This window comes from Bactrocera oleae, chromosome X (assembly GCF_042242935.1).
Source record: "Bactrocera oleae isolate idBacOlea1 chromosome X, idBacOlea1, whole genome shotgun sequence".
Lineage (NCBI taxonomy): Eukaryota > Metazoa > Arthropoda > Insecta > Diptera > Tephritidae > Bactrocera > Bactrocera oleae.
Window position 1 is genome coordinate 29,334,676 of NC_091541.1, and position 288,358 is coordinate 29,623,033.

General features: G+C 34.8%; 1 protein-coding gene and 5 long non-coding RNA genes across 33 annotated transcripts; 3 read left to right on the top strand and 3 right to left on the bottom strand.

Annotated features, from left to right (window-relative positions):
* Positions 1 to 7,249: 7,249 nt before the first annotated feature.
* pan (transcription factor pangolin) lies at positions 7,250 to 224,863 on the bottom strand. Of its 25 annotated transcripts, none has more exons than XM_070112584.1 (15): positions 224,725 to 224,863; positions 222,142 to 222,427; positions 217,283 to 217,612; positions 216,951 to 217,202; positions 202,011 to 204,057; positions 200,365 to 200,413; positions 195,007 to 195,104; positions 149,275 to 149,386; positions 110,455 to 110,536; positions 109,843 to 109,926; positions 104,120 to 104,266; positions 60,080 to 60,275; positions 57,762 to 57,927; positions 46,933 to 47,002; positions 7,250 to 20,603 (listed from the first exon to the last, which is right to left on the bottom strand). In XM_070112584.1, the coding sequence occupies exons 5-15, from the start codon at positions 202,185 to 202,187 to the stop codon at positions 18,569 to 18,571; spliced, it is 3,216 nt and encodes a 1,071-aa protein (XP_069968685.1). In that variant the 5' UTR covers positions 202,188 to 204,057; positions 216,951 to 217,202; positions 217,283 to 217,612; positions 222,142 to 222,427; positions 224,725 to 224,863; the 3' UTR covers positions 7,250 to 18,568. The 25 variants fall into 25 exon arrangements, with proteins under 25 accessions (XP_069968685.1, XP_069968684.1, XP_069968688.1 ...); XM_070112583.1 differs by having other exon boundaries at positions 217,283 to 217,626; XM_070112587.1 differs by lacking the exon at positions 222,142 to 222,427 and having other exon boundaries at positions 202,011 to 202,269; positions 203,024 to 204,057; positions 217,283 to 217,672; positions 224,725 to 224,827.
* LOC138858111 (uncharacterized) lies at positions 206,360 to 210,901 on the top strand. Of its 3 annotated transcripts, none has more exons than XR_011397341.1 (4): positions 206,360 to 207,176; positions 209,882 to 210,077; positions 210,145 to 210,416; positions 210,480 to 210,901. It is a non-coding gene; the product is annotated as an uncharacterized lncRNA (long non-coding RNA). The 3 variants fall into 3 exon arrangements; XR_011397342.1 differs by having other exon boundaries at positions 206,360 to 207,171; XR_011397340.1 differs by lacking the exon at positions 206,360 to 207,176 and having other exon boundaries at positions 209,602 to 210,077.
* Positions 218,096 to 219,264, top strand: LOC138858110 (uncharacterized). Its single transcript, XR_011397339.1, has 3 exons — positions 218,096 to 218,838; positions 218,892 to 218,941; positions 219,003 to 219,264. It is a non-coding gene; the product is annotated as an uncharacterized lncRNA (long non-coding RNA).
* Positions 224,864 to 225,132: 269 nt separating the features above from the next.
* On the top strand, positions 225,133 to 226,850 carry LOC118680794 (uncharacterized). 2 transcript variants are annotated; one of them, XR_011397343.1, is made up of 2 exons: positions 225,133 to 225,272; positions 226,067 to 226,850. It is a non-coding gene; the product is annotated as an uncharacterized lncRNA (long non-coding RNA). The 2 variants fall into 2 exon arrangements; XR_004976384.2 differs by having other exon boundaries at positions 225,249 to 225,876.
* LOC138858112 (uncharacterized) lies at positions 226,367 to 230,572 on the bottom strand. Its single transcript, XR_011397344.1, has 4 exons — positions 228,440 to 230,572; positions 227,906 to 228,095; positions 227,052 to 227,116; positions 226,367 to 226,428 (listed from the first exon to the last, which is right to left on the bottom strand). It is a non-coding gene; the product is annotated as an uncharacterized lncRNA (long non-coding RNA).
* A 34,161-nt stretch (positions 230,573 to 264,733) lies between these two features.
* Positions 264,734 to 267,970, bottom strand: LOC138858166 (uncharacterized). The gene is made up of 2 exons (XR_011397389.1): positions 266,722 to 267,970; positions 264,734 to 266,657 (listed from the first exon to the last, which is right to left on the bottom strand). It is a non-coding gene; the product is annotated as an uncharacterized lncRNA (long non-coding RNA).
* Positions 267,971 to 288,358: the final 20,388 nt, after the last annotated feature.

Here is a 288,358-nt window from a genome sequence, read left to right on the forward strand (position 1 = left end):
TAATATACAAAAGTTAATACGATATCAAATTTGATTGTAATTCATTTGGTCTGTGCTGATAACGAATGTTGAATATTTTTGTCACATTTTTATTCTCTTGACAAATGTTGCTACAGAGTATAATAGGTTTGTTCACCTAACGGTTCTTTATATCCCCTAAAACTAGTTAAGATGGATATGGAGTTAAGTATATATATAAAACATATAAATGATCAGGATGACGAGACGAGTTGAAATTCGAGTGACTGTCTGTCCATCCGTCTGTCCGTCCAAGCTGTAACTTGAGTAAAAATTAAAATATCTTGCTGACACTTGGTACACATGTTCATTAGCACGATAAGAATTTTGGTATTGTAGATGAGCGTGATCGGACTATTACCACGCTCATAAAAAGTTATTAAGCAAAAGCTTATAAATACCCATAACTAAGCCGAAAATAAAGATACAAAAATGTATTTCGGTCTTTAAAAAGACCCCTAATATGTTTAATATATATATCTCCCAAAACATTTCAGCTTCATCACCCAAATTTGCGCAGCAGAAATCATTTTGAGAGCTCTTACGATCAGGTGAAACCGGCTGATTACCGCCCTACTATAAAATATATATCAATGCGAAAATGGGTGAATCGGACTACAATCACGCCTACTTCCCATATGAAACAATTTTAAATTCCATCTAATTCTTTAACTTTCCAGTATACAAATCAAGAACTAATTAGTATATCGTGAAACTTTCCACGAATATTGCGTTTAAGGTATACCATCTCAGGTCTACAAATTAAAAATCGGACCATAACTAGCCCCTAAAGACCGGAATTGTGGCCCCAGAGCTTATGACTGACTTTTTACCAAATTATGGAAATTTTTGAGACACATAATTGAAATTCTGAAACAAAATCCTTTCCTGCTATAATATGTCTACGCGTCAAAAATAGGTTGAATCGTGTCAATATTTTCTTTAACCCATATACCTAATAGAGGGATTTTCGAACTTCCGGCTGACTTTATACCGCATATATCAAATATATGAGTTACCTTAATAAAATTGAGAGAGAGTATTTTTCTAATAACGGTGCTTCTTTGTGCCTAAAATGGAAAAATATCGGGTGCAAACTTGCCCTAGCCCCCATATAACTAATATCAGGATTATTAAAAATCCAGTTGACTTTAAACTTTATATAATATTCAAAGAAAAGAGCATTTGTTTCAGATATACCATATGCCTAATATAAAAATTTTAAACTTCAGGAAGGCTTTATACTGTTTATATCGGTCTATACGTAAGGTAAACTAAGTCAAAATATATCACTCAATATTTTCACAGCCACCATACAGTACCTGCAAGTATAATGATTTTCGTTATTTCACCAGGCAGGATGACCAATAAGTCGGTCAGTGTGTGAATTACAATATTATCGAGAGTTTCATTTATTTATTTTTTTTATTATCTGAATTCCCGTTTTATACCCTACACATTGACCGATATTTTCGGTAAATAGACAACTATAGGCATCGGTTGGTTCGATTTAGACAATTTTTGGTCACAAGGTGGCATACTTTAAACGCATTATTCACGCAAAGTTTTTAAATGGTGCTCTATGGGAAACAGTCGTGGTTGCAATCCGATTTCGCCCGTTTTCGCACTATAACATAAAAATATTAGAAGAATGTTATACACCGGTTACAATTGGTTGAAATCGGCTAAGCAGATCCCAAGATAGGGGTTTTCACCTAAAAGTGGGCGGTGCCACGCCCACAGTCTAATTTTAAACGCGTTCCTACAAAGTCATCTCAAACCATCCCAGAGATCAAATTTAATGTCTCTGGCGTGTTTAGTGCTTGATTAATCGCCTTTTAATAGTTTTTAACAGTACTGTTTAATGGGAAGTGCGCGGGGTTGCTACCCGATACACTGTCGATAGAGGTGCTAAAAACCCTTGCTCTTAGTGAATTTTGTTATTGTAGCTTTAGCGGCTTAGGAGATATGCACATTAAACCTATTAGGGGGCGGGACCACACCTACTTGAAAAACATTTTTTAAATTGCAGATGCTCCTCCCTAATGTGATCCTGTGTACCAAATAACAGTCTTGTATCTTATTGTGGAACTTAGTTATGGCAATTTATTTGTTTTTATTAATGACGTTTTGTGGGCGTGGCAGTGGTCCGATTACGCCCATTTGCAATACCAACCGTCTTACGATAACATGACATATGTGTACCAAGTTTCATAAAGATATCTAAATTTTTACTCAGGTGAATAAAGCTATTATTCTCTGTAACAACATGTTGCGAGAGTATAAAAATAATGAATTAAATAAAAAATGTGTTGATCTCTCACCTATTATATGTCGCGCCTTTCAGTGAATTATAATATGGAAAAAATCGATGACCCGGATTTTGCCGGGACAAATATGGTCACCTAATTTTTTACGATTCGTAAATAGATTATACTCGTACTGCCGATAAATCTGAAACAATTGGGAAAACGTCAATCATTTGTCATCATTGTACAGCTTTAAAATTCAGTGGTGTTTCTGCAGGGCTATGTAGTGGTGATAAAGTAAAATTGTCACAAAAGCGTCCACCGTTGTTCATAGCAGCTAGTTATGCAGTTACAGTTCATCGGGTCATCTAGTAGCTTCTAACTATAAGGTTTGCGAACTTCTGGTTGACTTTATACTGTATACAGCGGTCAGTATGCAAGATATCGTAATGCAACTCAGAGATCATCTATTTCTGGTAATGATTTGCCGTGGTTTTGAAACTGGATAAAATCGTGTCAATCGTACCCTTAGCCCCATATACCTAACATAATCAGGGGTGTTGTGGAATCCTAGACCGGTTTGTTGAGTTTTCAGAATTGCTAAGCAATTTTGATTTTAAATAGTGCGACAGAATTTGATTGGATTTTCGTCTTTTCGAGCATACGCAGTTGTTTGCTAATGTGACAAAACTTGCAAATGAATAAATTTGAAACCAATTCTATTAAAGTTTACAATAAGTTCCGCTATTTTAGCTTTTGTTTTGTTTTGGAAGAAGACAGCAATAAACAAATTAAAAGGAAATTACACTTGCATTCACATTTACTTGTACGAGCTTGTATTTGAATACATGTTTATTTTACAGATTTGTATTACATTACCATCTGAATAAAGACGCATTTGTTATGGTGTTAAGTTACATTTATTACGTCTTGTAAATCCTCCTTAAATATCTGCACTTTTTCCATAAACCCAATATCTATGGCATTTTGTGTTTTATTCTTATGTTTTTCCTTATAGAACTAAAGATAACAATAAAATAAATTAATTTTTTTAACATACGTTTCAAATCTATCCGCGACTATCTTCTTGTTTTGTTTCGGATAACAAAATCAATAAAATTGGTTTCCCTGACACCCAAACCCAATACAATTTCTGTTTCGAACGTCAAAATAATAATATCTGCATTCATGACACCAACTAAATGACTTTCAAACATCCGCTTGACTTTACACCTTACACATATATTGATCAATCTGCGTGGTATCTTAATGAAACTTAAAGAGTATATACAAGTATTTCTGGTAGTGATATGTCATAATGTAAAACTCGGATGAAATCCGGTTAATGTACCTAGCTCCAGTAAAACTTATATAAGAATTTCAAGCTTCAAACTTGGATAAAATCGGGTAAATATCCCTACCCACTATATACCTTATAACTATAAGAATTTCAAACTTCAAATTGGCTTTATGCCGTACATAGAGTCAATATGTAAGATATCTTAGCAAAGTTAAGTGAACGTTCAACACTTTATGTTTTATAGTTTATTGCCGTAAATGTATTAAATTGGTCTATGTATGCTATATATACATATAATGATTTTTGTTATTATATTAATATTGCGTGAAAATATGTTATGTTGTCGAGCATACATATGTATGAACTTGACTAATACCAAAAGTTAATGTAATCAATCCAAATGTTCCCCTAGCTGCAATATACGCGATATAGTAGTTTCCACTCATATTGACTTTCCATCTGAATTTAAATCGCTTATGTTGGTCAAATTGTGTAACAATTTATTGAAATTAAATTAATTTTTCTTAATATAAATATTTCGAGCAACCAATAGTAGTTATGAAGCTTCGCGAGTTATAATAATAAAATAGCAAATTTCATTGTAATCTATTGGGTTTCTTCAAATAATATAATATTTGTTGAATTCTTACAAAACATTTTTTGATACAAAGTTTTGTCAACACCTGAAAGTATTTCCCCGCCTTTGATCTTTGCAAATTGTGAGAGTATAAAATGCTCGGTTACACCTGAACTTAGTCTTTCCCTACTTGTTTAAAATAATAACAATTATTCTGTTTTATTATATATGGTCTAGTAAAAACAATCCATTATATTTGTATTCAATTGAAGGTTTTATTTAGCATAATTAGAACTATTCTATTTAAGTCAAATATGCACCATTTTGTTTGATAACTTTTTGACATTTTGTAAGTTTCTCATAGAAACCCTCGTCCCTATTCGCAAAAAGCTGGGAGAGTCGATTTCCACAAGTTTCTATTACGTCACCAACAAAAATAAAAAATCCATTTACAGGAACAGGTAGTAATGACTTGGTGCCAAGTCCGGGCTATAAATTTGGGATAAGAACCTTCCAACCAATCGCCCAGAGCTTCTGGCGATATGTGCGGCCTGGTGTTGTCCGACCGTTTTCGCTTGACAACAACGTTCATCACCAGTAATCATCTTTTTCATGGTTACTGGAAATACGGCTCATGAGGTTTTTTTGAGTTTGTATTCAATATCTATACTAATATTATAAATGCGAAAGTCCGTTTGTTTGTTAAGCTTTCACGCAAGAACTACTTAACAGATCATCATGAAATTTTGTACATATACTCTTAGAGGTGTCAGAATGAACATAGGATACTTTTTATTACAAAATTTATAAATTTTTTACGGATTATTAAAAAAATTATTTTGGAAGATTATATATGTTTGGAAAATAAATTTGAAAATTTTGAAATTGAAAAACAAAAGTTTGGCAGAAATGATTGTTTGTCGAAAAAATTAAAAATGAAAGAAAACATAAATGTATAAAAAACGTAAATCAGAGAAATAACACAAATATTATTAGTTACTCTTATTAAATATAAAAATGCCTCGAAAGCGGAAATCGGCGCTGTCAAGAAATTCTACGCCGGTGCGTAAGGCTAAAGTTACACGAAATAAAGAATGTGAAGTTCAAGCAGAGCTGAGAAGGCAACAGCAAGCAGATCGACAACGTGTTTTGAGAGCAGCTGAAACTTCTCATCAGGCACGAGTACGTTCGAAAAGCCAAGCTTAGCAGCAGGAAGCTAGAAGAGCAACGGAAACGCAAGAACAATTGCAGGCAAGAAGAATTAATGATGCAGAAGTAAGAACCACGCGTCGTCGTAATTTCATAACTAAGAATTGGAATATATATAAAATATATTCTTTATATGGATCCATATCTACTATAATGATATCAGTTATTTATTTGATGGATTCGATGCGAGCGAAGCCGCGGGTAAAAGCTAGTTATTTAAATAAATATCATTTAAATAATATTGAATAGCAATCTAGACAGTGCTTACGTAGCTGTCGGGTATTTTCGACAATTCTTTGACATCAAAATTGACTGGAACGGACCGGAAAGGAGACCCAAAAACCCGCTTTACAGCCGCTTTTATCGAAGAAAAATTGTAAAATATGGCGTGTTTTTTCTTTGCTGGTGTCCCGCTTTGACGCGTGCTTAAACAATTATAAATAATGAGCATCGGGGATATCTGAGAATACCCTCAGAAGTTTCATATAACCTGCAAATGCGACTATTACTGCGTTCACATGGGGACTCTTTTGACCCTCATATCGGAAAAATTCTCTTTTGGTGATCGCCCTGTGTGTTCACACGAGCAAAACGAGTCCAGCAACTCGATTCGAGTTTTTCTGTCATTGATTTTCATAAAATTTCCGCAAATGTTTGTGCGATTTGGCTACGCGATGCTTAGAGTGTGCTGCATATTTCATTTGTATGCTGGTATGGTGGTCTCACATTTTGCTTGCAATGAATTACCATGAATGTGGTAGAACAATATGCATAATACCCGCTTAATAGCTCCAAAGAAATACTGAATCCATGAATTTCCTAATTCACCAGAATGTATTGAATACCCGCTACTAATATTTTCAAGGTTAAATAAATAACAGGAATTTCCTAATCTTTTGGGAAGAATTAAAAATCCATAATTGCTTTACTCCATATTTTTTTTCTATTTATTATAAAACATCCTTGAATTAATTACAAATGCTTTAAATAAAATGATATCGAACTAAGTCTTCTGCGGTTTAAAGAAATAAATATGAAAGCATCCTAATATTTTATGTAAATATAAAAAAGTTAAGTAAATAAAAACAAATAGTATATATTCATTTGAAACCGAGCGCTCTTACAACCATAAAAAGAATTAGAAAGTGAAAAGTAATGCTGCAAAGGGTAGCAGCGAGCTGTTACGAACAAGAACACAGAGCGTGCCACTCGTGCTCGGGTCCCTTCGTCTTTCCTCACCGTCGCCTCGCCCACAATAAACCGGTTTGGGTTACAAAAGAGTGTGTGTGTGAACTGGCACTATTACTACTTCTTCTCAAAAAACATCTTTACATTTTAACACATCCTGTGGTATCTACAAAAGCTAGTATTACTTTCGATATATGCAAAAAACATAGCAACACAAAATAAAAGCTTAATACAGCAGAACAGGTTCTGCCAACGACCTCTTCATGAAGATGTCAGCCCCTATAAACAACAGAAATTTAGGTAAGAAACAAATACCCATATGTTTACAACTCGATTTTGCAAGTAAGTTATATTATCATGGTAATTTTTTCAAAAAACATACTTTTGAGAAAAACGCATTTGAAGTTTTATACTCTTACTGCTATTTACATCAAATTTTCAGAGAATATTCCTTTAACAAACATTTCCACAAGAGCATACGAAGGTCTTCTTTTCCTGTTATATTAAAACTATTTAAAACTCGCCGATATCTACAATTCCTATATATGCTCAGAATGTTTTAAATAAAATGCGAAGTCACTAAACAGGAGCAAAACGCCTCGCAAACATCTTTTTTCAGAAAGTGCATTTCCGTCACCTAAAACTAATCGAGATAGAGGTGATCTATATCGAGGTTCACTACTTTGTCAAAGAACAAAACACAGAACATTCAAGTTTAATGGAAATGTTTATTATCTTTCGTTAGAACATTCTTTGGAATTTATTTTTTGAAGACTATCACCTCAAATATTGGCCGCGGCTACGTCTCAGATGGTCCATGCGTTGAGTCCAATTTTCGATGACTCGTTCTAGAAATTCGACTGGTAACTGGTGAATGCCCCGCGTGATGTTTTGCTTCAAGGCCTGAACCGAAGCAGGATTATCTGCATAGAGAAGTGTTCTCTCAATAATTCCATTGATTGATGCGTTGAGTGGGAAATGACGCCGTCTAGTTGGAACTAAATGTCGCCGAGATCACATTGAGCCAGCTTCATCGCTGAATTTGGGTCGAAAACGTCGGATCTTCTTGGAACTTTTCAAGAGCCCATAGAGCGAAGTGATGTCGCTGGTGAAGTCGAGCGCACTTCAGTTCCATACCAAATAATATTGAACAGCCTGACACGACACACGCGTGATCTGTTAAAAAAAAGGCAATTGAAAAAAGTACCTCTACTTGGTTCACCCGTTATATAAATGATCAGGATAAAGAGACGAGTTGAAATCCGGGTGACTGTCTGTCCTTCCGTCTGTGCACTCTGTAACTTGAGTAAAATTGAGGTATCATAATGAAACTTGGTACACGTGTTCCTACCCCCCAGCCCCCCAGGTACCGAATATGTGGACCCCAGTTTCTATTGCGAATTTTGTATTGAAAATATCGGTCACTCTGTGAGGTGTATTATAGAAACTCAGAGATAATCCTTATCTGATAATAGTATACCTGTATGTGAAAAATTGATTGAATCGGATCACTAATTACCTTAGTCCCCATAAATCGGGGTTTCCAATAAGGATGATATGATTTCTAAGCGTCGTCTCGGCCATTTTTAATGTGCCATGATCTGTAATTTTTTTCATTATGACATTACATTACTGAATTACAATTTCATCACGGAAAGATATACGCAAGAAGAACGTTTACAAATTATTCAATTTTATTATCAAAATAACCGTTCTCCAATTGCAACTTTTCGTGCGCTTTTGCCATTTTTTCTTTATTTTTTTTCCGATGCCACAAATTATTAATGAACACCCCTTACATTTACCTAAATAGACAGTTTGGTTTTTAGTCTGGTGGAGTCACCGGTCCGTACTTCTTTCGAAATGAAGCTGGTGACACCGTTACTGTCAATGGAGAGCGGTGTAGATCGATTAAAACCAACTTCTTAGGGCCGCAATTGGTATCGATTGTATTTTACATTAAATCAAATTTAAATTTCTTTAACATTTAGTGTGTTTGTTTTTGAAAAAAATTCATATCACTCTTATTGGAAAACCTTTTACCTAATACTAAAATTTTCGGACTTCCGGTGGACTTCATAACGCAAATATCGGTCAATATGTGAGTTATGAAATTGAAAAAGAGTGTTTTTTTAATGATAATGTCTCTTTGTGCATAAAATGGATAAAATCGGCTGAAAATTTGTCCTAGCCCCATATATCTAATATCAGGACTTACAAGCATAAAGTTGACTTTACTCCTTATAATAATAGTAATGCTATGTACTTAATGAAAGTCAGAGATCATCCTTTTCTGTTAATAATATGTGGTAATGGCAAAAAGCGGTTCAATACTATCCCTATCTATCATATACCTAATATCAGAAAATACGTGATATTGAACTACGAATTACCCAACCCTCCACTTACTACATATAATGATTTTCTTTATTCTTATATGGGTCAGAGTATAAGTTATATATTATATTTATAAAATTACTTGAAAACATTTTTTTGAATATACCTGAACAATGGTATATTATATACATGGTTCCGAATATTTTAATTCAAAAATTTTGCAATAAAAATAAAATTTTCATTATTTAATCCCGATGGTATTTTTTATCCAAAATTTTTAATTCTTGAATAAATTGTGAAAACTTAACCGTTTTTATTTAATGAATTATGTTCTTTATTTGAAATAACTTATAAATTAATAAAGAAGATGTTGTTGTTTTTAAGTTATTGCGGTCACATTATTGAGTGCTTACTTTTACAACTATTTGATTTACTTGTTTCAACAGTAATTATTTTATAATATGTATATCTGTACGTATAATATATACATATATATATATATATATATATATATGTATATTATTCTTATATATTTATGCTTATTTAATTGTATTTTATAATCTATATTTATGTATATCTGAATATTATATAAGCATATTTATCCTTAACTACCTATTTATAAACATATATATATCGTCACCTAAAATACAAAGTAACGCAGCAACAGCTAACTTATGAAAGTTTACATTAAGTGTAAAAAATTATAAAACATAATATAACATAAAACTTAAACTATTTACATATATTGAAACAAAATTGGAATTTCGGTTCTGACTTGGTTATATCTGATAGTACATATGTAAATATATGTAATAGGTTATGCAGTCTCTCGTCACTATTTGAGACACGTTGAAGTAAAGTCTCAATTTGTGACAAGTTACGATTCACAATAAAATGTCTAATCTTTAGTCAAAAAATATTGTCTTAAAGTTGGCACCTGATAGTATCGCAAAAGTAATGATAATTCTTGTTTTCCATTTTGAATATACTGACATTTCACTTATAGATCAGCATAGATAATAATAGATCGTCGGTTTTTATATTTTTTAAGCACCTCAAACACGTAAAAGTTAAAAAAAGTCAATTTCAAATAAATTTCGTAACTATTGTGATTCAAAGTCAACCTTTTATATTTTTTATTCGTAATTATTTATTTTTACTGCGTTATAGAAAATTTATATTTGTTATTAACATGTTTATTTTCATTCAGGTTTTATACACATCTCTAAATAGCGAAATGTAACAGCTGATTAGATCTGTTCGTTTTCAATTGGGAAATTTTTGTGACTGTCACGTACTGAATTGCAAAATCGTCTCAAGTCACATAAATTTTCTACTTTAAATACCCAAACTTAGAGACTTGTGACTGTATCAAAGTACTGAATTCCGATATTAGACTATTATGTAACACGGTTTTGTGTTTTTTGTTGATACGTTGCTTTGCATTTTAGGTGAAGATATGTATGTATATTTAAACGGTAATATGAGTATGATATACATATGTGTATAAGTAGTCATCATTAATCGAAAAATTGTTTGTAAATAATTCATTTAATTAATTATACAACCATTACATACAACTTGAAATTGAGGCGAATATAAAATTACATTAATTATTGACTTTACATATTTAACTTAATTTTCACTACATTAGTATACATGTACATTAACATTAAAATATATATGTATATATATTTAAATACATACATAATATGTATACTTATGAATACACATATGAGTACATATAAGGTTTTAAACATAATGGTAATGGTGAACAGTATTTAAAAGTTATATTGGTTTTGGTTTAAATACATGCATGTATGAAACTATCTAATTGGCAACTTAAAGACTATATATTTATTTTAATTAAAGTATAAAATTATATAGCTGTGTTTGCACATATTATGTTTCAATTGAGTATACCTACATAAGAATATATTGCGCCCCTATTTGTACGGCTGGGAGATCTTTAATATTTTATAATTTGAATTCTTTGACTTATGCTTATTTTTATGTAGCTATACATTGTCGGATTTTAAAATTACTGCTGAATTAACTAAAAATTGTATAACTGCGTTTAATTAGATGATTTTATAAATGAGACGCATACATACATAAGCACAAATTTTCCACAACTCCATGCATATAATTTTGTAAGAATATAATCAATTTACTCTTTTAACTAAACTCACTACGTTTTGTGACAAAAAATAGTTATAATGAAAAATATATATATTGGAAGAGCGGGATTTCAATGGCTCAGTTTCATTAATAAAAGTATTACCCAGCAAATTATAAGTCACATTTGTACAGTTCGAAGTAAAAACTGGATGCACTAGTGTGTAGCAAAACTCTGGGTAATACCCTGCTAGGCACTTATGCCCAAACATTTGAAATAAAAAAGCTATTATTTGCATTAATTAAATGGCCATACACGTTCATCGACTCGACAAAATATATATTTCATATATAATTCAAAGGATAATATATTCAATTGAAATTAAAAATACCGTCATATGCTGTACACTGTATTTTAATTTCGCTTATTCAGGATAAATTATTATGTTAACTATTTTTATTATTGTTATATTAAGTTTTATAGCACTCTAAAGTAAATAAAATTGTTATTTTTTAGTTTACTTATAAAGAAAACTTAATTAATGGAAGCATTTAAATGATTAGATATCAAAGAGTTGCACATTTTTAAACATAAGGTGTCTAAAAATAATACATACCAAAATTTCTTTTTTCTATTTTTATCAACATTTCTTAAGTGATCCCTGTAAACATAAACAAAGATCTTGCGGCAATATACAAACACAAATACTTTCAACAATTAAATTAACAGTATTGCTTTTGTAAAATACTACCAAGCTGGAAATAGTCAAGCATACTGTTTTTGTAAACGCAACAGCAACAGTGGAATAGGTTCAGCAAAGCTTTATTGCGTGCACTTTTCGGAAATGCAAGTGCACTGCCGATTTAATAAATGACGCATGTATTAGAATTTAAATATTTTTAGACGCATGATTTGCTAAATAAATGGTGCTTTTGGATAATAGTTAACGAGCAGACTTGAATTTATTAATTTTTGTCGCATATTAGAAACATTTATTTTTTTATCGAATTTATAATTTTTCTGCCACATATTAGTAACATTTAATTTTTTTGTTGCATATTAGAGACGTTTGTTTGTTTTTTGTCGAATTTACACTTTTTCTTGTCGCATATTAAAAGCGTTTATTTTTTTGTCGAATTTTATAATTTTCTTGTCGAATGTTAGAAAAAGTAAACTTGTTAGTTATAAAACAAGGCGTGCTTTTAACAAATACTAAAATACACTTTATTCTTAACGAGCAGCGTTGAATTTATAATTTTTTTTTGTCGAATAATAGAAAATTTTATTGTTTGTCGAATATAAGAAAAATTAAACGTCCAAGGTTTAAAAAAAAGGCGATTTCATCAAAGAAGTATTTAGCATGGCATAAATTTTCCAAATAATATAATAATTTTTGAAGTTGAATTTTAGATTTTTTTTGTCAAATATAAGAAAAATTAATTTTTTCTTTTATTAAAATTTTTTATGGAATATTAGAAAAATTAAACTTATAAAGTTCAATAGAAGGTAATCTTTTTTTTTAAATACTTTAAGTATATCGAAACGCTTCGTTAGCAAATATTTACAATAGTACTAAATTTTTGAAGCTGTTTTAACAGAAATTACGAATGTTCCTTTTATAAATGTTTACTGTTGCAATTTAATATTTGTACTTATATGTGAAAGCTCTCTTGTTCAGTTTTCTTTCTAGAATATATGGCATTTCTTGTACACATATTTAGTATATACATAAATATATAATTTAATTTTATGACTTGCAAATGGATTGATTAGCCGGCAATGTGCATAAATCTAACATATGTATGAATGCCTTTACGGATTCGTTACAAGGATAATGTTGAAATATTTGATGTACATTTTCTTCCTACACGTAAGTACTCAATAAAATGTTTAAATTTGACACAATATTTCCATAGCATGACATATGAATAAATAGGTAGCGTATACTAAAGACGCATATATTGCACGTACGCATACATTTACGTCTAACTTAACAATAACACATTAGTTCACACATGACATAGTAGTTTGGTAATTAATAATATATTATATAATATTTACTTCGAGACAAAAAGAAGAAGAAAAATCTTGAACTTATTTAAACTAAATTTAAGTAAATATACTTGTACATATGTATATACACATATAAATTTAGGCGAAAATAATTGAGTGGAATTTTCAACGCTATAGAATGCTAAAGCGTTATGAAAACAGAGCCGAAACGCAGTGTCATGCCATGTTAAAGGGTGAAAAAGGAAAACTATGATAAAACCAGAAAGAATGTTAACTTCGGTTGCACGAAGCTGGAATAATCTACACAAATAAAGAAGTTTTCAAACAAGAACTTGCTTTTGATCGTTTCGATCTGGAAAATTACATTGCATATTATAGCGTTGTCGCAGACAACAATCCATGCTAAATTTTGTGGAGATTTCTTGGCAAATAAAAAGTTTTTCATATAAGAACTTAATTTTGATCGTTCAGTTTGTATGACAGCTATATGCTATAGTAGTCCGATATCGGCGGTTCCGACATATCAGCAGCTTTTTGGGGAGAAAAAGACGTGTTAGAAATTTCAGAGTGATATCTCAAAACGTGTGGGTTTCGTTCGCGTATACTCGTATACAGGCAGACAGACATGGATAAATCAAGTCAGCTCGGCAGGCTGATCATTTATATATATATTTTTTATAGGGTGTCCGACGTTTCCTTCTAGGTGTTGGAAACTTCGTGGTAAACTTAATATACCCTGTTCAGGATATAAACACACGGTACAACTTTAACTTTACCACTTTGTGTGTTTACACTTCTGTGCGAATAGTGAACATTTACCACAGTGAAAATGCACTTAGTGCTAGGCTTTCCTTTGCTCCTTCCTTTGAATTTGATCTCACACGCCAAGTACAGTCATATTCGCCGATATTTACTAACTTGGTTAAACCAAATTTGAGATTTAGTCTGCTGTTAGACACACCGGCATAAGCATACATACAACCGTACCTAAACGGATCATGTGAAAAATATGTACATATGTATCAAGGTAAAACTTGTAATTTCTATTTTTTGTTTGCACACCTTAATAATTTTAAAAGTATGCTGCGTTAATGTACATTTCCAGGTAGTTTTGTACACTAAATGTCATATTCCGCTGTACAGTACAATACATAGCTGTATATCAATACTTTTATATTCCATTTTTTTTTTATATTTATACGCAATTATTCAGTGAGAACCAATGCAGTATTGCTAATGCACAAATAAATATTTTCACTTTTCTCTTGTGCATACGAAGGCATCACTATGCAAGGTTGTGGTTGGTTCATTATAATTCGCTTATACATATACAAAAATGCATTTAAAATTAATTCTTCACAACACACATTGCATTACATTTTATCTTATAATTTAATAATAACATACATACGTACATACATGTAAAATATTGAATAACTATTAACTATTTATACTTACTAATATGGTTGTTATAACTACACTACTTTAGTTACATTAATTTTTAATTCTAATGAAATTCTTGTAATCCGTTTTTAGCTTTAATTATACTTCTTTGTTAATATGTGTACATTAATCATTTATTAGTGGTAATTTATACATACAACTAATAGATAGTAACAGTCTTTTAGTGAAAATTGGCAATTATCGATACATTTGCTTTCACAACTCGCCTTAGCCACTATTTCTATTATATATATATGTTTAATTATCATTTAACGATTTTTTCGCTTAATTTCCTTCGTAGCTGTTCATTAAACCCATACCCATGTACATACATAAATATGCGCTAGTCTGCTTACATACATACTGTATATGCTTTGTAATTTATATCTTGCCTTCAATGCCACTTATCAATATTACATTTTGCTTTGCTTTTTTTGCTATGGTGAGTTGTAAATTGTTGTTACTAGTGATTGTTGCCACTGTTTCTCAAATTTATGCTCACACTCTCTCAAAATCTTTTTGGTATAGATAACTCGTAATTATTAAATTTCTTAATGTTATTTTATTATTATAACATGCTCATGTTTTCTGTACAAACCCAGCGACTGACATATCGAAGGAATACAGCTTGTAAGTTTTGTAAATCCATCCCTAATTGCAGTATTATAGAAGTAATGTTATAATAAACCGCAAAAGTTACTGTGATTTGTACATATTTTTGGTCTCACCCTAAGATATGAAAATTACTTTCAAATGCGGTTAAAAGGAAATATACTAAGTAAAGTAAAAAGTAAAAAGTAAAGGTCATATATTTTCCAAGGAAGTTGTATGCAAGTAGAAGTAAATCAAAATTTGAAACAATGAATAACGTTTTCTAAAAAAAAACTACACACTAACCAAAGGATTTCTTTGCTGAAATTTTGTCTCGATTAAAATAATTTTATACTAAGTTTAAAGTTGCTTGGCAAAAGTAGCAGCAATTAAAATATTGTTTTTTTCTTTGGAGGGGAAGAGGGGGATAGAAATAAAATAATTAACGACTTTTAAATAACTTTGCGCTTTTTATCTTTTTAATTATATGTAAGCAACTAAACAAGTTATTAATATATGGACATCATTTACGTTTTCCTCTTGTTAAAATTGTGTATAACATTGCATGATCAACATGCTAAAATGGTTCAAAGTAGTATAGCCAGTATTAATAATTTATTTAATACATTTTTTTTCGAATATCCGCTTGTGACCCCTTGAAGCATATGTCATAACTATAATACAAGCTTGACCGAGAAATGCTATCGAATTCTCTGAGCAACAGTCATATACATGTATGATCCTTCTTTGTAACTTGTATACATTCAAAATTTTCAGCTTAAGTTAATGTTTTATTAGTCGGCATTTTACGTCCATTTTTAGGTTTATGTTTCATATTTATGCTAGAAGCAAGAAAATCTTCTAAATTTAAAACAGAAAACGTGATATGATATCTTACATATATTTTTCCACTCATTGTTTTTAAAGGTTCATGTAATCTCGAAATGTTAAATTCTATTCTTATATTTTTATTTATCGTTGTGTAAATTTTATTTGTATTATTCAACCAACTGTTTTTATTCTCTCATTTTTTATTGATTTTTCATTCATTTTTTGTTTAAATGCTTAATTAATTGTTATTGTTTCTTTAATTTTTTTTTACATAAAACTTGACAAAAAATATATGGCGAAAATGTGGCACAGTTTATGTTGTTTATGTTTCTGTTTTAGAGATACTATCGCAACATTGTCTAGTTATTTCATCTTAAGCTACAAATAATATTCATACCAAAGCTTATTTTTAAATTTTCTCATTTGTTTTTCGTATGACTAAAACTTAAATTTTTTTTATAACCTGTATCAAATTGGGAAGGTAGCGAAAATTGTTTGTGTACTACAATTCCGATATGTGATGTGAAATAAATTGGTACAACTAATCAAAAATGGTGTGGGTGGTTGTGATATGGTATACGTACATATGTACATGCCCAATTATGTGCTGTTGCGTATTTAATATGATTTGTTTTTTAAAAAAAGTATGACAAAATACATATTTGTTGAAATTTATAACTATTCCTTTATACCTGTAGCTTATGACATCTTCAGCATCATTTCTTTTGAAAATAAATTCGTTTAGAGTTTCGGTCAAGTCTATCATTAAGTTTCTTTACAATAATTTTTTAAAAGTTTTAATGTATTGTTTTAATAAATACTTTCGTTATTAAAGATATGAATTCATTCAATATATATATATATATATATATATATATATATATTACATATACATATATATGTATATATCTTGGTCTTTTTGTAAATATATACTGTATATATCATAACCCAATCAACTGCACTACATAAACAAGGTGTGTGAATTTCTTCATGTCATATCCATTTTTTTACACACACTAATGTGTATAGCCAATGTATATAAGTAGTATACCTATATATAGTTACATATAACAGGGCTTCTCATAGAACAATTTGCTTTATTGAATTATCCGTGTATGTACTTTTGCAATAATATTTTGTCATTTGTATTACTGAATGTTGAACCCGACGCCAGGTACTTTATATTTAAAACCAAATATATTTACCACTTGCTTTTTTAAACGTATGACAATATTAGGATATGGCAAATGATATGTGAAGAGTTTTTACATATTAGTTTTGGCGAGAATGATAATGTTTGTCATGTAAATATATTGTTAGTTCATATAATATATTATAAACATTCACTCAGAACTTTATAAAAAAGGTATGTGTACATATGATTTTACTTATAGATACCGAACAATTGAGTTAAAAGTTTACTCTTTCGGTCGGAATACATCCCTTCCAATTTAATTTTTTAGTGACATATGCATAATTAAATAAGTTTACAATACATTTATCGCTTTTGAATGTTTCGCCAGCTATATGCTACAGCAATCTGATATAAACAATTTCTTCGGATATTACATCATTGCCTTAAGCAATAGCCCATGCAAAATTTCGTGAAAATATCTACTCAAATGGAAAAGTTTTCCATACAAGCGCTTGACTCCGATTACTCAGTTTGTATGGCAGCTATATGGTATAGTAGTCCGTTATCAGCGCTTCCGACAAAGCAGCATTTTCTTAGGGAGAAAAAGAAATATGCAAATTTTCTGATCGATATCTCAAAAACTGAGGCATGTATGTATCGACAGACGGACATAACTAAATCGACTCAGCTTATCACGCTGACTTTAGAGGATCTCTGACGTTTCCTTTTGGGTGTAACAAGCATCGTGACAAACTTGATATACCCTGTTCAGGGTATAATAAGTTTACAAAATATTCGGCAATATATTGATGGCTTTTGAGTGTTTTGGCTATATGTTTTAAAAATTATTATTAACAAAAATGTGTCAGCAATTTCATTAATAATACAGGGAAAACTTATAGAGATAGATTACTGAAAAATTTTAACCGCATCTCGACTGGCGTATTCGCCTATAGTACTTTAAATAAGTAATAGCTGTTTTCGATTCGCTAAGTGTTACTCTCCCGCGAATCGAATAGGCTATATTAAAAGCTCAAACAAACGGGTAGCACTTGTGGCGGAACCCTGTGTTAACGTGTTTTCTGACGAATGCGCAATAGTGTTAGAAGTCTTTCTTAGTGAAGAAATATTTTTTAGCGCTAAAAATCTATGCAGTAACCCTTTATCTTTGTTTTTTATAAATTACTATATTTGATTTGAAGTCTTAAGTTTTTAAAATACAAGATAAAAAAATAAATTTGTATTTTCATTTGTCATTTGAACCATTCACAATAGGAAAACTAATCTAAAATGCAATGCAAAACAAAACTTGGCAGGTATCCGCATACTCTCTTGTGTAAATTTAACTCGATAACTTTGTTCTTGCTTTTGCATGCGGCTTACTCGGCGCCATACTTGCTTATTCTTGTAATACTCATACCCATAAACTATTAAAATAAAATATAACGAAATTAGTAATAATACGTTTTCTTTTTATGTAATTGCTATTGAAAACGCTGACATGCAACGAAACTGCATTGATATCACCGGTTTGCGGTGTGGTTTTCTGCTGATGCCGTTACGTTACTCTAATTGCTCCATTTTCACTGCCGGAAGCGCTTGTTTTAACATTAACAATGACTGTGTTGTCAACAGCCACCACTGGCAGCGTCTTCGTCGTTACTGTTGTTGTAGCTGACATAGGCATCGTTGTCGCTACTGCTGTCTCTGTAGGATGGCATTTTAATGCTGTCATATTTTCGACGCTCTCTGTGTATGCCTTATTCTCAGTAGTAGTTTCTATCGCTTCAACTGTTGCTGTTGTAGCTGATTCGTCTCCACCATCGTTAGCTGTGACATCGCATCTACTATTAGGTTGCATTTTGTTGTTGGGTTTCACAATAGCAGCACTCAATACATTGGGCATGTGAACGGTCGCTGCAGCCGCCGCCGCTGCCACGGAAGCCAAGTGATGACTGAATTGTTGAAAATGTTGGTTGAACAATGGTGAATGTGCATGCGAATGGCGGTGGGATGCATGATGGTGCGTTGGTGGCTCAGTTGTCGTATGCAAATGGAATTGCTGCTGATAATGTTGTGGTATTGACGGCAATAAAGACGCCGTCGTCAACTGTCGTTGTTGAGGCGAAACAGCGGTGGAGGGTATCCGTAAGGCTAGTTGTTTAGGTAGTTGTTGATTGTTATGCTTATATTGCTGTGTTGCGATCCCGTTAATATTGCTGCTGGATGCAGTTGATATATTATCTAAGCAAGATGGATTGCTATTGTTGTCAGCCGTTACAACGCAATTTTTAAAATTATTATGACAACTAATTTTATTGTTATTGCTCGTATTTTCACTGCATTTCGTCAGCTGATTAATGCTGAGCGGGTTGTTGATATCATGTGGATTAGCGCCTATAGGGTTTCTTTGGATAGGAGCAACTATCTTTTCGAAAGTATCACCAGCAGGGGAAGACGGCGCAGACGAAGCGGACGATGAAACCATCGATTTTACCCCCGCGGCTGATATTGGTTTGACTGTGGTGCTGACTAACCGTGTCAAAGTAACTGCCATGGAATTATTTTCACAAACGCCATTATTGCCAGTGCTATTGGTAAAGGACGCATCGCTATTGTTATTGAAAGAAATAAAACTATTTAAGTCGTCATTAGCTCTATTGCCTAAGGCGTTGGAGACAGTAGGAAACTTAGCAACAACACTGGCTGGAGTGTTGGTAACAGTGCTGGTTGATAAATTATTGGTATTTGATAGAATATGTTCTATGGAAACTATAGCTCCTCCGCTGGATTCCAGCCCGCTTGGTGGAAAACAATTGTTATTCAGTAATAGGCCGGATGGACTAGGATTCAGAAGTGAACGCATGGTGCGTTCAGTGAAAGCAGCCGCCGTTGCCACAGCAGACGCTGATGATGAGGTATTTATTAGAGTGTTGCTGCTGCCAATACATATGCCACTGGAGCTGTTAGTTGGCAGAGATGGCGACATTAATGTGCTTCTGCCGACACCAACGCTGCCACTACACAGAAACGATCTTGCGGTTTTAGCATGCTCGTAAATACTACTATTATGGTGTGAGGATATGGTGTGCGGTTGCTGGTGGTGTTGCTGCAGAAGTTGCTGATGTTGACTTAAATGAATTTGATGTTGGCTCGATTGTTGTAGCTGCTGGTGCTGTTGCATACAAATTTGTTGTCCTGCCGAATCGATACCGCTATTCGGTTGTTGTAGTTGTTGCTGACTTTGTACATTCTGATCTTGTTGACTGTCAGCAAGTCCAAATGGCAGACCGACCGTTGCGGGCGTTGCAGGACTAGGGAGCAGATTTAATGGGCTAGCCATACTGGTGGACGGGCTCTGAAGACTAGACAAACCGCTCTGGCAGCCCGGACTAGATAGCGAATGATTCAGCGATTCGGTATCATCGTCTGGAGTTTTGTTGTTGTCATCAATACTATCTAGACTACCCAGATTATCTTCACTAGCATTATCATCCAGATCTTCCAAATCCTGAAAGCTATCATCTTTAGTGCCACTGCTGACAGCACTGCCGCTCAATCCTTCCATATAGCGTATGCATTTCTTTTTACGCCTGAGCATTAGATTGAAAATGAGACATAAAAACCCATAAAGAAAGAGAAAAAGTAAATAATTAATAATTGGAAGTTATTAGAGACACACATACCAATGCAAATTTACAAATGAATTAGCGAATCGTATACACATATTAACTTATCTTTTGCATTTGTAAATATTTTCTTAATTTTAGAGCTTTATATGGTTTCTTATTTAGACTTAAATATTTTTTATGCAAAATTCGCTTTGCAAAGGTTTGTGCTTTTAATGAGAACTAATTATAGAACGTATAAATGCATACACACATATATATACATACATTTGTATATTATATACATTTAAAAACTGAAATATGCACATAAATAATTAATAAAACAAAATCTTTTAAAGCATTGCTTTGTTTAAAGACACTAAGTAAAAAAAGCTGCAAATACGCGTGCATCATGCGACATTTATAACGGTGTTTATTTAAAACCAATCTGTTTCCATAGAATGTTATGAATTACTTTGAAAACAATAAGAAGAAAAGCCAAAATTCCCAAAATACTATTGTTAAAAAGCTTAAATGCAAATCAAATCGGGGGTAAAACACACAATCGGACGTTCTAGCTGCGGGAAAAATTTTTAACCTAAATCGATAAAGTCACTGTGCAAGGCTAGCTATCCAAAAGAAGAAAGTATCAATATTGGAGTATGAATGATTTTACCAAATCCTGTCTCCTGGTTGGCTGAAAGTAAGACTGCAGTTATGTTTCAACTTCAGTCTTGCAAAAGCTGGGTAATGAAGGAGAAAGGGCCTGGATGCCTTGTTACATTTAAGAAAATGTAGCCGCTTGAGCATTTCAAGTGCTTTAAAAATTGGATCGTTAGTGTATGTGTTAAAAAATATAATAGCTATTCCAGAATAATTGAATATTGCACAAGTTGCTATAAAATATTGTCGCCAGTTTCACTTCAAACATGTTGCCTTTTTTATAAGCCAAATTGCTACAAATACGTAGTGCGTATGTGCGTTTTTTTATCTAGACAGGCAAGATTTTATCTCATTGCCATAACCTCATGCATTTTCTAACCTCAATTCTGCTTCAATAAAGACTCCCCAACGTACGATTACTTTGCTCAACCGAAATGTAATCCAAACAACTAACACATTTATAACATGACACTAAACAACGTCGAACATAGAAAGCATTTTTTGTTCAAACTGAATTTGTTTAACCATTTAACCGCCAGAAAAGGTATGGTTAAAGAAAATGAAAAGGCCTTAAAACTTAAGATATTATGTTTCAGGTGCTGGTTTATTATGCAAACCTTTAAGTTAGAGCTCTAAATATATAAACTATGATACGGCCTATGCATACTTATTTCCCTAAAACCATAAAGGTATTCCCGGCTTATAAATAGGTCATAAAGATCCAATTAACTCTTCTTAATTATAGGAAATATATTAAAATAGTCTAACGAGCTTAAGTTTTATAAAAATCAAAGGCACTTGTCTTGGGAAATTTTACTTTTTTTTTAGCTTTTTTGCATTGCAGACAAGTTGTTATTTTTAACAGAATCGGCCATTAGTTTAAAAAAGTGTGCAAAAACAACGTAAATTAAAAAAAAAACTGTAAGCATAATATATTTGCCTACAACAAATATTGATAATGTAAAATAGTAAAATAGTTTTTTCATATAATAGAAAAGATATGCAATGTGTTCTGCCATGGTTTCGCATTGATTAGAGATAAGAACTGGTACTACCGATTTGCTGGCAACATAAAAAACTGTATTGATCGGTATAGGAGGAACTGCTAAAAGCTTGCAGCAAAGATATGTAAAAGTAAGCAAACATTTCAGTTTAATCAATAATAATTTTTGTTAAGCGCATTGAAACGCAAGAAGAAGATTGACTACCTGTATATTTTTAATTCATAAACATAGGTATTGTATTTAGGGTTATTCCAATTTTAACGTTTGTGGTGGGCATACAATATGGCATAACTATCCTTGTGGGTCCTTCGAAATATAATCAGTGTTTTAATTTAAAATCATATACGCAAAGTAATCGATAAACAAGTATTAGTTCTCATTGGTAACCATGCAATTCTTCCAAACTCAACACAAAAATTAAAATAACCGAAATCATTTATTTCATAACATCAAGCATATTATAAACTGTGCTACAAAAACTAAAAATAGTGCATAAATTTTGCGTTTCGAAACAACATCCAAACAACAATTGCGTATATATAGATAGAAAAAATGACAAAATTAATTACTGTCCTTCAGGTGAGTTAATCCGTCTATACTTTTATGTGTGTGTATGTATTTGTACGTACATATGTACATAAATATTTGTATTGGAAAGCATTACGCAAAAGCGAATTTTTCTTGTATTTTCCGTTCTATAGTAAGTTCCACTCATAAAAAATATGTGTAAGTAAATAACATTTAAAATTTTAATAAAAAATAAAAATATATTAAGAACATACAACAATATCAATATACTTTTTAACATCAAAGGGACTACATGAAATTGGTATTATTGTATTTTCAGAACAAATATTTTAAATAAATATGGTATATATGTACATATTATGTATGTAGATACTTGATTACCCAGTGGGCTTATGGCATACCTATGCATGATATATATTTAGTTATAATATGATATTTTCTCAGGAGATCTTGATCTGTAAAAATCAAATAGAGAGAAAAGCGAAAGGAGTAAGGAATAATAACACAGATCTACAAAAACAAAAGTTTTGTTTTGCGCCGGTAATTCTATGTTATAATTTGGGTAAATAGCCACGAAATGTCGTGCAAGGCTGTCAAAAGATTTGAAGCTACGTTCAGGTTTTGTATCGTTCGATAATAACCTAAAAAAAATTTTCATCATAATGAATGTCATGATTATAATGAATTATTATATGTTTTTAGTTAATGATATCGATATGCCGTCGTCAAGATGGTATTGGGTAAATAATCCAAAAACCATTTGATAAACTTTCGTTAATATGTAGTGAAAAAGGCTGAAAACCAATAACAGATTCAGTAAAAAACGCACCTTGTAAAGTAGTATACATTTAAAACAGTGGGCAAATTATAAATTTAATATTTTAATAATTGAAACAAGAAAAAACGTTAATTTCGGCTGCATCGAAGCTGTAATACCCTTCGCAAAAAAAAACCGTTTCCATACAAGAACTTGATTTTGATCGAGCAGTTTGTATGGCAGCGATATGCTATAGTAATCCTATCTGAACAGTTTGTTCGAAAATTGTGCAGCTTCCTTGGACAATAAGCCATGCGAAAAGTGATTAAGATATCTTGTAAAAAAAGTTTTCTTTACAAAGACTTTATTTTAATCAATCAGTTTGTATGACAACTGTATGCTATAGTTAACAGATCTGAACAGTTTCTTCGGAGATTATACTCCGTTGTTTCGGATAATAATGCTTGAATCGTTCAGTTTGTGTACCATCTATATGCTATAGTGGTCCGATATCGTTTCGACAAATGATCAACTTCTTTGTGAGAAAAGGACGGGTACGAAATTTCAAAGCGATATCTCAAAAACTGAAGGGCTAGTTCGTATATGTACAGACAGACGGAGGGGCGGACATGGCTAAATCGACTTAGCTCGTCGCGCTGATCATTTATATATATACTTCATAACAACAAACATCGTGGCCAACTTATTATGCTCTCTTTAGGGTATAAAAATTGTCAACTTTCTATTAAGTCATTAAAATGGGTACACTAAATTTCCATGTATCATATGTTTAGCAGCAGAGAAAAAAAATATCACTGGTAACAAATCCGATAATTACAAAGAGTTAGTTCAAGACATTTTAATTTGCTTTAAAAAGAAAAGTACACTATCTGGCCAATAATTTTCAAAGCCCTGAAACTCTTGGTGCGTATAGCTATACCTAGCTCGCGGTGATGACCTAAAGACATCGATTGGAGCAAATCTAAAAATAGAAGCTTCTAGTTTTTAAAATAATGCATAATTAAATGTTTAAATTTATATGATTATTTTTTTGGTTTTTTTAATAAATAAATAAAATGCATTTTAATTTTTTTTTGCCCTTGCTGAATCTCGGAAACTACACGCAACATTAAAAAAGTAAGTGTCAGGTTTTTATCAGGGTACCGAATTTACTTGAAACCAGTTTACCTTTACCGGCATCAAAATCATTGCAGACCTGTGTAATCAATCCTTGATAATTTGAAACTGTGTCAAATTTAGGAGTTATATTAATTATATTAAAACAAAATTTATAACCATAAGGCCGTCGGGCAAAGACACATAACTATTCATGGCAACTATTTATTAACTCCTGTTTCAATATAATATATGATATTTATCCACTAGTAACCAATCCGTGAGCAATTACCTTATAATCAAATCTTTAGTAACGAAATTTACGAATTAGCTTTCCATATATATTAAAAGCACCATTAAGTCATACATAAGTACGTTTGTATATGATAGGAATCTTATCTGGAGCAAAAATGGCAATTAACTTAAAGGCTATTAGCAATTCGTTTATAATGCTTTTGTCGTACATAGCGACTAAAAATTTGTATGTTAACTGTCTTCTATTCGCCAAGCGTTGCAGAGTACTCAATCGAACAAACTATACGAGGTGCTCTAACAAACAGGCAGCACTTGCGTTTCGATTGTTTCTTGGTGGAGAAATTCTTCTCTCCGCCTTAAAAAAAAGTTTTAGTAACACCTTAGTTCTGTTTTCTATGAACAATTATTATTTATTTAGCATTAAGTTTTTAAAAACTATTTTAATTTTTGAGAATAGTTTGTCATTTGAGCCATTAACAATAGTAAAACTGACTTTAATATGCAAAACAAAACTTGGTGACATTGAAGATAGCGGTTGTACAAATTTAATGATGTATCCCCTTACTCTCTTGTACGAATTCAACTCGATAACTTTGCTGTTGCTTTTACACGTAATATTTTTGAAAAGAGAGCAGCGCGCGGAGATAGCGAGCAGAGAAAAGGCAAATCGAGGACAGCTATTTTTAACTTAAAGCTGCTCTCATTTCAAAGTACATATAAAGAGTAATTTAAAAGCTTTATATTGCCTTGATATTCTTATTCATTTATTAGCTAAATAAAAAAATCTTACTACTAACGCTTAAAAGTGAGTTAAAATTGGTAAATACAGCATCATCATGTACAAATACATACATAATATTATATATATAAAAATTTGAATATATATATTCAAATGTGGAGTTCACAAGTCACGCCATTTGAAGTACTTGTATTTATATAGTCCGTTATTGACATAGGACAGTTAAACGTATGAAAGCACTATATTTCATACATATGTTATTGCCTCTGCACATCATGCAATTAATCCTCTGATTAGTGATAATAAAAAATAAATATGTCTACGAGGATTAAATGAAGAGCAGCTATTTTTTTTCAAAAATACGCACAATTGTACATTTAAAAGATGTCAATAAACACAACACAAATAACACAATAAACATGCCTTTCAACGGTTATTAAAATGAGGACTAAAAGTTTACAAGTATTAATACATTAGCTCATAGCACAAATATGAACAATAGCACAACCTTGAACTCCCTATATATGTAAATACATTACATAAGGTGTCCGTTATTTCCCAAATAGATTTTTATTTTTTGCAAACGTCCTCTGAAGTTTCAGTTTTTGCCCTAAAAATAAGGATACAACATAAACAAGCTCTTTATTTTCAATTTAGACCGTGCCTAAGTCATATATTTTTCTCATGGAATTTTTTCATATTTTGCTGTAAGCAAAGAATGATTCGTTTGAAGGAATTTTTTCATAAAAGCTTTGCTTTAAAAGTTAAAGTTACACATCAAATGACCTGAGCATGCATGCAAGTGATTTCTACATTCTGTGCTGCTCATACGACATGGTGTACTATATGAATATGGCACAACTGCGTATGTTTTTATGGAAAAAAATTTCAAAATTGTTTTTTTTTTTACAAAATGTATTAGAATATCACTCTTTTTTAAGTTGTAGTTTTATTTGCTTTGGAGAAAAAAATGTATTGTGAAAGATCAAAAAATTCCACGTAAAATGTAACAATTAAATTGATTATAAAGAGCTTGCTTACATTGGATCCTTATTTATAGGGCGACTGCAACTTCAGATAGCGTTTGCAAAAAACCAATCAGCTTGGGAAATAACGAACACGCTAATATTCGTATGTATGGTATGTACATTGCTAGGATGGTACGTATATTGTAAAATTATAATATGTAAATATATGAATATTTTTTGTAGTTCTAACAGTACTTAGGATAACTTATTTTTATAAATATTTGCAATAAAATGTTAACAAAATACGCAATTCAACAAAAATGCAAACGCAAATAAAAACCGAAAATATTAACGAGAAAGCGAGATACAAGGGAACAAAGGAAACAAATATGGAAAAACACATATGCTAGCGAACGGAACGAAGCATGTATAAAAAGTTGATTCATACGGGCATTAAAGTGGTTCGGCAATTATGGCTGCTGTTGTTATGTTTGCAGTTGTTGAGGCCAGCGATGTAAGGATGTCTCTTAAATACAGTTGTTATCCATATGCTCGACCTGTATCTTTACTCTGATTTCAGTAGGCCACATTAAAGGTGTCTGGCTGATCTAGTTTTGGGCAACGGCAGCATTTTTGCTGTTAATTTTTATTTTTGCTTTTAGTTTCATATTTTGTAGCTCATACACATATATCTCTTTGAACTTTAACTAGTTCAAAAAGCATTTCCTCGAAAAAATAAGTGTGATTATTTTGTGCATTTACTTTTGCATTATGACATTTTTTGTTTCGTAAACATCTGTGCATTAGGCTCATATAGCTTAATCAATTTGTTGTACTCTGGTATATTTTATGCTTTGAACTATTTAACTATGTACATATGTATATAACAACTCAAGTTAATAATGTCAAAACAATCCACTGCCGCCTTTATGCATTGTTAAGTTTATCCATATACTTATGCATACCTTATATATATGTAATATACCTTAACAATATTTGACACATCCGCAAAAACACTTCGGATTTTCAAAAATTTCAATAGGTGCTATGCATATATTATAGTTTATATAAGTATGAATGTATATACTATGTTTAACTATGGTTTGAGTTCAAGAGTCTTCTTTTAAATCAGAGAACGCCAAATCGTCCAGCATCATCTAAATTAGTTGTACTTATAAGTTCACATAAGTTGGCTGCGCCTGTGGTGACAGTTGCTGTTGTCCACCGTTTCCAGCGCCACTACAACTATTAGCACCAGCCGCTGACATTATATTGCTGATGGCGGAAGTGGGTTGGAGCATATTTGCGGCGTTCGTGTTATTATTATTTGTTTGGGAGGATAGATTGTTATTTACTTGACCGACAGCTGCTGCAGCTGCAGCAACGGCAGCTTGATTGAGTAGTTGTGCTGCGGCGGCATTTATAGAACCATGCCCACCCGCACCGATGAGACCGCTATTCGCATTAACTCCTCCCCCGCTAGGAGACGCTATTAAATTGTTGTTTCCACTGGTACTGCTATTGCCGCAAGAAGTCGCTGCTGAATTGAGCATTTGCAGATGATTTGAAGAGGACGTCGAAGAGGACGACGAAGAGGAGGACGATGAATTGGGCATCAAAATTGTACTTCCAAGACCAGAGACGACTGGTGTCAACATGCCGGTAGTAAGTCCGAGGTTACCGACACTTACGCCGCTTACACCAACACCTATGCCTGGATTTGATACTGTGCTTAAATTGGGGCTACCAATACATTCATGGAAAGATGTCAGGATGCATTTATATTGTTATGGTTACGTGGATTTTCGTTAAAAATTATTTTGATTTTATCATTATTAGTTTAATTTTGGTAATTATCCAAAATAATTTCGTGGTGTGCAAGCGTAAGGAGACAAAGAAGAAGAGATTGAATTTGTCTTGATAAATGTTTCTATATTCTATTAAAGTAACGAATATGAGTACATAAAGATAATATTTGTAGACACACACACACATTCATAGCCGTATCAGTTAGTAATTATGGTGATAGTGTACGTGTTCAATATGTAATAAAATTATTTAGAATCGAGTACTAAGGATTTGTATATAATTCCCTACCTTTATAAAACAAAAAATTTTCGTTTGTTGTATAAAAATATTATTACACATATAATAATAATAATAAAAGTCAATAATTTGTCTTAAATTCATATTGAGTTCGAAAACTTAATTATGTAACATAAAGTGTATATAAAATAAATAAGTATGACATTTTTCCCTTTACTGAAACAACTGATACCGACAATATAACGATATGAAAAATATATATCCTAATATGTAAGGATAGCAGCCGCTAGGTACATGTATACCAAAATATACTTTTTAGCCAGTCGCTTTTTTATCTATTACTATCATATCTTAATATAGTGTACAGAAATACCCAAATCCGAAAACTGCGCAAGACCTATAGAATTTTAAGGATTAAATCAGTTATACCCACTCCTTGAGCCGTGAGCGAAACGAGTTTCTATGATTTCACATGTATACAACACATCGTACAGCTGTCGTTGATCAGACTTAATGCGAGCATCAACCATGAAGTCGTATACATACCAACAGTATGTTTAATAATGCATGTAAAATCGATCTCTATGCCCTAAGCTTTTAGACATCAATCTGAAATTTTGCTCATGTCTTTTTCTCAACAATATTCGATTCCTTAAACATCTCGTAAATAGTCTTCTTTGTGACAGAACGGTCGTGGCGGAGTGGGGTAGTCCAAAGACAACCCGAAAAGTCAGGGGCACCCCGCAAGGAGGGATATTTTCTCCATTACTTTAGGTTTTAGTAATTAACGACCTACTTAAAGAACTTGAGAAGCGAGGCTGTTGGATAATAGCCTACACTGATGACATTGTACTTAGGGTTAAAGCAAAATTTCATAATACCATCTACGAGCTAGCAGAAGGATATCTCAATGTGATATCGAACTGGGCGGATAGAAGTGGATTAGCCGTCAACTCAAGTAAAACTGAGATGGTTTTATTTACCAAGAGGTATAAGATCCCAGACGTGCTTCTCCCCTTCGAAGGTTCACGTCTTCAACTTGTGGATAAGGGCTCATCCATCAATCGTTTCGTCAACCTTGACTTTAGGCTACTGGACCATTGTAGTGTTTTTCAGACAGAATTTGCTGCTATTAATGTGGCGGTAGACATACTGCTACGAAGTGCAGCCTCTTTCAGGGAGGTGAGCATTCATTCCGCCAGTAGAGCGGCAATACTAGCGCTGAGGTTGCTAACTGTCCACTCAAAGCTAATCAAGTGTCTGTCCTCACTAAAAATAGCATCAAGCTACTTCACCATCAGACTCGTTTGGGTGCCTGGGCAGAGCTGAATCGCTGGCAACTGCAAAAATGATGAGCTAGACAGAGAGGGCACACTTACCCCGTTCACATTGGAATGGGACCGAGTTGGATCTCCATTAGCGTCTTGCGTTCCAGCTTTGGACCAATGGACCTCGCGTGCGCTTAGCAGGCGCTGGTTGACGACCCGCTCTTGTTCGACTGCGGAATCCTTTTGGCCTAGAGTAGAACGCAAGAGATCATACGAATTACTTGCCCTTTGCAAAGTTCATCTTGCTACAATAGCTGGGATTCTTACCTTCGGCGAACCAAGAGACATAGCCGAAACTAACATTGGTCACAGTTCTTGTATGGAAAACTTTTTTATATGACGAGATATTTCTTTACGAGATTTGGCAATTCTAAAGCAATCCTCGCATACATTTTGTAGATCGAACCACTTTGGCATGTAGCTGCCATACAAACTGAAAGATAGAGAGTTTTTGCATTGAACACTTTTTGATTGACGAGATATCTTCAAGAAATTTTACCAGGAATTATTGTCTAAAACAACGGTACAATCTTCAAAGAAATTGTTCACATCCGATCACTTTAGCATATGGCTTTTATACAAACTGACCGATTAAAATTAGGTTCTTTTATGTAAACTATCTTATTTGTGAAGCATATTTTTGCTTCAATGCAACCGAGGTTAAGGTTTTTTCTTGTTTCAACTATGTTTCAAATGCAAAATGTTTGAAATAAATGTATACATTACTCACAAGCAATTTCTCTTTGCATTCTACTACTATTTTGACGTACGAAACGTATATATACGAGTATATAAATCATTTAACTCTTACCTGATAAAAATTAAAACACACGTTTCTAATACATACACAAACTTGTAACTTTGCGCTGGGCATAGGTGGTTTATATATACAATAATAAATATTTTTATAGAATATATATTATATATATCTTAATATATATTACTAACGTTTCCTATTAAATAATTAAACAAAGTTAATTTCTAAAAAATGTTTTTGTCTTTAAATACTTGACTTATTAAAATACGTTTTAAGTGTGAAATATTATGTAAAAATTTTCAATATCGATTGGTGTATTAATATAATTAAACTAATAATTATAATTATATCTGAGTGAGGCCTTTTTATAATCTAAACAAAAAGTTGAATGCGAAAAAGTGTCTGTTTTTGACAATTTTCATTCCTACATGTAGTCGAAAATTAATATCAATTGTTTCCTCATTAAAATATCATAATACCATTATTCTTGTTTATTATATTATAATACAAAATATTTGAGATCGTACGTAAAGCTGTCGCAATCAACTCAAATACGCCAATGAAGAATGGAAGGATGAAAATACACCTGTTGTATACCTATAACTACAGAAACAGTAGTTCCCTTTATAACCGCAGAAAAAAAGAATATTACTGTATACTTGTATATATATTAACATGGTCATATATGGTCATATATACTATATTTGTTAAAATAAGTTATTCATGATTTTGTATCTAAACCAAGTTTTATTTTTTATTTTGAGTTTTTTGAATTTAATGTGTTGGTTCCAGGTATATGGAAAGACAACGACACAGGTTTGTAATTCCCTCAAAACATATTTATTGTTAATGAGACTAAGATGCATGATATCAAATACTCGTATATGAAAGCTTATAACTTGGATCGATGTAAACTAAATTCTTTTTCGGCTTGCCCGTCAAAAGATTTATACGCTATCGGTCAATCACATCATATATATGTACATCTGTGTATCTGTATATATTACATAATACACACAATTTATTTGGTATCTTCTCTATCTGGTATATACTTGTATACTATATATTATAATACACACAATTTATTTGGTAACTTAGAAAATTTATTATAACAAATACTTTAAAACATATATAAAAATATATACAATATATTATATTTTAAATCAACTGGTGTGTAAAATACACATTATTAAACATTTGTAACAGAAACCGTCTTCGCCTCGTTATATTCTTAAGACAGTCTATTTGATTTGTTCAAAACTTCGCTCTCTGAGTCTAATCGCAGGCCGTTATAGTTTAAAATATTTACTATTCTAACTATAACCTGCTTCAATATATTTGAATCATCAAACATTTTACCGTTTTTTTTATGGTGGTTAAGTTTTGTTAAATTGATGCTGTAATAAAAGGCTGGGACATGAATTTTGCCATCTTTTAGAGCTAAAAGTGCTGGATTAAGGTTTTTTTGTACTAAATTGTTGTTTGTTTGTTTGTTTAACTCAAATGAAACCAAAAATCTAAAATGAAGGTGTAGATGACTACATTGTGCATCAGAATTGGAAGTTCTTATAGGAAGTAAAATGGTAGTGATGGTACTATGTATGTACATATGTACGCACATTTAAATACGTATTATATTTTTTAAGCTAAACTAGTTTGAAATAAAGAGTGTTCATTTGCATAAAGTGAGTTCTTTAAAAATTATCCAGCAATCACAGCAACAATCAAGCTCATATATCAATTTAATCAAAGTAAACTTAATCGTCTCAATTTCTTAAAAATAAATATGATGTAGCTACTTTTTCCCGCTTATTGGTATTTATTTATTTTTAAAATAAAATTGATTATCGAAAAAATAAAAATGATCGATTGATGCAATCTCTACAGTGTTAATCCTTATTATTCTCCTAATCACATGGCTTTAGTATAAATGTGTGATAATAATCATTTTCTACTCGTTTTAATTGGAATGAGTATAAAATTGTCCAATATTTTCCTATCACATTGGAAGCTCCAGTATGAACAGCATACAGCGCGACTGACAAGCTCTAACTTGATATTTATTACCAACACGCGCCAAACAATAACAATAAGTACAACACAACAATAAGTAAGGAAGGGCTAAGTTCATTTTGTACTCTTGCAACTTACAAGGATCAACAAAAAAACTATGTATTAAAAAATATTGCGAAAGAATTCAGCATTCATTATTCGACGAAATCTTGCATGGATTGCAATAAAATTTGGTATTTTATTAAGTTATGTTATTGGTTATAGACTCACTTAGTTTTATAACTATATTTTTCTTCGCGTCAGTGAAAATTATACCTTTACACCAAATCCTTACATATTTATCCTTACTATTGATATAATTTTAAAATTTTCATGAAAACTTGTCCACCTAATTTCATAAAGTATCATACATTTTGAGCAACCTAAACGGTTTAAAGTCAGCTGGAAAGTCGGAAATCACTGTACAGGATGAGGAGAGGTTGCAGAAAAAGGTCTGGGCTTGTTGCATTAACCACTGGCATTGCTCAGATATACTCGAGAACATATTTTCAATAAATTTATAAACAAATAACTTACACGACATACAATATTCGGCATAAGGATCATTATATGTAGTATATGACAGTTGGAGTAATTCGTACACTAATGTCACATATTTTCGGTATAAAACTATTAATATTACATACTGACCGATATATGCGGAACAAAGCCAACCGGAAGTTTGAAAATCTTATATTACGTATATGGGAGGTAGGAGTAGGATAGGAGACTTGATTTCATATATTATATTTTTGCCATTACCACATATTATTAACAGAAAAAGATGATCTCTGAGTTTCAGTAAGGTACCTCACAGACCAACACCAATATATAAAGAAGGTAAAGTCAACCGGATGTTTGAAAATCTTGATATTAGTTATATGGAGGCTACGGCAAGTTTTCATCTTATTTTAGGCACACAGATGCGACTTTATGAGAAATACACGCCCACTAAATTTTATTAAGATAATTCAAATATTGGCTGATATATGCGGTATAAAGTCAGTCGGAAGTTCGAAAATCTTTGCTTTGGGTATATGGGGGTTAAGAGAAGCATTGACCCGGTTCAACCCATTTTTGACATACTGACATAATATTATCAGGAAAGACTCTCTCCGAATTCCAGTTATATATCTTAAATATTGAACGATAATTTCGGTAAAAAGTCAACCATGGACACTGGGGTCCACATTTTCAGTAGACTTGAGATAGCAAATTAATTAATGCTTGACTTGTATACTGGAAAGTAAAAAAATCAGATGGAAAGTAAGCGTAGCAATTTTCGCAAAGTGCGCGTGCCAAATTTGGTTGAAATCGGTCCAGTAGATCCCGAGATATGGGTAGGGAATGCTACGCATTTATGTATTGGCTCCGATAGAGCCTAATTTTACCATCCTATGTGTAATATTTAAAGTCTCTGACTTGTTTAGCTAATAAGTTATCGCACTTTTAATAGTTTTAAGCAAACCCGTTATATGGCTAGTGGGCGTGGTTATCACCGGACCCTCTTTTTACTGCGATTTTAAACTGCGAATTCCCCTCCCTAATGCGATTCGTTATACAAAATCACAGTTTTGTATTGTATTTTATTGTGGAACTTGGTTATGGCAATATATTAAATTTCGATTAAGGGCGTTTTGTGGACGTGGCAGTGGTCCGATTACGCCCATCTGCAAGACGGTGCCAATACACATGTGTACTAAGTTTCATCAAGATATTCTCAAATTTTACTCAAGTTACAGCTTGTACAGACGAACGAACAGACACGCGGACGGACTGACAGCCACCCGGATTTCAACTCGTCTCTTTATCCTGATCATCATGTATATAATACTTTGCAAGAGTATAAAAATAGTCCAGTCATTAGAAAAATGCAAAAGAAACATGAAAGTTATTGTAAAATGGACTCTTACGTCGTTTCTTTGTAACTTCATAAACTTCCAGTTGATTGTTTTTTTTTACAAATGTCTCCTGAAGTTTCAGGATTTCTGAAAGAAAAAGGGTCCCACGTAAAATAGCTCATTTTTTCTATTTAAACCCTGCCAAAATCACTTTACTTTTCCCATACATTTTGCATCGAATTTTTTGATAGTTTGTATTAAACAAGAAAGGCCTTAAAAATTATTCTAATACATGATTTTCGGCTCTACAAATAAAAGTTCAGGATCAGTTTTTTCATAAAATCATTAATTTAAAAGTTATACGCATTTAAAGTGATACATCAAATGGCCTGAGCATTCATACAAGTGATTTACACATTCCGTGTTGCTCATACGACATGGTGTATTATAGAAATACATGCTATTATATTCCCATTTTTAAAGTTGTAGATTTATTTGCGTTGGAGATAAAAAATTTATTGCAAAAAATCAAAAAATGTATGGGATGAAAGAGTTTGCTTACATTGGATTGGGATATAACGGACACCCTAATATAAATACACATACCTATAGGTTTAAAAGTGCCATAGTATTTCGCATCGTCAATAGTATCGGGTTTTCAAATAGGGATGATATGAATTATTAGTGTTATTTCGGCCATTTTTAATATGTCATATCTGTAATTTTATTTCATTGTATTCAGAAATGTTTACTATTTCATCATTGAAAGATATACGCAAGAACAACGTTTGCAAATCATTAATTTTTATTATCGATATAATCGTTTTCCAATTGCAACTATTTGTGCGCTCCACCTGTGCTCGGTATTACATTGTTGCCTTAGGAAATAACTCATTCCAAATTTCGTGAAGATATTATGTCAAAAAAAAGTTTTCCATACAAGCACTTGATTTCGATTGTTCAGTTTGTATGGCAGCTATGTGCTATAGTGGCCCGATATCGGCCGTTCCGACAAATGAGCAGCTTCTTAGTGAGAAAAGGACAGGTGCAAAATTTCAGATCGATAGTTTAAAAAGTGAGGAACTAGTTCCAACTCTTTCATTTGACAAGGTATCTTCACGATATTAGGCATAGAATATTGCTTAAAGCAATAGTGTAAGTTCCGAAGCAATTGTACAGATCGGATGACTATAACATATAGCTGCCATATTAACTGAACGATCGGAGTAAAATCCTTGTATGAAAAACTCTTTCATTTGACGAGGTATCTTTCCAAAATTTGGCATGGATTATTATTTAAGGCAACAATGGAATCTCCGAAGAAATTGTATAGATCGTATGACTATAGCATATAGCTGCCATACAAACTGAACGATCGGAATCAAGTGTTTGTATGGAAAACTCTTTCATTTAACGAGGTATCTTCACGAAATTTGGCATGAGTTATTTTCTAAGGCAAGAATATAATCTTCGAAGAACTTGTTTAGATCGGATCACTATGTCATATAGCTATCATATAAACTGAACGATCGGAGTAAAGTGCCTGCATGGAAAAAATTATATTTTTTATTGCCGATTCACGAAATTAGAGCTGAATCAAGTTATTGTAAGGAACCTTTGCATCTGTGAAGGGTATTATAGCTTCGGTGCAACCGAAGTTATAGTTTTTGTCTTGATAACATTACACAAAAACATATTTAAAAAACTTATATGTTTAAATTGATTAGCATTTGTGTATTATTTTAATAAAAAACCGATCCCGCCTTGTTGAAAATGATCTCAAAGAACCGATTGGGTAGCGATTCGTGCAATTTTACAATATAATTTAAGGAAATTAATGATCAAGTACTTTAGTTTTAATATTATCAAATATAGAGAATTTCTTATCACCCTTTTGATAGTAGATAAGCTCATTAAAGCACCTGCTTTTGCCCGGATCGCGGCGGTCGATACATGAGGCTTGGATGCTTTTCTCTAAACGCAAGAAATTGTATATAATTTTTTAATTTCTGCTGACTTTTTGTGATATTTCCATTATTAAAAGCTGTAACTTTGACAAGCTTCAATAATTACTTTTCCTTCAACCGAGAGCGATTCTCCTTTACCAATATCAGAGACAATACAGCACATTGAACAATATTAAAAAAAGATTGGTGTCAATACGAATTCAAACTCCGAAAGATAAATTCAAAACAAATTGCATGTGCTATCCTGCTGACTCACAAATAAAGTAAACTTTTCGACAAAAAAGAGCAGAAAATAGCAAAAATGGTATAACGGATCATTCTTATCGCATGTTCTCTTTACCAATGACTATTCATACAAAGATGAGAAAATCCAAAATCAATAAACTAACTGCACCTTTTTAACAAAAAAATCAGAAGCAGTGATATTAGGCTGACAAAGGTGTGCTAACATGGTGACGCGTAGTGTATGTATATGAAATATAACTAAGAATAATAATGATAACCAGCATTAATCGTCGAAAAGATTGTGCACCAAAAATGATGAAAGTGCAGTTAGGCAGTTTTGGCAGCTCACAAACTTTGAGACGGTATATTTTGGTATGTATGTAATATCTGCAAAAATAAATATTTTGTTTATCGGTCCTGATTGTAGCCACAAAGCAACCTCGCCAATTCTCTCATTAACAAACCCACGGTGGAGTACATAATCATATGCGATACGTTTAGGTATTCTGAAAAGTTTACACGGTGCTTTATATTGATGTGAACAAATGCCTATACAACATGGTCGCAAATTAATATATTTTTTGTCGGTTAGAAAGATTCCTATATGATTCACAGATTATTCCAAACGTGATTCCAATAAAAAAGCCATGGGAATACTTTCCAACAAATTTTTCTAAATTGTTGGCTAATGGTCATAAGAACGGTAGGTTTGAAACGTCTGGTGTTTGCTCTAAAAACAGTGAAATGAACCGTGAAGTGATAATGGCATTTAAACTCTTCAACCTTTGACAAACTCTTTGCCAAAATGGATAAATTTTTTTTGCTTAACGCAAACATATTACATTCGTTATAGGACAAAATTACTAACTGATTTATTCTTTACCTTGTTTTCCTAACTCATAATACAAGATATGTGAATGCGAATTAACCTGGTGTAAAGTAAAAGAATCCTATTGAATTTCAGATACAAGCGGCTTCTCCAGTGACATGCGGTCAACGACCATAAATGTATCCTTTTTACAGATGAAAAAAGTATGACTGTTGAAGAAGTTTTCATAAAACGACAAAATCTACGCAAAAACTTCCAAAGACGCAGAAAATGTTATCCCAAGTGTTTAACGTGATCACCATCCAGCTGCTGTAATGGTTTTTTGTCTCCTGTAAAGTCGTTACACCTCTTCACTTCTGTGAAAAATGGGTTAAAACTGGTGTAAAAATGTACTAGCAGGATGCAATACTATCTTCAATGGGGAGCATTAGATCTACCAGCAAGATTCTGCTTCTGCACAGTAAGCAAAAACAACCCAGCAGCGGCTTAAGCGCCATATACCGGGTTTCAATCTTTGGCGCCGTCAATACCAATTGAAACTGTGTGTGCTGCTATTGATCAATAGTCGAATCGTTTGAGAACTTGTAGGAAAACAAAAGGGGATCATTCTGCATAAAATTTTGTACATCACTTATTTAATATATACATTATTATAAAAGAATTAACTTTAATAGGACTAAGTATGTCAATCAATGTAAGATATCTTAATGAAATTAAGTAAGCATACTGTTTTAGAAAAACTGTAGTTTTTTGATAATTGTAAATTAAAATATTTTTTAAGGTTTGGCTAAACCTGATCTTAGCACTTTTTTTACATGTTAACGCTCAGTAGATAAAATTTTAATTTAGGGACATATCTAAAGTATAATTATATTGTTTAAAATGAAGATGATATGTATGGTGTTAACAATATTTTTTCGGACTTTACGGATATGTTGTTTTTTTTTCTCGTGTATCCGTATATTTCGGTAGTAACAGAGTTTTCTAAGTGAAATCGAAAAAGCCTTTTCTTCTGATTTAACTGGGCATTAGTGATCGAATATGATCCACTTTGGAATAAAAATTGTTTTGTCGTTAAACTACGATGAAAGTGAAACAGATGTTCGGAAAATAATTCGATTTAGGTTGTTAAAATCGCGTCTTTAATCTTAGATTAATAATTTATAAGGGAAATGATAACGGTACACAAGATATCTAATTATATAGTAAGATGTATTATTAAGAGTTGGAGGATTTTTTTTTTTCTGATAACAATGCAAACTTTTGGTAAAAATGCTTAAAATCGAGTCAATACTTCCCCTAGCACCATTGTACCTAAAATAAATATTTTCGAGCTTCCGGTTGATTTTGTATACAATATATGAGTTATCTGAATGAAACTTAGAAAGGAACTTTTTCTGGTAATGATATGTCGTAATGCTAAATGGGCGAAAACTACCCGTATAATATATACCTACATAATATAATATAATAATTTCAAACTTCAGGTTGGCTTTTCACCGTATATCTCAGTCAATATCTAAGATATCTTAAGAAAATTAAGTCAACGTATAATATTCTAGCAGATTTTATGCCGGATCAGTGGGTGAGTTTTTTTCCTAAAATTGTGTGGAAAGATATTCTCCAGTATAGTTGGACAAAGCCAAACGTTAATGCAATCAGTCCAGATCTTGCTTTAGCCCCAATATACCCTATATATGAGTGATTTCTGACCTTTCACCTGACTTTAAACCGTTTAGTTTGGTATATTAAATTTATTTTCTTCGGTTGAGTTTGTGTCACATATGTCTAATTTGAGTTTAGTTTGTAAATAAGTAACCGGACGATGAATAAAAATGTAGTAATGAAAATATGGTAAGTGAGTCTATGACCAATAATATACATATGTAAGTTAATAAGATAGAAACCCGAACTTAGTCCTTCCTTACATCCTTCATCAGCAATAGTAATCTGTGGATTCAATTAGAGTCGATCCAATTTCAATAAATATAAATGTTCGATCCGGTAATATATATTAGCAATGTAGATCTGTATAAATACATTTGCTTTAATTTTTCTCTGCATTCATACGCATTTACATACATACGAATGAATGAACGTATATAGTACGTATGTGTACATTTTTCATATTGACTAACCTTCAGAAAAACTAGATGCTGACATCAAAAAAATTATCATAGAAAAAACATTACAAAAAAATTTCCATTCATAAATGCAAGCGCATCACCAATAAAGCAAAGGCGTTTCATTCATATACGCATGTGTTGCTCATATCTCCCCGCATGCGTGTCTTCTCACGTGTATGCTACAAATCATAAGTTCACATTATTTCTAGTCAAGTATGCTGATGTATTAGAATATTTCTATTTCTATTAGAATCAACATCTTCTTCTATAGAAAATGTAACAGCAACTAAGCAAACAGAATTTTAAAACCTAATATCGTGAGAGTGATGCTCGGGTTCGAATTTTCGTAAATTATTGTTTTTTTCGCATATTTTATTTTTCTAGCAAGGTTACACGCAAATATGCAACTTTGATGATTTTATGATATTTATCAAAATGTCCTCGCTGGCACCACATTTGGCTTTCGCAATAACATCAAAATATGATTTCAGCTTTTATTGACAACGACGCCTCCAGCGGGGAGAAGAGTTTGACTGGATGTTGTTGTTGTGCTCATAATGCTTGGACTTTTCGTTGTAAATAAATGTGTAAATTTGTCTAAAATTTATCAGCCATTCGAAAATTGCAGCGATGCCTTGGGTAATAATTTATACGAAATTTTTTGAAGTTACGTTGACAAATAAAAGAATTTTCCCTACAAGAACTTGAGTTTGATCGGTCAGTTGTATGGCAGCTACGTATCATATGTACATATATGCTTTAGTTGTCCGATATCGGCGGTTGCGACAAATTAGCAGGTTATAGAGAAAAGAACATGTGCGGAATTTCAGATCGATATCTCAAAAACCTACCGACTAGTTCGCGTATATAGAGCCGGTCAGATGGCCATGTCTAAATCGACTCGGCTTGTCACGCTTATCATTTAAATATTTATACTTTACAGGGTCTCGGACGTTTGCGGGTGTTACAAATATCGTGGAAAACTTAATACACCCCGTTCAGGGTACGAAAATTTAGGACGATTAATATAAAGTTTCACTTTAATGTTGCAGAAATTATTATAATATTATATAATACATAGTAACTTACATAGTAGCAATGCTCCAGGTATTTTGCAACCCTTGAAAAAACTACAATTATTATATGTTTAAACAAAGTATGATATACGCGTAAATGTGCAGTTAGAAATTCCTTCATTAGGTACATTAAATAATATCAGTAATTGATTTTACATCATAATTGAATCTACGAATATTTATTGAGTTAACCTCTAAACTAATGTTTAAATAACTAAAAATATAAATTTCCTTGACTGCGCGTTAATAGTGCAACTTGAAGTATAATTATAATTTATATCATAAATAATAGTGCCACGTATTGCAAAACCAGAGAACGTAGAAGAACGAGAAGGTGCAAATTGAATTTTGTATGATGCTCGATTGGACGGCTAACAGAGCTGAAAAATTCCTATCAGGGAGTTTACCATTTTCTGTAGTATTTGCTGTTATTTAACGAAATGAGAATTTATAACATACAACATAAAGAGAAAAATGAAATACTTTAAACAAAAAATACAAATACCACTTCACATATGCATGATTATATAAACGATTTTTATGACAAAAATTGATAACATATTTTTTTTTGCACAAATATGGCATGATAAAATGCGAAAGATTGTGCAAAAAAGTATATTTTACTTTTTTAATAATTTTATAATTTCAATTGTTACAAAATTAACAATTTATGTGTGCACATATGTACATCAATATGGAGTTCATTTCCATTCTCTGATATGTAAACATTGAGAAATAGAATCTTTGATACTATCACTTATCAATAAATAAATGTGCGCACACTGCTCTATATGTAAGTATGTATGTACAAATATGCGTACGACCTGGCAAATTAATAATAATTACACAAATTTACATATATATATATATGCGTACAAAGTATGTGAGCCAATAGAAAAAATACAAACATTGTTTTACAAAAACCACAATTGTTTCAAATAGCATGAGCAGCGTCAGAAATCAATATGGCAGCCAAATTAACAAATCCTAAATTTGTAGTAAATCACACAACAACAACATTTTCATTCATGAACGCTGGCGCACATGCAATAAGCTAAGTCGTTTCATTCATAAAAGCAAACGCCTTACACATCTCCCCGAGCATGCGTTTGCCTACAAACGTATTTTCACGACGATGGCAAAAGCTAAACATCATAAATTGAACGAATTTCTTTATTCCCTCTAGAAGGGAAAGATGACAACCCTGCAAGCCCACAAAACATAGAAAAAAGTAACAAAAGTGGCAACAAAGCTTTGTCGATTTAAAATATTTTACAATTCTAAAATATTTTTACGTGACTCGCAAAAATCTGCGTCAATATGTATGCAAGTTCATATTTAAACATATGCACATATTTAAATGATTTGATTTGCAATGATTTGTAGGCAAAGCTGTTAGAGCGGCAAGGGAAGCGAGCGTTCGTTTATTTTGTCGCACATCGCGGAATTTCTACCAACAACACAACAACACAATGTGGTGATGCTTTGTCGTCGCGTCAGTCCTTTGACAGTTTGACTCTTTGAGATGAAAGCAAAAATGTGAGCTACGTTCATTGGTTGACCGTGTACATATCTACATATGTACATATGTATGTGGTTTTTAGACCAATTTACAAATATTTTTCTTTCATATTTCTTTGTATGTACACATGATATGAAAATCTCGACGGCAAAACACAATTCTGTACTTTTGTGACTCCATAATGGTGTCAAGTACATGAATCAAAAAACGAACTTTTGTAAAATTTCAGTCGGGGATCTCACCTCACAAGCAGGAGAACAATTAACATTTCTCGCTTTTATAACAGCGGTGAATTTGTACACATACAGCTCCCTAAACGTGCCCAAGGGCGAGTCTTGAAGAGAATATAATAAATATGTATGCCAAACAGGGAATATTGATATGCCATTTGAAATATTTCCCTTTTATTGAACTATTATTTATTATTATACTCTCGCAACCTGTTGCTACAGAGTATAATAGTTTTGTTCACCTAACGGTTGTTTGTATCATCTAAAACTAATCGAGTTAGATATAGGGTTATATATATATAAATGATCAGGATGAAGAGACGAGTTGAAATCCGGGTGACGGTCTGTCCGTCTGTCCGTCCGTCCGTGCAAGCTGTAACTTGAGTAAAAATTGAGATATCTTTATGAAACTTGGTAGACATGTTTCTTGGTACCGTGAGACGGTTGGTATTGCAGATGGGCAAAATCGGACCACTGCCACGCCCACAAAACGCCATTAATCAAAAACAAATAACTTGCCATAACTAAGCTCCGCAACAAGATACAAGACTGTTATTTGGTACACAGGATCACATTTGGGAGGGGCATCTGCAGTTAAAACTTTTTTTAAAAAGTGGGCGTGGTCCCGCCTCTAATAGGTTTAATGTGCATATCTCCTAAACCGCTAATGCTATAATAACAAAATTCACTGGAAGCAAATGTTTTTAGCACTTCTATTGACTTTGTGAAAATAGTTGAAATCGGGTGTCAACTCCGCCCACTCCCCATATAACGGTACTGTTAAAAACTACTAAAAGCGCGATAAATCAAGCACTAAACACGCCAGAGACATTAAATTTTATCTCTGAGATGGTATAAGATGACTTTATAGGAACCGCGTTCAAAATTAGACAGTGGACGTGGCACAGCCCACTTTTAGGTGAAAACTCATATCTTGAGATCTGCTTAACCGATTTCAACAAAATTCGGTACGTAACGTTATTTTCATATTTCTATGTTATAGTGCGAAAATGGAGGAAATCGGACTACAACCACGCCTATTTCCAATATAACACCATTTTCAATTCCATCTGATTTTTTCACTTTCCACTATGCATATCAAGCAACAATGATTATATCGGGGAAAACTTTGCGTGAATAATACGTTTAAAGTATGCCACCTTGTGACCAAAAATTGTCTAAATCGAACCAAAACTGCTCAAGCCCCTAAGTCCTAAATATGTGGACGACAAAGCGTCACAACATTGGTAGAAATTCCGAGACGTGCCGAAAAAATAAACGACCGCTGGCCAATTGTTATCGCTTCCCTTGCCGCTCTAACAGCTTTGTCACTGTAAATATGTATGTTTATATATGAACATGTATATTGACGCAGATTTTTGCGCGTCGCGGAAAAATATTTTAGAATTTTAAATCGACAAAAGTTTTGTTGCCACTTTTGTCCCTTTTTTCTGTGTTTTGTGGGTTTGCAGGGTAGTCACTTTTCCCTTCTAGAGGGAGCATCAGAAAGTTGTTCAGTTTATAATTTCTATCTTTGCCGTTGTCGCGAAAAGACGCCTGTAGGCAAACGCATGCTCGGAGAGGTGTGATGGTGTCTGCTTTTATGAATGCAGCGACTTAGCTTATTGCATTTGCGCCAGCGTTCATGAATGAATATGTTGTTGTTGTGTTGTTTGGATTATTTGCATTACTTATTTTGCAAGGTCATACGCATATTGGCACATATGTGTATACTTACATACAGAGCAGTGCGCGCATATGTATTTATTGATAAGTGATAATATCAAAAATTCTATTCCTCGATGTGTATATACCAGGGAATGGAAAGGAATTTCATATTGATGTACATAAATAAATTATTAATTTTGTAACAATTTAAATTAGAAAATTATTAAAAAAGTAAAATATACTTTTTTTGCATAATCTTTCGGATTTTATCATGCCCCATTTATGCAAAAAAATCATATTTTATCAATTTTTCATCATAAAAATCGTTTATATCATGTATATGTGAAGTGGCATTTGAAGTTTTTGTTCAAAGTATTTCATTTTTCTCTTTATATTGGTAGAAACGTATTTCTGCAAGAGAACGTTGTTATAAAGTCTCATTTATGTTAAATAACAGCGAATACTATAGAAAATGGTGAACTACCTGATCGAATTTTTAAGCTCTGTTAGCCGTCCAATCGAGCATCATATAAAATTAAATTTGCACCTTCTCGTACAGTTGTCTCAAATAGCAAGAGCAGTGTCAGAAATCAATATGTCAGCCAAATTGACAAACCCTAAATATGTAGTAAATCACATTTTCATAAAAGCAAACGCCTTACACATCTCCCCGAAAATGCGTTTGCCTACAAGCGTCTTTTCACGACGATGGCAAAAGCTAAACATCATAAATTGAACGAATTTCTTTATTTCCTCTAGAAGGGAAAGATGACAACCCTGCAAGCCCACAAAACACAGAAAAAAGTAACAAAAGTGGCAACAAAGCTTTTGTCGATTTAAAATATTTTACAATTCTAAAATATTTTTATGTGACTCGCAAAAATCTGCGTCAATATGTATGCATGTTCATATTTAAACATATGCACATATTTAAATGATTTGATTTGCAATGATTTGTAGGCAAAGCTGTTAGAGCGGCAAGGGAAGCGAGCGTTCGTTTATTTTGTCGCACATCGCGGAATTTCTACCAACAACACAATGTGGTGATGCTTTGTCGTCGCGTCAGTCCTTTGACAGTTTGACTCTTTGAGATGAAAGCAAAAATGTGAGCTACGTTCATTGGTTGACCGTGTACATATCTACATATGTACATATGTATGTGGTTTTTAGACCAATTTACAAATATTTTTCTTTCATATTTCTTTGTATGTACACATGATATGAAAATGTCAACGGCAAAACACAATTTTGTACTTTTGTGACTCCATAATGATATCAAGTACATGAATTATTTTAAGAAATATATCAAAATATTTTTAAATTATTACTAATAACTCACAATAAATTAAAAATGAACTAGCATAAAATAATTAAAAAAAAAATAATAGTTCAATAAAAGGGAATACATTTCAAATGACATATCAATAACCCAGTTTACATACAACATATCATCCCAGCATACATATTGTATTATCTTCAATATTAATTTTACAAATGTTCGCTAACCTGCACCTTCTCGTTCTTCTAAGTTCTCTGGTATGGTCCTATGGGTAAGCCACGAGTACAGGCAAATTTACTCGAGTAATTTACGATTGATTTAAATCTTGTGAGGCATGCTCGAGTAAAAATATATGAACTTTGGGTATGAGCGCATGTTGAAAGATTTCGATACGTAAAAACTGTGTCAGTATATATTTGAAGCCGAAAAAACTTAACACATATTTGTAAAATACAATTAAAATTAATAACAAAGCATAAAACACATATTTTTCTTGTTCCATACATGTTATAAAAAATTAATTTATTTATACTTATTAAAAGTTAATTAACACACTTCGTAAAAATAATTTTCGATTCCCTTAATTTGTAATTTTTTTTAAATTAATATAAAAGAAAAAGTAAAAAGCAAAATTAAATGCAGTTTTTTTCTTCCATACATATATGTACATATGTATGTACAAATGAATAAATTGTGCATGCATTTACATGTACATGTGTACAGGAAGTACACCAGTAAATCACTGTGTCAGATATGATATACAACCCGAAAATTTTTGAACATTTCAATCATAAAAATATGAGTTTGATTTATTTTCGGTTATGGCCTGCAAAAGCAACATACATACCCTGGAAACCACCTAAGGATTAAATTATCGGTTAGTTACCCAACAGCGCTACCAGGGATTATTTGTTAAAGTTTTTCTGAGTTTTTTAAAGCGCAATTAACAATTCTAACCGTAACTTTTGTATTCAACCCTTTCTTACGCAAAGACTTTATGAGTTGAACGTTGTATACGTGATAGTTTCCGCGCTAACTCTTTCAATGTATTGGTGTTTCGGTAGCCGTGACTTGCTGGGTATATCCTATCAATATGTATAAATGTATTAATTGGAGTCAATAAATAAGATTGTTACGGGTCTATAAAAATGAGAAAATCCTGTATCGTTTTTAACGCAAATATTTCAAAAGCGCTTGATACCTACCATGGAGGTAGCCAACCCACCGAACATAAACATATGTATACAGGTGTAATAATTATTATTATATTAGTATGTAGGTTTGTAAACATGTTAGTAAATCATATTTTAATTATTGCTAAGAGTCCTATATACATACCTGCAGGGCTTACACCACTGATTCTGTTGATCTAAACCAAATCGAGCACGGCACTTTTTCATATTATTACCTAGATGTAGTATAAGTATTTTAAAAATAAATACAAAAATAGAAGAAATTAAATAAAAATTCATAAATGTTATGTATGTAACTTAAAGCACATGTATACTAAATGAGCTAAATTCTATTAAATTTTACCACTCATATATATAAGAACGCATTATTAGTATAAGCGCTTATGTGTAAAGTATACCATATACGAGTATACGATAAATAACAATAGACTATTGTACGCGCATATCGATATTAATAAGAGTAATATCGTTACAAAGAGATAAATAATAATTACAGCAATATTTTAAAGTATATTGCTTCATTAAAAATAAATAAAATCGTTAACAATGTTAGATTTAAGTATACACATACATACATACATACATACGTATACAAGTATTTAAAATGAAAATTAATTGTTACCAGAGGAACTAGCAAGATTTATTGCTGTATCTACGTACATACATAAATATACATAAATAATTTATTGCTACAAACATGCTACGAGTATCAATAAAAAGTATTAATATAAATCCTTAATATTATTTTATACTACATATTTTATCTATAGGGAATTAGCTGATAATATAAACAGAAATCTTTTATAACCATCTTCAGCCAAACTGCAATACCACCGATTCTGAAATGGTTTAATAATAAATTTTAGGGAGAGCATGATTTCCAATTAATGTGAGCTATAATATTAACTATAAAGTTAGTTATGCGCTTTCGGACAGACAAAACACAATTTTCTTATTATATAAAATAATTTTTATTTGTTCATTTCGGTATTATACCTAACCAAATTAGAATTTAGCTGAACTTTTAGCACTTTTAACGTTCTTCAGCTGTTCACAGTTCGATTCAATTTATTTTTATAGTTTAAAAATTAAAATCCAACGAAATCTAACAAATGGAAGAGTGGTCAAATTTTAATGAGCAACCCTTCGGGATTTACCAACATATTTTAAGATATTATTTAAACGCCTCTTTTAAATATTAAAGTAATTTGCATATGTATGTACATATTATTGTTTTTGATTATCAATTGTTTAATAGTAAATTGAAAGTGAAATTGATATTAATTTGCTAACCTCCACCACCAGCTTCGTTGGTGTCTTGCTTTCGCTTCCGTTTTTTCCCCCGTGACGTGTTCGTGCGGGAGCTCCAATCTGGATACATTTGCATATGTAATTGACGCTCCCGTCTAGCTAATTCATAATATTTGGCTTGCTCCTCACGCCCTAACGCGTGCCACTATTTATTTATGAGATATTTTTGTATTTGCATTGTATTATTATTAGTTTTTTTTTTGATTTTTTTGGTATTGCATATTTGAGAGTTCATGTAGAATGCAATTTATTTGTATACGGTTATGAGTAATTGTAGAAGCCATATAAAATAGGAATAAAGATAAAAGAATTGATGTGTTAATTAAAAAGCAAATCATAAAAGTTCTATAGACGTAATTTGCGTTATTTTTTGCTTTTGCTTTCTTTTTTATTTCATATTTAGAGTTTTTAAATTTTAATTTTAATTAATTGTTTTTTTTTTTTAATTTTACAAGTGGCGGGAGGAATTCCCAAAAACTGAGTCTTATTATTGTATGCACTCACTGTACACTTTTAAGTTTTCTTTATGTTAGTTTAAGTATGCATCGCGTCAACGAAAAACAACCAAAAAAAATTAATTTCCATGATATTTTAAATTTTATGCTCAAAACTTCTTCACTGTGAAGAAAGCCATTTCGGACACTTAACGCACTGTAGCAGTGATATACATAAAACATTCCGCCACACACTTAGTAAGTAATATTATAAAATAGTTTACCCCAACTTCAAAAAATGTCTTCCTGTAATTGCTAAAGCGGTATAATTCTCTCCAGGGAACTATTTGGTTCCTGCATTGATGTACTGTAAAATTTTTTTGATTATGTCAAATAAAATCGCCGATTTTTGGTATCGTATTTATGGTAGATCTGCGCATTTAATGCGAATAAAGGGGAAACGATTTCAATCGTGTCAATGGATAAAGGCCCAACTCATCTTAAAACTTTACAAATGTATTATCACACAAGTTTTCAAAGTGGTTAACATACACTGGTATACGCTACGATAATTGCCGACGTTTCTACAGCATTAAGTGATCTTTGAATTCTACCTTCATACCTTATATTGCTTACTAGTACAAGGTACTAGTACAAGGTGCGTTCCAAAGTAAACAGTAACAAAGTAAACTCTAGTGGCGCCATCTATATGTCGACTAGTGCGTTAGAATCTGCTATCCTTTATCGACTTCCAGTAAAAATTTCACATTTCATCTATTGGAAGTGAAGTTATTGCGTTTTAAGTGTCAGTATGTTTTTGTCATCGGTGCGAAAATGAGTTTCGAACAAAGAGCCAACATTAAATTTTGTATTAAAATTGGTAAAACTTTTACCGAAACGTAAATTGATGAAACAAGTTTATGGCGATGATTGCCTATCCCGTAGCAGAGTGCACGAGTGATTTCAACGTTTTCAAAGTGGTCGTGAGGACATAAATGAGAAATGAGCAGAAACCCAAAAAATAAGCCTGGAGCAGTCAAAAGTGAAGACAATGCTGATTTGTTTTTATGATTCCAAGGGTATTGTCCACAAAGAATTTGTTCCACTCGGCCAAACGTTAATGCGGTATTCTACCTTGGAGTTTTGAAGCGTTTGGTGCGCCGTATTCGACGTTTTCGACGTTTTCGGCCCGAACATCGCGAAGATAGAAGTTGGCGTTTTTTGTACGATAATGCGCCGTCTCATCGATCGACGCTTGTGGCCGATTACTTGACCAAAAATCACATTTTAACAATCAACCACTCCCCGTATTCACCTGATATGGCACCGTGCGACTTCTACCTTTTCGGAAAAATGCATTTGCCGATGAAAGGAAAGCGTTATGCAGACGTGGAGGCCATTCAAAAGGCCTGCACCGGCATACTGGCGGCCATACCGGGAAACGAGCTAAAACACTCGTTCGACATGCTTTTGGACCGTGCAAAAAGCTGTATTAAAACAGAAGGAGACAATTTTGAATAAAATTAATTGATTTTGCCGATAAAACCATTTGTTCTGTGTTTTTTTTAAAAGTCCTGTTTACTTTGGAACGCACCTTGTATTTATGTACTCGCCTAAAAAAGCTAATTTTTTGATATTTGTGTGCGTCATTTGAATGCTAGCGAACAGATAGCTTTGAATAATGATGCCGATATTGGGCAATCATTCCTATCTTATCCATATTTCAATTCCTACCTTCGGTCTTTCTCAGTTCCTATGCTTCATACTTACTAACTTTTAACTAAGTTCAAACATACTAAAACAAAAGCAAAACAATACTTAATCTAAAATACCTGAGTATCGGAAGCTATTTTCGAAGCGTATTATTCAAAAATGTTGTATATGTATTCCTAGGTCTTCTGCTACACCCTAAGACATTTTTTCTTGACACCTTGCTAAAATTTAACTAATTTTTTTGTTTTGTTCGCCTTATAATACTTTGTAGTACCTAGAAGTTGCTATAACTAAGCCAAAAATTAAGGTACAAAACTGTAATTTGGTACAGTAGTAAAAGTTTTGAAAAATTTAACGAGGCCCAGCCTTAATTGGTTTAAAGTACATATCTTATAACTTGCTGAGAAGAATTCTTTCTAGCATATATTGATACTATATGAAAATGGATAAAATCCAATAATAGCCACGAACACTAAAGTGAAATGCCTAAATTCAGTAAATAAACGCTCCAAAATTATTAAATTCCACACACGAGATGGTACAGAAGAACTCCACCGGGCTCGTTTAAAGAATTTGGCAACGGGCAAGACACCGCTTGGTGAAATTTAAGATATCATCAACTACTGTACCAATACCAACCAAATTTGGTGCATATAATTGACCTAAAAGTCTTATGTTACGATGTTCAAACGGGCGAAATCAGACTCGAATCACGCCTACTTCCTATATAATGCAATTTTAAATTCCATCTGATTCCTCTAATTTACAGTATATAAATTAGGCACAAATGAAGACATCGGACAAAACACGCATAGTGCCTTCAAGGTGTTCCATTTTGTACCTTAAAATGATTGAAATCGAACCAAAAATGTATATATACCATATTATGTATAGACTTTATACTGAAAATATCGGTTAATCTTTGAGATATAATATTACAATTAAATTCTTAACCACTAGCTGAATTTGAACGAAATAGGACTAAACCTTAACCCCACAGATAACGGTATTCACACCTCCAGTTATTTTTATATACCATATACATAAATATATTTTGAATTTTGTCCTTTGGTTGAGTTTATACCTCGTACATCTCACTCGAAGATATTTTAATTAAATGAAGTAGGAATATATTAATTAGCATTATTCCATAGAGCAATAAAAGTTGTCATAACGGTATGCCCTTCACACAACACTAATATGATGAATAGAGAGATTTGTGTTAGATTAGATAGACTAATTTTAATATAAATATACCGGACTAAATAATTTTGTGAACTATAGTTTAATGTAAATCGTAGTTCATCAAATAATAAGTATTGAACTCCCTCGCAACGTTTTTTAATATAAAGTTTTGCCAATACTGAAAATTGCTCCTGACTTTGATCTTTGAAAATTGTGAGAGTGTAAATTTTCGGTTAAACGCGAGTTCAGCTCTTCCCTACTTGTTAAAGACATTTCGTGTTACAAGTCCATTGTCGTGAGCGCTTCTCAAGCACCGCTTAACTTTTCCTTGTATAAATATACAGCGTCTTACGTTAACCCGAAATAGCTGATTGGCAAATTATAAATTTTTTAACCACATATGTATGAGTATGCAAATAAAAAAAATGGTTCTTTGGTATAAAAGTTCTTGAACGCAAGAAAACAATTCTCTAGCATAGTGTATATGTTTGTTTTTGAACCACTTTTTATTGCTTCTATTGCTGTGAACATTTGCACCCTTTTAAAATGCATATCGGTAGCGGATCCAAAATTTCTTTCTGGAGGGAGGGTTTTACTTCCAACATATTTTTAATATTGATGTTACTTTGAATTCTTCTGAATTTTAATGAAAATATCCGATTTAGTGGGTTTTGACAACTAGTGTCCCCCCGTGGATCCGCCACTGGTGCATTTATTATATTAATGTCAGTGTTTAATGGTAAAGTTTCGACTGTTTAAAAATACATGCAAAATTGTTAATAAGCTAAATAAATATTTGAAAACAAATATAGGTTAATATACTAATGTTAATTTTGGTACATTAATTTAGCTGGAACAAATATTTTCTACCAATTCAAAGCAAATATTCATTGTGACAAAATTAGCTATTGTAAGTAATCAAATGAATTGCTCCATCAAAGTAAATAAATAACAAAATAAAGTCAGCTACTTAAATATAAACTACTTCAATACTTATATTAGCGTGTTTAAAAAAACTTTTTTCAATTTTTTTCAACTCTAACCATCTCAAATATTTCTATTTGATTTAAAAAAAATTCTCACTAAACATGAACTCTATTGCTCACCATATTTTTAATATTGCTTTTACTTCGTAAATTCTTCTGAATTTAAATTAAAATTTTCTATTGGGTCGGCTGGTTTTGACACCCAGGCAAAATTCTTTCTGTATTAAATTAATTTTCTTTAAATTAACACAACTTGTACAAAGAATTTAATATATTCCTAAAGCTGAGTCTTTGATCTTTATTAAACCCTAAGACTTAGTATGATTATGTTAACAATAAGAGTTGCTCAAATAGATATTTATAAAATATACATAGGTATGTATGTAAAAAATTTATAAAGGTAGCAATTTTAGTTGCTGGCTATTTATAAATTAAAAAATCGAAAATCAGAAAAATTATTCACCTGAAAAAGTGATCATTACTTACACCAGGAATACTAATCACCGGCATATTTTGTCAAACAGAAAGAGTAACACTGAAATTTCTGTGGAATGCAACACGACTTATTTGTTTCAGAAAATAAAATGACATTTGAGCCAATGAAGTTGCAAGCCACGCATGAGCGTACTGTCATTGAAAAAGATTATAGTTAGATATCAGCATCCGCTACGGGCGACAGGAAAATTCAATTATTTCCCAACTGTCTCCGTCAGATATAACATACCGTTATACTACAGCATATGGCAGCTTTAGGCCACAGTGGTATTTTCGCACTTTGATGTTAGCATATCGCAATTACTTGTGATGGCGCCAGAGCGTATACGTAAGACCACAATACTTGAGGTAAATAAATAACTACTTCTAACATAGTTATAGCATATAATACAATTTAAAAAAAATATAAAAAAACAATATGTGAACTTTACTTTCTAAATTATGCTAAAGACAGACATATGGTTTCCGCACTATAATGTATAATACAGTAAAAGCTCAGGAAACCATGTACCGGCATAGTGACACACATATGGTATTCAATTTGGTGTCATATTAACTTATTTTGAAGATCTCTTAGTTTTATTAGTAGTCAGCGAAAATTATTCAAAATCATTCTCAAATGAGATATACATATACATATATTAAATATATAAACTCAACCAAGAGTCTAAAATTAATATTATATTATATATTGAGTTGATGTGAAAAACGTTTACCAAAGGATCGGAATTCATTATATTAGGGATATGAGGTTGAGCCCAAAACCAATTTCATTTATATTGAGCGTCACACATTAATATAATTTTTTTAAAAAACGTGTCCATTTAATTTCATTAAAATATCACATCAACCTGAACGGTTTAAGGTGAGGTGGAAAGTCGGAAGTCATTTGTAGGATATATATAGAGGGCAGAAAAATGGAAGTCTGACTATAATAATTTTTGGAATTAATCAGGTATACTTAAGAATTCATTCTCAAGCAATTTTATGAATATATAAATATAACCATGTATGTATATGGAGTAAAGTCAGCTGGATGTTTGAAATTATGAATTTTATGTATATGGTGGCTTAAAAAGGGTTTCGCAAGATTTTATTGAATTTTAGGCACAAAGATACACAGTTATTAGAAAAATACGCTCTCTCAATTTCATTAAAATAACTTCCATATTGGCCTATACAAGAGGTGTAAAATCAACTGGAAATTCGAAAATCTTTATAATCGGTATATGGAGGCTGAGGAAGTATTGACCCGGTTCAACCCAGTTTTGACATAATATTGTCAAAGAAGCCCAAACTTCCCCAAACTTCAATAATATATCTCACAGATTGACAGAAAAATGTCAGTCATACGCACTGAGTTCCACGTATTCACTATGTGGGGGCTTGAACAGTTATTGTGCGATTTTTAGACCCGGGATGGCATACCTCAAATCCACTATTTGTGCAAAGTTTTATCAGATTATATTCCTTAGTGCTTGATTTGTGTACTGGAAAGTGAATTTAAAATTGTTTTATATGAGAAGTGGGCGTGGTTGTAGTCCGATTCCGCCCATTTTCATTATGTAACATAGGACCATCAGGATAATGTTATGTACCTCTATAAATGATCAGGACGACAAGGCGAGTTGACATCCGGATGTCTGTCTGTCAGTCTGTCTGACTGTCCGACTGTCCGTGCACGCTTTAACTTGAGTAAAAATTGAGATATCGTAATGAAACTTTATGCACGTGTTCCTTGGCAAAAAGTGAAGACGAGTACGTAGATAGGCGTCATCGGATCACTACCACGCACACAAAACGCAATTAATCAAAACCTATAAAATGCCATAACTAAGCACTAAATTAAGATATACAACTTTGATTTGGTACATAGCGTTGCAGTAGCAAGGGGCACATGAGATCTAAAAGTAAAAAAAAAAATTGGCGTGGCCCCGCCCTCTAATAGATTTAATGTATATATTTCCAAAACCACTAAGGCTACAATAACCAAATTCACTTAGAATAAATCGTATAAGAATACCTACCGACAGTGCGAAAACTGATGAAATCGAAATATAACCTCACCCTTCATATAACGGTTTGGTTAAAATCTACTAAAAGAGGCGAGATATCAATAACTAAATGCACCAAAGACATTAAATTTTCACCCAGGATGATACAAGAGGGCTTTATAGGAGTCGGGGAGAAAATCGGACAATGGGCGTAGCACTGCCCAAATTAGCTGAAATCGCATATCTCCGGACCTACTAGACCAATTTCAACCAAACTTAGTACATAAGCTTATCCTGACTGTCCTATGTTACGTTGCGTAATCGGACTACAACCGCGCCTACTTCCCATACAGTTTTAAATTCCATATGATTTTTTCACTTTCCAGTACACAAATCAATTACCAATATATTCTAATAAAGCTTTGCACAAATAGTGTCATTGAGGTATACCATTTCGAATTTAAAATTGACCAACTCGAACTACAACTGTTCAAGCCCCCATATACCGTATACGTGCAACCCATTGCATATGGCTGGCTTTTTGCCGAAAATATCGATCAATCTGTGAGATATATAATTGAAGTTTGGGAAAAATGCTTCTTTGATAATATTACACCCTTGTGTCAAAACTGTTATGAAACGGATCGATACTTCCTTTAGCTTCCATATGCTTACCTAATATAAAGATTTTCAAACTTCGAAATTGAGAGTGCGGATTTTTTCTAATAATAGTGTATTTTTGTGCCTAATATTCATAAAATCGGACGAAACCCTTTTTTTGATATTCAGGATTCTGAAACATCCAGTCGGTTTGACTCCATAGACGAATGTGTTCAAAGGAAAAAGTAAATTTTTAATTTCCGCGAGCTGTGTTCGTTCGATTATCGATATTTTGTTTTTATTGTAATTGGAAACATATGTTTATTATGTGCTTGCATTAGAAGCCAATTTCGATTAGTAGTTTGTTATTGACAACAGAAAAGGTTAGTCACGTTTTAGTGTGCTCTTCGATTTTTGACTTTTTAAAGATATGAATTAAGGAATTTGTATTACATTTTGCGTTAAAAATGGAACAAAGTGCTCCAAGGCTCAAGAAAAGTGTTTTAAGTGGTACAAGCGCTTTACAGAAGGCCGAGATAACGATGAGTATCTTGGAGGTGCGACCACGTCAACAAGCAAAGAAAACATCGAAACAGCGAAAAAAATTGTTCTTGAAAATCGTTGAATCATTATTAGGGAAGTTGCAGAGGATGTTGGCATATCAATGTTTTGGACATGAAACGTGTGGCACCGAAGTTCCGAAATTACTAAATATTGAGCAAAAGCAATGTCGCTTAGTATCGCTTAGGTGGTAACTTTTTGCTCAAAAACAAAACCCAAAAAATTTTAAATTCTCCTTATCCTTTGAATATACCTTATATATATATTTATATGTTCAATTTCATATATTGTATATCTATATATAGGTATATAAATGAAATCCGTTTCTCGTTGTCACGCCATAACTTGAGAACGGCTAGACCGATTTGGCTGTTTTTTTTTTTTGTAGTTTTCTAATACTCTGTAGAAGGTTATTAGAAATATTAAGAAAATGTCTCAGAAAGATTGAAAATACATTTAATTTTGCATATATTGAAAGAGCATCGTTTGTTTGAAAATGTGGTTGCTGAATTAAATTCTATCGCACTAATTTACTAATTTTTGAAAATTACTCGCCACAATTAAATGTACCGACTTTGACGGTAATATTAATAATACCAAGGATGATTTCATTTAAATGTAAGTATTTAATGATAATAATATATGTATACTATGAGTTAGATTTCAGAATAGAAGTTAGATTTCATATACTAACCGCAACTAAATACGAAATGCCCTAAACTTCCAGCCAATTTCAGCCATATTGTACACGGACAAAATTAATTTATTGCCCGTATTTTCCCAGTCGCAGAAAATAATTATTTAAATCCTATTCGGTAATCGAGCTATATAGACAGAAAAAAATGCTGAAATTAGTTTTGATAATAACATTTTACTAAATTAAACTGCTTACTCAATATAATTTAATTATTCCTTAGCCACAGCAAGGCGTGGCCGGGGTCTTCTAGTACATTAATAAAACTGCTTGAAAATAAGTTCTCAAGTATACCTGAGAAATGTAGAAAATTAATGTAATCAGCTCTTTTATTTCTCTGCTGCCAATATATCCTATATAATGATTTTCGACTTTCCACCTGACTTCAAACCGTTTATGTTGGTCAAAATGATTTGAAAATTAGAATAATTTTTGGCCAATTTTCGCTGACCAGAAGTTAAATATAGCAATAAAACTAAGTGATTTGCTAGTTGAAAGAGTATAATATGTTCGGCTACACTTGAAATTGGCCCTTCCTTACTTATTTTGAATTTGAACTTTTCTAAAAATGTCTATATGATGGAAAACATAAAATTATGACAGAAGTGCTTAAAGTGTTTGGTGTGTTCAGTGCACCATCGTAATATATTACAGAACACCACATAATTTCAATGGTTCCTGAACACTATTGTACTGAACTATATTTGCTTTAGAACAAGCAAGCGGTTGACACACATATGGTTTCCGTAGCATACAACAATATGTACGACGGGTCTGTCTTTGACAATATAGACTAAATAAATAAAATAAAAGTTCTGAGAAAAAAATGTTAATACATCGTAAATTATCAAATATGTAAGTATTTTTAGTGCAAGTAAACAAGTAAAATTAGTGCAATAATTGCAAACGAAAAATGTATATAGTATGTATGTTCTTATATATTACTTTTACGGTATATTTTGTTATTTTTGAAAAATAAAATTTAATCTTTATTTTAATACCTCCCGAATCCGCGGGTGAACGGTCTTTTTTACGTTTTTTCTTTTTCGAAACATAGCCGTAGTTGTCCCGTGCGCTCCACCCTGGATATAATTCCATATGTAATTGGCGCTCTTGTCGCGCCTTTTCGTAATATTTACTTTGCTCTTCACGGCTAAGTTCATGCCACTATTGTTACAGAATTGTAAGAGTATGTTGGTAGTGTTGATGCGCCGTAGGTAATAATGCGATAGATCGTTGTAATTATTTTGGTTTTTCATGGTGTTAGATGTGATATATGTGTGGATCCAACCAAAGCCAAATTTCGACGAATACATTTTGGAACAGAAAATAAAAGCAAAAAACGAAAACAAAAGAATCGTTTCAATTTTGATATATTAATTTATTTGCTTGTGGAATTTTGAAAATCAAAATTTTACGAATTCAATTATTGATTTAAATGAAAAAAGCTATATATGTACGTCGACACACATACACATCATTTCCAAGTATATTTGTATATGTGCATATTTGTGTGAGGGACTGTGCTAGAGTGAGTAATTCCAATCCCGTTTTTTTATGCTATTGAACGCTTCGTCTTTCTACATAGGTATGTACCTAAGCCGTCTGCTTAATTACGTTTTTGGATTTTTAATCTATATTATTATTATAATTATTTGTCTGTTAAGCCGAGTAGTTGAATATTTTCTATTACAGCAGATGAAAATTCCTTCGCTTAATTATTAATTTAATTTATTTATTTGAAAATTCAAAATATATTTTTTCCGATTACAGTTTGTTAAAGAGAGTCCAATAAATATAAAAGAAAAAACAAAGTTGCAAAACAAAACGTCTATTTTACTGACTTTCCAACAAAATAATTCGCTCATATTGAGCGAAAGCAGAAATATATTAAATACTTTACATATGTATAAAAAAAAATCCTTTATGGTGCTTCCAGCCAACTGGATAATTTTATTAATAATTTTAAATTTTTATACTATTGTAGCAATTACCAATATTTACTATTTTACTTCAGTGCTTCCAGCAAGGGCAAACACATACACATTGTGCATTTTTCATTCTAAACTTAAGCCCCTATTACGGTTTTCATTGGTTATTTTTCGGTTGAAATGTTGTCAAACTTCAACTTTATTACGGGTTTTAACTCTGTGCCAGTGGGATTGGCTTGAAAATCAAAAATTACAACTGCTTGGAAAGAGTACGAAGGCTTTTTTGTATGGGCAGCATATCAGTTTTGTCGTTAAGTTTAATAATTATTCAACTTTTCGTGCGCAATAATTGAATAGAATTGTTTTGATTTTTCGTTTAAATATGTTCAGATGTTTAATTATCTGTTAAATCTTCCGTTTCTAGGTTGGCCACACCAATGAAACTTCGATTGAAAATAGTTGAAGTTCGTTATACCAAACAAAATAGAGTTTGGTTGATCTAATATTGAATATTGTTGAATTTCTATAAATTCAATTCAGCTGATTGGAGTTGAAAACCATAATAGGGTTTATACAGACTGCCTTAACAGACTTGTAAACGCAGTGGTTCTGTCCAACAAGAAAAAATGCTTACCCTTAAATTGCATTTTATTACCATATTAGGTAATTGAGAGCGCTAAGTCTAGTATTTAGTAGAAAAAGTTGCAAGATTGAGCCGTCTTTCACTATATCTCGAACTAAATCTTAGTAACCAAAGTAAATTTAAGATTTACGCTTAAAAGTTTTCTAGTGCCGAGTTAGATATGAGATATTACAAATAAGACAGAAAAGCGCGTCAAGGGAAATCGATTGTTGTGTCAACCAGTAAGGCGTATCTGAATTAGCATACACTAAATTCAAAACCCGAATTCAGTCGGTGTCAAAGCAAATACTGCGCAGGTGTAAACAGTCATTCACCAGAAATATGCAGTATATACTACCGGGACCATTTCAAATACATTTTGACACAAGTGTCAACGAGTGACGAGTGACGGTTGACGCATATCGACATTTATGTTTATTTAAATTGTTTTCATTTCTGAATTACATATTTTCCTTGATTAAAAAATTATTTTTTTATGTTTCAGGTCCCGGTGTTGAAGTCTTAGAAAAATGGCTTGATAATTCTCATAGTTAGTTAAAAATAAAGCATGTTATTCTCTATGCAAGATTTAAACAGATAGTGAAATGCATTTCAACAGAGATTAATTATTTTTTAATTTGCTCAATTGATATTTAATTATCTCTTGCACTATTTATTTTTTTTGCTTTATTATATTACAAGTTATATACTCGAAAGTATTGCATATATTATTTATAAAGGTTTGTTTTGTACTTATCCGGCTTACCCTTCTACCAAGTATTTGATTTATCGCAGCTGATTCTTTCAATGTGCACTCGGCAACAACTTTGGCTCGCATCTCTTTCATATAGAGCATGAACGCATTCAGTGGCTTTTTGATATGCGGTTTCTTCTTCTCATTCGAATTGTCTTTGCACTCATTTCCTTGAGGATTAGCCGTTGATATTTTACTATCCAAGTTTCTGTAAATAAAAAGTGCAATTCATATTTGCAAATAGATATTAACTAAATAATTAATATTCGACAAGTTTATGCAAATAAAATAAACTAATATAAGGATGAAGAAATACTTAGCTACTTAGCCTACTCCAAGCGTTAAGGCTGGATTTCCGACAAGTACAGTGCTTACTAGTTTTAGCTGATTTCAACTGAATATTCTTAAATAAGATGAAATTCAGTCATCAAATGTTGGATTGCAATTTTTTGAAGTAAAAAATTTTAGATTAAAAATGAGATTATCAAATTTTAACTCCAATATCGGAATTAACCATATTGTTGGAATAAAAAACAACAAATCTTATGATCTGAATAATGATGAATAATCTCTAATTTAAGATGTTGATGAATTGAAATTTTTTTTTATTGTAATTATAACTATTGGGATTATTTTTTCATTTTTACATCCGGTATTTGCGTATTAAAAATTAGAAATAAAATAAATTTTTAATCCCGTATTTGAGATTACTTTTTTTTCAATTCAATATTTGAGATTAAAGATTAGAAACAAAATAAATTTTTAACCCGTATTTGGGTTTACATAATACAAAATGTAATTTAATTATTTTTTAATGCATTATTTGCAACCCTGTGTGTAGATAAGGGACGGTTATTGGTATCATCAAAAACGAGTTTGCTTTACCTAATCGTCGAACTCGAATAACGGGCTCGAAGTGAAAACTGATCTCTTACAAAGATAATTTAGAATGAAAGAGACATTGTGCGCTAACAAAGAAACGAAACTGGATAAAAATAAATAAATATTTTTGTAATAAATTATAAAAGTATACAAGGAAACCATTACGTTTGCTTTGCTTTTCTGCGTATGCTTAAATCATACGGTCCATCTGTAAGGGATGCGCGGGCAGCCGCCGAAATACCCACTGTAGCATTCATTACTGCGGCAGCCGTTAGTGCGTTAAAACGTGCCTTAAAAATATCGGTAAAAGTGCGTTCCTGCAATGCCGCCACTGCTGCTGTAGATGTTTCGCTGTTAGTATTAGATGATGGACCATGTAGTCCATATAAACAACCGCTACCGCTACCGCCAGCGCTGCTGCTGCTGCAACTACTGAACGCTGCCTGCTGTTGTTGTGGCTGATGAAGCGTATACTGTTGTAGGTGCTGCTGATTTTTTTTTTTATGGCCAATATTTTCTGCCACAGAAGTTGTAACTGGTGCTTCCGAAGTTGCCTGAATAACTTGCAAGGTCTCAAGTTTTTTACTTGGTTCGATTTTGTTGCACATGTTTTTATCGCTAGTATTGTTGTAGGCAATATCGCCGCTGTTGTTGATGCTGTAGCGTTGTCTAAGCGTATGCGAATTCGATTGTTCATAAAAAAAAGCGTTTTTATGAGTTAAGTTTGCAGTTGTAGCTGCAGGACTGGTTGATGTTTCCAAGTGACGAGCATAATTTACTTTGCGACGATTTTTTCCAACATTAGCAGCACTTATATTGGGCGGCGTCGGTGTAGTAGTTGGCGTAGACGTTGGTGTCAGCATGGTAGGAGAATTTGTAGCATTCGAGGGCATGGGCGAGTCTGTAGGTGTAGGTTGTATTTCTTTTTTTTCAGTATTTCCATCCCTGATTACTCCAGTGTCATGATCGCCATTACAGGAACCTAAGCGCGTATTTACAACTCTTCTTAATAGTAAGCCTTGAAATGTTTCACCGTTTGTAGTCGTATGTTCAGGATTATCAGCTATTCCATCACGTTCACATTCATGTGTAGTGGTGGACATTTTTTCACCAGCCATTGTATTAACTACACTAGAGGGATCTTGCATATTCGGCTGAACACTTAATGCTGCACATTCCAGTATAATTTCGGCAGCAGAAAGCACGCCTTCATTTAAGCTCAGCCCACGATTATCTGGATGCCAAAAGCAGATGGGAGACGATGCCTCCAACAGTCGCCAGTTTGCATTGCTGCCAACCGTGAAGGGGGGTGATGGTTTATTACCACGCTTTAAATTCGCATTGCATTCAATTTCATATTCACCATCATCACTATTTCCTCTTTCTGGAGAACTGTAAACAGGAGCCTTTGCGTTGTCATAATTATCATTAGACCTCGTCTCGAAGTCATTACCAATAACCTCTTTAGCAACTGCGTCGGCATCTTCACTATTTTTGCATACCATCTTAACGTATCGCTCAATAACAGTCTCTACTTCCAACAATGTCTGACGTGTATCTAATGCACGCCCGCAATCTTTATCGGTCAGCTCGCTTTTACCGCTAATAGAACTCTCCGTTTTAACATAAGTGTTTGACGGCAGTGGCTGTAAATCCGACGCAGCCGCCATTGCTGCAATTACTGCTGCACGAGTCACAATGTTATTCGTACACCAGGAGGATGAATATGTGGAGGGTTTCTGACGCGCATGTAGCTGTGATAGAAACTTAGAATCGCTTGTATACAGCCGATGCATCGTTCGCTCGTAATAAAACTTTGCGCTGGCGCATTGCCGCCTAAGTAAACTCAACTGCGCCTGTGTTGAATGAATTAATTGTTTAGATTGCTGCATATTCTCCCACACGCGTGGTACAATGTGCGCAGTAAGTTTGTCAGATATTGTTAAATTATTTTGTGTGAGCTCAATAAACTGATTGCTAAGCCCTAAATACTTATCAAGTTGTATTTGGGCTTGCGTGAGGGCCGCCTCTTGTGCAGATAAAAGCTCAGTACCGCTCAGATTTGTACTAGTTGGAGTTCTGTTCGTCGTTATGCGACTAATCCTGTCAGCGCTGCTGATGTCGGTGAGTAAATTGGGTTTACTCGTGCATGAGTGTGCTTTGTTTTCTTTTGGAGAAAGACTTACGATATCAAACGCTGAGTTGTTGTTGCTATCATTGGTGGAAGGTAGTGTACCGCTTGCAAGCGTGTTTAGCTTCGAAATATTGGGAGTGCAGTCTATCATATGGAGATCCCGTTCTCTCAAATGATCGGCCAACGGTAATATACGCGAATACAGAAATTGTGTAGCTAATAAATCATTGGAAGCTTGTTGCTGTTGCTGTGGCGATGCCGCAGTTATTTGCTGATGTTCGCGCTGTGTTGCTGGTTCGTTGTTAGATTTTAAAAAAATTTGATCTTTACATTCATCAGTTGAATCGCCAATTAGATCCGCCGTCACTCCGAAAGTAGACTGTTTCGAAAACGAATTGTTACTGTTATTATTTTTAGTATTATCAATGATTGGCATTGGTGCCAGTGACAGCGGTAACGGCAGCGGCTGTGGAAGGGACATGGACAAAGGAAGCGGCAATTGGAAAGGAAAAGGGAGTGCCAGAGGCGCTGACAGTGGAGTTGCCGTCGGCAACTTATTCATGTGCAGTTGATCCTTCTGTAAAGCAGTTGCAATATCAACGTTATTTGCAGCCGACGTGAGTAGTTGTGATTGCTGTTTGTGCTGATAGTCTTGTTGGCGCAAAAGTATTTCCGTTAGCCAATTAAGTGCCGCGTTAGGTACGTTTAACTGTTTGGTGGCCTCGTTAGAGGGTAAAGTAGAGCGTGCACTTTGCACACTTAAATCAACATCGTGCTTTTCTTTTGCATCATCTAACACATCGTTGCCATGCTCCAAACGGTTGCTTGATTTGTTGAGCCCGCCAATATCTTCGGCATCGACATGGTAGGAGCTTACCGCACTAGTTGATGAATAACATTTTGGTATAACCAGATCTGTAGTAAAGAGTTTAGCTAGGAGCTGGCTCTCTTTTTCATACAAAAAAGTTGAACTGCTGACAGGAATCATACAATCGTTAGGTGCTGGAAATTTCTCTTGCCCAACAGTTACCTCATTAGGACCAATATTTTTCTGCACGGCCACAACGTTTGTACTTTCTTGCGACAAACGCATGTCAGGTGGCAACAAATGTTTAAACATGCTCTTCGATAGCTCATCATTAAACAACACATCAAGGACTGGGATATTTCTTCGCGCTTCCGCTTTGACGACATTAGTGTCTCCCGATGTAACACATACAGCTCCACTGACACTCATGCTGCCACCACTACGATGACTTAAATCGGTAGTATTAAAAGATGAATCTCTCTCGCCTTTTTGTTTACTATTTACCGTCAGGTGCTCTGTATTTGTGGCATCAGTTTTTATATCTAATATTACTTCATTGTTAGCTTGAATTTCATAAGTTGGCGAATATTCTTGTTGCTGCTGGTGGTGGTGATAATCTTGGGAAATAAGTTCAATGGGTGTTGCTTGTTTTTTAATGTCATGCTCAAAATACGTGTGATTAGTGAGCAATTGATGGGTATTGTCTTCGTGGCCAGGAGGTCCCTTCAAATCCGATGAACTGAGAAGCTTTTCTTCGACAAGCTGTTTATTTGTACGATTGCTACCGCATGGGTACATGTGGTTACCATCGACTACGACTTCTGAAAAAGACTGACTCTGCACCGGTGATGTTGCGACTTTTCGGCTGCCATCCTGAGAAGAGTGCATATCTACTAAAATTGGTAAAACATCGACCGATAGGTAAGAATTTGATGTATCACATGCTGGGACTACTTGGTCAACACTATTACTAACAGAGGATTTGTTCTGCTGTTTTTGTACGTTATTACTTGATTTACTAATTTTATCAATGTTATTGTTTTTGATGCTATCAATCGCAGGCATAACATATTCGGTGGTTCCAACTAATAACGTATGTGCAGCCATAGGCACGGGATCAGAGCAGAATCGTTCTAAGGGATTTACAGCTGACTGTGACTGTGTGGTTGTTGCATTTGTGTCTGTTCCGTTAAGTAAAATTGGTGACAGCGTTGACGAAGGTGGAAAAACAGCAGCACCTGTATGCACAGGAGCTTTTATCAGTTTTTCCAATGTTAATTGCTGTTGTAATATCGACGACATTAGACCAGTTGAACGCCTTTATAATTCGTTTAATATTATATTACACTTTAATTTTAAGACTGGTGGTTCTAGTAGTATTTGAGAATGTTAATCTTTTTGTACATTTATATGTACGTGATTATGCACATTAAAGTATAGGTTTGTTACTAGTTTTTCTTTGCTTTTGAAGTAGTCGCTTAACCATATTGGGCCGTATGTTGCAATATAATTGTAAGTGAAGCATTGACCGTTTTCTCTATTGTATATACAAATTGTATGCACATTTTATTACGGCATACATTTTCGCACATCACCAGCTTAGCAGTTAACAAACAGGTATATACATACCAATTCAACATACATTTTGAGGATTAGATGATAAAATGTCTGATTTATACAAAACACATATCGAACAAGAAATAACGTTAACTTCGGTTGCACCGAAGCTAAAATACCGTTCACAAATATCGACAAAATATTCCTTACAAGAACTTTGATCGGTCAATTTATATGACAGCTATATGCTACAGTGACTACATCTGAACAATGAAGGAGACAAGGAAATGTGCTAATATTGAACCAATTCCTTGTAAGAAAACTAAGTAATCTTAGAAAGACTACTAAATTGCAAACAAATGATTACACTACAGTGATCGTCCAGTATAATGAACTTTCGAAATAACATATTTTCGGTTTAACGAACCATCAAAATTATGTCATTGATGTTTCTATATTACGAACGCATATAATTTTAATTATTCTATATTGCGAACGCCTCTATATTTTTATCTTTATCTTCACATTCTTTACAAGGAACAAAGGTTTCGTTAAACCAACGGTACTTTAACCGCTGTACAACATCTGTATAATATAGGTATATAAGAATTTTTTTCAAGTTTCCATTGACTTTAAATTAAACTAATTTAGTCAGTTCAAAATACTTTTTCGTGTGGTTGGTTCCATTACGTTTGGTTTAGAAAGTACAATGTCAAATAGAAAGCGTTTATCATTATCAAATAAACTAAGATTTTGAACGATACCACCAAGGGGCTTTCAGTAAAAGCCATAACCGCGAAATATGTAGTTCCAAAGTCGTCGGTTTTTACTGTAATGATATTGATATCTAAGAGTACGTTCAAAAACGCATAGCATGAAATCAATACGTAAGCCATACTTAGTGAATTTCTAGAATAGAGTAGGCCAATAGTTTATGACTCAACGTCGCGACCTAATTCCCATTAGCGGTGCTGTTTTAAAGACAATGGCGAAGAAGTTTCATTATAAGTTCTACGAGGAAAATTTTTTGCCAAAGATGGTTGGATGACTAAATTGAAAAAACGCTAATCTATATAGTATGGATCCAGCTAGTTTATAAGCTAGAGAACGTAATAAAAAATAATAACCTTTGCGACGAATCAATTTTCATATGAAAGTTATATTTATTGCCTTAAAAAAACATATGCTTCTCCCCGAAAAAGCATCTGCACCAGGAAAAAAGAGAATCAAAAAAAGTTTAACCTTTTTAGCGTGCTCAACTTATTTGGGAAATAAGAGTTTTCCACGTTTAGTAGTTGGAAAATCTCAGAATCTGAGACCTTTCAAAACTAAAATGCAAGGTTTAATGTACATATCTCCTAAACAATTCAAACTTAAATAGTCAAATTCGCTCAGGATCGAATCTCCATTCCCTATATAACGGTACTGTTAAAAACTACTTAAAACGCGATAAATTAATAACTAAATACGCTAGAGACATTCAACTTTACCACCAAAATTGAACAATGGGCGTGGCACCGCGCACTTTGGCATGAAATCACATATCTCAGGACCTGTTCGACCGATTTTAACCAAAATCGGACTGCAATCACGCCTACTTTATATGTAACGAAATTTTAAATTCCATATTATTCCCACGCTTTCCAGTATGCAAATCAAGCACCGTTGAGTGTATCGGGATAAAACTTTGCACGAATAGTGCCTTTAAAGTATGCCACATTATGACCAAAAATTGTCCAAATCCAACTAACTAACTTCAAGCGCCTATGTACAGAATGTAGACCCCAGGACCTGACTTTTCACCGAACATATCACTCAATGTGTGAGATATATAATTAAAATTTAGAGAGGATCGCTGTTTTGTCCAAACGCGTCAGCCGACTTTTAGAAAACGACAGGGGCCGGCAGCTCGTCAGGTCGGTATCGTGTAAAAGATCAGTAGATCCCAATTCGCGTAACCTTTTCTGGTATCACGCCAAGTTTGGCAATAAAACTACCAAATGCCGTCAGTCATGCTCCTACCCACAGCCGGAGCCAGCAAATCACTCACAATGGTAAGCTCACCTAATTCAGTATCAGAAACAGTCAAACTCTCACACACATTTATGGCATGTCAGCCAACATGAAGTTTTTGAGCGATTCAGATGCAGATGTGTCCGTCATTCCAAAGTCGGGAAAGTTAGCTCAAGCATGTCCAACTTCAACAAATCCATGTTTCTAGCTTTGGAGAGGTTATTCTCAAACTCAACCCTAATTTGCGTCGCGAATTTCTATGACCCTTTATTATAGCCAACGTTTCGCAAGCCGATTTCCTCGGTCATCAGTGCCTCGTAGATCGCACAACTCTACCCAACGCACCGTGCTCATTGATGAAACTTGCATCTTCGAGAATTTCTACAATCAACACAACTAAGTTTTCAGACATCTTCAGAGAATTTGCCGAAATCAGCCGTTCCACACCCTTGGGCGCTTGCACAAAGGCATCCGTAATCCTCCACATAACCACGATCGGCCAGCATACCTGCTCGCGATCACGACGTCTATTGCCGGAGAAGCTAGCAGCTGCTCGTTCGGAATTTAAGCTCTTAATGAAAATCGGTATTTGTCGTCCTTCCGACAGCAATCGGGCCAGCCCGCTGAAACTAGTACGCAAGGCGGACGGATCATGAAGGCCATGTAGACTTTACAGTTACGTGCCGATATACCCCAATGACATTTGCAAAACCGCCATAACCACTCCATTTGGATTGTTAGAGTTCACGCATATGACATTTGGCCTGAGAAACGAGGATTGTTTGTATCGCATCGAAATCTATTGAGGTGTATAAAGAACACCTCCGTTTAGCCTTCAAGTTAACCTTAAAAGAATACAGCCTAACCATCAACGTTGCCAAATTGCAGTTTGGAGTAGCAGAACTGAAATTTTTTGGCCATTCGATCACGAAAGATGGCATCCGTCCACTGCCTAGCGGTGTTCAAGCTTTGACGAATTTTGGATTGAGAAACCGTCGCAAAAAGGCTTAAGCGTTCTTAGCGATGCTCAATTTTTATCGCAGATTTTTGCCAAATGCTTTAGACAATTCTCTTTGCAATGATACCGGGTCGTGTTTGCCATGTGTGCTCCGACCACAAGCCGCTCGTGTTTGCCTTTCACCAACATTTGCATAAAGTTTCAGACAGACAAGCCAGACAACTTGACTTCATATCGCATTCACCTTCGGCATGTTAAAAAAAAAATAAACTATGATGAGCTTGCAGTTGACCAAGCTAAGAACGAGGAATTAAACTCATACTTGAACAATATAACTTCCCATTCTCTTAAATGAGAAAGTTTTTTTTTACCTTCCAGTTCGAAGAAAGTCGTTTGCGACATATCGACAGGCCTTATTCGTCCTTTAGTAACAGCGAGGTTTCGTCAGTCCTTCCTTCAAGCCACACTCAATCTATCACACCCTTTGGATAGCGCGATTTGGAGTACCCATCCACATCACGTCCTACCTCGGTCGCCAGTTTGAGAGCGCGGGTTACGTCACCGCAACGTTTCAAAACCAAAATAAGTAATGATGATAAACTACAAGTTTGTTGGAGCCAATGACCCAATTGCACCCGAGATTTCGTCAGAATGACTACAAATGCATTCTTGGCAACGTAAACACAAAGTGTCAGCAACCCGTATTGCCTAATTGTATTCTCACCTTTCAAATTCAATTGCATTACCAAATCGCATATTTAGCTAAGTAAGCATTATTGTAAAATATAAGTGAATAATTGTAGTAACAAAATGGGAGAATGTAAAATAAAGAATAACCATTAGCAACAAAACGAATAATTGTTTTTTTGGTTTACGCCGGTACATTCGACTCACAGTCGGTCAAAAAATAATGTTTCTAAAGATACATAAGAAAGGACAATAACCGAAGTTATGTACCCATATATACAATAATAATAAAATATAAAGGTATCCCTAAATACACGAGCAGGAAATAAAAAGGCAAATAGCCGAAATGCTTGATCACGGTATAATTACAGAGAGTAACTCACCTTACAATTCACCCTTGTGGATTGTGCCCAAAAAATTAGATAATTCAGCACAAAAAAAGTGGCGCATCGTTATTGATTACAGGAAACTGAACGAAGTTACAGTAGATGATCAATTTCCAATGCCAAACATAGAAAATATTCTCGAACAAGTAAGGAAGGGCTAAGTTCGGATGTAACCGAACATTTTATACTCTCGCAAAGTCAAATGGTATACTCGTTTGAGATTTCTTTGTGGCTTGACTGATATTTTCGGTAGAAGGTCAACTATAGGCACTGGGGTCCACATATTCAGTACTTCGGGGCTTGGACAGTTTTGGTTCGATTTAGACAGTTTTTGGTCACAAGGTGGCATACCTTAAACGTATTATTCACGCAAAGTTTAACCCCGATATGATCATTGTTGCTTGATTTGCATAGTGGAAAGTGAAAGAATCATGTGGAATTTAAAATGGTGTCATATAAAAAATAAGCGTGGTTGTAATCCGATTTCGCCCATTTTGCACCATAATATAGATATATAAAAAGAATGTTATGTAACAAATTTGGTTGAAATCAGTTAAGCAGCTCCCAAGATATGGGTTTTCACCTAAAAGAGGGCGGTGCCACGCCCACTGACTAATTTTGAACGCGGTTCCTATAAAGTCATCTCATACCATCCCAGAGATAAAATTTAGTGTCTCTGACGTGTTTAGTGATTGGTTTATCGCGTTTTTAGTATTTTTTAACAGTACAGTTATAAGGGAAGAGGGCGGGGTTGTCACCCGATTTCACCCATTCTCACACTGTCGATAGAGGTGCTAAGAACATTTGTTTTCAGAAAATTGTGTTATACTAGTTTGAGCGTTTTAGGAGATATGCACATTAAACCTATTAGGGGGCGGCTCCACGCCCAATTTTTAAACAAGTTTTAAACTGCAGATGTCACTCCCTAATATGATCCTGTACACCAAATAACAGTGTTGTATCTTATTGCGGAGCTTAGTTATGGCAATTTATTTGTTTTTGATTAATGGCGTTTTGTGGGCGTGGCAGTGGTCCGATTACGCCCATCTGCAATACCAACCATCTCACGGTACCAAGAAACATGTCTACCAAGTTTCATAAATATATCTCAATTTTTACTCAAGTTAAAGCTTGCACGGACGGACGGACGGACCGACAGTCACCCGGATTTCAACTCGTCTCTTCATCCTGATCATTTATAAATATATAACCCTATATCTAACTCGATTAGTTTTAGGTGATACAAACAACCATTAGGTGAACAAAACTATTATACTCTGTAGCAACAGGTTGCGAGAGTATAAAAATGAAGCCGAGCTCAGTACTTCACGACACTCGACTTAGTAAAAGGATTTCACCAAATCCGAATAAATGAAAATGACTAAAAGAAAACTCCGCCAAACTTTCAACGATTAATGAATTCAATATTAAGAGATTTAATTGACGTGATATGCGTCGTATACCTAGACGATATCCTAATATTTAGCACTTCTATAGAAGAGCATGTAACAAGCATAAGTAAAGTTTTCGAAAGGTTGAAAAAATATTATATAATTTAAAATTACAAATAGATAAATGTAACTTCTTCGCTAAAACAACAGAATATTTAGGGCACGTATTGACTCCAGACGGAGTTAAACAAGGCACAGCAAAAATACAAGCCATTCAAAAACTCCAATTACCAAAAACACAGAGGCAAATAAAATCTTTTCTAGGTATCATAGGATATTTTAGGAAATTCGAAAATTGCCTACGGCTTGACTAGATATCTAAAGAAAGCCATCAAAATAAATTTGAAAGACCCACAATATGTCGACACATTTGAAAAATTAAAAACCCTTTTAGCAAACCCACCAATATTAAAATACCCAGATTTCCATAAAAACTTTAAAATTTCCACCGACGCAAGTAATCATGCCATCGGAGCTGTCTTACTCCAAGATAATCATCCAGTCAGTTAGTAGAAAAAAGATATGCCACCATAAAAAAAGAACTCCTAGCAATAGTTTGGGCCGTAAATTACTTTAGGCCTTTCGTTTATGGCAGAAAATTTGAATTGGAAACAGATCATCAACCGACATAAATCCAAGACTCCAGAGATGGCTTTTAAATTTGGGCGAATATGACTTTAATATAAGTTATGTTAAAGGGAAACAAAATAAAGTAGCAGACTCTTTGAGCAGAATAGACATAAATACTGGCGAAATCAATGCAGTATCTGATAACACAACTCATAACAATACCAATATGGGTCCCTCAATGGAAGAAGACAACATTAGTACCAATGCCACTATACATTCGCAAGTCGAGGAGCAAAGCGACCATTTCCCCATCCGAGATACAGTAGTAAATCGTTTCCACACACAAATAATACTTACGCAACACAAAAGTCAGGAAATAAAAATCATAAATTTAAAACGCAAAATTTTCTTAAATCAATAAGATATAGATGGAAATAATATGGCAGGTATATTTAGAAGATTCCTAAACTTAGAAGTCAAACTGAGGAAAACATTGTTAAATTACCAAAAGCAACCACCGATAAAAAAAAACTGATTGGTAGAAATTCGCTAAGCATCTTTTATCAAAATGTTAGAGGTCTTAATACAAAATTAACCGACTTGTATTTGAACAGTTCGAATTTTAATTTCGAAATCTCACATTTTTGATAGTGAGATTTTAAACAGCGAATTTCAAATTTTTAGATGTGATCGACTGAACAGAATCGGTGGAGGTTCTCTATCCCATCTGAAAATATTCTTGTTTCAGGGACCGACTCATTTGAATTTAAATGTATTAGAGTCTACGTTAATAGTTGCTTTACATATTAAACCCTATCTTATATACCATTATTCGGACTTATCTGTATACATGCAGCATGCTTCTTTAATAAATAGCGCTACCGCGATGGCAAATAATGCAGATTCAATAATTGTATTAGGTGATTTCAATTTACCGTGTGCTTCGTGGAAACCTTTCGATGACTATATCGTGCCGATTTGCAATCGGTCATGTTTTAATGAGTTTTTCGAAAAAATGTACGAGTTGGGTCTGAACCAAATTAATTTGATTCCGAATAAATTTGGTAAATGCTTAGATTTAGTATACGTTGATACCTCTTCAAAGTGTTCCGTTATTCAGAGTAATCCTCTTGTTCTACCAGAGGACTCATATCATCCTGCTTTGGAAATATCTGTCGAAATCTCAGGCAATGTCCTCTGTACTCGGTTTAACTTTGCAAAAGCTAATTTTAAAACGCTAAATACAGAACTTTCTACAATAACATGGCCTAATTATAATGGTGACATTGAATTGAGTGTCTCTCATTTTAATAACATTATTATGAAATTATTTGAAAAGTATGTTCCAATAGTAATTGTTAATAAAAGCAAAAGTACAAGTCTGTGGTTTTCGAAAGAGTTATATAATAAAAAAAACCGGTTCACTTGTCGACTATTCTAAATATTCTCTATTGCGTCGACAATAATTTGACCTAAACAAAAAATGTTATAATAATTACTTAAATAAAGTAAAAAAGAATATTCTAAGTAATCCAAAATCGTTTTATGATTTCGTCAACTCCAAACGCAGGATTTCCAAATTTCCGTCCGCAATGAAATACAAATCTATCATTTCAAGTGAAATATTCAATATGGTTGCAGAATTTTTCAAGTCAAACTACTGTAATAATTCTTCCAAAACTTTTTCCTATCAGCAAGTGCTGTGTTCAAATACTTTAATTAACTCTCCAATTATTTCTGAAGAAGACGTCCTACTTAATTTAAATAAGTTAAAACCATCTTTTAGTTATGGCCCAGACATGATACCCTCATGCTTCCTAAAAAATAGTGCCAAATATATTTACTTGCCTTTGACAAGGATATTTAATTCCTCTCTTAAACACGGTATATTTCCTTTAATATGGAAACAGTCATTTATAATTCCTTTGCATAAAAGTGGATTTAGATCCAACATTGAAACTTATGGAGGTATCACAAAACTATATTATATATTAGGTAGTTAGTTATACCTAAACTTTTTGAAGCTATCATCACTGACCATATAACCTTTTCGATTTCTCCGTTAATTTCCTCATCTCAGCATGGATTTCGTAAAGGGAATTCGACTATAACAAACTTACTTGAATTTGTAAACCATGTATCATTGGGTTTTAGGGAACATAAGCATACGGATGTTATATACACAGACTTTAGCAAAGCTTTCGATAAAGTAAATATCTCGATTCTCATACATAAACTTGATTTACTGGGCTTTCAGCCAAGATTCCTTCAATGGGTATCTTCCTATCTTTATAATAAAACAAAACGAGTGATATTTGAGGATACACCTTCAGATACAATTAATGTTTCTTCAGGTGTTCCGCAAGGTAGTCATCTTGGCCCGATTCTGTTCTTGTTGTTTATTAACGATATCTCTTCAGTAATAGAATTCTCAAAAATTTTATTATACGCTGACGACGTAAAGCTTTTTAAATCATACACTTCAACTGAGGAAAGGTGTCTGTTGCAAACAGACTTAAAGAATTTGGTTGCATGGTGTGATAGAAATGATTTGCCATTGAATCTCAATAAATGTAAGACGATGTGCTTTTCCCGTAGATCTGTGCACCACTCTTCTTATGTAATAAAACACCATATTCTAGAGCAAGTTTTTAACTATGTTGATTTGGGAGTTAATATGGACCCTAAGCTTAATTTTAGTCTTCATATTGATACCATGGTATTGAAAGCAAGAGCTGTCCTCAGTTTTGTTAAACGTTGGTCTAAAGAATTTAGAGATCCGTGTATTACTAAAACATACAACTTTGGTTAGACCTATATTGGAATATAGCTCTGTTGTATGGAACCCTAGCTACCAAATCCATTCTGACAAGTTAGAGTCGGTTCAAAAACAATTTTTACTTTTCGCCTTAGCGCATTTCCGATGGGATTCTAGGGTAAGTCTACCTCCATACACTAGTCGTTTAAAACTTATTAATCTACCTATACTTTCTAGTCGTAGGGAAATGCTTGGCATAATATTCTTAGAGAAAATTTTGAATGGAACTGTTTGCAGTTCTTTACTCCTGTCTGAAATTAAATTTAATATCCCGGTTCGCCTTTCGAGGCAGCTTAGACCTTTACTGCTAAAATCCTGCAGATCAAATTTTGAACTAAACGAGCCATTCCGCCGTATATGTCATGATATTAATTCTCATTCCAGCACTTTTGACTTATCTGACTCACTTTTCAAAATTAAAAAGACTTTATTGTTTTCTCTTAATAAATGAAAATGTAACAATTTATTATATTGTAACTTTAGATCTTGGCTGTTGAAATTTTTGTTTCTGTAGCTGAGCAGTTTTAGATCTCAACACTTAAAAAACTCTCCTGTCTTTTCTGACTCGGCTAATTCCGCACGTATGCGGATTGCGCCCCTCGCGTCGGTTGGGCGGGAATAGGGTAATCGTTGGGTTATTATTATTAAAAAGGTTCAGCAGAAATTACTAGAACTCTTCCCAGCAAGCATACAATTTTACAAAGGTTCTTATCACGCTTTAGACTTAAAAACCGAACAAGAAAGCTTTAAGTGGATAGCGAACTACCACAAAAAGGAAACAGGACACGCCGGAATAGTAGGAAACTATGAAGGGTTGAAGAGAGCAATATTCTGAAGGATATGAGGAAACTGATTCCAAAATATACTAACAATTGTGACATATGTAATAGAGCAAAATATGACAGAAGGCCGATTAAACAAAAATTTAAGTATACAGAAACCCCAAATGAATGCAATCAGATAGTTCACGTAGACAATTATATTAACAAAAAATACAGCTTCCTAACGTTCATTGACAAATTTTCTGTTTTAATGTACTTGGATGATGGAAATCATATCACCATAATAGAAAAACTAATTCTATATTTTTCACTAAAAGCAAAGCCAAGAAAGTTTATAATGAACAACGAATTCAACTCAGTAAACATTAAAAATTTTTTAAACGAACAATCAATCGAGGTACACTATACAAAACCAAATAGCCATACAGGGAACGCCGACATTGAAAGGTTTCACAGTTCTTTAGGCGAAAAGATGAGAATTTTAGAAATAGAAGAACCCAGACTGACAACTCAAGAGAAAATGTACAAACGCTTAGAATGGTACAACAACTCCTTTCACTCAACTCTAAAATGCAAACGAACCGAGGTTATAGATGGAAAAGTAAGCAAAGAAAAAATTCAAAAACTTATAGAAGACACAAGCAAACGTATAATTGATAATAGAAATAAAAAAAGAGAAGATTACAATCGAACATATGAAGAAAGATATGTTAAGAACTACAAAGCACTTAGGCATAAAAATGAACCTAAACATAAAAAATTAAACTTAGGTAATATACACCCAGCAAATTTTAAAAGACCAACTAAATTTTCAGGTACTCTGGACACTAATGCTTTTCACACTAATAACACCACCACAGACAATTAAGGCTGCGATGAGTGTATCGCAGAGAAAATTGAAAACCAATTAAGGCAGAAATCTTTATGGAAAACATAAATTTAATTCATAATTACAACACAAAATTACACATCATAGACCTATCCGAAATAAAAAATATCATAAACACTTTAGAATCAAACATTGAAATTTTAATACACAATGAAAACTACGACTATCTTCATAATGAACTGAACACACTTATTTACAAAATGCAAACACTCGTAACACATAGAAACAAAAGAGGACTTGTCAATACAAGTATAGTAGGAACAGGGATGAAATGGTGATACAAGGTGCGTTCCAAAGTAAACAGGACTTTTAAAAAAAAAGACAGAACAAATGGTTTTATCGGCAAAATCAATTAATTTTATTAAAAATTGTCTCCTTCTGCTTTAATACAGCTTTTTGCACGGTCCAAAAGCATGTCGAACGAGTGTTTTATCTCGTTGCCCGGTATGGCCACCAGTATGCCGGTGCAAGCCTTTTGAATGGCCTCCATGTCTGCAAAACGCTTTCCTTTCATCGCAAATGCATTTTTCCGAAAAGGTAGAAGTCGCACGGTGCCATATCAGGTGAATACGGGGAGTGGTTGATTGTTAAAATGTGATTTTTGGTCAAATAATCGGCCACAAGCGTCGATCGATGAGACGGCGCATTATCGTGCAACAAACACCAACTTCCATCTTCGCGATATTCGGGCCGAACACGGCGTACCAAACGCTTCAAAACTCCAAGGTTGAATACCGAAATTAAGTTTTGGCCGGATGGAACAAATTCTTTGTGGACGATACCCTTGGAATTATAAAAACAAATCAGCATTGTCTTTACTTTTGACTTCTCCAGGCGCGATTTTTTGGGTTTCGGCTCACTTCTCATTTATGCCCTCACGACTACTTTGAAAACGTTGAAACCACTCGTGCACTCTGCTACGGGATAGGCAATCATCGCCATAGACTTGTTTCATCAATTGAAACGTTTCGGTAAAAGTTTTACCAATTTTAAAACAAAATTTAATGTTGGTTCTTTGTTCGGAGCTCATTTTCGCCCCGATGACAAAAACATACTGACACTTAAAACGCAATAACTTCACTTCCAATATATGAAATTTCATGAAATTTTTACTGGAAGTCGATAAAGGATAGTAGATTCTAAAGCACTAGTCGACATATAGATGGCTCCAATAGAGTTTACTTTGTTACTTTTTTACTGTTTACTTTGGAACGCACCTTGTATGGCACAATGGATGACCAGGACAGAATGGAAATAGAGGAACATCTTAAAGTAATAGACGAAAACAATCATAGAGCCATTTCTAACTTAAATAGAAATATAGAAATAAATAACTTTTTAAATAAAACATTTACAGACATTAAAAAGACAATAAATGACGATAGAAAAAAAATTGAAGCTAGTATAAACGGACTAGGCGTAGAAAATAGACGCTTGGAGAAACAACTTATTTATTTCGATTTATTGTTAAAAGTAAGAATATTAAAAGATAAAATTGATCAATTGCAAAATAATATTGCCGCTTCTAGGCTCAATATAATGAATGAAAATATTTTAACAAAAAAGGAAATTATAAGATATAATAAAGACATGTTTGAATTACAAAATATAAAGTTATACACAGCACAGTATAAAAATAGTAAAATAATTTTTGTTATTCAAATATCAAATATTTATAATGATAAATGTTAGAAAATCTATGTTTACACCACTTCCTAACAATAGATCACAAGAGTTAGTGTTCAGTACAGAAGAAGTTGTAAAAATAAATAATACATACAATTCATTTCAAGATAATATAAATGTAAAGAAATTAAAAGAATCAGATCTGTGTATGCTAGAAACAATTGTGAAAGCATAAGAAATAATAAAACAGAAAAAGACGGATTATTGTTTTTAAAAAAAATTATGGAAAAACATTCATTAGTAGTACATGTGATCAAAGAACTCTGCATATATCAGGCCACAATTTAATAATATTTAACAATTATAATGAAAAAATGTATGACAATATTTTTGAAAATACGAGAATTCAATTGGAAGAACACTTAATAATACCCACTAATTTTAAAGTTAATAGCGTAAAAACCAAACTGACATTCGAAGAATTAATGGTGCAACAAATAGAAAATATAAACAAAATAAAATAATTGGAATATCATAATAATTTACTTCTACATTTTTAAAAATCGCAAAGTTTCAGACATTAATATACTTTTGGAAACTCAGGGGAGTCTCCAATCAAGAGGGGGAGGGGTTACGTCACCGCAACGTTCCAAAACCAAAATAAGTAGTGATGACAAACTACAAGTTTGTTGGAGCCAATGACCCAATTTCACCAATAATTCCGATTTCGTCAGAATGACTACAAATGCATTTTTGGCAACGTAAACACAAAGTGTCAGCAACCCGTATTGCCTAATTGTATTCTCAACTTTTAAATTCACTTGTATTAACGAATCGCATATTTAGCTAAGTAAAAATTATTGTAGAATATAAGTGAATAATTGTAGTAACAAAATGGGAGAAGGTAAAATAAAGTATAACCATTAACAACAAACGAATAATTGTTTTCGTTTTTGGTTTACGCCGGTACATTCGACTTAATTCGCGTTATTTCAAGAGCTCCTGCAATGCTTTGGAATTTCACACCTGCGAACTACACCATATCACCCACAGTGGAACTGTGCTTCGTCTACCGGCTGAGTTTTTCACTAGTTACGGTCGCTTATGCAACGAAACAGAGTTAGTACGAAAGTTACGACACATCATGAATGAAATTCGCTTAGTGTACCCTGTTTGACAAAATTTCCAAAAGACATTCGTTCACAGCAGTCTCAAGTCATTCGATCAGATCTTGATTCGAGACTATTCCGTCTGACCATCAGTATCAGCACCCAACAAAGGACCATTCAAGGTTATCAATCGTACGCCGAAATATTTTGTCATCGAAGATAACGCTATGAAAATTGAAGTCTCCATCGATCGTCTAAAGCATCATCGCGCCTTCTATGGCTTTCTATGAGGGGGATACTGTGGTGCCCTGTGCCGTGCGTTGCGTTTGCAATCCTAAGTAATAAATTGGTAATTCATTTTAAAAACGCAATTCTGTCACATATTGTAACAGGAATCAATAAAGCTACTGCTTCTTCCCTTTTCATCGTCAACTCTCAACTAACACGCACGTCCGCACTTCCTCCATCCTTACATATATATACGATCAGGATAACGAGAAGCGTTAAAATTCGGGTGACTGTCTGTCTGTCCGTCCGTCTTTCTGTGCAAGCGATATCTTGATAACTCCGCATATTACGGTTATGTTAATAACTACTAAAAGTACGCTAATGTACTGAATAAATGAGCTAAAAGCATTAAATTTCACAACCAAGATAACAGAGAAGGGGTTTTAGGTTCTGGTGTGTAAATTTGACAATGGGTGTGGCACCTCATGAATAAAGTTATCAGAATAAAGCTGTGTACAAATAGTACCCTCAAGGTATTTCATCTAACGTCCAAAAATTGTCGAAATCGCACTATAACTTGTGCCAAAAATGGGCAAAAGCAAGTAAACATTTCCCTTAGCCCTCATATACCTAGCATAAATATTTTCGAACGTCCGGTTCACTTTATACCGCACCTATCGGTCAATACGTCAGTAATCTTAATGAAATTCAGAAAGAATCTCTTTCTAATAACAGTGTATACTCTTTCCTTAAATGGAAGAGATCTTCAATACTCTTCTTAGTTTGATAAAAAGTTTTGCTAAAAGCTGTAGGTTCCTTGCTTGTTGTAAGAGTATGAAATGTTCGGTTACACCCGAACTTAGCCCTTCTTTATTTGTTCGTTTAATTTTTATTCACATAAATTGCGACTATTTCAATCTATAGTTTTTTGTAATATATATGTACATATGTATTTTCACACCTTCATCCTTAATACATATTTATTTAGTTTTGAGTATCTATATAATAGTAAAGACAAATCTGCTGTTTCAGTTTTTACTCAGCTTTTTCGCATAAGCCCATGTACATTCATTTTTAAGTTTTATATACAAGTTTAAATACAAATACTTATGTGCATATTATTTTGGATCAATATGAATGTTAGTGTTACTTCAGTTTCTACATTTACAGATTCCACTCATTAAATGAGGCTGCTCTCCAATCAATAATTGAAAAAACCAACCCAAAGAGTTTTCTTTTGCTTGGCTTAAATGATAAATATTAAGCTCATGCTTTTTGCTTTCTCTATTCGGATTGTTTGAAATTTGTTTTTGTATAACCTTTCTACCCTGTTGCTTTATTACTTCATCCACCCCACTAGGAAAATTTGCAAATAGTGCGAAAATTACTTTTATTTAAAATTAGACTTTTGTGTTTATTTTAATAACTTTAAAATGCAAATATAAATTCTCGTCTTCAAAAAATAAAGAGTTTTACTGGTATATTCTTTTTACACGTATTTGTTAGTGTTATATTAATAACGACATGCAAACCAAGTTAAAATATACATTTTCAAGAAATTGCAAATTATAACTCGAATAAATTATAAGGTAAACAACATGGCGAGGAATTGAATTTAAAATTAATATATATGAAATATATATTGAAATCTTTCATATTCATAATATTGCCCTCATTAATGGAAAACCATCAACATTTTTAAAGTATAAATGTACAAGAAATTATACATAATAACTCTAATATATCACATCGTGATTTACAAAACTCGTCATTTACAAAAGTTTTCCATACAAGAACTGGGTTTTGATCGACTAGTTTGTATGGCAACTAAATGCTATAGTGGTTTGATATCGGCGGTTTCGACAAATGAGCAGTTTCTTTGGAAGAAAAAGATGTGTGCAAAATTTGAAATACAGATCTCTGGAGTAGTTTGCGTACACACAGACAGACAGACATGAAAAAATAGATTCAGATCGCCATGCTGATCATTTACATATACCTTTTATAGGGTATAAGACGATTCCTTCTATGTATTAAAAACTGCGTACTAAACTTAATATACCCTGTGCAGGGTATAAAAACATATGAATTTAGATGTAATTAATTTGAAATGAATAAATGTATAAACGCGTATACAAACTTATGAAGACGTTTACACATACATATATATTCCTTAATTATTGGAAACCATCAATTTCTCGCAGGGTCATTTTAAAAGTGGGTATAAGTGGGCAATTAGTATTTCAGCAATTTCTGACATAGCCTTTTAGAACTTTTGTGCTCAAGTTAAAATGCTATTTTGTTTTTTATTATACAGTTTAGGCGTAATATTAAATATACACTAGCATTTCGGCAAACTTGAGCGTTATTAGATAAATGTATATGTATCATATACATGCACATACGTATGCGCGAGAGTTTGCATGAGGTACGTTCACTTATTTAAGTATTATGCTTTATTAGCACAAATATGTTTTATGGACTGTAACTAATCAATAACAAGCAGGCAGTAAATTGTAAACATTGAAACATATGTATGTATATGCACAGCGCAAAAATGTATGCTGCAAAATTTACTGCAATTGCAGGTGATGTGCGCGCCAATAACAAAAATTAAACACATTTTACATTAAATTTCATAGCACGAAATGATTTAGTGCATGAGACGCTATAGCAGGGCATTTCTTGATTTTATCTCTCTGGTTGTTTTACAAATTCGCGCTAATTCTTTGCATACAATTTTTGTAATATATCACAACAGGCGTTACATTTAGTATTTGCTCCAACATTTCATACACTGCGTTAACCACATTACATTTTGCGGTATTGATTTGTTTACATTACTTTCATGTTTTCACTGATTTTACTTCTTCTTTTTGATTTTTTTCACAGCTGAGAAAAAAATTAGTAAGTTTTACGATGTCAAATTGGCCACACATATCCCGCTATTCAACAATTCGGTCACATACACATACACACATATATGAGTATACACACATATGTATGTATGTATGTACGTACTTGCATCTTAGGTTTTCGGAATTTTGGGTTTTTTTAAGCAAGAAGTTTCGGTTTGTCCTTTTAAACGTTTATTACTATACTTTTTCCTATGGATTTTTCACATTTTTTAGCAATACAAGAACACTGGCGAACATTTTATTTCGCATACGCACGCCCGTTACACAAGCAGCACCAGTCACATACAAATTTATTGCGACTATCGAAACGCAAGATATACGCACGGTGATAGCAGTAAAAACTCATTTTTCGCGCTCGGCACTACATGACCGTTGTTTCTTCACTACGTTTTACACACTTTCGTCCTTTACTTTTTTTTCAATTTTATAGCCTGTAGTTGTATTAGTTTGGCAATTTCGGCGCTGCATTCGGTTACTCGTTCATTCGCTCGCTCAGTTGTATCTCAATTGTTGTCGTTCAGCAGCGTACATTTTATCGTTTGCTTTAACGCAATAAATGACAATAATATTAAAATTTTACTTGCGCCTGCACACTCACTTCGGTAGCGACAGTAACGAGCAATGACATCGTCTGTCTGTCAGAATGTACACAAACACCGATTTTGCTCTATCTGTATGTGTATACTATTTTGGCTTTAAAGCATCGCAATAGAAAAATTTAGCAGAATGAAAATTTTAATGGGCCTTTCTCTTACTAACTCTTTGTTTTGCGCACAGTCCGTCGTATTTATTACAACGTCAAATCAGAACATACATAATTTATTAAACCCATATCTATTAATATTGCATTATTATAACCGTACAGGATACACAAAATACAATACAAGTAACCTGGAAACAACAGCTATAATTTTTCACCGCGTTGCCAGATCAGACAAACAATATTAGCTAAAGCAGGTCCGGCGTAGAAATTTCAAATAAGTATATGTGTATGTATATAAACTCATAATTGACTCTTTAGATGATTGTCCATTCTATTACTAGTGAGTTGATAAACGATTTTAAATTTTGTGGTTATTATCTTGCAGGTTACGATATTTGGCTGTCGATTATTTTAATAAGAATTAAGATTAATTATTTGATTTATTGGTTTTATTTTACCGCTAAAAGCATAAACACAAATTTGGCTAAACATACTTATTATTGGCGCTAAATCAATGTTGCATAGAGAAATTATATACTATTATTTGCATGTATATGCAGACCTCTATACAAATTTAAGAGCTAAATTGGCGATAATGCACCGAATATTATATGTCTTATTCTGTGGAAACCGGGATATACCAGGACATATAATTAATGTAAGCAAAAGAAAAATGCCATTAGAAACGAAAAATAAAATAATAAAAATGAAAGGAAAAATAATTTACGGACGATCAAAATGTACATATGTAAAAATTCAAATATCCAAGTTATTGGATTTGTTATTTTTATCTTGTACAAAAAAAAAATGTTCACAAAATTTGGTGTACTTTCTATGTCCCAAACACACTGTATTTTTATACTCTTTCAGCATTTTGCTAGAGAGTATAATATTTTTATTCACCTAACGGTTGATTGTAACACCCAAAATTAATCGAGTTAGATATAGGGTTATATAAATATACATGATCAGGATAAAGAGACGAGCTGAAATTCGGGTGACTGTCTGCCCGTCCGTCCTTTCGCCTGTGCAAGCTGTAACTTGAGTACAAATAGAGATATATTGATAAAACTTGGTACACATGTTTATTGGCACCGTTAGAAGGTTAGTATTGTAGATGGGCGTAATCGGACCACTGCCATGCGCACAAAACTCCATTAATCGGAAACCAAAAATTTTCCATAACTAAGCACTAAATTACGGTATAGAAGTGTAATTTCGCACAAGGGATCGCTGTAGAAAGGTCCAACTGTGCGCTAAAAATTTTGAAAAAATGGGCTTGGTTTGGCCCCGCCCTCTAAAAGGTTTAATGTACGTATCTCCTAAACCATTGAAGCTAAAATAACCAAATTCGCTCAAAACAAATTTCTTAAGTACTCCTACCGACACTGTAAAAATGGAGGAAATCTGATGATAGCCCCGCTCACTCCCTACATAACGGTACTCTTAAAAACTACTTAAAGCGCGATAATTCAATAAATAACAAGTAAGGAAGGTCTAAGTTTGGGTGGAACCGAACATTTTTTACTTTCGCAAGGTAAAGTGATAGACTGGATTTTCGTATATACAAGTATTTAAATTAAAAGTAGGAAGTATTGCATACATTATTTACAATCATAGGCACGAAGATACACTATTATTAGGAAGAGATTCTTTCGGAATTTCAATAAGGTATCTAACATATTCACCGATAAATGCGGTATAAATTCCACCGGAAGTTTTAAAATATTTATATTAGGTATTTGGGCTAAGTATTGACCCGATTTTTACATGTTGGCACAAGGGCACAATAATATTCTCCCAGAATTTTAATACTAGAACTCATAGACTAACCGATATGCTCGAATAAAAATCAACCATATACACTGGTGTCTGGGTACTGGGAAAGTTATTTTCCGAATTCGGCCATTTTCACAATGTATGATAAAAGTGATATGGGATAACCTCACACATCAGATTTGGTTGTAAATGGTCTAGTAATTCCTAAGATATAAGATTTTATCTAAAAGTGGGCGGTGCCCCTCCCATTATACAATATCTTCATCGGATCCCATAAAGCCCTTCCCTGCCATCCTGGCTGTGTAGTTCAATGTTTGTAGCTCTTTTTTTCAGTGAGTGGTCACACTTTTTCACAGTGTATAAAGCAATTCTAAAAATAATTCTTCTCAGCGAATTTGGTTGAGATAGCTTTGGTGGTTTGGGAGATTTGTATATCAGAGGGCGGGGCCACGGCCACTTTTTAAAAATGTTTAGCCCACAAGTGCCCCTTACTACTAGCGTTTTGTGAGCGTGGCAGTGGTCCGATTACGCCCATCTGCAATACCAACCCCCCTCGGGTGCCGTGTACCAAGTTTCATCAAGGTTTTTACCCAAGTTATAGCTTGCACGGATAGACGGACAGACAGACAATCACCCTGATTTCAACTCGTCTCGTTACCCTAATAATTTAAATGTATATAACTCCATATCTATTTCGATTAGTTTTAGATGATACAAACAACCGGTAGGTGAAAAAAGGTATAACACTCTGTGCAAAATGTGGCGAGAGTATAAGAACGCCAGAGACCGAGATGGTATGAGAGGACATTATACATAGGAGCCGCGATCAAAATTTAACGATGGGCGTGGTACCGTACACTTTTCGGTGATACCACATATATCGGGACCTGCTCGAACAATTTCCGCCAAATTATATATATATCAAGCCTCTGACATTCCTATACTACAGTGTCAGTCCATGCTACCCCCAGCTCCAATATACTACCTTTAATGATTTTCGTTATTCTAGCAAGTTTTATGCATTATAACATCGCTTCAAAATACATTCTTAAGTATGCCTAAACAATGTCAAAATTAATGCAATATCTCTATCGCCAATATACCCTATAAAATTATTTCCCCACTATGTATGTATGTATGTATAGTATTTTCACTTTATCAAAGTGGCTAAAACTTATGAAAACGTATTATTCAGCAATAAGTAATAACATTTTTCAAATATATAATATTTACAATCACTAGGGTTTTGATGAATTTCAAATAAATTGTTGCTACTATGACAGCAAGTTTTGTTTAGTATTTATATACCTATTTGCTAGCCGACTTAAATATAGCCTGACTTAAACATAGCTTTGCTTCAGACTTTTTCTTTGATGTATCCTTTGTATGACTTCGTGCACATAAAAAGTTTTTGAGGCGAAGCAAAGCAAAACGGAAAAAATGTTGGGCAAGTCTTATCTTTTTAAACTTTGACAAGCGGCTTTCATCATTTTTATACTCTTGCAACATGTTGCTACAGAGTATAATAGTTTTGTTCACTGTTATGGTATATGGTCCGATTTTGACAAATTTTGGAGCTGAGACAGAATACTTTAAAGGCAATATTTGCGCAAAGTTTTATCCTTATATTTTAATTGGTGCTTGATTCGTATACTGGAAAGAAAAATTAGATGGTATTTAAAGTTGTGTTATATGGGTCTATAGTCCAATTCTTTTTTTCTGTGCCATCCTGCAAGTAAAATTTAATGTCTCTGGGTCATTTAGTTATTGGTTTATCGCACTTTGATTGGTTTTTAACAAAACCGTTATATGTATATGGAATGGGCGTGGTTATTATCCAATTTCACCTAATTTCACAGTGGCGCAAGAGATGTCAAAAAAATTCTCCTGTGCAAATTTGGGTGATATAGCTTGAATGGTTTTAGAGACGTATACATTAAACAAATTAGGGGTGGGGCCACTCAAACTTTTAAAAAAATTTCAATTCACAGAATCCTCTAATTTTTAAGATTCGTTGTACCAAGTTACAGTTTGGAATCTTAATTTGTGATTTAGTATGGTAATTCATAAGTTTTCGATTAATGGCGTGGCAGTGGTCCGATTACAAATCTACATCTATAAACTCGTTTTTTTTTCAAAGAACGCATGTAATTAGCTGCATTAGGATATCTCAAGTTTTATTCAAGTTACAGCTTGCTCAGACAGACGGACGGACAGACAGTCGGAATTCATCTCGTTTCGTCGTCCTGATCTTTTACATATATGTATATAACGCCATATCTATCTCGAACAAAACTCTGTAGTAACATGTTGCAAGAGTATAAAAAGAGCTGAAATATTAAATATCAGAGAAAACACGGAAATCAAGCGTTAATTTTTTTATTATTCATTATTTGCTTTGCTTTGATGTGAAAGTATGAATTGTCAAGAAAAGCGGAGAAAGTTGTATGTAAATCCGCCATACGAATTTCAGTCAAAACCCAATAGCACTTTGGCTATATATGTCTAAATATCTAAAGTACCAGGATTGTCTGGTCCTAGTATTTCTTCTCTTTTTCCAAATGCGCTTCTGAAAATACTTAAGGCTTTTTGGTAACTGCCTTGATTCAAGAGCACTAAAGCTGTATCAATCTGAGCGGATACGTCACTTTGCGATATCTGCTTCAACTGCTCGACTTTTGAAAAGTTACTATGTACTGCAGCAACTACTAACGTTTTGTTCTGTAATATAAGCAAGGGACACTTCTCATAGCTGTTCACATACACACACACCTATTTGCGCACTTTGTACTTTAAGTACTAGATTTAGTGCTTTTAAAAATTAAAACGCAATAAAATATGGTTTAGTGCCCAATATCATTTTTAGTTCTTTTTATACCCTGAACAGGGCATATTATGTTTGCTACGAAGGTTGTAATGATTTACAAGTATTATATAAATTATCAGCGTGACGAGCTAAGCAGATTTAGATTTAGATATTTGCATCTATCCGTCTGTCTGTCTGTATATACGTGAACTATTCCCGCAGTTTTAGACATATCGATCTGTTACACGTCCTTTTGCCCCAAGAAGCTGATCATTTGTCGGAACATATACATATATCAGCATATAGCTGCCATACAAACTAATCGGTCAAAATCATGTCCTTGTATGGAAACATTTTTTAAGATATCTGCAAAAATGGCATGGATTATTGTCCAAAGCCACGGTACAATCGATGAAGATCCGAAGAAATTATTCAGATCGGGCCACTATAACATATAGCCAAGCGTTACTCTCCTTCGAATCGAAAACTATACCATATACCATATACAAACTATACCAGATGCTCAAACAAACGGGCAGCACCTGCGCTAACACGGTGATGTTCGAGCAAGCAAATAATTGCACCAATATTGCGACACTATTGTTTTTCTGCAGATACTCAGATGATACTTACACTGCAACACTTTTGCCTCGAATCCGATGTCTTGCTATACTACCGCAATAATTGAGACTTGTGTTATCATTTTTTCTAGTTGAAAATTTCTTTTTGCTGCATTAAAAAATATTGCTGCAACTCTTTATTTTTGTTTTCTATAAATAGCTTTAATTGATTTTAAGTCTTAACTTTTAACAAGTTCGGCTAGGTTCGGAACATTTCATACTCTTGCAACTTGTCAGGATCAAAGCCGGAGAAATACCTTCAGGTGTAGGAAAACTTTATTTTAACAACTAAGTTCGGATGTAACCGAACATTTCATAAAAAAAAATTTAATGTCTCTGGGATGTTTAGTGCTTGATTTATCGCGCTTTTAGTAGTTTTTAACAGTACCGTTATATGGGGAGTGGGCGGGGTTGTCTCCCGATTTCACCCATTCTCACACTGTCGATAGAGGTGCTAAGAACATTTGTTTTTAGAGAATTGTGTTATACTAGTTTGAGCGTTTTAGGAGATATGCACATTAAACCTATTAGGGGGCGGCTCCGCGCCCAATTTTTAAACAAGTTTTAAACTGCAGATTTCCCTCCCTAATATGATCCTGTACACCAAATAACAGTGTTGTATCTTATTCAGGAGCTTAGTTATCCCAATTTATTTGTTTTTGATTAATGGCGTTTTTTGGGCGTGGCAGTGATCCGATTACGCCCATCTGCAATACCAACTATCTTTACTCAAGTTACAACTTGCACAGACGGACTGACGGACAGACAGTCACCCGGATTTGAGCTCGTCTCTTACTCTGGTCATTTATATATATATAACCCTATATCTAACTCGATTAGTTTTAGGTGATACAAACAACCGTTAAAGAAGGTAAAATCAACTAGATGTTTGAAAATCCTGATATTAGTTATATGGCTTCTAGGGTACCATTTTAGGTACAAAGATGCACCGTTATGACAAAAAGACGATTTCTCAATTTTATTAAGATAACTCACATATTGGCCGACATATGTGGTATAAAGTCAGCCGAAAGTTCTTTATATTAGGTATTTAAGGGCTAAGAGAAATATTGCTGCGATTCAACCCATTTTTGACATACAGGCATACTATTAACAAAAAAAGATTCTCTCTGAAATTCTATATCTCACAGATTAACCGATATTTTCAGTAAAAATTCGCAATATGAACTGGGGTCCACACATTCGGTATCTGGGGCCTTGAGTAGTTTTGGTCCGTTTTCAACAATTTTCGATCATAAGGTGGCATACCTCAAAGCCAGCATTCGTATAAAGATTTATTCGAATACATTGAATTGTATACTGAAAAGTGAAAGAATCAGATGGAATTTAAAATTGTAATATATGGGAAGCAGACGTATATTATGTTTGATTTCGTCCATTTTCGGGCGTTTTCACCTAAATGCGGGCGGTATAACCCCCATCGTCCATATTTGAGACCTGCTCCTATAAAGCCCTTTCGTACGATCTCGTTTGAAAAATTGTATGTCTCTAACGCAGTATAGATTATCGCACTTTTAGTTGTTTTTAACAAAACCGTTATATGCGCAATGGGCGGAGCTATAAATCTAATTCACCCATTTTCATGGTGGATATATGAAAAATATTTGCCCTGAGCGAATTTGGTTAGTATCGCTAGAATGATTTAGGAGATATGTACATGCAATAAACTGATTAGAGGCGGGCCATGCCCACTTTGAAAGATTTTTTATCAAAGATGCCTCTTGCTAATACAATTCATTGTACCAAATAATAATCTTTTATCTTATGGTGGAGCTTAGTTATGGCCGTTTATATGTTTTCGACTAATGGCGTTTTGCGGAAGCGGCAATGGTCCGCCTATCTGCAATACCAACCCTCCTTGGGCGGCAGGGAACATGTGCACCAAGTTTCATCAAAATATCTCAAATGTTACTCAAAGTATCTCTTGCAGGTACGGACGGACAGACAGCCGGCACTCGGAATTCCACTCGTCTCGTCATCCTGATTATTTATATCTTTATATAATGGGTGTTTTTTTCGAGGTATAGAACTTTAAGTTGGCATACTATTCAAGATGGCGACCGATTTAACAGCTGTCAAGTGATTTATTCTCAGTTTGGTTTGGCAATTCATCATGAATAGACTCACGCCTGAACAACGCTAGCAAATAGTGCAATTTTATTTCGAAAATAATGGTTCTGTGCGGAATACGTATCGCGCACGACGTGCATTTTATCGTATGATGCGATGAAGTGCACTTCTGGTTGAATGGCTATGTCAACAAACCAAACTGCCGCATTTGGAGTGAAGCTAATGCCCAAGTGTATGTCGAAACAGCATTATATCCAGAAAAACTGACTGTTTGGTGCGCTTTATAAGCTGGTGGAATCATTGGTCCGAACTTCTTCAAAAACAATGATGGCCAGAACGTCAACACAGTCAACGGTGATCGGTACAGAGCCATGATTACTAACTTTTTCGTTCCTGAATTGAACAACCATGATGTCCAGGAGCTGTGGTTGCAACAAGACGCTGCAACATGTCACACAGCTCGTGCCACAATCGATTTATTGAAAGACACGTTTGGTAACCGCCTAATTTCACGTTTTGGACCTGTGAATTGGCCTCCAAGATCTTGTGATTTAACACCGCTAGACTACTTTCTGTGGGGTTATGTAAAGTCATTGGTCTATGCGCATAAGCCACAAACGCTTAACCATTTGGAAGACAACATTCGCCGTGTTATTGCCGATATACGACCACAAATGTTGGAAAAAGCCATCGAAAATTGGACGTCCAGATTGTACTACATACGAGCTAGACGTGGCGGTCATATGCCAAAAATCATATTTGAAATGTAATCTTAATGAAATGTTATCTTTCGGATAAAAAAAGACCCTTTATATATTTCTTGTGTGCGTGTGTATATCACTGAACTCCTCCTAGACGGCTGGACCGATTTTGATGAAATTTTTTGTGTGAGTTCAAAGGGATTCGATTATGGTTTAGATTTACAATTTGGTCCACTGGAAAATGTTTATTTAAATAATTTTTCATTTATAAGTAGTTGTTAGTTTTGGAATGTTTTACATGGGATCCAGTAGACTGTAAAACTTTTTACATGGAATTCCGGCAGACAGACTTCTTTCGCGGTTAATTATACGTTGCGTGCTCGAGAGTAGGAAAACCATCGAATTTATTTGTTTTTACCTCTATTAACCAAAAATATTGTACATCCTATGGTATTACGATAACTTTAGTTTTTGTAGATAATTAACTCTAAGAATAAATACCCGTTATAGAATAGATTCAACCTTTTCACAATCAATTAAAACGACTTCAAGTTTTCATTCAATACAGCTTCTACAATTAACATCTCTGAAAGCATTATAATATTCATATTGACACGCTTCTATTGGTCGGATTGTGATAAATATATATGAATGACCTTATTTATTGTAATAAGTTTCTAATAAAAATATTCATCAAAAAGGTCTAATTGTTACAGCTAATTTCAAAAAGGTTACATCTAAGACGTGATACAGGGCAACGTCTGTCGGGCTTCTAGTATATAAATATAACATCATAGCTATCTTGATTAGTTTTTGGTGATACAAACAACCGTTATGTGAACAAAACTACTGTAGCAACATGTTGCAAGAGTATAAAAATAGAAGAAAAAAAAAGAAATTTGTATTTTCATTTGTCATTTGAACCATTGATTATAGTAAAACGGCTATAAACTATGCAAAACCAAAGTTGATAGCAACTCGATAACTTTGTTGTTGCTTTTAAATGTAATTTTTTGGCAAGAAAGCAGAAGCGAGCAGAGAAATGCCGGATCGAAAACAGTTTATAGCTTCGGTGCAGACTAATTTTTATACAGATTCCTTATGAACGAATAAATATCGTAATATTATGGTAGCAAATAATAATTAGTATTTAACAAAATATTAGACAGTAAAAATTGAAATTTACTTTTCATTTTTAGTATTATACGTAGCTTAGTTATTACAAATATTAAAGGCTATTCAATAGTTATGAGCAAGAAAGTTTTGTGTTTTTAAACTATATGATTTGTAAATTATGTGCATGGTTTTTGTTTTTACTTTAGCTTAATACAAACTGTGGTGGAAAAATGTTCCATGGAAATTTTTGAAAGTTGACAACTAAGCATACACATGAGTTGTGGTTCACAGATGGTCAGATCAGAGAATGTTAATAAATAGAGAAAGCGCAATTGTTAGATGTGCTAAAATGTAAATTATTAAAAGTGAACATCGAAAATGCGCAAATTCGAAAATTTAATTACACCACGTCAAAAAGGAGTCTTCCCCTCATGATAAGCGAACTCAACAAACTACACCACTCTAAGAAGATACCAAGCAAATAAAAATCTCGGTGTTTATTTTCGTATTTTCATTGTAGATTTCAAAATATCGCCAATTGGCAATTATTTTCATTTTAGTGTGTCGTTGAAATTGAAACCCCAATTTTCCGATTTCGAAACATTCGAACAACGTGCGGTTGGCTTCCTGTTGTGAAATAAATATTAGGAAATTAAGGAGAAAAAGAATTACTACTAATCACTCATCATTATCATCATATCATATATAGCGAATAATTAATCAAACTGCATTGCAGTTGTTCGTAACATTTTTGCAACTTTTGTAGCGTCTACTAGCATACTCGGCAGGTTATTTATAGCAACGATGAGCTTCTATATTGCAGTATAGCTCGAGAGGTATGTCGGTAGCTGAACAGCTATCATGTTAAAATAATAGATTCGATGTTAGGTGTCCTGCTAAAACAAAAATGCCCTCTAACTAAAAGACATTTTTTTCTGGGTTGTCCTGTTATGTTCTGGGATAATATTTATCATAACTGTTAAATGATGTTCTCACAAATCGCTTACACAGTATGTCTAGACTAATTTATTGCTGAAGCTCCAAATTTAACTTTAAATTAATATTTCTCATTGCTGTAGAAAAATTGAGGTTAGAAGCATGTTGCACAGGGAAAACTCGGTTGATTTCAAACTAGCTCAAATGAGTTTATTAATTCAAGGGACTTACAATTTTAACCTCAGATTAACTTTAAATGCTCCGAAACCTTTCTCTTGGAGCCCCTTTTTTCTGCTGCAATAAAAGATTTATTAGTTAAGACTGGTAATGATTAATTTTTTGAAGCCTTATGTTGTACCAAGGCACTGTCGGAATATATATAAGTATATGGTTATGATTCATGGACTTTTATATATTGTATCTTATAGCTACCTTTATTAAATTATATACCATAACCTATACTATTTTCCATAATAATATTTCTTCTAAAATTATTTAAATCTCCTGCTGTAAAAATGTTTCAGTTATTTTTTAAATTTATTCATTTTACATTGAGAGCCAAGGATTCTCCGTTCCCTTCGTAGTTGACTCTATATAACCGTAACAGGTAAGGACTTCATTTCGGTTAAGGTCTGTAAACTCGCCAACACCTCAGTTTTTCCGAACATATTTCGAGAAGGTTTTTCACGCTGCAACAATATAAAAGATGATTTTATACATAAAAGACTGTCATTAGAAATCTGCAAAATCAATAATTTGCTTTTATTGTGGCTGCTCTGTAAAAATCTACTATAAAACGGCATTCAAACAATTATCATTGCGGTTTTGTAGTGTTTTTTGTTTCCTTTGAAAATTTCCATGCAAACCGCATACTAATTAAGTAATGCAATTTAATAATTACGAAAATATTAAACTTACAAAATGAATGTTCTTCGTTAACTGTTGTTGCTTTGAAACCAAAAAACAGCTAATATGAATTAGTGCTTATAAAAGACCGTAATATGACGCTTGCGAACTGACAGTATAAAAACCTTATAAGTGCACTTTTACACAGGGACTCAAAAGAGTCTCAAACCAGTTTATTGTGGGCGAGGGGCCGACGAGGAAAGACGAAGGGACCGTGCCACTCGTGTTCGAGTGGCACGCTTTGTGTTCTTCTTCGTAACAGCTCGCTGCTACCCTTTTCAGCATTCCTTTTCACTTTCAAATTCTTTGAATGGTTGCAAGAGCGCTCGGTTTCAAATGAATTCGATCGCAAATTTGAATTCTGTTATCTATTTTTTGTATGTAATATGCAAATATGTATGCATAGAATAATAGAAATATTTTCAAAAACTGTAAATAAGGAAAAAATTAAGATATAGATTGTGGAGTAAAGAAATTATGAATTTTTAATACGGGGTAAAGAAATTATGAGTTTTTAATACTTAAAGATTAGGAAATTCCTTTATGAATTTGGCCTTGAAAATATTAGTAGCGGATATTCAATACATTCTTGTGGATTAGGGAATTCCCGTCTTTAGTATTTTTTTGAAACTATTTAGCGGGTAGGTGCTTGTATTATGCATATTGTTCTACCATATTCATGGTTATTCATTGCAAGCAAAATGTGTGACCATCATCTCAACATACAAATGAAATACACAGCACGCAGTGTTGCGCAGTCGAACCGCACAAATATTTGTGAAAAGGAATGCAGAAAAACTAGACTCGAGTTGCTGGACTCTTTTAGACCGTGTGAATGCACAGAGCGACACCAAAAGAAAATTTGAAAAAAATGAGACTCTTTTGAGTCCCTGTGTAAAAGTGCACAATAATAGAAATAAAGAACATTTATATAATGAGTGAAAAATTTAAATAAATTTAATTAAAAAGGTTTCTAAAAATTAAAAAAGGAATAAAACTATATCTGTGATAGGATTTGAACTCAGGCAAAAAAAAAAGGTGTAAATTTGCAATAAAGAGTTGTGCTATACAAGCAACACCACAAACACTAAACATACGGATTTGTCTTATCTGTGAACTGAAACGGCAATCGTCGTTTACGTGTTTCAAATTACCAATTTGAATGTAAATATTTTCCAAATTGCCTTTCCTTCATGCGCATGTCCAAATATATTTGCATATATGTACACATAAGTACATACATATGTACACACGTGCTCATATAATTAAGTCACGGCGCTAATGGAATAAAAGTTTATTCAAAGCAACATTTTTAGTACAGAAATGAAACTTACTTTTACAAAAAAATGGAAGAAATATTAATTCAGTTCTAAACAGAATACATATTTGTAGTCTAGCTTTAAGCTTAAAAAAATATTGCGTTTAAAGCTAATATTTAGTTGGATATCCTTTATTACGTGGCACTTCAATACATCGCTCCGGCATAGTTTGGAATAAAGTAGCACATTGGGCGGGACTTATTTTGTTCCACTCTGCCTGTATTATTTCATTTTTGAAGCATTTTGAAGTCAGCCTGACCAAGGTCCTATCGTCAGACTGGGTGGTCTTTCTTGGCTTTTTACGCGGCAAATTTTTAAAAGTCTTATTTATTTTATAAAATTTAACAGCATAAAATTTAACAGCATTATTAATTTTGGTTTTCATACGGAATACTTACCGAAAATGTAGTTTAAATAAAAAGGAATGAAATTTAATTTGAATGTATTAAATTTTATAATTGATCCTACCATTCCCCCTCGCAGTTGTATGTTGCCCACAAGCTTAGCCCACTTCCTCACGATGATGCTAAAAATCAGAAATTGAAGAATTTGCCTGATGTTCCCTTCAGAAAGGAGAATTGACAACATGGCCTATTAGCGACTTGAAATATTAATTTAATTTATTCCATACTATGCACTATATATGATATTATACTATAAAATTTATATAAAATTGCCATTTATATGAAATCTTTTATTACTTCTATATATTCTAAGCACACTGCATATAGTACTTTTATATGTTTACTTATTATCATAATTTCATAGTCTTTCGACTTAGCCCATTTTATCTAATTACGACGACATTATGAAAATGCAGCCCAATCGGTAGTCGTAGTATTTTAAAAGAGCATAAGTAAAGTTTCACTGCAAAAACGACAAACGTGACAACATGGCCGCCGACATTGTCGCAAAATTGTCCATTCAAACAAATTGTCAACTCCGCGACGATGCGCGAAATTTGGCGTCAATATGTATGCGAGCTCGTATGTATATATGTTTGTCGGCATAGTTGTCATTTGGTTATTTTCAACGTTTTGTCACAATTCAATTTTTTGCTCCGCCCCGTCTTCGCGCGCACTCGTGCCTCCATGGCGTGCCATAATGGCCAGAGGCGTTGCAAAGGAGGGCTTATATCATATTATTATATTACTTAATTTATATAGAACAAGTAAGGAAGGGCTAAGTTCGGATGTAACCGAACATTTTATACTCTCGCAAAGTCAAATGGTATACTCGTTTGAGATTTCTTTGTGGATTGACTGATATTTTCGGTAGAAGGTCAACTATAGGCACTGGGGTCCACATATTTAGTACTTAGGGGTTTGAACAGTTTTGGTTCGATTTAGACAATTTTTGGCCGCAAGGTGGCATACTTTAATTGCATTATTCACGCAAAGTTTTACCCCGATATAATCATTGTTACCTGATTTGCATAGTGGAAAGTGAAAGAATGAGATGGAATTGAAAATGGTGTTACATGGGAAGTAAGCGTGGTTGTAATCCGATTTCGCCCATTTTCGCACTATGACATAGAAACATGAAAAGAACGTTACGCACCGAATTTGGTTGAAATCGGTTAAGCAGATCTCAAGATATGGGTTTTCACCTAAAAGTGGGCTGTGCCACGCCCACTGTCTAATTTTGAACGCGGTTCCTATAAAGTCATCTTATACCATCTCAGAGATAAAATTTAATGTCTCTGGCGTGTTTAGTGCTTGATTTATCGCGCTTTTAGTAGTTTTTAACAGTACCGTTATATGGGGAGTGGGCGGAGTTGACACCCGATTTCAACTATTTTCACACCGTCAATAGAAGTGCTAAAAGCATTTGCTTCCAGTGAATTTTGTTATTATAGCATTAGCGGTTTAGGAGATATGCACATTAAACCTATTAGAGGCGGGACCGCGCCCACTTTTAAAAAAAAAATTTTAACTGCAGATGCCCCTCCCTAATGTGATCCTGTGTACCAAATAACAGTCTTGTATCTTATTGCGGAGCTTAGTTATGGCAAGTTATTTGTTTTTGATTAATGGCGTTTTGTGGGCGTGGCAGTGGTCCGATTACGCCCATCTGCAATACCAACCGTCTCACGGTACCATGAAACATGTCTACTAAGTTTCATAAAGATACCTCAATTTTTACTCAAGTTAGAGCTTGCACGGACGGACGGACAGACGGACGGACGGACAGACAGTCACCCGGATTTCAACTCGTCTCTTCATCCTGATCATTTATATATATATAACCCTATATCTAACTCGATTAGTTTTAGGTGATACAAACAACCGTTAGGTGAACAAAACTATTATACTCTGTAGCAACAGGTTGCGAGAGTATAAAAATACTGATATATTAGGGATTATTTACGCAATATTATAATATTTACTTAAAAATATAAAAACTGATAAATTCATACCGATTTAAACGTTATTAAAATGAATTCGATCAATAAAAGTATATCTGAAATAATTTTGTAGCAGTGCGCCCCTGACCCCTCCTTGTCTGCGATCGTTCAGCTAGCTTCTTCTAGCTGTTCTTGCAAAAATCTAAAAGTGAAGTCTTTGTTTGTGCGGGGCAAGAAGAAGCAAGCATCAGCGTACGTGTGTTTAAGAATGTATGTGTGATTGTCACATTTGGTGTCATCCATATCCCATCCTTGTTACAAGTTGTCACATTTTGAAAAACCCCTCCCCCCTGACGTGACGGTACACATTTTCCAATTTTATGGATTTCTTGAAAAATAATTTAAAAAAAAACATTAAATAAATATGACTCGACACTAGTACAATAACTATCATATGGAACTTGCTTCAGATGGGATGATGCGTAGTAATAATGTAGCAAACTTAGCCTCGTTGTCATCACTCCCTGTGACTTCATAACCTTTTGATATTTGTTTAATTAACACAGGTGGTGGTGAAAATCCTTTGTTCAATAATTTCCAAAGACTAGAACGTCTTACACCGCAACATGCAATAGTTTCACACTTAACTATTTGTAAAAAATATTGTTACTCACGTACATGATTAGCATACCAAGTAGCGTTATTTTTCAACATCATAGCCTGTTCAATATTCAGTCCAGTAAAAGTTGGTGCAACATATTCGGCAACGACTGGAAAATTGTCAATGACTAACTTGCACCAAATGTCAGCCAACACATTATCCGCATTTTCAAAGTTTCGTTTTTGTAGATCTAAGTCAGTAGTTCGATTACTTGAATCAAGATGTGACCCAAAATCATCATGATTTAATATTACACCAGTAATTTCGCGACTGAGAGGGGCCATGCGTCGTTCAACTCTGTTAAATGCACTCCTTCCTGGGGCATTTATAGCTATATAAATTGCATCTAAATCAAAAGCTTTAAAATGTTGTAAAGCGGAAACTATAAAACGCTCGCACCGTGGATTTTTTGAATGGAATGTTTGATATTTTTATGTTTACCTATAAATTTTGCGTTTTGACATGACAAATTTTGAAATGTGAGGTGTGACGTAATTTTTGGATAGCCCCTTTGTGTAAATACGCATAAATAAGGGAATATTCAATAAATCTAAACATATGAACATATTTTCCTGAAATATTTTAATTATCTTAGGAAGTAAAATATGCTATAAAAGTAATTAAAGCTTAAATGTCAAATAATAAAATAAAAGATAAATAAAAATTAAGATTTATGATTTATAGGATTCGAACGTAAGCGTTTGTATTCGGTAGAAAGTGGAATCGCGGCCGCTTAGCCAATGTTTTATTGTTATCCTTTGTCTACTAGATATTGTTCATGCAACGAAAAAATTTGTTGAAATTTTCTTCTAATTTAATTATAAGTTCTGGGGCTTTAACCAATAATCCTTTTGTATAATTAAAAGGATTATTTTAAATAACAAAAATATGCAAATGTAAATCAGCATGCGCATCATTCATTTAAGAACATTCTTGTTGTTGTTGTTGCTGTTGTAGCGGCAGAATTTTGCCGAGTTGACAGTCCTTGGCCGGAAAAAATCCGGGTCCGTTCCGGTTACGTAGACCCGACTGTTATTGAAACAGTAAGAACATTCTTCGTGTATATCTATAGCCTTTTCCCCGTTTCGATCATTGCGTGGTGTATTTCTAAAGGTTCGAAGTTGTATTTTTCGATATTCCGTCTTTTGAAAAGCTCAAATTAGTGCTTCTTAACATTTGCGCCTTCTCTATTTATTAACATTCTTTACTATGGTCATCCTGGTTATGTGTATGACAAATAACCACTTTTTACAGAGAATAAGGACACCTAGTTATAGTTCTTGCTGGCGACCTCTAACGGGAGGTAGGAAGAATAATGTTTGGTATTGCCAACATTTTTAAATTGCGGGAAATATATTGAAAAAACATTGAAAGGAATCCTATAATTAAAAACCCACAAACAATGGTGCTAATAATTTCGCCATTACACTTTTGCTAAGTGTTTGGTAAGAAATAGAGAAATATAGCAAACAATAAAAGCGAGAAGTAAAGAGAAGTTTGGGAGTTACCGTTATCAATCACTTAATCAGCTTATTATATTTGGATTTTGTAACAATGTTTAATGTAAAATTTTGAGAGTACATCTCGAATTGCTATATGTATCGATTAAATTACACTAAGTATATATATTCTAGCAAAAATCAGTTCAAACCCTAATAAATTTAGAAGTATGAACTATAACAACACCCAAATTAGAACCTACAATTGAATGCCGTATTTTCGCCGAATGCGATGCAATCAGCGATAACACTGTTACTCAAATGTTCTTATTTCACTAAGGAAATTTGCATTCTTCTGCCGTTGAAACGGGTAATCCGAACAGCGCGCAGGCCCGTAATCTCTCATCTTACCCTGTTTTTAACTTCAGACTTAGTATGCACAGGAAAAGGACACACATATAAGTGAAGATAATGCAGTTGAAATAAATTGTTGTAGCTATTTGAATGGGGAGGGTGCACAACGGTAGTTACAGTGCGACCATAAAATCAAAAACACTAACAACCGTCTTCATATTCCAAGCTATACCTCTATATATGTACATACATGCATATGTAAGCGAAGAGTGCAGTGTAAGTGAGAATGAGATAGGACGAGTGATCATCGGGTGGCGGACTGTGAGATGGTATCAAAAAAAATATGGCGAATATTTTAATAGATAAAATACAGAGAATAAAATGTAAAACATACGGAGTAGAAAAAGTAATAGTAAAACTAAATTTGAATTGCAAACAAAAATAGAATGAAAACTTTATTAACTATATACATACATATCTGTATAATCGTACCACAAAAGAATTGAATGTTGCTGATATTTTCAAAATATCTGCGGTATACTTGTACACATATTCATAAGAAAATGCATATACATACATTTGTGTACCATATGTATTACTTGTACAGGTGACTGCAGTTGGCCAGCATTTGTCAGAGAATTTTGGTTATTGAGGCAACAAACGTATAATTATATACATATGTATGTACATTTATATAAATAAATTTGTATGTATACGTGCATATTCTAACTACAGAGGCATAGTTCATGGTATGTGGACTGTGGTACAAAAATTTTAACAAAAAGCTGTTTTATTACTTCTTTTACGTGAAATAAATACATAAATCTTATGACACATCGTGTCTTTACTACTGACTAATTGTGCTCGGCACCCTTATTAGTATATTTTTTCAGAGTTAGTTACTGATAGAATAGTGTACATATAATCCTAGTCTAACAATAATTTTTCTTCTAATTTTCCCATTTGGATATCGTTAACACTTCTATCACGGGTACTACTGACTGTAGTTATTGTAATTCAAACTATTGGATAGAATTAATATCAATTTGTTAAATTTAATATAGGAAGAGAGATGTATTTTCAACAAAAAGAAGAGAGATGCATAAAAATGTGAGCATGAAAAGCTTAAGACGCTGTTTAGGAGAAGTTCGGCCCGAAAGTTTGATCATAAATTAAAGCAGCAAACAAATGCTTCTGTAAAGACATGATTGTAAACCTGATAACAGATAACCAGGGTACACTCGAAATTTGGAGGGAACGCTTCTCAAAACTGCTAAATGGCGAAAGCAGTGCTGCGACGGATAAAGAAGCACTCGCACCAACAATCTACCTTGTCAACGTTGTCGCCCCGCCACTCGACCAAGACGAGGTGAAAATAGCTCTAAGGCGTCTTAAGAAGAACAAAGCCCCAGAGGTCGATGGATTACCGACTAAGCTGTTTAAATCCGGCGGCGAGGAGCTGGAAAGGCGCATTTCCAGCTGCCAAGCAGGATTTGGTCGGATGAATACATGCCCAATGATTGGAATATGAGTGTACTCTGCCCTATCCACAAGTGGGGAGAACCCACAGTCTGCGCTAATTGTCGTGGGATCAGCTTTCTTAATATTGCACATAAGGTTCTTTCGACAGTAATGTGTGGCCCATTTAAGCCCATGGTAAATAAACTGATTGGACCTTATCAGTGTGGCTTTAGACAACCACCAGACCAGATTTTCACAATACGTCAGATCTTGGAGAAGACCCTTGACAAACAGATCGACACCCATCACCTTTTTGTCGAATTCAAAGCCGCTTTCGACAGCATTAGAATTACCTATTCGACGCCATGTTTATATTTGGTATCCCTGCGAAATTCATACGGTTATGCAGAATGACGTTGAGCACAAGTGTATTATATCCGAGGAGGATTACTTTGAAGGGAACAAAATAGATATTGATGAATAAATAAGTACTTTTCAAAAAATTCAAAATTCACCTTTTCCTTTTTCTTTGAACACGCCTTGTATACGTTATACGTTGTATATATACGAGTATATAACAGTGAGTACTGGAGTGGATAAGCGTATGATCGAAACGAAAGCCTATTTAAAATAATTTGTAGGGGAATACATTTAAAGTGTTTAATAAATATATCACTTACTTAACTTTAAACTCATTATATACCTCAACTGATATCTACTAGTTCTGTTGACGCTTATTAGAACAAGGTATATAGCTTAAAAATTATTTTATTTATAAACACATCCTAATCAGGTTTCTATTCATAGATTGCTTTAAGTGCTTAGTTGTCACCTTTGTGTTAATATGCGAATTCATCCGTTTTAAAGCGACGTGAGCTATTGATATAATAAACTGCGTGTTTTTTGTGTTTTGTGTTTTTTGTTCAACCTTATCCTTCCAAACTTTTTCTTTTTCACATTGAAGAAAATGTTACACAAAAATAATTTGTATAAAAGGCAAGAGAGTTTTTTAAGCGTCGAGATCTAAAACTACTCAGGTACAGAAACTAAAATTTTAAAAGCTTAGATTTAAAATTACGTTATATTAAATTGTTACGATTTTATTTACTCAGAGAAAGCAATATAGTCATTTTAATTTAGAAAAATTAGTCAGATAAATGAAATGTGCTCATGACTTGACATACTCGTATGCGGTAAAAAGGTTCGTTTTGTTCAAAATTTGATCTACAAGATTTTAACAGTAAAGTTCTAAACTGCCTTTAAAAGCGAGCCGCGATATAAAATTTAACTTTAACTTTAACTTTATGGAACAGACTATAACTTGTCAGAATGGATTTGGTAACTACGGTTTTATACCATAGAGCCATATTCCAATATAGATAGGCCAAGTTAGTAAAAAGAGTTTTAGTAACATATGGATCTCTAAACTCTTTAGACTACCGTTTAACAAAACTAAGATAATTATTTATTTTATTTATAAAGGCAAATAAGAAACTAAACTAATAACTTTGGGTATAAGAGGGAAAGAGGCACGAATCAATATACGCATTATGCCATTCAACTCATTACATCAAATCATTACATTGAGTTTAGGTGAGCTAGAAAATATGACATTCAATCCACTGGAAAATCGAAAATCACTATATTAAGAAGGGAGCTAGGGGTGGGCCTGAACTGATCTCATTTAATTTTAATATTAAAGAAAGTCATCATTTAACTCCATTAGGATATCTCACAAATTGACCGATCTGAAAAAGCCACGGAGATTCTCATATCGGAATCTGGAGGCTTGAAAAGGTGTACTACTACCAATTTCATATGAGAGTAGAAACAATAGTTGTGCAAAGTTTTATTTCGATAGCTTCATTGATGTTTGATTTATCTATTTTAAGGGAAAGAAATTGGAGTGCTGCAAAATAATGTATTAACATAACCTTAACATAAGGAAGTCAAGAGACTGTTTTGTACCAAGTTTTGTCTAAAACGGTTCAGTAGTTACCGAGATACGAAATCGGATTCAGTTGTAAATCTGTAAATTGGAACAGTGTCTGCAGTTCTATCTTTGTAGCTAAATATACAGCTTCTACCGTTTTTGGTTAGGCACTTATCGCACTTTTAGTAGTTAAACATTTTTCACACTGTATCATGAAATGTTAGAATGAAATTTTTTCACCAAATTTGGTTGATATAACTTTAGCAGTTTTTGAGGTATATACATTTTACCAATTGGGCGCCGGGCCACATCCTTTATTTTAACTAAAGTGCCATTCTGTGATCCCCAGTAAATTTTGTGACTTAAATTGTAGCACTCGATATTTGTTCGATTAATAGAATTTTGTAGGCGATTTTGTTCATCTGCAATACCAACCTACTCACAACCCTATATCTACCTCGATAAGATTTAGGTGTGCAATATATTGCGAGAGTATAAATATACTATTGTTTTGGAAACGAATTTAATGTAAAAGTTATTAAAATGCCCTTGTCAATATGTATTTGAATAGGAGCTAAATGGGACTATAGATTTATTTTGGTAAAGATGCGACAACAGCGCTGTATGCGAGGCGAAATTGTATGAACCTTATGGCAGTGTGCAAGTCGTTAACAATCAAGCGTTATGTCTTTCTATACTTTATTTTCTAAAAGACACTCTTTTCTGGTTTTTATCACTAAAAAATAATAGATATTTGATTAAAATTTTACCAGAAAACATACTTATGTAAGTGATCAGAAAGTTGCTGTTAGGATGACTTGCCAAAGGCTAAGAGAAAGCATACATACATTTGACAAACTTTCACAAGAGTCATGGAAACTAATATATAATATAATACATACTTGTGCATATGCATGGATGTTAAATATACAAATATCCAGCGATTTTAATTTTTCTAACAATTCATCATCAACTCTGGATAAATATTATACATTATGTATAATTTATTTCTCACTAGCCAGTACCATAAACGTGTGCTAAAAATATTAATGTAAAAAACTCACCTCGAATATCGATGATTTGCTGTTGGTTCTTGATTACAGTCCTGTTTGGGACCGGATGTCACAATCGCTGGATGTGAATTGAGTACATGGTGTGGTGAGGTATGCACTGAAGGCAATAAATTCGGCGGAAAACGAAATGGGAAATCACTATAACAAAGGAATAAAGGATAAAGCATACATATATATTTATAAATACTCTTAAAATTATATATTGCTTTCAAGCCGATCGCAAATCTGTTTGAAATTTTTCATTTCAATTCAATCAGTTCATTAATCCATTCCCACATGAATGACCATTAAGTCATGATCATAAGTCTCGGTAATCGCCGAGGTAAGATATAACCGCATACAAAATATTTTCTTGCCTTCAACCAAAGGTCAATAAAATTTACTAATTATGCAAGCTTATTTATACTATCGCTTGACATTTTTATGTTCTATACAAGATAATCTAGAATCTCATACAAAAAATAAGATGCTCAACACCTAATTAAGAACAATCCGCAAGATAGTCATTTTGGCCTAATTCTATTCTTGTTTTTTATTAACGATATCTCTTCTGTAATAGAATTCTCAAAAATATTATTATACGCCGACGACGTCAAGCCTTTTAAATCATACACTTCAAATGAGGAAAGGTGTCTGTTGCAAACAGACTTTTGCAATTTGGTTACATGGTGTGATAAAATTGATTTGCCATTGAAACTTAATAAATGTAAGGCAATGTGCTTTTTCCGTAGATCTGCGTACTCCTCTCCTAATGTAACAAAACACCATACCATATTTTAACTATGTTGATTTGGGAGTTAATATGGACCCTAAACTTAATTTTATACTTCATATTGATACAATTGTATTGAAAGCAAAAGCTGTCCTCAGTTTTGTTAAACGTTGGTCTAAAGAATTTAGAGATCTGTATATTACTAAAACATACAACTTTGGTTAGACCTATATTGGAATATAGCTCTGTTGTATGGAACCCTAGCTACCAAATCCATTCTGACAAGTTAGAGTCGGTTCAAAAACAATTTTTATTTTTCGCCTTAGCGCATTTCCGATGGGATTCTAGGGTAAGTCTACCTCCATACACTAGTCGTTTAAAACATAGGTATACATCTACCTACACTTTATAGTCGAAGGGAAATGCTTTGCATATTATTCTTGGTGAAAATTTTGAAAGAAAGAGTTTGCAGTTCTTTTCTTCTAATTAAATTTAATATCCCGGTTCGCTTTTCCCCTTTACTGTTAAAATCTTGTATATTAAATTTCGAACTAAAGGAAGTATTCCGCCGTATATGCCATGATTTTAATTCTCATTCCAGCACATTTGACTTATCTGACTCACTTTTCAAACTTTAAAAGACTATATTGTTTTCTCTTAATAAATAAATATTATTATATCGTTACTATAAATCTTAGCTGTTAAAATTTTTGTTTCTGTAGCTGAGCAGTTTTAGATCTCAACACTTAAAAAACTCTCTTGCCTTTTCTTACTCGGCTAATTCTGCACGTATGCGGATTGCGCCCTTCACGTCGGTTGGGCGGAGGGGGGTATTCGTTGAGTTAATATTATTAATATTGTTTTTCGAAGGTATAAAACACTTACGAATCTATCAAAGTTAGCTTTTTTTGTTATTATGATCAATCATGTACTGTACCAAAACATTCTGCTCATCTTAGTTCTACTTCCTTTAAAAATTATTGTATATACATACATACGTAATAGCTATGCCCGCGACTTCGTCCCCGGTGAATTTAACAAAAATTTACTATAGTTTATGAATTCTGTACTTCGCGTATAAAAATATTTTTGCTAATTTGAATGAAACTTTTCTATTTTGTGAATTAATAATTGGTTTTTGTATATATGTATATATATGTACCTATACGTATATAAATAATCATCATGACGACACGTGTTGAAATCCCGGTGACTGTCTGCCCGTCCGTTCGTCTGTCCGTGCAATCGATAACTTAAATAAAAATTAAGATATCTTGATGAAACTTGGTACACATATTTCTTGGTCGCCCATTGCAGATGAGCGGAATCGGATTAATGCCACGCCCACAAAACGCCATTAATCGATAGCCTATAAAGTACCATAACTGAGGTCCACAACGAAGGGTGATGCATTTATGGTTAAAAAATTTTGAAAAAGGGGGCCTGGCCTTGCCTTTTAATAAGTTTAATGTACATATATCCTATACCAGTTAAGCTATAATAACCAAGTTCGCTCAGGGCAAATATTTTCGGCATCCCTACCCACTGTGTGAAAATTGATGAATTCGGATTATAACCCTGTCACTTCCCCATATAACGTATTTGTTAAAAACTACTAAAGGTGTGATAAATCTATAAATAAATGCGTCAGTGACAACAAATTTTGAACCCGAGTTGGTACGAGAAGGCTTTATCAGTGTCACATTTGGACGATGGGCATGACATCGCCGACATTTAGGTGAAAACACATATCTCGGGACCTATTCGACCGATTTGAACCGAATTTGGGAGGTAGTATCATCCACTCCTATGTTGCAGTGCGAAAACTAGCGAAATCAGACGAAAACCACGCCATCTTCCCATACAACACTATTTTAAATTCCACCATTTCCCAGTATACAAATAAAGACCACGTCAATGTACCCGAATAAAACTATGGAAGCCCCCAGATACCGAATATGAGAACCCCAGTTCCTATTGCGACCTTTTTATCGAAAATATAGCTAAATCTGTGAGATAAATTATATGAATTCGGATAGAACCCTTTTCTGATAATAGTATACATGTATATCAAAAATGGGTTGAATCGGATCAATACTTCCTTTAGCTCCCATATACCTAATAGAAACATTTTCGAACATCCCGCTGACTTTATACCGCATATATCGGCAAGTATGTGACTTATCTTAACAAAATAAAGACAGGGAGTTTCTTTCCATTTTTAAACGAACGCCAAACGAAAACTACACAACCGATCAAAAAACTTTTTTAACTTCCCGCTAAGAAAATTGAAAATTTTCTAAAAATCGGGAAGATATTGGTTTCACCCCATTTTGCAAAAATCGAGTTCTCAACAGATCTCGACGTTCCAAACGACTTGACCGATCAACACCAAAAACTAATCAGTTCTAAACCTTGAAAAAACACATCGTTTGCCGCAAACCGGGTCAAAATCGGTTGATTTACTTGCGAGATATCGAAAACGAAAAATTTCGAAGAGCTCAAAAGCAGTGAAAAAAGCGAAATTTGGACGTTAGCGTATGAAATTAGAGGGAAGTTGCAGGGATGGCCCTTGAGGCCAACCGTTTTCCACATTTTTTTACAGATTGACAGCTGAATTGCCAACTATCAAATAACAAAATGTGTTTTACATTTGGACTACGCCACCTAAAAATTCAACACAATAGTTGCCAACCCAATAATAACGGTACATCCTTGTGCCTGAATTGGATAAAATTAGGTGCAGACTTGACCTAGACTCCATTTAACTAAAATAAGTTTTCAAACATACCGGATTAAGAAATAAAACAAAGAAGTAAGGAAAAGCTAAGTTCGGATGTAATCGAACATTCTATACTCTCGCAGAGTCAAATGGCATACTCGTTTTAAATTTCTTTGTGGATCTTGCCGCCTTGTTCTATGCTGACCGATATTTTCGGTAAAAAGACAACTATAGGCACAAGGGTCAACATATTCAGTACCTAGGGGCTTGAACAGTTTTGGTTCGATTTAGACAATTTTTGGTAACAAGGTGGCATACTTTAAACGCATTATTCACGCAAAGTTTCACCCCGGTACCATGATTGTTGTTTTATTTGCATACTGGAAAGTGAAAAAATCAGATGGAATTTTAAATGTTATTATATGGGAAATTGGCGGTTGTACTCCGATTTCTCCCATTTTCGCACTATAACTTGGTAATATGAAAAGAATGTTATGCATTGAAAATGCTTCAAATCGGTTAAGCAGATCCCAAGATATAGGGTTGTACCTAAAAGTGGGCGCTGCCACGCCCCCTGTTTAACTTTGAACGTGGTTCCTACAAGTATAAAGTCATCTCATACCATCCCAGAGATAATATTTAATGTCCCTGGCGTGTTTAGTGATTGGTTTATGGCGCTTTTAGTAGTATTTAACAGTAACGTTACATGGGGAGTGTTCGGGGTTATCACTCGATTTCACCCATTTTCATACCGTCAATAGAGTTGCTAAAAACATTTGTTCCCAGTGAATTTTGTTATTATAGCCTCAGTGGTATAGGAGATATGCACATTAAACCTATAAGGGGGCGGGCCACGCCCACTTAAAAAAAATTGTATGCTGTATATGCCCCTCTATAATGTAATCCTTTATACCAAATAACAGTCTTGTATCTTATTGTGGAGCTTAGTTATGGTAATTTATTTGTGTACCACGTTTCATAAAGGTTTCTCAATTTGCACAGACGGACGGACGGAACACTGTATGTTAGGTAACGTTATGAAACTCAGAGAGCATCTTTTTCTTTTAACAATATGTAGTAATGTCAAAAATAGATAAAATCAGACCAATACTACCCCTATTTTAATATACCTAATACACGATTTTCAAACTTCCGGTTGGCTTTATAGCGGATATACTATTGGTCAAAGGAAGTAAAATATAATTACAGGACTAATTTAATCTATGACGTATAATACAAGTTAATAATATACATATTTGATTTTATTCTATTAACGATTTCGTCGAACAATGAATGTTGAATTCTTTCGCAACATTTTTAAAATAAAGATGTGCCAACAGCTGAAGGCATTATAAATATATCTTTTATTTTATTTTATTTTTTCTGTTTTTTGTAATGTAAAATGAAAATAAAGATGTAAAAATAAACAAGAGAAAACCTTACAAAACTATTGATAGTTTCATGAATTGTGAGCTTAAATACATAAGTTCAAAAAGTATCGCGAATTTGTATTTCAAAGAAAGTGTTTATTTATTCATGAATATCTTATTTGTCCTCTTCAAAGTAATCACCCCTAGATGTATAGAGCTTATGCAATTAGGTAAGCAGATATCGGTGAAGATGCGATACACGTAGCGTGCGAAAATTCAAAATTCGCGATAATTTTTCAACAAACCTCGTATTTGGCCAAAAATAACACATTAATGGTGCCGCAACCACCGTATTTTCCAGACCTGGCATCCTGTGACTGTTTATGTTCCCAAAACTTAAGTGTCATATGAAAGTACGACGCAATGCTAAGATTGAGGAGATAAAAACTGCATCGAAGGATTAGCTGAACACGATCACAAAAACTACTTTTTTAAGTACTTTGAAGATTAAAAAAAAAACGCTGACATAAGTGTATTATATCTAAGGTTGAATAAATAAACCTTTAAGAAATACAAAATTCGTGATACTTTTTGAACAAACCTTGCAAATATACTGTTGACCACTGTAGACCAGTGTTAACTAACTGATTCTATTCTATTCAATTTATTTTAACGACTTATGCATGTATATAGGATATGCATCTATAAAATTAGTTTATATAATAACATATGTTTATATAATAATATGTTTAGCTTTAGAGTGTTATCGCTTGGTTTTACATTGCTTTTGTATCTAATTTTGTTGTGAAAAAGCTTTAAATTGGTCATACCCATGGCAAATATGGTAAACTCATTTATATAAATGAAGATTAATAGCTCAACAGAAAACTTTACATGGGAGAGAAATTACCTTGATAACGTTGGGTTGATAGGTAATGATGACGGGTAAGGACTTCTAAAACTAGATGCTGCAGAATATACAGATGGTGTATGCCTAAAAAAGATGCAATAATAAAAATTGTGTACTTGGATACAAATATAGGTACATATATAAAATATATATTTAATTTTAAATGATTATTATACTTGTCCACCAGAATAAAACCTTAAATCAAACGCACTTTAAATTTTAACTCAATATAAAGCTCACAATAAAGCTTTCATATTTTTACATAATAATTAAATTTAAATAAACAGGCAGGGCTCGATCAAAGTTTGAGTTAAACACGCAAACTTTATAAAAATTTAGTTCCGGAAGTAAATAAATACTCTACTGACGATAAACAAAAACAAAACGGTAAAGCCGCATCTGAAAAAAACTATTTTTATTAAAATGCACAATCGATATTTTCATATGGATGCGATGAAGCAGTTAATTTGAAGAAGCTTAATATAATTCACTATGCAGACTCGACTCAGAACTTTAATTTGGCAAGTGGCTCATAAATTATATACTGACTTTATCAGCAACTAAAATTAAGATTAAACAGGTAAGGAAGGGCTAAAATCCTAAAACGCTTACCACGACGGTGTCATATCAGGTCCAAGCATTGGGTATGCGTACTGGCTTGAAGGAAATGAATATATAGCCGGCCTCGTTAAACCTAGAAATAAAAAGACAAAAATAAGTCAAATATGTGAAAAATAAAAAAGTAAGGAAAAATTTCGGGTGCAACCAACATTATATATTGTCGCATTTTGCAGAAATTAGGTGTTGGCAAAACTTTATACTACACATGAGTAGGGTCAAGTTCGGATTTAACCGAACAGTTTATACCCTCGCAATTTTCAAGGGTCAATGGCGAGGATATATGCTACTTTCAGATGTCGTAAAACTTTATATAAAAGATTTTGCATAATTAAGCGCTAAACCACATTATTTTGAGACTAGTTATCCACTTAATTTCATTGAAATACACATATTGACGGACATAAACGCTTTGAAGTCAGATGAAAAGTCAAAATATTATATTTTTTATATGTTTTTGATATTATACCTCAAAATAAATATAAGAATAAAAAATGGTTCTGAATTTGATTTTATGTATAAAAAAAAGGGAAAAACTCAATTCAATAAAATTACATAAAAATTTTGCGTATAAATAATTTATTAAAAAATACCGATCATCCATTTAGGGTTAATGCTTAAAATAGACTTCAAATGTTTAAAAATTAACAGTTTTACTTTTCCTGTCATGTTCCGTAGGAGTTTCTCTTATTGACCCACGAATATAAAACCCGATCATGCTTTCAGTATACTGGCCTTAGTAACGTCTTTCATATTCCATTTTATTTTGATGGAAGCGTACTCCTTGTTCTTCCATATAAGCTTCCATATTATCTTCGAATTTTCCTAAATGAGAATGTAACATGTGCATCTTTAGGAACATTCTACAACCGATGATGAAGAAATTTTTAATCACGTCAGTGATCAGCACTTCCTAGGAAACCATGCTGCCTTAAAACTGTTCCAGACCCTTTGCTCCTCACTGCTAAGTAACTTCGGAAAAATATCACAATCCAAATTCTTTCTGAGGAGATTTCAGCTTTTCTTTTCGCCTCTGAAAACCTCTGAAAGCCTTTACAAATCGTTTAATACCCAATTTAATATGTTCCATCCATATTCCATATATCCATCTTCCTTAATGAAGAAACAAGAATATGTTGCATGCCGTTTTTTTTGATGCGATTTTAGAACATCAGAATTCAGTAAATTCCATTGTTTTAACCACGAGGAGATTTGGACCTAATCTACTAGAAATCTCCCTGTATGGCACTGATTTAGCGGCATCTGTTGCCAGTAGGGAAATTTATCCCATTATCACAGCTGATTTGGACACTACAAGCTGTCAAAGTGAAAAAAATTAAACCAACATATATAATAAAAAGTTAAAAATTAAGACAATATAAAAATAAATGAATAATGTGGAGTGAGGTAGCCGAAGCCAATCTAATAGAGTTGTGGCAAAACACCACAGCTTCGATCGGCTAATTTATTCAAAACTAGCTGTTTTATAAATCTCCAACGAAAATGAGGGCAGTCTAGATTAGTGAATAGGTTAAATGTAATCTAATCACTTCCAATTTTCGGTGGGAAGATGGTAACTATTAAGTATCTGATTAAATCATTGAAATCTTCAGAGTTGATGAAACGTGTAATTTTTGTCCAGATCAAAGAACGACCTCGGAATGTATGGATACAGATAAACCCCGTGGTGGATGGCTGTTCTGAGAGAGTAGTTGATTTTCCAACACAGGTACATGATTTTTTTTTATCTATGGTATTGGAGTGTATGTCGATGGCAGATCAGCATAAAATGTTTTCTCTGAACTTTTACTCTTGAGTAGATTAACAATGCAAAAATAACAGTCAACTCACCATCCGGAATATATCTGCAAGAGTTATATGCCACATGTGGAGCCCATTTTTTGTCCTTATTTTTAACAGGTAGATTGAAGTAATCTTCATATGTTTCGCAAATCTTTAAATGTTTACTTATATCATACTTTTTTCTCTGGTTTTAAAAAAATCGCCTCAAATATAGCAAAACGATGCAAGCAATACTATGCTCCGGCTTTTCCCTCTCTTTCGACATTATGTTATATGTGCACGAAAATCAAAAAATGGTTACGTCACTATAATTGCTTACAAAGTAAAGATTTTCGATTTGTAATCGCTCTTTGCTTATATAACCAGAATTATTAAGTAAAACCCATTCGCAAAACGAATTTTTTTTTTAGGTGACCTGTGTAGTTCACACACTGGCTGACATATTGGGCATAACCTCTGCTGGACTATGGAAATTATTATATGTTATGTAGTATATTGGAGCTGTGGTAATTCGTGAATTAATATCGCATATTTCGGCCTTAAACTATAGTATATCCAACACTATACGTTCAATTTTGCTAAGATATCCTACATATGGACATATATCGGTCATTACGGTATAAAGCCAACTGGAAGTTGGAAATTCTTATATAATTTGTATCAATTTTCTTATAATGTATATGGGGGCGAGGGAATATTTTGACCCGTTTTTATCCAGTTTGTTACTACGACGTATCATTATCAGAAATAGATGCTCTCTGAATTTCATTAGATATCTCACAGATTTACCAATATACCATTTAAGGTAAAAGTCAAGCGAATGTTTCAAAATTATCTTGGCTATATGAGGGCTAGGGTTGGTATTGCCCTGATTTCATCTATTTTAGGCAAGAGGATAGACTGTTATGAGAAAACATTATTTCTGAATTTCATTAACATATCTCACATATTCACGGATAGATGCAGATAAAGCCAACAAGAAGATCGAAAATATTCTTATTAGGTATATGCGGCTTAGGGAAATATTGATCCGATTTTACTCATTTTTGGCATACATATGCATATGTTTGATGTCTCGGTCCTTAAAAAGTTATGGACCGATTTCGACAATTTTTTAGGACACTATTTTTTGCAAAGTTTTATTCCGATAATTTCATTGATGTTTGATTTGTAGGGGTACTGTAAAGTGAAAGAATCGGTTGGAACTTAAAATTCTGTTTTGTAGGAAGTAGGCCTGGTAGTCAAGTTTGGTTATAATTGGTCAAGTAGTTAATAAGATATAGGACTTCATCTAAATATGGGCGGAGCTACGCACGTTATTAATTACACCTGCTCCTATGACACACTTTCCTACCATCTTTGTTGAGAACTTTAATGCTTGTGGCGGCATTTATTCAGTGATTTATCGCACTATCGTAGTTTTCAACATAACCGTTGTATGGGAGTAGGCGCGGTTATTATCTGATTTCACCCATTTTCACACTGACGGAGGATGAGGCACAAAGATTTGTTCTGGGAAGGTTTGGTGTATTTAGCTTTGGTGATTTGTGAGATACGTATGTTGACTAAACTTAATGGGAGACGGGGCCACATCGAGTTTTTAATATCTTGTAAACCACAGATGCTCCTCCATAATACGATTAGCTGTTTTAAATTACAGTTATGTATTTAAAGGGCAATTTAAAGATCTTTAGTTAATGACTATTTGTGGGCGTGGCAATGGTCCGATTCCGCCCACCTACATCACCAACTTTGTTGTGGCGTGGACGAACAGACAGTCACCCGAACCTCAACTCATCTCCTGATCCAGATCATATTGATATATAATTCTATATCTATCCCGATAAGTCGATAAATTGGTTTAGAATTAAAAACTTTTGTATGTTAATAAACTCCACCGAGTATAAATATTCTAGGAAGTAAGACGAAATCTTTGTTCTGAAGTAATTGAGAGCTTCAAAAAGTTTCAGATCTAGGACAACTCTTAAACATTTCATATTAAAAGTATTCTAAAATAGGTTACCATAAAATTAATCATGAAAACCAATATATTCGCCCAGTGCTTCAGAAAAAGAGTCAGTATCATCCTGATTTAGGCTATTATAGCTTACCTACCATGTTGTAATGTACTTTTGGAAAATTATGGTTTGTGTTTTAATTGTTAAAATATAATATATGGCACTCTTTTGTTGTCTAGGCTTAGTGTTATTATTATTATTATTTTTTTGAACTTTTCCTTTTACTTTTTTATTTCGTTCTTTTCGAGTTTTTAATTTTGCATTCCCACGATTTCTTTTACTCTAGTTGTTTAATTTTCAACCCCTCAAAAAGCGTTGGCTTGATAGGCTTGTATAACTGTGCTGCATGGTCATGGGCATCAGTTATACCTTTTCAGTAAATTTCATATTCAGCTGTATACAAATATATGTATGTATGTTTGTACTCTTGTATATAAACCTTGCAAAAAATTGCGAGTATCGATGCATCCATTCAAATATCACCGCACGTAAATCAAAGAGTGCCCCGAACTTAACTGCATATTATATAAAATATATGGTCCATTGAGCAGTGAGATGTTTTAGAGCAGGTTTATATGTATACTCCAACTTATTTTATTGCGATCATTAAAACTCGAGTGGGCCTACTGGTGCATTACAAAAGAGAACTTTAAAAACACTCTAAACCGACACTAATTGCCATGTGGCCGATATCCATAATTTTAGAGATATTTATCGTTAGCGTCTAGACATCGTATACATCTTTGTAAAATGGAATTGAGCCGAACTCAACTAACTAACTAATACTTACCACCAACAAATAGTTTAGCCGTAAATATATTTTGTATCAACTCGTTTTTAGTTGTCAGATATCTTGAGACTTTATTGTATCAATTTGATATAAATCTACAAGTATATTTGCGGTCATCAAATTTCACTCTGTTACGATCTTAGGATAGGAGAAGAAAAGTAGTAAAGCGAAAATAATATTAAAAGTTTTCATTTCGTAAATGTTTTTCAATCAGGAAGCTGTTTTTATACCATATATGAGTTTTTGTTGTATATTGTAAACATCGATCTAAAATTTTGCACACGTTCTTTCCTCCCCAAGAAGCTGCTCATATGTTGGACCACGATAGAATATTTAACAACCAAAATCATGTCCTTATGTGAAAAACTATTTTATTTCAAAAGATATCTTCACGAAATTTGGCATGGATTATTTTTTAAGGCAACAATACTATAACCGAAGACTATAGCATATAGCTCGCATACAAATTGAACGATCAAAATCACATTATTGTATGGAAACTTCTTTATTAGCTAAGGGTATTCTAGCCTCGGGACAACAGAAGTAACCTGCATTTTTTTCAGTTTTTGAAATTAATTTATTCATATTATTACTTTATTATTATTGATGAAAACTATCCATGAAAGATTCTGTGTTTTTCATAATGCAGGAAAATGTCTTATATTCTACCAAAAACCTTTTAGGGCCGCTTTTGACACAATATATTTGCTCTTATTAATTTACGATGTGGCTAGTAAACTAACAAACTGTATGCAACTTCCCCTAAAGTTTCAGTGAATAAAACAGCATTGTGTTATTCAATTAGTGCGACCGACCGCAATCTGAGTGGAGTAGATTGAATTGAAGTGGGTTGCAGTGGCAACCAGTAAATTGAAGTGGTGGTATTGTAAATAACCAAATACATGTAAGGTCTAACAGCGCATTCTTTAAAGGGATGGTTAACATCAAATAACAGGCATTGAAGTTTTTCTTGCTATACTAGAATATTTATTTACATGGATCTGAGTTTGATAATTAACATGCCTCGCCAAAATTTTAGAGAAATTTGTGGTTTCGTATGAAAGAACGATACAATACTTATGTGAAGCTAAGGACACAGACTATGTTAGAAAGGTAAAATCGCGGAGATATATCTCAAAACTTTTCCTTATAAACTAACTTGTCTTCAAGACTAACAAATACGTAAGCAGAATATTTCCAATGTATATGTAATCTGTATTGCTGTATATTGCTCAGAAGCAAAACAAAAAGCAAGTACATGCATATACAATATTCTCTTTTTATACTCTCGCAACATGTTGCCTGATGTTCACCTAAGGTTGACAACTAAAGCCAACCGATATAGATATAGAATTATATATACATATATAATGAATAAATGACCAAGATGACGAGTTGAATTCCGGATGTCTGCCGGTCCTTCATTCCGTTTGTCTGTGCAAGCGATAACTTTAGTAAAAATTGAGATATCTGATTCATCTGTGGAGGTTTGTATCGCAGACCACATCGGACCACCGCCACTCCCTGCTATATTCAAGCTACAAATTAAGATATAAGACTGGAATTTGGTACAGTAAATCGAAGTATGGATTGGCATTTTGGTTTAGAAATATTTAAAAAGTGGTCTGATATACATATCTCACAAGCCACTACAGCTATAACAAGCAAACCTTCCCCTCATATAACGGTTTTGTTGAAAACTACTCAAAGTGCGCTTGCATTAAGTTTAACTGTTAGACAATTCTATGTTCCCATACCTCAGGAACGATCCGACCAATTTCAATCGAATTTGGAGCGTAATATTTTTGTTTGTATATCTATTGGCCACAATTTGAAATTCAATTTGAATTTTTTACTTTATTGTATATAAACAACATTTTGCTAATATATATGTGTAACAGTTTAGCGCTCAATATGGAAGAAATTGGTCTAGCCCTTGTTCTAAGCCCCATATCCCTAATATAATGATTTCGGATTTTTTGGTTGACTCTTTTCTCATTGTTTGATTTTATATCACATGCATCTGATGAACCGGCGATATCGGTCGACTATGGCCATATAGCTGCCATATAAACTGAACGATGAAAAGCATGTCCTTGATAAACAACTGTTTTATTTGACGAGATATCTTCACGAAATTTGGCATGGATTATTGTCCAAGACAACGGTACAATCTCCGAAGAAATTGTATGGAACCTTTTTATTATACTTGTAGCTTTGGTGCAACCGAAGTTAACGCTACTTTTTTGTTTTAATATAAATGTCTAGGATGGTTAAGAAAATTTAGTAACGAAACTAAGAAAGTCTATGACCTATAGTATATGTTTATAAGAATAATCAATTTTGAACTCCGTTGCAAAATCTCTAATATAAATTTTTGTCAACACGTAAAATAATTTCACATTACTATTACATTCATAAATTTTATTACATAGAAATTAGCCATTATTTACCTGCTTATATTTAATTCTTATGCAATAATTATAGTAATCCCTTTGCGAGCATGTACCGATCGTAGTATTTACTCATAATTGCGTGTAGTAATCCGTAACACAAGCCGGCAAATAAAATTCAAAACAGAGGCGGCCCAATCGATCAGTACTACTTCTATATACAAGTATGTGTGTCTGATTATGGTTTCATTATTACATTCTTCATGCAACATTTGCGAAGGGTTGTTCGAACACTTATATAGCGTGTGTATAGTCAGACTTTTAATAATCGTGTCATGTCAAATTATTATTTTATAATTTTCGCTTAGATGCCCACACTGTTGTTAAAATATTTAAGGGGTGAGAGAAGTCAAGAGAGCACGGCTCGTTAACCTCACTGCTGGCTTGTGTTCGATTATGTGTGCACATATGTTATGTGTATTAGTGGTTTTGTTGATTTTGATGATTTGTCGGAAGCTTTCACATGCAAAAATTTAATATCGTATAAATAACTACACCAATTATAACCATAATATCGTATAAATAACTACACCAATTATAACCATAATAAGCCAGACGAATAAGTAATATGAAATTAAAGCTACATATCGTAACATGCAAATCATCACAAAAATCTACCAATAATTCGAGATGCGCTCGTTTTCTTTGATGAAACTATTGCGGTAATACATCGCAAAAATATATCGATAAAACAGTGTCCACGGTTCGGAGAGGTTATTACCCAACATCGGTTACATTTCATTGCATTTTTACGCAAAAAAATGGAAAGAAAACATACCAACGAGATATCTTGAATTACGTGACAAAAGCCCTCTTTCACGGAGAACACTGCTCCTTTCAAGAGAACTGCACAAAACCAAAGCAACTTAAAAGATAAATCAATATACGTTAAAATATTCCGGCAGTGGTGGAAATGCTAGACTTTAATTCCGCCGATTATAAATTATGCTGAAAGCTAGAAGGTATGGTCAGCAAAGTTCGTACCGAAACCCACACATACTAACAACTGTTAAGAAGGCATCATCACTAATACCCATTGAGATCATAAGTACTGCTATCGCCCAATGACCTGAACGTGTAAAGAAAATGTCGATTTTTAAAACAACTATTATTTAAAAAAGTAAGGAAGTTCTAAGTTCGGGTGTAACCGAACATTTTATACTCTCGCAACTTGCAAGGCTAATTACGTCAGGTGTCGGCAAAATTGTATATTAAAGGAAGTATTGATCCGATTCAACTCATTTTTGACACGAAAACATACTATTATCGAGAGTTTCATTTATTTATTTTATTATATGAATTTTAATTATATATCTTACTCATTTCCTATATTTTCGGTTAAAAGTCAACTATAGGCACTGGGGTCACCATATTCAATACCTAGGGTTTAAACAGTGTTGGTTCGATTTAGACAATTTTTGGTCACAAGGTGGCATACTTTAAACGCATTATTGATGCAAAGTTTTACCCCGATACAAACATTGTTGCTTGATTTGCATAGTGGAAAGTGGAAGAATCAGATGGAATTTAAAATGAAAATAATGTTATGCATTGAATTTGCTTGAAATTGGTTAAGCAGATCCCAAGATATGGGTTTTTACCTAAAAGTGGGCGGTGTCACCCCCACTGTCTAATTTTGAACGCGGTTCCTATAAAGTCATCTCATACCATCACAGAGATAAAATTTAATGTATTTGGCGTGTTTAGTGCTTGATTGATTGCGCTTTTAGTAGTTTTTAACAGTACCGTTTTATGCGGAGTGGGCAGTTGTCACCCGATTTCACCCATTTTCACACTGAGGTGCTAAAAAAATTTGTTCTCAGTGAATTTTGTTATTATAGCTTTAGAAGTTTATGAGATATGTACATTAAACCTATTAGGGATTCCCCTCTTTAATGTGATCCTGTATACCAAATAACAGTCTTGTATCTTATTGTTTAGCTTAGTTATGGCAATTTATTTGATTTTGATTCATGGCGCTTTGTGAGTGTGGCATTTGCAATACCAACTGTCTTAAAGTACCAAGAAACATATGCACCAAGTTTCACAAAGATATCTCAATTTTAACTCAAGTTACAGCTTGCACAGACGGACGGAGGGACGGACAGACGCATAGACAGTCACCCGGATATCAACTCGTCTCTTCATTCTGATAATTTATATATATATATAATCCTATATCTAACACGATTAGTTTTAGGTTATACAAACAACCGTTAAGTGAACAAAACTATTATACTCTGTAGCAACATGTTGCAAGACTATAAAAATATTAAAACAGCAAAGTAATAAAAAGCTTAATTTTTATTTTTACAATATATTCAAATAGTAATAGAACTTATGGTAAATCTTTGTCCTGAACATACATATGTGTGTACTTACATGTCAAGCACATCACAGATATTTATACCCTGAACAGGGTAGCCACAAATTTTGCAACGCCCATTGGCGTTACAGTATCACGACCATAAACGCTAATTACATTTTCAGCCACCTGGCTTGTGTTTTCGCCCTTATCGAAGAAAAACTGTAAACTATAGCTATTTTATCTGGTGTCCGTCTTTGACGCGCGCTTAAACAAAACCGAATCAACAAATCACAAAACTGTCAGAAATTTTTTTTTGTGAAATATCATCTCTCTAACCATCCAGCCGAACCCGATCGGACTTATACAATGCGAGATACAGATAAATAACGCCACCTATTGGAAAAATAATGGCCTTCTTTTTAATACACCCAATATATGTTTTACATCTGCTGAAAAACAAAGACTCGAATGCATTTGATGATACGGTCCTCCAACATTTCGATAACTATTGGATATTATGAAAACCTTTAAAGTAGACGTTTGTTTCCGTTTTGAGGAGTTTTATTTCAGTTGAAGTCTGAGAGAGATGAAATAATCACTGATCATAATTGAACGAATAAGTTGGGTAAGGGGCAAATTTATAACATAATTCCTACAACTAATCAAAAGTTTTTCTTTTGTAAACGTTCTTTTGATATGACAATTATGATAACTAACTTACTCGATTTGAATTTATAACCCAACCCGCGCAACAAAATTTCTAGATTTTTACGGGCGCTACTGTCTTTTGTGACCTTCCTGAGCAGGTACCTAAATTGTGTCACGTCGAAATTCAGCAAAGTAGTACTTTACCCTTGAACACAGAAGTTTCTAAGCAGCGGGAGTAGTGTCCCTTTGAAACAACTTGTAATATTTTGAGAACATTGCACATAGGTAAGGTTAATATTCTAAGACAAGGACAGAGTTTTTTGTTTTGGCACGATCTCTCTGTCAGCTCAAAGACTTTTCAGTCCATGAATGACTCTACAACATGCTCATTTGTGTGAAAAATGTAGATTAGTCGAATCTTCGCCTTATGTACATATATATTAGGTCAAATAAAAAGTTCGTTCGGTTTTTATCTAAGAGATGGCGTTATTGTCCATAGTACTAATGTTACTTGTCGCATCATGTCATACTATACGGCGCTGAAAACGTGTTTTTTCGCGCTAAAAGTTTGTCTTTGACAGTTTTTCGATTGATTTACTCAGTTCTTTGTGAGCGCTCGTCAAAGATGGACACCAAGAAAGAGAAAATTCGCTATATTTTACAATTTTTCTTCGATCAAAGCGAAAAAGCAGCCAAAGCGGCTGAAAACATTAATTTAGTTTATGGGCCCGATACTGAAAACGAATGTGTAGCACAAAAGTGATTTGCTAGGTTCCGTTCCGGTAATTTCGATGTCAAAAATGCACTACGCGTCGGGAGGCCTGTCGTCAAAAATTGCGATAAAATCATGGAAATAGTGGAAACAGACCGTCACGTGAGCACTTATTTAATTGCTGAGGAACTAAAGATAAGCCAGAAAACCGTTTGGAACCATTTGCATAACCTTGGATTGAAAAAAAAGCTCGATGTTTGGGTGTCACACGAACTAACGCAAAAAACATGATGAACCGAATTTCCATCTGCAAATCGCTGCAGAATCGCAACAAAATCGACCCGTTTCTGAAGCGGATTGTGATTGGCGATGAAAAATGGGTCACTTATGACAACATCGAGCGCAAACGGTCGTGGTCAAAGCTCGGGGAAGCGGCCCAGATGGTGGCCAAGACCGGACTGACGGCCAGGAAGGTTTTGCTGTGTGTTTGGTGGGATGGGCAAGGAATCATCTACTGCGAGCTGCCCCCCTATGGCCAAACGCTCAATTTGGCCCTCTACTGCCAACAACTGGACCGCTTGAAGGCAGCACTCATCCAGAAGAGGCCATCTTTGATCAACAGAGGCCGAATTGTGTTCCATCAGGACAACGCCAGGCCACACACGTCTTTGGTGCCTCGCCAGAAGCTCCTGGAGCTCGGATGGGAGGTTCTAATGCACACACCTTATAGTCCGGACCTGGCACCAAGTGATTACCATCTTTTCCTGTCCATGGCGAACGCGCTTAATGGTGAGAAGTTGGCCTCAAGAGAGGCCTGTGAAAATTGGCTCTCCGAGTTTTTTGGCAATAAGGACGCAGTCTTCTACGAGAGGGGTATAATGAAGTTGGCATCTCGTTGGCAACAAGTTTACGAACAAAACGGCGCCTATTTGACTTAAATCGGACAAGTGTACACAAAGTTATCATCTTTTGAAAAATCAATAAAAAACCGAACGAACTTTTTACTTTACCTAATGTCGTCATCGGTAATGTCTTTTAAGACACAAGAGTTGTAATTTGGTTCCAGTTCGTTGCAGCTGATGAAAAAGTGAAGTTACTATGTGGTTCTGAATTGATTTTCTACATTTACATTTCTGAAACTAGCGGAAGTGAAACCGTTGAGTACTTATTCCACTTTTGACTTATCGAGTACTTAATGCACTTGAAAAGCCGTGTTTTAATTAAAGACAAAAAACGTACGAATGTTTTCTTTGCATTTACCAATATCAATAATGAATTCAGCAAAGAATATGCCTCATTGTGCGTAAGACTGGGAAGCTGTGGTCGAAACTTGTGGTTATGCTTTATTGCAATTATGCCGATGGCAAAAAAGACACGTGACTATAAGCTCAAAACAATTTTCATGCAGTATACTGTAATATTTCTACTATGGGTACTCTAAATAAATTGTGTAAAAGAGCAAACATGTACACAATCAGACATATAAATAACTGTGTATACGTGTGAAGTTACAAAAACCGTTGAAAAGCACCTTTTCGCAATGCGTGCCCAATTAGCGCTGTAATCGCTCGTGAGACTTTCGATTTGTTGAATTTATTGTGTTTCTAGCAAAGGTTTAAACACGACCAAATCGTATGGTGAAAGTAGCATTGCTTTTCGCAGTATTTGGAAAAATAATTTAAACAACGAACAAGGAATTCAGATTACTTATACGAATTTTCCAATGTATTTGTTGCTCAATAGTAATAGAATAAAAAAAAAACTATGTTCTTTAAATTTAACGTTACCGAATCAATTATTTTGTTTCCATAGAAATATGACAAACTTAAAAGAATTCATTATCATGCCAAGAAGCGGTTCATTTGTCGGAACCGCCGATATTGGAATAATATAGCATATAGCTGCCATACCGTATGGACAGCTTTTTCATTTCGCGAGGTATCTTCACGAAATTCAACATGGGTTATTGCCTAAGGCAATCTGAAATTATGAAATTGTTCAGATCGGACCACTATAGCATACCGCTGCCATTCAAACTAACCGATCAAAATTAAGTTCTTCCAAGGAAACTTTTGTATTTGTGAAGGGTATTCGGTACAACCGAAAGAAATATTTGTATTTGTGTATTTTCAAGTTCAGCGTATCTTTTTATGTCTGCATGCTGCGTTTCACAGTAGGTTACAAAATGCAATATAAACTCTCTTAGTCGCTTGCGAAATGGATTTTTAAGATGTCACAATTTGGATGACTCGCACGCGCGTATTTCGTGTACATGTGGCATAATGAAACCATGTGATGATGGCGTAAGTGCGTATGCATGCGTGGATGCGGCTTAAGCCCATATGGGTACGGGCACACACACAATACAGCATGAATGGTTTTATGCGCGATATGTGTGTGTGTAACTGTAATAAAATCCTATCATCTACATAGTATGGAACTAAGGGCGGTGGTGATTTAGTCTGAGTTCAGACGTGAAAACTTTTGCTGCTCATTATCGCACACATCTCTTTAGTTTGTTGCCCATTTCGTTAACATGAGTGCAATTTTCAGCATTACCTTTCATATAATTCATATTAACATAAAAATATTTTCCGTTATTTAATTTTTATCCTTATTCACCATTTTTTAAAGATTTCGATTATATTATGTCACATGGTTCGTCCGGGGTAAACTCCGAAACTACAAAACCGATTTTAGAAAAATGTCCCGTGCCCAGTTTGAACTAACTTTAAAAATCGTATAGTTTATATTGCAATTATGTTAAAAGTCAAAACAATTCATAAATAAACAAATTTAACGTGTTCAGAAATAAAAAAACATTAATAATAATTATTAAAATTTTGAGTAAAATGCCAAATTCCGCGAAAATATTAAACATCGACAATCACTCGAAGCATTTCTCAGAACAATGCACGATTTAGATGGCAACGATAAACTTTGCGGTGGTGCTGGTGAAAAAAAAAACGTTTTCGGAAAGAGAAGAAGAAGAAGGAAGTTTAATGGAGAAATGGTCCTGTTTCAGTAGAAAAGTCTTCAGAATGCTACAGTTCCCCATTGGTTTAACTTTCGCCATGTCTATAAATAAGTCACAAAGCCAGAAATCAATTTTCGGTACACATTTTGAAAATTTAGTCCTTTTACCATTGACAAATATTTGTATCAATCATTTTGAAAATGAAATAAAGGATGGAATTTAAATTTCTGAACATAATGTAAATATGGAAAGAGTTTTAAGATGAAAAGGAAAGCCAACCATTACGAGCAAGAACACAAGACATTCAACTTTTCTTGTCGCCCCTCGCCTTTTGAGTTGTGGCAACAAAAGTCCTCGTGTGTGAACCGACATTTAAGTGTAAGTACTTTTGGTTTTGCTGGAAAGGGATGTTGATTGTTCAGATTGCTAAACTAATAGTTCAGCAATTAGACGTTTATATTGCCATGCTCTCTATTATGTCACAATTGTTTGTTTGTAATCCGCTTTAATAGGGAAAAAGGGTATTTGTGCGCGCAACCAACACACCGAGGTATTTCCAACCAATAACAAAATGCGGCACAAATGCATCCTTTATGGTTTTGAGTTTTTCACTTTACTTTTTTTTTTTGTAAACAAGAAAAGACAACGCTTAGCCCTCACTTCGATCATCCCTGTTGTACCAATGAAAGGTTTTGCCTTTTCTATGTCATTGTTGTCGTCAACACGATAAACATAAGAAGTGTATGTATATTTGGATGTATGTATATGTATGTATATTCACATTATTTAAAATTATGTCAACGGACAGTGATAGGGATGCCTTGCTGTTTATCCGGATTACCCATTCTTATGCTTTATGTATTTGTTGTGTTCTCGTTTTATACATAATTTTCAAACTGGCATTTTTCGCTAATTAAACATTAATTATAAGTTTAAAGATGAATTCCACAACCCAAAAACGGGAACGGAAAAAAGCGATTTGATTGAAAAAGTTTTCAGCTATCCTTCGCCTGCACACAAAAGCAGAGTTTTAGCAAAGATAAATACTTAATTTTTCCAATATACGGTGTAAGAAATCTGTATCTCACATTGTTTGAAGCACCTAAAGCTAATCGAGACAGATATAGTGTGTATATATGAATGATTCCGATGAGGAAACAAATTAAATTTCGAGTGAGTGTTTGCCAATCCATCTGTCCGTGCGACCGTGCAAGTGATAACTTGAAGAAAAATTGAGATATCGCAATGAAACTAGGGAGATTAGTACTGAAGATGGGCAAAAACAGACCATTTTCTCGCCCAAAAAACAAGGGATTATTATTACTCAGCCAAAAATTTAAAAACAAAAATGAAATTTGATACAGGGTACAGAAGGTTGGAGTAACATCGATTGTTTGATATTTTGGCGTGGCCCCACCCCCTAATAAGTTTAATGGACTTACATATATTACAATCCACTAAAGTTGAGTCAACCGATATTGCTGAGAACAAGTCTTTCTAACTGCGATGACTCATTACGGAGGAGCCTAATAGGAGTCGGAGTCAAAATCGGCAAATGGGCACCGTCCCCATTTAGGAGAAATCGTGCCACTAACTATCTAACTACTCCACGAATTTCAATAAAATTTCGTGCAAAACATAACCCTGATATTTTAATGTCATAGTTTGACCCGCAAAATCAAACTATAACGCTTACTTCCCATATACCACAATTTTAATTACCATATAGTTCTTTCACTTTACTCTATACAAATCAAGCACCAATAAAGAAATCGAGTTAAAACTTTGTATAAATAGTACCCTGAAGATAAGCCATCTTACGTTTAAAAATTTACATCGCAGCGCAGTTTTTCAAGCTCTCAGATACCAAGCATGAAGATCCCAGTGCTAATGGCTAACTAATTATTGAAAATATCGATCAATCTGTGCAATTTATTTTTGCAATTCTTTCTGCTAACATTGTGTCCGTGTGCCTGGATGAATATAATTGGGTCAATACTTCTTCTAGCTCCCTTATACCTACTATAAGAATTTTCAAACTTCCGATTGACTTTATATCATAATAAAAATTAGAGAGCACCCTTTTCTGATAATACTTGTAATATCAGGTGCGCAACCAAGTTCCCTCTGTTTGTCAATAGATGGCTTCAGCAATTAGTGGTGATCGATATATCCAAAACGTGATAAACTTAATTTAGGCATTTGAAAAAGAAACTGCGTTTCCACATTAATGACTTTGTTAATGTGCCATATACTATTAATTGTGCAAATATGTCCGATTTTTTGCTAAATAATCGTCATTTGCGGGAAGTGTTGATTTTCTTCTTTCAGTCAAAGAAATCGGCGGCTGATGCACATCGGGAACTCGAGAAAGTTTACGGAGGTGCTGCCCCAATTGAAACAACGTGCCGTGATTGGTTTCGTTGCTTCAAAGACGGCAAAAAAAAAAGCGAGAACTTGGTAGCGCACCTAGTATGTCGTGAACCCAAGAATAGGTAAAATAATATATGTACCTACTTTAAAGATTTCAAACTTCTGGTTGGCTTTATTCCGTATACATAGATCAATATTTAAGAGATCTTAGCAAAATTAGGTGAACTAATAATATTAATATTATATGTACAATAGTTTAGAGCTGCATATGTGTGAAATCAGGGCACCACCTTCCATATACTATACTTGTATAAGTATACTGATTTCCGTTAAACTTTATGCTAAATATGTCGGTCCGTGTGCGAGTTATTTTCATAACAATGCTTTTTTTTGATTGAAAACATAAACATATTTTCGAGTACACTTGAGTAATACCATGTTGGTTCTATAGGTCCGGACATTCCCCTAGCCGAATTATACCCGATATAACGATTTTCGACTATATATTTACCTAAAATTTTTTAGTCGAATCGGATTCGTATTTTTGATTTGACCGAACGTGGGGGAGGCCGTGTCCATGGGTCCATGGACTTAAAATAACAAAAACAAGTTCGGTGTAACCCAACATTTTATACTCTTGCAACTTCTAAGAATCAAAGCCGGGGAAGTCAGGTGTTGGTATATCTTTATGTTAATGTTGCAAAAGTATTCAACATTCATTGTTCGACAAAAACGTGAATGAATAAAATTTTTAACTTCCCGTTAGTGAAAATGTTATTAAACCCATCCTTAGAGAAGACATATCAGAATGTCAGAATAATATTACCTAATGTATTTGGATTAAATAGGTCGAGTAGGTCCTGAGACATGGGTTTTCTCCTAAATATAGACAAATGTGACACCGGTTCCTATAAAGCCCTCTCGTACCCGTTATAATCCGAATTCACCCATTTCATTCACACAGAGTAAATAAGTAAGGGATGCCGAAAATATTTACCCTGAGTAAATTTGGTTATTATAGCATGAATGGATTAGGATATACATATGTATGTACATTAAACTTATTAGAGGACGAGACCACGCCTCCTATTTCAACATTTTTTTTAACCATAGATGCGTCACCCTTATGCATTTCGTTGTACCAAACAATTAGTATCTTATTAAGAAGCCTAGTTATGGTACTTTATAAGTTCTATATTAATAGCATTTTATGGGAGTGGCAATAGTCCGATTACGCCCATCTAGAATACCAAACTTCCTTAGGTGCCAAGAAATATGTGTACCAAATACCATCAAGATATCTCATTTATTACTCAAGTTATCGTTTGCACGGACAGACAGTCAATCGGATTTCAACTCGGTTAGTGGGCGGGGTCTTCACCCGATTTCACCCATTTTCACACCGTCGATAGAGATGCAAAAATATTTGTGAATTTTGTTATTATAGATTCAATGGTATAGGAGATATGCACATTAAACTTATTAGGGGTCGGGACCACGCCCACTTTAAAAAACAAATTTTAACAGCAGATGCCCCTCCCTAATGTGATCCTGCGTACTAAATAAGAGTCTTGTATCTTGTTGTGGAGCTTAGTTATAGCATTTTATTTGTTTTTGATTAATGGCGTTTTATGGGCGTGGCAGTGGTCCGATTACGCCCATCTGCAATACCAACCGTCTTACGGTACCAAGAAATATGTGTACCAAGTTTCATAAAAATATCTCAATTTTTACTCAAGTTACAGCTTGCACAGACGGACGGACGGACGGACAGACAGTCACCCGCATTTAAACTCGTCTCTTCATCTTGATCATTTATATATATATTATATATAACCCTATATCTAACTCGATTAGTTTTAGGTGATACAAACAACCGTTAGGTGAACAAAACTATTATACTCTGTAGCAAGTTGCGAGAGTATAATAATTGAAATAATAATTTCTATTTGCTACACAAATATACAATACATGTTTATATACATACCTATACATATGCATATATGCATACATATAATTAGGGTATTCACAAGGTGTCATATTATGTCATATCGTCGTATTGTCTTATTTTTCATGACTGTCATATCAACACTGTTGTTGTTTGCCATACAAAATTGAAATACGACAAATACATCACGGCGGGGTATGTTTTTTGAGTGTGCTATTCTATCAGCTGTATCTGTTTATTTTTTTTATTGTTGACGTTTAAGTGTCTAAAATTAATAAATTAAATAAATTTCATCAATTTCTTTAATAATATGGCAGGAAGCCACGATATTGAGGTAAATTAAGTTGAAGAAAAGTGATATATAAAAATATTTTGTTGTCTCGTGGTTGCAATGTGAACCAAAATGCCGCTGTTTCAATATAAAGAAGCTTTAATTTTATTTTTGTCACTTTCCCGTGGCATTTTTGTATTCTTAATTTTTCATTACCAGCTGGTAAAGTGTAGAAATATTACATAATACGACATACAACAATTAAGGGGTGCTCACAAGTGTCGTATATTTTAAGCTATTGAAATACGACATAAGACATTGCCTAAATATATATTGTAAGTATAATTTTATAAATATAAATTTGCCATACCTGAAAATATTTCCCTGGCTTTGCCCTTTGCAGGTTGCGAGAGCATAAAATGTTCGGTTACGCCCGAACTTAGCCATTCCTTACTTGTTGGTAGTATATACATATGTATATCACATAAGGAATCTAGACATTTTAAGTAAGGGTTCCTCTATACTTAATTTCTAATTGAACAAAATATGTTGTTATGAATTGAAGTCCTAATTTTGCAGCTATCGGGTTAAATTGAACTGCTACACCTAATAGACAAGGCCTTTTAAAACATTGTTACCATGTGTATAAATGTTGTCCCACTAAAATTTTATGAATTGCCTCGTATTCTAATGCATTCCTCCTTTAGATGTGCAGGATCTCGGGGTAATGGGACTGACATGTGTCTTTATAAATATATGACAATGGAGAACTGTGTAACTGTCAATTATCTGGTAAACCCATCTACAATTTTACAATATATTGTACGTACATACAAGTATTATACGAGTATATGTACATACTTATATACAAGCATGCATACTTATAGGAATACAAAAAATGCATACCCGCGCATAATCGTCTATCGTTAGGTTCAAAGTTTTGCTATTGCGTTTTTTGTTTTCGTCAAGCATTTATCGTTAGCTCAAAATCACTACTAGGGGTTTTAAGTTATTGTTTGGGCACATTCACACATGCATATATAAAATACATACCATGTATGTATATGGTACATAATACAGCGAATAACCACCGTCCGTTTTTTAAATAGGTGGGCGTTTTTTTTTTTTTTTGATTTTGAGATAGCCATTTTTTGATGCGTGTGATTAAAAATATTTTAGACATACATACATATCTATATACAAGTACATGTAAAGGTGCAGTAATCATGTGCTAGCTTCGATTAACTATCTTGATCCTTTTTTTGCCAAACAATGATGCTTTGCTTTGGTATGAAATACGAAAAATATAGATAAGGGTGACTCTTTTTGAATTCAAATGTATAATTTGGATGCAATTCGTACGTTTATGTTGCTTAAAATATTCTATAAAAATCGTCAATTCTGTTTTCTTGTCCTAAATTAGAAATGCACATGAATTACTAGGGTGGTACAAATAATTATTTAGCCCAAGAAAAACGAAAAAATTGGATAATAGCGATTGATTACTTAACAAAGTCTCTTTTGAGGTCAACGCACTCAACCTAGCGCTTCTTCAACTTCTTTATTGAAAAACACGTTTTCGGACGGTCTTCAAATAAGGTCTCCGTGACAGTGTTAAAATCCTAATTCGACTCAAATGTCTATCACCTTTCCTTTTTCTTCGGAGCAGGTTCGCCGCAGTGCACTGTTTCGACTGGTTTCTGACTATATCAGTGGATTCATGTTTCACTAACGGTCACAACGCAGAAGCTCCTTCGGATTCGGTTTTCACAGCGTCAAACACTGCTAAGAAGTGGTCGCACTGTTGCACTTGTAGTTGAGTGAAAAAACGCGGCAAACATCACGCCGACAGCTTTCTCTTGATCAATATTTCATGCATACTTGCGTTCGACTAATCTTATAGTATGATATCACCTAACATTGCCACGTTAACTTCCGTGAACGCCGTTTTCTAGGAGCCTAGGAATGGCTCATCAAAAACCGACGTACGATCATGTTGAAACTCACTAAACCAATTTTTGACAGTCACCTTCGAAAGTTATCGTTTGCACAGACAAAGAGACGGACGAACAGACAGGCAGTCACGCGGATTTCAACTCCTTCTGATCATTTATATATATATAACCCTATATCTATCTCGATTAGGTTTAGGTGATATAAACAACCGGCAAGTGAACAAAACTATACTCTTTTGCAACATGTTGCGAGAGTATAGAAATTTTGCGAAAGGATTACAATCAAATTTGTATCTTATTAACCTATATTATAGGGCAAAAATTCAATTAATTTTATACGTATATTTTAGTTCTGGTCAGCAAAATATATATCAAAACCATCTTGAAATAAGATATATCAGACATAAACTTAACAAAAGAGGCTAAATTTAATTTATTGAGTTGATGTGCAAAACGTCAACCAGAGGATCGGAATTCAATTCATTATTGCTATGAAGTTTATACCAAGGTTTAACCCAATTCCATTTAAATTAAGTGCAAAACTACACAACTTTTAAGAAAGCATTTTTTAAGAAATTTCGTTAAATGCCACACCTTTTAATTAATCTAAACGGTTTAAAGTCAGGTGGAAAGTCGGAATCACTATACAAGTACATACAAGGTATATTGGGGTCAGAAAATATCTGGGCTAATTGCACTAACCTTTTACATAGCTCAGGTACTCTCGTGAACATTTTTTCAAGCAATTTGTAAATATTTAACTCACACACTGAGCGGCATATTCGGCTTATGGTTTTTTAGAATAACGAAAATCATTATATGTAGTAAATGGAAATCGGTGTAAATCCTTTAGGATCTATACATTTTTGTACGAGATGAACCAATTGTCGAATCACTTTTACCACTCTGATTGAGGTGTCTCCAAAACATGCGTTCTGAACGAATCAACCGCAACTTCAGATGTCGAAAAACGTTGATCTCTTCGCCTAAGTTCAAGTGTAACATTTTATACTCTCGCAACTTGCAAGGATCAAAGCCCGTTAAATTACTTCAGGTGTTGGCAAAATTTTATATTAAAGGTATTGATCCGATTCAACCCATTTTTGACACAAAACATACTATTATCGAAGGTTACTTTTATGTATTTGATTATATGAATTTCAATTATATATCTTAAACATTGACCGATATTTTCGATAAAAGTCAACTATAGATATTGGGGTCCACATATTCAGTACCTAGGGGATTGAACAGTTTTGGTTCGATTTAGACACCGATACAATTATTGTTGCTTGATTTGCATAGTGGAAAGTGAAAGAATTAGATAGAATTTAAAATGGTGTTATATGGTAAATAGTCGTGGTTGTAATCCGATCTCGCCCATTACCGAATACGCTTGAAATCGGTAAAGCAGATCCCAAGATATGGGTTTTCACCTAAAAGTAGGCGGTGCACGCCCAATGTTTAATTTTGAACGCGGTTCCTATAAAGTCATCTCACACCATCCCAAAGATAAACTTTAATATCTCTGGGGTCTTTAGTGCTTGATTTATCGCGCTTTTAGTAGTTTTTAACAGTACCTTTATATGAAGAGTTGGCGGTGTTGTCCCCCCATTTCACACTGTCGATAGAGATGCTAAAAACATTTGTTTTCAGTGAATTTTGTTATTATATCATTAACGGTTTAGAAGATATGCACATTAAGGAGGGGCATATGTAGTAAACATTTTTTTTTAAGTGGGCGTGGTCCCGCCCCTAATAGGCTTAATGTGCATATCCTGCACTTAATGTGCATTGAGTGTGAGAATGGGCGAAATCGGATTACGACCACGTCTATTTTCTATATGACACCATTTTAAATTCCACTTGATTCTTTCACTTTCCACTGTGCAAATCAAGCAACAATGATTATATCGGGGTAAAACTTTGCGTGAATAATACGTTTATAGTATGCCACCTTGTGACCAAAAATTGTCTAAAGCGAACCAAAACTGTTCAAGCCGCTTAGTACTAAATATGTGGACCCCAGTGCCTATAGTTGACCTTCTACCGAAAATATCAGTCAATCCACAAAGAAATCACAAACGAGTATACCATTTGACTTTGCGAGAGTATAAAATATTCGGTTACATCCGAACTTAGCCCTTCCTTACTTGTTTATAATAAAACTTTCTCTTAGCCTCAATATATCTAATATTAAATAATAATTTTTGTAATTTTGCGGAATTTTATGCTGTATATATCGGTCAGTATGAAAGACATTTTATCGAAATTAAGAGAACATGTGACAATGGACATTAGGGTGTCCGTTATTTTCGAAATTGATTATTTTTCACGAGACGCCCTTTATCTTTTAGTTTTCTATCTAAAAAAAATAGCAGACCATAATAAGCCCTTATTTCTCATGATAAACCTTGCCCCAAACAATTAAAAGTTATGCATGAAGTTTACTGTAATCATATAGTACACCATGTCGTATGAGTAACATAGAATTTATAAGGCACTTGAATGAATGCTAAAGTCATTTGATGTAAGATTTTAACTAAGTATAACTTTTAAAGCAATGCTTGTATGAAAAAAATTATTAAGACCTTTTTATAGAGCAATAAATTTGGTATTGGAATATCAATAATAACAAACTGAATTTTACGGAAAAAAATTTAAATTTACTGTAAAAGTTCGAAAATTCCAACAATTATCCAGAGGTTAACTTTAAAGGCGAATAACTTTTAAAGGAGTAAGTTTATTGAAAAATTGTCAAGAACTTTTTTGTAGAGCGGTCAATTCTGTTGAAGAATATGAATTTTTCATTCCTACAAACAAGCAAGTTGCAGAGAAAAGAAAATAAGCGTAAAAAGTGGCAAGCCCCATGTTATTTCAATGGGAAATGTATCGTGCTTGGGGCAAGGTTTAGCATGAAAAATAAAAGCTAATTATAGTCTGATATTTTTTAGATGGAAAGATAAAAGTTTAGGGAGCGTCTCGGAAAAATAATCAATTTCGTAAATAACGGACACCCTAATGGACATACTGTAGTTAGCTTCCAAAAATGGTAATCGGTGAAAATCAATTCATGAATTACCACATTCTCTACATTTATACCCTGAACAGGATATACTAAGTTTGCCATGCCAAAAAGCTGCTCATTTGTCGGAACCAGCAGATAGTGATCGATTAAAATTCAGTCTTTGTGTGGAAAACTGTTGTATTATATATGACATGTTACAGAGTATAATGGTTTCGTTGTTAGAATCACCTAAAACTATTCGAGTTAGATATAGGGTTATCTATATATAAATGATCAGGATGAAAAGACGAGTTGAAATCCGGATGACTTTCAGTCCGTCCGTCCGTCTGTGCAAGCAGTAACTTGAGTAAAAATTGTCAAACTTTTTTTTAATTGGAAGTGGTCCCGCCCCCTAATAGGTTTAATGTACATATCTCCTAAACCGCTAAAGCTATATATAATAACAAAACTCACTGAGAACAAATGTTTTTAGCACCTCTATCGACAGTGTGGAAATGGGTGAAATCGGGTGACAACCCCGCTTTCTCCATATTACGGTACTGTTAAAAACTACTAAAAGCGCCATAAATCAAGTACTAAACACGCCAGAGACATTCAAGTTTATCATTGGGATGGTGTGAGATGACTTTATAGGAACCGCATTCAAAATTCAATGCTAGACAGTAGGCGTGGGCGGTGCCACCTATAGGTCTAAACCCATATCTTGGAATCTGCTTAACAGATTTCAAGCAAATTCGGAACATTCTTATCATATTTCTATGTTATAGTGCGAAAATGGGCGAAGTCGGATAACCACATCACGACTATTTTTCATATAACACCATTTTAAATTCCATCTGATTCTTTCACTTTTCACTATGCAAATCAAGCAACAAAGATTATATCGGGGTAAAACATTGCGTGAATAATGTGTTTAAGGTATGCCATCTGTGACCAAAAATTGTCTAAATCGAACCAATACTGTTTAAGCCCCTAGGTACTGAATATGTGGACCCCAGTGCCGATAGTTGAATTTTTACCGAAAATATCGGTCAATGTGTAAGATATATAATTGAACAACTTTGCCTAAAAGAATACGAGTCTAAAACCGGTTTCGAGCCAGCGATTTTTAAGGCGAAGTTTATTTTTAGCGATTATAATTGATGTCATCATTCTGGAAAAAATCTGAATACTTGGTTGTATGTGATATAGCTGTCCGATTTTCTTTATTTTCACTGTCATTGTGAGATCAATGTTCTAGAGAACAATTTTGCAAATCTACGTGTTCTTAGCTTTTGAATTAAAGGCAGGCAACCGGAAAATAAAATAACTAAATAATCGGTTGTATGGGAGATATGTGATATAGTAATCCTATCTGGCCGATTCCGACAAATGATCAATCGATCAATGTCAAAATGCAGCTTTGTATTGAATTTCATTTGGATATCTCAAAAACTGACAAAGAAATTTTAATAATCCCTAAAAGTTAAACTTTGCTCGAAACCGGTTTTAGACCCATATTCTCTTGGGCAAAATCGTTTAGAATGAACCATAGAATATTTCCCATATACGCGATTTTTCCATTTTTTTGGCTCCCTGTAAATCAATCCGTTCTAATATACATACATAGAATTTCACAAAAACTTCAAAATTTTATATTTCACTTACGGTAGGTTTGTGGTGACTGTTACACAATATATCCTATGCAAATGGATAGTAAATCATATACTCGGAAATTTCTTTAAATTTTGTAAGCAATTGTGTGCCCTTATAATGTGAGCATTAACCCGCATTAATGTGAGACGATGTTTTTTCTATTGATAAAATTTGGTAAACGTGTACTTGGAACTCTGAGGAAATTGGTATTGCAAATGATAAAATCCTACCATCAGAAATCAGTCCAAACAATGCTGTTAGTTGAAAAGCTATAAAGTTGTATAACTAAGTTGCAAATTAAGCTTGCCAAATTTAATTTAGTACTGAGAGTCACAACAGTAATACCCTTCACAAATTCAAAAGATTTCTTCTAATAACTTGATTTCGATCGTTCAACTAATATGACATCTATATCCTATAGTGATCCGATCTGAACAATTTCTTCTAAGATTGTACCATTGACTTAGGCAATAACCCTTGCCAAATCTCGTCAAATACGAAAATTGTCTACAAACACTTGATTTCGGTCGTTCGGCTTGTATGTAAGCTAAATGCTATAACGGTTCCGACAAATGAGCAGTTTCTTGAGGAGAAAAGGATGTGTGCAAAATTGCATATCGATACTTCAAAAACTGTGGGACTAGTTCGCGTACATACTGCCAGATAGACATGGCGAAATCGCAACGATTCTGCAGACGAAATTTGGTTCGAAACAAAAAATTTGATGCAAATTTTTTGGTCAATATTTTTTCCATTGTAAAAATCGCAAAACACTACTAAGGTCGACTGATTTCAGCTGCTGCAAACAACCTGGTTAATAGGTTAAATTTTGAACGTGGTGCCTATTAAATCATCTTATACCATCCCAGTGATAAAATTTAATGTCTCTGACTTGTTTAGTGCTTGATTTATCGCGCTTTTAGTAGTTTTTAATAGTACCGTTATATGGGGAGTGGGCGGGGTTGTCACCCGATTTCACCCATTTTAACACCGTCGGTAGAGATGCTTAAAACATTTGTTCGCAGTGAATTTTGTTATTATAACTTCAGTGGTATAGGATATATGCACATTAAACTTATTAAGGGGCGGGACCACGCCCACTTTAAAAAACAAATTTTAACTGCAGATGCCTCTCCCTACTGTGATCCTGTATATCAAATAAGAGTCTTGTATCTTGTTGTGGAGCTTAGTTATGGCAATTTATTTGTTTTTGATTAATGGCGTTTTGTGGGCGTGGCAGTGGTCCGATTACGCCCATCTGCAATACCGACCGTCTTACGGTACCAGGCAACATGTGCACCAAGTTTCATAAAGATGTGCGAAGTGCTATTTCGTTATGTACCCCCAGAACGGCCAAGCCACAGCACAGAAAGACGTGAAATATTGCAGTTATTCGTTTATTCCTGCAAAAGGTCTCAACGGAGGCCTTTTTTGCAAAATCACCGTCGATATATACTTTTTTATCTTTTTTTTGTTGAAAGTCAAAACAATTCATATATAAAATAAATTATAATTCCAATTATAAGCATGTGCTCAAAATTGATGTAATAATCATTTGAATATTTTATTTCTTCAAATAAATAAAATACCAACACATAGCTACAGCAAGAAATTTTTGAAGAAGATGGATGGCACTCTTTTTGCAAAACTTTAACCCGATATCTTTATTGGCTCTCGATTTCTATACTGTGAAGTGATAGAAGCAGAAGTTTAAAATTGTTTTATATGAGAAGTAGGCGTGGTTGTAGGCCGAATTCACACACCGCAATAAGGGAATGTCATAATAATGTTATAAACATAATTTCGTTTATGTTAAATTGGTCAAGTAGCTCAGAAAAAATAGATTTAACGAGAATTGCAAACGGACAGACTTTTCCCCGGATTGGAACTTGCCCCGTAATCATGATCGTTTATATATATAACTCCATATCTATTTCGATTAGTTTTAGGTGATACAAACAACAGTTAGGTGAACAAAACTATTATATTATGTTGAGAGTATAAAAAGGGGCGTAGCAGGCCGGTTACAGCTAGTAACGGGTGTCCCAAGTAGAGGTAATTTTTTCAATAGCTTTTTTTAGACAGATCACATGTAAGTCGTGTCAAGCTGTCATGTTATTTTTGTTTAGTATTATTTGCCATTTAATCATGGAAAGACTTACTCCTGTATCACCCATCCTGAGACCCAGCATTCATTATTGGATTATATTCGACTGAATAGACCACGTCCAGCACGCTATGAAAAAAATATAGCGGACATACCTGAGAGTGTACACGAAGACCGTGGAAAGTCGATTCGGCGCCGTTCACAGCAACTCGGACTGACGTACGACGACTTGGCGCATTTTACATCAAGATCTTAAATTGAAAAAGTACAAAATACAGCTTGTGCCGTTTTTTCGAGCCAAATTTTGTTCAGCGATGAAGCCCATTTCTGCTCAATGAGTATGTAAACAAGCGAAATTGCCACATTTGAAACGAAGAGCAACCTGAAGAGATTCAAGAGCTGCCATTTCATCCCGAAAAAACAACGGTTTGGTGTGGTTTGTGCGCCCATGGTCATCATCATCATATTTTTTCAAAAATGGTGCCGGTGAGAACGTAACCGTCAATGGCGACCGTTATTGCGGCATGATAACCGACTATTTAATGCCTGAAATTTAAGACCGTGATCTCGGCGACATTTAGTTTTAACAATGGATTTATTGAGAAAACACGTGAGCAGATAATTTCACATTTTGGGTCCGTCGATTGGCCACCAAGATCGTGTGATATCACACCGTTCGACTTTTTCCTGTGGGGATATGTAAAGACTAAAGTATATGCGAACGATCCCCTTCTATTCATTGGAACAAAAGATCACCAGTCGCCACTTAACAGTCGAAATACTCGAACGAATCATCGAAAGTTGGACTTAACGGATGGACCATCTGACTGAGATGTAGCCGCAGCCAACATTTGAAAAAGATAATCTTAAAAATCAAATGCCAAAGAATCTTTTTTCGAGTGATAATAAACATTCCCCATTAAATTTTAATTTTCTGTGTTTCTTTACAAAAGTAGGGAACCTCGAAATAGATCCCCATTTATTATTATAAACTGAAGAAAACGCTCTATACTGTTGACAACCTAACAGCCAAGCTAATAAAGGCTTCATAATCAGTTCAGCTTACTTTCCGTCTATTTAAGTTTATTTAACCTATTCCCTCCTAAAATATGTGTCATACTCCATAAACGTGGCAATCTGGTGAGAAAACGTTATCAGTACGAGGAAAACATACTCTATCAAAACAAGACTGATTTCGTAAATGCTAAGCAACACTGGATTGCATAAAGTTCATAAACACCGTTGCTTTATTTTTGACAAAGCCGTGAGTTTATTTATATGACTTAATTTCTATTTATACTGATAAAAAATGCTACGAAAGAAAGAAGCTTCTAATAGAAGTCCGTATGCGACACAAAGCAGAGTTTAGCAAAAAAAAAACACAATTAGAAGAAAATATTACGTAAAATTAATTAAATAGACAACAAATTGCCTTTTTCTAAAGAAAAAGCGACGAGATGTTTCATAAAGATAATGGGAACTTATAAGAGGATCAAAAATAGAAACAACATATCTGGTGGGAATTTGACAAATCGGGAGTTTTTTGATGTATTAAATGAGGTCTTCGGTAGCCGCAGCAGCATACAGGTGCCAAGTGAAATTACCATAAGTTCACTTCTGGAAGATTTAATAAGCGAGGAACCATTGACATCCAAAAAAGAATCTGAGGAAGAATCCCCAAAAATTTAGAAATTTTTGGATTTAGAGAGAAAGAAAATGCGGTGGAGCAAAAAAACTAGCTGAAATAAAAGTAATTCCTACCTTACTTCAGAAAATTGTTGATAATTCTCAATAACTCTTTCATTTGTTAATTATTTTACACTGCAGTGAATTCATTTAAACGGAAAATAATAAATCTTTGGAGTATTATTAACTTGATTACTTGAAACGAGATACACGACAAAGCAATTATGGGTTCATAAACGTCTAAAATGTAATTAGATTATTTGCCGTGAAGTATTGATTGGCCATATAAACGCATCTGCTTGCTGTATTACTTTGCAAATTGCGTTTATGAAGTTTGCCCACACAACTTAAAATTAAAGCTTTTTTATTGGTTATTTTGATTTTACTAACAAACTGGCAATCAAACAACTTATCGAAAAGAACGACAAATAGACGTTGACACATTTAAATATTTTACTTTACTTTTTACCAAATTAATATTAGCATATCTTTAGTTGTGAGACAATGAACACCCACCCTGTAGGGAATATACAGCAGTACAAAATGGTTTCGTGCCTAATGCACTTCTAAGATAATAGGTAAAGTGTAGGCTTCTTATTTCCATGGTTCAAATTGCCACAAAGTTGAGGGAATAATTTATATATATTGATATTAATTTTCCATGAACTTGTGCGAATTTTGCAGTTGTAAATCTTCCTAACTTACAGAGTTCTTAGTGGGGCATACACCATTCACACGCAAAAATACATATAGGATATGCTTTTTCTGAAAAATCGTAAAAAAGAACTGAAGTCTTCTTATCGATGAGAGCTCCACACAAAATGTACAATCTGGTAATTATTTGGCAATCGCTTGGAAAATTTAAATCATTGTCATAAGTACTTGTCCGAGCATCTTAACGAAATCCAAAACGTAAATATGTGTTTATCTTTATTGTTACCGCGGGCAGTAAAGTACACATACACATTCATACACAGATATCAGCAAATACTTGTTACGGTCAATATACAAAGAAAGGGGACTAAGAGAAAAGTGAAGGCAGCAGACAACTCTGCGAAAGTAGAGAATAGTATATACAAAACATGATCTTATTCATTTATTGACGTTTTTTCCATTTTTTTAAGATTTTATTTCTTTGTCAATTTTATACCCTAAACAGGGTATGTTAAGTTTGCCACGAAGTTTGTAACACCTAGAAAATTCTGCACATGTCCTTTTCCTCCCCCAAGAAGCTACTCATTTGTTGGACCCTCAGATGTCGGACTACTATAGCATATAGCTAACATACAAACTGAACGATCAAAATACAGTCCTTGTATAGAAAACTCTTTTATTTGACAAGATAACTTCAGCAAATGTGATACCGGAAGTTTTCCAAGGCAACGGTGCAATATTCGGAGAAATTTTCCAGATGGGACCACTATATCATATAGCTGCCATACAAGATGAACGATCATAATGAAGTTCTTATGTAGTAATATATGTAATGTGTTATAGCTTAGGTGCAACCGAAGTAAACATTTTTTCTGGTTTTAGTCTCTAATTTGGAATTTTAAAATTTATTTTCATTAGCGACCTAGTTTCTTAACATATACGGCAAAAATTTTCATCGGTAGCAACAATGTTCACATCTTCCATATCCCTGAACTATCATTTCAAAGTACGCATACCCTGTTTCTCTATTTGTATTAGCTGTCTTCGATTCACGAGACAGCGAGCAGAAAAATTGTTGTATTTGCTGTTGTATTTTTAAACATGCTGCTATTTGTTTCACTCTTAAGAAACATGACCGTCGAAGTATGGGTGTGCTAACCTTTCGAATATGCTATAAATACTAAAAAATATGAAAGCTTTAAATAACACCATTACTCTATACAGCAGATATATAGGTTTCTTCTCCCTCCATTCAATTTTGCAATTGATCTATCAGCAAATACCCAAGGTACTTTATTGAAACTTGTTGAACATATTTCACTACCCTCAATACATATGAATGGCACATGCAAGAATCCAATTAAGGTATATTTTTTAGTCTTGTAACATGTTGCTACAGAGTGCAATAGTTCAGTTTACCTAACGGTTGTTTGCAGCACTTGAATGATCGGGATGACGAGGCGAGTTGAATTTCGAATAACCATCTGATGGATGATAACCATATCCATTTCCCATTTAACAGTTATGTTTACATCTACTAAATGCGCCATAACTCACTAAATAAATTCCTCAGAAACATTAAATTTCACAGGCAAGATGATGCTTAAAAACTGTAAAGAAATCGGTGTAAAAAGTGTACAAAGGGCGTGGTGTACCGCCCACCTTTAGGTGAAATCCCATATCTCCAGAGCCACTCGAACAATTTCAAGCACATTTAGTACATACTTTTACCTTGATATTCCTGTCTTACATTGTGAAATAATTAAATCAGACGTCAAACACGCTAACTTTATTAACATTTATCACGATTTGTAATTCTATGTGATTCTTTCACTTTACAGTACACAAGTCAAGCACCAATAAAGTTGTCGGAATAAAACTTTCACAAATAGTTTTCTTTAGATATGACATCTAACGTTTGAAAATTGTTGAAATCGAAATCGAGAATCTTTTCTCGTTACTAGTGTGCCTTTGTGTCAAAAATTTAGTCAACACTTCCCTTAGTCCTCATATACCAAACATAAATATTTTCGCACTTCCGGTTGGCTTTGTACCGTATATATACTTGTATATGGGTCAATGGGTTTGTTGTAAAATTTCTTAGTAAAATTAAGTGAACGTATAAAATCGAATATGCCGAAAATGTGTGAAATCCTGAAATGCTGTTTTCGTACACCACATATAATGATTTTTGTTTATCTAGCGCACTTTATGCCGAATATGTCGAACAGTGTGTAAGTTATATTTATAAAATTTCCTTAAAATATGATATTGAGTATTCTTGTAACGACAAAAGGCAATTAGTCCAGACCTTCTCCTAGCCCCACCATGCCGCATATATACTATATACAGTGATTCCCCACTTTGTAGTCGTTAAACCGTTGGTAAAAATGTATGATATTTTAATGAAATTAAGTGGAGATGTTCTCTTAAAAACATAGTGATTTAGCGCTGAATATGAATAAAATATTTTCCATTTACCCAATATATTAGATTTAGCTCTTTTGTTAGAGTTTTTATCTCATTTGAGGTTGATTTAAATATTAATATTGCGGACATGAAGTAAAGGTTAGGTTAGACAACTGGTCCCTTCACATGGCGGATGGCTCGCACTTAGACTGTTATGTACAGCCCTTTGTGAAGCCAAATGAAAAGCTCCTCGGACAGCATCCAGTTAGGTGGGAAGTAAAATATCTATAGAAATAAACCTAATTGAGTCTATGACCTATAGTATATGTTACAATAATAAGATACCATTTATGAGTTTAATCTTTTTACAGTTTCGTCGAATAATAAAAGTTGAATCTTACGCAACATTTTTTAACAGCAAGTTTTGCAAAGATCTAATTGTATTTTCTCGGCTTTGGTTCTTGCGGGAGTATAAAATGTATAAAGTCATACAGTAATTTTATGAGTTTTGAATACACATAGTACACATATACGTAAAAGGGTGTATATACTAGGTATCCATGTCAATACGGCTATAGAAAGCTTTATTTTGCATATGAACAAATGTTTTGCCAGCGAGCCATTTCAATTACATTTTATACGCAAGAGTTTGTATGCATTTATGCAGGATGCTGGTATGCGTATACACTTTTCTAGTATATATCATTAGTAATTTCTACATTCTCATTTACACACAAACAATGTACTACCGATAGGTTTGTTGGAAGATTTTTATACTCTTGCAACACGTTGCTACAGAGAATAATAGCTTTGTTCACCTAACGGCTGCTTGTATTTGTATTACCTAAAACTAATCGAAATAGATATAGAGTTATATATATATTGTATATAAATGATCAGGATGACAAGACGAGTTAAAATCTGATCTGTCTGTAACTTGAGTAAAAATTGAGATATCGTAATGAAACTTTGTACAAAAAGTGAGGATAAGTTCGTAAATGGGCGTACTCACTTGCATCCCACAAAACTATATATTTCCATAACTAAGCACTAAATGAAGATGTAAAACTGTAATCTGACGCAGGGATCGCAATACCCTGGGGGCATCTGTGGGTTAAAAATATTAAAAAATTAGGCGTGGCTCGCCCTCTGATAAGTTTAATGTATTGTCATATATCCTAAAACATTTAAGCTATAAGAACCAAATTCGCTCACGACAAATCCCTTAAGCACACCTACTGACACTGTAAAAATGGATGAAACCGTGATAAACCCGCCCACTTCCCATATACTAAAAGCATGATAAATCAATAAAAATATATGCCAGAGACATAACACCCGAATTGGTACGAGTGGGCTTTATAGGAGCCGGGGTGAAAATGAGACGACGGGCGTGGTACCGCCACATTTAGGTGAAAACTCATATCTCAGGACCCTCTCGACTCGACACTCATATCTTGACATTTCTAGGGTGCAGCACGAAAATGGGACTACAATCACACCTACTTCCTATATAACAAAATTTTCATTCCAACTGATTCTTCCACTTTCCAGTGTACAAATTAAGCACCAATGAATGTATCTTGATAGAACTTTGTACGAATACGTTATTGAAATTTGGTGCAAATCCTTTCCTGATAACAGGATGCCTGTATGTCAAAAATGTGTTGAATCGAATGATTTCGAACTTCTGGTTTCCTTTATATGGCATATATCTGCCAATATGTGGGTTATCTTAGTGAAAACAAGAAAAAACGTTAACTTCGGTTGCACCGAAGCTATAATACCCTTCACAAATACAAAGGCTCTTTACAAGAACTTTATTCCGAACGTTCAATTTGTATGGTAGCTATATGATATAGTGATCTGATCTGACTAATTTCTGCGGATAATAATTTATTGCCTTAAGCATAACTCGGGCCTAATTTCGTGAAGATACCTCGTCAAATATACAAATCTTCCATGCAAGCACTTTACTCCTATCGTTCAGTTAATATGGCAGCTATATGCTATAGTCATCCGATCTATACAATTTCTTTGACGATTCGATTATTGCCTTAAATAATAATCCATGCAAAGTTTCGTGAAGGTACCTCGTCAAATGAAAGAGTTTTCCATTCAAGCACTTCATTTTGATTGTTCAGTTTGTATGGAAGCTATATGCTATAGTGGTCCGATATCGGCCATTCCGACAAATGAGCAGCTTCTTTGTGAGAAAAAAGGACACGTGCAAAATTTTAGATCGATAGCTTAAAAACTGAGGAACTAGTTTGTACATATACAGACAGACGGACATGGCTAAATCTCCCCTTCATTCCATTCCATTCCTGACTTTAAACCGTTTAGATTGGTCAAAATGTGTAATAGTTTAATAAAATTAAATGGTCTTGACCTTGATCTAAACCTTATATCAATAATACAATGAATTCCTATCCTCTGGTTGACGTTTTCACATTAACTCATTATATTAAATTTAGCTTCTTCGGTTGAGCTTATATCACTTATTTCTCATTAAAGGATGATTTTAATATAATTTTTAAGAAATAAAACTAAGTTAGCCTAAAACCTTCAAAAAAGATTAATAAGGTACATACTAAATTTGATCGTAATCAATTCACGATTTCGTCGAACAATGAATGTTGAATTATTTCGCAACATTTTTTAATATAATAAGTTTTGCGAACACCTAAATCGGCCTTAAACCTTGCAAGTTGCAAGAGTATGAAATGTTCGGTTACACCCGAACTTAGCCCTTACTTACTTGTTAGAAATAATGTTTATACTGTAAGAGGTGGTCCACAACGCCGTTATAAACAACATTGAGCTTCTTCAATTCAAGCTGCACCAAGTGTGTCTTGTACTTAATCCAGATATGTTCAACTCATTTCCTGGTTAGTTTGCTTGGATATATTGATGTCGTTTCTTTTATACTCTCGCAACCTGTTGCTACAGAGTATAATAGTTTTGTTCACCTAACGGTTGTTTGTATCACCTAAAACTAATCGAGTTAGATATAGGGTTATATATACCTACATAAATGATCAAGATGAAGAGACGATTTGAAATCCGGGTGACTGTCTGTCCGTCCGTCCGTCCGTCCGTGCAAGCTCTAACTTGAGTAAACATTGAGATATCTTTATGAAACTTGGTAGAAATGTTTCTTGGTACCGGGAGACTGTTGGTATTGCAGATGGGCGTAATCGGACCACTGCCACGCCCACAAAACGCCATTAATCAAAAACAAATAAATTGCCATAACTAAGCTCCGCAATAGAATACAAGACTCTTATTTAGTATACAGTATCACAATAGGGAGGGGCATCTGCAGTTAAATTTTTTTTTTAAGTGGGCGTGGTCCCGCCCTTAATAGGTTTAATGTGCATATCTCCTAAACCGCTAATGCTATAATAACAAAATTCACTGGAAGCAAATGTTTTTAGAACCTCTACCTACAGTGTGAAAATAGTTGAAATCGGGTGGCAACTCCGCCCACTCCCCATATAACGGTACTGTTAAAAACTACTAAAAGCGCGATAAATCAAGCACGAAATACGCCAGAGACATTAAATTTTATCTCTAGGATGGTATGAGATAACTTTATAGGAACCGCGTTCAAAATTAGACAGTGGGCGTGGCACCGCCCACTTTAAGTGAAACCCCATATCTTGGGATCTGCTTAACCGATTTCAACCATTCGGTGTATAACGTTCTTTTTATATTTCTATGTCATAGTGCGAAAATGGGCGAAATCGCACTACAACCACGCCTATTTCCCATATAACACCATTTTCAATTCCATCTGATTCTTTCACTTTCCACTATGCATATCAAGCAACGATGATTATATCGGGGTAAAACTTTGCGTGAATAATACGTTTAAAGTATGCCACCTTGTGACCAAAAATTGTCTAAATCGAACCCAGTGCCTATAGTTGACCTTCTACCGAAAATATCAGTAAATCCATAAAGAAATCTCAAACGAGTATACCATTTGACTTTGCGAGAGTATAAAATGTTCGGCTACATCCGAACTTTGCCCTTCCTTACTTGTTTTTTTTTTTTGCAAACGTTATATATTGCGCTGTGCGCAGTTACAAAAGTTCTTTACTCCACAAAATGGATACATACACAGTACATGCTCATCGTTACATGCAACTGCATATGGTTCTATGGCAATTGATGTTCTCAAACACCACAACTCGACGAAACAAACGGCATTCTTCAATGTATGTTGATTGACTTTGTTGATGGTTTTTGTTTTTTGTTTATTTGCCTTTACTGGAAAATTAAAAAGTCCACTGATTGTATGATTGCTCACAGGAAGCGTAAACGAACGCTATTAACTATGGTAGTGCATTAGTGGTATAGGGAAGCTAACACTTATGGTAAGCAAGAATGTATTAGATTGGGTAAAAAAAAATGTTTTATTTTCGCTTGGTACTCCGAAGAATTGATTGGTAGACACTCTAAGAAAGGCTCTCTAAGTATCAGCTCTCAATTTCAACAGGAAGGTCTTTGGAATACCAAGCGGAAAAAAACCTTCGTTTATTTACCCACCCCAATGTATACATGGATATGTGCTCTACAGAGAAATGCATTAGTACGAAATGCGATCAATTGTAGTTCTCTAGCACCATTATGATGAAAGTATATAACAATACTAGAAAACCCCGCCATCGCCTTGCTGTGGCCAAGGTATAATATTATAAAATCAGGATAATAATAAATGCCAAACTTCGTTAAGATATCTCGTCAAATCCAAAAATTTTTTATACAACTTGATTCCTTTCGTTAAGTTTGTATGGCAGCTATATGCTGTAGTTGTCTGACATCGGCGTTTCCCACAAATAAGCAACTTGGAGGGGTGAAAAGAACGTGCAAAATTTTAGATCGATATCCCAAAAACTGAGGGACAGATGGAAAATAACAACATCTTTCTATTGTTATTTTTTATATTTTCAAATCTCAAAACTTGAAATAAAGTGTGGTTTTTTATAGAAAAGTTAAGCCTCAAAACTAAGAGGTTACTAATATGTTTCTTATGACATAAAGAAGAAATTCTCCATCACGAATAGAAGCGAATTACAATTACGCTTGCGTCAGCGGACATGATAGCACAGGGTTGCAACGCAAATCATGCCAGTTTTTTTGGACAACTGATATAGTTTGTTCGATTTACTACACTCAAACGCTTAGCGAATCTAAGACAACTATTATTGGTTAATCCGTCTTTGGCTACCTTCTATTAGAAGAATAAAGGTGAGCAAATATTCAACCGAAAATTTGAAAGGTGCACTTTGGGTATATCTATAATGTAGGTATTTAGAAATTCTGTTTGAAAATATATGCTTCCATTTTCATCAACAAAAAGGTCGATAGATTCAGAATTCGTCAGATTGCATGGCAATATTTGTTGTATCAGGAAATAGACTTCGTCAACATCTACATTTTTGCTGCCAATATAACCCGGTTTTTAAGACTTATGATTCAAGTAATAATCTTGTGGAAAATCTTGCCCGGAAAAATACTGTAAACGTTCATGGTTTGATGTACATATCTTCCAAACCACAGAAGCTAAATCAACCAAACTTGCTGAGAAAGAACCCTTTTAGCACTTTTTTATACAATAAATAATATCAGATAATAACTACGTGATAACTCTCTGAGTAAATGCTCCTCTAGCATTAAATTTTACAACCAAGATGGTAGAGAAGGGCTTTATTGGAGCAGGTCTGCCCACCTTTAGGTGATACCCTATATTTTACGAACTACTAGACCAAGTTCAATTCAAATTTATCCAAACATTCCTATCATACTTTTTATTTTTTCCGATTCTTTAACTTTATAGTATGCAAATTAAACATCAATGAAGTTATACGAATAAAACTTTGCACAAATAATACTCTCAAGGTATTACATTTTACGCCCACTAATTGTCGAAATCGGACCATAAGTTTTCAAGGACCCAGACGCCAGATATGTGGAACCAGTGCATATATTTGATTTTTTACCGAACATATTGGACAATCTGTGAGGTCTAGTAATGAAATTTGAGGAGAATATTTTTTTGATCACGACATGACCTTGTGCCAAAAACAGGTCAAATGGTCTTAATAACTAACCTAACTTTGAACTTCCGGTTGACTTTATACCACAGCTATCGGTCAATATTTAAGAAATCTTAATGAAGTTCAGAAATAATATATTTTTAACAGTGTATCCTCTTGCCTAAAATGGATGAAATCAGGGCAATACTTACCCAAGTCCTCATATACCTAATATTCGGAATTTCAAACATCCGCTCGAATTTATACCTTACCTATTGGTGAATCTGTAAGGTTTCTTAATGAAATTCCGAGAGCATCATATGTAAATATTTAAGATACCTTAGCAAAATGAACTGAACGTATAATATTGAATATACTAGAGTTTAATGACGAAAATTTTCGATATCGATCCAGGATAATTTTCATTAGTCCAGAATGAAATAGGCATTTTCCATTCCTTGGTTGATGTTTTTCTCATATAAATCATGTATTAAGTTTAGCCCCTGATTGATATATCTCATTTGAGTTAACTAGGTTGGTCTTGCTGCTCAAAATGTTTAAATACAAAACAACACCTAAAGTGAGCTATGCTCACCTAAACTCACCTTTCTCACTATTATTTTACATTAATTTAAGGTATCTCTGCTAAATCCAGCATAACTAGACTAATGACGACGTCCCGACTTAAGGTTAACCAAATTATTATTTTGTAAAAATTATTTCAATTTCTGTTTAGCAATTTTTTTAAATGAAAATCTTAAAAGATTTAGCAACGTATAAAATCTTTCATCAGTGCAAATTATATGGTTTCCGTTAGCTTCATTTACTTGAAGTTGTTAATAAATTAATTAGAACACCCTTAATTAATGTAAAACTGAGTCTGCCAAATTACATTAGTAAACTCAGGGGGAAGATATAGCCAATAATTCGGGAAATAGTTAATACAATGTTTAATTTATTTGCGGCATATCTCAAAGAATATTGGTACTTACCCATTGCTTTCGGGTCCAGCTGATATGGAGGTATACCACAGTGCGCAGGGGGTGGTGTCGTCAAAGGATCGCCATTGTGACAGAAAAATGGAGAGAGACCAATTTTATTTGCCTGAAAAAAGGATATTCGTTATATTAATACTTTAACAGAAATCTACAGTACAGCAGATACCTTAGCAACTAATTACTACTAACCTTATTAGGTCAAAAATAAATACATTAGCTATAAAGACGTTGAGCTAACCGATCGTCACAAGCCTTACAGAACTAATCTCAACAAAAATACTGTCAAGTTTATATGCAATTTCATGCAACTGTTCTCAGAGTGACATTTCCTGTGTTATTTTTGTTTACAATGGAAAACGAATAATAATTTTCTGATAAAACATTATTTCTGAATGAAAAAATATACAGTTCATACAAAGCCATTGCTATGTTACGGAAAATCTACCGCAAAATATTCAATGGAAAAGTATTGGTTTGCTGACTTTCGTCGTTATCGTATTCACTTAACAGCATTCCCATTTCAACGGAGCCAAGGGGATCAAGGGTTTGACCAGCATTTTTGAGACTCACGGGGAATTTTTCGCTTCGACTATCTCGCAATGGTATAACAATCGATAAACAATATTCTTGTCGTGATAAAAGTTAAGCCAAGGATTTTTCAGAACATGTAGTAAGATATGTAAGTATGTATAACGAATTTTTGTGAAATGCTCAAAAGGTTTTTTTTTGGATACGTAATCGCAAAAAAAATTTTCTGGTACTATAAAAGGTGCGTTCCAAAGTAAGCAGGACTTTTAAAAAAAAGACAGAAGAAATGGCTTTATCGGCAAAATCAATTAATTTTATTCAAAATAACGCTTTCCTTTCATCAGCAAATTCATTTTTCCGAAAAGGTAGAAGTCGCACGGTGCCATATCAGGTGAATACAGGCAGTGGTTGATTGTTAAAATTTGATTTTTGGTCAAATAATCGGCTACAAGCGTCGATCGATGAGACGGCGCATTATCGTGCAACAAACGCCAACTTCCATCTTCGCGATATTCGGGGCGAACACGTCGAATACGGCGCACCAACACGGCGTTCAAAACTCCAAGGTAGAATACCGCATCAACGTTTTTGGCCTTGGAATCATAAAAACCAATCAGCATTGTCTTCACTTTTGACTTCTCCAGGCGCGATTTTTTGGGTTCATGTTCATCGTCATTTATGTCCTCACGACCACTTTGAAAACGTTGAAACCACTCGTGCACCCTGCTGGGATAGTCAATCATCGCCATAAACTTGTTTCATCAATTGAAACGTTTCGGTAAAAGTTTTACCAATTTTAAAACAAAATTTAATGTTGGCTCTTTGTTCCAAGCTTATTTTCGCACCAATGACAAAAACATACTGACACTTAAAACACAATAACTTCACTTCCAATAGATGAAGTGTCATGGAAATTTTACTAGAAGTCGATCAAGGATAACAGATTCTAAAGCACTAGTCGACATATATGTAGATGGCGCCACTAGTTTACTTTGTTACTATTTTACTGTTTACTTTGAAACGCACCTTGTATTCATGTATATTAACAAGGTCAAAACGATTACGAAATAAGCTTCGAATTATATGAATGACCAGTTTAAAGGCTTTATGATTTATGTATAGTTTTTTCTATCTCTAAATGCCAGACGAATTGTATAGCTTCACTTGCATTTAAGAGTAGATTGATCACATGCTAATTATATAATAATTTCTTAGTACAAGTATGATCTTTAGATGAATGAATATAATAATAAACTGTACCATTAGACGACAATTCAACATCCGTTCTCATCAAAATGTGACCCACTTGAGCATAAGAATATAAAACAATCTTCCGTATACGGCATAAATCACATTTTGACACTGGTTATTGAAAATAATAATTTTTAAACAAGTAAGGAAGAGCTAAGTTCGGATGTAACAGAACATTTTATACTCTCGGAAAGTCAAATGGTATACTCGTTTGAGAAAAAATATATTAATCCTCACTGACCGACATATTTGGCATACAACTGGTTAGAATACCGAAAAGCATTAGTAAGTAGTATATGGAAATTGAGGATAGTATTAACCCGATTTTATCAATTTTTGCCAATTCCACATACTAAGAACATGCCACAGACTTATAAAATGCTCCCACTGTTTCATTAAGATACCTCACATACCATCACCAATCATATAGAGTAAATTCAGACGATCGTTCGAAAATCCTGATATTAGTTACATGGTCTAGGTAAAGTATTCACCCAATTTGATACATTTTAAGCTCATATTCATTGAGATAACTCACATATTGGCCGATATATGCAGTATAAAGTCACCCGGAAGTTCATAAATCTTTATATTAGGTATATGAGGGCTATAGGAAGTATTGATTCGATTCAAAATCAATTTTGACACAAAAACATACTATTATTGAGAGTTTCTTTTATTTATTTTATTACATGAATTTCAATTATATATCTTACAAATTGAACGATATTTTCGGTAAAAAGCCAAGTCGAACTTAGGGGCTTGAACAGTATTAGTTCGATTTAGACAATTTTTGGTCACAAGGTGGTATCGTTTAAACGCATTATTCACGCAAAGTTTTACCCCGATACAATCATTGATGCTTTATTTGCATAATGGGAAATGAAAACATCAAATGGAATTTAATATTGTGTTATATGGGAAATAGGCTTGGTTGTCATTCGATTTCGCCCATTTTCACACTATAATATAACATTCTTATGCACCGAATTTGGTTGAAATCAGTTAAGCAAATTCCAAGATACAAGCCCACCGTCTAATTTTGAACGCGTTTCCTATAAAGTCATCTCATACCATCACAGAGATAAAATGTAATGTATCTGGCGTGTTTAGTTCTTGATTTATCGCGCTTTTAGTAGTTTTTAACAGTACCGTTATATGGGGAGTGGGCGGGGTTGTCACCCGATTTCACCTATTTTTACAATGTCGATAGACATTTGATTTCAGTGAATTTTGATATTATAGCTTCAGCGGTTTAGGAGATATGTACAATAAACCTATTATAATGCAGCACCACGCATTCTTTTTTAAAAAAATGTAAACTGCAGATGCCCCTCCCTAATGTGAGCCTGTATACCGAATAACAGTCTAGTTATAGCAATTTATTTGTTTTTGATTAATGGCGTATGTAGGCGTGGCAGTGGTCTGATTACACCAACCGTCTTACGGTACCAAGAAACATGCGTACCAAGTTTCACAAAGATATCTCAATTTTACTCAAGTTACAGTGTGCACAGACGGACGGACGGACAGACGGACAGACAGTCACTCGGATTTCAACTCGTCTATATAACCCTATATCTAATTAGTTTTAGGTGATACAACCAACGGTTAGGTGAACAAAACTATTATACTCTGTAGCACCATGTTGCGAGAGTATAAAAATAATGTTCTTCCTTTCAAATAGTCATATTATTACCGATAGAAGGAAGGTTGCGTTCAGTTTAAATAATTTAAAGGGATTTCCACACCCCAAGAAGAGAAGAAAAGTCAGTTAAATTTCAATTTCTGTACATAGCATTTGTATATATACATATATTTACAAATATACATATATTTACATATATACATATATTTACATATATACATATATATATATACATATACATATATTTATTTACATACTCATTTATGTGTACGTCCTTATGTGTTCGTTCTGTTTTTTTTGTGTTATGGTGGTTGGTGAATTTCCTGCAGGCGATTCATATGGTCACGTTGGTGTTGGTGGTTGATAACTTGGCGTGAATGAAAACATAATAGTTTTTATTTTTTATTGGAGTTCTAACAAGTGCAATGTACTTATGACATAGGGATGATGAAATCGTGTGTATGTATAAATATGCATGTACAACTAAAGGTTTGGGCGGCGCACGCGCATAATCATGCTATAGTTATACTATAGGTCAGTCAGACGCTCTAACATATCGATATAAATGCACACGCTCAATACATTGTTGAAAATACAAAAGCTTGTGCTTTATGTATTATAAATCATAATTATGATATATTGATATGTACATATCTATAGTCATGTACATAATATTTCCCCGTTACGATTAACACAAAATTTTAGATATAAATTGAAATATTTTGTTGTCATTTAAGTACTATACATAGGTAAAACTGACCCTAACGGCAAAGTGAAGTGGTTCGAAACAAGAGCAGATACGACATCACTTGGTGTTTCGACGCAATAAACACTCGGAAAAATCTCTTCGAAAAATCTTGTTTGTCATTTAATATTCAGCAAAGGCAAGGATTTGAAAATAAATATTATTTAAACATTTTTACAAATACTTGTCAACAGTTTAAAGACATTTTTTCTACACTCTTATGATATGATCTGTACCAAATAGAGAATTCCTGTCAATAATCAAAATATTGTAAATAGTAAAACAAATGATTGTAAATAGTAATAAAACGAACCTTAAAAGCTGCTGGACACACTGTAAAGTAATACAGGGGAACACTACCCTAACGCTTGTTCATAACACCAAAAATTAATCAAGATAGACATTTATATGCATATATAAATAAATATTTAATTATTCGTTCACCCGTGCAAGCGACAGCTTAAGTAAAAAAATACACGTGCTCCTTGGCACCCAAGTAAAGTTGGTATTGCAGATAGGCGGAATCTGGCCATTGCCAGCCCCACTAAATGCCCTTAACCGAAAACTTATAAAGTGCTATAACTAAGCTCCAAATAAGGAAAATATATATAGTATATAGTTGCCGCTGACTTATAGTTTTTGAGACATTTGCATTTAAAGTTCAAAAATTCAACTATTCAAAGTACGTATTTATTTGATTTATAATACATTTTTATACTCTCGTAACCTGTTGCTATAGAGTATAATAGTTTTGTTCACCTAACGGTTGTTTGTATCACCTAAAACTAATCGAGTTAGATATAGGGTTATATATATATAAATGATCAGGATGAAGAGACGAGTTGACTGTCCGGGTGACTGTCTGTCCGTCCGTCCGTCTGTCCGTCCGTGCAAGCTGTAACTTGAGTAAAAATTGAGATATCTTTATGAAACTTGGTACACATGTTTCTTGGTACAGTAAGACGGTTGGTATTGCAGATGGGCGTAATCGGACCACTGCCACGCCCACAAAACGCCATTAATCAAAAACAAATAAATTGCCATAACTAAGCTCCGCAACAAGATACAAGACTGTTATTTAGTACACAGGATCACATTAGGGAGGGGCATCTGCAGTTAAAATTTTTTCTTAAGTGGGCGTGGTTCCGCCCCTAATAGGTTTAATGTGCATATCTCCTAAGCCGCTAAAGCTATAATAACAAAATTCACTGGAAGCAAATCTTTTTAGCACTTCTATTGACGGTGTGAAAATAGTTGAAATCGGGTGGCAACTCTGCCCACTCCCCATATAACGCTACTGTTAAAAACTACTAAAAGCGCGATAAATCAAGCACTAAACACGCCGGAGACATTAAATTTTATCTCTAGGATGGTATGAGATGACTTTATAGGAACCGCGTTCAAAATTAGACAGTGGGCGTGGCACAGCCCACTTTTAGGTGAAAACCCATGTCTTGAGATCTGCTTAACCAATTTCAACAAAATTCGGTACGAACGTTATTTTCATATTTCTATGTTATAGTGCGACAATGATTATATCGGGGTAAAACTTTGCGTGAATAACACGTTTAAAGTATGCCACCTTGTGACCAAAAATTGTCTAAATCGAACCAAAACTGTTCAAGCCCCTATGTACTAAATATGTGGACCCCAGTGCCTATAGTTGAGCTTCTACAGAAAATATCAGCCAATCCACAAAGAAATCTCAAACGACTATACCATACTTTGCGAGAGTATAAAATGTTCGATTACATCTGAACTTAGCCCTTCCTTACTTGTTTACTTATATTTTTAACTTTTATATCCGCTAACACTTCAATAATTCGTTTCGTATTAAATAGTGCAAAAATCACATTAATTCAATATTTAACTTTTGTTTAAATCAATTTATTCATACAATAACAAAATGGTTGCATGCAAACGAATAATGCGTGTGATAAGTAACGCGCAATATTTCAGATCAAAGTTAAATATTGAGTTAAAGTTATTTTTGCTCTATTGAATATAAAATAAATGTGTAGAAACAATTTAGTAAAGTGTTAGTGGACTTAAAACTATATAAGTGTAAAATTTAAGCGTCGCTCTCTAATAACAGTGTGTCCTTGTGCCTAAAGTGGATAATTCACATTCACATACTTTACATACGATTTTCAAACATGACGTGAACAACGTGAACTTTTAATATTATTTATGTATATTCAATTCCGCACACGACCGCTTCGTATGGGCGAGTGAGCCGGGCTTCACTCTATTTCTTGACATTGACTCCCCTCCCGTGCCCCAATGACACCCACATTGCTAAGCTGCTGGCCCAGCGATTGTTTCTGAAAATTTTCATTCATTTTTTGTAGGCAATTATTCATACGTTCTGCAAAGCCGTAGTACATTACTTTGTTCTATAATCAATAGTATTCGCAAAGCCCGCGATGTAGGGAATTTTTTAGATAATTTTTTAACACCTTGGGTTACATTATTGGCGTTTTAGTAAAGATCCTTAACTTTTTTAAAATATATTTATGTTCACCGAAGATTGCGTAGCTTTCCAACGAGCCGGAGCCTATTCCATTTAAACAATCAAATATTTTCTCTTTATAATATTAGTATAGATATACTGGTATCTGTCTTACCTATTGTCTTAGCAAAAGTTAAGTGTACTAGTAAGTGGATAGGTAAGAGTGCTGCCACCATGGGCTCGATTAGCGCTGGATGCTGCATTTCGATGCACCATCGTATGTCCTGCTATTCCGTTTCATGGTTGCGCTAAAAGCGTTTGGTACTCTCAATGAAACTACTTAAACTGGTATAATAGGGACATACCCATTCTAATATCTCAATGCCCAAAAAACGTTTATCAATATAGGTTTTAATCAATAGTCACTATGCAACGATGCTTGATAACAGTACTTTGAGTTTAAATCGCTTTCCGGGGTAAATGCTATTTTGTTTAAGTTGACAGCGTTTTGAGCTGACAGAATAATAGGGACAACAGCTCATACTTAAAGAGACTTTCTTATAAGTGAGTATTAACCTATTTTTAAGATTACCAAGCGAAAAAGATGTATTCCTTTTTTTTACCCACCCTAATATATATCTATACAAGGTGCGTTCCAAAGTAAACAGTAAAAAAGTAACAAAGTAAAATCTAGTAGCGCCATCCATATGTCGACTAGTGCGTTAGAATCTGCTATCCATTATCGACTTCCATTAAAAATTTCATGACATTTCATCTATTGGAAGTGAAGTTATTGCGTTTTAAGTGTCAGTATGTTTTTGTCATCGGTGCGAAAATGAGCTTCGAACAAAAAGCCAACATTAAATTTTGTTTTAAAATTGGTAAAACTTTTTCCGAAACGTTTCAATTGTTGAAACAAGTATATGGCGAAGATTGCCTATCCCGTAGCAGAGTGCACGAGTGGTTTCAACGTTTTCAAAGTGGTCGTGAGTTTATAAATGAGAAATGAGCCGAAACCCAAAAAATCGCGCCTGGAGAAGTCAAAACTGAAGACAATGCTGATTTTTTTTTATGATTCCAAGGGTATTGTTCACAATGAATTTTTTCCACCCAGCCAAAACGTTAATGCGGTATTTAACCTTGGAGTTTTGAAGCGTTTGGTACGCCGTATTCGTCGTGTTCGGCCCAAATATCGCGAAGATGGAAGTTGCCGTTTGTTGCACGATAATGCGCCGTCTCATCGATCCACGCTTGTGGCCGATTATTTGACCAAAAATCACATTTTAACAATCAACCACTCCCCGTATTCACCTGATATGGCACCGTGCGACTTCTACCTTTTCGGAAAAATGCATTTGCGATGAAAGGAAAGCGTTTTTCAGACGTGGAGGCCATTCAAAAGGCTTGCACCGGCATACTGGCGGCCATACCGGGCAACGAGATAAAACACTTGTTCGACATGCTTATAGACCGTGCAAAAAGCTGTATTAAAGCAGAAGGAGACAATTTTGATTAAAATTAATTGATTTTGCCGATAAAACCATTTGTTCTGTCTTTTTTTTAAAAGTAATGTTTACTTTGGACCACACCTTGTATATATAAAAATTACGTGTCATGTTTTGTCCGGGGTTATTTCCTAAACTACTGACTGAATCCAACATAAATTTTAGGATAGTTAAAGTCTCCAATTTTAAAAATTAGAAACAATTAATAAAAAAGATAAATTTCTAAACATAAGCATGTTTTCCAAATTCAAAAAAAAAATAATATAAAATTATATTTTCAGTAAAATGCAAAATGGAAAATTCATAATTTTTTTTCATTGACAAATAATTGGTATGAATCATTTTCGATATCAAACCTCAAGTACAATCTCTTGAATTCATATGCCGACAATTACGTTTTCGCCTTTATTCGTAAATAATATTTTCACTATATTAAATAGCTTATAGTTTATGTTAAAGAATTTAATGTACTTGTATATCATAGCCATAGCATGACCGAATATACAAGTACTGTCTATTATATAAAAATTAATCACTTAATGTGTTGCTAAGCGCAAATCTTGAAAACAGCTGAACCGATTTCGCTAATTCTTTTTTTAGAATATTGCTTGAAGTACGAGGATGGTTTTAACGCAAAAGATTGTCTGAAAAAGCCTTTCTATACTCCCAAACAAACGATTCGTAATTATATTTACATCTATATATGTATATAATAGAAAGTTCTGTTAGTTACACTATTTATAACTAAAGAACGGCTGAACTGATTTGGCTGGAAATTGGTGGCGAGGAAGCTTTGAACCAGATGACGGACATAGGATACTTTATGTTAAAAGTCAATAGAATTCAAAAATACAAAAATTATACTTCAAATCATAAGCATGTGTTCAAAATTCATGTAAGAATCATTTGAGTATTTTATTACTTCAAAAAAAATACTAATGATATCAACACAAAGCTACTATAAGAGTACAATAATTTTCAGATACATACCATACATACATATTTGGATTATATTAATTTTTACTACTTTTTGTTAGGACGCACTCTGTGGAACCGGTAAGACATTTTTAATATCACAACAGAAAATCGCCTTGACATTTGCAACGTCAAGGTATTGTGGCTACTTTGTTAGATTATGGGCGAACAACGCGATATGTGAACAATTGCAAACTGATCCACCCTCAGAAACAATTCAATTGGCAGATATTAAGAATGGTAGAATAGAACTGCAACCAAATACATGCATTATACTGCCAGACAATTCGTGCACTCCTTTTCACGAAAAAAATGTATTAATTGAGAGTATATTCCTGAAAGTAAAAATTCCTGTTTGGATCATAGCTGACTCAGTAATCAGGATACATTGTGGCCAAAAATGTAGATGTTGACGAAATTAAATTAAAGATATAACAGTTGTTGCAAGGCTATCATATGTATTTTAAATTATTCGCTACTGTTGTTGATGGAAACGAAAACGTAAATTACCAAGATACCGGAATGACATCACATAATCTTCGGCTGAAAATTGTTCAGCCATTATTATTTAGAGGAATTTCAATTCACCTCAATTATGGAACGGTACACGTTTGGTAATCAAAAATATTACAGGAAATATTATTGTAGCAACCATTTTGACTGGAAAATTTAACGGAGAAATGGTCCTCTTGCCATGTTTCCAGTGATACTATCAGAATGTACGATACTGAATCAAATTGAATGTGAAAATATTTATAATTCAAAAATATATACATATATTATATTATTGTTGAAAATTAAGACCTATCTACCCTTTTTGATTATCTCAAATGTTAGCAACTAACAACTTTGAAAATTACACATTTGTAACAAACTTGAATTTAAAATTAATAAAATAAAAAATCTACATAATATATTTTATGTTTATTTCTGCTTAATAACAAAATAAAGAAAATCGGTATTCATTATTTTCAAGTTTGGAACTGATTTCAAATTCGGAAATAACGTTTTCGTTTTGATTCATAAATACAATTTTACTGTATTGAATAATTTATAATTAATGTATACCTTAGCCATAGCAACGCGTGGACAGGGTCCTCTGTACATATATAATTTCACTTTCTCGAACGAGGTGCGACCAATAGTTCCTTATAACTTGTTTCATTATCCTACCTACTGCGAAGTTTTTGAATTTAGGTCGAACCGATGATTAATAACTTTAGTAGTACCAAATTCTATAGTAGTACCAAAATCAGATCTTCAACATTTCGGTTGACTTATACCTTATATAATTATACCCTGAACATGTAACCTAAGTTTGTCACGAAGTTTGTAACACCCAGAAGAAAACCTCGGAGACCCTATAAAATATGTAAATATGTGTATTTTGGATTGCTGTTAAGTTTTTGTAATAACAATATTCAATAATTTATAAATGATAATTGATTTGAAAAAATTTTAATATTTTTATACTGAAATAAAGAGTGAAATGTATGAGTTAAAGGTGTACACTTTCTTTTGACGCTGACAGTATGTACACAAGTATAAAAGAACAGCATGACGAGCTGAGTTGATTTAGCCATGTCCGTCTGTCTGTTCATCTGCCTGTATACACACAAACTAGTTTTTGAGATATCGATCTGAATTTTTGCACACGTCCCTTTTTCTCCAAGAAGCTGCTCATTTGTTGGAAGCCCCGATATCGGACTAATATAGTATATACATAGACGCCATACGAACTGACCGAGCAGAATCAAAGTTCTTGCATAGAAACGTTTTTATTTGTGAAGGGATTTCTAGCATCGATCCAACCGAAGTTGTTAGCATTTATGTATATGAATGTATATGCGACTATGGGGGACTCATATTGGTAAGTATTCCTAACAATTGTTTTATTAATATATACTGAATATGCATTAATTTCTTCTTTTTCGAAGTCATCCATGCTGCACCGGTTGTTGTCGTCTTCATATACATATACCCTCATATATTTACATTTGCAAATGTTGGCAAGCAAAAAACGACTGGGTGAATAATATAATATAAACATAACGAAAACCCAAGTAGACGAAAGATAACACAGAGCAACGACGACAACAATAACATCAGTAAAATAACTAAAATATATAAGACAGTAATAACAAGACGCAACTGTATTAATTTTCTTTGATCTTGCCGAGTACGGCGGCGAACATCAAAGGGTTGCCGTTGATGACAAAGCAGCAAGTAGCTAACCAGCAAAGTCGCCAGCCATCAGTTGTTTAATAATTCCACTACACATACATATGTACGTGTTTTTATGTATGTGTAATTCCAACGAATTTCCAAACTCACCTACCTCCCACAAAGAGATACACATACACGCTCGCAACAGTACATAAAAAACCATTGACTGTGGAAAGTGCTTGGGTTCTCGCTCGTGCTCAATTTAAAGTTTTCAAATAACAATTACACGAAACATACATACTAAGCGATGGGTAAATTCCGTTCGACAAAAATTTCGATTGAAAAAAATTTTATTAAAATCCTAAATTCTTTTGCTTAGTGATTTTTCGCTATTTTAATATAAGTATCTAAAAGATACTTTTATACTATATGCAATATATATATGGGAAAGGACGATTACAAATCGAAAATATTTGCTTTTTAAGCGAATATAGCGATTTGACCATTTTTGATTTTTGCGCCTATTAGATGTATTCGCTTTCATTTTGGATTCTGAAAAAAAAAATATTACGTCTCATTATCTTCGAAGATTTCAATGATTTTATAAGAGACTTAAATCTATCAAAAAATAATGAAGTTATTAGCATTGCGTTATTGGCACTGTATTCTGATGTTCGAATATCCCACTACAGAAAACGACATGGAAAATTCTCTTGGTTATGAAAGATGGACTCTGTTTTTGTCATGACGTGAAAGGTTTATATGAGTAAATTGGTATACCTGCCAATAAAATGCTATTAACGGCAATTAAATATATGGAATACAAATGGGAGACTTCAAGAGGATGTGTTTTTTAACCTGTCAAGGTGGATGTACTAAATACTGCGTTATATACGCATAACTAGTAGGAATAATGCTGCTCACCAAAAACATTGGCCGGTACGTACCGATTACGAAGTAGAAAAATGCAATATTAAATGGAAAGCAATTTTCGATCCTGAAACGGTCTTATTACACATTTTTAAAAGCTGTTAATATGGGTCCCTACAATTATGACAAGCTGATTACTGACATCACTACGAATTTCTTTAGCATCGGACGTAGAATGTTTTTAAAGATGCACATGTTACATTCTCATTAAGATAAATTTAAAGATAATATGGGAGCTTATTTGGAAAAACAAGGAGTACGTTTCGATCAAGATATAATGGAATCTGAAAGGTTTTACCAAGGCCAATAAGAGAAACGTCTACGGAACATGACAGGAAAAGTGAAACTGTTCAATTTTAAATATCTGGAGTCTATTGTAATAATGAATCCTAAATAGATGATCGACATCTTTTGATAAATTATTGCGAAAACTTTAGTATAGCATCCCCCGAATTCGGGAATAAAATGGGTATGGGCGGATAGAAGCTGTTCTTCAGATTAAGAATATTTATCCATATAGCCGCAGGAGACTTATAGTTTTTCCGATATTCGCGCTTAAAGTCTAAAAATTCACAAAATAAAGTATGTAATTTTTCTATGTATTATGAATTTTACAATTATATTGTACTAGCTAACCCGGCAAACGGGTTTGCTATATACGTTATTTTTAGGAAATGATTTTTCATGAAATATTTTTTCTAGGAAAGATTTAAAAAATAATTAAGTGTTTTGAGGATGTAATTATAACTGAAATATGAATGAAGAGTTGTAGATAATTAAAGTATACTTTATCTAAGTTAATACATTATTTTTTATTAAAGTAACAAATATACATTAAATTACAATTATTGATAGCTATCTATATATCGAAAATAGTTAATTTTTCTACTTCTAATTACTTAAAAATAAACAAAGATTAATCTCACAACGCCATGGAATGTACAATATTTTTGGTCAGTACGTCTTTAGCGAATACAAACAAACTGTATGGTTTGCCCACGCGAGAATATGCCACATAAAGTTTTCCGTGGGGAAAAGCACGGTGTACCCAAATCCAAGCCATAAACAGACAACATTGTGTGCGTGTGAGCGTTTGAATTCAGTTTGCACATCTGTAGGAAACATGGGAATTCAAGCAACTTGCCATTCAAAATTTTAGCTTCGATAATGGTTTTCATTAATTTTTTAACTCCTGCAACATGTTGCTACAGAGTATAATAGTTTTGTTCACCTAACGGTTGTTTGTACCTAAAACTAATCGAGATAGATAAAGGGTTCTACGAGTATAGGGTTCTACGATATCAGGATGAAGAGACGAGTTAAAATCCGGGCCGTCCGTCCATGCAAGCTGTTATTTAAGTAAAAATTGAGATATCTTTATGAAGCTTGGTACACATGTTTCTTGGTACCGTAAGACGGTTGGTAGTGCAGATGCGCGTAATCGGACCAAAATTAATTGCCATAACTAAGCTCCACAATAAGATACAAGACTGTTATTGGTATACAGGATTACTTTAGAGAGGGGATCTGCAGTTAAATTTTTTTTTTAAGTGGGCGTGGTCCCGCCCCTAATAGCTTTAAGGTGCATATTTCCTAAACAGCTAAAGCTATAATAACAAACTTCTCTGAGAACAAATGTTTTTAGCACCTCCATTGACAGTGTGCAAATGGGTGAAATCGGGTGGCAACTCCGCTCAAAATTAGACAGCGGGCGTGGCACCGCCCACTTTTAGGTGAAACTCCATATCTTGTGACCTATTTAACCGGATTTCAACCAAATTCGGTACATAACATTTTTCCCGTATTTCTCTGTTATAGTGTGAAAATGGTTGAAATCGGATTACAACCACGCCTATTTCCCTTATAACACCATTTTAAATTCCATCTGATTCTTTCACTTTCCACTATGCAAATCAAGAAAAATATCTCAAACGAGTATACCGTTTGACTTTACGAGAGTGTAAAATGTTCGGTTATATCCGAACTTAGCCCTTCCTTACTTGTTAATTATTCTTACGATAGTGTGAAAATACTCCCCATATAACGGTTTTGTTAAAAACTACTAAAAGTATGATAAATCAATAGCTAAATGGGTCAGAGACATTGAATTTTAAACCCATGATAGCTCAAGAAGGGCGAAGCATTCTCACTTTTCTGTGAAATCACATATCTCTGGACCTGCTCGACCGATTTCAAATTCGGTACATAACATTCTTATAATATTCCCATATTACAGTGCGAAATTTGAAGAAATCGGACTACAACCACGCTTACTTTCCATATAACACAATTTTAAATACCATCTGATTCTGTCCCATTCCAGTATACAAATAAAGCACCAATTAATATATCGAAACAAAACTTTTCATGAATAGTGCCCCTCAAGTGTGCCACCTTATGACCAAAATTTGTCCAAATCGAACTAAAACTGTTTAGGCCCCTATGTACTGAATATGTGGACCCCAGTGCCTATAGTTGACTTTTTACTGAAAATATCGGTAAATGTGTGAGGTATATAATTGAAATATGAAGTCATCCTTTCCTGATGAGTGTCAAAAATGGGTCAAATATTTCCCAAATATACCTAACATAAAGTTTTTCGAACTTCCGGGTGACTTAATACCGCATAAATCGGTCAATATGTGAGTTATCTCAATAAAAATGAAAGAGCGTATTTCTCTAATAACAGTATATCTTTCCGTCTAAAATAACTGCCCTAGGCCCCCATATAACTAATCACAGAATTTTCAAACATCCGGTTGATTTTATTCCATACAGGTTGGTGACGGTATGTGAGGTACTTTAATGAAACTCAAGGGGCATTTTATTCTGTTAATACAAGTAGAATGTTGTATTGCCAAAAATAGATAAAATCGTATCAATACTACCACTATCTCTCATATACCTAACATAAGATTTTCAAACTTTCGGTTGGCTTTATGCCATATACATGTATATCAGTCGATATGTAAGATAACAAAATTAACTGATTAATGTTGAATATGCTATAGTTTAATGCCGAAAATATGTGAATTTAGTCTACAAATTACTCCAAATTCCAACCATTACATATATTGATTTTCGTTATTCTAATATACATTATACCGAACATGTCGTTCAATGTGTGAGTTATGTATTTATAAAGTTCTTGAAAATATGATCTCAAATATTCCTTAGCAATGTCAAAATTAATTGAATTAGCCTATCCCTTACTCTGTCCTCAATATAGCCTGTATAATAATTTCCGAATTTCCACCTGACAAAATGTGTAATATTTTAATACAATTAAATGAAAAAGTTTGCTGAACAATTGTGTGGGAATATGAATAAAATTGGTCTAGACATTGGTCCAAGCCTTTCCCTAAAATAATGAATTGCGATCCTCTGGTTGACGTTTTCACATCAACTCATTATACTAAATTTAGCTTCTTCAGCTAAGTTTATATCCCATGTATCTAAGTGAGTCTGTGACCTATAATATAACTGAATAAAATACTTAGCTCTTCCTAACTTGTTAATAACTAATCTTTTGCCATTGCAAAGCCGTAGTGGGTTCAAAGTATAAAGCAAAATAACCGGAGATCCAACCAATGCTCGGCATATCAATGAGATCAAAAAGTCAATTGGATAATTCACAGCTTTCTTGCTATCGATAGATTTGTATGACACCAAGTCCCCTGTTGTATAATTGAATTTACGTTCACATGTTTTGCTGCCAAAATCGCTTGTTCTGCCAGCCATTCAAGATTTTTATTTTATGTGGGTACACTGCAAAATATGTTGTCGATGAGAGTAGTTTGTGAGTTAATAATTGTGCAGAAATCAGTCAGTAATTTTATGCATCTAGTATTTTCATGTACGGCTAGTTTTCCATTGCCAATATCTAACAATTGTTTTGAGAAAGTTTCGGCAGATGGATTTTGAAGCATATAAACGAATTCGACAGTATTTCATTTATATATTTATATATGTGTTGATTAAATCAGATGCACTTCGATTTAGTGAACTCATTCCGAAATGACTGATTGGTAAATTCGCAATGACAATGCAATGATCCTCATAGCAATCTATACTTCATTATACATTGCGTCACTGAATGGTATCGATAGATCGTTGCATCTTGTACGATGTCGATACAATATATCATTAGTCATCGAATATTTGTGATTATCCCACACCATTTGTGATCGGGTCGGGAAATATGTCGTCGATACTATAGAAAATAGTAGACGAATTTGTGTTCCTGCTCAGTACAATGCTGCAGCAAGTATACTGTCCCACTGATTGTCATTTTCCAACAATAGATAAAAGCACTCAATCTGCCCTGGATTGACTTTATATACACGACCCAAATTCTTTGATTTGAATAAACTTGGGAATGCATCAACTGGTGAGCCTTGCTTGCGGGGTATCCATTCTTTGGATTTATACAATGTTAAGTAGCGTGCTACTTTTGAATGGGAGTATTTGTGCAAAGGCACCAAAAACATTCGTACGATTACTCAATTTAAATAATTCGATTAGCGTATTCTTTGGTGGATTTATAACACTATCAAGTGCTATTTCGTACGTGAATGGATTTGGCCGTTTTCGAGATGTACAAAGAAACAATGTTAAATTCGCTATGACAATGAAATTAACTTGACTTAAAGAGAATAAAATAAGCCGACTTATTTTCATTCCTACTCCGTGATGTTTGCTAATTGAGAAGTGACAACGGGAGACACCTGCCAAGGATAACTGGTTGATTAAAAAAACGATATTACATAAAAACAAGTAAGGAAGGGCTAAGTTCGGATGTAACCGAACATTTTATACTCTCGCAAAGTCAAATGGTATACTCGTTTGAGATTTCTTTGTGGATTGACTGATATTTTCGGTAGAAGGTCAACTATAGGCACTGGGGCCCACATATTTAGTACTTAGAGGCTTGAACAGTTTTGGTTCGATTTAGACAATTTTTGGCCGCAAGGTGGCATACTTTAATTGCATTATTCACGCAAAGTTTTACCCCGATATAATCATTGTTACCTGATTTGCATAGTGGAAAGTGAAAGAATCAGATGGAATTGAAAATGGTGTTACATGGGAAGTAAGCGTGGTTGTAGTCCGATTTCGCCCATTTTCGCACTATGACATAGAAACATGAGAAGAACGTTATGCACCGAATTTGGTTGAAATCGGTTAAGCAGATCTCAAGATATGGGTTTTCACCTAAAAGTGGGCTGTGCCACGCCCACTGTCTAATTTTGAACGCGGTTCCTATAAAGTCATCTTATACCATCTCAGAGATAAAATTTAATGTCTCTGGCGTGTTTAGTGCTTGATTTATCGCGCTTTTAGTAGTTTTTAACAGTACCGTTATATGGGGAGTGGGCGGAGTTGCCACCCGATTTCAACTATTTTCACACCGTCAATAGAAGTACTAAAAACATTTGCTTCTAGTGAATTTTGTTATTATAGCATAAGTGGTTTAGGAGATATGCACATTAAACCTATTAGAGGCGGGACCACGCCCACTTTTTAAAAAAAGTTTTAACTGCAGATGCCCCTCCCTAATGTGATCCTGTGTACCAAATAACAGTCTTGTATCTTATTACCGAGCTTAGTTATGGCAAGTTATTTGTTTTTGATTAATGGCGTTTTGTGGGCGTGGCAGTGGTCCGATTACGCCCATCTGCAATACCAACCATCTTACGGTACCAAGAAACATGTCTACCAAGTTTCATAAAGATATCTCAATTTTTACTCAAGTTAGAGCTTGCACGGACGGACGGAATATATATAAAATGTTCGGTTACATCCGAACTTAGCCCTTCCTTACTTGTTATATTCGTTTTTTGGGTTCCGATTGGGGGTTGATTGTGTATGTGTGAAAATTTGGAATAGTATGTATTTTTCAATGAATCTGAATCGTGAAAAAAATAAAAACAAAAAAATATGTCCAAAAAAATAAACATTAATAATATTTGGGGTCGACCACTCTTGAGATTTAGGGATACGAAAAATAGATGTAGAAGGGGTTGTTTGTAATTGTACAATTCAATCAATGTGCGTGTGTGTGTGTTTGTGTGTTATCTATTTTCTGTTATATGTGATATGGGTTTCTTATTTGTTTTCAAGTGCACAGAATTATGTATAGTGCACAAATGTATTTCCAGAAGCCCTATTTTATCAATGCATACATTTATTTATGTATGCATGCGTATTGCAATATATTGTAGATGCATATAATTTTATGTTTGTTAATGTCTATATGTACTACCTCAAGAATATCAATGATAAGCATGTTCAAAGATATTTGAATATATTGCCGAGGACAAAGTAATTATTTTACATGAGGACTGTATGTGTTCTTATAATAGTTGAGATTACATGTTTTTGCTAACACTTAAACTAATAAATATTCCTTATGATGCGGCGCACCGACTAAAAAACGTTCCTTGACAAAAACGCACGTGTTCATATTTGAACATACTCCAGGGCGACAAAAGTGAATGCTGGAAAGGTGACTGCAGCTTGTATTCGTGTCGTATTTAAACGTTGACTTATCATGTAACGGTTCATGATGACTATGTGCCTTCCTGTGTTGTATCAATAATTGTTTACTCGTAACTATTTGCTCATATTCGTCGCAAGAGTGTTCTGTCGGCTCTTCTTCATTCTTATCGAACGGTGGTGTACCTTTGATTTAACATTTTATTCGTAGCTCAGCATACTTTTCTTCACTGCTTTCGTCCTTAAAGAAAGTAGATGATTGTGGTGCGCATTTTGTTGGAGGACGTCCCATACGTTTCTTCACCTTGACTTTTGGGTCCGGTGTTGCTGCGGCCGTTGATTTGAGTCTGCCTCGTCTACCATTAGCACTACGTCGAGACCTTTTCCTTTTGGTTGTAGTACCAGAATCACCTGAGTCATCTTCTGTTATACCACCATCGTCGCAAACTTTCAGTTTCACATGGTCATTTGATAGTTAATATGCATTCACTCTTCGATCCGTACTTGTTAGTTGTTCGCCATCATCTACATAATTTTCTTCTTATTTTTCATTTGCTTCATCTTCGTCTTTTTAAATGTGCTTGATTACTTCTGCTTCGTCTTCAAAGCGATGATAAATTTCGGGCTGTTCTTCTAAAATGTATTCCAACAGCACATCACGTTGAAGAGAGCGGTAAGTAATTTAGCGCTCTACTTCTTGTAATCTTTTTTTTACAATTTTTAAGCTCCTGGAAATATTCCGCAATTATTACAAAGAACAAATTCTCAACTTCAAGATTCTAATTCTGTTAGGTACTTTGTGTGAAAATTGTACATTTGAAGACATACAATTTTGAAAAGTTTGATGTGATCAGTGTTTATTATTCTTTTATTGCTGAGATCATCCATAACTTTTCTGAGGTGTTTAATTTTACTCTTGAAAATTAAGATTTTTCCCTTCAACACGGTATCCGCTTTTAATCGGTTGGTTCATCATAGTGACAGAACATTGCGTTAGTTTCTTTCTAAAAGGGCTTATGTGATCATTAAAAATTGGGGGAATATTCACCCGTCTTATTGTTTTTTGTTTAAATTACAGGACTTTTGTTTTTGCCTGTTTTACAAATACAGGTATATTATTATTTTTTGTTTCCTGTATGTATATCAGGACTTATTTTGGCCGAGCTCTTTATTTAATCAATACAGGCCTTTTTATTTTTATATTGCCTACATGTTTTTTTTGAGAGGGCTTATTTTGGCTGAGCTCTTTATTTATGCTCGAAAGACCAAAATGAACAATAAATAAATAAACTCAATGAATAATCTTTAGACTCTTACCGCTGGTGGAGGAAAATAAAGATCTTAATTGAGCTGAGAATATATTCATTCTGATTTTATTTTACTTTTTCTAGTCTTTATATACAATTTTAATTATAACTTATCTATCTTAAAGTATGTGTACATGTCACACGACATGGGGTTGTTTTTAATTGTACAACTCAATCCATGTGCGTGTGTGTGTGTTTGTATGTTATCTATTTTATGTGATATATGATATGGGTTTCTTATTTGTGTGTACATATTTAGTTTTCAAGTGCACAGAATTATTGTGCATAAATGTATTTTCAGAAACCCTATTTCATCAATGCATACATTTATTTATGTATGCATGCGTATTGCAATATAAATGCATATAACTTTATGTTTGTTTATGTCTATATGTTCGTTTTGTACTACCTCAGTACTATCAATGATAAGCATGTTCAAAGATATCTAAACAACATAGTTAAAGCAAAGTAATTGCTATAAAGTGAGTTATACCCTCCATGACATTATTGGTCGATGGTCGATCCAACATCGGGATATTCATAGTTCTTTCGCGTCGAACTACTTTTTCATTGTCGGCCGTGCTTCGAAAAAATATCCCTGGTTGATATAATATTGAGATTTGTCAAGAGAAGGGAAATACTGAAAGATTTTACACCATCACACGATTACGAAATCTGTATTTCGGGCAAAATCTTTATCTTTTTTTTTGTTCATTTGCAAAATATAGGTATGGTAACACTTAATATTTGTTTATCGTTTTGTTATTGTGTAAATAAGTCAAATTTATGAAAATTTTAATCACGATTTAAAACTAGTTGTGAACTATTTATGATTAAATAAATGTGTAAAAACTGTTTAGTGATGTGTTAGTGTATATAATATTGAATAATATGATATAAGTGTAAAATTCATAAAACATAGAAAAATTACATAATTTAAATTGTGAATTTTTGGACTCTAAGCGCGAATATCTCAAAAAATATAAGTCTCCTTCGCAGCAACTCGGACTGATGTATGGAACTACTTGACGAATTTAACATCAAGATCTTAAATTGAAAAAGTACAAAATACAGTTTGTGCCAGAACTGAAATCGCTCGAGCTTGACAAGCGACATCGATTCGCTCTATGAGATCTAAAAAGTTCCAAGAAGAGATTTTGAGCCAAATTTTGTTCAGCGATGAAGCCCATTTCTGCTCAATCAGTATTTAAACAAGCAAAATTGTCGCATTTGGGACGAAGAGTAACCTGAAGAGATTCAAGAGCTGATATTTCATCCCGAAAAAACAACGGTTTGGTGTGATTTGTGCGCCCATAGAATCATCAGTCCATATTTTTTCAGATGCCGGTGAGAAAGTAACCGTCAATGGCGACCGTTATCGCGCCACGATAACCCACTATTTGATGCCTGAAATTGAAGCTCGTGATTTCGGCGACATTTGGTTTCAACAAGACAGCGCCACTTACCACACATCGCATCAATCAATGAATTTATTGAGAGAACACTTCCATGAGCAGATAACCGATCGTGACGATCGATTGACCACCAAGATCGTGTGATATCACACCGTTAGACTTTTTTCTGTGCGAATATGTAAAGTTTAAAGTATATGCGGACGATCCCTTTCGATTTAGGCCTTGGAGAAAAACATCACTCGTATCATTCGCCAGTTCCCAGTCGAAATGCTCGAACGAGTCATCGAAAATTGGACTCAACGGGTAGACCACCTGCGTGTAATAGTATGCGTATATTAAAATGCAATTGGGTGAAATGAGCTTGATCACTTCCACTACTGTAACTATTTAAATACCATATACTCGTAGTTAAAATAATTTTAGTTCGAAAAGTCGGAATTGTTCAGTTAATTTTTAGATGGCCATACACAGTGGCGGATCCACGGGGGGATCCCTTTTAATTAGGTTGGAAAATAATACATAAGTACTGACATACGTATTTGAAATTGCATACATATGTATATGTATGTACTTCAGAACAGCAAACATCTGTTCTGTACCTGTTCCCTTTTAGAAAATTTCTTCAGATATTGTAGCGTTGCCTAAGACAATAATCCAGCCAAATTTTGTGAAGAGACATTTTCAAATAAAAAAGATCAGTTTTTATAGCAGCTAGAAGTTATTGTTGCTCAATATCAGCGATTTCGACAAATAAGCAGTTTCTTGGTGGGAGAGAAAGTCCATGTTCAAAATTCCTTTGTGTTACAAAGTTCCCGCCAGGTGTCGCCTGTTGTCACTTCTCAACCACCAAACATCACAGAGAAGGGATGAAAAGAAGTCAGCTTATTTTATCCTCATAGTAAATTCACCATTATTTCTAAATGCAGCTAGAAAACGGCCAAAGCACACGCGTATTTTTCACGAACGAAACAGCGTTTGATCGTGCTGTAGATCCGTACAAAACTACAATCACCGAATTTTTTGAATTGCGTAATCGTGCGAATGTTTTTGGTGCCTTTGCACAAACACAGCTCTATTCAGAGGTACCACACTATTTTACATGGGCTCCATAGAAACAAGTAAGGAAATACTAAGTTCGGGTGTAACCGAACATTTTATACTCTCGCAACTTGCAAGGAGCAAAGCCGAGAAATTACTTCAGGTGTTGGCAAAATTTTATATTAAAGGAAGTATTGATCCGATTCAACCAATTTTTGACACAAAACATACTATTATAGAGAGTTTCATTTATTTAGTTTATTATATGAATTTCAATTATATATCTTACACATTGACCGATATTTTCGGTAAAAAGTCAACTATATGCACTAGGGTTCACATATTCAGTACCAAGGGGCTTGTACCGTTTTGTTTCGATTTAGAGAATTTTTGGTCTCTCTGGGGTGCTTAGTGCTTGATTTATCGCGCTTTTAGTAGTTTTTAACAGTAGCGTTATATGGGGAGTGGTCGGGTTGTCACCTATTTTAAAACTATCGATAGAAGTGCTAAAAATATTTGTTCTCAGTGAATTTTTTTATTATAGCTTTAGCGATTTAGGAGATATGTACATTAAACCTATTAGGGGGCGGGACCACGCCCACTTTAAAAAAAATCTATTTGCAGATGCCCCTCCCTAATGTGATCCTGTATACCAAATAACAGTCTTGTATCTTATTGTGGAACTAAGTTATGGCAATTTATATCTAACTAATCGAGCAACTACATGTTGCGAGAGTATAAAAATGGATGATGCGCAAGTAAGGCAAACCGGTTGATTCAAACCAAACCAGTTTGGGTCGTGTATATACAGTCAAGCCAAGGCAGACATAGTGCTTTTATCTTCGACTGTTGTTAGTTAATATCACCAGACCATTGTCATTTCAAGATATGCATAAAGTAAATAGACAACAATGCATGACTAAATTTGCTAGAATATGACAATCATGGGGACAGTATGCTTGCTGTTTTTTGCAATGTTCCACTATTAAGTGGTGATCAAAAAACAATTTACGACCGCATTTTGCTGGCACTTTTGACAGTGATGCACCAGGTGGAGCTGGCAAAACAATACTCATTTTACTACTTCTTTACTGAGATTCGATGAAAAAAATGTCATCGCATTGGCCGTTGCATCATCTGCCAACTGACAGTGATTATGTGAGATCTATCTGCCGAAACTTTCTCAAAACATCTGTTAGAAATTGGGATTGCAAAACTAGCTTTACATGAAAATACTGGATACATATAATTACCGACGGTTTTCTGCGCAATGATCAACTCACAAAATACTTTCATCAATATTATATGGTATTTCCAGATGTACACACAAAATACAAAAATATTGAGTGGCTGGCAGAAAGATTGATTCTGGCAGCAAAAAATGTGAATGTCAATGGATTAAATTCAAAGATACAACAGTTTTGCCAAGAGACTTGGCGTCAAACAAATCTATCGATGCCAACGACGCTGTGAATTATTTAATTGAGTTTTTAAATAAATTGGATATGCCGAGCATGCCATCGCACCATTTACAACTGACGGTTGGAACTCCGGTTATTTTGCTTCACAATGTGAACCCTTCAATTCCTTTGCCTATGGCGTTCACGTTACGTAACATGTCCTGTGAGCAAACCGTCCGTTGTATTCGCAATAGACGGAAAAATATTATACACTCCATTGCGTTGACAGATTAATCTTTGCTTTCATATTAATTAAAATAATTAGAATTACAAACAAAAACTCATTTCGATGTACAGATATCTATCAATATTTGCAATTTTATATATATTTGATATTCATTCCTCTTTCAATTATAATTATGTACATCCGTCACTCACTTATAGTGTTGGCAAAACAACTTTTGCCGGGTAAGCTTGTGTTATATTAAATTTACAAACAATTATTTTGACACTATTCTGCCCTGTAGACATTTTTCTTGATGCATATACCCCAAATATATTTGATTAGGATACACAAATTGAAAATACTGATATTAATTATATGACGGCTAGGGCAAGTTTTCTACCGACTTAGGTCCGATTCTACCTATCTTTTTAATGGTGCCAAGAAACATATGTTACAGATTTCATAATTATATCTCTCTTTCTCAACTCATCTGATCGTCCTGATCATTTATATATAAATTACTCTACATCTATCTCGATTAGTTTTAAGTGATAAAACAACCTTTAGATGAATTATATTATATTATACTCTGTAGCGAGAGAAAAATGTGCTTACGAACAAAACATTCGTTATTGGACGAATTTTTAAGACGAAAACTTTTGTTTCTAAATCAACATACCTTGTTTGTACCGGAATTATCTACTTTAGGATAGGATTAGTTGGGTAAATTTGCATTTTATTCAGAGTTGCAATGCTGATTGTCGTCGGTTCGTACACCGATTGTCCGGATGAATGGAGTCAGCATCAGGTATGTGACCCAAGTCAAGTTTGCGCGTGAATTATTTAGGCGGCGAAGGTGTTTAACTGGGAATAAGGGTAAGCTTCTTTTGTGAAAGGAGTGCGCGTGTAATGTGCGTATAGGATCCAACCCCTGGGTACCAGTCCAGAGCAGTATGGAAGCTCAACTGGTAGTAGCTTCGGCTACGAGGTCTGACCGGAGACTTAATTCTAGTACTACGGGGAGCAGGGGCCCTTGGAGTTCGCTCCAACCTGCTCTTGCGGACTGGCCCTTCGTGGAGTATCGTGGTGGTTGTGGTTGATATCCAAATGCGAGAAGAACTGACGTTTTGTTAGTTGAATGTGGAGTTGCATTGCAACCGGGTGCCGGACCCAAAGTACGGCAGAGGTTTTAGATAGGCCTCGAACACTACCAAGGTGGTTAGCGTGTCCATTCCACCCTACCAATCGGTACTGAAAAATGCCTGGCATTTTAAGGCGCTGATCAACGCATTGATTTGATCCGCTTTGCTTTTGAGCGCCGTGGGGTAAGGCTGTCGTCAGCAGGTACCCACGTTAAACATACCGGACGTTGCCCAAGTGTGATTATTTGTGGCCTCACGAGAATTCATCCTATTTAAATAACCTAGCCTAATATTACAAATAGTCAGAGTCAAATCTGTATACCATATATTTGCCAGTTTATACACCGTGTGATGATTATTAAGTTATTTACCTGTATTGCTTTAATGATGCGTAAAATCATCAAAATGGTTTTGGCCCTAAATTAGTAATGTGAGCGTATAGCTTAAAATATAAACCTGTCATGGTTGGTCTGCATTTGAATGGATATCTGACGTGTAAAACATTGAAAACGGAATATGTGTTTAATATAGATAGGCTAATATGGAAAAGCAAAAAAGCGAAATAAGGATTGTGGAATCAATACCCTTTTAAATTAAAACGTGGTTGTCCTTTTTAGGGTCATGAGATAGTGAATATCCTTGCCAATGAATGGAGCTCATTCGAGTCATATAACTCTGTAAGTACTCGTTCAGTCTAGAACAAACGTTGTTCATTACTGTCACCAATATATGTACTCCTAGTTGGGTAATAATACATCAAGTAATGGAATGAAGTCACTACTAATAGTGCTGTATACATGTGTTTTTATACATATTACCATATATTATTTGTTTAATGGTTTAGCTGCTGTATGCTTTTAACAAGCACCCAACCTAAACATATACGCATTGAAAGGTCTGGTCAGTACGTAATGCGGCATCCGCCAATCAGACTATTTTGTTTCATATATTTTTCGTTTGCCTTTTCATTTCATTAATGCTTGCTTTTTTATCCTTCTAAGCTATTTACTGCGAACCACAAATAACGCATCAACCCCTATCAAGATTTAGGGTACGGAAGTCGGCTTTTGCCGATTTCTTCACATTTGGTTTCCGTGTTTTAACCTGCATTAAAAATTGTTCTTATTGTACTTACATGTATCCTTCAAGAAATGTCTAGGATTGAACCTTTATAATTTATTTGTATAGTAAATATGAATACAAAAATCATCAGCTCTAAATTCTAAGTCGTATGAGCGTGGCCTTCAAATGTGGTTACCTACATACATACATGTAAGGACATCCAATGAAAACGCAAATACTGAAAGAATGCCAAATACGAGTAGATTAAATCCAATATAATTATAATAAAAAATTAGCCTCGAACAAGTTAACGGAACATATGTATTTGCAATTCGAAATATTATGAAGTACTTTAATATGTTTGCTAAAATGTATAATAAGCAATGGAAGGGTTAATTTCGGGCGTAATCAAACATAGTATAAAAATTTTCAAAGATTTAAGCCGGGGAAATACTCTCAGATGTTGGCAAAACTTACTAATGAGCAAGAAAAATCGTTATCCTTCACAGATACATTTTTTATAGCATAAAAGAGTATAAAAAGACCTTTTTCTTGATTTTCATCGGTCATGTAAATGGCAGCTATACGCTACAGTGGTCCGATCAAAATAATTTATTCGGAGACTCCAGCGATGCCTGAGATAATAATATATGTCAATTTTCGGGACGATACCTTTTCAACTAAAACAGTTATCCTTACAAGGACTTGAGTGTGATCGCTCAGTTTGTATGGCTACTATATGCTATATTTGTCCGAAAAAACATTTTCTTCGCAGATTGTAGTGCTGACTGAGATAACAATCTAATACAAGTCATAATGCCAAATTGAGTGAAGATATGTTATTTTTTTTACTAGAACTTGATTCCGATCGTTCAGTTTGTATAGCAGCTATACGCAATAGTGATCCGATATCCGCGGTTCCGACAAATTTACAGCTTCTTGGTAAGAAATGAACGTGTGTAAATTTCAAGATGATATGTTAAAACTTAGAAACTAGTTCGCGTATATACAAACAGCCGAACGAACAGCCGGACGGGCATGGCTAAATCGATTTAATTCGTCACGCTGATCATTCCTATATATACTTTATAGGGTCTCTGGCGTTTTCAATTGGGTGTTACAAACATCCTGGCAAACTTAATATACTCTGTTCATGGTAGTTCGTAAATCTTTCGGTTAGGCTTATTAAGGCTAAAGGAATGTGAAAGAATTAGCGATATTTTCGGTAAAAGCAGGCAGTAGTTCGTAAATCTTTCGGTTAGGCTTATTAAGGCTAGAGGAATGTGAAAGAATTACCGATATTTTCGGTAAAAGGCAGGCATAGGCGCCGAGTTTCACATATTCGGTACTTGGGGACTTGAAAAGTTAAGTCCGGTTTCGACTATTTTCGGACGGAAAGTTGCATACATTAAGTACACTTTGTGTGCAAAGTTTTATTTCGATAACTAAATTTTTTATTTCTGTGAGTCTTGGTTTATATACTGTAAAGTAAAGGAATCAAAAAGTTTAAAAGTGTGATTTATGGAAAGTAGGCATGGTTGTAGCCCGATTGCGCCAATTTTTACGCTGTAAACTAATGATACAAATATAATATTTTGTGGAATAGTTCTTGGGCCATACTTGCACCGTTTCCTTTGAAATCTTTAAGTTTTATCTTAGGTGTTAAATTTTATGCTTCTAATGTAATTATTTACCGAGTTATTACACTTTAAGAAGTTTTCTACATAATCATCATAATAATAATAACAATAACCCAACGATTACCCTCCTCCCGCCCAACTGACACGAGGTTCGCAATCCACATACGTGCGGAATTAGCCGAGTCAGAAAGGCAAGAGAGTTTTTTAAGAGTGGAGATCTAAAACTGCTCAGCTACAGAAACAAAAATTTCAACAGCTAAGATGTATAGTTACTATATAATAAATTGTTACGATTTCATTTATTAAGAGAAAGCAATATAGTCTTTCTAATTTCGAAAAGTGAGTTAGATAAATCAAATGTACAGAAAGGAGAATTAAAATCATAAAATATGCGGCGGAATGGTTAGTTAATTTCAAAATTTGTTCTACAAGATTTTAACAGTAAGGGTCTAAACTGACTCGAAAAGCGAACCGATACTAAATTTAATTTCAGACAGGAGAAAAGAAGTGCAAACTGCTTCCCTTTAAGATCTTCTCTAAGAATATTATGCCAACCAGTTCCGACTAGTAATCAAAACCATCGAAAATGCCCTAAGACGAAAAGTAAAAGTTGCTTTTGAACAGACGCTAACTTGTCAAAACGGATTTAGTAGCTAGGGTTCCAAACAACTGAGCCATATTTCAATATAGGTCTAACCAAAGTTGTAAAAAGTGTTTTAGTAATATACTGTTCCCTAAATTCTTTAGACCAACGTTGAACAAAACTGAGGCCACCTATTGCTTTCAAGACCATTGTAATATGAAGACTAAAATTATACTTCGGGTAAATAGTAGTAAAAACTTGCTCTAGTCTATCGTTTGTTATAACATAAGGAGAGGGCTGCACGTCTTACATTTATTGAGATTCAATCGCAAATCATTATCACACCAAGCAACTAAATTGTTTAAGTCTGTTTGCAATAGACACCTTTTAACAGTTGAAGTGTATGATTTGAAAAGCTTTACGTCGTCGGTGTATAATAAAATGTTTGAGAATCCTATTACAGAAGAGATATCGTTAATAAATGGCAAGAATAGAATCGGCCCAAGATAACTACCTTGCGGAACACCTGAAAAGACATTACTTGAATCTGAAAGAGTATTCTCAAATACCAATGGGAAGTGGGCATGGTGTGGTTATCATCTGATTTCACCGATTTCCGTACTGCATGATGAAATTTTAAAAAGAATTCACACCCATTTAACAAAAAACTTCGGGCACAAGATGTATCTTTATACTGCGGGCTCCTATACTAATTTACAGTTTTGTGCCCTAATTTGGAGCCTAGTTATAGCGCTTTATATGGTTTCCCTTAATAGCGTATTGTGTTCCGATTACTCACATCAACAATTCCGATTTGACCAAGGACCACGTGCACAAAATTTCATGACGATATCTGATATCTTACTCAAGTAATCGCTTGCACGGCCGGACGGACAGACATCTAGAACTCAATTCGACTCGTCATCCTAATCATTTAAATACATTAAGACCACAAAGGAAATTGTTGGCCCACAGTTTTTTCGCGCAAGCGCCTCAAAACGCTCATATAATACTTTTTATTGACCGTCTGCTCCGTTGGAACGAATTCATGATGAACCAAACCGCGAATATCGAAAAAAAAAACTTTCTGGTTTTCGGAAACTTATGTTGCAACAGAGTATAATGAACGTATTTTAAGACCAAAAACTCATTCAATACCATCCATAAATCCCCGTATTCACCGGATTTGACCCCATGCGACTTTTTTTTTCCAAAACTCAAGTTACCACTCCGTGGAACCCGTTTCGACTCGATTGAGGCCGTAAAAGAAAATTCGCAGTGGGAACTAAAGGCGATCCCAGACAGTGCCTACAATCCATGTTTCGATGAATGAAAAAAGAGGTGACATATGTGTATCACTTCAGAAGGAGCATATTTTGAAGGTGACAAAATAAATATTGATGAAGATTAAACATTTTTCGTTTTGTTTACAATTTCCGGAAACTTTCTGGTATACATAACTTACATCTAACTCTATTACTTTTAGGTGTTACAAATAACCGTTAGGTGAAAAAAACTAAATGCGTTTTACAATTCCATTAACACATGTCACACTTTTTCCTACAGGCATATGGTCGGTGTTATGAGTAGTGTGTGTTTTGTTGTCACATTTCGAATTCAACAAACCAATAAATACAAATGTAATTAATTAAATTGATTATATTATATTAACGAAAGTAGTGTTGATTCAATAATAGAGGTCAAATAATACCGTATCATAACGATTTTATTCTTTGTCCAAAACTAACCATTCAATACATTCAACGCAAGCAGTGCGATGTGACATCAGTGAGGATCTCATCTCATATTGAAAATAAATATTTTTGGATTCAAATGTACTTATTGAGCGTAAAAAAAAATATTGATATAAATGTTATAGAAAACATTTCTCAATTCAGGGTGTATTATGTCTAAGGCTAAGATTATAGCGAACAAGCAATATAATAAAATATCAACTAATAACTATTTACAATATTTAAGAACCATTGGGCTGTTATTAGCAACAATTCAGAAAAATTCAATAATTTTAATTAACCTGTTTAAATATGCCCACAGATATTTTAATAATGAAATGGACATATACAAATTTTTTTAAATTAAAGAATTTTACATAGATATTTTAAAGTCATTCATTTGAGTAGTAATATGTACTAACGTTGACTTTTGTTACCTTTAGCTTTATCGCCCTTCTGCTTCGATAGCATTTATCTCTGTTGTCATTGTTGACAAATACATATTTATTATAAAACTAGTCCAGTCATTTAAGCTTAAATTAGGTAAGAATCTCGGAATTCAGATACCCAGCTGTAAGTCTGTAAATACTTGTATATTGACACCCTAAAAGTTGTCTCAAAACCTACATATGGTAGGGTGTACGCAACTATTAAATTTCAAGGTCAAAGGTCACAAAAATCGGTTTTTTGCGCTATTGGTATTTATTATCAATATTGTAGAATACAAAATTCTCTACAAATTTTGTTTAAAAATTTTTTTCATACGGTGAACCGTTTTCGAGATAGAGGGCTTAGAGCGCGCGGTCACAGCATCACTTCAGGTCAACCGGTGCCTCCGATCAAAAACGCGCCATATATAGTTGATGAACTATCGATAAATCAATGATTATAAATATTTGTCAATTTTTATTAACTATTATATTATATTTTATCATTTTTTCCTAACCTATCCACTTTTTATTCAGTATTAATTTATTTAACAACACTTACCTGCCCATGAAATTGCAGAATTGTTAATGAAAATATAGGAATTATATTTGAATTTAAACCTTATTAATATTAATAACTTCTTACATGATAAAAAAAAATTTAAAAAAATGTATTAAAAAATATCATTCAATACATTTATATTAATTAAAAGTAAAAAAATGGAATAGAGGGTACAAAAACTACAATTTATAATTTTAATCATCTTCTTCCTCTTCATCGTCGTCTTCCGGCTGCTGGTAAATTTCAAACTGGTCTTCATTATCGTCTTCAACGACATTTGTTTCAAGTTCTTCCATGATTTCGGGGTCAAAAGTTCCATCTTCGTTAATGTCGCTCTGATATGGTAGAGCATTGAGACAAGCTTGCCCATTACATTGGCCACAAGCTAAAGAGCATTGCAAGCCCGCTTTCCTGCATCCGCATCGCGAACCACAACCACTCTTGCAGTTGCAGAAAATTGTATTTAGCAAATGTTATGGAGCAGGTGGTAAAATTGTCATGATAGGCTCCAGAAAATCGTTTCGCATTGCCCAACCCCATACCTGGGGTTCCAAATCATGCCCTAACTAATCGAATCTCGAAATTGACGCAGGAGTTCATTCTAAAGATGCGAACAGAAGCGTATAAGGTGCTCCTAAAGTGTCTCGTTACGCTTAAATAGATTAAGTTAGACATGTTAAGGCAAAATATAGGCATAGGTAGACTAGCTCTTCGACATTATTCGTAGCCTGCGCCGAAACTGGGTAAAGACAGAAAGGGATGCAGGATGCATGAACGCAGCTAAATCATTTGGCGCATTCGCCGAACATTATGGTGATTCAACGATAGTAACATCAGCTCTTCCAGAATAAAATGGCATGTAGTGAAAGGGAAGGAAACAGCGAAACGAGACAAAAATGCAGAGTAAACCGCAAGCAACAGTAGACGCGTAAAAAGATAAAAAGCTCCAAAAGCAAAAAAAGGATAACAGAACCAGAGTATGGCCAGAAGCAGCGCTAATTAAATCAGCAGGAGGTCGCAGCTATGCTGACATTCTTCAAAAAATACATCATCATGGACAGAGACAAGGTTAAAGCTCAGGCAGTACGGAAAAGAAAGGCCTTGCTCCTCGAATTAATAGAAGGAATAAAACCAGAACAAGAGCTCGAGAATGCGCTTAAGATCAATCTACGTGAGATAGATTTTTAAAATGGTGTTATAGGAGAAGTAAGCGTGGTTGTAATCCGATTTCGCTCATTTTCACACTATAATATAGAGATATGAAAATAATGTCATGTATCGAATTTAATTGAAATCGGTTGAGCAGATCCCAAGATATGGGTTTTCACCTAAAAGTGGGCGGTGTCACGCCCACTGACTAATATTGAACACGATTCCTATAAAATTATCTCATACCATCCCAGAGATAAAATTTAATGTCTCTGCGGTGTTTAGTGCTTGATTTATCGGTCTTTTAGTAGTTTTTAACAGTACCGTTATATGGGGAGTGGACGGAGTTGCCACCCGTCACACTGTAGGTAGAGGTTCTCAAAACATTTGCTTCCAGTGAATTTTGTTATTATAGCATTAGCGGTTTAGGAGATATGCACATTATACCTATTAAGGGCGGGACCACGCCCACTTTAAAAAAAAATTAACTGCAGATGCCCCTCTTATAAGAGTCTTGTATCTTGTTGTGGAGCTTAGTTATGGCAATTTATTTGTGTTTGAATAATGGCGTTTTGTGGGCGTGACAGTGGTCCGATTACGCCTATCTGCAATACCAACCGTCTCACGGTACCAAGAAACATGTCTACCAAGCTTCATAAAGATATCTCAATTTTTACTCAAGTTAGAGCTTGCACGGACGGACGGACAGACAGTCACCCGGATTTCAACTCGTCTCTTCATCCTGATCATTTATATATATATAACCCTATATCTAACTCGATTAGTTTTAGGTGATACAAACAACCGTTAGGTGAACAAAACTATTATACTCTGTAGCAACAGGTTGCGAGAATATAAAACAATAGCTTTTTATAACTCGTCAGCGCTCCGAGCAGTTTATATAGTAACATGAAAAATTGTATATGTAACTTTGTGCATTTTTTTGCGTTTACCGTTATTGTTTTATAAATAGAGGTTTCTTAAACTAAGCGAAACTTAACTACAGCGAAAAGTAAGTAGATTTCAAGGGGGAAAACTATCGATAGTATTTTTTTTAAATATCGAAACTATCGGGTGGTCTGACAATCGATAGTTTTTCAGATCTATTGTGAGGTATGAATAAAATATCAATTAGACAAAACCGACGTATGATCATAAAACTGTCTGTAGAAGTCACCCTTTGAACTTTCATTCCAACTACTGGTTTCCCATATTACATATAATGATGTCCTTTAAACCTTTAATTACCAACATTGGAAGTTTTGTCGTTAATGTATATTATACCATTGTTGTTCTTTTAAGTCTGCCCTAGGCTGCATTCGAAACAGTTACCCATTTCTTCGTTTTTGTTAAGCCTGAGCCTATATAAATAAAAGTTATTGCGTACAAGGGAAAAAAAACTAAATAGCATACTTAAATATTGTTTTATGCGCCAAAGGGTTGACAAATGTTTTGCACCGAAGGGGTGAAGACTTGTGGAAAGCAATAATTAAAAAGTGGTAGGTACATCAATGCATACTTAATATACATATGTATATTATGGTGCTCCATTTTAGGCGTTTTTTTCTTCTCTGTGCTACTTTAAAGTTTGACAAAAACTAATTATATGTCACACCAACACTATACACATGTTTTTTCGGAAAAAAAAATTTCATGTCGAAAATCGAGTTCCCGTGTTATTTCTATAGGAAATTGCATTTCTGAGTGAGCAAAGCGGTTATTGCACTTAACCTTTTGCACTGCGACGTATTTTTTTTAATAATAAAAAAGAAATATCGCCTAAAAATTACCACCCTAATGTTTACACCCATGCTCTGAAGGATGCAAGACAATATGCCGAATGGAGTGGTGTATCAAATGACAATTTGTATGATTCCAATTTCCTAATGTGATCACTTTTTACCACTTCAACACTAGTTGATGGAACAAATTCGTTCTAACAAATATTTGGGAATACGAAATAAATTGGTACTTACATATGTATGTATGAAGTCATACATTATCAAATGTAAAGTAGATGCGTTCATGTGTATACTTAGTACTATGCTTAGATTACTTTTTTATTTGCATAATTTAGTAACACAAATAATCATATTAAAACATAGCTGAACCATAGATACTCTTACGATTATATGCAAACCAGATGGGTGTATGAGGGTTAGGTGAACTTTTAGCTCATACTTGACCCAGCACACAACTTCTATAACCCGCCTGAATAATATGTTTTCTGAAGGTTTACAATATACTTATAAGTTCCTTGGCGACAACAACCTCCTCCATTGGCCCAACTCAAATTCCTGCCCGCCGATTGACTAGAAAAAGTTTAAAAAAAAAATAAGTCGCAGGATGCCAAATTTGGCGAATATAATGGATGGGCAGCAGCCCACATATACCTATTAGTAGTGTTTCTAACTTTAGGTTGGCTTTATGTCGTATTTATCGGTCAATATGTAAAATATCTTAACAAGATAAAGTTAACGCCAAATATCGAGTACATTATACTTGTATTCTTATTTATTGTGAAAAATGTGAGAAATCGGTCCACGAATTATCTAAGTATAATTATATAATTTTCCTTATTCTAGCAGACTTCATGCCGAATATGTCGGTTAGAGTGTGAGTTTCGAATTATATTTTCGAGTATACTTGAGTAGTATTTTTATGAAATAAGGGCGTGCGTCAATCCTCGCCTTGGCTTCTTAATAGTGATAGCATTAGGCTTTAAAGACGACTACCTTCTGGGAGATGGATTGCGGATCCCTATAAAGAATAAAATATGGTGAATTTAAAAAACGGACGTTGTTGACAGTGGGTCGGACAGTGCCCCTGGTGGATGAGTGAAAAATTCCCTTAGAAAGCGTTGCTATTTTCAACAGCGGATTCTAAGCCAGAGCATCAAGCGCCAGGTATAATCGCCACCCCAGTAGATTATAAGGGGGTTCGGAGACCTAAGAAAACATGAGGGGGAGGGCCAAAGGATTGCGGACAAATTCTCGGATTTTATTAAGTTTGTCGAGCAAAACCCCAGGCAGACGGCAAGCACCGATACTCTTAAATAAGGAATCCATTGGTCCTCCTAGCGACCCATATAAGGATGGGAGGTGCTTATGATACCACAGACCAACTCCAAGATGGATTTCCCATAGCCTCCAGGAAAGACGATGGAGAAAGGCATTGAGGACCAAACAGGCATGGAAGTGGACTCGTCCCCTTCGGACGTAGCTTTAGTCACGAGTATGGAACTTGTACTTCATAAGAGGACTCTGTAAGATGAAGATCTTTCAATCTAATCTCCAACACGTAAACTCATCTTCGGACGTAGCTTTAGTCTCGAGTGTAGAACTTGTACTTCTAAAGAGAAGTCTGTAAGATGAAGATCCATCAAACTAGTCTCCAGCACGCAAACTCAGCGTCCGCCAATCTCCTTCATCGTCTGGGAGGATACAAAACCGACGTTGTCCTAATCCAAGAGCCGTGGCTGAGTAGTAACGGCATCTATGGACCATAGCAAACTTTAAGAAACACGCACGAAGAAGGTTACGGCCCCAATATTTGTACTATGGAAACGATATTTGGAGCTGACAATTTCGTTTCCTACAGGGATTTTTTATGAATAAATATACAAATGTATATGTTAGATCTATGGTGCATACTTATTATACCCTGAACAGGGTATATAAACTTTGCCACGAAGTTTTTAATTCCCAGAAAGAAACGTCGAAGACACTATAAAGTACATATACCTATATATATTATATATAAATGATCAGCATAACGAGCTAAGTCGATTTAGCCATGTCCATATACGAGAATCCTTCAGTTTTTAAGATATCGATCTGGAATCTTGTACACATCCTTTTCTCCCCAAAGAGCTAGGGACTACTATAGCATATAGCTGCTAGACAAACTGAAAGATCAAAATCATGTCCTTGTATGCAAAACTTTTTATTTCTTCGCGAAATTTGGTATAGATTATCAACTAAGGCACGCTACAATCTTCAAAATAATTTTTAAGATCGGACCACTATAGCATATATGTAGCTACCATACAAACTCACCAATAAAAATCAAGTCCTTGTTTGGAAAGCGTTTTTACTTGTGAAGGGTGAAACCGACGTTTTTTCTTGTTTATATTGTCATTTGGGGTTGCACAGGTTCAGTTACAAATTAGTTGCACTCAGCTCAATTCTATCATTGTTATTCGATAACAAAACAAAATGAAATAACAATATGAAATAAAAAGGTATCATTATATAGACTGCACATCAGTTCATTGCACGATAAATGCCATGTAATTTAGTCAAAACTTTGCTAATCTTTTATTTATTGTCAACCCGAACACCACTTTGTAGTGCTGACAAGCAATGGTGATAATGATGACGTTGTCTTCTAACTCGAATTTGTCCGGACTACTTATAAAATAAATAATCATATACCCCTTTATGTAGCTACGCAGATATGTACGTATTTGTGAATGCAACATTTAATGCAAGCCACTTTGCCCAAAAAACTTAAATGCCCTTAATTGAAGGGGTGGTTCCATATACCCCGTTTTTATTTTATTTTATATAACGAAATTACAATTCGACAAATGAAGGGAAAATTGCACTGATACATTACACTCTAAGCTGGAAAGAACGCGTTGCACTCTCAAGCCTATCGCTGAACATGTAACGCAATCACATTCACGGGTAGGTTGCGTTGTACAATACTTGTAATAATAGTGACAGTAATAGCCGTAGATAAGACACACGCATACTACAAAGCAACACAAATACTCAACAGTTTGTCGGTTCATCTTTCAATAGACTTATTGCAATTTGGAACGACAATAATATAAAGGTACATACCATACATACATACATATATACATATAAGGGTGGGTAAAAAAACACGAATATTTTTTTAGCTTGGTACTCTGCAAAATAGGTGCTTAGACACTTCGAAGGAAGTCTCTGCAAGTATGAGATCGTAATTGTAACGGGAAGGTCCCGTGAATGCTCTACATAAATGTCTCTTACTATTTTTTCGTAAACCTAACCGATAATCACAATTGAAGTTTGATTATTTTAAGGCAAATTTATTTTATATTATATAAATTATAAATCGGAAAACTCATAATTACAGTAATAGCAGTAGATAAATTTACTGCTTTACAAAAATGTTCTTTAGTATTTTTTCAAATATATATAATAATATATAATATTAGATTGGAGCGAAAAAATTTTTAAATTATAAAAATAGATAATTTTTGGAAAAAAAAAAATTCTTTTTAACATCTCACTTTTAGAGTAAAATTCGAGTTAAAACTTTTCTTTCGTAAAAATTTTTTGATAAGTTTTCTAGAAGCTGTGGGAATCCTCTTTCTGGCCAAAAGTTATCTACTTTAAAAAAATTTTAGTGGTCTTTATTGGAGTTTTAAAAAAACATCTTAAAAGACAACATCTTTCCTTAAGCTTTAAAATTAAATTTGAGTCAAAAACCGTCGAATTCCGTTTTTTTTAGATAAATGTGAAGAGTTTGACCAAAAAAAAAATTTTTTTGTCCAAAAAAAATTTTGACTCGAAATTTACTTTAAAAGTGAATGGACCGATGTTAAAAAAATTTTATTTTTTTTCCAAAAATTTTCTTTTTCTTATAATCTACAAATTTTACCCTCAGGCTAAGCAAAAAAAAAAACATATATATATATACATATATATATATGATATATACCTATACTTGTATAATATGCATTGATGTTTTACGATGAATATCTCGAATAAACGCTCATCTTAATCGAAAAATGATTGTAGACAATTTTTGTAAAGCAGTAAATTTCCTCTAAAACTCGGTTTACGAAAAAAATCGTAAGAGAATTTTTTTTAGAGATATTTTTTTAATTAGTTGGGAGCGAGGTTTGAAATCTTCTATCTGATAGTAAGAGAAAAATAGATAACCGTAAAGCGGAGGACCTTGCCTTTACATTTAAGAAAGAAATACTATTTGAAGATTTGAATAGAAATGGACTTCTGTATATGTATATATACATATATATATATCTATATAGTAGTAGCCAATAAAAACTAACAACGAATTTATTCATATAAAACGCTTTCAAATACTCAGTAATATTATTCTTTAGCAACAGTTAAATTTACTGAAAAAGCAAAATAAAAGAGCGTAAGAGCTGTTATGAACACGAATTCTTGAATTGACAAAAAATCCACTGAGGTAGCTCAGATAATTTTGTGCTCTACAAAAATCCACGATGTAAAAACCTTTATCCTAAGCGGTTCTAAAGTTTTGAGAAATTTTAAACGCTCATTAACACTTTTTAAATTTAATTTCAAAATCTTGCATTGCAGAAATATTTATACTCTCGCAACATGTTGCTACAGAGTATAATAGTTTTGTTCACCCAACCGTTGTTTGTATCACCTAAAACTAATCGAGTTAGATATAGGGTTATCTATATATAATGATCGGGATGAAGAGACGAGTTCAAATCCGGGTGTCTGTCTGTCTGTCTGTCCGTCCGTCCGTCTGATAGATATCTTTATAAAATGTGGTACACATGTTTCTTGGTGCCGTAAGACGGTTGGTATTGCAGATGGGCGTAATCGGACCACTGCCACGCCCACAAAACGCCGTTAATCAAAAACAAATAAATTGATATAACTAAGCTCCACAATAAGATGCAAGACTCTTAATTGGTATACAGGACCACATTAGGGAGGGGCATCTAGGGCTTAAAACTTTTTAAAAAGTGGGCGTGGTTCCTCCCCTTAAAAGGTTTAATGTCCATATCTCCTAAACCGCTAAAGCTATAATAACAAAATTCACTGAGAACAAATGTTTTTAGCCCATCAATGTGAAAATGGGTGAAATCTGGAGACAACCCCACCCACTCCCCATATTGACGATACTGTTAAAAATTACTAAAAGCGCGATAAATCAAGCACTAAATACGCCAGAGACATTAAATTTTATCTCTGGGATGGTATGAATTGACTTTATAGGAAGCGCGTTCAAAAATTGACAGTGGGCGTGGTATCGCCCATTTTTAGCTGAAAACCCATATTTTAGGATCTTCTTAACCGATTTCAACCAAATTCGGTAGATAACATTCGTCTCATATTTCTATCCTATAGTGCGAATATCGGATTACAACCACGCCTATTTCCCATATAACAACATTTTAAATTCCAGCTGATTCTTTCACTTTCCACTATACAAATCAAGCAACAATGATTGTATTGGGGAAAACTTTGCGTGAATAATGCGTTTAAAGTATGCCACCTTGTGACCAAAAATTGTCTAAATATCTGATGCATCAGTTCCCACTTCTAATTATTAAAATATATAAAGATATCTCAAACGAGTATACCATTTGACTTTGAGAGAGTAGAAAATGTTCGGTTACATTCGAACTTAGCCCTTCCTTACTTGTTTTTTCTCTGTTAACTTTAATCCATAAATTCGAGATTAGTATTTTTTGGCTACTACTTATACAGGTTAGTTGCAAAGTTTCTGCTCTCACCCAGAAATAGCACTATTAGCTCCAATTTTTTTTTTCAAGTTTGTACAGCTTTCGTGAGAACACATGCAAAGCTACAAGTCATTCTGTCAATTAATTTGTTTACAAACCATTTTAAGTTGTCGTGTCAGAGTGTTTTTTTAATATGGAAAGGTTTTAAAGCAAAAGAAATTTACCAACAGGCTTGAACAAGATCCACGCAAAGAATGACAAAAATCGCAACCACACTAGAAATCATTGAGCAAGTTTATAATATTGTTAGTGACGATACAAGTTTGACTCAGCGTGAAAATGCTAAGGCTGCACGAGAACTTCATATTTTACATGGAGAATTACATATGAAAAAGCTGTTTGAAAAGTTATTGCATCCGTTAACAATTCAACAAAAACTGAATCGAAAACAAATTTCTCAGCATAACTTCAAGCGTTTTAAGCTGAGTAAAACCGATTTCTTACGTCGTTTTATAACTACGGATGAAACTTGCATTTACCAGGATGATCCTAAATTGAAACAAAAACGTTTACAGTGGACTGAAGCTGGTTTTTCAGCTCCAAAGCAGATGAAGTCACAACGATCAGCAAAGAAGGTTACGGCATTAGTTTTTAAGGATGTAAAAGGAATTTTGTTGATTGATTATCTGCACAAAGGTAAATCAATCTGCTCTGAATATTATTTCAGCCTTTTAGATCAGCTGGATGAAAAAATTCGTGAGAAAATACCTGGTTTGCAGCACAAAATCATCATTTTTCATCAAGACAATGCTGCACCTGCTTACAAAGGCGTATAACAATGACAAAATTCAACGAATTAAAATACGAATTGCTTGAGCATTCACCGTATTCACCAGATTTTGCTCCCAGCGACTACTACCTCTTCAGAAACCTGAAAGAATTGCTTCGTGGAAAGCGTTTTTCGTCGAATGAAGAAGATAATGGCAAAAAAGAGGTTTACCTCACGCCCACATTTTATTGTAGCTGGCTAACAAAGTTCAACCAGATTCTATAGATGCAATAATATCGGCTGAAATACCTGACATACAACAAGATCCGATTCTTCATAATATTGTCATAAAAAATATGATACATGGTCCTTGCGGATTTCATAATCCTACATCACCATGTATGAAAGAAAACGTTTGTTCTAAAAAGTTCCCTAGGCATTTTATTTCGGAAACACAAACGGGAGATGACGGTTATCCAACCTACAGACGCAGGTCTCCAGATAATGGTGGAAACACAGCTATAATTCGTGTAAAAGGTACAGAAATGAGCGTGGATAATCGTTGGGTGGTTCCCTATAATCCACTGCTATCACGAATTTTGATAAAATTCATGAGATTTCAGATAAATCCCTAACCGATTTTGGGCTTCCTGCAGCAAAAAGAAATAATTCGCTTCTGGACCCGTTAGAAGTAGCGTTGCGAAAACCATATAACATAAATGAATTAAATGAGTATATCACTCAAAATGAACCAAGATTAGTTAATGACCAGGTGACAACGTATACTTGTGTCATGAAAAGTGTTCGTTTTAATAAAGGAAGAATTTTCTTTTTGGATGCTCCCGTTGGGACCGGCAAGACATTTATCACTAATCTTATATTAGCAAAAGTAAGGTCTCTAGGAAAGCTAGCCTTGGCAGTAGCGTCGTCAGGTATTGCTGCAACCTTATTAGCAGGTGGACGCACAGCTCATTCCACTTTTAAACTGCCCCTAACTGTGTCTTTAGAGAAAGATAGCGTGTGCTCTATACGCAAAAATGGCCCTTTGGGGAAAATTTTACAAGACGTCAGTCTAATAATCTGGGACGAATGTACCATGATACATAGAGCTCACGTAGAAGCTCTAGACAGAACTCTTAGAGATCTTAGAAGCTGTGATAAAATCATGGGTGGGATTACTGTAATGTTTGCTGGGGACTTTCGCCAAACTTTACCGGTAATAGTAAGGGGAACTAGAGCAGACATTGTGAAGGCTTGCCTTAAAAGTTCTCCATTATGGAAATTTGTAAATATTTTAAAATTATCGACAAATATGAGAGCACATTTGGGGTGAGGTAGTATAACTTTCCCTTCAAAATTACTTTCTGTAGGAGACGGGAAAATACCTCATTCTAATAATAAAATTGAAAATGATTGCGATTTAGGAGTAAAAGTGGGTAACATCGAGGAATTAGTAACTAAGGTATACCCAGACATCAGCCAAATAGAAAACAAGGACCATCAATGGATGTGTCAAAGAGCAATATTGGCGGCAAGAAATAGTAGCGTTGACGAAATAAATGATATCATTTTGAGTAAACTCCCAGGAGATATTGTAACCTACACATCCATTGATACCGTGATGGATCAAGAAGATGTAGTTCATTACCCACAGGAGTTCCTCAATTCCTTGAACCCAAGCGGCCTTCCCCCACATTCTCTTAAGTTAAAAATAGGTGCCCCAATAATTTTACTAAGAAATCTCAAACCACCAAATTTATGCAACGGGACCCGACTTCAAGTAAAATTTCTGCGCAATAACGTCATCGTTGCAAAAGTTTTGACTGGTCCAGCAGTTGGTCAAACAGTCCTCATACCCCGCATCCCAATGATACCCAACGACTTACCTCTCAATTTTAAAAGAATACAATTTCCGCTTAAATTATCTTTCGCAGTCACAATAAATAAATCACAGGGGCAAACATTCAAACACGTGGGGATCGATTTACGCCAAGACTGTTTTTCGCAAAGCCAGTTATATGTCGCGTTATCAAGATCGGGTTGTGGCGAAAATCAATATGTTCTTCTGCCACAAGATAATAAAACAAAAAATGTAGTATATGCAGAAGTCCTTTAAAATAATAAAATTTACTTTAAATATTGTACAGATATAGTTTGGAACTCGAAAAAAAACATAGGTTTTATCCTGAAAATTCTGCGGGAACTCGACCATTCCGAAAATCCCGCAAGAACGGGAACTATGTGGGAAGAACCAAAAATCTGCCGGAAGTCACTATTCCACGCGGACGAAGTCGCGGGCAAAAGCTAACATTATATATTCTCACATCTTTTTTATGCGTCTGCTTGTTGGTTGCGCAAACATTTCATTTTATTGTTATTTTTCGGTAATCGGTAAATAAAGAATACCATTTCTAGTATTCTAATATTGTTCACCTAACGGTTGTTTGTATCACTAATCGGGATAGATAATAAGTTAGATATATTGAAATGACCAGGATGACGAGGCGAGTTGAGTTCCCGTTGACTGCCTGTCCGACCGTCCGTCTGGCCATGCAACTCATTAAAGAAATACGTCACAAGCATTTAATTTCACATACTATATGGCACGGAGGGACTTCATAGGAGCAGGTATCAAAATTGGACAATGGGAGTGGTACCGCCCACCATTATCTGAGGAACTACTTTACCAATTTTAACGAAATTTGATGTGTAACATTGTCTAGATTTATTCCTATAATACATGGTGAAAATGGGTAAAATCGTCACACCACATCTCCTTCTTATATATAACAATTTTAAATTCAATCTGATTCTTTCATTTTAGAGTTTATAAATCGAAAAACAATGACGTTATTGAATACAACTTTGCAAAAATAGTGCCTTTTAGGTATTCCACCTCCCTTCTTAAAATGGTAAAAAACTGACTTTAACTTTTCAAGGCCTCTGATACCGAATCAATCATCTTTGTGCCAAAAATGGAGAAAGTCGGTAGAATACTTTCCCTAGTCCCATATAACTAATTTAAGTGTTTTCAAACATGCACTTGACTTTATACCTTATATAGTGGTCACTCTTTAAATTATCTTTGAGGTGTCTCAAAGAGCATTTATTTCTGGTAATGATATGTCGTAATAGCAGAACTGGACAAAATCGGGTCAAAGTATTCCCCATACTTGTTATTATGTAAGAAAATATATAAGAGCTATATAGGAATTTCAAAATTTCGGTTGGCCTTATACCGTATATATTGGTCAATATGTAGGATATCTCAGCAAAATTAAGTGAAAGTATAATATATACTATAGTTTAATGCCAAAAATGTGTGATATCGATCCACGAACTACCCCAGCTCTCATATTATTCAAACAAGGATTTTCGTTATTTTAGCAGATTTGCCAATGTTAATTCAATAAGTAAAGACCTTCCTCAAATATACCCGATATAGCGATTTATATCCATTTAGATTTTCTATTTGACTTTAATGCATTTATGTTGGTAACGATGTGTAATGTTTTAATGAAATTATGTGTAAATTTTTTCTTACCAATAATGTGGTTTGTTTATATACCTAATATACTTAAACGTTCGGTTACACCCGAACTTAGCGCTTTGTTACTTGTTTTCAAACAAATTGCCGAGAAACTCGTTAGTAAAAGCATATATTTCGACTGCACGTTTTTATACTCTCGCAACCTGTTGCTACAGAGTATAATAGTTTTGTTCACCTAACGGTTGTTTGTATCACCTAAAACTAATCGAGTTAGATATAGGGTTATATATATATAAATGATCAGGATGAAGAGACGAGTTGAAATCCGGGTGACTGTCTGTCCGTCCGTCCGTCCGTCCGTCCGTCCGTCCGTCCGTGCAAGCTCTAACTTGAGTAAAAATTGAGATATCTTTATGAAACTTGGTAGACATGTTTCTTGGTACCGTGAGACGGTTGGTATTGCAGATGGGCGTAATCGGATCACTGCCACGCCCACAAAACGCCATTAATCAAAAACAAATAACTTGCCATAACTAAGCTCCGCAATAAGATACAAGACTGTTATTTGGTACACAGGATCACATTACGGAGGGGCATCTGCAGTTAAAACCTTTTTTTTTAAAGTGGGCGTGGTCCCGCCTCTAGTAGGTTTAATGTGCATATCTCCTAAACCGCTAATGCTATAATAACAAAATTCACTAGAAGCAAATGTTTTTAGCACTTCTATTGACGGTGTGAAAATAGTTGAAATCGGGTAGCAACTCCGCCCACTCCCCATATAACGGTACTGTTAAAAACTACTAAAAGCGCGATAAATCAAGCACTAAACACGCCAGAGACATTAAATCTTATCTCTGAGATGGTATAAATTGGCTTTATAGGAACCGCGTTCAAAATTAGTCAGTGGGCGTGTCACAGCCCACTTTTAGGTGAAAACCCATATCTTGAGATCTGCTCAACCGATTTCAACCAAATTCGGTGCATATCGTTCTTTTCATGTTTCTATGTCATAGTGCGAAAATGGGCGAAATCGGACTACAATCACGCTTACTTCCCATGTAACACCATTTTCAATGCCATCTGATTCTTTCACTTTCCACTATGCAAATCAGGTAACAATGACTATATCGGGGTAAAACTTTGCGTGAATAATGCAATTAAAGTATGCCACCCTGCGGCCAAAAATTGTCTAAATCGAACCAAAACTGTTCAAACCCCTTAGTACTAAATATGTGGACCCCAGTGCCTATAGTTGACCTTCTACCGAAAATATCAGTCAATCCACAAAGAAATCTCAAACGAGTATACCATTTGACTTTGCGAGAGTATAAAATGTTCGGTTACATCCGAACTTAGCCCTTCCTTACTTGTTAAATTAAGGGTTTCTCATAATGTTGCTTAATTTGACTGTTAACTATTTACGTTTTATTCAGATAAGCTTAAGTATATGAATTCTCAACTTATACATATGAGTATAACAAACATACAGCCATAGCTGTATCAAGCAGCAAATTTCGACAGAGCTTGAGTCTTTTGAAGAATTTATGTTTTAAATAAAAATGAAATTTATACTTCTTGGGTTTGTTAATAGTATATTTTATGGTTCAACTTACCATAGTGACCGGAAGTCCACCAGCACCGCCATTTGAATACGAATATGGGGATACCAGGTATCCCATATTGAAGCTTGACGCGTGTGATTCAAGTTTACCTGCATAAGAAAAATAAGCATAAATAAATTAAATAAAAGATTTATATTGAAATCATATATATTAAATTATTACAGTAACAAACCTAGACCATAAACCTCTATTTTTAGAAGTTAAAATATATCCAAATATAATTCTTTAATTTTCAGCTGTATGATAGTTAAGCATTTCTAAACTCAAAACTATTTGAGAGGTTTAGTCCCTACAGCAAAAGCAGTTTTATTTTACGCCTCGTAATTTTATGGGAAAACATCCAGTTTTGAATTAGTTTTTCATACACGGAATTGCTGCCTTAATTAGAGATATAAATCTAAGAACCGTATGATCTCTAAAATATTACAGAGACACCTTAAAGCTTCTCTTGCAGTTCCATCTAGAAGAAAACGCCCCCTTGAATGAGGTATATGCACAAAGGCTTTGGTTGCTCTTTACCGGAAAATTCTCCTTTAATGTTTACAATTGCCTTCACATGGACAATTCGAGTTGGACAATTTTCTATATTCTCTTTTATATCATATTCCCAAAATTTATGCGCTTTATTTAAGCGGTACACAAAAATATTATTCATATAATTTGTATCCTATTCACGCTTTTTTAGCTAATTTAGCTAAATATCCCAAGGCAAGCAAGATTGGAATAGATCTTATAACCAATGGTTATATAAAAAAGAGGTTAAGAAAGCAAAAAGAAATTATTTGAAACCTTTTTGCAATAATATCGAGAATACGGTGGAAGCGTCTCGAATTAGGAAAATAATGGCAGAATCGGTGCATAGCATTGGATACCTTAAGAAGCCAGACGACAGCTGGACGGTATCAAGTAAAGAGTCTTTAGGCCTACTTATGGATACCCACTTCCTGGGTCACTTGAGTAAACAGAAGACAGTGGAGTAGATATAAATTTCATTCCTGTAGATATAGTGTCAGAAGAAGTTTCAAGCCCTTCAAATCGGGCACTTTAATACTAATCTCAGGGGTAGGAAAGATTAAAAAATCTCTGGAGGTTAAAGAATACACTCTAGTTACCTGCTTAGACATAGAAGGGGCTTTGAACATCTCTGAACCTTTCAGAAAATTTATGGAACAGAAGCTCACGAGCAGGTCAATTATTTCAACGCTGGGAGCTTCAACGATGTGCAGATCTGTTCAAAGAAGAACACCTAAAGGAGGCGTGTTATTTTCACTTCTCTGGATCTAAACAATTAAATTGTTGCTAGGTCTAGAAAAGAAGGGGGTACATGTTGTGGCTTACGCTGATGATGTGGCCATTTCGGTTAGATGTAATTTCCCGAATACCCTGGCTAACCTTATACAAACAATATGAAATTACATAAAACGTTAGGCCGTATCGTGCGGACCAAACCTAAATACTAATAAGACGGTGCTAGTATTGATCACTAGGAAACACAGTACTCCAAAGTTATGCCGCCATTATTAAATAGTACCAGACTAACAATAGGAGATAAGGCAAGCTACTTATGACTAATTTTAGATAGGAAGCTTTCATGGAAACCAAACGTAGACGCTAGGGTGAACAAAGCAGCTACAGCACTTTACACCTGCAAAAGAGATGGGGGCCCAAATGGCGATTAATGGCTCATTGGCTCTACACAGCAGTTGTTAGGCCGATTATGACATATGGTATAATGGCATGGGGGCCAATAATGGAAAAGCATACAAAGAGCAGCGTATAGGGATCAGTGGAGCTCTTAGAACAATGCCAAGTCAGGCGCTAAACTATCATTTTCCAATTACTGTCAACGGACTTGTTCTGTAAGTAACTGGCAGCGAAGTCAGCTCTAAGTCTAAGGGAATCCTCTCAATTGGTCATCTGTAAAATGAGGCATTCTATGATACTTAATAATTTCCCATTTCTACCCATTACCACGGATTTTTGAAATCCTACAGAATGTAAACTAAATTCGGTCCGCAATATTGCCTTCTCTTCCAGAGAAGAGCGGTAAAGGTGCGAGGTGGACAGAGACGCAGGGATGAGCATCTATACGGATGGATCCAAACTAGATAATCAAGTGGGAGGTGGTGTCTTTTCAGCAAAATTAGATACCAAAATCGTTTTCCGTTTACCAGACCACTGCAGTGCCTTCCACCAGAGATCACTGCAATCAAAGAAAGTCTTGTTGTTCTGACAAGAAGTGGGCTCACAACAAGGAGACTACTATTTATATATACGGATAGCCAAGCGGCTATGAAACCACTGAAGTCTCCTAGTATTTTGTCAAAGATAGTAAAATAATGCCTTGATATCTTAATGGATCTAACATCCTATTTTACGATAAACCTGCAATGGGTTTCAGGGCACATTGATATCCGTGTTAAATGTGAAGCAGATGAACTAGCCGGAACAGTTACCACCCTACAATTAGACTTCAAAAAGGAGGGAATTAATATGCCTCTGACCACTTGTAGATTTGGCTGAATCTCGGTGGAGTCAATCCCTGATTTGCTCAACACGCAGGCAAACTTGGCATGAATGGAACAAAAGACGCACAGAACTATGGTACATTTAAACTTCAATTATTTGTGTACTTTGGGATCTACGTTGAAATTTATTTATAATTTTAGACACACAAAATTAAACATATGTACAAGTCATAATAATATGTAACATCTCTCCAACGCCTATGGGGGATAGCGTACACCACTAATTGTTATGCGTCTATATTTCCCCTTTATATTGCTATTTTTAACGAATTTAAAACTGGCCATGTGAATTCTGACGACTGACTGTTTTGCCAGATCGATAAGACAAATAGGCCCCATAAGGAGGAAAATTTAGGAAGATAAAGCTAAACAGATAGTGAAAAGTGCTCACAGATCCGGCGATGAATCAAATAAAGTTAAAGTAGATAGTGTACCCGTGTGGTCGTTAAAATAAATACATATACCTATATTAGGTTTGCTCACAGACTTCTAACCGGAAATTCGAATACGCAAATTATATAAATTAGAGCGCGTGTTTGATAAAAAGCTTTAGGTATATTTTGAAACGAGAGAAATTTTTAGCAGTCACCATGCATAAAATTAATTGTTGTGCAAATAAAAAAAAATGGAAAAGCTTATAATAATAATTTCATGCCATTGCTAATGTCACTACTCATTTCACAATTTGAGAGCATCTCAAAGCGCTATTGATGTAACCAAGCTCTTAGAATGCGGACCAAGCAAACAAAATTGACTTATAAACTGCTATAACTAAGCTACAAATTAAGATATACCTATGTAAGTATGTACTTGTATATAATTTGGTACAGGGCTTCAAAGTATGGAAGGGCATTTCTGGTTTTAAAGATTTTTAAAATGTTAGCGTGGGCTCGCACCTAATAACTTTTAAGTATATATTTTACAAACCACTGCAGCTAAATTAACTAAACATGATGAGAATCGGACTCTCCCAAGAATTATAAATTTCTCAGTCGCGATGGTTAGGAAGGGCCGCAAAAATTGGACAGTGGGCGTTAATGAAATCTATATCTCAGGAAATATTCTACCAAAATGATCAAAATTTGAACTTATGCGTCTATATCAGTCAATAATTAAGATGTTAATATTAGCAAAATTAAGTGAACGCTTAATTCCGAAAATGTATGTGCGATATAGTAATTATATTAAAATTAAACTTAAAAAATTAAGTTAAGTGGATTTCTTAAAAATAATGTGGTTTAGTGTTGAATATGAATGGAATCGGTTTTGATGTTGGCCTACACCTTATCTCCGTACTAATCGTAAAATGATTTCCAATTAATTGGTGATTTTTCTCCATATACCCAATATATTAAATTTAGCTTTTTTTGGGTTGGGCTTATCATCAAAATCAACATAAAATAATAATTTGATATACTTTTTATAAAAACCAATTTATTTGATATTCATTAAAAGACATTAAATAAGTATTTTTGTGAAAATAAAAGTGATTAAGTTTCCGACAATAACAATTAAACAAAACAAAACATGATAATAAAAAATGCATTGGGAAAAGTTTGCATACAGGGTACATAAGTCTCATTTGAGTTAGCTTGATTTTAATATACTATTATTATTATAAAAGTCGTCTTGTTTTAAATATTTTCCATTTGGTGGAAATAATGGACGCATTTTTTGGTTTGGGAAGTCGACTTCAAGATGAATTCAGAAGCGTTGCTTTTAATTAATTTATTTGTTTAAATTTGTTTTTGTAGTGTCTAAATCAGCTGTGATAATGTAATAAATTTGCCTACTGACAAACAGATGGGGCTAAATCAGAGTCGCCCAAGAAGAATTCGAGTAGATTAGATTCAAATATCCTCGGTGACGAGATTAACAAGTTTCACTTATATGGCGAAATCTTGCTAAATCCAGTAGATTAGTGAAATAATCTACTCAAAGCCTTACTCTTGTGATTAAATGTCCGTCGGAACATGGTATAAGTTAATAAGATACCAAGTTTGATTGTAATCCATTCGGTTTCTTCGAAAAAATAACGTTGAATACTTTCGCAAATATGATACCAAATTTGATTGTAATCCATTCATCACAAGGGTGTTTTTTTCGAGGTATAGAACTTTAAGTTTGCATTACTGTTCAAGATGGCGCCCGATTTAACAGCTGTCAAGTGATTTATTCTCAGTTTGGTTGGGCAATTTATAATGATGGCCAGAACGTTACAGTCAATGGTTATTATTTCGTTCCTGAATTGAACAACCATGATGTCCAGGAGCTGTGGTTCCAACAAGACGGCGCAACATGTCACACAGCTCGTACCACAATCGATTTATTGAAATACACGTTTGGTGACCGCCTAATTTCACATTTCTGACCTGTGAATTGGCCTCCAAGATCTTGTTATTTAACACCGCTAGACTACTTTCTGTGGGGTTATGTAAAGTCATTGCTCTATGCGCACAAGCCACGTTGGAAATCACATTTAAAATTTAATGCCACACGATTATCTTTCGGATAAATAAAATTCATGTCAATCGAATAATCCATCGTTGTTTTATTGCAATTTAAAGTTCGATACCTCTAAAAAAAACAACACATCTTAATTTTTTATCAATTCGAAATTCAACTAGTCTCGTCATCCTGATTATTTATATATACATAACGCTATATCTATGTCGATTGATTCTAGGTGTTACAAACAACCATTTGGTATCAGAACTATTATTCTCTGTAGGAACATGTTGCGATAGTATAAAAAAGTTTTTATAATTCATGCTGAAACGCAGTACTTAAAAATTAAATTAATTAAATTGAATATACTTACTGAACACGGGACTTATATCCGGTCTCGATGGCAGTTTTCCACTCTTTTCCTAGAGACAAAACAACAAATTTTGTTAAAAGGAAAGCATTGAATTATAAAATTAAGCTACCAGGCAAGCTGACAAGTTCGTACCGTTTCTATGTGAGGATGGCAATAGAATTGATTCTTTATACTAAGTAGTCAGATTATTAAAAAAGCTACTCAGAACAAAACATGCCTTGATGCACCGCTATGCTACAGGCAAAGTAAAATTTAAATGCAGGACATATAAAGACCGGAGGCGCTGAAAGCAGTAGACGTCCAAAAAGGCTATTACGACTGAAAACATCAGAAAAATTCATAAAGTGATTTTGGACGACCTGAAAATCTCCGTCTATCATCTTTTCATCGACTATCTTGAAAAAACAAAACCATTATGTGTAACAATTATATGAGGTTATTGGAAATTTTAAAGGACGAAAACCGTGTGACAAATCAAAGTAATTGAAAGTGAAATGGAATGAATTGGGCTTTACATTGCTTCTGCACTAGTAACATTTTTTGTCCTCACGACAAAACTATCTTCGCTGAAAAGAAACTTAGTGACAGTGGTCGGCGAAGAGTAGCGAATCGAACAAACCCGTTTCTTCAAATAAACTGGTAACACTGGCGGTGCAAACTTGCTCTACCATGCATACGAAAGAGGGTTGCCTTTGTTTCTTTGAGAGAAGCAAATCTTATTTTCGCGCGAAAAAATGTTTACTAAAAAATATTTTTATTTTTACTTCGCTTTATTGTTTCTCATATGAGCCATTCGCAATAGTAAAAATGGTCTAAAATTCATTTTAAAAAAATTAATAGCTTTGATGATAGCGGTTATATCACTTTAATAAAAGTCCGCATACTCTCTTGTATCGAATTCAACTCGATAACTTTTGCATGTAAATTTAACAAGACATAGCGAGTGTAGAACGGGTAAATCCAAAAAGCTTATGTGTAGTAATCAAATCAAATTCTGCTAAGGAGTTTTTGTTTTTAAGATACTATCTTTTCAGCCCGCCTGGCATACATTTTATGTAAAAGTAATAGTATCAAATAGTTCGTATACATTCGTATATATATAAGGAAAGTTTTAGGAATCCAATTGTATAATTGTATTGTATAATTTCTATTAGTCTTTTTAAGGGGTTAGGGGTAGTCAGAATTTTCAAAAAATATATATTTTTCCATTTTCTCAAAGTATAATATCTATTAAATTCTTTATTCTCTGAAATTTTGAAGTAAATCAGACAATATTTTTCGAGTTATTCGATAACTAGAAAAGGGTTCTCGGGCGCTCGTGAGCGTTAATTAAAATTGAGTATAATACTTCAAATGAGTTTTTTTCAAAATTATGTTTTTTGTACTGGTGACCACTGTATAAAGAATTAATTGTTGTTTTCTCCCGAAAATTTAAAAAAAAAATTCCTAACGCCACCATTTTGTTATAAAAAAAGCTTCGATCAAGCACTAGATTATATAAGAAACCTGTAAAAAAAATATTAAAAATTGTAATTATCTCATGTCTCTGACTAAGCCCACTGACCTAACCCCCTAAACATAAATTAAAAAGTATAAATTTTAGGGAATTTAATGCACCGTTATAAAGTAAATTCGCATCGACTTACCTCACTTTCTGTCAAATCGATCAAGCTCGATTTTTCCTCAAGCAAATTCTCTGATGAAATTTTTTCTTCTTCTCGATCACCTTCATCTTTGAAAATTTTTACTTCATCGGTGCTACCCAAATCGTCGCTAGACGAGCCACCATGTCGTGAATGTGAACTATGACTATTGTGTGGCATTATGATTAGTTGTAAATTTAATTATTAAATTTCTATTTGTAAATGTTTTCGTTTTGGTATTTTTCTTACACATCCGTTTTAGCTACTTGTTGTAATTTACATATAAAATAATAATAACAAAATCGTTTTGTATACATCAATTTGAATTGATATTTTATTATTGTTTGAAGTATAAACAAGCACACATTTTATGCTTTTATATATATATATATTTATACTTTTATCATTGAATGAATTAATTATAAATTTCTTGTGAACTTTTGACTTTGTTTTATTATTGCCTCAACTTTATTTTATTTTAAACGTATTTATTTGTTTTGCTTAGATACCTGAAATGCACAAAAATAGTCCTACAAATTGCTATACAACACTTATGTACTTCGATATTTCGGCAGAATAAAATAAAAAATGTATACTTTTTATTGTTGATTTGGCATTGTGGTTTGCGTTTATATTGTAAAATTTTTTTTTTTCATATTATTATTTTATACTATTACTATTTGTATTGTATTATATTTTATGTTGTTTTGTTGATTTTGCACCGATTTCCGTACCTGAACTCATACATTTACCATGTACTTATATATAAGACTGTAGCGCGTATGTAGAAACATATGTTTATACATATGTTTATACATATGTGTATATGTATGTACACTTGCTGGTTGAATTTTACTCAAGGGATATTATTTTTTATTTATCACGTGTTATTTTATTTATTTAGTTAAGCACCTTTGTTTTTCTCGCGTTTCATTTATATTTATCTTATATATTTGTTTAAATTTTTCCTACTTTAGATTTGGTATTTTATATTGATGTTTTTTTTTTTTGCTTACTTTTCACTGCCGCATTTCACCGCCCATCAGCATTTCTGCCTTCTTAACTACAAAACAATGGCGGCAACTTTGTATGCGTCGTCTACACCGTTAAATCCCTTCGCTCTCACTCACTGTATGTATGAACGCAACGCAATATGGTGCGCTCACAACTTTTATTGTAAAGATATATATATGTGCTACCATACATTCATATTTATTTGTACGTATTTAATACCAGGTAGATTCACGCTCTTGCTACACGATCGCAATGCATCTAGGCGAAAAATATCAGACAGCAATTTGTGTATATGAATGCAAGCCTGTATTTACACTGACTTAGTTTTATTTGTTAAGTTGCAACTTCTCTTTAACTACACATTTCTTTCATTTACCACTTCCTATCCCTTAGGACTTATAAACATATATGCTCAGTGCATCAGTGCAGCCTCATTTACAAAATCATTGTCAGCATCGTTCTGGAGTTCAAAACAAGAAGCCTGCCTTATTATCAAGAACATGACGATTATAATATGCACAACATTATCACCACATCATTATCACATCAGCAACGTCGCTGCATGCATTTTATCTCATCGTATTTTTATGAAAAATATAAGCGCTCTGCTTGTTTGTTTATTGTTTTCGACATTTTCGGTTTTTTGTTTTGTATTTAGGATTATGTATGTGATTTCCGTTTGATTTATTTGTAGCAGTTTCCTTTACACGTCTAGGTTGCTCATACAAGTATATGCTGTGTTCTTTTACGCGCCTACTTGACCGTTGCCTTGCATTGCGCACACGCACGCATTCCGTAATCCGCTACTGGCAAAGCGCCCACAATTCTTCTTCTGTGATGTTCGAATATGTTTTGTGGTGCACTTTCCGCATACCTATGTATTTCTCCAACAAGGTTCAACAATTTTTGAGGCACTTAATATGTCTGCCGCCTGCGCTTGCGCTTGCTCCTACAATTTTTGGCTCGTTTGTGTGAACGTTGTTTGAAAGCTTGTGCGCCTGCCTTCTTCTTCACATCGATTCCGACTCAAGTGTAGCTGTAATAAGAAATTAGCAGCAGATGCCGCCAAGAAGAATGAAAGGGAAACAATTTAACTTCAACAGTAAACACATATGCGTCTGTGTAGATATGTCAGTTATATGATATAACAAGTAAGGAAGGGCTAAGTTCGGATGTAACCGAACATTTTGTACTCTCGCAAAGTGAAATGGTATACTAGTTTGAGATTTCTTTGTGGATTGAGTGATATTTTCGGTAGAAGGTCAACTATAGAACTGGGGTCCACATATTTAGTATTTAGTAACTTGAACAGTTTTGATTCGATTTCGACAATTTTTGGTCACAAGGTGGCATACTTTAAACGTATTATTCACGCAAAATTTTACCCCGATATAATCATTGTTGCTTGATATGCATAGTGGAAAGTGAAAGAATCAGATGGAATTGAAAATGGTGTTATATAGGAAATAGACGTGGTTGTAGTCCGATTTCGCCCATTTTCGCACTATAACATAGAAATATGAAAAGAACGTTATGCACCGAATTTGGTTGAAATCGGTTAAGCAGGATCTGCTATGGGTTTTCACCTAAAAGTGGGCGGTGCCACGCCCACTGTCTAATTTTGAACGCTGTTCCTATTAAGTCATATTATACCATCCCAGAGATAAAATTTAATGCCTCTGGCATGTTTAGTGCTTGGTTTATCGCGCTTTTAGTATTTTTTAACAGTACCGTTATATGGGGAGTGGGCGGGCTTGTCACCCGATTGCACCCATTTTCACATCGTCAATAGAAGTGCTAAAAAGATTTGCTTCCAGTGAATTTTGTTATTATAGCTTTAGCGGTTTAGGAGATATGCACATTAAACCTATTAGGGGCGGAACCACGCCCACTTAAGAAAAAATTTTAACTGCAGATGCCCCTCCCTAATGTGATCCTGTGTACTAAATAACAGTCTTGTATCTTGTTGCGGAGCTTAGTTATGGCAATTTATTTGTTTTTGATTAATGGCGTTTTGTGGGCGTGGCAGTGGTCCGATTACATCCATCTGCAATACCAACCGTCTTACGGTACCAACAAACATGTGTACCAAGTTTTATGAAGATATCTCAATTTTTACTCAAGTTACAGCTTGCACGGACGGACGGACAGACGGACAGACAGTCACCCGGATTTCAACTCGTCTCTTCATTTTGACCATTTATATATACATAACCCTATATCTAACTCGATTAGTTTTAGGTGATACAAACAACCGTTAGGTGAACAATACTATATTACTCTTTAGCAACATGTGCGTGAGTATAAAAAGTAAGTAAGTAAAAATATCATACAAGAACTTGACTTTGATCGATCAGTTTGTACGACAGCTATATGGTACAGTAGTCCGATATTGGCAGTTCCGACATATGGGTAGCTCCTTCGAGAGAAAAGGACGTGTACAAAATTTCAGATCGATACTTCAAAAACTGAGAGGTTGAATTCGTTCAAGAGAATATGCGAATTCTTCATTAAAGTGGTATAACCGCTATCGTCAAAGTTACTAAGTTTGGTTTGCAGATTTTAGGCCAGTTTTACCACTGTGAATGGCTCACATAACAAATTATTCACAAAAATTAAAACATAAATTTTTAACCTTTCAACATATAGAGTTTGTTCGGTTTGCCTATAATATAATGCAACGCACGATTTTTAATTTTTTTTTTTAATGCTTTGTTCCGCTGTATCGCAAATTTATATACAAGATATGCTAAACGTTCCATATTTATGGCGCGATCAAGAATCCGCGATCCGGATTTCAAAATATTTAAATACTATGTGATATGGATCGCGATCTATCAATTTTGCAACTAAATGTTCAATAAATACCGAAATCCTGGATCGTGGTCAATTTAAGTAGTTTATATACATTGAGCTGATGTCGATAATACCGAATTTCAAAATTTTAACCAAAATGCAACTGGGACGTAAACCACAATAGGTGCTTAATTGAAAAGAAATTGTATTAATTCCATTTCCTGCAGGGTTATACATATAATATATGTGTACAAATATACAAACATACTTGATAATAGTTTGTGAATACTAACGAAAGTGACAAAGTGATAATAGCCGTCTTCGGCACTTTTCTGCTCACTACGTTTTAGCGCTGTTTTCTTGTTAAAAGACATGTGAAACCAACAACAAAGTTAAATGTTCAGGTCAATGAAAGAGGGTATGTGGATTCCACATTGAAATAGTATATCCGCTTGCTATTCTGTCTATAGTTGTGTAGTTTCATTTGCCGCTCTTAACGATTCAGCGAATCGAAGGCACCTAATATTTGATCGCCATACTACAAAAATATGAATGTACTTATATTATATATAATAGGGAAAGATACTATATACATTTTACAGGATTTATCCAACACACATTCATATGTACATGTGAATATATGGTATACTAACACGCTAACTACAAAAGAGTCGCAACTCGAAAAATAAAAAAAATTTCCGGAGGAGCAAAAAACAGTTCCTGTAAAATTATTAAAATTTTAAAGTGAAATCGTCGTCCGTAATTAAGAATACCTATTTCAGTTTAACATCGAAATTAAGAGACATTTTCGAGATAAGACATCGAATAACAGTGTGATAATCACAATTATTTAATCGAAAGTGACACATTTCAAATAATACAGATTAACCGTAGTAATACAACGATACGTCGAAATGACGTACTTTTTTTTGTTTACGCTCTCAGACTTTCATTTGAATTCGGAGCATCTTCAAACACGTAGTTTGCTCGTCGGTCTCTATATGAACCTCAACAGACAGAAAATGAATGAAATAAATGGTCTCAGTCAAAAAAAAAAGAATAATTTAACAATCTTTAACATTCTTATAACCTTTTAAACGAAGATACGTAATTTCGACGTATCGTTATCTTTGCAGTAGAATAAAATAGCGTTATCTTTCTAAGGCTAAACCGACTTTTTTCAGATAAAGAAACACAACTTCGCAGAATACAACAGAAAATTTACGATTTATTTCAGCAATAGCGACACAACTGCAAATAGTTGATACTTCACAAGCGAAGCAAACGGGCAATTAACACAAATGTTGACCTTGACAATTGACACAAAAGTTGAAAAGTTGACGGTGATTTTCCAGTTAAGTAAGATAGTGATGACAATGAAATTTTTTGGGTAGATAAGTGCATTAAGCATTGAAATATTGAAAATAATAAGTTTTGAAAATTTTTGAGTTCTGATTTTTTTGTAGTTAGTGAGCGATATATTATTTCCAGGTTTGAAGTATTGGTTTTATTGTAATTCCATAAAAAGTATCATCAAAATTCTCGGAAAATTTTATTAGAATACTTATATAAAAGGGAGAAGACATATCTATCAATCCTTCCTTTCAACAAAAATTTCTAGGGAAATCTCATTTGTTTAAATTAATTTAAATATACTTATATAAAAAGTAGATATATTTTTTAATACTTGCTCTCTCAATAAAATAGGTAGTACGATAACACTATAAGCTACAACTAAAAGCAAATACACTTCTGTATTGAGAAAGCAAATGTATTATACTATTTTTTACTATGTATCACTAAGAAACTTATTGATTGTATAAGATTAAAAAATTAAATGCAAATAAGTACATACATATTAAACGAGCTGCAAAGAAGCGGCATAGAAGTTTGAAGCTTCTTTGAAACCAAATAATAACACTAGACGATTTCTTACTAATTTAACGTCTCTGATTTCAAATCTACCCTCAGCTTCTTTCTGCCAGTTCTAGTTTTGGTGATACAGGTATTTCTTGAAATATCGTTACTCGGCTTACTTGAATTAATTTTTAGGGCAAAAAATTACTGAATTTCATAAATAAATCGCTAGGTCTACATTAAAAAAACTTGTTTAAATTATACAAATAGTTTTCATGCTGTTTGTGGTGACTATATGCTTAAAGAATAAAATACATAGAAAATAACTGGCTGATATGCGTCGATCTTCAAATGGTAAATTTTCTTTTGGGTCAACAATTGGGAGTCTGTTTAATTTGTTTATGGGAAGCCGAGCCAAGACAGAACACTGGACTAAAAAAGTTTGGCCTTTGAGAGTGAATATAGTACTGGGTAGTATGAATGTGATGAATGCACCTTTAGTAGCCAGAGACCGCATTATGTTACCCCCTCCACAATATATGTTTCAACAGTATCAGTACAATATTTCCGAAATTGAGCTCAGAAAAAATTAAAGCAGGTATTTTTGACCGTCCTCAAAGCAGGGCAATAATAAAGAACTAGCATTTTCTGATTGTATGACAGATAAAGAGAAATCTGCATTGATTGAATTTATTTGCGCTGTGCAACATTCTTAAGGAAATAAAAAGTCTCCAGACTACATTTAACACATGGAGCAGCTCATCTTGCACTTCCAGATACTAGGATGCAACATGAGCATCAAAATGCACTCCTTCTTCAGCTATTTAGACCGCTTCCCAGAAAAAATTTAGGCCACTTAAGCGAAGCACTAGGATAACCCTTTTATCAGGAATGAAAATAGCTACCATACACCACAAGTATTTACTGCTGGAGCATTAAAACCAGACCGATGTTTCTAATCACATAATCCCAAGAAAAATACATAAAAGAAATTTTTATGTTAAGTTAGAGCAATATATTTTTAATAATAAAATTGTAGTATTTTGGGCTAAAAATATAATATGTTCATATTTCGAAAACTAAAGCTGCTAAGGCAAAACTGATTACAGATTTGAAATCATCGTGGCAAAATCATACAAAATCGGGTAAGAAACTTCATAAAACAAAACTACTGTGTCTCATGGTAATTAAACAGCAGAGCATAAAAAAAATAGTCAATATGAGGCAAGAAAAAAGGAATAATCAAGATAATCGAAAAAATACGAAAGAAAATGGTTTAAATAAGAAAAAGGCTAGGTAAAATAAAAGCAAAAACTAAACAGCAAGTCTCAAATAAAGTCGGAGCAGTACAAACTGCTCATACCCTACACACGTTGTAAATATGTTTGTATAATGAGTTGAAGTTATAAGTGCAAACGGAGATAGGTCTTCAAATTTTTGGGCACTGCGTTGTGATTTTTTCTTGTCAGCGTTAATGATGTTTTAAGGCAATAGTGAGTATGCTAACAAGCAAGAAACCTGCTGTCTAAATGTTCTTGTTATTATTTTCTTCTTAACCAGGCATGTGAGACTGTGCAAGCAGGCTGCTGAGCGGGCACCCGATTACGCGCACCGAATGGCTCATCAGCCTGGCACATTACTTTATACAGGTATCAGCTGCGACTACGTGCCGGTTCACACACGACTCTTTATGTTTGTAACAGTTCGCTGCTATCCAAATCATCTTTTTTCATTTAAAAATTTTGTTCAAGTTGCATTAGCGCTCCGTTTCAAATGAATATATACGATATGTTCGAAAATTTAAATTGTGTTATCTAATTTTTGAATATAATATGCAAATATGTATCCAAAAAGGGATAATATTTGACAATAAGAATATTTTGGAAAATGGTGAATAAAGATAAAAATAAGATCCTAAAAAGTATTTAATTTAAATATTTAATGACATTTAACAGTTTTAAATGTAATAATATACATAAAGTAATTTTAATTAAAATTGAGATACTTTTACTTTTTTATATTTACATAAAAATATAATTTTATTTAAAGTAAGAAATGTAATTAATTCATGGATGTTTTGCGAGAAAGGGAAAAAACTATGGCTTAAAAAATTACGCTTATTTAATACTTCCCGACATATAAGAAAATTCCCGCCATAAATTTAGTCCTGAAAATATTAATAGCGGGTATTCCAAATATTGTTCTAGCATTTTCATGGTAATTCCTTATAAGCAAAATGTGAGACCTCCATACCAACATACAAATGAACTATGCAACACGCCTGAACACACTGAGTGACAATTTGCCGATAACGAGTGACAAAGGAGTCCCGGTCTGACCGCCATCTAACAGAAAGCTATAAAAAATGTTAAACCATAACAATGCCCACAAACATTAAAGCCGGTAAACAATATACATTCATATACACATATAAATAATTCCATACGTGTATGTATATCTCTTTGAATAGATCGACCAACGTACAACACATGCTCAGACAGACGGCTGCTGCAGCGTTGTTAGCGACAACAACGGCGACAACGCCTCGTGGTACCAACTCTTGAGCTGCATAACAGCGGTTTTGGGGAGCAGTTTGGCGGTATTGATGTTGGTGATGGCGGAGTTGCCGCTACAATCACCAACGCAACGACAAACCAGTTACAAATATTGTTAAGGCTCTTATTGTATACATATATATACATACCATACATCTTTATACATTGTTAGCAGTTTCTGCTGCCGGTAACGACATTGTTTTGCTCGCTAATATAAATACATAAATATACGTATTTCACATGTAAACAGCTACATGGAGCCTTGATTTTATAACCACCAGTAAAATTTTGCAAATTAAGGAATACTATGCATATACGCATCCGCAAAAACAGTGGAAGCCCCGTCCAAGGTATTCAACTCAAGGACTATGGAATTAGGCGCCATATATGTACCTCTAACACTCAATTTCTTAATTGGAAAGCTTGGTTTCACGCAAAAACTACCGCAATCTACTACTAACAGATACTTATCGAATTTCCTAAGCGGCAGAAATGGAAGTTTTGCTGTACAACTCTGCATTATCATAGCACTGTGTTATCTTAAGGTAATATAATACTTAGCTGCTTCTCATACTGATATTTCCGTCCAATATGGTCAGAGCACCCAACAGTATCCGAAATCAATAACTGGAAAATGTTTCAATTAAAGTGGAAAATGTATTTATTGATCTGAGAAAGAATATAAAAATTGAAAAATTAAAAAATGTAAATTTAAATTAACATAAAATTACCTGTTCGCAATTTTTCATATTCTTGCTGAGAGCATTAAATAAATAAGTTATTATAGCAGCAGGATTTTAAAAATTGGCAAAGCCAATACTTGTACAACGGAAATTAGCGATTTGGTTTCTTTAATATAAAGCATTAGCAAACAACATATGAAATTGCAATTTTATAAACATATTTTTTAAATTAATAATCGAATTTGACATGAGCCAAGCGCGATTTTAATGCATTTTTTTTATCAAACTTTTTCCACTAAGTCGTCCACTAAACCATGTCATGAAAGTGGAAGATTCGGATTATTCAATACAAATGGAACATTAAAGTTTATTAGTTTCCAATATTGAAAACATTCGTATATTTATGGCGAATCGCCTGAATTATGTAAAAACAAGAAAAAAGGATAACTACGGCTGCACCGAAGCTATAATAACCTTCACAAATAAAAAAGTTTTCATATAAGAACTTGATTTCGATCGTTCAGTTCAGTATGACAGCTATGTGTTATAGTGGTCTGAACAATTAGTTCTAAAATTCCTGCGTTGCCTTAGATATATCTTGTCAAATAAAAAGTTCAGCTTGTGTGGCAGCTATATGCTATAGTTGTCCGATCTGTATAATTGTGTGGAGATTGTAGCAATCGCTTTAGTAATAATCTATGGTAAATTTTGTGAAAATAAGTTGTCATATAAAAAATGTTTCCATACAAGGATTTGATTTTGATAGGCCAGTTTGTATGGCAGCTATATGCTATAGTAGTCCGATATTGGCGGTTTCGACGCGCAGCTCATTGGAGAAAAAAGGGTGTGTGCAAAATTTCAGAATGATATCTCAAAAACTGCCAGACGGACATGACTCATCATGCTGATCATTTATATCTACACATATTTTATAGAGTCTCCAATGTTCTAGATGTTACAAACTTCGTGTCAACTTTTATATACCAAGTTCAGGGTATAACAAAAATATTTCGTAAAAACACAGCTTAATATATGTGGTCAACCGAAAACTCACGCTGTTATGCCACATATATAAGTACATACTAAATAAATGTATATATATGTGTATGTACAAACGTACAATCATATGTATGGATAAACGTACCGTATCTACCTACTACATGTTTATCTCACTAATGCACAAGCAGTTTTTCACGGTCAAATCGCCGTCCGTCAGACGCCCAAAGTGATGACGGTTACTGCGCAAGGATTTCCAATGAAATTTGAAGTGAAATGAATGAGTAAGAACAAAACCATGCAAGTCTTAAATTATGCTCCACAAAATATGTTTGCAAACGAAATCCTTACAGGTAGATTTCATAGGCAATACAAGGAACGTTTGCTTTGTGCGCCAAGGTCGTGCGAGGTATTGTCACAATAGAAGGTACATACGATTTGTTGCTGGAGTTGTTGTACTTAATTTTTGTTTGATATAACAGATAATTTTCGAATTTCCACACCATACAGATAATTATTTTCTTCCGCCACTGCTTAAGGACTGTTTAAACATTTTTGAAACGTTCCCAACCAAAACAAATTTAGCATACTTTAACAAGCCGAAGCGAATATCCCTGCATGCCTATAAAGATATGCACTCACATATAGACAATTGGTATAGGCTTGTCTGCTTAGCACGAGAATGTGGTTACTTGTTTGAAGCGGAATCTAAAAACCTGTTTAAATGGAAAGCCTCGACATATAAGTCTGGGCTTATACGCGGAAACTTTCATTGCTCATTATCGGAAAATTCTCCTTAAGTGTTGCCTATTCCGTTCACACGCGCGACACGGGTCCGGCAACCGGAGTCAATTTTCTGCATTCCCTTTCATATCTTATTCTCAAATTTTTGTATTCTTAATTTGTGCGGCTCATAAAATATTTTTATCTTTATTCGCTCTTTTCTTAAATATTTCTATTATATTACGTATATTTGTATAAGTATTTGCATATTTGATAAAATTCACATTTCCGAATCTGTATATATAAAAGGAAGTCGTGTTAGTACATTATTTATAACTCAAGAGCGGCTGAACCGATTCAGCTGAAAATTGGTGGGGAGGTAGCTTAGAACCTGGGGACGGACATAGGATACTTTCTGTTTTTTTCAATACAATGCCTAAATACAAAATTATATTTTAAATCATTAGCATGTGTTCAAAATTCATGTAAGAATCATTTGAATATTTCATTAAAAAAAAAAATGTGGAAAACGGTTGGCCTCAAGGGCCATCCCTGCTTTTGAGCTCTTCGAAATTTTTCGTTTTCGATATCTAGCAAGTAAATCAACCGATTTCGACCCGGTTTGCGGCAAACGATGTGTTTCTTCAAGGTTTAGAACTGATTAGTTTTTGGTGTCGATCGGTCAAGTCGTTTGGAAAAAATTCGATTTTTTGAGATTTCTCGAAATCTACTGGTCCGATTGGGTCCAAACTTACACGAAATTCAAGTGCAATGAAACCCTTTGGAATGCCGTTTAGTTTATTCAAATCGGTTGAGCAGTTTAATAGTTATAAGAGGGTCACATACATCCACACACACACACATACATCCACACATACATACAGACATACGGACATCATCGTAGAAATGTTCGGGGAAGCTTCCTCGACCCTCAGAACGTGGAGATCTGTTGAGAACTCGATTTTTGCAAAATGGGATGAAACCAATATCTTCCCGATTTTTAGAAAATTTTCCATTTTCTTAGCGGGAAGTTAAAAATTTATATTATAATAACTACACATAGCTACTGTAAAAGTACAGTAATTTTCGAATACATACAAGTATATGGATTATACTGTTTGTTGCTACTGAACAAAGCGGTTTTTTGTGAGGACGCACCATGTGGAACCGGTAAGACATTTTTAATGTTCCAACAGAACATCGCGCTGACATTTGCTTCGCCAAGGCATTACTGCTGCTTTCCTAGATTATGGGCGAACGACGTACAGCCATTCATAACAAACCAAACGAACAGAAAAAATTGCGAAATAGCTGCAGTGGTGATAAAACATTCAATTATAATTTGAAATGAGGGCAAAATGGCTCAAAAATATTCTCGAAGCATTGGCCCGGTCAAAATGTAGATTAACGAATGTTTAAGCAGTCGCTCCAATGGTATTTCAACACTTCACCATAAGAACTTCAATTGACATCTAATACCAATATATATGCGAACAACTTTAAACTTATCCACCCTCAGAAATAATTCAAATTCCAGATATTAGCAATGGTAGAATAGAACTGCAACCAAATATATGCATTATAATGCCAGACAATTCGTGCACGCCTTTTCACGAAACAAATTGATTTATTGAGAGTATATTCCTGAAAGTGCAAAATTCCAGTTAAGATCATAGCTGGCTCAGTAATCAGGCTACATTACGGGCAAAATGTAGATGTTGACGAAATTAAGTTGCAGTTATAAAAGTTGTTGCCAGGCTTTCAGATGTATTTTAAATAATTCGCTACTATTAATGATGAAAATAAAAACGTAAATTACAGATATACCCGGAATGACATCACATAACTTCGGCTGAAAGTTGGTTCCCATATTATTGTATTATTCAGCGTAATTTCAATCCACCTCAATTATGCAACGGTTCACGTTAGGTAATCAAAAATATTACAGGAAATTCTATTGTGCCAGCCATTTTGACTGGAAAATTAAATGGAGAAATGGTTCTCTTGGCATGTTTTCCAATGATACTATCAGAATGTATGATACGGATTTAAATTGAATTTAAAAATGGTTATAATTAATATCTATAAGTATTATTGCTAAAATAAATTATCTTCCCTTTCTTTATGTCAAATGTTATCAACTAATAACTTTGAAAATTACTCATTTGTTGCAAGCTTGAATATAATATTAAAAAAAGAAAAAATTCAACATCTTATATCTAATGTTTGTTTGCGTTTAATAACAAAACTAAGAAAATTGGTATCAATAATTTTCAAAGTAATGTTCAAATTTTAACCCCTTGGATTCTGACACCGGAAATAACGTTATCGTTTTTATTCATAAATACAATTTTACTGTATTTAATTGTTCATAATTCATGTATACCTTAGCCACAGTATATTATAAATATTCATTTGAAATCAAGCGCAATTGCAACCATGAAACGGATTTCAAAATCGAAAAAAAATTCCGATTTTCGTAGCTGTGAACTGTTAAGAACAAGAATACAGAGTGCGTTGCCGACACACGGACTTATTTGTTGCCCAAATCAGTTTTTTGTAGGCGAGGAACCGACGAGAAAACAAGAAGGCACCGTGTTGCTCGTCCTCGGGTGGCAAGCTTTGTGTTGTTGTTCGTAACAGTTCGCTGCTACGCAATTCAGCATAGCATAGTGTTGTCCCGATTTATCCGTTTTTGGTATCACGACGTATTATTATTAGAAAAAGTTTCTCTCTGATATTAACCGATCGGTATCTTTCCACAAATGGATGGGGATGAGATAAATCAGGAAAAAATTATATCTGAATTTTAATTATTTTACTTTTTAGCATTGCTGGTGTTGGCAGTTTCAAATCAAGTCAATTATTATGGATGCAAAAGAGATGTGTGATTTGAATTTTGTTTCTGTTTCTGTTCTGTTGTTAATTTTCAATTTGTAATCAGAAATGTGTACAATGCGTTATGGAGTTTGGTAATTAGTATTCTGAGAAGATTATTTTAATGGCGACCTAAATCGTAATGAAGTTCGGAGAGAATCTTTTTTTATAATAATAATTTCCTTGTATCAAAATAAATAAAATCGGTGCGAAACTTCCCCTAGCTCCCATTTACCTAATAGATTCCCAATCATCCGCTTGAATTTGTATCTACTACATATATTGGTCAATCTGTGAGCTTTCTTAGCATATATTTCTGGTAATATGTCGTCAAAACAGGATAAAATCGGGTCAACGCGTCCTTAGACCCCATATAACTAATATACAAATTTCAAATTTCCGGTTTGCTTTCTATTGTCTAAATTTAAATCTTTAAAACTGTCACCATTAAAAAAGTTGGTGAATTTAATGATTGGACTATTACATAGGTGCGTTCCAAAGTAAACAGGACTTAAAAAAAAGACAGAACATATGGTTTTATTGGCAAAATCAATTAATTTTATTTAAAATAGTCTCCTTCTGCTTTAATACAGCTTTTTGCACGGTCCAAAAGCATGTCGAACGAGTGTTTTAGCTCGTTGCCCGGTATGGCCGCCAGTATGCCGGGGCAAGCCTTTTGAATGGCCTCCATGTCTGCATGACGCTTTCCTTTCATCGGCAAATGCATTTTTCCAAAAAGGTAGAAGTCTCACGGTGCCATATCAGGTGAATATGGGGAGTGGTTGATTGTTAAAATGTGATTTTTGGTAAAATAATCGGCCACAAGCGTCGATCGATGAGACGGCGCATTATCGTGCAACAAACGCCAACTTCCATCTTCGCGATATTCGAGCCGAACACGTCGAATACGGCGCATTAAACGCTTCAAAACTCCAAGGTAGAATACCGCATCAACGTTTTTGGCCTTGTCTTCACTTTTGACTTCTCCAGGCGCGATTTTTTGGGTTTCGGCTCATTTCTCATTTATGTCCTCACGACCACTTTGAAAACGTTGAAACCACTCGTGCACTCTGCTACGGGATAGGCAATCATCGCCATAAACTTGTTTCATCTATTGAAACGTTTCGGTAAAAGTTTTACCAATTGTAAAACAAAATTTAATGTTGGCTCTTTGTTCGAAGCTCATTTTCGCACCGATGACAAAAACATACTGACACTTAAAACACAATAACTTCACTTCTAATAGATGAAATGTCATGAAATTTTTACTGGAAGTCGATAAAGGATAGCAGATTCTAACGCACTAGTCGACATATAGATGGCGCCACTAGAGTTTACTTTGTTACTTTTTTACTGTTTACTTTGGAACGCACCTTGTATATATAATGTACATTTGCTACAATTGTGTATTAAGAAGGAACCATCTGTAATATATTACTTACACAACTCCTGAAAAGTTGTCGTTGTCCTTGACTATTCGCATATATGTTTTTCATGTCATTAAACACTTTTAGTCTTCGTTTCCTTCTTCTTGATTTTGAAAAATACATTTTCGTTTACACCGCCACTCTCAAACATTTTACGAAATGATTTTTACAATATTTTTTTTTTATGAATGAATGAATTTAAATAGTAAATTTATGAAAAATACGGTCTTAAAAAATATTTCCTGTTTTCGCAGATCTAAACATATGCTGTAGAAAAGTATATATCAGTTATATATACATATGTTTAGATATATTAAACTAATATATCTATATAGTCCAATGCTTACATGTTGTTAATGATTTCAGTTACATATGAATTTTATATACAAATTTGAATAAGTGCATATGTCGAAAGTAGGCTGCTGCAAGTTGAAGTTGCAAATTTCAATCTCTGATGTCTCCAAATTGTTTTCATACACCACGATCGCCCAATTAATTGTAGTAACCTACAGTTATATGCTTACATGATGACAAAATATATTTGTAATTATATATATGTATGTTTAGTTGATTGATGATGCTTGAGTGTGGATAAATCATAGTTGATTGTAGATTACTTGATTGTTGATTGCTGATTGTTATGGTTGAATGTTGCATGTCGTTGTTTTTATTTTGAGCTAGATTAAATTTTCTAACCAAAGTTACATAATTCGATATCGTTATTTTTTAACATATGACTATTTGTATGATAGATATTTACAGAAAAAACATACAATAATATTATTGAAAACATACCTTATTTAATTGTGTTTGTAAAAACGGAAATTATATTTCACACATGTTTTATATGCATATACATTAGGGTGTCCGTTATTTCGTAAGTTGTTTTTTTTTTTTTTGCAAACGCCCTCTGAAGTTTCAGTTTTTGTCATAATACACGTAAACAAATTGAAATCGTACCTAAATCATATATCTAACATGTAATTTTTTGATATTGTGCATTAAACAAGTAAACTACAACCTCAAGTTATATTCTAGTACCAAATTTCCGCTCTGCAAAAATGTTTTTTTCATAAACCCATTCCTTTAAAATTATATGCAGGTTAAGTTATACATCAAATGCACTGAGGCTCAGTAATTCAGTAAATGAGCGTGCATCGTTTGGGCAACACAGAATTTTTAGGGCACTTGTATGAATGCTCATACATTTAATGCATACGGTTAATTGCGTATTACTTTTAAAGGAATGCTTTTATGAACAAATCATGCAAACCTTTGTTGTGGGGTGGAAAATTTTGTATTCGAATTTAATTTTTTCAAAATTCTACGATTATTTGCTTTGAAGATATAAAATTTGTTGCAAATGATCAAAAAATCCCATGTAAAATAAATGGGGTAAAAATGGATTAGGCACTGTTTAAATTTAAGATAAAGAGTTTGTTTACGTTCGGTTCTTTTTTAAGGACAAAAACTGAAACTTCAGGATGAGTTTGCAAAAAAACTTAACTTGAGGAAATAACGGACTCCCAAATATACATATATGTATGTACATACCTATGCACAAAATGAAAATATACATGCATATGCACATACACTACAACTTACATACAGTAATTAATAACCCTGCCAGCCACGGCTCCCCAGAAGTTTCAACGCAATTACACAATTTTTCTTCAAGCACCAACACCAACGCACACTTTTGAGATATTTCTTTTTTGACTAATTTCGAATTTCCTAAACATACAAAACTTGTTATCTCAATTCTTGATCTTATTGAATGAGTGCGAATAAGAAAACATATGTATTTGTCATTAGTGCCAATAGAAAAATCCGAAAAAGGGAAATTAAAATGCGAGTGAAAAATGTCAAAAGAAAAAGTTATTTTCGTTTTTAAAAAGCAAAGGTAAGTCGACAAAATATTGTGTAATTTTATAAATTTAATTTATCTATTTCTAGCATAACAATCAATGTACGTTGATGCCTTACATTGGATGTGGGTAGATTCAGTAAGTATATTTCAGATAACTAAAAAAAATATTTTTTTATAAAAATTTATTTTATTTCCAGATATATAAGAATTTAATTGAAACTGTGATGGACTTCTTTATACGCTCTGCATGACTGTTCTATATAAGCTCATAGTACGTGGATTGGCGTCTACGCGGTCAATGATTTAAGTGTCTAGAAACTTCAATGATGGATAAAACTCCAATATAATTGGTGTAATTAAGATTTGTAATAACATTTTGTTTGTTACTTAAAGGAAATTAATATTTTAGGTTAACCTTAGATTTATAACCAATAGTCAAAGTATGTAAGATAATATATATGTAGTAAAAAAAAATTTTAATTCAAACATTTTGTTTGCAATTTTAAAAATATTTTTAATTAGGAATCCGAAAATGTGACCGTGCGTTAGCTGACGATTAGGAAAATTAAAGCAGTTCAGCTATATGCTTTTTGTATGACACTGCTGAATGAATGCAACAATGAGGACTGGTCTATGGCGCGTTCACCAGCTTTGAAGGTTGGAAGACTTAGTGTTTCACTAGTTTTTTAACCACTTTTCGTTGGCAGGAAATGATTTCTTCAATAAGCTTAATTTCGAAATTCTAAGTCAAACATTTCGATTTTACCGGCTAACTTCGTAAAACGAAGAAACTAATTTTTTTTTACTTAGTACGTAATCTCACGAATAAATTGGTTCAGTCTAATTCCCAGCTGGGTGTTTTACACTGTTATCATAGAGCTGATATTGTTGTACATTTATTGCTTTAGATTAAAAGCGATACTTATTATGTGATATTTGGTAACTTATTGAAGCAATAATGGGTAATTATACTTGAAACTCAACACAGATTAGTGCAACAAGTGGCGCGTTCTACAAGTTCTACGCCGCTACCTGATGGAGTTTGCTTTATTCCTCGCTTAACATACCCTCTTTTACTTTTACACTCATTAGTTTGACTTGAATGAAGGAAGTACGAATATTTAAGAGTAATGACGTACGTTTTCTTATTTTAGTTTGTTTACCCACTTCAGCGGAGATTACTTTAAGTCCGTTGATAAAGTGGATGTATTTATTTTTATTTTAATGCGTTAGTATTTGCTTTTTTGTTTATTAATCGCATTTGTCGTTTATTAAAATATAATAAAAAAATAAGCAATCCACTTTTCCATATTCATTTTATACAATCAATATTAAAATTATCGAATTTTTTGATCAGCTTTGATTTAACTAGTCGATTATATGTAAAAGAAAAATAAAAATATAGAAATGACTAAATATTTTCACATTTCTTATATTTATATATTTCTTATCTTATATAATATTAATTTATCAAAAGTTCCAATGCGATTAAAAAAGATTAAAGTTTAGGGGGGTGTAGGCGGAAGAAAAAAATAGAATGAATAATTTTTAATCTATTATTATTAATATTTGTACTATAATTGACACTTATTCTTCAAACAGTCACCGACGCAAAACCGTAGACCGAATCAGCTGATACGACCTATCTTATGAGAGCGCAATGCAAATGAACACCTACCACCGCTTCTACAGACCGCAGGTAGGATATCCGCGAAAAATTTTCCGTAATAACGAGTAAGGTGATTGCTCTGTAGCAACGCAGTGTTGCCAGTCTCGATATTTTGTATAAATTAAAAAATAAACTTGAATATATTTGAAATATTCTTAAACTAACTCGAAATCACAGTCGAATACATTTATTTATAAATAGGTTGACTATTTTTTTATTAGTTGGATTTTAGTTCTGAACATTCTGCATTATGAAAAATTATAACTAAAAAACTAAATGTGTGAAAAATCGTGTATACAAATTGAAAAACGACAACATTGAATGAAAACAAAAGAGAACAACAAATTTCTATGTTGACATAAGTTTTTACAAATTTGATTTGATACGGGCGGTATGTACGAAAGGGCGGAATGCCGGTGACTGTTTCCAGCATTAATAGCTAAGTGTGATAAAAGAGTAAACCAGAAAAAGGATAAGAAAATACTTATGTCACGTTATAATTTGGTATATTTGTTTGCTAAATCAATATTTCATTTTTTAGAGCATTTTATTAAAAAAAAGCATTATTTCAAATACATCCAACAACAAAAAACGATAACTTGGATTAGACCGAATCTAAATAAAATTTCCATACAGCAACATGATTTTGATCGTTCAGTTTTTATGGCAGCTCTATGCTATAGTAGTCCGAAGAGGAATATTTCTTCGAATATTCTAGTGTTGCTTTAGACAATTATCCATGCCAAATTTCGTAACTAAATTTTTAAAGTTCAGTTTGTATGATAGCTATATGGTTTAGCAGTTCCGACAGCTTATTAGAGAGAAAAGCACGTGTTAAAAATTTCAGAGTGATACCTTAAAGAGTGAGGGACTAGTTCACGTAAAATACAGAGGGTTAGACGGACAGCCATGGCTTAATCGACTCGATCTCGTCATGGTGATCATTTATATATATGTACCATATATATTTTATAGAGTCTCTGACGTTTTCGTCTGGCTGTTACAAACTACGTAACAAACTTAATATAGGGTATATTAAGCTCGAGTTATAAAAATGATTGTAACAATCGACAAACCCTAATTGAACCACTGTAGATAACGTAATGCATTTATGGTACTTAACATACATAACTACCCTTTTGCTTGCGGTCACATATTCTGTATGCTGATCAATAGTGTTGTAACAGGAATCGGTAAGTATATGTATATAACTTATTGCAAACATATCTACATATGTATGCACATACAATATTGTTAAATTATACACGTGCGTGTATGACAACATAACACTGTGTACCTAGTGAGCTTTTGAGCAGTACCTAGACACGTAACTACATCCATACATATGAATGAATTTTAAAAGGATGCTTTTGAGTTACATATCTACCTACCATGCCTGTATGAACTCACATTCAGAAGTAATTATATTGCGGTGAAGACGTTGGATACACAAAGGATTGCTTTAACGGTTAAAAGCCTTTAATCAAATTTCAAAATTTGCAAACTAAAATTTTTGTTGCCAATTACCAAGTACTTAAGGGCAACAAAAATAATATGCAAAGAAAAGAACGGAAACAAATGTATAGTAAAAAGTTAAGTTTAAATATTTCAAGAAAGGAATAACAAAAACTTAAAAATGGCAAACGGCTTTTAGTAAGTATTCTTACAGGCACACATATTAATTTTTATGGCTCTGCATTTGATATAGATGGTTGACTTATTTGTTTTACAAAGTTCTGTTTTGAATTTTATTGCACTTTCACTGTCACTTCGGCGATTGCTAAGTATTAACAGCATTTTTTTTTAATGTAAATATATTTCATCGATTTTTAATTTAATGCTCTGTTTGGTTTTTTTTTTTTGGGTATTTCTTAGTATTATGTATAAATATATGTAAATGTTTAGCACAGTCATAGTTTCATTTACATGATTCCAACTTCAATTCACTGATATCTATAAAAACACAACGTTATAGCATTAGTATGCATTGAGGTTTAAAAAATGCTAATCGTCATTTTAAAAGTAAAAACCATATTATTGGTCTATGAAAACAGTGAAATCTTTGTTCTTCATTTCAGTTTTTATTAACAGTTTACAACGCATTAATTGCTTAAGTGAACATACAAACAACAAGATATATACACATATACCTATGTCTGTATGTACGTACATACGCACATTGTTTAAGTGTAGGACTAATGATGTGTACAACCACATTTGTTGTGTCTGAATCTAAGTCCAAAAAAAATAAACCTTTCAAAAATATTTAATATCTAGTGAGCGCCCAGAAGGCACTATGAAATTATCGATTGATTTATGGATAACACGGTATGCTCCCTTTTTTTTGAATAAACACTAAGAAAATGTTGTTTAATCTTATTGTGCTCTGACGAAATTGTACAGGAAAGTAAATTATTGGCCGCCTACATACAAACCTCAAATTTCAATTCATTGCTGAATATGCTTTGGAGATTTTTCAAAGATATTTCAAGATTTTCACCATAAATTCTGCTCACCATAAATTCGTTCATTACCATAAATTCTGCTCGTTGGATGTTTTTAAGACACGAATCTTACTGAACGAAATCGGTTTATTTTCTCTTTTAATCGTTGGCTCAAAAACATTCAGCGCATTTTACAATAACTAAGATGCAAGATAATTTTGATAAAGTATTTGACTTAGAGATTTTCTTATAACTAAGATGTGCGATAATTTTGATAAAGAAATATTTCTTTTGGCTATGCTTATTGTAAGAACTAATTTTTCGCGCATATTAGAATGGGCGGTTAAACAAAGAACAATGCAATTTTTTTTTTATTTTGTTCATTTTAGAATATCAGATAGTTAGTTAAAAGCGGATAATACTTGTGCACACTTATTATATATTTCTTATACGTATAATGTCTGTATGAGTAAATACTTATGTTAGGAAGAAATTATGATATTTTTCTTTCCATCAATACCGAAGAATTGTTTTTATTTATTTGTTGTGAGGAAGAAAAATTTTTAAACGGAGTATGTTTTTGGCGATTTGTTACTCAGAGGCTTTGTTATAAAAATATTTGATATGGTAATCCCTACTTTCCCATTTTTCGGTTTAAAAATTGTTGGTTTAGTGTTTTTGTTCTTACACATATGTACAAATGTTTGGCAGCTGACGATTTTTCAAAGTTAAAGAAAGATGTTAAATTTAGTTTTCTGATAATTATATATACCTAATTTGTACAGTACTAAAGTTTACGAATTCAACAATTTTTATACAAACTAGTGGGATATATGTATTTACATATACAGCTCGATGCACTAAAACTCATATAATATGTTGCAAAATAAACGATTTTGAGTATTAAGGTTCGAATATGGCTATTAGAGTTAGCACAGAAATCTAATGTGCATATAGGAAGAAATATTAAAAAGTACTTTTGGACTGAATAAAAATAATAAAATTATTTTGTCCGGAATCACATGAATATCTAAAACATACATATATACATGTGGCCGCTACCCCTGTAATCCATTTATAAAGGTATAGTTTCCATAGGTTCCGTGCTTCTAGCGAGAACCGTCTTGTTCTATGAGATTGTCGTAGTCAGAATCTGCTCTGTACACCATGCGCCCATAAAAGTAAGCATGCACATTGTATACACTTGGGTTTTCAATTTAATTATACTTTTGCGCGTTGTAAGTTTGTAAGATAAAATTTGTAATATTTTTTGAAAAAAAATTGAAATTTGCATGCTATCTTTTACCGGCGGTAAATTGTTATATTGTCATAAATTAGTTGATGGCGGTTGCAATAACACTCGAGCTCGAGTTATACGCTCACTCACTCATTCTATATGCAAACGAAGAATTATTTATGTACAAATATATGGTTGCATGTATGCCCGCACTTGTGTTTGCACTTGTCTATTGGCAAATTAAAGCACATATACAACCTCACACGTGCGCTCTTTGATTAACCAATAAATGGCATTAAAACACGCACTAATACACAGTAAACCAATTAACAACAAAAGCCACGCAATAAATACGAGTAGACTTTTGAAATACCGACGGTGTTTGACACCGTAGCTGCTCAGGCTTTGATTAGTGCATATTATTCGCTCTCGCTGCGAAATACCTTAGTATTTTCAAGACTTTTTTCTGATCGTTGGTCAACAAGTGTTTGATTAGGTGATCACCACTAATTTACACCCGACAAATTAAATAACATAAGACGGTTCAGAAAGTAATTCACACAACTTACAGCTGCAAATTCGCGACAGAACGTTTGAACAAATATTATCAGCTAATAAGCTGCCACTAGCACTTTTTCTTTTATTGATCATATAATTCTGCCTTAATTTATATATATATATGTATTTTATTTTTAATTATACGATACGATTTTATTTTTGATAATGATGTAGCCGGGTTGATTGCACGCACCGCACTAGTATATTGCCTTGCAGCACAAGTTGAGGGTGTACACTGTATATACAGTCAGCCATCGCTCACACTAACACCCCACTAATACGGTCAGTGAGCGTTGAAAAGAGGCAAAAGCAAGAGCAAAAAAGCGGCAAGTACGCAACGATAGGGACAGCATTGATGACGATAGCTACAGCTATGGTTGGCTTTGGCTACGAGGAACGCATACCAAAGTGCTCGTTACACATATACAATGCATTTGTACAGTATACATGTATATGTGTGAGTGTATAGAGTCACTGTCATCGACATTGTTAAAAAATAAGCGAGTGAGAGTCCATTACAAGGCGTTGAGCGCAACGAATAAGGTGCAAAAGAAATTCGGTGAGAAGAGACAATATTGTCAGAACAATTTACTTAGACTACATTAATGGCAGCAGTGGTGGCAATCAAGGCTGCCGTTTAAAATGCATAGACAAAAAATTTAGTATTGTTTGACAAACATTGTTTACTATTATAGCAGGTTTTTTTCACACTTATTTCAGTACTTTTTGCCGTTAAAAATATTATAATGTTTTCAAAAACTTCTTCACTAACTGTCAACTACATAGGTTAGTTTTTATCTTGGTGACTCCTAACACAGAAAAATGAATCAGTGGGGCTGAACATTGCACAAATCAGACGGGGGAGCTCTCTAAAGTTAATAGCTTACAAATAGTACAAAAACAAAATTCTGTGGTATTTTAACTTTAATCAGTCTTTATTTACATATATCGATCAAAACCATATAACGTAGCATACTCAAGCTGCACAAATTATATCACAAAGTTAAATGTTATAACAAATTAATAGCAATGTTGTGTAGAAAATATTGCTGACAATTTTGAATGCTGCCGAGTTGACAGTCTTTGGTCGGATAAAAATGCCGGTCCGTTCCGGTTACGTAGACTGTCGTAGAAACGGCTTTAAAGATACCTTCACAGAAGTGGTAAATTTTTATAAACTATAATCTAAGGAAATAATATTAATAAAACAAGCATTGCAGAGTAATAATAGAAATGAAAATTCGTTGGTTCCAAGACTTAAGTAAAATTTTTCAAACCTTAAAAATCAAATTAGAAAAAAAATATTAATGCAATATCACAAATATTAAATATTTATATTTTTTATTGTTACAGTCGTTTTTTACTTAGTACTTAACTTCACGTAGTGTATTACTTAGAAAATGAAAAAGTGAAACAATATCGAATACTTTCAACATTTGCTGTGATATAATATTTACCGGCAAAGCGGCAACACTGGTGATCACTGCATCGACGTCAAGACCGATGTCAACGACTGAAGCAACAGCGGCAAACAAATCTATGCTATAATTCACCAACAATAATAACAATGTAGATGTGCAGCCGGCGTCGTTGTTGCAGTGAACAAAACTTCAAGTTAAAATCAGGTAATGCAAGTCAAGCGTCTTTAGGCCATTTGCCATTTGGTTGTCTACAACTGTAGGTCTCTAAATGCGCATGCTGGTCGCCGAACGTTCCTTAGTAAATAGAAGTGTTAAACGCTTTATTTATTTTTTAATTGATTTTCATTTTGCTTAAAATTATTTATATATAAGTTTTTCAATAATGAAATATTTATTATATACTATGTACTTTAAAAATATTTAATATACCTTAAAATAATGTACAGCGTATTTCTTGCTTGGAAGACTTTGTGAAAATGTTAAGATTATGGTATTTACTATAGTTTTGTTTGCTTACATAATATATTGTCGTAGATTTATATTTATACAAAAAGCTAATGAACATAATATCTAAACGCAAATTAGCATTTAAACATATTTTCATCATTATGTAAATTTAAAGAAAATTGAATAAAAGTTTCAGCTCACAGACTCAAGTATTTATAGGTAATAAAGAGTCAAATTAATCTGTTCCAATGATGAGTAAATTATAAAAAGTTTGTTGTTTTCATAAATTTAAGGCAAGTGCTTTCATACAAAAGCAAATTTGCCAGAAAGAAATAAAATATGCTAAAAAAAATATGCCAGAAATTCTCTGCAGAGCAAAAAATCATTTATTATATTATATATTATATATAAAATAGAAAAATATGCCAGAAATTCACTGTCAAACAAAAAATCATATATTATATACATACGTTTATTGTTTAAAGAAATCTTGATGTCGTCATTTTGTTTGTATTTACATAAAAACGATAGCGCACTAGAAGGGAGGCGAAAAAAGTTAACTTGTACAATGTTTGTGTTTAAATTTCATGACGAGGTATTTATTACTGGAATTTGTGAAAACTAAAATGTTTCAGACTTCCATATTCCAATAAATCAAAGCCTCTTCAAATGACTATACCATATATAATACATACATACATAAATAATCTACAATTCGTTTTAGAGACAGTGGTAGTAAGTATAATATGAAATACAACGGCAGCATAAAACTCTATGAATCGCATAACTTCTAATAGTAAGTTTAACTATTAAGTTTGATATTCGATGTGACTATGTATCTCATTAACGGCTTTGTTTGACACTTGCCTATTATATACATATATGGTACATAAGTATGTACAAAGGAAACAACGCGACTGTATTCATTACTCACCGATTGTACTCTCGCTACCTCTTTCATGAGCGCATTCCCATAAAAATAAAAAATAAAATGAATAACTTGAAAAAAAATGGAATGGAAGAGATGTAAAAGTGATATTTTGACTCAAAAACCAAAACCAAAAAAAAACAATAAATATTAAAAGAATGCAGCCTAAGAGTAACGAATGTGATGTCATAATTTTGGCGAGCAAAAGTAGCAGACGTAGAAAAATAGTTGAATGTGCAGATTTGTATATTTAAAATTATATATGAAAATATAAAGTAAGTTAAAATGAAGTGATCAGTGCAGAGAAATCGTGAAAGAAGCGTTTTTCACTGTTCTATCCTCATCATTCATCCTCTTAATAAGTAATTATGTTGGCAACAGTTAATTAAAACTTACTCAAGTATTTTTTTCGATCCATTCTTCCACTCGTTACATTAAAAAACTTTCAAGTAATGAACTAAGTATATCTCACGACTACGCGATTACCACCTAGTTTGAGTATTTGTTTACAAATTGGATGAAAATTTTACAGCCATCATCGTTACTCGCACATTGCAATCTTGTCTTTGCCATTTTTGGTTGCAGCCTATGACAGGATTAAATTGTATTTGAATGTCCGCTTAGTAGCGCATACATTTGATATTTAAACCAGGGATCATGGGATGTCCAACTGTTTCCAGCGTGAGAACGCCTCAAAATTAGCGTTTTTTATAACATTTTCCATTGTAGCCAAATCGGTCAAATTACTAATTTTTGGGAATTTAAATTAATATACCCAATATTTATTAAGATTAATTATTATTATACATGTATCCGTTATACATTAAAACAATTTATTTTTGAACTTTAAATACTTAATCAAAAGGACTGAAAAGAGTTGGGCATCCCATTATCCCTGGTGTAGCCGATTGCAAATGTTCTCATACATACAAAATTTAAATGGTCCAGCGATCGTAGAGTGAACATATTGCTGAATTCTGAGCGCGTTGTTTGCTGGTCTCTAAGAACTGAGAACCTAACTAGTGTTGCCTCTTCAGGTATATTCAGTTTATATTCAGCCTATGTGCAGCTGTTTACTCAGGCTATGTGTAACTTTTTTCTCTGTTTTGAATACGAGTGAAAAATTATCAATGGTGTAAACGAGTTTTACAATTTGCTGCGCCAACTGGAATGTAAAATTTTGACAACAGAAATTCATAACAAACGCATTTTCGTTGTTTGTTTTATTGACAGATTTCAAAAAGCCCAATGCTATTGACTTTTTGTCATTCTTTTTATGCTAAATAACTCATATAATAAATATTATCTGTCCTCGATTCGAAATATCTTCGCGCTGCTCTCTTGTCAAAATCTAAATGTAAAAGCAAAAACAAAAATATGGGCTTGAATTCGTTCAAGAGAGCATGCGGATGAGATAAGTTGTGTTACAGCTAGCTACAATGCTACTAAGTTTTGGTTTGTATATTTTAGGCCAGTTTTACCATTGTGAATGACTTAAATGACAAATTATTCTCAAAAATAAAAAATAAAATATTTATTTTTTCGGTTTTTAAGGACTGAAGACTACATAAATTATAATTCATTAAAATCCGAAGAAATTGAGATAACACGCCTCACGCCGGTAAAGTTATGGACCTGTTCAATTAATTTCTTGGAAGGTTCAGAGATGCTCAAATCTTTTGGGCGCCCTTAGTATGGCCTTAGCATGGATGTTAATGAAAGCGCCTTCTATGTACAATATATTTTTCAATCTCTGTTTCCACGAGCTAAGTGCTGTTTCTGTAGATTTTCCTTTTGAATACGCATGCTGCGAAACTGCCATCTACAATAGTATAGTGTGTTCGATTCGCTTCTCTCCGACGCTTGGCGAATCGAAGACAGCTATAATTAATTGAAATACAAATAATATTTTGTATAAAGCCTTTGAGAAAGAAGTTTTTTCTCAAGACATACAAATTATATATATTGTGATCGATTTTTAAAATGGTGACTGAAATCTTTGAACTGAAAATCCTTGTGTTTATTCTTTCATACATTTTTAATGTCATCAAACCTGTGTATCTAGTAATAAATAAGTTATTAAAAAAAATAATCTTCTAAAATTTGTTTTATATGCAGAGCTGCTCGATTCAGCGACAATAATTTTTTGCTGCTCATTTGGGTATGAAATATCGTTACCAAATATTTTCGTATGCCTGAACTGAATCGTTGGAAAATATTTGACTAGTATGTGTAGAAATTTCGCAAGCATTGATCTGCTTTTCTCACAAACCACTAAAGCTATTTCAATTTTGCTGGGGACAAGTTTCCCCAGCTCCTCCTCATACGCTGTGATCTCTCCATATAATAGTTATGTTGAAAACCACTAAGTGGGATAACTCAATAAAATAAATACACCATAGACATTAAATTTTACACCTGAGTTGGTACGGAAGAGCTTCATAGGAAACTGTATCAAAATTGGTGTGGCACAGCGCACTTTTGGGTGAAATCTAATGCATCAGCAAGCAACTCCAGAGTTAGCGAAACACCGATCAAAGCCTCAACCTTGTTTCGCATATCGGCCAACGTCTTGGCAATAGCGAGTGTTCTCTGTAAAAAGCGACTTGACTTCTACTGTGTGCCAGGTCACAAAGGCATCGAGGGAAATGATATAGTGAACGAGAGTGAAGAGTGGTATATGAATGTCATTCGAAAACGTGCTTGATAATCCATGTCATACAATGATCTGGACAGGAGCACGGTAAGGGAGGTCAAAACGCGATGGAATGATCTACTGCAAAAATGCAAAAGTCATGAGTAAAGTGGTAGATCGGACATATACAAAATGGGGCTGAAGAAGACTGCAGGAAAAGTTAAGAGCAAGACACCAGGGAAACAATGAAGCGTATCTTGTGCACTTGTCCCGAATTGGCAAGGCGAGAATAAGCTAGTCTAACCTAACCTAATATATCAGGAGATACTTTAAGCTGGAAAAAAAATGCGTATCCTATGTAACAAAATTTTAAATTCCGTATGATTCTTTTATTTTACAGTAAATAAATCAAGAACTAATAAAGATATCGGAAATACTGCCTTTAAGGTGTGCTATAACACATGAAATTTAAAATCAAAATCGGACCGTGATTCTTCAACCCCGGATACTGAACATTTGGAGCATATTTCCTATGGCAGAAATTATCGGCAAATCTGTGAGGTATGGTACTGTAATGCAAGGAGAATCCTTTTCTGATACTAATTTATCTTTAAGTCAATATCTAGTATACACTTTTTCGAATTTCCGGTTGACCTTATATCATATATATTGGTCAACTATATGTTTTCTAAGTGAAACTCAGTGAGCATTTTTCTTTAGAATTGACTTTGATAGCGGTGAATATATTAGGTATCTTAATGAAATTGAGAAAGCATCTTTTTCTGGAAATGATACGTCGTGGTAACAGCATTGGATCAAATCGGATCTTCCCTAGCCCCATATACCTAATATAAGGACTTCAGACTTCGGGTTGGCTTTATTCCGTATATATCGGTCACTATATAAAATATGTGTATATGTTTTTCGTTATTTTAACAAACTGTATCTTGAATATGTGTCAGCTTTCTTCTTATAATTGCGTTGAAACATGTTTTCGAGTATATTTGAGTAATGAAAAATCAGTTCAGATCCTCGCCTAATCCCAATATACCCGATACAGTATTTGTCTTTCCAGCTGACTTTTAATATCTTATGTTATAGTGCTATGATACTAGTTGTAAAGTAGATTTTAATATAATGATTTAATCGCTGGGTTTGTATGTATACAGCTCTCTTGTTGATACACAGCTAATCCAATATGTGGGTTTAGTGATGTACGCTGTTAAGATAACACATTGAAAACGTGTTATATTTTGTGAACCCTTAAAATATAGAGAAAGTTGAGACAAAACTTGTAGAGGAATTTCTGGAAGAAGCTTAAACCATTTACAGATCCATAGTAAAAACCGAGAACTGAGAAGGCATTGATAACAACTTTCGCAGTGACGATCAGAAAATTTTTTAAAATCCAAAAAGACTGTAAATGTTAGAATACTTTTGGATAGTCCATTATTTAGCAACTTTTAACGATAACCTGAAGGAATATTTAATTATACAAATAGAAAGCATATAACTCGACACATGCTGCACAATAATATAGTAGTTTATATCACCTAATGTTTGTTTGTAATACCTTATCTAGAAGACAATTATGAGATTTTATATTATCAAAATTTGGGTGGATGCCCCAGACCTCTGTACAAAATAATGTATAGGCTTCATACTTTTCTGCAAAGTTAATATTATAGAAGCATTAACTGCCCACCAAATTTCATCAATTATATTATATAATACAAGTATATAATTATCGCCCATTGAAAAACATTTGTATACTCGAATGGGAACATAGGCAATATCTATATTAAAAGGTTAGTGGAAGTCAGAATTTTCACAAAATCGATTTACATTTTCTTAAATAATAATACTTTTGAAATATTCTCTAAAAAGTTTAGGTAAATCCGACAAATACTTTTCAAGTTATTCCATAATTAGCAAAGGGCTCTCGGACGCTCTGGAACGTTCGTATTAAGCTTTAAATGCATTTTTCTCAAACTAAGTTTTTTGAACTGGAGACTACTGTAGCTCGAAAATCGCTCGGTAGATATCAATGAAATTTATACAGATTCTTAAAAATAAATGAAAAACAAGAAAGAAATTTTTTTTATTTCCATTTTTTACAATCCATCAACGGTTGGTTTCATCCCGAAAATTTGGAAAAAAAATTCCTGAAGCCGCCATTTTGTTAACTAAAAATTGTTAAAAAAAAATGTTTCGACCAGACACTACATTATCTATTTAACAATTTTTTTGTCCGATTGATTTTAAAGGAATCTTCAAGTATTAGTGATGGTCTCTGCAAGGACCTGCGGTTTGCAGCCTTACGTTTAAAATTATTATTATTATACCCTGAACATGGTGTATTAAGTTTGCCACGAAGTTTGTGGCACCCAGAAGGAAACGGCGGAGACTCTATAAAATATTTGTGTATATCATGATGAGTAGAGTTGATTTAGCCATGTATGTCTGTATATACGAGAACTAGTCCTTCAGTTTTTAAGCTATAGATCTGAAATTTTGCACGTGTCCTTTTCTCACTAAGAAGCTGCTCATTTGTCGTAACGGCCGATATCCGACCACTATAACATATAGCTGGCATACAAACTGAACAATCGGAATCAAGTGCTTGTATGGGAAATTTTTTATTTGACGTAATATCTTTATGAAATTTGTCATGAGTTATTTCCAAAAGCAACAATTCAATATCCAAAAATATTAGTCAGATCGGATCATATAGCATATAGCTGCCATATTAACTGAACGATCGAAATAAAGTGCTTGCATGAAAAACTCTTTCATTTGACAAGGTATCTTCACAAAATGAGGCATAGATTATTGTCTAAGGAGACAATGTAATATTTTAAGAAATTGTTCAGATCAGATAACTGTAGCATATAGCTGCCATATTAACTGAACGATCGGAATTAAGTGCTTGTATGGATAACTCTTTCATTTGACGAGGTATCTTCACGAAATTAGGCATAAGTTGTCTAAAGCAACAATGTAATCTTTGAAGAAATTGTTCAGAGCAGATAACTATATCATAAAGCTGCCATACAAATTGAACGATCGGAATCAAGTTCTTGTAAGGAACCTTTGCACCTGTGAAGAGTATTATAGGCTCAGTTAACGCTTTTACTTGTTTTTTTTTCAAGTTTCTGTCTAGTTATGCCGAAACCTTATTTAATGCTGTTCAAAACATGTAAAATTTCTGCCTTTAATAAAGCAGACCTGGAAGCATATAGAAAAGCAAAACAAGAATTCAGGAAGTTAGCGAAGTTTAAGAAACGTCAAGCAAATAAAAAGAATCTGGACAAATTAGCAACCACTAAAGACTCCAGGGAATTTTGGAACGCCATAAGAGAGTCTAGAGCATGGAAACCACAAGATAATCCAATTATCATGGAGTCTTGGGAACTGTTTTATAGTACAAACCTCGCTCCAAAGGTTCCAGATGATACATAATTCTTCGGAGTTGATCATCCCGTAATGCATTATGAGTTTACAATGGAAGAACTAAACAAGGTATTTGCTCGAGTAAAAGCAATAGGGCCTGATAAAGTCCAAAATGAATTTCTGAAAAATTTGCCATATAATTGGAAGTTGTTTAAATAAAATCCTGAAAGAAGAGACTTCACCGGCTGACTGGTTCTCCACTCTACCAGCATTAATTCTCAAGAAAGGAGACAAACTTGATCATCAGAACTATTGCGGTATTGCTCTCGTGAACCACCTGGCAAAATTACTCACTGGCCTGAGCAATAACCGCCCTACTAAATGGATAGAAGATAACAAGATCATTCCTGAGTCTCAATCGGGATTCAGAGCAGGTCGGGGATGTCTGGATAATTTATTTACGTTGCAAGCTGCTCTTAACAGTCGTCTTCGTCAAAAAAAAGCGCTTCAGTATCTGCATTTTGTGGACTTTAGGAGAGCGTTTGACTCGGTGAATCATCGGCTACTCTGGGAAAAATTATTCATGGCTGGATATAGCGCTAAACTTATCCGGCTTCTGAGGAATATTTACAGCTCTGCACATTTTAAACTAAGAAGAAATAATCGAACTTTTCAGAATTTTAATATCAACGAAGGAGTGCTTCAGGGAGAACTACTCAGCCCATTACTATTCCTAAACGTCATTGCCGACTTGGAGACGTTCCTGAGAGAAAATAAGTGTGAAGGTACGAACATCGACGGGTTGATGGATATTCTTCAGCTGTGATGATTTGGTTTTGCTGGCCTCGTCAGCTGTAGACCTTCAAAGGAAAATTGAGCTTCTTTCACAGTATTGTCAAAAATCAAACCAAAAATCAGTTACAAGTCAACATCTCAAAAACCAAGGTTCTCGTCTGTGGACGTGATGGTAAACTACCCGGTAACACGCACTTTTTTCAGTGGCAAGGAACTGGAAATCGCTAATACATATGTTTACCTGGATCTAAAAATTTCCTCGGCAAAATTCAGTCGGACACAGCTGACACGGCAATACCAAAAGCAAAAATGGCAATTAATGCTGCTCAATCCACTCTTATAACATCAAAAACTGATTCATTCGAATGTATCGCTAAGTTATTCAACAGCACTATTGCAGCCATTTTACTTTATGCTGCTCCAATCTGGTTATTGAAATACTTGGAGCTGGTAGAGCAAGTCCAGACTGACTTTTTTAAGAGATAATTTGGACTACCAAGAAACACAGAAGATGATCTAATCAGGATTGAGCTCGGTAAATTGCCTCTCGCGCTGCAAATTGTTAAGGCAACTTGGCAGTGGATTATAAATATCCTAGAAATGGATAATAGTCGATACCCGTTAATTGCGCTCAAAAAACTAAAGGTACTAAACAACAATACAAGCTCAAAACATAACTGGCTAACTACCGTATTTATGCTCATCAAGCTGATCACCCCAGAACTCATTACAGCACTGGAAAGTCTCGATCCGGAAAGATGGAAAGCCTTTATGCACTATTTTTTGAATAAATACAAAGATTATTTACTGCAACAAGACCTGGATAGAGCTTCAAACGCTTATTACCTTCAACTAAGAGTCCAAAGACCTCTGGATGGATCAAGATCTAAGTTTCTGACTAGAAGAATTCACTTTCAAGAGGTATTTCACCAAGCCAGACTTGCTGGTAACCACTATAATCATCTAGTCCTGGACCAGATGTGCTATAAATTTAATCCAAGACAACAGTGTCCAGTGTGCAATACAGGTGGATCAGATGATTTGGTACACCTCATCAATGCTCTCCAATCCATACCGCCTTTTCTACCTGAAGGACGATAATTCCTCGTTCCTCAAAGTTTCGGAAATATTAAATAGACATGATATTTATTCAATTAAATACTTTTTCTATTTTATACGATACTGCTAGCGGCTCGGAGCCTTTTGCCTGTACGAATATCTGTATATTTGATTTTACTGTCTCACTATTTATTATTTATTTTAAATTTTAAAATTAAAATTGTTTTTTACTTTTTCTAACCTATTGTACGAATAATGTTATATATTCTATAACAATAAATAAATTATTATTATTATATTTTTCTAAATTATCCGAAAAATTATCCAGTTGGTTGCGGAAATAGCTAACTTGATACTCATATTTATTCATAAAGTCTGAAAATTTGTCAGCATAGTTTGCACAATTTTTTCATTTGACAATTTTAAATAATTTTTTCACCAGTAAACATAAAAACATAGCATCATTAAATAATTTTTCGACTTATGTAACTTGATAGAAATTTGAAAACAAAATAATAATAATTTTTAACGTAATGGCTTTTTGTGTTGTTCCAGTTGCAACCGAAGGTCCTTGCGGTGACAATCACTAATTATTGGAGATTCATTTAAAATCAGTCGGAAAAAAAAATATTTATTAATAGATAATCTAATGTCTGATCGAAGTATTTTTTTAAACTATTTTTAGTTAACAAAATGACGGCTTCAGGAACTTTTTTCCAGATTTTTGTTTATAAAAAATTTAAATTCAAAAACAAAAACAAAAATGTTATAAATAGTTGTTCGATTTTCATTATTTTCACTGTCATTGTTAAGTATATAAATACTAGAGGACTATTCAGAATAACTGGTTATATGAAAGATATGTGATATAATTGTCCGATCCGACCGATTCCGACAAATGATCAATAGAATCTCAAAATGCATCCATGTATTAAATTTCATTTGGATATCTCAAAAACTGACGAAGAAATCTTTTTAATCCCTATATATTAAACTTCATTCAAAAAATCGAAACCGGATTTGGACCCATATTCTCTTAGGCAAAGTTGTTCAAAATGTGAAATCCCTGTAAATCAACCCGCTCTACCGTTATTTTTTAAACACACCTCGTATACCTTAGCCATATCAACGCATGGCCGGGGTCTTCTAGTTTACTATATTTATGGTAAATACATATGTAAGTATGGCGGTAGTCGACAGAAAGTCAAAAAGTAAGTAATACATTAGGAGAAAAGCTTGATCTCACTCTGATGACAATACTGCACATACCTATGTTGTACGCAATGGAAAAGTTTAATGATATGAAAGTATACTTTTTCATAAAAATTGAAAGTCATCTAATTTGTTAATTTTATACAAAGTTTGCCGAGTTACCTTTGAAAATTAAGCATATCGTTTAACATCGAGCTTTTAAACCCGAACTAAACATGTCCAGTACATATATGTGCATATAGTAAAAACATAGATATGTATGTATGTATGTGTACAAATGGTTCTGTACATAAAGTTATAAACATATTTATGTATGTTTGTAAGTATAATCTTCACAAAAAGCTTCGTTTTCGGTGCGATTACATACATACGCATGTATGAATAAATACGTACACGCGTTTATTATAAATCGCGTATAATAGTATTGGTGGTGAAGTTAAGCTAGTGGTAGTTGAGAGTCTTGAATTGCAACGTCGGGGAAAAATAAATAAAAGCGCGAAAACACAAAAAGTTCACGAGCACATGACGAAAGAGAGCACGCAAGATTATGTTCTTCCAAGGTATTGGTTGATTTGCTTGACCAATGAAATGTTTGTGGAGGGATTCACCCTTAGCGCCTAACACTTATTTCACCCCTGAAGCAACGAAAATCTCACGATAGTTTGCTACAACACGCATACATAAGTAATTATTAATATATACCCGATTTACATAGTTACATATGATACATACGTATAACCGTATGTATATAATTGTAAATAGCGTTGGTATATAACTACAATAGCACGGCCAATATGCACAAAGCGACGATCTCACACTGATCAAAAAATAAAGTTCACACGCATCAGAAAAACAATGTTTATAATGTACCAAATCACCAACTGGTCCCCTGGCAGCAGCTAGTACTATTTACACATTTAAGTCCTGCAAGGTAACGATTGCCGATTTCTTTTAGTAAACTGAGCACTTCAAAAAATAGTCAATACCAGTTTAAATTGCAGCTATATACTATAGTAGTCCGATCTGAACAATGTGGAGGATAAAAATCTATGCCAAATTTCGTGAAGATACCTTGTCAAATAAAAAAGTTTCCATACAAGGACTTGGGTTTGCGCGGTCAATTCGTATGGCAGTTACTTATGTATATGATAAGTTGGCCGATATCGGCGGTCCCGACAAATTAGCTTCTTGGTGAGAAAAGGGCGTATACAAAATTTGATATCGATATCTCAAAAAATAAAGGACTAGTCCGGGTATATACAGATATACGGACTAACTTGACTTAGCGCATCATGCTGATCATTTATATACATGTGTATATACATATACACATATATTCTATAAGATATCCGACGTTTCCTTTTGGGTGTTACAAACATGTGGCAAATCTTATATACCCTGTTCATGATATAAAAACAATTCAAATATATTATGGAGCAAAAGGACTGATCAGAAAAAATAACTAATCGGCAAATCATTCTACAATCGATACCAGTCTGCTATTTTTTCTTTAGTTTACTTTCAGACAGAATTTCTTGTTATAAAATAGTTTACTTCCTTAGTAGCCCTGCAGGGCTTTGCTTCAAATGTTTTTATGTGAACAAGCTTATACAAAAACAATAAATCGTTCTTAATTACGAAAGCGAAAGTCTAATGCATGAATTAGTGACCGATGTGCCGCCCTGCCGTACTTACCGTCCGTATTAAACAAAATTTGTTAGAAGTTTTGTCCGTAAAAACAACGGGGAAATCAGTTGTTCTCTTTTGTTTTCATTTGAGCAATGTTGCCATTTATTTAAGAATATATTATATATTCCAGTTTATTTTTTATCTACTACAAAATATCGAGGCAAGCAACCCGCGTTGTAAAAGAGCAATCAGCTGACACGTTACGGACGGTAGAAGCGGTGGTGAATTTTATTTACTAAGTCGTGTTAGCTCACCGGTATACAGTTTTGCATCGTTGACTAATCGTTGAATAAAGCATAGCAAAGGGAAAGTCATATGCAAAAAAAATTTAACGTTAGTGCTGATTCACACACCAAGACTTTTGTTACCCCAACTCATAGTATGTAGGCGAGGAAAGACAAAGGACTCCTTAGTTGCGCGTTCCCGGGACACGCACTCTGTGTTCGTGTTCGTAACAGTTCGCTGCTACGCATTCGACATTCCTTTTCATTTTGAAATTTTTCCATCGTTGAAATAGCGCTCAGCTTCAATGAATATTTGCATTATGTTCGGTAAATGGAATTTTATTTTCTATTTTTTGTATGTAATATGCAAATATGTATGTAAATATCGAGCATATAATGGAAATGATTTAGAAAAGGGTAAATAAGGATAAAAATTAGCTAATCAAAAATATTTTGTGCCCCGCGTCAATGAAGCGTAGAAGAACTTGAGAATATCGTATGAAAAGGTGTGCAGAAAATGGCCTAATTCAAGTTGCTAGACTCGTGTCACCGTAATGAAAGCAACGAGCGAATGTAAGTAGTAAGCGGAATGCACTGAAAACGATGTTTCATTGCTATACAGACACTCATGCCGATCAATGCCATTTAGAGTTTTAAATAAATTTAATTAAATTGTGTTAGCTAATTGGGGAATGCCACGCAAAAGCATATATCACGATAAAGAGAAATTTTTTATACACTCTTTAAATAATGATGGTTTGACCAATCGTGCCATAGCTCGGAGTTTGGTAAGATCGATAACAGTGGTGTGTAATTACCTGAATAACAAAGAAAAGTATGGTCAGAGAACCTCCTCTGGTCGAAAAACATATTATTAACACGCGAAAGGAAAGAGAAATTTGTCGACAGTTATCAAATAAAACGATGTCAATACGAAAAGTGAGAAAAGAGAGAATCAAACTTCTGCATCCGTTTCAACAATTTGGCGTGCGGTGAAACGAAATGCTCACATTGTACGTGAGCAAATTCAGAAAGCGTCCCTGTTAAAAAAAAAACCATACATTTTCCCGTCTCAGTTTTGCCCGAAATCACATGAATAAAGACTGGCATCAGGTAAGATTAAGAAAAATAGAACTTTGAATAATACGGTTGCGGCAAAGTAAACAATGCGCTTAAAAAAAAACTTTACTATTCGTCCTCGGTGATTTTTTCCGATGACAAAAAGCTCAACCGTGATGGTCCCGACGTCTTTTTGGGATACTGGAAGGATTTACGAAAAGAGCCGCGATATTTTTCAAAGCGCAATTTCGGCGGAGGCTCTATTATGGTATGGGGGGGGGGGGCATTCTCAAGATCTGGGACAGTACCGTTGACATTCCCTTCTTGTCGAATGAATAGTGCCGTGTACCCGGAAATATTAAAAGCAAATCTGCTACTCTATATGCACAGTCATTGGCAAAAATCTTTCCCATTTCAACAAGACAACGCAAGAACCCATACGAGCAGCTCAACGAAACCATGGCTTCAAACCACTATTTTGGATACATGACATTTGTTAAAATCGTCACCAAGGAGATTTGAAGTTAATCACCGTGCGACTCTGATTAGCGCCATCTGTTTATCAGTAGAGAAATTTATCAAATTATCACAGCTGATTGAGACACTACAAAGAAAAATAAAATTAAAGAAACAAATAAAATAAAAGCAATTTATCTACATTCACCTAGAAATTGAATTCTCGAATCAAAAAGTCGTCCATTATTTCTAATAAACTTTTATAACAAAATATGACGTAACAATGCTTCCTTTTAATAAATAATTTTAATGTCAAAAACAGCTTTTTTATAAATATCGAACGGCAGTGAGGACAGTCTAGACTCTACACAGCAGAGAACGTAAATAAATAGAGAAGGAGCAAATGTTAAATGAAATCTTTTTGAGTACTAATTTGTAGTTCCAGATGAGGGAACATCGAAAAATATAACTTCGAAAAATAAAAATACACCACGCAATGTGCGAAATGCTATAAATAGACACAACGAATATTCCTAAATGAAAATCGTTGCGCATACCTATTTAGATTTATGTTTTCAATTTCTATGATATGACAAATTTATAATCATGAAAAGCCTTCTGAATTATTGAATGGTATTAGCTTTATGCAGAGAACGTAAATGAATAGAGAAAGAGCAAATGTTAACTGAAAACTTTTTGAGTACTAATTTGTAGTTCCAGATGAAGGAACATCGAAAAATATAACTTCGAAAAAGAAAAATACACCACACAATATGCGAAATGCTATAAATAGACACAACGAATATTCCTATATGAAAAAACGTTGCGCATACCTATTTAGATTTATGTTTTCAATTTCTATGATATGACAAATTTATAATCATGAAAAGCCTTCAGAATTAAAAATCTGTATTACCGGTGAAAACCCCAGAATTCATAATAAAATAAACATTTAATAGGCTATTTTTCCAACTTATGTATGTGCGTTATGTGAGCAATTGCTTATTAAACAAAGGATAACAATAAAACGGTGGCTAAGCGGCCACATTTCCACTTTTGAGGTGGCTGAGGTCGTAAGCGGGAAGGGGTTAAGCACAATCCGAATACGAACCTACACGTTCGAATCCTAAAACTCATGAAACTGAAATTTTATTTAATTTTTATTTTATTAATTGGAATCTAAGCATATCATAATTCAATTACTTTAATAGCATATTTAACTTCCTGAGATATTTAAAATATTTCTGGAAAATATGTTCATATGTTTGGGTTTATTGCATATTCCCTTATTTATGCGTATTTACACAAATGTGATAATCACACATACATTCTTAAATACACGTACGCTGATGCTTGCTTCTTCTTGCCCCGCACAAGCAATGACTTTTGTACACACTTTTTGCTTTTTGCGTGTTGAACAATCGCAGGTAAGGAGGGATTGGGGCGCACTGCCACATAATTATTTCAGATATATATTTTATTTATCGAATTTAGTTTAAAAACGATTATAGGTATGAATAAATGTGTTTTTATATATATATACTAGCTGACCCGGCCACGCGTTGCTGTGGTTTGAAACAGAAAATTTAACACAAATTAATATAACATTTATTCAACAAATACTTTAAAAATTTTTGCTTAACAATTAATACTCTAAATTAATAATTAATAATTGTAATAAATCACAGTTCCAATGTTTAATGAAGCGCCAATCGGTGTACAATATTTTTGGTCAATCGGTCTTTGGTTAATACAAATGGGCTTGATGGTCTTCCTACTCGTGAACAGGCCACGTATAATTGCCCATGAGAGAAACATGGATTTTCCAAGTCTAAGCCGCAAATAGACATTGTTTGGCCTTGAGATTTATTTATAGTCATCGCGAAAGCTAAACGAATGGGAAACTGTAGTCTTTTAAATGGTATGGGAGAATCGGATGGTATCATCGGAATACGTGGTAACAAAACGATTTCTCCTTTAAATTTTCCGGTCAAAATAGTTGCTTCAAGAATATTTCCAGTGATTCTTTTGATCACCAACCGTGTACCGTTACATAGTTTAGGAGGGTTTAAATTACGGAGTAAAATAATCGGTGATCCAATTTTCAATCGAAGATTGTGTGGTGGCATTCCTGCTATTTCTAAAGAATTTAAAAATTCAATTGGGAAATTCACTGCCTCGTTTTCTTCTACAGTAGCATCAATAGACTTGAATGACATTAAATCACCTGGTAATAATTGTTGTATCTGGTAGTTAATCAGATCTACATCAACATTTTTTGCTGCCAAAATTGCACGATTACTAAGCCAGTCATGATTTGAATAGTTATTTAGTATGTCTGGGAAGACGCTCTCAATCAGTTCATTTTTAGTTTGAACAACAGTACAGAAATTATCTGGTAATCTAATATGTTGAGTATCTTGTTGAAATTCTATTTCACCGTTTCCAAGATCCAGTAATTGCTGAGAAAATTCTCGTGCTGTTGGATCATTTTGGAGTAGTACTCGCATGTTTTTTGTCAGTCTGAGTGTTTCAACATTTCTCCATAAAATTGATTGTTTTAGACATGCATTAATTTCATCTGCAAAAGTGGAGCGAGGAATAACTGGCAACGTTTGCCGGAAATCACCAGATAGTAGTAAAATAGTACCACCGAAAAGTCTGTCATTATTGTTTAAATCCTGCATAGTCCTATTTAATGCTTCGAGCGAATGCTTATGAGCCATAGTACACTCATCCCAAATTATGATTGAAGCCTTCCGTAATACTGTTGCCATTCCGCTTCTTTTTTTGATGTTACACATTGCATTTGGATTGTTATGAATAGCTAATGGTAGCTTGAACGCAGAATGTGCTGTCCGCCCACCATCCAACAAAGTAGCAGCTATGCCTGACGATGCAACTGCTAAAGCAATTTTTTGCAGTGACCGAAGTTTCGCAAGAATAAACGATATTAAATGTGTTTTACCGGTTCCACCTGGTGCATCTATATAAAAAAAACCGCCTTGTTTGGCATCAACAGCCAACATAATTCGATGGTATATGTTCTTCTGCTCGTCAGTTAATAATGGTTCATTGTTAGTAACAAATGCATTTAAATCAAGAGTATTAAATTGTTCTTCTCGCTGCAAATCACTATTCACCAAGTCTGTAGCTGGGCGATTAGGAGATGGAATACCATAATGACTAAGTGATGAATTTGAGATCATAATACATAAATCTTCAATCATGATTAATGCTTCGTTATACATATCTTGTGTGAAGTCTAAGTTTTGACAGTGGTTTATTTGTTTATATCGGTAGAGTATATCTTCTGTCATGGAGTTTTTATATTTTTCCCACAATGTAGATGACTGTGTTGGAAAACATGTCGTCAAAATAATGGCAAAGAGTTGACGAATATTACTCGGCGAGGACGCTAAAGCAGCATCAGCAAGTGTCAGATCCCAATGGTTGTCATCTTCTAAAAGTTGCAACGCGTGACATGCATCTTGATACGTACTGAACACTTGGCCATTAACTGTTCGTAAAAATTGAAAAGAGATTGGTCCAGGAACATTCACCAACAATAAACGTAGATAAAAGCATTCACGTTGTTTTGGATGTACAGTATAAAGCCGTCTGGCCGCTGGAATTGAAGGATGTGGTTCTCCCTTTTTACGCGGTTCCCATTTTTTAGCTGACGTGTTCCATGTAAAATAGCATGGAATATCAGTATATAATAATTTTTTTGCGAATTGACCATTCACATCATTTTTTTGGCAAACAGTGAAAAATTCAGTTAATGTCGTTTTTGGCGGTTCAAATGCTCTTTGGAGAATATTCTCTTCAGTGAAATACACACGTTGCCCATTTTCAAGATGCACTGCAAGATGTTGGATAGCAGGTTCTCTGTGGTGTATGGGAAAGCTAAGAATACGCCAGATAGCTTCATTGCTGCTAATATATCTACCCATTTGGTAGCGTGCTATTTCATCATTTTCGTTTATATTTTGTACTCCAAATACGGCTAAATCGCTGCCCTTATTAACGTACTTACAAATATACTTGATGGATTTGACAGAACTGCAAAGCTCAACATTAATATGAGCTTTATACGTTTTGGAGAGTAGTGGTGAGTATGGTACCACCCATTGATTGTCAATTTCTAATTGTACAGAATTTGATGTTCTCATTTGAAATGTATGGCCGCCACTATCAGCGTTTCTGCGGCGATACAATGGATAACCATCAATATCAGTAATGGTATCGTTTGTGAATTTCTTAGGAAAATTTTTTTTACATCTTCCATTTTCCATGCATGGTGATGTCATGTTAAAAGCTCCACACGGTCCATGAATCATCTGACTTGTAACAATATTAAATAATTCTTGATCAATTGAAGAATCTGGAATTTCCGCTGAAATAATTTGATCAATTTCCTCTGGACGAATTCTATCTTCAAGCCAAATTAAAATCTGAGCAGAGAATTGAATATAACCAACAACATGTTTTGCCAAAAACTGAATATTTTACAATAAAATCAATCAAAGATTTCAACTTTTGTTTAAACACTCTTGAAGTAATATCGTGACGATGTATTGATTGTTGACCTGGTAATAGTAAAGATTGGATTTCCTCCCAATTTGGATTGCACGTAAATGTTATAAACAAATCTGGACGACCGTAATGACGCACATAAGTCATTGCATCCTGTATGTATTCTTGCATGTTTCTTGGACTACCTATGTAGCTTGAAGGTAAAATAACAGCACTGCCGATTTCATTGGTGTTTAAATTTCCATCAACGTTTCCAACAATAGCATCTCGTAAGTGAATGTAATCCTCTGATCGTAGTTTAGCTTGGTTGAACCGAATGAATCGCAAACATTCGCTTTCAATCTTAGCAAACATATCTACAACGTATTGATGATACAATTGACGATATCGAAGGATATAGTTGTCCTGATTGTGTCTAATCACTAATCGATATGCATAGTAGTTCATTGAACTAACAGTTTTATGTAATTCATTACCATTGACTGGATTACACTGTTTAATGTTGATATGATATCCATCTTGTCCTTGCCAGAATATCAGTGGGTACTGGAGTGCATCGTACGAACGGTGCAAATCTGAAATTCTACTCACTGAATTATCTCGGCGAGTAATTTTTATAGATCTGTTGTCAACTGGATCACCTGTGATGGATTGATAATTGTCACTTTTTAATTGTGGTGACACTCTTTTAAACAATTGAACCAATTGATTACTGTTCTCCAAAAATAATTCTAATGACAATACAATTGCTCTCTCTTCTGCTTGTTCAATGAAATTATACTGGCATCGAGTTGTTACACGTTCTTCACAATTGCCCATAACATAGATTTGCAGAAATTTTGGATCTTCATTTGGCATTGGCATCAATGATCCAATTTGATGGTATACTTGGCCTTGAATTTTAAATGTTGTCTCAAAATTACGACCATTAGATGACAGATCACAAACTTTGGATGCTCCAAACGACGTCATTTGAAAGCAAGAATTAAATTTTCGCGTCTTACGCAAAAATAATTTCGACTCATTTGAAATGCCAGAAAGAAGAGATTTCAAAGGTTCAGGTGGAGTAGAAAGTAACTTTGGAATGAGCCGAGTAATTGATGTCTGGTTCATAATTAAAAGCAAGAGGAACAATTGATCCACGTGTTACTGCCCGGCTGGTCCGCTGATTTTCTTGGTTTCGCAGTCTAAATGAATCTACGTGTTGTTCACGTGCCAGCCTGGTTCTCAATGCATTTTCTTGTCGACGATTATCACGCTGTTCTCGTGACTCTCGAACACGAATTTCAGCTGTGCGAATTCTTTGAGTTGCATTTCTTTCTTCACTCTGTTCGACTGATTCATGAGCTCTTTGAACATGTGCATATCGAGTCTTCTTGCTACGGGCATTAAGGTTAGATTTTCTTGGTCGCATTTTACTAAAAATAGTAATTGAATTTTTAATGTGAATGATTTTGTATATTTGGCTGTATTTATGTAACTGTCAAAGTAATGTAAGCAACGAAGACAAAATGAAAAATGATTCAAAAGAAGCGACGTCAAGTTATATAGGCAAAATAACACATGTATAGTGTGTAGTCTATAAGAAAGTATACCACATTAATGTGTGGTGCCATCTATCAGGTGCACAGGACAAAATTTTACAGTTCTCTGTAAAGAAACTCGCTTGAGGCGCCATCTGTTCCAGACTTATGGAACCTACGACTAATGACAACAATCAACATTGATGATCAGTTTATTGTTAATTATTAATTGTTGAGACGATTAATTGAAATAATAACTATCCTATCATTCAAGTTGGACCAAATTACATATACATGCCAATTTTCATGAATATCAGTTGACTCGTTTTTGAGTTATTTCGGAACATACACAGTGACACTGGATTTTTATATATTAAGATAATATATATTATATTACGAAAATAATTCATAAATGCATCAGTATTTTTCAATACAAATTAAGCAACATAATAATATACTAAGAGTCCTCAGTTAGAACGCCTCTGTATATGGTGGCAAGCCAACGAAATAACGGCGAGTTCGCGCAGACATTGTGTTGTTGAAAAAAACGAAAAGACGACTTTGTCGACAAACATACATACATAAAACCGAGCCCGCATACATATTGACGCCAAATTTTGCGCATCGTCGCGAAGTTGACAAAATTTGTTTGAATCGACAATTTTGCGACAATGTCGGTCGGCTATGTTGTCTCGTTTGTCCTTTTTGCAGTGGTTTGCTATTGAAAGTTGACTTATGCTCTTTTGAAATATTGCGATTACCGATTGGGCTGCATTTTCATAGCGTCGTATTTAGATAAAATCGGCTAAATCGAAAAACTATGAAATAATGATAATAAGTAAACATATAAAAGTACTATATGCAGTGTGCATAGAATATATAGAAGTAGTTAAAGATTTCTTATGAATGGCAATTTTATATAAATTTTTTAATTTAATGCCATATTTAGTGCATAATATGCAAAGATATAAATATTATTTTAACTCGCTAAGAGGTCATGTTGCCAATTCTCCTTTCTGAAGGGAACATCAGACAAATTCTTCAATTTCTGATTTTTAGCATCGTTGCGAGTAGGCAGCTTGTGGGCAAAATACAAATGCGAGGGGAATGGTAGGATCAGTTGTAAAATTGAAACTTCTTCAATTTTACTGAAGACATTCAAATTCAATTTCATTCATTTTTATTCTCGCGCATTTGCGGTAGGAATTCTATATGAAAACCAAATGTGGTTTACCAGGCGCACAGGAAAAATAGCGCGGCGCAGAGTTATGAACGAGCGCACTTTGCTTTGAAGCAGACGCACGTTCCTTATGAATGAATTTGTTGTCGTTGTAATATAAAATACTTAGAAAATATGCCGCGAGTTCGCTTGAATATTATTGGCCGATGATGGTGCGTCTACGTTTTTTTTGTCACTTGCGCGAGTGTTAGATTTTTTGCGAAAGACATATTGATGGACATACATATGTACATATGTGTACATATATGCAAATATATTTGGACATGCGAATGAAGGAAGGCAATTTCAAGAATATTCACATATAGACATATAAACATTGAAGCAAGTAAACAACAATAGCTGTTTGAGTTCACAAATTAGACAAATATGTTCTAATATCATCTGTGGTGCTGCTTGTATAGCACACTACCTTATTGCAATGAAATGTTTTGCCTAAGTTCAAATCCTATCATATTTTTATATATTATACTATTTTTGATTTTTATAACTCTTTTTTATTAAATGATATTTGAATTCTATTTTAGTATTATTTCCCTCATTATTTATATTTTCTTGTTGGAGGTCAATTACTTTCGTTTTTATTATTTCAATTTTTGTTTATGCGCATACCAATGAACATCTGTGCATATGTATGTATATACGTTTTGCTTATAGAGTGGTGTAGTTCGTTTCGTACCCTGATAGTTGTGGTGAAATTTTATTTTCCAATTTGCGCGTTCTCGATGTTCCTCCATCGTAATTAACATTTTAGTACTGCTAACATTTGCTCCTTCTCTATTCATTTACGTTCTCTGCTTTATGTCAACCATGCTTTTCTCATGCGGTCGGTAGCATAACCTCACATTTGGTGTAAATATTTGGAATTTAGTCTTGAAGTGTAAGATTCGTTGACAACGCTAGGAACCCATAGGGGTCGCGCTCTCTGCATTTCCGGTGTGTGCATTGCATCAGAGAACGTAAATGAATAGAGAAGGAGCAAATGTTAAATGAAATCTTTTTGAGTACTAATTTGTAGTTCCAGATGAGGGAACATCGAAAAATATAACTTCGAAAAATAAAAATACACCACGCAATGTGCGAAATGCTATAAATAGACACAACGAATATTCCTAAATGAAAAATCGTTGCGCATACCTATTTAGATTTATGTTTTCAATTTATATGTAATGACAAATTTATAATTATGAAAAGCCTCTTTAAAAATCTGTATTATCGGTAAAAACCCCAGAATTCATAATAAAATAAACATTTAATAGGCTATTTTTCCAACTTATGTATGTGCGTTATGTGAGCAATTGCTTATTAAACAAACGATAACAATAAAACGGTGGCTAAGCGGGCGCGTTTCCACTTTTGTGGTGGCTGAGGTCGTAAGCGGGAAGGGGTTAAGCACAATCAGAATACGAACCTATACGTTCGAATCCTAAAACTCATGAAACTGAAATTATATTTAATTTTTGTATTTTATTAATTGGAATCTAAGCAATAATCATAATTCAATTACTTTAATAGCATATTTAACTTCCTGAGATAATTAAAATATTTCAGGAAAATATGTTCATATGTTTGGGTTTATTGCATATTCCTTTATTTATGCGTATTTACACAAATGTGATAATCACACATACATTCTTAAATACACGTACGCTGATGCTTGCTTCTTCTTGCCCCGCACAAGCAATGACTTTTGTACACACTTTTTGCTTTTTGCGTGTTGAACGATCGCAGGAAAGGAGGGATTGGGGCGCACTGCCACATAATTATTTCAGATATATATTTTATTTATCGAATTTAGTTTAAAAACGATTATAGGTATGAATAAATGTGTTTTTATATATATATATAATATATATTATATTACGAAAATAATTCATAAATGCATCAGTATTTTTCAATACAAATTAAGCAACATAATAATATACTAAGAGTCCTCAGTTAGAACGCCTCTGTATATGGTGGCAAGCCAACGAAATAACGGCGAGTTCGCGCAGACATTGTGTTGTTGAAAAAAACGAAAAGACGACTTTGTCGACAAACATACATACATAAAACCGAGCCCGCATACATATTGACCCCAAATTTTGCGCATCGTCGCGGAGTTGACAAAATTTGTTTGAATCGACAATTTTGCGACAATGTCGGTCGGCTATGTTGTCTCGTTTGTCCTTTTTGCAGTGGTTTGCTATTGAAAGTTGACTTATGCTCTTTTGAAATATTGCGATTACCGATTGGGCTGCATTTTCATAGCGTCGTATTTAGATAAAATCGGCTAAATCGAAAAACTATGAAATAATGATAATAAGTAAACATATAAAAGTACTATATGCAGTGTGCATAGAATATATAGAAGTAGTTAAAGATTTCTTATGAATGGCAATTTTATATAAATTTTTTAATTTAATGCCATATTAAGTGCATAATATGCAAAGATATAAATATTATTTTAACTCGCTAAGAGGTCATGTTGCCAATTCTCCTTTCTGAAGGGAACATCAGACAAATTCTTCAATTTCTGATTTTTAGCATCGTTGCGAGTAGGCAGCTTGTGGGCAAAATACAAATGCGAGGGGAATGGTAGGATCAGTTGTAAAATTGAAACTTCTTCAATTTTACTGAAGACATTCAAATTCAATTTCATTCATTTTTATTCTCGCGCATTTGCGGTAGGAATTCTATATGAAAACCAAATGTGGTTTACCAGGCGCACAGGAAAAATAGCGCGGCGCAGAGTTATGAACGAGCGCACTTTGCTTTGAAGCAGACGCACGTTCCTTATGAATGAATTTGTTGTCGTTGTAATATGAAATACTTAGAAAATATGCCGCGAGCTCGCTTGAATATTATTGGCCGATGATGGTGCGTCTACGTTTTTTTGTCACTTGCGCGAATGTTTGATTTTTTGCGAAAGACATATTGAGGTACATACATATGTACATATGTGTACATATATGCAAATATATTTGGACATGCGAATGAAGGAAGGCAATTTCAAGAATATTCACATATAGACATATGTATATTGAAGCAAGTAAACAACAATAGCTGTTTGAGTTCACAGATTAGACAAAGTTGCATTAATATCATCTGTGGTGCTGCTTGTATAGCAGATTTCTTTATTGCAACGTGAAATATTTTGCCTAAGTTCAAATCCTATCATATTTTTATATTGTCTTTTTTTATTTTTATAACCTCTTTTTATTAAATGAAATTTGAATTATATTTTAATATTATTTCCCTCATTATTTATATTTTCTTGTCGGAAGTCAATTACTTTCGTTTTTATTATTGCAATTTTTGTTTATGCGCATATCAAAGAACATCTGTGCATATGTATTGTATATAAGTACATACATTTTGCTTATAGAGTGGTGTAGTTCGTTGCGTAAATTGATAATTGTGGTGACATTTTATTTTCGAACTTGCGCGTTTTCGATGTTCCTTCATCGCAATTAACATTTTAGAACAGCTAACATTTGCTCCTTCTCTATTCATTTACGTTCTCTGGTTGTATCAGAGATCTGGTTGTCACCACAATTATCAATTTACGCAACGAACTACACCACTCTATAAGCAAAATGTATGTACTTATATACAATACATATGCACAGATGTTCTTTGATATGCGCATAAACAAAAATTGCAATAATAAAAACGAAAGTAATTGACTTCCGACAAGAAAATATAAATAATGAGGGAAATAATATTAAAATATAATTCAAATTTCATTTAATAAAAAGAGGTTATAAAAATAAAAAAAGACAATATAAAAATATGATAGGATTTGAACTTAGGCAAAATATTTCACGTTGCAATAAAGAAATCTGCTATACAAGCAGCACCACAGACGATATTAATGCAACTTTGTCTAATCTGTGAACTCAAACAGCTATTGTTGTTTACTTGCTTCAATATACATATGTCTATATGTGAATATTCTTGAAATTGCCTTCCTTCATTCGCATGTCCAAATATATTTGCATATATGTACACATATGTACATATGTATGTACCTCAATATGTCTTTCGCAAAAAATCAAACATTCGCGCAAGTGACAAAAAAACGTAGACGCACCATCATCGGCCAATAATATTCAAGCGAGCTCGCGGCATATTTTCTAAGTATTTCATATTACAACGACAACAAATTCATTCATAAGGAACGTGCGTCTGCTTCAAAGCAAAGTGCGCTCGTTCATAACTCTGCGCCGCGCTATTTTTCCTGTGCGCCTGGTAAACCACATTTGGTTTTCATATAGAATTCCTACCGCAAATGCGCGAGAATAAAAATGAATGAAATTGAATTTGAATGTCTTCAGTAAAATTGAAGAAGTTTCAATTTTACAACTGATCCTACCATTCCCCTCGCATTTGTATTTTGCCCACAAGCTGCCTACTCGCAACGATGCTAAAAATCAGAAATTGAAGAATTTGTCTGATGTTCCCTTCAGAAAGGAGAATTGGCAACATGACCTCTTAGCGAGTTAAAATAATATTTATATCTTTGCATATTATGCACTTAATATGGCATTAAATTAAAAAATTTATATAAAATTGCCATTCATAAGAAATCTTTAACTACTTCTATATATTCTATGCACACTGCATATAGTACTTTTATATGTTTACTTATTATCATTATTTCATAGTTTTTCGATTTAGCCGATTTTATCTAAATACGACGCTATGAAAATGCAGCCCAATCGGTAATCGCAATATTTCAAAAGAGCATAAGTCAACTTTCAATAGCAAACCACTGCAAAAAGGACAAACGAGACAACATAGCCGACCGACATTGTCGCAAAATTGTCGATTCAAACAAATTTTGTCAACTCCGCGACGATGCGCAAAATTTGGGGTCAATATGTATGCGGGCTCGGTTTTATGTATGTATGTTTGTCGACAAAGTCGTCTTTTCGTTTTTTTCAACAACACAATGTCTGCGCGAACTCGCCGTTATTTCGTTGGCTTGCCACCATATACAGAGGCGTTCTAACTGAGGACTCTTAGTATATTATTATGTTGCTTAATTTGTATTGAAAAATACTGATGCATTTATGAATTATTTTCGTAATATAATATATATTATATATATATATATATATAAACACATTTATTCATACCTATAATCGTTTTTAAACTAAATTCGATAAATAAAATATATATCTGAAATAATTATGTGGCAGTGCGCCCCAATCCCTCCTTACCTGCGATCGTTCAACACGCAAAAAGCAAAAAGTGTGTACAAAAGTCATTGCTTGTGCGGGGCAAGAAGAAGCAAGCATCAGCGTACGTGTATTTAAGAATGTATGTGTGATTATCACATTTGTGTAAATACGCATAAATAAGGGAATATGCAATAAACCCAAACATATGAACATATTTTCCTGAAATATTTTAATTATCTCTGAAAGTAAAATATGCTATTAAAGTAATTGAATTATAATATGCTTAGATTCCAATTAATAAAATAAAATTTCAGTTTCATGAGTTTTAGGATTCGAACGTATAGGTTCGTATTCGGATTGTGCTTAACCCCTTCCCGCTTACGGCCTCAGCCACCACAAAAGTGGAAACGCGGCCGCTTAGCCACCGTTTTATTGTTATCCTTTGTTTAATAAGCAATTGCTCACATAACGCACATACATAAGTTGGAAAAATAGCCTATTAAATGTTTATTTTATTATGAATTCTGGGGTTTTTACCGATAATACAGATTTTTAAGAAGGCTTTTCATAATTATAAATTTATCATTTCATATAAATTGAAAACATAAATCTAAATAGGTATGCGCAACGATTTTTCATTTAGGAATATTCGTTGTGTCTATTTATAGCATTTCGCACATGGCGTGGTGTATTTTTATTTTTCGAAGTTATATTTTTCTAAGTTCCCTCAACTGGAACTACAAATTAGTACTCAAAAATATTTCATTTAACATTTGCTCCTTCTCTATTAATTTACGTTCTCTGATACAACACAGTCAGAGCAGAGAATGTTAATGAATAGAGAAGGAGCAAATGTTAGCTGTTCTAAAATGTTAATTACGATGGAGGAACATCGAAAACGCGCAAGTTCGAAAATAAATGTCACCACACCTTCAGAATGGAGAATTGGCAACATGACCTATTAGCGAGTTTAAATAATATTTATATTTTTGCATATTATGCAAATTAAAATTTTTTTTATAAAATTGCCATTCATAAGAAATCTTTAACTACTTCTATGTATTCTATGCACACTGCATATAGTACTTTTATATGTTTACTTATTATCATTGTTTCATAGTTTTTTGATTTAGCCGATTTTATCTAAATACGACGCTATGAAAATGCAGCCCAATCGGTAATCGCAATATTTCAAAAGAGCATAAGTCAACTTTAAATAGAAAAACCACTGCAAAAAGGACAAACGAGACAACATAGCCGACCGACATTGTCGCAAAATTGTCGATTCAAACAAATTTTGTCAACTCCGCGACGATTCACACAATTTGGTGTCAATATGTATGCGAGCTCATACATGTATGTATGCATGTATATATTGTACATATGTATGTTTGTGGACAAAGTCGTAATTTGGTTTTTTTCAACAACACAATGTCTGCGCGAACTCGCCGTTATTTCGTTGGCTTGCCACTATACACAGAGGCGTTCTAACTGAGGACTCTTAGTATATTATTATGTTGCTTAATTTGTGTTGAAAAATACTGATGCATTTATGAATTATTTTCGTAATATAATATATATTATATATGTATATATATATATAAATACACATATATTCATACCTATAATCGATTTTAAACTAAATTCGATAAATAAAATATATATCTGAAATACTTATGTGGCAGTGCGCCCCAATCCCTCCTTGCCTGCGATCGTTCAACTCGCAAAAAGCAAAAAAGGGTGGACAAAAGTCATTGCTTGTGCGGGGCAAGAAGAAGCAAGCATCAGCGTACGTGTATTTAAGAATGTATGTGTGATTATCACATTTGTGTAAATACGCATAATAAGGAAATATTCAATAAACCTAAACATATGAACATATTTTCTTGAAATATTTTAATTATCTCTGAAAGTAAAATATGCTATCTAAGTAATTGAATTGAGATATGCTAATTAATTCCAATTAATAAAATAAGATTTTAATTTTATGTATTTTACGATTCGAACGTATATGCTCGTATTCGGATTGAGCTTAACTCCTTCACGCCTACGACCTAAGCCACTATATAAAAGGAAAGGCAACGCAGCCACAGTTTTATTATTATCATTTGTTTAATAAGTATATTGCTTACGCATAGCACATACAAAAGTTGGAAAAATTGCATATCAAAGGTTATTTTATTATGAATTCTGGGGTTTTTGCCAGTAATCCTCCTTTTTAATTCAAAAGGCCTTTAATAATTATAAATTTGTCATATCATAGAAATTGAAAACATAAATCTAAATAGGTATGCGCAACGATTTTTCATATACATATGTAGGAATATTCGTTGTGTCTATTTATAGCATTTCGCATATTGTGTGGTGTATTTTTCTCTTTCGAAGTTATATTTTTCGATGTTCTCTCATGTGGAATTACAAATTAGTACTCAAAAAGATTTCATTTAACATTTGCTCCTTCTCTATTCATTTACATTCTTTGCTTTATAGTCCGGTCAATTTACACATTTGAAGTTACAAAAATTCACATAAAGCTGAAACTCTGCAAAATTGCTCTAAATATAATTATAAAAGAAATCTCAAAACTCCTCATCATTCCGGTGTGTGCAAAAAAATTTGGACGAGGTCAAAGGTCCAAAAAATTAGTTTTTCGCGATTTTCAGCAAATTGGTGAGTTTTTTCGCAAAATTACCCCAGACCCAAATTGTAGATCATAAAATTCTCTACAAAAAACATATTAATACAATATACATGTCAGAGTGCCTAATAAAAGAAATAGATACCGTTAGTCTTGAGCGCAACTCCGTTGTGAAAACATGTGCTTATCCTAACCTCTTTTCTAACCTATTTCGTGCTGTTTTGAGTTTTATAACAAAAATGTCAAATTATTGTTTTATTTGTACTCATCTTTTAACTGAAGGTCAAACTGTAACTGTTAATCGTGGTATGAAGACACTGATTAATGCGAGTATTGAAAGAGATGATGGATTTTCGAAATATCTTATAAAACAAAAAAGTGTAACAATACATGAGGAGTGTCGTAAAAATTATACACGAAAGTGTTCTATTGCTGCACTCACCAAAAGAAAACACGAAGAACAAGAAGCCAGTACATCTACATGGTCATCAGTAAGTCCTCCTCGTACTAGATCACGTTTAAGTGATTCAGCTTTTTCTTTTAAAAAACAATGCTTATTTTGCGGCAATGAATTGAATGAAAATTCTGAGAAAAAAAATCCCTACATCGTCGCAGTAGAATTTGTGAGGTAAGTACACTTCAATTCAAAAATTCAATTTTGGAAATTGCTTGGCCTCGTTCCGATGCTATATCAAAAGCTAATGTTGCTCGAATCGAATTTGAACATGATTTAGTTGTTGCTGAAGCTAAGTATCATCAAGATTGTTATACTTCCTTTTTAAAACCGACCACTGGGGGTAAAGTCGGTCGTCCCAAAAATGAAAGTAGGAATCTGGCAATGGAGGAAATATTCACATATATTGAGAGTAGCAATGACATCTCAGTTCACTTTAAATGAATTGAGTAATGATTCCAAAATAATAACTTTAGATAACAGGACAATTAAGGTACGATTTAAGCTGAAGTATGGCGATAAACTTATTATCACTGAAAAATCGGGAGCATCAACATTTATATGTTTGATAGACAATCATCATGTCATTTTGAATCAAGCTTGGTACGAAAAAAAAATGAATAAGCAAGAAGAACGATTAAGAATTTTGGAAGCTGCAGCATCTATTATTCGTGAAGATATTCAATCCGCAGTGTTCGATAATACTCACTATCCTCCACCAGGCCGAATGTTTGAAGATTTAAATAATGACATCCCACAGTCACTTACACATCTTGTGGAGCAAATTATTTTAAGAAATAAACGATCAAATGTAGATCATTTGAAACTATTGTAGTATGTACAAATATTTGTCATAGTATTATGACTGCTGTTCGACCAAGATCATTTAAGTCTAAATTACAATTAGGCCTCTCAGTTTTTTTTCATCGCAGGTTTGGGTCGAAACGTCTTATACAAATTTTTTCGTCTTTTGGTTTGTGTGCATCTTATGATGAAACTATAATGCAGAGTTACATACATGTTACAGACATACTATTATCAGGAAATGATTCTCTCCTAATTTCAATTATACAATATATCACACACATTGACCGATATTTTCGGAAAAAAATGAGGCACAGGCTTTGGGGTGCACATATCCGGTATCTGGGGGCTTGAATAGTTATGGTTCGATTTTGACAATTTTTAGACATTAGAAGTCATACCTTAAAGGCACTAAAAATTTGTATTTCGATATATTAATTGGTGCTTGATTTTTATACTGGAAGTGAAGAAATCAGAAAGTAGGCGTGATGCAGTTCGATTTTTCCACATTTTAGCACTGTAATATGGAAATGTCAACATAATGCTACATAAGTACCAAATTTGGTAGGTCCAGAGATATGTGATTTCACCTAAATGTAGGCGGTGCCACGCTCATCGTAAAATTTTAACCTTGGCTCCTATAAAGCCTTTTGTGCACTCCTGAATGTAATTTAATGTCTCTGACGTATTTAGTTATTGATTTATCGCGCTTTTAGTAGTTTTATCATCCGATTTCACCCATTTTCACTATGTCGGTAGGGGTGTTCTGTGTAAATTTGGTTGACAAAGGCCGGCCAAGGGCTGTTATTTCTGTGATCTAACCCTGCTTGGATCAGTAAGTTTTAGTCTAAGTTTGTCGTTCTTAGAGCAACACCAAGCAGCAGATTTGCTCCATATCCTCCTGACCCGTGCTGGCATAGAGTCCAACCCGGGCCCCAGGGAATTTTTCTGCGGCATTTGCACTAAAAGGCTCCATCCTAACTCCACATCGGTTAGGTGCAAAACATGGATAGAGCACCTGAAGTCCTGTAACCTCTCCACCGGTGTGAGTATGATTCGGACTACTGTCAAGGCCTTGCCTACTCTGAGGAAGCATGACGACCGAGTTGAAGTTCAATTCGATGGCCATGCCTCCTTTGATCCAAAGAAGTGTACGATCTATTTTAGCCGGCAATTTACACTGAACCCTTCGGCAGACAAGACCAAACGATGTGTTACCCGACAGTTGCGCAAAATGCCAAAAGACCGCGCACTACTTACTTTCACCGATGGGGAGGTTCAAAATGCCATTAACAAGGCCAAATCGTCTAAATCTATTGGCCCTGACGGAATAAGCATACTGATGCCAAAACACCTAGGCTCCACGGGGGTAAGCTATCTCACCCAGGTCGTTAACCTGTCGCTGACCACTCTTCAAATACCCGATGTGCGGAAAGTCGACAGAGTGATCCCACTACTGAAACCTGGGAAACACGCCAACAAAGGGAGTCTTATAGTCCGATAACTCTCCTTTCACCAGTAGTGAAGACACTTGAGGCCTTGCTCCTACCGACATTCACTCACCACCTGAGTCTAGAAGACCATTAATTTGGCTTCCGTAAAGTGCGCAGCACCACCACAGCACTTAGCGTTATAAACGCCCAGATAGTTCATGGCCTAAACCAAAAGCTTCTACATCTCGAAACTCCCTCAACCACTAGAGAGAATTACCATGACCTCGTACACTGATGACTTCCCGATATTGACGTCGGGCAATGGAATCGATGGCATGTGCTCAAAAGTAAACGGCTATCTCTCCGACCTTTCTCGGTGTTGACGGTCAAAACCTTAAAATTATAGGTGTTACATTCGACAGCCTGGGCTCCTTCACTCCTCACACGACCGCGATAACTGCCAATATACACTGCCGCAACAAAATCCTTAAATCGCTTGTCGGCAGCTCTTGGGGAAAATACAAAGAAACGTTGTTGGCAACTTACAAGGGCCGGGCGGTCTTAAACTATGCTGCACCAATATGGTCGCCTGGATGTAGTGCAACGCAGACGAAGAAGCTTCAGATATGTCAAAACACTGCACTCCGGACTATTTCCCCGATCGAACACCTACATAGTGAGGCCCGTATGCTTCCGGTTAAGGAACATAATGAGCTCCTCTCCAAGCAGTTTCTGCTGGGATGTTTTCGTAGAAACCTTGGAGTCAAACCACCACCAATCACAGACGTAGAGCTCGAGTTGCCACGTGAATTTAGAGTGACACTTGCGCAACTTTGTTCTGGATACTGTAGCAGGTTAAACTCTTAATTATCCAGAATCCATTGTGATACCACCGGGACTACTGTTCCCTCATTTTATCGTCTCCTCACTGAACCAACCTGTGCTCCTGATGAAGCTCATCCGTATAAATAATTTTATATTAGCAACTTCTGATACGTCGTCAAGAAATCCACGACCGATAGTTGCGATTCTTTTCCTGCATAGAGCTATACATTCGCATAGAAGATGTTTTACTGTCTCCTCTTCTTCTATTTCTTGGCAGCTTCTGCAATAGTCGTTGTAAGGTACACCTAGCCTGCTGGCATGTATACCAATTAGACAGTGACCTGTTAGTACCCCAATCAGAGTTCTTATATCATTCCTTTTGAATTTTAATAGTCGGTTTGTACGACTCACGCTCCATTCCTGCCACGTTAGTCTGCTGGTTGAGCAGGTTATTGATTGTCTCCACCGAGACTCTGCTATATTTATAGCCTTTCTTTTTTTTCAGGGGTTAATTGTAACTCGGTGCCTGTTCTGGCTAGTTCATCTGCTTCGCAGTTTCCAGGGATATCACTATGCCCTGGAACCCATTGCAGGTTTATCGTGAAGTAGGATCTAACATCCTACATCTAACATCCTCTAATAGATCAAGACATTCTTTCACTATCTTTGATGAGACCATAGGAGACTTGAGTGATTTCAAAGCCGCTTGGCTATCCGTATAAATATATATGCTCCTTGTTGTGAGCACACTTTTTGTCAACACAACAATGCTTTCTTTGATTGCTGTGATCTCCGCCTGGAAAACACTGCAGTGGTCTGGTAAGCGGAAGGCGATTTTAGTGTCTAAAGTTGCGGAGAAGACACCACCTCCCACTCGATTATCTAGTTTAGATCCATCCGTGTAGATGCTAATTCCTGGATTCCTGTCCACCTCGTCCCTTTCCCACTCCTCTCTGGAGAGGAAGGCAACATTGTGGACGGAATTTAGCTTCAATTCTATTGGATTGCAGAAATCCGTGGTTTTGGGTAGAAACGGGAACGATCTAAGTATTCTAGAATGCCCCATGTTGCAGTCGACTAATTGGGAGGATTCCCTTAGTCTGAGAGCAGACTTTGCTGTCACTTGCTTACAGAACAGGTCTGTTGGCAATAAATGCAGAATGACGTTTAGTGCCTGGCTAGGCGTTGTTCTAAGAGCTCCACTAATGCATATACTGGCTGCTCTTTGTATACTTTCCATACGCCTCACCGCGTATTTCTCATCCATTATTGGCCACCATACCAATATGTCATGATTGATCTGAAAACTGCTGTATAGAGCCAATAAGCTATCCGAGGCGTTAGCCCCCATTTGGGGCCCACTATCCTTTTACAAGTGTAGAGTGCTGTTGCTGCTTTCTTCACCCTAGCATCCAAGTTTTGTCTCCATGAAAGCTTCCTGTCTAAGATTAGTCCTAGGTAGCTTACCTTATCTCCAATTGTTAGTTCGCAACCATTTAGTACTGGCGCCATAACTACTGGAGTGTTATGCTTCCTGGTAAACAATACTAGCTCTGTCTTACCAGAATTTAAGTTTAATCCGCACGATACTGCCCAACGGTTTATATCGTCCAGGATCGTTTGCATAAGGTTTGCGAGAGTATTAGGGAATTTACCTCTAACTGATACTGCCACATCGTCAGCGTAGGCCACAACATGTACCCCCTTCTTCTCTAGATCCCACAGCAACTTATTCATTGTCAGGATCCAGAGAAATGGGGATAACACGCCTCCTTGAGGTGTCCCCCTTTAGACGGATCTGCACATCGTTGGAGCTTCCATCTTTGAAATTATTGACATGCTCGTGAGCCTCTCTTATAATTAATTTTCTGAGAGGTTCGTAGATGTCCAGATCCTTAAGCGCACACAGTATGGCCCTAGACTGGATGTTATTGAAGGCTCCTTCTATATCTAAGAAGGCAATTTGAGTGTATTCTTTAACTTCTAGAGATTTTTCAATCTCCGCCACCACAGAGCTCAGCGCTGTTTATGTGGATTTTCCTTTAGAATACGACTGTTGTGAACCAGCCAACTTGTCTGGTTTTAGTTTGTTTCTTATATGTAGTTCTATTAGCCTTTCCAACGTTTTTAGAAGGAACGAGGAGAGACTAATAGGTCTGAAGTCCTTTGGATTTGTATGCGAGCTTTTGCCTGCCTTAGGTATGTATATTACCTTGACTTCCCTCCAAAGCGAAGGGATATAGTTTGATTGCAGCGCCCCCTTAAGAATGATAACTAGCCAGTCCATTATGTAATTCTGCGACTGCTGTAATTGTGCCGGGAATAGACCATCTGGTCCCGGCGACTTGAAGGGCTTGAAGCTATTTATTGCCCAGCGTACGTTGCTTTCTGACACTGTGTTTATAAGAGTGGAGTCTATTTGCACTGTCTTGAGTATATTCAACAGTATGGCTTTCAGAGCTACCTGGGAAGTGGGTATCCATTAGTAGTTCCAGTGACTCTTCACTGGATACCGTTCAACCGCCGTCTGGCTTCTGAAGATAACCGATACTATGCACAGATTGTGCCATTATTTTCCTAAGTCGAGACGCTTCCGCCGTGTTCTCGATATCATTACAAAAAGATTTCCAAGAATTTCTTTTTGCTCTCCTAACTTCCTTCTTGTATGACCTAAGGAGGTTGTAGTAATAATCCCAGGCTGACTCACCTTGGGATTGCTTAGGTAAATTGAACTGCTTTCTGCATTCTTTCTGTAACTTTTTAAGTTCGAGAGACCACCAGGGTGGCCTAATTCTACCTCTATTTCGTGTTATTGCACAAGCCACTTCTAGTGCTTGCCGGCAAGATTCAGTGAATTGGTCAGCGAAGATGTCGAGATCCTCCTTACTATTGGGCTATAACGACGGAATCATAGGAATACGTTTTTCCAGCTCGTTCATGTGCACCTGCCAGTTCGTTTTCCTATCATTCCTGAAGTCCATGGCTCTATCGGCCCTTTCTTCTAATGTACATTCAATATATCGGGGATCCGAAAATGAATGTTCTTCGAGGACTCTCCATTGGGTTACCCTGTCAAATAGTACTTCCGACACAAGTGTGATATCCAGTACTTCTTGTCGGTTTCTTGTAATAAATGTTGGCGTACTTCCCTTATTACACAATAGTAGCTTAGTGCCTAGTAGGTAATTGAAGAGACACTCACCTCTGTCGTTGACATCTAAGCTGCCCCAGACTGTGTGATGCGCGTTTGAATCGCATCCAAGTATTATCATGCACTTGGATGCCTCGCTATCTCTTACCACCTCTTTTACCATCAGAGGGGGCACTAGCTCCTCCTCGTACGGCATATAGCACGACACCAGCCGATAACTGCATTTGCTCGTTTTCCAGCTTACTGCTACTTTGTCGTTGTTGCTGTAATGATGTAATTTAAAAACGTTAAGGTTTTTCTTTGCCATTATGCAGGCTCTGATTTTACCTCAGTCCGCAAATACGCCCTCCATTAACCCATGGCTCCTGAATGAGGACAAACTCAGGCTGTTCTATTGCCACGTGGTTAATTAGGGCTGCTGAAGCTAGTTTGCTGTGATGAAGATTAATTTGTAGAAGACACATTAACTAATGTTGTTTCTGCGTCTTCCTGAGAGTCGCTTAAAAGCTCTCTCTCAGTATACAAGTTTAGGAGTCTGGCAGCAAGCTCAGACTCGAAAGAGCACTCACCTTGCTCTATACTTTCTACATCGCTCGAGGACTCCATAGGATCTTCCTCTACTTCCCATGTCTCGCTTTCCGATGCTAGATGGTCTGCAGCATCGGCGTCTGACTTGTATGGTGTAATCCTCACTTTCGTGAATCCGTAGTTTATCTCCCCGCCACTTTTCGCCAGCGGTTCGATGGATTCTTTTGTTAGTAATAGCAGAATCTGCATCGTGGCCCTTTTGGGCTCAACGCCAGATTCTGCTACACTATCGTCAAATGCCTTGACGAACTTCTACCCCTCCATGGGCAGACTCGGGTTGCAGGCTCTTATAAGCTGCATAATCTGATCCGGCTGTAATGATGTAGCCGGGATCCATACCCTTGCCCTTGGTCTGGATGGTGATCCACTGCTATCAGTTTTGCGCCCGGGTACACCTCCCCTACCTTGGCTATAGCAGCTTGGGACTGGCTGCCTCCTGCGCTACTACTTTCTTGGGGCCAGCTTTAGCTTCTGTCCCCTTCCTTGTGCCTGCCTTATCTGCGAGACCAAGCTTCGCTCCTGTCCTCTTGCTGATTGTTGCCGAACTCGTTGCAAACGCTGCTCTTTTATGGGAGCAACTAGGTCCCTTTGGATTTTTCGGTGGAGATCCGGGCTCCCTTGTATGTTTTTTTTGTTTTTTTTTTGATTTAGGTTCATAAATGGTCCCACGAGTGTGGGGGAAAGTGTGTCCGCTTGCGCTTAGCCCCCGCTACGCAAGTAAGGCTATCATATTACAGAGGGCGCCAGGTATCCGTAAGTCCGTTTGAGACTGGGCTATTTAAGGGCCCCCAGCCAGGTTGATCCTCGGCACGAGTCGCATGACACCTTGATCCAGCCCTTTATAGTACCCCCGACCATGGTAAGGCTCCTTACCTATATGCTTTACTAATGAGGAACATCGAACACACAGGTAAGAAGTCTGACCTTAGCTAGATTCCTGACGTCTACAGCAGGGGCGGTCTGTTACCAGCTCGTCCCCGCTTACTTCGTGAAACTGTGGTATCTATTACCAGTCGGCACCCTCGGGGAGGGTTCAGTGGGGGATTTCTGCCGACCTTTTAAAAATTAAAACGCCAAAAAAGGGCTTAGTGCCTAGTGCGCTTTTTAGTGCTTTTTCTGATAGATAGTTTATATTTATATTTTTTTAAATACATTATTAAGTTAATAACATAAAATAATTCGAAATTTTTAAAACCGTGGCATGACTGTATTTAAAAAAAGGCTTTTGTGGTTTTATGAAACCACGGTGCAAGTGAAACTTTTTTTCACATTGTAGACATTTAACTAAAAATCGCTTCATCAATCATAATTTTATACGTGGAAAATTAAAATGATAATCGGAAATGATAAAAGTAGACTAGGTCTCCAACTAATATTTTTATTGAACTCTGTGCTTAGAGTACGACATACATAATACTTTACAATTATTTAAATGATATACACATATTAAAAAGTTATACTTTAAAAACTGAAAACAATATTTTAAAATCGTTGAGTCATTTCGATCCGTTTTTAAATTTTTTTCAATCATTCTATTATGAATTCCATCTTCATCATGAGTTTCACAGTTTATAAATGTAACCAATATTTTATGGTAACTAAAACTAAAAACAGCAAAATTAAGTATTTTCACTGTTAAATGAGAAAAATAATGCTAATTCCAATGTTCAGAAGTGTCGCTTACAGATTCGTTTATTTACAATGCGCAAACGACTCTGCATATAATTTATAGATATTCTAGTTATTGTAATTATGTGTGCATCTAAAATATGAAAGAACGCATACTGTTTGTATATCTGTCTACCTGCAACATATGTTTGTATGTAAATATAATATGTACACTAATTGCTTCATGCAAAATTTCACGTGTTTTGCTTTCATGTCAAAGAATCAATGTGTCAAAGGACTGACGCGACGACAAAGCGTCACAACATTGTGTTGTTGGTAGAAAATCCGAGCTGTGTCGAAAACAACAAACGAACGTGCGCCGATTTTCATCGCTTCCCTTACCGCTCTAACAGCTTTGCCAATCAACCATCGTAAATATGTATGTTTATGTATGAGCATGCATATATGTATATCGAAGCAGATTTTTGCGACCCATGTAAAAATATTTTAGAATTGTAAAATATTTTAAATCGACAAGAGCTATGTTGCCATTTTTTTCTGTATTTCCTTCTTTCCAGAAGGAACATCAGATAGTTGTTCAATTTATGATTTTTAGCTTTTACCGTCGTCGCGAAAAAACGCTTGTGGGCAAACGCATGCTCGGGAAGATGTGTATGGCATTTACTTTTATGAATGAGTCAACTTCGGAACGTCCAACGTCCTTTTTGACTGACTTCCCATCGTCTTTGCCAACTCTCCACCGTCTCCGCTCGAGCATTTCCTTTTACGGTTCTGGGTGGTAAGTCTGTTACAAGCTTTTTAGTCTCTTTGGCTAAGAGATCTAATGGGTGTAAGCCCGCAATTACAAGGGCAGCATCTTCTGACACTGTACGAAAAGCTGAGCATACTCTGAGTGCGCAAATGGCATAAATGGAAAAAAGGCCACGTCGGTAAGATTTTGTTTCGAGTGCTTTTCCCCAAACCTCGGCGCCATACAGAGTGACGGACTTCAGAACTCCAGCCAGGAGTCTTCTCTTATTTTGCTTCGGTCCACGGGTATTGAGCATCATTCGGGTTAAGGCTCTACATGCTTTGAAATCTTTTTCGCAGGTGTAGGCTAAGTGTTTTTTACAGGAAAGTCTGGAATCAAGAACAATTCCTAAGTATTTCAGCGCTGGTTGTGTAGATATACACGCACTTTTTATTCAAAATGTAGCAGTCTCTCGGGTTTTTCTGCCAGTAATAAACACGGCTTCCGTTTTGCTCTCTGCTAGGGTAAGTCCATTAGCTTTAAGCCAATCACTAATTTCAGACTGCACTGGTTATTGCAAAAATATCTTCTATTTGCTTAACTGTCACCACAACAGAAATGTCATCTGCAAATACTATGATGTGAACAGTTTTGGGTACCTTTAGTCGCAGTACTCCGTCGTACATGATGTTCCAGAGTAACGGTCCGAGTACAGATCCTTGTGGTACACCACCGGTGACTTTATATTCCTTATAGCCGTTGCTTGTGTATTAGCTCAGAATTATTTCATTAAAGTAGCTTACGATTATGTTGTAAAGGTATGGAGGCACGGAGAAACTTTTTAAGGCAGTTAATATGCTATACCAGGATGCTGAGTTAAATGCATTTTTAACGTCGAGTGTTACGACGTCATCGATTGCTTTGTTTAGGCGTCGGTATATAATTCGCTCAGGGATCGCTGTTTTCAGCGCTATATTAGGAATTCCGTTTGGGCCCGGGGCTTTAGATGGGTTTAACCGGTCACATGCTTCTCGGACCTCTTCGTTCGAAACAGACGGTATATCTGGGGCTACTTCTATTATCGCTTGATGAAGTTGGAAATGCATTGGTCGGGTTGGGAAGAGCACCGATACTATTCTTTCCAGCATTGAGGGGAAGTCGGCATTTGCCCATGAGAACGGAGTTTTGCCATTACCACCTTATATGCTAGCCCCCAGGCATTGTCTTCAACGTCGTCGCTGAGTTTCAGAAAGCATTCTTGTTTGCTTTTCTTAATGGACTGCTTTAATAGCTTCCTCTTTTCCTTGAAAAGTCTTAGGAGGGGTATTTGCTCAGGGGTGCCACGTGACCTTTGATATGAACGTCTTGCCTGCTGGCATGCTTTTCGCAGTTTGTCGATTGTGTTATTCTACCAATATACTAGAGGGTGATGATTGGGCTGAAACGGCGGAATCATAGGAATACGTTTTTCCATGGCTCTATCGGCTCTTTCTTCTAATGTACATTGAATATATCGGTGATCCGAAAATGAATGTTCTTCGAGGACTCTCCATTGGGTTACCCTGTCAAATAGTACTTCCGACAGAAGTGTGATATCCAGTACTTCTTGTCGGTTTCTTGTAATAAATGTTGGCGTACTTCCCTTATTACACAATAGTAGCTTAGTGCCTAGTAGGTAATTGAAGAGACACTCACCTCTGTCGTTGACATCTAAGCTGCCCCAGACTGTGTGATGCGCGTTTGAATCGCATCCAAGTATTATCATGCACTTGGATGCCTCGCTATCTCTTACCACCTCTTTTACCATCAGAGGGGGCACTAGCTCCTCCTCGTACGGCATATAGCACGACACCAGCCGATAACTGCATGTGCTCGTTTCCCAGCTTACTGCTACTTTGTCGTTGTTGCTGTAATGATGTAATATAAAAACGTTAAGGTTTTTCTTTGCCATTATGCAGGCTCTGATTTTACCTTGACTATTAGCCATAAATAAATTATAGCTCGGTGTCCTCAGTCCGCAAATACGCCCTCCATTAACCCATGGCTCCTGAATGAGGACAAACTCAGGCTGTTCTATTGCCACGCGGTTAATTAGGGCTGCTGAAGCTAGTTTGCTGTGATGAAGATTAATTTGTACACATTAACTAATGTTGTTTCTGCGTCTTCCTGAGAGTCGCTTAAAAGCTCTCTCTCAGTATACAAGTTTAGGAGTCTGGCAGCAAGCTCAGACTCGAAAGAGCACTCACCTTTTCTTCTTTTGTTAGTAATAGCAGAATCTGCATCGTGGCCCTTTTGGTCTCAACGCCAGATTCTGCTACACTATCGTCAAATGCCTTGACGAACTTCTACCCCTCCATGGGCAGACTCGGGTTGCAGGCTCTTATGAGCTGCATAATCTGATCCGGCTGTAATGGTGTAGCCGGGATCCATACCCTTGCCCTTGGTCTGGATGGTGATCCCCTGCTATCAGTTTTGCGCCCGGGTACACCTCCCCTACCTTGGCTATAGCAGCTTGGGACTGGCTGCCTCCTGCGCTACTACTTTCTTGGGGCCAGCTTTAGCTTCTTTCCCCTTCCTTGTGCCTGCCTTATCTGCGAGACCAAGCTTCGCTCCTGTCCTCTTGCTGATTGTTGCCGAGCTCGTTGCAAACGCTGCTCTTTTATGGGAGCAACTAGGTCCCTTTGGATTTTTCGGTGGAGATCCGGGCTCCCTTGTATGTTTTTTTTGTTTTTTGTTTGATTTAGGTTCATAAATGGTCCCACGAGTGTGGGGGAAAGTGTGTCTGCTTGCGCTTAGCCCCCTCTACGCAAGTAAGGCTATCATATTACGGAGGGGGCCAGGTATCCGTAAGTCCGTTGAGACTGGGCTATTTAAGGGCCCCCAGCCAGGTTGATCCTCGGCACGAGTCGCATGACACCTTGATCCAGCCCTTTATAGTACCCCCGACCATGGTAAGGCTCCTTACCTATATGCTTTGCTAATGAGGAACATCGAACACACAGGTAAGAAGTCTGACCTTAGCTAGATTCCTCACGTCTACAGCAGGGGCGGTCTGTTACCAGCTCGTCCCCGCTTACTTCGTGAAACTGTGGTATCTATTACCAGTCGGCACCCTCGGGGAGGGTTCAGTGGGGGATTTCTGCCGACCTTTTAAAAATTAAAACGCCAAAAAAGGGCTTAGTGCCTAGTGCGCTTTTTAGTGCTTTTTCTGATAGATAGTTTATATTTATATGTTTTTAAATACATTGTTAAGTTAATAACATAAAATAATTCGAAATTTTTAAAACCGTGGCATGACTGTATTTAAAAAAAGGCTTTTGTGGTTTTATGAAACCACGGTGAAAGTGAAACTTTTTTTCACAATGTAGACATTTAACTAAAAATCGCTTCATCAATCATAATTTTATACGTGGAAAATGAAAATGATAATCGGAAATGATAAAAGTAGACTAGGTCTCCAACTAATATTTTTATTGAACTCTGTGCTTAGAGTAAGACATACATAATACTTTACAATTATTTAAATGATATACACATATTAAAAAGTTATACTTTAGAAACTGAAAACAATATTTTAAAATCGTTGAGTCATTTCGATCCATTTTTAAATTTTTTTCAATCATTCTATTATCAATTCCATCTTCATCATGAGTTTCACAGTTTATAAATGTAACCAATATTTTATGGTAACTAAAACTATAAACAGCAAAATTGAGTATTTTCACTGTTAAATGAGAAAAATAATGCTAATTCCAATGTTAAGAAATGTCGCTTACAGATTCGTTTATTTACAATGCGCAAACGACTCTGCATATAATTTATAGATATTCTAGATGTTTAAATGAGATAAGCCTCCCCTACACATACACGCCATTCTACTCGGCAAGAACTGGCGCACCCTAGTATAACCCACTACAATACACCACACTCATACATCACCACACGGGACAACTCAACACACCACAGCATCGCGCCCTTCAGCAATCAAATAGAATGGTCTCCGCAGCATATCCACCTCATTCGAAGTAATAGCGATCCTGCGCGCACCTCATTCGTTATCGACTACGGGCCTGAGCGCCACATCATCTTTCGCTTATTAGACCGCTAATACAGCAATCCACGTTGCTGAGCACCACATGATATTTTTCGCAAAACCAGACTTGTTCGGCAACCTTATTCAACATATCAACGATTCCGATAGACATCGTTCCACCGTAAGAGTAACCTTCGCCTTCATCAACTTCATTTTTGGATATAAACGTCACCACAACAATCCCGCGCGCTCCGGTCAATTTAATACGACACCGATGCACTACTTTGAACAAATATACACTTACTCGATACATTTACTTGTGTAAAATTAATTTAAAAAAAATTAAGTCAAATAAAGTGTATACGTCTAAAGCGCTGTCATTTTTCTTTGTGAAAGTTCAATAGGGGAATATAGTTGACACCCCAAATATTCATGGTCCTTCGAGCCTTACCGAAAGGCACCTTCGGATTTTTATAAAAAAAAAAAAAACACTTATACAAACAGTGCGGTGTGGTGATCAAATATACATAGTGAAAATAAAATACATAATTATGTATACCCATACTTAACACAAAGTTTAGTGACAGAACATATAATAAAAATAAAAAAACCAAATAAAAGAGTGCAGTGAAACAAAACAGTTAAAAACACAAAGTGCATTTAAAAAACAAAAACTACAAAACAGTATAAGCAAACAAAAAAAAAACTAAAAGACATATCGGGCGCGAAACCTAAAAGCACTTAAACACAAAACAGAAATAAAAACAAAATAAACGGGCGCGGATTTAAACACATAAACTCAAATTGTTTAAACAACAAATAACACAACACTGCTGGAAGACATCAAAAGAAGTGGAAGGAATTAATTGGAACAAAACGCCCAGGCTCATAAACATACACATATAATATATTTTCATGGATGGAATACCAAGTGAGCGTATTTACTCCTTAAATATTTATTATACGAAAATGCCCATATGTATGTACAATTTATAGGTTTATATATAACTATATAATACCTGTAATACCAAATCCGTTTAACAATTTAATACGGTTACCAAACTGGTTTAATTTTCGGGTTTAATTTACGGGAAAACCGAAAACAGTTTGGTGTAATATATAGACACAAATATCTAATTATTTAATGCCTATCTACTAGCTTACCTTTGTGTATTCAAACACACCAATTAACAAATTCAAGTATATACTTGCACATTAATCCAGCAATACCCCTTATGCTTAATAAAGCAATAAGCAGGATTGCATTGAATAAGTAAGCAAAGGCAAAATATCAAACCTAAAACAAACAGAGAAAGAAATAAAAATACAACAGACAAACATACATATATGCATATTGAATTAACGTTTACATATTATATCTATTTATGTCGTTATATATATATTTACTAAACAAATATATATAGACAAAAATATATTTACAAAGTGCATAAGGGAAAATACCTGCACATTATTCACTTCGCTTTCGCGCTCTCTTCGCAGTGCGAACATACATATTTATACATACGGCATATAATCTATGCCTATGCTTATATACCCTATATACATTAGGTCAATTACACATTGAAAATTTACAAAATTACAAAGTTGTAAAATTAAATGAAAAATAAAACAATAAACGTTGTGGTAAAGATAACACTACTAGATATTAAAAAATTAAAAATAATAAATAACATATTAAAACATATACAATTATAGTTGTACATATTTTCAAAGTCCACATTGGCATACACTCCGCAATACCCCTTGTAACAAACAAGCAGGATTGCGTACATAAAAAACTAAAAGCACATTGATCTCTTCAACGAGCTCTCAATTGCATTAGAAAGTATACATACATACGCACAACCAATTGATCTCTTCAACGAGCTCTCAATTTTACGAGCACATAAATATATACTAACAAGTCCGTTTATTAGGGTGTACCTAAATACATCAATATAAGGACATAAAAAGTATTAATGAATTAAAAGTGCGATTTTTAATAATTAAATAAATTAAAGCAATACATTCAAAATAAAACCACAACAAAATCATATTGCTAGCAAATACAGTTTACACTGAGAAAATTTTAATAAATTTTGACAAATATTTTAACATACAAAAAAAAAAGATGAATGTGGATAAAATTCAAATTACACCTGCAGAAGCTACACGCGCAAGACAGGTTACCACAAAGCAAACAAAAGGCAAAAATATTTGTGCCACCAAATTCATTTCTGAGAGTGACAGATTAACACGATACTGCACTCGATTTTCATCTTCACCGATTCAAGACATCTCTGAATCGTTATTGGAAATAAAAAAACAAAATATTGACAATTTTTGGACTCGTCTCCAAACGGCTCATGACGCCATAGTAGATTATGACAATTCAGATCTACCACACGATTTTAAATCATCGGCTTACGCACTATACGAAAACTGCTTAGACCAGTATGAAGAAACAAAAGCTATGATTTCTGATCAATTAAAGCTAATAAAAGCGATTGCACCCACTCCGCATCCGAGAGTAGAGCTGCCACAAATTCAAAGTCAAGAGGCAAGTTCGGGCATCCATCTCGAGGTGCCCGCATGTGACACAGAAATATTTTATGGAGGTTATGAAGAATGGCCGTCCGTCCGGGACATGTTCACTGCCGTATACATCAACCATCCAAAATTATCAAAAGCGCAAAAATTGTATCACCTCCGATACAAAACTAAAGGTCAAGCAGGCGCAATAGTAAAACAGTTCGCACTGACGACAATTTTAATTTGGCTTGGGAAGCTCTAAAATCCAGATATGAAAATGAAAGAATATTGGTCGATAACCAAGTAACGACACTATTAAACTTGCCTAAGATTCAAATGAAACCAGTGAAGAGTTTATAAGACTACAATCCACTGTTTCAAACTGTTTGTCGGTTTTATCGACACAAAATATTCCCACAGACAGCTGGGACCCTATACTGGTAAACATATGCACTGCCGCATTACCAGAAAAATCGTTACTTTTATGGGAGCAATCGCTCTCATCACGAAATAAATGCCCCACGTGGTAACAAATGAAAGACTTTCTAACTACCCAGTACGAAATCGCTGAAAGGGTAGATAAAAAACTAATTAAAACAAAAATTGTTCAAAACGACCTAAAAAGAAGCTTCAATAGACCCCAAGCTAGTAGCAAAAACAAATTAAACAGAAGATTTTACAAAACGCAATCGTTCACATCCGAACAGAATAAGCATACGTCATGCGAACTATGCACAAGAGGGCATAAACTACAATCTTGCGAGATATTTAAAAAATTAAAAATTCACGAAAGAAACAATTTTATAAGAACAAAAAGAGTTTGTACAAATTGCTTGTCACATACGCATACTCATAAAAATTGTAAAAGCAAATTCAATTGCATCTACTGTCGAAAAAGACATCACACAATGCTTCACTACAGCACATTTCCCAGCTCACCCCAAAAGAGTGCATATATTAGTATAAAAAGAACCACGGGTTTAGTTTCAACTACAAATCCCGAAAACCACAATACCGAAAATTGCCTAATGACACCATGTTGCTCAAAGGCACCAAACACTCAAACGCTACACAGCGAAATACAAAATAGGGCATTACTACCCACAGCAGTCATCTCCATCGAACACCGAGGAGAACTGTTTAAACTTAGGGCCTTAATAGACCAAGGATCACAACGATCTTTCATAGCGTCTAGGGTACAAAGTAGGCTACAACTGCCAACAAAACAAGCCAACTTTGAAATCACGGGAATGGGCGGAAGAGTAGTCCAAAATTCAAATAATATCTGCCCCATTACCCTAATTTCCCCCCAAGCGGATAAGAGAATTAAAGCAGAAGCTATAGTCTTACCGCAGCTAACAAATATGCTTCCAAGCTATCATACAAATAGCAAGCATTGGCAAAAGGTTTCACACCTGAAGCTAGCAGATCCCAACTGCAATACCCCCGCTCAAATAGATATAATAGTAGGCAGCGACCTTATACCGCAAATAATGCTTGAAGGTGTTGAAAAAATTTCAACGACCCTTCTAGCCCAAAATACTATATTCGGTTGGATTCTAAGTGGACTAGTTACTGAACCAGTTTCCACATCAACAACTCAAGTTGACGAAAATTCAAAAGAATACCTTAATTCACAATTAAGGAAATTTGAGGAGTTAGAAAAATGCCCCCTCATATCAATTACAACCCCAAAGGATCAGTATTGTGAAGACTTCCACAAAGCCACAACTACTCGATCAAATAATGGCCGGTACGTCATACGACTACCACTAAACTCCCAATGTTCCAACACTCCACTAATTGGCAGAAAAAACCAAGTTAGAGTCCCTTCTGACAAGATCAGGTTTAAAAACACAAATATGTAACTTTTCGACCCCGCAGGATGGCTTCTGCCAATAATGATATAAAAATCCTGCTTCAAAAATCTTGAGTTATGTGGCGCGCTACTACTTGCCAAAATCGCACTTAACATAACATATAACAAAATTGTCCAAAGGTTGTCGAAAAATCGACACCTCTCTTACTATAGAGCCTGATAGTTGACAACATTTTCATAATGTATAAAACTTCCAAAATAAAGTTAAGGGATCACCATATTTACAATGTGATACAGTGACGCACCCAGACTTACAAAAAGCAAAGGTCGCACTTATCGCAACTATCTAAGCGCTCATCAAACGGGTAGTTTATGGGAAACACTTGTAAAAGTTGTAAATCTCACTTCAAAAAAGTGAGCGAAAATCACAAAGCTCACTCTCGCAAGATCCCTCTTCAAATGTTTTCAAAGGAGCACCCATTCTGGCCATATCTGAGCCAGGCGTGGAGTCGCTATCCTTACTAAGTCATAATAAATAAATGGTAAATAACCGGAAATAAAAATTATAAACACAAAAGTCATATACTTTTACTAAAATAACAAGTCGTCAAAATAGTGAATCAAATAAACACGCAAAATAAATTTGCTTACATTAAGCGCCCTCGGCTACTCTACCAGCAGCATGCCGAAATACTTCCAACATTTACAGCCAATATGGGTAATACTAGGCAAAATATTCGCCTAGGGGGCCCAGGATGTTTAAATGAGATACACGCCATTCTACTCGGCAAGAACTGGCGCACCCTAGTATAACCCACTACAATACACCACACTCATACATCACCACACGGAACAACTCAACACACCACAGCATCGCGCCCTTCAGCAATCAAATAGAATGGTCTCCGCAGCATATCCACCTCATTCGAAGTAATAGCGATCCTGCGCGCACCTCATTCGTTATCGACTACGGGCCTGAGCGCCACATCATCTTTCGCTTATTAGACCGCTAATACAGCAATCCACGTTGCTAAGCACCACATGATATTTTTCGCAAAACCAGACTTGTTCGGCAACCTTATTCAACATATCAACGATTCCGATAGACATCGTTCCACCGTAAGAGTAACCTTCGCCTTCATCAACTTCATTTTTGGATATAAACGTCACCACAACAATCCCGCGCGCTCCGGTCAATTTAATACGACACCGATGCACTACTTTGAACAATTATACACTTACTCGATACATTTACTTGTGTAAAATTAATTTAAAAAAAATTAAGTCAAATAAAGTGTATACGTCTAAAGCGCTGTCATTTTTCTTTGTGAAAGTTCAATAGGGGAATATAGTTGACACCCCAAATATTCACTAGTTATTGTAATTATGTGTGCATCTAAAATATGAAAGAATGCATACTGTTTGTATATCTGTCTACCTGCAACATATGTTTGTATGTAAATATAATATGTACACTAATTGCTTCATGCAAAAATTCACGTGTTTTGCTTTCATGTCAAAGAATCAATGTGTCAAAGGACTGACGCGACGAAAAAGCGTCACAACATTGTGTTGTTGGTAGAAAACCCGAGCTGTGTCGAAAACAACAAACGAACGTGCGCCGATTTTCATCGCTTCCCTTACCGCTCTAACAGCTTTGCCAATCAACCATCGTAAATATGTATGTTTATGTATGAGCATTCATATATGTATATCGAAGCAGATTTTTGCGAGCCATGTAAAAATATTTTAGAATTGTAAAATATTTTAAATCGACAAGAGCTATGTTGCCATTTTTTTCTGTATTTCCTTCCTTCCAGAAGGAACATCAGATAGTTGTTCAATTTATGATTTTTAGCTTTTACCGTCGTCGCGAAAAAACGCTTGTGGGCAAACGCATGCTCGGGAAGATGTGTATGGCGTTTACTTTTATGAATGAGTCAACTTCGGAACAGCAATGTCATCTGCAAATCCTATGATGTGAACAGTTTTGGGTACCTTTAGTCGCAGTAGTCCGTCGTACATGATGTTCCAGAGTAACGGTCCGAGTACAGATCCTTGTGGTACACCACCGGTGACTTTATATTCCTTATAGCCGTTGCTTGTGTATTAGCTCAGAATTCTTTCATTAAAGTAGCTTACGATTATGTTGTAAAGGTATGGAGGCACGGAGAAACTTTTTAAGGCAGTTAATATGCTATACCAGGATGCTGAGTTAAATGCATTTTTAACGTCGAGTGTTACGGCGTCATCGATTGCTTTGTTTAGGCGTCGGTATATAATTCGCTCAAGGATCGCTGTTTTCAGCGCTATATTAGGAATTCCGTTTGGGCCCGGGGCTTTAGATGGGTTTAACCGGTCACATGCTTCTCGGACCTCTTCGTTCGAAACAGACGGTATATCTGGGGCTACTTCTATTGTCGCTTGATGAAGTTGGAAAAGCATTGGTCGGGTTGGGAAGAGCACCGATACTATTCTTTCCAGCATTGAGGGGAAGTCGGCATTTGCCCACGAGAACGGAGTTTTGCCATTACCACCTTATATGCTAGCCCCCAGGCATTGTCTTCAACGTCGTCGCAGAGTTTCAGAAAGCATTCTCGTTTGCTTTTCTTAATGGACTGCTTTAATAGCTTCCTCTTTTCCTTGAAAAGTCTTTGGAGGGGTATTTGCTCAGGGGTGCCACGTGACCTTTGATATGAACGTCTTGCCTGCTGGCATGCTTTTCGCAGTTTGTCGATTGTGTTATTCTACCAATATACTAGAGGGTGATGATTGCGTCGTGTATGTGTGGACATCGATGCGTCACATGCTCTTTTAAGATGGGTCATAATTGTGGAGGCGGAACTATTGGGCTGAAACGGCGGAATCATAGGAATACGTTTTTCCATGGCTCTATCGGCTCTTTCTTCGAATGTACATTAAATATATCGGTGATCCGAAAATGAATGTTCTTCGAGGACTCTCCATTGGGTTACCCTGTCAAATAGTACTTCCGACAGAAGTGTGATATCCAGTACTTCTTGTCGGTTTCTTGTAATAAATGTTGGCGTACTTCCCTTATTACACAATAGTAGCTTAGTGCCTAGTAGGTAATTGAAGAGACACTCACCTCTGTCGTTGACATCTAAGCTGCCCCAGACTGTGTGATGCGCGTTTGAATCGCATCCAAGTATTATCATGCACTTGGATGCCTCGCTATCTCTTACCACCTCTTTTACCATCAGAGGGGGCACTAGCTCCTCCTCGTACGGCATATAGCACGACACCAGCCGATAACTGCATGTGCTCGTTTCCCAGCTTACTGCTACTTTGTCGTTGTTGCTGTAATGATGTAATATAAAAACGTTAAGGTTTTTCTTTGCCATTATGCAGGCTCTGATTTTACCTTGACTATTAGCCATAAATAAATTATAGCTCGGTGTCCTCAGTCCGCAAATACGCCCTCCATTAACCCATGGCTCCTGAATGAGGACAAACTCAGGCTGTTCTATTGCCACGCGTTTATTAGGGCTGCTGAAGCTAGTTTGCTGTGATGAAGATTAATTTGTAGAAGACGCATTAACTAATGTTGTTTCTGCGTCTTCCTGAGAGTCGCTTAAAAGCAATCTCTCAGTATAAAAGTTTAGGAGTCTGGCAGCAAGCTCAGACTCGAAAGAGCACTCACCTTGCTCTATACTTTCTACATCGCTCGAGGACTCCATAGGATCTTCCTCTACTTCCCATGTCTCGCTTTCCGATGCTAGATGGTCTGCAGCATCGGGGTCCGACTTGTACGGTGTAATCCTCACTTTCGTGAATCCGTAGTTTATCTCCCTGCCACTTTTCGCCAGCGGTTCGATGGATTCTTTTGTTAGTAATAGCAGAATCTACAGCGTGGCCCTTTTGGTCTCAACGCCAGATTCTGCTACACTATCGTCAAATGCCTTGACGAACTTCTACCCCTCCATGGGCAGACTCGGGTTGCAGGCTCGTATGAGCTGCATAATCTTATCCGGCTGTAATGGTGTAGCCGGGATCCATACCCTTGCCCTTGGTCTGGATGGTGATCCACTGCTATCAGTTTTGCGCCCGGGTACACCTCCCCTACCTTGGCTATAGCAGCTTGGGACTGGCTGCCTCCTGCGCTACTACTTTCTTGGGGCCAGCTTTAGCTTCTGTCCCCTTCCTTGTGCCTGCCTTATCTGCGAGACCAAGCTTCGCTCCTGTCCTCTTGCTGATTGTTGCCGAGCTCGTTGCAAACGCTGCTCTTTTATGGGAGCAACTAGGTCCCTTTGGATTTTTCGGTGGAGATCCGGGCTCCCTTGTATGTTTTTTTTGTTTTTTTTTGATTTAGGTTCATAAATGGTCCCACGAGTGTGGGGAAAAGTGTGTCCGCTTGCGCTTAGCCCCCGCTACGCAAGTAAGGCTATCATATTACAGAGGGCGCCAGGTATCCGTAAGTCCGTTTGAGACTGGGCTATTTAAGGGCCCCCAGCCAGGTTGATCCTCGGCACGAGTCGCATGACACCTTGATCCAGCCCTTTATAGTACCCCCGACCATGGTAAGGCTCCTTACCTATATGCTTTGCTAATGAGGAACATCGAACACACAGGTAAGAAGTCTGACCTTAGCTAGATTCCTCACGTCTACAGCAGGGGCGGTCTGTTACCAGCTCGTCCCCGCTTACTTCGTGAAACTGTGGTATCTATTACCAGTCGGCACCCTCGGGGAGGGTTCAGTGGGGGATTTCTGCCGACCTTTTAAAAATTAAAACGCCAAAAAAGGGCTTAGTGCCTAGTGCGCTTTTTAGTGCTTTTTCTGATAGATAGTTTATATTTATATGTTTTTAAATACATTGTTAAGTTAATAACATAAAATAATTCGAAATTTTTAAAACCGTGGCATGACTGTATTTAAAAAAAGGCTTTTGTGGTTTTATGAAACCACGGTGAAAGTGAAACTTTTTTTCACAATGTAGACATTTAACTAAAAATCGCTTCATCAATCATAATTTTATACGTGGAAAATGAAAATGATAATCGGAAATGATAAAAGTAGACTAGGTCTCCAACTAATATTTTTATTGAACTCTGTGCTTAGAGTAAGACATACATAATACTTTACAATTATTTAAATGATATACACATATTAAAAAGTTATACTTTAAAAACTGAAAACAATATTTTAAAATCGTTGAGTCATTTCGATCCATTTTTAAATTTTTTTCAATCATTCTATTATCAATTCCATCTTCATCATGAGTTTCACAGTTTATAAATATAACCAATATTTTATGGTAACTAAATCAAAAACAGCAAAATTGAGTATTTTCACTGTTAAATAAGAAAAATAATGCTAATTCCAATGTTAAGAAATGTCGCCTACAGATTCGTTTATTTACAATGCGCAAACGACTCTGCATATATTTTATAGATATTCTAGTTATTGTAATTATGTGTGCATCTAAAATATGAAAGAACGCATACTGTTTGTATATCTGTCTATCTGCAACATATGTTTGTATATAAATATAATATGTACACTAATTGCTTCATGCAAAATTTCACGTGTTTTGCTTTCATGTCAAAGAATCAATGTGTCAAAGGACTGACGCGACGACAAAGCGTCACAACATTGTGTTGTTGGTAGAAAATCCGAGCTGTGTCGAAAACAACAAACGAACGTGCGCCGATTGTCATCGCTTCCCTTACCGTTTATGTATGAGCATGCATATATGGATATCGAAGCAGATTTTTGCGAGCCATGTAAAAATATTTTAGAATTGTAAAATATTTTAAATCGACAAGAGCTATGTTGCCATTTTGTTCTGTATTTCCTTCCTTCCAGAAGGAACATCAGATAGTTGTTCAATTTATGATTTTTAGCTTTTACCGTCGTCGCGAAAAAACGCTTGTTGGCAAACGCATGCTCGGGAAGATGTGTATGGCGTTTACTTTTATGAATGAGTCAACTTCGGAACGTCCAACGTCCTTTTTGACTGACTTCCCATCGTCTTTGCCAACTCTCAACCGTCTCCGCTCGAGCATTTCCTTTTACGGTTCTGGGTGGTAAGTCCGTTACAGGCTTTTTAGTCTCTTTGGCTAAGTGATCTAATGGGTGTAAGCCCGCAATTACAAGGGCAGCATCTTCTGACACTGTACGAAAAGCTGAGCATACTCTGAGTGAGCAAATGGCATAAATGGAAAAAAGGCCACGTCGGTAAGATTCTGTTTCGAGTGCTTTTCCCCAAACCTCGGCGCCATACAGAGTGACGGACTTCAGAACTCCAGCCAGGAGTCTTCTCTTATTTTGCTTCGGTCCACGGGTATTGAGCATCATTCGGGTTAAGGCTCTACATGCTTTGGAAGCTTTTTCGCAGGTGTAGGCTAAGTGTTTTTTACAGGAAAGTCTGGAATCAAGAACAATTCCTAAGTATTTCAGCGCTGGTTTTTATTCAAAATGTAGCAGTCTTTCGGGTTTTTCTGCCAGTAATAAACACGGCTTCCGTTTTGCTCTCTGCTAGGGTAAGTCCATTAGCTTTAAGCCAATCACTAATTACAGACTGCACTGGTTATTGCAAGAATATCTTCTATGTGCTTAACTGTCACCACAACAGAAATGTCATCTGCAAATCCTATGATGTGAACAGTTTTGGGTACCTTTAGTCGCAGTACTCCGTCGTACATGATGTTCCAGAGTAACGGTCCGAGTACAGATCCTTGTGGTACACCACCGGTGACTTTATATTCCTTATAGCCGTTGCTTGTGTATTAGCTCAGAATTCTTTCATTAAAGTAGCTTACGATTATGTTGTAAAGGTATGGAGGCACGGAGAAACTTTTTAAGGCAGTTAATATGCTATACCAGGATGCTGAGTTAAATGCATTTTTAACGTCGAGTGTTACGACGTCATCGATTGCTTTGTTTAGGCGTCGGTATATAATTCGCTCAAGGATCGCTGTTTTCAGCGCTATATTAGGAATCCCGTTTGGGCCCGGGGCTTTAGATGGGTTTAACCGGTCACATGCTTCTCGGACCTCTTCGTTCGAAACAGACGGTATATCTGGGGCTACTTCTATTATCGCTTGATGAAGTTGGAAATGCATTGGTCGGGTTGGGAAGAGTACCGATACTCTTCTTTCCAGCATTGAGGGGAAATCGGCATTTGCCCACGAGAACGGAGTTTTGCCATTACCACTTTATATGCTAGCCCCCAGGCATTGTCTTTTACGTCGTCGCAGAGTTTCAGAAAGCATTCTCGTTTGCTTTTCTTAATGGACTGCTTTAATAGCTTCCTCTTTTCCTTGAAAAGGCTTTGGAGGGGTATATGCTCAGGGGTGCCACGTGACCTTTGATATGAACGTCTTGCCTGCTGGCATGCTTTTCGCTTTTCGCTTTGTCGATTGTGTTATTCCACCAATATACTAGAGGGTGATGATTGCGTCGTGTATGTTTGGACATCGATGCGTCACATGCTTTTTTAAGATGGGTTCTCGTGTAGAGCAGAGAGCTTAAACATCTCTTCAAAGAGGTCAGGGTCGAACGTTTTAGTTCTCCAGAAACATCTTACTAGGGTCGGGTCACTCTGCGGTATGTGTGCGACATTTATTTCAAATATAATGGCATACTGATCGCTAAAAGTATAATGATCCTTATTTTCCATTGAGATCTACGGACAAGATTTGATTTCACAAAAGTCAGATCCATCACCGCACATGTTGTTAATGCGCACACATGTTGTTAGTGATAAGTGGCGTGACGCACGACATGCAAACGCAGACGAAAAAGTTTGAGCCGATGTAATAAAGGTTTCACTTTAAAAATCTACAAATTTAGAGCACTAACATGCAACTATGGTTCATCAAAAGTTTATGTTGCAACATAGGTTTTTTTTCTTGCTTAATTACATTTCTTTATTTTATAATTATTGAAGCATAATTTGACTATTTTAGACATTTCAATAAGTTGGCCCAGCGAAAAGAGGCGAATACTTCTGTATGTATAATAATACAATATAAAGAAGTAAGTGTATTTCGCTTTTTTGATTTTCCGTACTAATAAAGAAGAATAATTTACCAGCAAAAATACAGGAAATATTGGAAGCAGCACAAGGATTTGAAGCAGTGGGTTCGTCGCTGTGAAGGCGATATAACTAAGGTCTGGTGTTCCTTTTGTTAATGTGAGATTGCTGCCAGATATGCAGATCTGTTACATCACGCTGCAAGAAAAAGGCACTTCAGTGCCATAAGCCCATTCAGCATTAGTCGATACAGTCAACCACAATGCAATTTTGAGTAAGTGAAAAACCAAAATTGCAGGAAAAATTGGCATTGCAGTGTTCAGGAATTATAAAAAATGTGTTGGCCCCAATTTTATTGCAAAATTAATCATTATGGGAATTTTTTTTGGGTTTCCGGAATCCTTATTTATAAATTTATATATTCTGTCATATGTTTTTTGTCATGAAGCCGAAAAAGAAAGAGAAAGCAATAAAAACAATATTAACAAGTAAGGAAGTGCTAAGTTCGTATGTAACCAAACATTTTATACTCTCGCAAAATCAAATGGTATACTCGTTTGAGATTTCTTAATATATTTTAATAATTAGAAGTAAGAACTGTTATTTAGTTATTTAGACAATTTTTGGTCACAAGGTGGCATGCGTTTGAAGACATTATTCATGCAAAGTTTTACCCCGGTACAATCATTGTTGCTTGATTTGCATAGTGGAAAGTGAAAGAATCAGATGGAATTTAAAATGGTGTTATATGGGAAATGGGCGTGGTTGTCATCCGATTTTCGCACTATAACATAGAAATATGAGAAGAATGTTATGTACCAAATTTGGTTAAAATCGGTTAAGCAGATCCCAAGATATGGGTTTTCACATAAAAGTGGGCGGTGCCACACCCACTGTCTAGTTTTGAACGCGGTTCCTATTAAGTCATCTCATACCATCTCAGATATAAAATTTGATGTCTCTGGCGTGGTGAGTAGCTTTTAACAGTACCGTTAGGGATGTAGAGCAGGTTCGCCTCCGCGCGGTGCATCCTGGGTAACGCCAAATGACCTGCGGCCTTTTTGAACTCCTGATCTGACCTTTGCTCGACATGGACATAGCCTGGACTATTAGATGGATTCGGTTGAACCCTGGGCTGGTGGTCGTGGTATTCTGTCACCTGAGTATGCAGGGGAGATACCCTGCAGAAATGGCTGATGGGCTAATGCCAATTCTGACCCCGTCCCGTTAAAACCATGGCAGGCCTCGGAGTACGTTCCCCTCCCGTCATCATTAAGTTGGTGTGGTAGGTGTTTGTTGAGATAACTCCTTCCTTGCGCTGGTCGGCTCTGAACGCATTGCCTCATAAGGGCGTGCGTCAACCCTCGCCTTGGCCTCGTAACTGAGACAACCTTGGGACCATAAAAGGCGAATACCTTTCCGGGAGGTGGATAGCGGCTCCGAGTGGGGACCCAACAAAAATTAATACAAACAAAATTACCAAGGACGAGGGGGAAGCAGGTCGAAACCGACCTCTGCTATAGTGGACGGTTCCCTGGGGGGGCACTTTCACCGAGGGGGACGAAATCGTCCCCGGAAAAGGGTGAGAAGGGAAATCCAGGGGGGGCGTCACTGGAGGCGGTAAGGCAGGGGGGGTCGGCAGGAGTCTGCCGACGGTAGCCTTGGGTAGGGCGGAAGTGCGAGGCGGAATCGCCAGTAGTAGCAGAGGAACCTCTGCTAAGTTCATGGGGGCCACGGGGTCCTCGGCGAACGCTAAGGTCCCAGTGGGGAAGCGCGTGACTGCAGCTAAAAAGCTGAAGTCTGATCGTCGATTGGCTGCCAAGATTTTGGAGCGCTACGGTGGCAAGCAGGCTGAGATCGCAGGAGAGGGAATCCTCCCTTCGTCAAAAAACCTCGGGTCGGACCCGCACCGATGTTTAGAGAAATCGCTAAACTCGCAAGCTCAATGGAGCTTGGGGTGTACGACCGAAGCAGGGGAGATGCAGCCATCTCCCATGACGAGTGGAAGCGAGTAGCGGCTGCTATCTCCGCTGTTTTCATGAAGGTGGTCAGGGGAAGCCCTGGACCACCCCCTAGATGTGAAAGTGCTGGGTGGAACCTCGGCATTCACAAATTAATTAGGTGTGCCGACGAACGTTCGGCTCTCCTTTATAAGGAAGCGGTAGCCAGGGTAGGGGACGATATGGACGATGGTGCGGAACTCGCTGGATGAAGATCCTCCAAATTAACCTCCAGCACTCAAAGGCGGCCTCCGCCGATCTTTTGCTTCGTCTAGGAAGGGACGAACCGATGTTGTCCTTATCCAGGAACCGTGGCTGAGCAGCTATGGAATATCCGGACTAAGGACAAAAAGCCATACGTTACGTTTACGTTTTTCTTTTACCTAATTTCAGCAACGAGGACGTCGTCACTGCTAGGCTCGAGGACAGTGCTAGAGAAATCTGGCTTGTCTCAGCCTATATGCCGCATGACGACGAGGTGGAACCAGCTCCGGGCCTGCTGAGGATAGCTATGGCAGAGGCCAGGCGCAAAGGAGCCGCAGTCCTAATAGGCTCGGATGCCAATTCATGGCACACCCTCTGGGGGAGCTCGGACACAAACGCAAGAGGTGAGTAACCTTTTGATTTTATTTGTGATGTAGATCTTTTTATCTGTAATAGGGGAAACTGCCCTACTTTTGTGACAGCTAGCAGGGCCGAAGTCCTTGACGTCGCGAGTTATAGACGACCACTCCTTTTCTGATCATAAATATACTGGGTCCAGCTTGGACGCCTCGCGCCCGTAGCATAGAACCTACAGAAACTTCAGGAATACCGATTGGGCAAACAGAAGCGGCCTAGCCGTCAACCCAAGTAAAACCGAAATGGTTTTATTTACTAGGAGGTATAAGATCCCAAATGTGCCTCTCCCCTCTTTCGGGAGTTCACGTCTCCAACCTGTTGATAAGGTGAAATACCTAGGGCTCATCCTTGATAGAAAGCTCTCTTGGAGGCCGAACATCGAGGAGAGAGTCAAGAAGGCATCGGTCGCCTGCAGGGGAGCTATAGGGAAAAGGTGGGGACTCTCACCTAAGGTGGTGTTCTGGCTCTACGAAACCGTAGTCAAGCCAATATTGTTCTATGGTGTGTTCGTCTGGTGGAGGGCGCCCGAAAAGACTACCCTGGCTAAAAAGCTTGAGCGAGTTCAAAGAGCGGCGCTCATCGGAATATCCGGTGCACTGCGAACCACACCAACGATAGCTCTCAACGCTATATTAAATATAGTACCTGTGGACATTGCCGGTAGGTGCATTGCTGCGAGGTGTGCTATTAGGTTCAGGGAAGCTGGGCTCTTGAAGAGGTCCGAACAAGGACACGCCACAATTCTCTCCTCCTTCAGCTGCATTCCTGAAAATTTGGATCACTGCGTCACAGCGGCCACTCGAGGCGGCTTTTTCTCTGCTCATATCCCGACGAGGGAGATGTGGAGGGGAAGAAGCCGCTGGAGAAGAGGCGCGGTGAGCTTTTTCACGGATGGGTCGAAGCTAGGAGGGAAAGTGGAAGGGGGTTTCTGTAAAGAGGTCTCCGTCAATCTTTGATTCAGGCTACCGGACCACTGTAGCGTTTTTCAGGCGGAAGTGGCCGCGATCAAGGTGGCGGTAGAAGTACTGTTACGAAGTGCAGCTTCGTTTAGAGAGGTGAGCATTCACTCCGATAACAGAACGGCAATACAAGCCCAGCGTGCATGAACCGTGCATTCAAAGCTAGTCAAGGAGTGTCTGTCCTCACTAGAATTATCATCAGGCTACTTCAATATCAGGCTCGTTTGGGTGCCTGGTCACAACGAAATCGCTGGGAATTGCAAGACCGATGACCTGGCCAGGGGGGGCACCCTTGCCCCGCTCACATCGAAATGGGATCGAGTTGGTTCTCCGCTAACGTCTTGAATTCTGGCTCTGGACCAATGGACCTCGCATGCGATCAGCAGACGCTGGTCGACGACCAACTCCTGTGCGACTGCGAGGGCTTCTGGCCAAGAGTGGATCGCAGGAGGTCGGAGGAGCTTCTCCCTCTGAGCAAAGTGCATCTCGCCGCTATGGGAGGAGTTCTCACTGGACACTGTCCAATGAGTACTCATGCGGTACGACTTAGAGAATAATTTCAATGGTTTCTCCCCTCTTTCGCCGTTCACGTCTTCAACTTGTTGATAAGTGAAATAGGGCTTATCCTCGATAGAAAACTTTCCCAGAGGCCAAACACTGAGGAGAGAGTTGAGAGGGCATCGGTCGCCTTATATTGCTGCACAGACGCTATAGGGAAAAGGTGGTGTTCACCTCATCAGGCTCGTTTGGGTTCCTGGTCACAGCGGAATGGGATCGAGTTGGATCTCCTTTAACGTCTTGCGTTCTAGCTTTGAATCAATGGACCTCGCGTGCACTCAACACACGCTGGTCGACGACCAATGCCTATGCAAATGCGAGGGCTTCTGGCCAAGAGTGGATCGCAGGGATCGGAGGAGCTTCTCCCTCTGAGCAAAGTGCATCTCGCCGCTATGGTAGGAGTTCTCACTGGACACTGTCCAATGAGTACTCATGCGGTACGACTTAGAGAATAATTTCAATGGTTTCTTGAACGGTATTGTAGTACAGATTTCCATTTGCTTTGGAACAAAATTGAAAATACGGTTGACACACATATGGTTTCTGTCTCAGTACTGTAGTTTCTGTAAGATACCATAATATGTACTATTTGTCTGTCTTTGGCATGAAATATTGTATGATAATGTTGTTACATTGATCACATGGTAAAGTGCCGGTAATTAGTGACACACATCTGGTATTCGTTCGTAGTATAGTATTGTTACCATATTCTCTCCCAGGTACGAGGGTTGCCTTCTATATTTTGGGCTAATAGAGAACAACAATTTTAATTTTGCAAGCGTTTGAGCCAATTGTCGAAGCTCTTATGCCACTTGAACCGCCTCTTATGGTCTCGAAAACAATGACTTCCTAGGTTTTTTTTTACGTACGGGAATAAAAAGAAGTCATTCGGTGTCAGGACTAAACGGCAGATTACTCATGAAATCGATGTTTTGAGTGCTCAAAAATGCAATTTTCAGTCGATGTGGGAAAGCTGGCATTGTCGTGATGAAGAATGATCCGTTGGTTTTCCTGATTTCTTGAAGAAACAACTGTACCACTCAGAATTTACTGTTCTGCGTTGTTCTAGGGTTATGGTTACGTTATGTTCAGTTTTTCCAAAAATACAGGCAATCATTTGCTTGGAAGTGCTTCGTGCACGAACAAATTTTGTTGGATTCGGCTCATTTGGAACCACCCATACAGTCGACAACTATTTACTTTCGCGCTTATACGTGACGATACACGATTCATCACCTGTTACGATGTCATAGACGTGTTTCGAAGCACTGTATTTTTTTAACATTTCTTTCGACCAATCGGTCTTTTTCGATTGATTGACAATTGGGTGAAATCCAACGTGAACAATTTTAGTTACAGTTAACTGTTCATGCAATATTGAATGTGTGCTAGTCCAACTAATGCCTACAGTTGTCTCAATCTTACGATAGGTCACATAAGAATCTTGCAATATCAGTTTGCTTACAGCATAAAATTTAATTAAGTTCATTGATGCACTGTTGCTGAGTTAATCCACGTCGAAAGTTGTAAAAAAGAATCTCGCTATAATGTTCGCGATTTAGTTCCATTTATTGGCCGAGATAAATATTTTAAGTTACTGTAAACAACAAAAATAGCACCCATATGTCAAAACGTTCTGAGTATAATATCAAAAATGTCAAACTTTACGATTAAGTTGTTAGTTGCTAGAGTGCAACACTAGGGTTGCCAAATCCCGAAATATAAACCTACGATTTATAGAAACCGTTGGAATGAAGAACTAATTCGTTTGTTTTAAAAAATATATTTGGGTCGTATTTTAAGCCGTACCATGCCGTACAAGCCGTACGCATGAGTGCCCATTGGACAGTATTCAGTGAGAACTCCTACCATAGCGGCGAGATGAACTTTGTTCAAGGCGAGAAGTTCCCTCGACCTCCTGCGATCCACTCTCGTTCAGAAGGATCTCGCAGTCGCACAGGAGTTGGTCGTTGACCAGCTTCTGCTGGCGATATCCATTGGTCCAGAGCTAGAACGAAGGACGTTAATATAGATCCAACACGATCCAATTTTGATGTGAGCGGGGCAAGGGTGCCCCCCCTGGCTAACTCATCGGCTTTGCAGTTGTCAGCGATTTCGCTGGGACCAAAGCTAGTATTGCCGCTCTGTTGTCGGAGCGAATGCTTACTTCTATAAACGAAGCTGCACTTCGTAGCAGTACTTTTATCGCGACCTTGATATCAGCCACTTCCGGCTGAAAAAACAAGAAGAGCTGCTTACTGAAAACCCCCACTCTAACTTTTCCTCCTAGTTTTGACCTATTCATAAAAAAGCTCGCCACGCCTCTTCTCCAGCGGATTCTTCCCATCCACATGTCCCTCGTCGGAATATGAGCAGAGGAAAAGCCGCCTCGAGTGGCCTCTGTGAAGCAGTGATCCAAATTTTCAGGAATGCAGCTAAAGCAGGAGAATATTACAGTGTGTCCTTCTTCGGACCTCTTCATAAGTCCAGCTTCCCTGAGCCTTAGAGCACACTTCGCAGCAATGCACCTTCCGGCAATGTCCACAGGTGCTTTGTTTAAAATAGCATTAAGAGCTATCGTTCGTGTGGTCCGCAGTACACCGGAGATTACGCTCTTTGGACCCGCTCACGCTTTTAAGCCAATCTCTTGCACCGACGTGAGTTCTTTTACCGGCCTTTGGAATAAACGTAACCTTAACTTGTCTGCAGGCTTTCAGGACATGGCCCAATCTAATATAGTTCGCGTAGATGGGTGCCAGCCATCTGCATGACACCTTGACCATACGCTGTAGTTGCGCCTGTATAATGCCATCAGGACCTGGGGACTTGGTGGGTTTGAATTATTTCAACGCCCAGGTAAGGTGACGTTCATCCAGAAAGTCCAAGAAAGCTTTACAGCCTTCCTGACGCTTACCCAGTGGCACTTCTTCAACAGAGCGATTCAACGGAAAATGAATATCCAGGAGTAGCTTCAACGGCTCCTCGCTACTAGTTGTCCAACCGCTAATTGCATTTCTCTTATACCCCAATGAAGTAGGATTTTCCGAAGTCCACTAAGGCGGCTTCCCTTTACTTTTCTGCGATCT

Bases quoted from the DNA above. Each gene is read 5' to 3' on its own strand.
- pan (XM_070112574.1), bottom strand. From the start codon at position 65,193: ATGTCGTCGATATTACAACAGCAATTAACATTGGAAAAACTGATAAAA. The intron at 60,276-61,114 runs GTAATGGTTTCC...TTTTATTTACAG, and splicing joins CGCAGAAAAGCAAAGCAAAC to AAACTTGGATAGTAAAATAT. The intron at 47,003-57,761 runs GTATTAAAATAA...TACTACATCTAG, and splicing joins TTCACCCGCGGATTCGGGAG to GTAATAATATGAAAAAGTGC.